The sequence below is a fragment of the Rhamphochromis longiceps genome, linkage group LG9 (assembly GCF_057381845.1).
Source record: "Rhamphochromis longiceps isolate RC_006_pf linkage group LG9, R_longiceps_female_GT1.1, whole genome shotgun sequence".
NCBI classification, from domain to species: domain Eukaryota; kingdom Metazoa; phylum Chordata; class Actinopteri; order Cichliformes; family Cichlidae; genus Rhamphochromis; species Rhamphochromis longiceps.
In genome coordinates, this window is record NC_140565.1 from 31364640 (window position 1) to 31652997 (window position 288358).

The window sequence follows — 288358 nt, forward strand, 5'->3', positions numbered from 1 at the left end:
TCTTATCCAGTCTAATTCATGCTCCTCAAAGTCTATCGATTTATTGGATTGTGAACATTAGAGTTCAGAGGGTTTCAGGGCTGCTGGGCATTCATAGAGAACAAAATATTTTATCTATACTAATGAAATTTATTTTTTAATATTTGTCACATAGAGCATTGCACAGTGCTGACATGATACACAAGTCCCCCCAAAATAGGTCCACTTGCAGGGTTTTTGTTGGTTGTTGCTGTGTGTCTGTTCTGCTCCTGCTGTCCTCTATATATCACAATGAGTACCACCTCATAAAATATATGGCTCTTGAAGTACCGCCCTTATTGCCGACATTAAAGTACAGTAGTTTAGGCCTATTTAACACCATATACAGTTTACTTGAAACAATTTCATTTCATATATGAATGTTATTCATTTTAACGGTCAGAATGTGACAGGGGTTTAATAATAACAACTGTACTGCATTAAAACTCCACAGCAGGTGGGATATCCAGTCTTTAAGTGATGACCTGATGAAACTTGCTTCCGGGTCCAAACTACATTTATAAAGGCTGCTGTGTTTTTAACATTTTTTAATGCTTTGTATTTTTTTCTATTTTACAGTGGCTTGCAAAAGTATTCGGCCCCCTTGAACTTTCCCACATTTTGTCACATTACAGCCACAAACATGAATCAATTTTATTGGAATTCCACGTGAAAGACCAACACAACGTGGTGTAGACGTGAGACGTGGAAGGAAAATCATACATGATTCCAAACATATTTTACAAATAAAACACTGCCAAGTGGTCCAAACTGCATTTATAAAGGCTGTTGTGTTTTTAACATGGTTTAATGCTTTGTATTTTTTTTCTATTTCATATGAACAAACCCCTCCTGGCATTCTCCTGGCTACTGGGAGTTTCGGCATCCAGGCAATAGTTTTCGACTCACCAACGGTATCTCCCGGGCCATCAGCGTGACAGCGCCATACCGTCTTTGCAATTTTAAAGCTCAGGGAAACGCTCTATAGCGGTCATGACCGCTGGCAAAAAGGAAAAGCTACTCTTTATAAAAAGGCAACCCTCATCACATTTTCTGACCCATCATAACAGCCCATTTCACACACGTCTTTAAATCATCCTCTGCCGAGCAGCCGCCGAACCATGAAGAAACTTTCCTGAACTTTACACTGGTGTATAGTGTTACACAGCATGATGTTTCACTGTGAGTCTGAAGTTTTGATCATAGTAAACCTGCATAACTCCTGTTGTTTTTTAATATAGAAAATAGAAGCATAGGTGGGAATAAAAAAAAAAAAAAACCCTCCCAAAAAAGCCAAACAAAACCAAAACTCATCTGTTATGAAAAAATTGTATAGTGTGTATAGTGCGGTGCTGCCTTCAACATCCTCCTTTTATTATCTCACACTGTAGAGACTGTAATAAAAACACAGGGAACAGACTTGGTTTTTAGAGAGAAGTTTGGCAAACAAGGAAAACTGAGAACATTTTTTTTAATTTCCATTACTTCACTTTTGTTTCATAGCAGCCACAGGATGGCACCAGAGTCCAGTTAAAAAAACAAAGTTTAAAATCTGTTTTTCTTCACACCCCTTCACGCTCTTCTTTTTGTTTACATCCAAAATGTAATTTACGGTTCCCACAGTTCCCAGGGACAAACAAATCTAACTAAAATCTGCAATGATGAATGAGCAGAGAACCCAACCCCAAATCCTCCAATCATGTACACCTGACACCAGAGCGGTGACAATGAACAGACCAACCAAGTATTTTTTGTCTTTTTTTCACGGATTAGAGCTGAAAGAAGAAATTCTTCTTGCTGGGAGCCATTTTCAGAAGCAGATTACATACTGCACTAAAGATTTCTTGCAGGCAGAAGGCTGGATTAACTCAAAATAAACTACACTGCATGTGTTCATTGTAATAAGACAACGTGACTACTGACTGAGCCCATTGACACAGACTGCCTAAACAAATAGTCCGTGTTTTTTCCAAGAAACCTTTTGACATAACCTCAAAAAAGTGTGAGCTGGCGGTGGACTCCATAATTGGTCATAATGGCTCAGACTGTGGAGGCAATAGTAGATACGAAGAGTCAGCCATGCTGTTCAGCACAGAACTTACGGAGCACCAAAACTGCACACATTCCCTTTATCATGATGGCTTGTTTGAAATTTATTTAAAATACGTTTTGAGTTAAAGTTTAAGTTTCTGAGTTAAACTCAGCTACACCTGACCGTGTAAAATCTGACATTAAAAATCTGAAATTAATCTGATGTTACAGATTATTTTTCAAAAATGATTATCTAATAATTATCTAATAGAGGCAGTGTCTTTTAGCTTGGTTACATCTCTTGGATGAATGGATGACAGGGTGCTACAGCAGAGGCTTTCATCTGATTAATGCCAGATATTCATGAACTCATGCAGGGTTTAATTTTTACTGAAAGAATGTTAAATATCTAAATCCAGCTTTGTGGGTCTTGGTGCTGTCACTGTGAAATGTGGACTGTGCACACCGCAGTTATGCAGGAGTTTCCTAAAGTGTCGCTTCAGAGACGTCTATAGCTTGGACACAGTAAAACATGGAGCAGTTGCACACTGTTATAATGATTATTTCTTTGCATCTCTGCAGTGTTTTATGATAAAATAAAAATCAAGTGCAAAACACTTGAAATTGATCCAGTGGTTTGTGGTTAAAAAAAAATAGTTTTATAAGCTGAGGTTGTCCATTTTCTGACTTTCTTTATATTCTGATAGTTTGTAACAATATGAAGTGCAAGAAGAATTGTGAAGTAATTTTAAAATATTGTTCCTAATTTAGGAACAACAACACCTGCTTCCATGTCTTGCATTAATATTTAAATAACTTCTCTGCTTATTGACAATTGTTCCTCAGATAATTATGTAATCAGTAATTAGTTACTGATTACATAATTATCTGATTACATAATTATCTGATTACATAATTATCTGAGTAACTTGACCAGTGTTGGTCAAGTTACTTTTTTCAAGTAACTTGACCAACACTGGTCCCAACACTGTAAATGACTCATCATCATCATCTTTGTTCAGATGCAAGAAGAATCATATAGAAATGAAAAAAAGATAAATCTTCTGACCAAACCTGCTGGGACTGTGTGAGGTCCTGAGGCTAAGAGTAAGGATTTATCCACAGGAGAGCTGCGTTCTTACAAACCATCCCACTGTGTAAACCTGACATCTGTGGAACAGCTGAGCTGTATGATGTGTACAAGGACACAAAACATTATTTACCATCAGATCCCGAGCCCTCCATGTGTTAATCAAGACACTGCTGCTGTGCTACATCCATAAATAATGAATAAATTAGGAGCTGAAGCTAAAAGGACAGTTTATTTGTACCATCTTCATGTGAACACATTCAAGAACATCACAGATGAAAGAAACATTAAAAACTTGCACACTACATAAAGCAAGAAAAATAGTTTTTCTTTCACGTGGTTTCAGAAAAAACTGTCTCTTCAGATTCACTGTGATGGGAGTGATTTCAGCCCTGAGTGATCACGCTGATGTTTGCACAGAGCAGACAATGAGGTGAATGTTTTGGCACATTGGTAACAGTGAAACAGTTTATTAGTAACGTGGGATCGTTTGTGTTCGGAGTATGAACTGAGATTCCTGAAGCTCTTGTCACACTGGTCACAGCTGTAGTTTCCTTCCATGTGTGTACGTTCGTGCCTGTTACGATGACCTGAATATGAGAAGCTTTTGTCACAGTGTCTGCACTTGTATGGTTTCTCTCCTGTGTGGACTCGTTTGTGTGATTTAAGCTCCCTTGCAGTGGTGAAGGATGACCCACACTGATCACAGAGGTGCTTTTTAACCCCACTGTGAATCAGTTCATGTTTTTTTAAGTCACCTGATGTGGTGAAGCTTCTCCCACATTCTTTGCAGTATTTCAGTTTGTCTCCAGTGTGTCTACGTTGATGTGTTTTTAGGTCAGCTTTCCAACTGAAAGTTTTTCCACAGAGGTCACAATGAAAGTCTTTCCCACCACCACAGTGATGACAGGGTTGAGAACTGGATCCATCTGTGTCGCTCTGCTTCTAAACAAAGACACAAAGACAGTGTAAGTCAGTCCTTCAACATTTTTATCCTGAACGTCGCCTGAAATAAAGAGCATCTCTGCAGACGTCCAATTACATTTGACTGTTTCAGTTAACACACTCAGTTTACTGGGCTGCAATAACTACAATACTACCACCATAATACTACAGTAATACTAAAATCATAACTGACATGAAAATCTGAATAATCACTCAGAGCTGCTTTTCCATGCAGTAGAATTGCTAACATGCTAACACAGTTTAATGAGCAGAGTTGTTCCAAACAGTCAGGCTAAAATGACAAGATAACAATATAAATACATACCTCACAGTAACTGCACTTGTAGAGTCTCTTTCTGGTGTGGATCTGTTGGTGTTGTCTCAGGTAACGTGGAGCTTTAAAAGTCTTCTCACACAGGTCACATTTATAAGGTCGTCCCTCAGTGTGGGTAAACATGTGTTTTCGTAAGTTTGCGTCTGTTGTAAACTGTTTGCCACACTGTTCACAGCAGTACACATCATGTCTGGTGTGAATGCGTAGGTGTATATTTCGGTACCCTCTCTGGCTGAAAGTTTTTCCACAGATGTCACAGCTGTATGCCTTAATTCCAGAGTGGGTAACTAGATGGCTCTGTAAGCTGCCACTGTGAGTAAAAGCTCTGCCACACTGATCACAGCTGTACGCTTTAACTCCACTGTGGATGAGTTGGTGTGTTTTTAGGGAACGCTTCCAGGAAAAAGACTTTCCACACAAGTCACAGCTGAACAGTCTCTCTCCAGTGTGGATGACCTGATGCTGTTTCAGTGAACCCTTCAAAGTAAAACCCCTCCCACACTCGTCACAGGTGTGTTTTTTCTCTCCCTTTCTTCTGTGAGGTTTGTCGGCCTCCTGAGAGCGCTGACTTCTCGCTCCATGTTGGTCCTGCAGTGACAGAGATACAAACAGAGGCAGTGAGTGAAATGCAGTCGTGGAAAAAAAACTCAACCTTCAAACTCCCTCCATTAACACTAGTTTTAAACCTGAAGGTGGAGTGTGGCACCAAACACCTTAAAGGTCTCTTATCCCCACCTGCTGGAAGTTCTAACACATTACATCCAACCTGCTGTTAAAAATAATTCATGACTGTTAAAACACTAAAATCATGCCCATCCCTCCTGATTGTACACACACACACACACACACACACACACACACACACACACACACACACACACACACACACACACACACACACACGTTGTTTGTAATACATATTTCTATCATTTGTATAGATTTATACATAATTATTCAGTGATAATAAATCCTATGTTTGTTTAGTGATCAAGATGGCGCCGAGTATGGCAGCCTCGTCGCGAGCTCCCCCAAGCAACGGCTTTCTTCTGTGTTTAATTTTACTCTTCCTTTATTTTTTCACGAGCAGCACTTGTCTCCTTGTGTACGACCGACAAACCTTACTGGACATAAAAGACGGTCTTTCTTATAACTTTCCGGAGTTCAAGTTTTGCAACACGGACGCTCCGTTTGCAGACCCCCCATTCATCTCACCTGAGACGCCTTTGTTCTCTGGCCCTGGAGGCCGCAAACGCCGACGCAGAGGGAGAAGATCTGGCGTTCTGGTTCTGAGACGGCGCACTTACAGACCACCGTTACCCAGTTTATTACTGGCTAATATGCAGTCTCTGGAGAACAAGCTGTGCGAGCTTCGGGCACGGATCTCATTCCAGCGAGAGATGCGGGACTGCTGCGTGATCTGCCTCACAGAAACCTGGCTATTGGACAAAGTACCGGACTCCGCAATACAACTGCCGGGGTTCTCTGTGCACCGCGCGGACAGGTCACAGGATCTTACTGGGAAAAGCAGAGGCGGTGGTGTGTGTTTCATGATCAACAACAGCTGGTGTGATTATGCGAACGTGCACCCGGTCAAATCCTTCTGCTCACCGGACCTGGAGTACCTGATGATTAAGTGCCGGCCATTCTGGCTACCGAGGGAATTTACAGCAGTGATTATTACGGCTGTTTACATTCCCCCACAAGCCGACACTGACCGTGCACTCAGGGAACTGTACAGCGCGATCAGCAGCGAGGAAACCGCACACCCAGAGGCAGCGTTTATCACAGCCGGAGACTTTAATAAGGGAAACCTGAAGAAAGTCTCACCAAAACTCCATCAACACATCCTTTTCAACACACATGGAAACCGGCAACTCGACCACTGTTACACCTCTTTCCGGGATGCGTACAAAGCCCTCCCCCGCGCCCCATTCGGCCAATCAGATCACTGCTCCATCCTGCTCCTGCCCGCCTACAGGCAGAAGCTGAAACAGGAAGCTCCAACCCGGAGGGCGGTGCACTGTTGGACGGACCAATCGGAGTCTGCGGTGCGGGACTGTTTTTTTTTTTTTTTTTTTTTTTTAAATGACATCAGAAACAGCAGTATGCGACATTACGTGATGGCAGAGCTTCAGTTCATCCTTTGTCATTTTTTTTTTTTTTAAATAAATAGGACAGGGGGAATGAATGAGAGAAAGAGGGGGAGAGAAAGAAAGAAAACCAAAGGGGAGAAGAGACGGTGAGAAGGGGGGGGAAGAGAGAGAGAGAAAAAAAAAAAAAAGAACTCCTGGGTCACCTGTATGGAGAAAAAAAAAACAAACAAAAAAAACAAACAGAGGAGACAGCAAACAACAAAGAGTAACATAATAATAGAGAAAACAAAGCACCATCACAATAAACTAGCTAGTCATAGATATCAGTATTTACTAAATAATAAACGATATTGTGCAGCACGCAAGATAGACAGCGCACAGTGTGCTTTGAGGCAGCAGCCAAGAAAGCTTTAGTCCGCGTCTGTGAATACCCATGTGTGCATACCTGTGTGGATCAGCATGCTTGCATTCCAAAGGTTTCTCCATGTAATGATCTGCTAGGGAGTGTGGGGGGGCCACAGCCCCGTCCTCCAGGGTGTGAAGCGGGTATGGAGGAGATCAAAACTCCAGACATCCAGAGGCCCCCAGAACACAAGAGACCAAGGAAGACCAACAGAGGGGCAGCCGCGCCACTGTTCCAGTAAGAGCTGAGGAGAGTCCCAGATGAGGGCTCGCCCAGCAGCCGCGGAGCAGAAGCCAGGGGGAGTTGCAGTGACGCGCCCGTGAGCTCCGCCGGCCCCCAGCTGTGCCTGAGTGACCGAGCCCCAGGCCGAGAGGCCGGGGGCACCCCACCTCCAAAGGGGCCCGAGCGAGCCCCAGGCCCCAGGCCCCGACAAGCGGCCGCCAAGGAGTGAGCCGGTGTGTACCCGGACGCCCACCCCCAGACACAAAGAACCACCAACACACCGACACCTGAGGGAGTCCGCCACCGGCAGGGGAAGTGGTGGTGGGTGGAGATAGGCCTCCAAACCTTGGAGGGCCTGAGGTGTCCCCAGAGAGGTGGCGTCTGATACCCAACCTGACATATAGACACAGACATACAGGCACACACAGACACAAACATCCATTCCCACCCTCATGCTCTCATATGCACTCACTCCACACTCAACCAACGTGGAGACAGACATAAAGAGACGCTGTACACACAATCACACTCCCCAAGCGTACTCTACAAACCGGGTCTAGGTACCCTTGCCCCTGGAGGGGGGAATTGCACCCAGACCCAGGTGGTGTTACCCTTTTCCCTGCGGTGGGGAGAGGCAGACCACCCCGACTCCGCAGCAGCAGGGAGGCCCCACACCCCAGACCGCAGTCGGACGGCCAACTCCTCCTACTAGCCCTCCCGCTCCAGCAGGCCGCAGAGAATGGGGGTGGGAGAAGACCTAGGAGAAGATTTATCAGTCAACCTAGACCAAAACTTCTGGTCTCAGATTTGCTTAAAACCTTTTAAATTAATTAAAAATCCCAGTCTGCAATTAATACAATACAAAATACTTCATAGAGTGCACTATACAGGTCATCGGATGTTCAAGATGGGCTTTACATCTTCCAACAACTGCTCACACTGTCAAGGCAATACACCAGACAATTACATCCACGCTCTTTGGTTCTGTCCACCAGTGCAAAAGTTTTGGCGCGAGATATGTGAAGACTTATCAAAGTGTCTGAAATGTAACATCCCAACTTCCCCCTTAGTGTGTCTACTGGGCAGCTTAGATAATGTCACTTCAGAAAAGAATATAGCCCATATGATCTTCACTGCCCTATGCATAGCCAAGAAAACAGTCCTCATGAACTGGAAAAATAAAAATAATCTTAATTCTAACCAATATAGAAATTATCTATTAGATTACATTAGTCTTGACACAGCCTCTGCCACCACATTAGATCAATTGCTCTGGGCCCCTTTTATCAGCTCCATCACCTAGTGGGGGTGGGGGGTCATAGTTTGGTCCCGCCTTCACTGTTGTGATTGGTGAGGGGGTAGGGACAGGCTTAGGGCGTCGGGGGGTTCCCCGGAGGCATCTTCCTTGGGGAGCTCAACCCGGGGTAGCGGTCACGTCCGGTTGGGGGCTCTGTTGGCTCTCAGGTGACTGTTTCCTCGCGGCTGCGTGCAGCGGGGCTAGGGGAGGGTCTGTGCTGACGGACGTGGGTTACTGACCTGGCAACCTGGCTGCCCCTGGGTGGGTCCGGGATGGGCGTGAGGTTCTGGGGGTGCTCCGTCTCTGGGCTGGGGCCCGGGCCGGGCCTCGGGGGCTTGGGTCCTGGTTGGTGTGTTGCCGGGGTTGTGGGCGGGTGGGTGCATGGGGGCCCGGCCCTGGAGCAGGGTGCCGCCGGTGCGTCGAGCCGCCTGGGGGGCTCTTCAACTGGTGGGGGGGATGGTCACATCTTGCAGGAGCTTTCTTCTCCTCAGGAACTCTCTGCAGGAGGGGGAGATACAGGAGAGGTGGAGGAAGATCTCAGCCTGGGCGTTTACCGTCTTATGTAGTCTGGAAGATGTGTGGATGGTGGGGTGGGTGCAGTTTTCTCTGTGGTGGGGTTGGGTGGACTGTCCAGGGCTCTGTGGAGCCGGGGGGCGCTACTGCACTGGGCCCCGGTCTGATGGGCCTGGGCCCCCCTTCCCTGGCGGGTCGCGGAGGGTGGGAGTGCCTACTGGGGTCAGCGGGGGAGCTGGCCCCAGGGAGGGGTTACCTGCCCCTCCCTTCCTTCCCTCCCCATCTCCAGCTGCCTCCCTCTTCCCGCTCCTCCACAACCACCCACACATGCAGGGCCTTGGAGTGGGGGTATGTCACCAGGGTGCAGAGGAGGCTACCCCCCCCCCCCCCCCCCCGTCCCCTTCTGGCTGCCTCTGCCTCAATTTTATCCCACAACTTAGACATTCACATTATTCACACTCTCATTACACATACATATAGGATCTTGGGGGTGGGCACAATCACGGAGTCCAAATCACCATCAGGGTGTATACCTCACCCCTGACGTCGTTGCCCACCTCTCAATTTTAAATACACTTAGTCATTGAGGGCTAGCAGGAGGGACTATGCGCTTACCTGCTGCTCCTTGGCAGGTAGCTCCATGCCCTCCTGGGTTTTAATTGCACCTTAGAACACATATGCATCAACACTACAATGAGCGGGTGGAGGGAGGTTTGGAGTCTTCTCCCACCCCCATTCTCTGGGACTGTTTTGATCACGCGGACTGTGAAATGTTTCACGTGGCCGCCAGAGACATTGATGAATACACAGACTCAGTCTGTGGATTTATCAGGAAATGCGTGGAAGATGTCGTCCCATCCAGAACAGTCAAATCCTTCCCAAATCAAAAACCCTGGATTAACGGAGATGTTCGCGCGGCACTGGCGGCACGGAACACCGCCTTTGCCTCCGCGAACACATCGGACTACAAACACGCACATTACCAACTCCGGAAGACGATCAAAGCAGCCAAACGTGAGTACAGGGACAGGGTGGAACAACAGTTTGACAACCCTCGGAGTATGTGGCAGGGACTAAACACGATCACAGACTTTAGAGGGAAAACCAGCACACCGCAGACCACGGCCTCTCTGTGTGAGGATCTAAACGTATTCTACGCTAGATTCGACACAGCGAACACCATGAGACCGGACAGTGTGCGCACCGCGGATGACGTCAGTGCGCACACTGTGTCTGAGGAGGATGTGCGGAAGTGCTTCAGGAAGGTGAACGCACGCAAAGCTACTGGTCCGGACGGGATTCCCGGCCGCGTCCTCAGGTCATGCGCGGCTCAGCTGGCTGGAGTGTTCACACACATCTTCAACCTTTCCCTCTCTCTGTCTGTAGTCCCAGCCTGCTTCAAAATGGCCACCATCGTCCCTGTACCCAAATCCTCCACCATCTCCTCATTGAACGACTGGCGACCTGTAGCCCTGACCCCCATCGTAAGCAAATGCTTCGAGAAGCTGGTCAGGGTCTTCATCTGCTCTGCACTACCCGACTCACTGGACCCTCTACAGTTTGCATACCGCCACAACAGGTCCACTGATGATGCCATAGCCCTGACACTACACACTGCCCTGTCACACCTGGAGAAGAGAGACACGTATGTGAGGATGCTGTTTGTAGATTACAGCTCAGCATTCAATACCATCGTTCCCTCGAAGCTGGACAGGAAACTGCAGGATCTAGGACTGAGCAGCTCCCTCTGCAGCTGGATCCTTAGCTTCCTGTCTGACAGACGCCAGGTGGTCAGACTGGGCAGCATCACCTCATCCCCCATCACACTGAACACTGGTGCTCCACAGGGGTGTGTACTGAGCCCTCTCCTGTACTCACTCTACACCTACGACTGCACAGCCACTAACAGCTCCAACATCATTGTGAAGTTTGCGGACGACACTACAGTGGTGGGTCTTATCACCAACGGTGATGAGACGGCTTACAGGGAGGAGGTCAGCGCCCTGACCCACTGGTGTCAAGACAACCATCTCACCCTCAACGTCGCAAAGACAAAGGAGTTGATAGTGGACTTCCGGAGGTGCAGAGAAGTACACACCCCCATCACCATCAACGGCGCTGCTGTGGAGAGAGTGAGCAGCTTCCGGTTCCTTGGCGTACACCTGGCTGAGGATCTTACGTGGTCAGTACACACAAACAAAACAGTGAAGAAGGCGCAGCAGCGCCTCTTCTTTCTCAGGAGACTGAAAAGATTCGGCATGAGCCCCCGCATCCTCAGGACCTTCTATCGCTGTGCCATTGAGAGCATCCTCACTGGATGCATCACCACCTGGTATGGCAACAGCACCGCCTACAACTGTAAAGCTCTCCAGCGAGTAGTGCGGTGCTCTGAACGGATAATTGGAGGTGAGCTTCCCTCCCTCCAAGACATCTACAGGAAGCGGTGCCTGAGGAAAGCGGGGAGGATCATCAAGGACTCCAGTCACCCCAGCCATAAACTGTTCAGACTGCTTCCATCAGGAAGGAGGTTCTGCAGCATCCGGTCCCGTACCAGCAGACTGAGAGACAGCTTTTTCCATCAGGCCATCAGACTGCTGAACACGTCATAGACACCTCAGCTTCACTACTGGAACTTCAACATTATGCACTCCACACTGTATATAAATGCCACTTGTTTTGCACATATTCAACTCTGTATATTTTATATATTTTATTATTATTATTATTATTATTATTTTATTTTATTTTTTTACTATTTAATTTGTAAAAACGTGTATACACACACACACACACACACACACACACACACACACACACACACACACACACACACACACACACGTAGGAAAATATTTAGTATACACATCCAGAAATGCATACACTATTATATATTGTACATATATTTATTAGTTTCAGGTTGGCCATTCTTGTATTTTGCTCGTTTGTGTTGTTGTGTTTGCACATCTCTGTTGCTTGTGGGGCTCGCACACAAGAATTTCACTCGCATGTGCTGTGCCAGTGTGCCTGCACATGTGATGTGACAATAAAAGTGATTTGATTTGATTTGATTTGATTTATTTGTTTATTCAAAAGGAACCCCATTAGCTTCCACAACAGGGCCCTATTTCAGGAAGCCGGTTTCGAAAACTGTGTGAGAAACGATACTCAGGGTTGAGTAACCCCGAACTGTCCAACTCGGAATATTCGGTTTCAGAAAGGCTGATAACAATTAGTTCAATCAACGCGGAGTTGCTTTAACCCCAAGTTAAGCGCGCACACGAGGATACATAAAGCCCTGATTAGTGGAGCACAGATTAAGCGAGTCACCATGGAGACGGAGGGAAAGAAGGCGCGGTCAATGTATTTTACAGCGCTTGAGGCCGAAATTCTGATGGCAGCATATGCCGATAACATGCAAAAAAAAGTAACACAGCCTCAGCTGCAAAACAAAGGGAGCATGCATGGCAAAACATAGCCAACAGAGTCAATGCGTGAGTGTTAATTTAAACATTGATCTAGGGATTTCCACCCATTCAACACGTTATTTTATTATTTTATTATTTTTTATTTTATTTTTTATCTCATACATTTTATTTTGTGATGTGATGTGAGCGAAGGTGCAACCCAACAGGCCCCAAACGTTCCTGGCAGCAAGTAAAAATGAAATATAAAAATATAGTCCAAACAGGTAAGGTGTAATTGTATTATGAGCCATAGTGCTTGGTCTGTTTGTCCGATGTAAATCAATTGCAGTTAGAGGCTACATTAATTTCCCCTCTGTAAGCACTTATTGAAATTATCTGAGCACATTACAAGTACATATTTGCTTACTCTGTATGCTCAAATGTGACCCGTTATAGCCAACAGAAAAAAAAGTGGAGGCCCGGAAAACAGGTGGGGGTCCTCCACCACCACCACTCACAGAGGCTGAGCAGTTGGCTTCCACATTTGTGATAATGTTGGCAGCATCACATATGATCTTCACAGTGCAGAGAACATAAATTTGCATCCATTACTATAATGAAATAATTTGTTAGTTTGAAATGCTACAGGGAACTATGTACCTGCACATTAATGCTGTGGAAAGACTTCCTGTTCACATAGTCTCCTTCATTTACTGAAGGAGCAATGATTGGAATGTGAGTGCCATCTATACAGCCAATCACACCTGGGAACCGTGAAAATAAATGTAAAATTTAAGTAGTAGTTCAAGTATCACCACATCATGAATTAAGTTTTGTTCATCGTGATACTTGCAATTTTGTGGCATCCCTCTTTGATAAATCTTGTGGGTCTATGACCGGGGAACACCACAAACGAGTACAGGAGACGTTTCAGTGCAACTGTAACATTCCTGACTGCGCGACAGACGGTAGCCTTGGAAACGTGCTCAGCGTCACCAATATTATACAGAAAGCTCCCGTTTGCAAAAAACCGAAGTGCAATACAAATAATATGTACAGAACTGAGGGAATGTCCGCGATGTGTCACATGAGCAATATTAAGCCTGAGGATGTTATTCAAATAAATTATAGATTGTGCTGAAAAACGGTAACGTTCACACAGGAAATCATCAGGAAATGATAAAATGTCCAAACGCGCTCTAATCATTCTCTCCCGGCGGAGAGCTCTGCGGAGAATTTGGGCTTCAACATCTACTGGCTCTTCAAGGAAGGAGCACGCCATGTCTGACACTTCCTACAGTCAGGTTTCCGACAAAGAGGCGGAGAACGTCAGGGTTAGTTGAAGTAAACCTGCTAGGGGGCAGGTTAGCTTCACGGAGTGTGTCGTCATAGTAACTCGCTCAGAATTAATCTAAACTCGCTTTGTGAAACCGGAAACCCAGAGTTTTCGTTAACTCAGGGTATACTTACTCAGAGTTTGCACTAAACCGGCTTTCTGAAACAGGGCCCTGGTGTTGCTCGTCTTCCATCAAATACAATCACATAAAATATTATACAATAAAGTGGATTCAAGATATTCACATAATTTGGCTCTTACATCCACAGTGAGGTTTCACAATTAAAATATAAGCAATCAATAATAAAAAATAATAATAATAATAACAATATCAATAACATTGAGGCACATTACACAAATTTCAAAAACAAATCATCTCTTACAATATTTACAACAACTAAAAGTTCTGTAAATCAGCTTTTAAATGTTCATTGAAGTTTTGAATAGTTGCTAATTCTCTAATTTTATAAGGTAATTTATTCCACCTGAAAGTTGCTCTAAATATAACAGTTTTACAAAAAGTTACTTTTAACTCGAGGATTTACTAAATTGCAGTTTGTTGAAAATCGTGTAATATCATTATGTATTTCATCTGGATACTGCAGCTGAGCAGAAATAAATGTGGTGTGTTTAACAGAATTGAGTTCTTTATAACTACAAGTAAGCCATAGAATACTTTAGCCTGTACAGGAAGCCAAGAAAGCTGATAATGCATTTTATCGATATTCGTATTAGAGATGGCACGATGCCACTTTTTAATGTCCAATACCGATTCCGATATCATATGGATATCTGCCAATACCGATATGAATCCGATATAGCGTTTTTTGTAATCAATAAAACTGTTTTTTAAATAAATATCTTGCTGCATTTTGTATAAGTTCATACTCAAGTTTTAAAAACAAGACACTAAAGCTATTCCGTTATACCAAATGAGCCCTTTCCTCTACTCCCTCTTCACCCACGACTGCAGACCTGCCGATGGTTCTAACAACATCATTAAGTTTGCGGATGACACCACGGTGATTGGCCTCATCAGTGACAACGATGAGGCCGCCTACAGGGAGGAGGTGGTTCGTCTGGCTGAGTGGAGCGACACAAACAACCTGCTGCTTAACACCGAGAAGACCAAGGAGCTCATCGTGGACTACAGGAGCAATGCTGACCCACATCCACCCATCTACATTAAGGGGACGGCTGTGGAGCGTGTGAGCAGCTTCAAGTTTCTTGGAGTCCACATCTCCGAGGATCTCATCTGGACAACCTGAACTGCTCTGAACTGCTCCGCCTCGGACCGGAAGGCGTTGCAGAGTGTTGTGAAAACTGCGCAGCGCATCGCCCGAGCACCACTTCCTGCCATAAAGGACATTTATAGGAAGCGGTGTCTGAAAAGGGCTGGGAAAATCATCAAAGGCCCCAGTCACCCATCACGGGGATTCTTCACCCTCCTTCCCTCTGGGAGGCGCTACAGGAGCCTCCGGACTAAGACCACCAGGAACCGGAACAGCTTCTTCCCCACAGCTGTCAGACTCCTGAACTCTGCCTCCTGACATCTGACCCATGTTAAACTCATGGACTGAACATACACACACACACAACCACCTACACACACACACATACAATGGACAACTGTACCCTCAAACACACAATAATAACATGGACTGAACCACCACTCACAACCACTAGCACTTTATACAGCCTCTGTAGAAATTATCCACATATCTCAGTATCACTTATCTTAACTGCACCACTGCATAAATAATCATTCTGTAAAATATGATAATTTTTAATTCTACAACTGTTTATAACTTGCATATTTCTCATTTCTGTATAGTTTTTCATATTTATATCCTGTTCATAGCTTGTACTCACCACAGCCTATACATACTTATAGTCATAGCATATTCATAACATACTTCATACCGTGTACATTATAACATACCATAATAGACCCATTTCTGTAATATACTTACATATCTATATTATTGCTAATATATATTGTAATATATCTATATCATGGCTAAAGCACTTCTGGATGGAAGCAAACTGCATTTCGTTGCCCTGTACCTGTGACATGTGCAATGACAATATTCTATTCTATTCAAATATTTTATAGTTCAGCAACACACATCAATCTAATAAACTTAAACCTGCACCATCCTTCCTATTCTGGTATTATAAAGAGTACTTAGGTTGTTTAATATTTCTGCTAACTAATAGAGTTGCCAACTCCCAGCAAAAATCTCCCAGAACCACCCCCGCCCTCCACCTCATGATGCTTAATTGATATAATCAACTTTAATTTAATGCACGTGTACATCAAATGCACAGAAATAATCAATTATGTTTCTATAATAATTAAATAGATTCACCATCTTTCTTCAACAGAATTGCAGACTGCACAGATGGTAACTTCCCAAAGGAAAAAGGACTATAGCTTACCAGGGTGTAAATTAGACTTAATAGTTACCATATACAGTAATGAATTTCTATACATTTAATCAGATGACCACTTTGGTTGTAAGATTCAGATAATTATTTATTAAAAGTTAGTCCTTTAAATGAAATAACAAAGAAAAGTATTTTTTGTGCCTCCCTTTAGTTGTTAATGCCATACCTGCCCCCTGGCAAAGCTTTGCTAGAGCCGCCCCTGCACAGTTACCAGCTGTCAGCTACTTAGAAAACATGAGAGAAGAAGAGGCAGCTGCAGCTTAAGGACACAGACTAACTCCAGAGTCTTTTTTCCCCCATTCTAGCTGAAGTACGGGACAAATCACTTCCTTTTCGCCTCAGTATGGAAGAGATTAAGATTAAAAATGCAGCGGTTTGGAAGCATGTAGTGAGGCTCCAAATGCTCCACCAGTTCCCTGACAGGTCTCGCAGACAACAGCCGCTCTATCGAGTGACACATACTTAAGCAAAGCTGGGTTACGCCAAGTAGGGCACTTTGTGAGGCGAGGATCGGTCCATTTTTAATTAGAATAGTATGAACATCTAATCTGGACGCCTTATTCTGGACTAACTGAAGTCTGTTAAGATCTGTCTTATTAGCTGCTGACAAATGATTGAACAATACTCCACATGAGACATTACTAGTGCATTAATGACATCTTTCAAAATTGAAGATTTGATACAGAAAGAGCATTTCATAGCCATAGCTATGCCTTGTCCCATTTTCTTAAAAACAGAGTCGATGTGCTGAGACCATGAAAGGTGGTGATTTATGGTAACACCGAGTTGCAGATCATTTGTGAAAACTAGAGATGTGAGGCAACTTTTCATCGAGCACAGAGCAGCTGGTGAAAATCAATAACATTTTAGTTTATCAATCAAAAGATCGAAAATTTATCGAAACCTGTTGGGTCTGAGTTTAGACCCAACAGGTTCAGTGAAGAAAAATGTCTGATTGTAACCTGAGGGTTTTTTTTACATTAAGAAAAAGGCACCAAACATCAAACCAATTTAAGCCTAAACAGTAACACATGAACGTAGAGCAGGGCGATATGACAAAAAATATAACAGTGCAAATGCAAATTCCTCGGAGCAAATGTCGGCCAATTTCCACTGGAAATGCCTTTTGGTTAAACTGTCAGCAAGGAATTTGCATTTGCACTGTTAAATTTTTATATAACTTCAATACACATAAAAAAAACAGCTGCTTGTTTAAGTGAAAATACATTGATGGGGTTTTTTTGCACTAATAAAGTTGTGGAGTTGTAAAGTATTTTGTCTTGCGTCAATTATATCGTCAGTTATATCATTATCGCAAATTTTCAAATGTATATCGTGATAAATATTTTTGGTCATATCGCCCTGCTCTGTCTGTCACCTTCTGTGTTGAGCTCATTGTTTTCTCTGTAGTGGCTGAGCTGAGTCCAAGTAGCTGAAAATGTTCCTCTGCTGCTCCGTCAGACTCTTCTCCTCCTGCTGATCAGCTGGGACACAAAACAGATCTTTGTTAGGCTCCACACTGCACTGAAGAGTCAAAGTGTCTCATATGTTCACCTGACAAGTAAAAGAACACATTTTTGCTTCCCGAGGTGGGCAACTTATTGGAAACAAACACAAAAGGTTTGAGCACCGATACAAAATTTAGCAGTATATATATTTATTTATTAGGGGTGCAACAATACACAAAATTCACGGTTCGGTTCGGTTCGATACTTTGGTGTCACGGTTTCTATATTTTTTCGATACAAAATAAAATGTTCATGCCTTTTTAATTTGTCATTTATTAAAATTATAAATATATATTTTAACTCAAAAGTACAGTTTTTAAGTTTAACCCTAACCCTTGTGCGTGTTTTTTATTTTGACAGCGAATGCGCACCTGCGGACCACTTATGTGCACCCCTGGTTATTTAGCTCGTCATATTGCAGCCACAGAAATTAAAAAAGCAGCAGGATATATGTAAAGTGCATAAAGTGCAGCTTTATGGTCCATGAAACCATAAAGCTGCACTTTCTTTTTGCCTTATAGTCTGATTTGTCATAACTTTTCCGTTTTGTGGTAAGCTTTTCTTTGGCTGTCACTTCTTCACCCTGACCTGTCTTATTTGGCTCAGCAGAACTAAAATATATATCCTGCTGCTTTTACACACGCACTCACATAAGCTCAGCGATTCTCTGCGCGATCAACCTCTCACATGTTTAAGCTTGCTGCGGGAGATTTCACTTGTCATGTTTGCATAGTAAGCTAACGATTGATAAGACTATGTCAGAGGAATTGGTGCACAAATTATCATCACTCACAGATCAGTGCTGTCGCTCTCTATACACAGTTCACGCGATTGCAAAGTGAAAGCAAAAAAACAAGCGCAAATTCAAACGCGACTTCAATATGTCACATATTGACAGTGGCTCACCGATGCCAATGACATAATTACCCAGCTACATTTGCGAAAGAATGCAAAAGCATTGACATATATTTTTCCTTCCTACAATAGCCGGACGGGCAGGGCAGAGAGATTTTGGTAGCCCGACTGGAAAAATCGCTAGCCCCAGGACGTCGGGCTAGCGATTTTGCGAGCCCTGTATCTGATTGAAGAATCACTCATCTTTGGAAAAGAGAGTTTATTACAGAGAAATGGCTCTTTCCAAAATAAAAGCTATACTATCCGCTTCTTCTGGGCTATATTCTCAGCAGCATATTAAACATATCAGGTCCCCATAAGGCGAATCCTGTGCTAACGGCTGTCTAAATGACTCGGGTAAAGTTAGTAGCATGCTTGCTTTTGTCTGCTTCCACTTGTCTTTGCACTAGGATGATGTCGGCGTAAATGTGCAGTCATATTCGTTGTGTTCCCACTAGTGCTTTCAGGTTAACCTCGTTAAAATGACCTTAACGCCACAACACGGCAAATCTCCGTTAACGAGCTACCGCCGATCGCCCCGTGCGTTGGGCTAGACGGCCAACACGTTAACGAGCTAACTGCGCTAACACACTAGCTCCCATCCATGTAATTGAGCATTGTGTTAGTGGTGGGAACAGTCATACGGTTATTGTTCATGTGTCCAACAGCAGAGGGGAAGAAACTGTTCTTATGGCGAGAGGTTCTGGTGCGAATGGACCGGAGCCTCCTGCCTGAGGGTCAAACAGACTGTGTCCAGGGTGAGAAGGGTCAGCTGAGATCCGAGCTGCACGCCCCAGTGTCCTGGAGGTGTACAGGTCCTGCAGAGATGGGAGTCTGCAGCCAATCACCTTCTCAGCAGAGCGCACAACACGCTGCAGTCTCTGTTTGTCCCTGATAGTGGCTCCAGCGTACCACACGGTGATGGAGGAGGTGAGGATGGACTCGATGATTGCAGTGTAGAATTGCATCATCGTCCGTGTTGGCAGGTTGAATTTCTTCAGCTGCCTCAGGAAGTACATCCTCTGCTGGGCTTTCTTAATGACGGAGGTGATGGTGGGCTCCCACTTCAGGTCCTGGGTGATGGTGGTACCCACGAAGCGGAATGAGTCCACAGAGGTGATGGGGGTGTCAGTCAGGATGATGGGGGGGAGTGGGGCTGTGTGCTTCCTGAAGTCCACAATAATCTCCACTGTCTTCTGGGCATTCAGCACCAGGTTGTTGTGGCTGCACCAGGACACCAAACGTTCAACCTCCCTCCTGTAGGCAGACTCATCTCCGTCCGAGATGAGTCCAATAACGGTGGTGTCATCTGCAAACTTGATTAGCTTGACAGACTGGTGGGTGGAGGTGCAGCACTTAGTATACAGGGAGAAGAGCAGGGGAGAAAGAACACAGCCCTGAGGGGAGCCGGTGCTGATGGTCCGGGAGTCCGAGACATTCTTTCCCAGCCTCACATGCTGCTTCCTGTCCGTCAGGAAGTCAGTGATCCACCGGCAGATGGGATCAGGCACATTCATCTGGGAAAGCTTGCCTCGGAGATGGTCTGGAAGGATGGTATTGAAGGCAGAGCTGAAGTCCACAAACAGGATCCTGGCGTAGGTTCCTGGGGAGTCCAGATGCTGCAGGATGAAGTGTAGGGCCATGTTGATGGCGTCATCTACAGACCTGTTGGCTCTGTATGCAAACTGCAGGGGGTCCAGGAGGGGGGCCGTGAGGGTCTTGAGATAGGAGAGAACCAGGCGCTCAAAAGACTTCATGACCACAGATGTCAGAGCCACGGGTCTGTAGTCATTTAGTCCAGTGATCCTAGGTTTCTTGGTGACAGGGATTATGGTAGAGGACTTGAAGCAGGCAGGCACATGACATGCCTGCAGTGAGGAGTTGAAAATGCCAGAAAACACTGGGGCCAGCTCGTTTGCACAGTGTCTGAGGGTGGCAGGAGACACACCGTCTGGGCCGGGAGCTTTCCGAGCATTCAGACTCTTAAACTGCTTCCTCACACCTTCTTCATGAATATGAAGAGTTGTGGTGGGAGGAGGTGGTGTGAAATCCTCTTTTGTGTGGGGTGAGGAGGGGGGTGTTGTAGGTGAAGTGTTTGAAGGTGGTGATGGCTCTGTGGAGGGGGTAGAGGTGGGGGAATGAGTGTCCAAAGTGTCTCTATTGTTGGGGCCGTTGGAGGTGTGAAGGCTGCCTGATGGCTCGTCAAAACGGCAGTAGAAGTCGTTGAGGGTGTTGGCCAAGAGCAAGTCATCAGTGGAGTGGGGGGTTTTAGGCTTGTAGTTGGTGATATTCCTAAAACCTTTCCACACAGAGGCCGAGTCATTCTCTGAGATCTGCTGCTGCATCTTCTCAGAGTGCTGATGTTTAGCAACGTCCACTTCTTTAGTGAACCTGTACTTGGCCTCTCTGTAGCAGTCCCTGTCTCCGCTTCTGAACGCCTTTCTCTTTTCCAGCCACAGCTTTTTGAGTTTAGGAGTAAACCAGGGTTTGTCATTGTTATAACTCACCCTGGTGTGTGATGGCACAATGCTGTCCTCACAGAAGTGGATATAGGAGGTGACAGTGTCCGTAAACTCGTCCAAGCTGTTAGAAGCAGCCTTCATTGTGTCCCAGTCTGTAGACTCCAAACACGTGCGAAGCTCCTCCACAGCCTCGTTGCTCCACAGTTTTTTGGTCCTCACGACAGGTTTGGAGAGCTTCAGCCTCTGTCTGTACGCGGGGATTAGGTGGATCATGACGTGGTCAGAAAGTCCGAGTGAAGCGCGGGGCACCGCACGATAGGCCCCGCTGATCGTGCTGTAACAGTGGTCTAATGTCCTCTCCTCTCTGGTCGGGCATTTAATATACTGCTTGTATTTGGGAAACTCATGGCTCAGATTGGCTTTGTTAAAGTCCCCAAGAGCAATGATGAGAGAGTCCGGGAATGTCCGCTCCATGTGCAGTATCTGCTCCGCGAGTGCGCACTGAGCTGCCTGCGCATCCGCGTCTGGCGGGATGTAAACAGCGGCCAGGATGAATGAAGCAAACTCCCGCGGAGAATAAAATGGTTTGCAGTGAATAAAAAGGTATTCCAGAGAGGAAGAGCAGTGCTGAGCAATCGCTGTTACATCTGTGCACCAGCCACTATTAATGTAGAAGCAGACACCTCCACCTTTGGTCTTACCAGAGAGAGAGGCCTGCCGGTCCGCGCGCAGCAGATGAAAGCCCTCCAGCTTGAGCGCGCTGTCCGGGATGTCCTCAGAGAGCCACGACTCCGTAAAACGTAAGACACAGGAGGAGGCAAAGTCTCTGTTCATGCTTCTCATCAGGGCCAGCTCGTCTATTTTATTCCTGAGTGAGCGTACATTGGAAAGGAAGATCCCAGCAAGAGCAGTTCGCAGTCCACGGCTCGCTTACCTCTCTTTCGGCATCTCACTTTCCTGATCAGAGTCTGCAGTAAATCTGCCGCAGATGCGACAAATATTGGAAGTAAATCCACAGGTGTTGTAGTCCTGTAGTTAAGAAGCTCTTCTCTGGTGTAAGAATATCCAGAGGAGTGCCCAGACACAGAAGTTATGCACAAAAACAAAACAGAAGTAACGCACTGAAGCACCAGGGCATCCATACGCGGCGCCATCTTGGATCTTGAATCATATATATATATATATATATATATATATATATATATATATATATATATATATATATATGTCCCGGGGCTAGCGATTTTTCCAGTTGGGCTACCAAAATCTATCTCTGCCCTGCCCGTCGGCCTATCGTAGGAAGGAAAAATATATGTCAATGCTTTTGCATTCTTTTGGAAATGTAGCTGGGTAATTATGTCATTGGCATCGGTGAGCCACTGTCAATATGTGACATATTGAAATCGCGTTTGAATTTGCGCTTGTTTTTTGCTTTCACTTTGCAATCGCGCGAACTGTGTATAGAGAGCGACAGCACTGATTGGTGAGTGATGATAATTTGCGCACCAATTCCTCTGACATCGTCTTATTAATCGTTAGCTTACTATGCAAACATGACAAGTGAAATCTCCCGCAGCAAGCTTAAACATGTGAGAGGTTGATCGCGCAGAGAATCGCTGAGCTTATGTGAGTGTGTGTGTAAAAGCAGCAGGATTTATATTTTAGTTCTGCTGAACCAAATAAGACAGGTCAGGGTGAAGAAGTGACAGCCAAAGAAAAGCTTACCACAAAACGGAGAAGTTATGACAAATCAGACTATAAGGCAAAAAGAAAGTGCAGCTTTATGGTTTCATGGACAAAATAATTTCTGTGGCTGCAATATGACGAGCTAAATAACCGGGGCTGCACATAAGTGGTCCGCAGGTGCTGTCAAAATAAAAAATGCGCACAAGATAAGAAGTTGCAACGCGTGTTTGCGTACATAAGATTTTCAGGAGGAGGACAGACATATGTTTAGAACTCTTACAGATGTTGAAGAAGCTCCTTTAAGCAATTACTGTGATATTCCTCCAACTCTAGTAAAGTGGTCAGTGTAACCGTTCTCCCAGGCGGAATTATAAAGGGAAGTGTCCAGGCATCCATGAAAAAGAAGATTTACAATGTTGAGGTGAGCTAGGAGTAAGCTAGCTAGCCGACGATTAAACATGAGATATTCTGTATTCTGATGTATTTCATAAAGCACACACACGTACAGCAATGCTATAACAGTGGAGGTAAACAAAGATGGAAATCTACATAACATGGAGGTTTTGGAGAGTTAGTAATGTTAGCCTAGTACCAGTTATATTAGCCTAGTTAACCTAGTACCAGTACACAGAGCAGCGCTGCAAGTGTTTGTTAGAATGTTTAGGGTAAGCATTAACTTTCTTTCAATGTAGGTGCATGTTGAGGGTCAGTCAGTCAGGTTCAGCTCCTGTGAGTGCCCGATTGGCAATGATAAGTGCCATCATATGGCGGCATTGTTGATTTGGGTGAAGAAGAATGTTTCTTGCACTGACGTGGAATGTGTGTGGAAGAGGGTAAAATCATCCAAAGGAGAAGAAATTACTGCCAAGGGAGTGTCTGTGATGACACCATCAACAACACAAGGTCAGTTATTTATTTAAAATTTGCTCTTTGAATTAATTATAATTATAATAATTATTTTCTTAACTTTTTAAAAAGCATTGTGTTTTATATGCTAAAATTATTATTTATTTACCTGAATGCTCCCAGGTACTTTGATATTTACTTTAACATGTGGTATAAATTGTACATGTATGTAAAATCTTGTAAACTACATACATCAGACTGTTTGCCTCCACTGTCCCCACTTTATTATTTAAATGTATTTTATATACTCCGTACCTCACTTTGTCTATTCTGTGGTCAGAATTCCTTTATGACTAAGTTGTATTTTCATCCCCAAAGGCATGTGATTGGGGGATCCTTTGTGAGCCAAAGGCCAAGGAGCTGTACACTGACTGTACTGGTGCAGCTATCAAGGAGAGGGGACTGTTTTTATCTAACAGTAGCCTGCTTGGTGGTTCTCCTGATGGGACTGTCTCTAATGAGTGCATCATTGAGGTGAAATGCCCATGGTCAGCCAGAACCAAAACTGTATTGGAGGCTGCAGAAAGTAAGGACTTTTTCCTACAGCTGGATGAGGCAAGTGGTTCCCTGGTATTAAAAAAGAATCACAACTACTGGCATCAGATCCAGGGCAACTTCTATCTCACAGGGGCGAAAAGCTGTCACTTTATTGTTTGGACTCCATGTGACTTTTTCATCTTGCATGTGGATAGAGAACAAACTTGGGCTGTTAACACTGAATCTTTGGAAACGTTCTACCGGGAAGTTATTTTGCCCCATATTTTATCGCAGCTTTGAATTCATATCAGCATGAGTAATTTATCAGTCCAAATGTTTATAGTTAATTTTAAAACTATTTGTAAATATTTGTAAATTGTACATTTTTTGTCATTGTAACTTTGTAAATATATTCAGATAAATTTTTAAATTATATTAATTTTTGATTTGAAAAAATAATATGTTTTGGACAAACTGTTCCTGAAAATAAAGAGTAACACATGTATCTGGAATTCTTGATTTTAATTGAAAATGTTTAGCAAGAAAACTAGGCAGTAATCAGGAAGCTGGAATGGAATGAAAAATGTAACAAGCCATTGATAAAAACAGAGTAAAACATTTTACGAATCACAAATGAGACCATTCTCAATTTGAAACTATGCAACTAAGTTGTTTTTATGATGTAACATCCTAAGTATACACATAAAACAATCCAGAACACTTAGGAGTTATAAATAATAAAAGTAAACTTATTCAACAGTTGTATTTTCTGGTCCACAACTAGTTAGAAAATGACACAATGTACTTTTACCTCTGAACTCTCACAGGTATAATTTATTCAATTTCACGGAGAATAGGTGTTTGTAAATTTGTAAGACACACACATGCTTTCAAGATCTTATTAATATTTTTTTTTAACTGATGTGGGATGTGATGCAAAATTGAGAAAAGTTTCAGTCTTTGAATGGAACGCTCTACATGTATTCTTGCACAGGAAATCTTCCTGTTGTTGTTCACTTCCTCCTGTGTGAATTGTCCGTTGGTGAGGAAGGACGGAATGTTCAGTGAGACCCCTTCTGGTAGGATGTCCCGAATTGTGAAGCCCTTATCTGTAGATGTTGCAGTACTCCACAGTCAGCTGTTATGGCCTTATCTGAGGCACTTCCACCGTACAAGTTGCTTACAAAGGTTATTACACCATTAGGAGCCACACCAATTAGAGCCTTTAGTGTGGTCCGTCCTTTGTACTGGCTGTACAAATGACTTTGTGTGTCAAGTCTCTCTGTGTTACAAACAGAAACTTCCGTGCAGTCAAGCACAATCCTGCAGTTAGGAAATGGTTGGAAGCAATCTGGCAGCGATGTTTGATTCTTGGCTCTCGAGGTAATGTTGTTTTCCAGCATGCCAACATACAAAATGTCATACAGTGCACTAACAATTGTTGTAAAAATATTAGTTACTGTGGCTCTGCTGCAGTTAAACCTTGTTGAAAGGTCTGCATGACCAAAATTAAGTTTGAGCTTCATCAGGGTTAGAAATAACTGGTCAATTAGGGGCATCATTTGGACAATCAGAATGATATTTAAGATCAAATCTGGAAAGAAGCGCTTCTAAAAACAGGACAGAAGCAGCATCAGGCAATCCAGTATAGTACTGGACCCTTTCAGGATTGTCAGATATTTTACTGAATGAGAAAGTCTGCTTCTGCTTCTCTACTTGTTTTTTACGTTTTTCATTCTCTATTCTTAGTATGTCATTCTGAATCTCTAGCACCAGAAGACTTTTGGAAGAACTTGTGGAACTTGCAGTAGCTGTCTGTGTATCTGCATTGTTGGAATGATGTAGCTCATCTGATCTTTCACTCTGATTTTCACCAATAGCTGGGACCTGCTCTTTTTTCTTCTTTTTTCTAACAGGGTTGTGGTCATCTGGGAACTGAAAAGACTTCCTGTCGTTCCATGCAAATCTTGTTGGCCCCGCAGCTTTTCCTTGAGGGAAGCGCCAACTGCAGACTCTTGAGTTGCAGTTTGGGGTGAAGTTTTCACGTCTGTGGAAGTGTTTAAAAAGGCAGAGAGAAATTTCAGATCATACGGTAGCCCTCCATTAGTTATGATTAATAGAAAAAAATAGAGATAAATAATAGAGAGAAGCTTCTTTCATCCAGATGAGAGAAGCTTCAAGAAACTTAAAGAAGTCCAGATGCTTTTCTTTCCAAGCTCCTTGGACTACGATGACCTGGATGACTGGTCACAGACAGTGACCAGAATTATTCAAATCTTACACATCGTTGTACTAATTTGCTTTTAAGCTTACCAGAAAGATAAGTACTGGCAATCTTTGCTAGCTATTTGTTGGTTAGGTCTTTATTTTGGTAATTAACTGGCACATAGGCTGGGGATTGTAATGTATTTTCTTACATAGACATCACTTTTTGGACGTAACTTTTATTCCTCTGAGCGTCGAAAGCTAACTAAGGTTCATATATATAGCGAAGTGACCCTTAGCTCTCAATCTTTGCTTGGAGAAATAAAAAAGACTTCAAAAATGCAACAACGTCTTTGTAGTAAAAAAAAACACCATAAAAACCATTGTCTATATAAGTAAAATTACTCGTAAAAGCCAGTTTGTCTTTTAGTAGCGGGTTTTAATTGTTCATCACTAGCTATATTAGCTAACTAAAGTAAGAGCCCACTTGCTCTTATCTTACAAATTTATTCATTCACTTACGAGTGGTAACATACCTTATCAACTTCAGCCACTTCCTCTTCTCTCTCTTTTCACAAGGAAACCAGTAAAATGACAGATTAGACTGTTGTTTTGAGCCAGATTGGTTAAAACAACGAGGAACACAGCATTGTGGCATATTGAACACGGGAGCGTTTAGGCCCGGAAGTAGGATTCATCGCATCATCACTGAACGACCGGATACTGATGCTTGAGAGCGTGCGTGTGATGCAAGTATGTGTAGAGTGTTGAGCGCGTGATCAGTGGTGAGAAAAACAACTCACGAAACTTGACCTTTCTATACTCGTGGCTCACTTGCACTTCTAATCTATTCGTTTGCACACTTACACACACCCAGCTGTGGTTTCCTGTTTTGCTACACTCTGGAGAGCCTCGCCTTTAACGGTCTTCTCTCACAGAGAGCAACAGAAAGCGTCATTCAGAAAACTTCGAAAAACTCAAGATTGACTGAACAGTTCAAAGTTACCTTGACACTTACCTTTAGATGTGAGAGGTAGTGATGGTCCGCTTGAAGCTGATGCTCCGGAGCGTGTGTCAAAAAGATCATCTGCTTCAGAAGCACTGTGTCGAGGCTTGATTCGTTTGGCCAGAGTCACGTGATCAGTGACGTCTGAAGTTTCATATAGAACGTACCTTTTTTTTTTTTTTTTAAGTTTGACGAGCATCTTGACTTTTGGTCTTTGGATATTAACAGTTCTGGGTATGTGACTTCTTGTTTAACAGAAATGTTACAGATAGCATTTGCAGTGCAGTCTTTAATTGCTAGAAATTCACATTTTTTAGATTTAGACATAAACCAGATGCCTCAGAGAAATCACTAATAACACTAAGGGCTAGATGGATTTGATTTGCATTCTTCAAGAAGAGTGGTGTCATCAGCTAGCTGGCTGATGATTAGTGATGTGCGGATCGATCCTGAAATATCGATTCCTCCGATACCAATCATTTATGTTCTAGAATCGATTCTCACATTAAAATATCGATATTTTAGTAATTTAGAGTAAATTTGTAGTTTATCATTAACAGGAACACAGTGGAAAGAAACTATAACATTCGGATCGTCTACATTCAAAGGAACTACTTCCTCTTCCGCCTTTCATAGTCATGTGCGAAATACGGCTGCATAAATGTCTCGCAGCCCCTTGTCGTGTGCATTCCCAACAATGGCTGAGCCTAATTGAAGTCATGTGCGGACGTATTTTACCTCCACAAACAGCTGAGACGTGGTTTGCGATACATGTGGCAAAAAAGTGCTCCAAGAGTGAGGTGCCTTGCCATATTGGTCCATTTGATTGACCTTTATTATAATTATGAATTTATTTTATTTTCAGTTGCTACAAACGGGACAGACATGACTGGGGGATAGGACAGGGGGGAAGAATGAAAGAAAGAGAGGGAGAGAGAGAAAGAAAACCAAAGGGGAGAAGAGACGGTGAGAAGGGGGGGAAGAGAGAAGAAAAACCAAACAAACAAAAAAACTAAACACCTGGGTCACCTGTATGGAGAAAAAAAAACAGAAGAGAAAGCAAGCTAGTTTATTGTGATGGTGCTTTTTTTCTCTCCTTTTTTTTCTTATTATGTTGCTCTTTGTTGTTTGCTTTCTATTTTATTTAAAACTTTTAACTAAAACGTGTGCAATCCAAGAAATCAGTACATTTCTTATTTTTATCCATTAATGTCCCTGTGTCGCCTGCAACTTTTAACCCTCTACTACATGACTTTTTAATTTGGGGAAAAAAGTATTTCTCCCTATTTTGGGGGTTGCTTTAGGGTCCCTAATAATTTATCATTCATAAAATTGGACAGCAGAGACCTGTTTTCTGTAGGCCTGGGCCACATAAACCAAGCCACAATCAAGCCAGATATGGCATGCCATCACATGGACTGTGCCATCTATGCCAGGCCTGGCCTATATGTGGATGACATACGTCTTATCATGCCAGCACTGCCGACTTGATACCAGATCCTGGCCAGACCTGCTTGCTATGTGGGCACTAACACACACACAGACACAGTTACTTTACCAACTGACCCCTGAGCTCCTAACCGTCACTCCCTAAAAGCTCACTGTCCTCACTTTCTGAGGACAGAAAGTGCACATTCCCTTGGTTTCCTTCCATAAAAGGTATTTACATCCATGTCCTGTAATTATGAGCAGATTGTAAAGGAAAAACATTGACTATGATCATATAAATGCACACATCTCTACACACATATGCAAATGCATTGTATTGTACCGCCTACTGGTGTTGGCCAGAGGGGCCGATGGCGCGATATGGCAGCCTCGCTTCTGTCAGTCTGCCCCAGGGCAGCTGTGGCTACACCTGTAGCTGCCTCCACCAGTGTGTGAATGTGAGAGTGAATGAATAGTGGCATTGTAAAGCGCTTTGGGTGCCTTGAAAAGCGCTATATAAATCCAATCCATTATTATTATTATTATTATTGCCTGAAAAAAAAACTGGGTTTGAGACAACGAATGAAAATTAACAGTTTTACTGTATAAATAAATTTAAAAAAGTAGAACATACAATCAAATATGCTTCTTAACATATTCATGCACATACAAGTTTTTTTTAATATACATTTATTTCACTATAAACATGTAAAATAGTGATCCTTATCTTGCCTCCTAATGGAGATGTCTCTCATGTAGTGCAGCTTGCAGAATGCCCCCCCCCCGCCCCAAATAAAAGTCACACCACCTTCAACTCATCATTTTATTGGAAGGAGATGTGCCTGGTAGCATTATTTGAAAGAAAAAAAAATGTGGTTTTTTTTGAAGGGCCAGTGTAAGGCATGAAAATGTGGTTTGTTGCCTCGGGGCAACGTTGTTTCATTTGTCTTTATTTCCTTCATCTGCTACACATTTTCTTAGTTCTGTAGTTACACCAAATATAACTTTGAAGTTTAACCAGCACTATGCAGTTATTTTATGCAAAGGAAAAGGAGCTTTAAAATTATCATCAGCAAATCCACAACAGAACGTGGTGCGATGGCCCAGTTAAAGTGTAAACCTCAACCTGATGGAAACGCTGTGGCCGGACCTAAAGACAGCTCTGCATAAGTGAACGACTCAAAACCTCAATCAGCTAAACTTTTCCTCCACCATGATGTGAGACTTTCTGTAAAAATTATGATTAAAAAATACCAGAACAAAGTCGTTTATAAAATGTCATGAATGTGTGGGACTGATAAACTTTCTATATATATCATCTGTAATGAGGAAGTGGTTTAGTGTGTGTGTGTGTGTGTGTGTGTGTGTGTGTGTGTGTGTACAGTACAATAAGATGCAAGTTCAGTTTGCTTTTCCACACTGTAGATTTGATTATTGTTTTTATTAGATTTTAATATTTGAGCAACACCTCAACAGAGCCACAGTCATCCTGGACTGTCCTGCAAGTTCTCCTGGAAACTGGAAACCAGTATTAGAGGTTTTTTCTGCCTCCATGTTGCTTTTTTCAGCCATGTGGATGAGGGGGCCGCATGTTTAGTTTGTAACTACAAGAGAAAAAGAGTCACTGTCAGACAGTCAAAATGGAAAAAAATAATAATAATCAGGAGGTTTAGGCTCATTACTCATGAAAATGCACAAAGTACTGGTATCAATCATCAGGCTCTTGACCATATTTGAGCATCTGTGAACTTTGTGTGAGGCTGTTTCTCAGAAAGCTCTCAGTGAGGTGTTGATAGGTTGAAATACTGAATTCTCAATGATAAGAGGCGGAGGTGTGATATGCCACAACCACGCACACACAAATGCAAAGACCTACAGAAATACGTCAGCAGTTCTGCCTGCAGATGTTCCTACACTTACCAATAAATAACCAAGCATTGGTCAGCGTATAGTTTCAACCTGATCAGTGAGCCAGACCGCCGGTGAAAATGACTGTGAAGATCCTCTCCATCACTCTCCTCCTGCTCTCGGTGTGTGTGTGCTGCCACTCCTCTGAAGGTAACTGTGCTCTTACTTTTATAAAGAAAAATGAGGAAAAAAGAGATCAAATAGATAAATTTATCACAGCAATGAATATTTCCAACAATGGCTGCTGCCTGTTTGTGAATAAGGTTCACTTGTGATATTTTGGTGGTTTATTGGGCAGGACCACTGTGTAAAGACCACAAACCTTTACATCAGTCATATTCTGGTATCTGCTCAGTCTATAAATGGGGCGATCGTGGCTCAAGAGTTGGGAGTTCGCCTTGTAATCGGAAGGTTGCCGGTTCGAGCCCTGGCTTGGACAGTCTTGGTCGTTGTGTCCTTGGGCAAGACACTTCACCCGTTGCCTACTGATGGTGGTCAGAGGGCCCGGTGGCGCCAGTGTCTGGCAGCCTCGCCTCTGTCAGTGCGCCCCAGGGTGGCTGTGGCTACAATGTAGCTTGCCATCACCAGTGTGTGAATGTGTGGATGACTGGATATGTAAAGCGCTTTGGGACTAGTAAAGCGCTATATAAATACAGGCCATTTACCATTTATAATTGCACATGTGTTTTTCAGCATTTACACTCAACTTCTACCCACAAAGCTCCAGACACCCTGGAAGCTGTTTTCTGGGCTAAGTTTCATTAGTCAGTGATAGCATTTTAAAGGCGTCCTTTATGTCTACATTTAGAAGAAGTCTTGGAGATTTTTATTTTATAAGCACGACATTCACCTGATTTTTGTGTTCAATTGCTGGACTGATTGACAGCCACACCATATCCATTCATGCTATACTGCTTACCATTAACAATGTTTGTACTATTTATGTTTATCTACATGCAAACTTTTGTTTTCTGTCACTTATGGGGTTATGTCTCACGCTGCGTTGCATGCCAGGCATATGTTGTAAGACACTTAAACTATCATAACTGCCAACTGATTAGTGTAGCACAGTTGGTGCAGTGGTTTCCTTCAAACAAATTCACTCTGTAACTAAATCTCACTGCTTCATTTTAGTTTTTAGCAAAGTCATCATTTCAGTGACTCATTGAAAATGAGAAAATGAGAGAGACACAGAGAGAGTATAAGATAATATCTTGCAGCTACGAGAAAATATTTTTCACCTTTCACTTAATTAACATAATGCCAGAATTGCCCAAAAAGTAATCGAGGGCCTCGAAGTGTTGAGAACATTGATTTGTTAAACTTGTTGATTGATTTGCACAAAAAATGCCTGTGCACTGTAACATAATTTCAGGTCACATTTTGAAAGTCACCTTCTGTTTAGTGATGTAAGGAGCTTCATATTTTAAAACTAGATTTAACTTTTATTTTCCTTCTAATTAGACTTTTCTCAGGTAAGAAAATTCCATTTTTAACCTTTAATCTCTCAGGTACTCGTCGTCGTCATCCTGGAAGGATACCACCATGCTGCCCTGCAGTCACCAAAGGCAATAGGACTGCTGAGGTGGTGGGGGAAACATATCGTGAGCAGGCTGCAAGAGGACACTGTGTGAAGGCTATAATGTAAGTCAGCACTTGTTGTCCTACATACAAACATATACAATCTCTATAATTTTCTGTCTTTTACTTCCAGTTTTGACACAAAAAAGGGACAACTTTGTGCTGATCCAGATGCTCAGTGGGTCAAAGATCGTAAGTCGTGCTAAAAGAAACACACAGAAATAAATGCAAAGTATTTACAGAGAAAAACTGAAGCTGCTGCTTGTCTGTTTTTCCTCTCTAGTCACTGCCAAAATGAAGAAGGCATGAAGTCTGTCTGCTACATCAGTATTTCCAGTATTACCATCACCATTAAAGGCTTATTCAAACCAGAGCGCTTTCTCAGCCTGACTTAAATTTGTTTTATTCTTTTTTTTTTCTTTTTCTTTTTTTTTGCCATTTGTAGATTAATTTTTCCTGTAACCTGTGGAGCAAATGTGTATTTTATTCATGCTGTTGACTTCATTGTTTTGTAATTGATCATTGGAGGTCAGCTTTTATTTGTCTTTTACTTTTCTTTTTGTTTATTTGTGAATCTCTTTCTGTGCATTTTGTGTTTATGTGAAGAACAATGTGGCTGTGAAAAACAATATAAAAATAAACTTTTGTTTATTGAGCAAATATTTTCCTGCTGTTGTTTCTGTCGCCCACCAGACTCTCACAAAATGCTACACACATCACATAATGTATTCCACAAGTGTTTTAACTGACGATGGTTGCTGAGTATACTGTCCAGTTTTTTAAAAAACTTTATCTTTTACCCAAGTTTATGTAGCCCATGATGAACATAAGTGGGCCCGAGCAGTGAAACCCAGCAAAACACACACACACACACACACACACACACACACACACACACACACACACACACACACACACACCCAAGTATACATATATATTAGGGGTGCAACGATACTCATATCGATATTGAACCGTTCGATACAGTGCTTTCGGTTCGGTACGCATATGTATCGAACAATACAAAATTTGTAATTTATTTCATCAACTTTCCTTCTGACGATGCTGTCTGTGTTGAGCGCTCAGTGGATCTGCGCTCGACAGTGCAGCCTAGGCGGAGTAGTCGAACGCAGATTCACTGAGCGCAGGGCAAGCTAGCGAGACAGAAGCTAAGCTCTCCTTGCAACATGGCAAATTGGACCTCCCCCACCCTCATTCAGATCTGGCGTTTGGAACTCTTTTGGTTTTCATGTGACGTATGACCCTGAAGGTAAGCGCATCATGGACAAAAGTAAAACAGTATGTTGGATGTGCCACGCAATGCTTAATTGGTGGGAACTACTGTGTTAGCGCAGTTAGCTCGTTAACGTGTTGACGCCGTCCAGCCCAACGCACGGGGCGATCCGCGGTAGCTCGTTAACGGAGATTTGCCGTGTTGTGGCGTTAACGTCATTTCAACGAGATTAACGCTGACAGCACTAGTGGGAACACAACGAATATGACTGCACATTTACGCCGACATCATCCTAGTGCAAAGACAAGTGGAAGCAGACAACAAGCACGCATGCTACAAACTTCACCCGAGTCATTTAGACAGCCGTTAGCACAGGATTCTCCTTATGGGGACCTGATATGTTTAATATGCTGCTGAGAATATAGCCCAGAAGAAGCGGATAGTATAGCTTTTATTTTGGAAAGAGACATTTCTCTGTAATAAACTCTCTTTTCCAAAGATGAGTGATTTCTCGATCAGATAGATTTTTTTTTTTATTACTTTGTTGTTTCAGCAACATTAAATTTAAAAACTGTACTTTTGAGTTAAAATACATATTTATAATTTTAATAAATGACAAATTAAAAAGGCATGAACATTTTTTTTGTATCGAAAAAATATCGACCCGAACCGTGAATTTTGTGTATCGTTGCACCCCTAATATATATAATAAATAAAAACACATGTACGTACACTTTAGGGCTGCCACGATAAGTCGACTAGTCACGATTACGTCGACTATTAAATAAGTAGTAGGATTTAAGATTGTAATAATGGGCTGAAACAGAAGACGGCAGCACTGCATGTCCAGGGATGCCAGCCGCCGTTAAACCCCGAAAAAGAAGAACCAGTTTCCGGTTTCATAGCTGTGTCCAAATTTAGTGGCCGCATCCTTCGGAGGCCGCATTTGTAGCCCAATTATGTTACAGCGACATGGCGAAGCCTGTCCAAATTCGAAGACTCCCCCAAACGCGGTTGAAAAATGTGTTCTTCATTTCCCCAGATTTGAAGGGTGGGTCAGGCGTGTCCTTTGTGGCCCGACATATCTCAGAATTCATAGCACAGCTCAGCTAATTCCAGTTTTCAACAAACCACTTAGTTTTAAGATTACTCGTATTACTCTTTCTTGGTCACAAAATAAACTTTTAACATATTTTCAGGCGAGAATATAGCTGTGTAAACTTCAAATATCTGTTCGGTTTATCAAGACACCACATATTTGCTCTGACGTTTTCAGAGACGTCTGTTACCCACCAGCTCGATAGCTAGAGGGTTCAAACTCACTAGAGCCGGCGAGAACAGTGAACTCCCAGCACATCATATCCAAACCCACCACGGTTTTTCGCTACTCAGGTTAAACATGATATATAAGTCACCCAGATAGTTTGAAAATATTATTGCTTGGCTTTTTTCAGTGTTTTATTTGTTCCTCAGTAAATTGGTTTGGATGAGATTAAAGTTATAGTTTTTACATAGTTGAACAAATGTCAGACAGAGAACTGATTAAACATAAGTGTGAAATGGTAGAGAATTTACTCCAGGGTCCTGTTATATTTTACATAGAAAGAACAAACTGTCGAGTTTATTAAAACTCCACTGAGACAATCTACAAATTTTATTAAAAAATTAATAAACTATCATTTTGTCTTTATTTTTAGTTAGCACATACCTTAAACACTTCAAGCTGTAAGCTAATGATAGTTATATACAGTTGGATGCAAAAGTTTGGGGAACCTTGTTAATAGTCATCGTTTTCCTGTATAAATCGTTGGTTGTTACAATAAAAAATGTCAGTTAAATATATCATATAGGAGACACACAGTGATATTTGAGGAGTGAAATGAAGTTTATTGGATTTACAGAAAGTGTGCAACAATTGTTTAAACAAAATCAGGCAGGTGCATAAATCTGGGCACTGTTGTCATTTTATTGATTCCAAAACCTTTAGAACTAATTATTAAATATAAATTTGCTTGGTAGGCTCAGTGACCCCCGACCTACATACACAGGTGAATTCAATAACGAGAAAGAGTATTTAAGAGGGTCAATTGTAAGTTTCCCTCGTCTTTTAATTTTCTCTGAAGAGTAGCAACATGGGAGTCTCAAAACAACTCTCAAATGACCTGGAGACACCATCATGGTTTAGGGGAAGGATACAGAAAGCTGTCTCAGAGATTTAAGCTGTCTGTTTCCACAGTTAGGAACATATTGAGAAAACCACAGGCTCAGTTCAAGTTAAGGCTCAAAGTGGCAGACCAAGAAAAATCTCGGACAGACAGAAGCGACGAATGGTGAGAACAGTCAGAGTCAACCCACAGACCAGCACCAAAAACCTACAACATCATCTTGCACCAGATGGAGTCGCTGTGCATCGTTCAACCATTCTGCTGTATGCGAGAGTGATGCAGAGGAAGCCTTTCCTCCTCCCACAGCACAAACAGAGCCGCTTCAGGTTTGCTAAAGCACATTTGGACAAGCCAGCTTCATTCTGGAATAAGGTGCTGTGGACTGATGAAACTAAAATTGAGTTATTTGGGCATAACAAGGGGCGTTATGCATGGCTGGGGCAGCGGCCATGTGATGTGTGGAAAAGAGAACTCAAATGCAGCACTTACTAAGGTGTGAGCGTGGTTTATTATTAAAACAGAACACAAAGTGGGGATGGAAAAACAGAACCTAGGAGAAACTAAACCATAGAACAGCAAACCTGAACACAAAGGGAGGACAGCCTACAGTGGCACTCTCAACATGCGAAGCTGAATACATTGGACTTGCAACCACTACTCAGGAAAGCATGTACTTTACCCAACTGTTAAACGACATGGACAGAAAAAGGTACACATGTACAGTGGGATGCAAAAGTTTGGGCAGCCTTGTCAAATTACTTTTTCATCTTGTTTAAGATGATTAAGACTATATTTTAATTTTCCACATTATCCTAGTCATATTTTGACTTCCATTATTCCCAACAGAATAAGGAACCTTTCTGAAGCCTTTCTTTAGTAAAACACTGAATGCTGATGTCAGCATTAACATCTGTGTGATGGGAATATGGCTGCAGCAAACTTCTTTACTTCCCTCTTCTTTCACTTTTTAAAAACACCAGATGCAGAAAGTTGAGAGAAAGTTAGTGATGGTGTTCTTGTAAGAAAAGTTTCTGTTCCTTAATCTTTACACTCTAACATGAGCACTTCTCAAAACTCAGAAGCCAAAAATGCTAATATTGTTATGTAGCAGACAAAATGCATATAACAGACTCGACTTAAAATGTAATGCCTTCAAGATTCTGAATGTGGTTTGGTTACATGTCTTCCTGCTATATTTGCATAAAGACAGAAACTAGCAGCATTGAGTAGCGATAGGCCAAAAGTTCAATTTAATGACATGATGACCACTCGTCAGTGAGAATGAGTATCATCAGAAGCCTGTCTGTGCTGCTCTGCACAGTCTTGGTAGTTTTGGCCATGTCTGGATCAGAAGGTAAGATGGAATTTCATATAAACACCATGTAAGGTTTTTCTGTCGGCTCTTCTCTGTTTAAAAATCTTTTTTTGGTTTTTGTTCCAGCAAAGAATGATTTTGTCACGTGCTGCACAACTGTCAGCAATAAGGAGATCACTGAACCAATTTTGGGATACTTGATCCAGAGAGCAAACCGACCCTGTGTCAACGCAGTCGTGTAATTTTTTTATGGCACATTAAAAGCATCAACTGTAGCCCAGGAATGATTTATTACAAACTGTTAATTACTGAAAAATATGATTTTTTTTTCACATTTAAAATTAATTGTTTAACTTCAACACAACTTATACTGGCTAAATAACTTTAGCCTAAAGATGTAGATGTGATGTTTTTGGTGCTCTTCAGTTAAAGTTCATTTACTCATTGTTAATATTATCTCAAATGAACTGATTAAAGTGTTGCTACCAAGTTCATCGTTCATTTCTCGTTCCTGCAGCTTTCAGACACAGTCCGGTGTTTTCTGCATCAATGGGAGAGCTCCCTGGGTTCGTGCCAAGATTGTTGCATTCGAGTGAGTTTTACATCACCTTCCACTGACTCACATGCTCAGTTCGACTTTTCAAATGTGATCAGTCCTCATATACTGTTATTTTTTGTTGATTTTCTCACAGGAAAGCAAAAGCTCAGCGTACGACTGCGTCTGAGGTCTCCTCATAGAAGATGACTGATGGTGAAACCTTTTCAGGAATGCAGGAAGAAGTAAATACACCAATACTCAAAACATGGTCGAAGAATGTTTCTGCCATGTCTTATTATTTTCAATAAATTATCAGCCTTTATAAATGAAGATACTGATATATCAGCAAAAGGTTAATATCAGCCAATAATACTGGCCTGCAGAGAAATCGCTTGTAATATATGAGATCTGTAGAACTGTAATAAGATTAACTCTTATGCCCTAATTGGGCATTATTGTACTTTTTTTCAACTTAAAAAAATAAAATTGGTGATCAATTTGGGCAATAAATTTTCTTTTAAGTAAGTTTTTGTCTTTTACTCTTACTTGTCATCCATACTCTCTCGATACTATATATTACATGGAAAATATCTGGGTTTTTGTGAGTTTTTAAAAACAAATAATTAATAATTCAACTGTTTAAAATCCTGAAAATAATTTAATGTTTGATCATTTTGAAAAGGGCTCGAGATGATTAAGTCATTTATGAAAAAAAGAAGCAAAAAACAATATTGTTGTAGGAGGAGGGCACAAGAGCTCAGCACGTGATACTGACTGGAAGCAACACAGCTGCTGTTGACAAAGCAGCAGAGTCAGATATGAATGTGTATTAAATTCATCGTGTAAATATACCAGATTTATCCACATACGCTAGTTTTCATCATATCTTCATGATCTCCAGTAATGTTACACCACAGTGCTTTCATTTGAACCCCAAGTGTCACCGTCTTTGAAAAATTACAGAGTATAATGCATCTATTTTGCAAAAATAAATAATTACACAAAGACTTTCAAACGGGTACCCTGTTTTTCCCTTCGTAACAACCGAACTATTGTACAAATAGAGATAATATAATTATCTGAGAAACAATTGTCAATAAGCAGAGAAGTTATTTAAATATTAATGCAAGACATGGAAGCAGGTGTTGTTGTTCCTAAATTAGGAACAATATTTTAAAATTACTTCACAATTCTTCTTGCACTTCATATTGTTACAAACTATCAGAATATAAAGAAAGTCAGAAAATGGACAACCTCAGCTTATAAAACTATTTTTTTTTTAACCACAAACCACTGGATCAATTTCAAGGGTTTTGCACTTGATTTTTATTTTATCATAAAACACTGCAGAGATGCAAAGAAATAATCATTATAACAGTGTGCAACTGCTCCACATTATACTGTGTGTCCAAGCTATAGACGTCTCTGAAGCGACACCCTGTCATCCATTCATCCAAGAGATGTAACCAAGCTAAAAGACACTGCCTCTATTAGTTAATTATTAGATAATCATTTTTGAAAAATAATCTTTAACATCAGATTAATTTCAGATTTTTAATGTCAGATTTTACACGGTCAGGTGTAGCAGAGTTTAACTCGGAAACTTAAACTTTAATTCAAAATTTCTTTTAAATAAATTTCAAATGATCATGATAAAGGGAATGTGTGCAGTTTTGGTGCTCGGTGCTGAACAGCGTGGCTGACTCTTTGTATCTGCTATTGCTTCACAGTCCGAGTCCAAACAGGTAATGAGCCATTGCAAGCTGACCAATTATGGAGTCCACCGCCAGCTCACGCTTTTTTGAGGTTATGTCAAAAGGTTTCTTGGAAATAAACACGGACTATTTGTTTAGGCAGTCTGTGTCAATGGGCTCAGTCAGTAGTCACGTTGTCTTATTACAATGAACACATGCAGTGTAGTTTATTTTGAGTTAATCCAGCCTTCTGCCTGCAAGAAATCTTTAGTGCAGTATGTAATCTGCTTCTGAAAATGGCTCCCAGCAAGAAGAATTTCTTCTTTCAGCTCTAATCCGTGAAAAAAAGACAAAAAAAACTTGGTTGGTCTGTTCATTGTCACCGCTCTGGTGTCAGGTGTACATGATTGGAGATTTGGGGTTGGGTTCTCTGCTCATTCATCATTGCAGATTTTAGTTAGATTTGTTTGTCCCTGGGAACTGTGGGAACCTTAAATTACATTTTGGATGTAAACAAAAAGAAGAGCGTGAAGGGGTGTGAAGAAAAACAGATTTTAAACTTTGTTTTTTTAACTGGACTCTGGTGCCATCCTGTGGCTGCTATGAAACAAAAGTGAAGTAATGAAAATAAAAAGTGTTCTCAGATTAAGTCTGTTCTCTGTGGCATGTTTTTTTTAATGGTTTCTACAGTGTGAGTTAATGAAAGGAGGATGTTGAAGCAGCTTTGCCTTTACATAAGCTGCTAATTGGAGCCAAACATTATCCCTGTGACAGTCCAGTTCTGTGGTGGTAAAAACTCTGAAAACTAAAGAATTTTTAAGGCAGTCCTTCTACATAATCCTATAACTCTGTGTGCTAATCCAGTCTTTCCCAAACTTAGGAATGTATTTAATCACAACTGAGTATGAATTCTGCTTGTGTGAAGTCTTCTGGTAGCTTGCTTGTCACTGAGGTGCTTTAATCTTGCCTTTTTATACCTCAGTCAGTCATAGATCAGGTACAGGGAGTGGACTGAAAATGAGTGAAAAAGCAGCCAGTGTCCATCTCCAGCTGGTGCAGAGAGCAACATATCACACGTATTCCTGCTGCCCTTCACTGTTTTCAGTGAAATTCAGAGGCCACTTTAAAATCCTGTTATTATCATCAAAGCTCTGCATCAGGGGTGGGCAACTCCAGGCCTCAAGGGCCGGTGTCCTGCAGGTTTTAGATGTGTCCTTGATCCAACACAGCTGATTAAATGACTTCATTAACCTGTCTTGAAGTTTTCCAAGACAGGTTAATGAAGCCTGGTAATGAACTGCTCATTTGATTCAGGTGTGTTGACCCAGGGTGAGATCTAAAACCTGCAGGACACTGGCCCTTAAGGCCTGGAGTTCCCCGGGGTGAGGATGTAAGCAGGGGCTGCTTACATGGACAGGACCCTGCTTATATCAGACCTTCTGAGCAGGCCTTTCTCATCCTCCCCATATGGAAAAGATATATATAAATCTTATAAAGTTTTTATCTGTCTTGTTTGAAACTTGTATGAAAAGCATACAAGAGTGAAAACACATATAAGATCCCTTGAAAAATTATATTATGAAACTTGTATGTTTTGTATACTTACTAAAAAAATATATGAAAGTAATGAGAAAGTGTCCACTTTCATGAGTAAATCATATATGTTTTTACTATTTCTTTTCCATATGGGCTATGGTCTCCCAACTGTTCCTCACTCTGACTTTAAAACCAGAGACAATCCTATTTTTGAGGTTGCTGAGAAAAATCACTTGAACAACCTCTAAAACCTGTACAACCCATAAAAACAACCTATAAAAACTCAGCCAGGCTGATGTTTGACAGGTTAGCTTTCCCTTAATCTTCTCCCCTTTATTTTGAGCCATAGATTGCATCTATTTGCATGTATCGAAGTGTCTTTGTGAAAATGATTATGTGTCTATAACTTATCTTTAATGTGTGGCTTTTATTCAAATTTAGATGCACTTTGTAACTCTGCCTTTTAAAAGGCGCCGCAAAGACCTCGTGAAAACCTGGAAAAATGTTGCTCAAGACCACTTTAGCAAAATTACAAGAAAGTTTGACTTTTTAGGAGTAAAATATAAAGAAAAGGGGAGTGACTCACCGTCTTTGATCTAAATGTACAATATAAAACCCAGCAATTCATTTTTGACCCCAGTCAGGACATAAGTCTGAGACCTCTGCGTTAACCACCATTAATGCAATCTACATGACTCGTTCTGCACTGTCGAGGGGACATCCTGCCTTTTCTATTGATGACAGGTTTGTGGGGGCTGAGCTAATACAGCTAACATTGATTTAGTAGGATTTCAGAAATGCACAGTTACTTTTATTCCTTTGTAGTGGGCAGCAGGACACATTTTCAGATTTTGAGCCGTACTTCGGGAAGCAGGAGGCAGGATGAGGCAGAACCGTGGAAGGGGAGTCAGTCTTACTGCTGTCGTGGGATGAGGTGGAGGAAGGACAGACATCAGAGCAGGAAGCTGAAAGCTCAGTGTGGTTCCTCAGCTTTTGAGGAACCACACAAACACACACACACACACACACACACACACACACACACACACACAAAGCTGCCAATGAAAGATGATTCCAGGCTGGTGTCCTGTATTGCGGTCAAAACCAAATCCCAGAGCTTCGGAGCCCGAGCTTACCAAGATGGACTTTGGGTATCGTCACTTTGCCCGTACTCAGGCTCTTCAAAGCCAGCATGTCCTCCACTGAACTTTCACCTTCTTGCTCTCATGTCTGGCCCCTCCTCCTCATCATCTCTCGACAGCTCGAGTTTTAACTTCACTTCCAAATTCTGCGTGAACTCCTTTCTGTCTCACTCAGCCATCTAATCATATTTATGACAGATGTGCCCACTTCATGGGACAGAAGATAATGAATAAATAACAAATTTGAAAAAGAAATGATCCAGCATGTTTCTTTGGGGGAAAAAATCTGAATGTAAAAACAATTTTTTTTCTGTGTCTCAGGACATAAAAGATCTGACCCTGACAAGGATCTTTTTCCTTTTTTGTGCTTTTTAACATTTAATAATGCAGTATTTTAATTCAATGTATTTTTCTTTTCTTTTCTTTAAATTTACAAATAACATCTTGCACCCGAAGTACCTTCAGTGACCACCAGGGGACGGCAGCTCACATAAACACGAGTTTAAACAATTGCTCAAATTATTCCTCAGCAACTATTCGGCTTGCAGATTTATTGTTTGCATAACTGTTTTCGGAAAGATTGTTTAGTATTAATTTTTAAATAATTTTTCTTCCCAAATTATCTTTAGATTCTTCTATCCCTTGTATATCTTTGGGTTTTATATTGTCAATTGAACTTCCAATAGTTACCAGCATCATTGTCTCTCTGTGCTCATGTTGGCAACTTGAGCTCCAAGGTGGATGCCTTTTGATTTAAACCCCTTAAACATTTCTTATTTCCTTTAAAATCTAATTAAAAAACATTTTAGAGCTGAGGAATTAGGAAATCCTAAGTTAAAGTTGAAGCTTAACTTTACTCATGTCCTAGTTTGTGTATGTGTCTGTATTTGTATCACCACATACCTGATTCGAGGTTCACGTCTTCAGCTTGACTGCAGGTAAGATGAGAGGAACAGTGACTGGAGGATGAAAAGAGGGCGGGTAGCACAGATGGAAAAGCAGATGGGAGTTTCTCAGTGGAACAAAAAGAAAAGATCATGTGAAGCGAAGGGGCTCCTTTCATCCTTGTATCTTAAATTAAGTTTTAGCCCAGTAGAGTGAGCACATTCCCCCTGTTTCACCCAGCAGTCCCCAAACAGCTGTTTAAAGGTTCAGGTTGAGACTTTGGTGAGGATAAAGTTAGGCAGGGCTGTGTAGTAACTGCAGAGCATATCAGTGAGGGTCCTCACATGTGAGGATGTGTGATATGTATCGGTACATGACACAGGTTCAAAGTTAGGCAGGGCTGAGCTGTTATAATTTTTCGTAATTAAGATTTATTTGATGACTTGGCACAAAATCAAGAATAAAAAAAAAGCATATTGTGCTTTTACACTATCTTCCATTCCTTCTGCACAAAGATGCAGAGACCAATGATGGTGCTGGACGATGCCCTTCAACAGCCATGCTAAAGCCCACATCCTGGTATGTCCTCCACACTCTTGAGACTGTGACATCCTGGACAAGCTGGACTGTCTGTGCAATGTCAATGAGCTGCAGCTAGCGTCTCCTGTTACTAACAACAGTAGCAAAAAAGGAAAACTAGAGACGTATCAGTCGGGAGGGATGAGGAGGGAGCAATAGTCTGTGGTCACTGCCTCCTAAATCATTTTCTTTTTGGGGGGTTTGGCTGTTGTCCTGTTGCATCTGTTGTTACTTTCACTTTCAGCAAAGCAGCTGAACTGGCTTTGCAGTGGTTTATGTTTCCTAAGTGAACAGACTGATCTCCCTGAGGTTTAACTGACTTTGGTTATGCCATAATAATTGAGTGTTCCTTTCTTTCTTTCTTTTTTTGGAGCTGTATTTTTTAAGGCTTTCATGAGACATCTGAACCTACCAGTCACATTTCCCAGTTATCAGTTTCGCTTTCTTTGACTCTGTCCGGCTCATAATTGTGTAACTCCATTCTGCTCAAATGCGTCACAATCTAAAGTAAACACAGGAAAAGTAAAGAGCGGCAACAATAACACAGGTTGGTTTTTTTCTGTTAAATAGTGAAGCAATATACCCTCACTGACCTCTGACCTTTGACCTCACAGGTCTGATGCGAACTGATGCCTTTAACTGTGCCCGCTGGAAACTGTGACAAAGAATTCATTTGCCATTTGCGTATATTGTTATTCTGTGTTCTGTTATCCTATAGTCTATCATAATGCTTTAATGTAAACACAGCACATGTAACCTTGGCTCTACATACTATCCCGGGTCTGTTTGTGGTAGCATTGGTTATATTTATGTCATCTGTGCAAATGTACTTAAAGCTAAATGTCACTTCATCATTAATTGATTTGAATCTTTCATTTGTTTATGTAGTTTGGTTATACTTACCATTGTGTGTTCCTTTGAGCAGGTCCTATGTGTAAAACAGGTATGTGGGAAGGGCCGCCCCAGTACTTCCTGATTTTATAGGATATGATGTCACTGATCATGTCAATTGGGTGTAACCAAATGAAGGGGTGTTTATTTTGTGTAAAATTGTTTATTTCATTTAAAATAACTCATGAGTCAGATTAGGTGAAGAGTGACTTTTCAAACTGTTTAGTTGGGTGAATGAGTTTGTTAAGTGGAAAAATGATTTTATTCCTGTTTCTTTGTCTAGACTGTGTTATTTAGTCTACCCTGTTTTCCCAATGGTAGAGGTTAATGAGATCCAGGTGTGCGTGGAATTTATATAAAGCAGGTGAGATTTTGACTCACAGCTTCTGACGTTTTTGTGAGATAATTGCTGAAAGGCGACGCCAGAAAATAAAGGACACTTAAAAGAAAGTTGAACTGTCTGCAGATGCTGTCTTACTATCACCTTTCATGCTGCTTATGTTATGCTACTTCACAGAAACATAAACATAAGATGAGAAAATATCTGCAAATGTGGAAGAAAAAACATTTAAAAGGATTCAGTTTGTGTGATTGAACAAACAGAGCTTCATTTCCATGATAAAAAAAGCTTTTATGGATTAAGCATATGGAATCACAGGTTTACAGTTGTGATCAAAAGCTTACAAATTTAACAACTATGTCTTTCTCTACATTTTACAATCAGCCAGCGATATACTCTCCACTGTATAAAAAAGAAAGAAAAATAATACAAAACAGTCTATGTACAAGGCAAGCATGGTTTTTGGCTTTAATTCAAATCAAATCCATTTTATTTGTATAGTGCCAAATCCAAACTGTCACCTCAAGGCGCTGATAAAACTCTGTTACAGTGAGTTCGTTTGGATGAGAACATTCTGTGTGTGGGAAACACTGATCACCCTTAAAGTGAAGTATCTGTATTCTAATTTTATCTCAAATTGAATGCTATCACGTTCATTCCCTGCTGACGTGATAAGGGAAAGTAAATGGAGTTACTGAAAAAACAATACATTTAACAGGTGTGGTAGGCCTTATTAAATTACATGTAAAACAGCAATGATCCATGATAGACTTTCAGGAAAAAACTGAACTTCAAGAGGATCATAGTGAAATTACTGACGATAACGTGCTGTTCAGACAGCCGTTTTTGTTGAGCCCTGAATTTGGTACCAACTTAAACACACATTGTTATCAAATGCATTCAAAACATGAAAAAATGAAGAGTGACAAGAGCTACAGTTACCCAGGAAACACCAATGATATCTTGCCAGTCAAAACAGAGGGGTGTACTGCAAAGTGAAATTACAGTAATAGATCAGAAGGCTGCAGTATGTTGAGCTTAAAGTCTGGAGGTGAAGGTGGATCTCTGTTTACGTGGCTACATCACTGTGGTAACTTACCCTGCTCCTAACACTAATAATAACCCCTTCTTAGTACCTGATTGAACCTCCTGTGCTTTCTTTTAAGGTTTAGGATCATATTAACATGATAGCATCACATAGTCACTCCAGTTTTGTGGGCTTCACATCCACTACCAATTTCCTGTTCCACTACATCCCAAAGGTTCTCTACTGGATTGATATCTGGTGACTGTGGAGCCGATTTAAGTGCAGTGACCTCATTGTCATGTTCAAGAATCCAGGTTGAGATTATCCTGCTGGAAGCAGCGATCAGAAAATGGGTACACCGTGGTCACGAAGGGATGTGCTCACCAGCCTGAACCGATCTAAGAAAGGATGGATCCATCCTTTCATATGTATACCAAATTTTGTCCCTACCATCCAAACGTGGCAGCAGAAATCGAGATTCATCAGATCAGGCAACATTTTTCCAATCTTCTGTTGTCCACGTTTGGTGAACCCGTGTGAAATATAGCCTCAGTGTCCTGCTCTTAGCTGACAGGAGAGCCATCGGGTATGGTCTTCTTCTGCTGCAGTAGCCCATCTGCACCAAAAACAGACAGATGTTGACATTGTTTCCACATACAGTAGTGGTCTCTGCTTCCCATGTCAATAATCAGCTCAGTGTCTGAATCAGTTAGCTCAGTGGGGCTTCAAAGTGAGAGGTCGGGGATTTGAGCTGCCGTTATTTGGTTTTATTTTTTATTTTTTCAGCTTTGTTTTCGTTAAAAAAAAAACATAAATAGATTTTTAAACAAAAACTTTCCCTTGCATATTTCCTGAATCTTTTCTTGGACAGTGAGTCTTAACTTACAATATTAATGAGCTGAACAGCCTGTGAGATGACCGAACTGAAAAGCAGGAATAAATATGCTTACCTATAAGCATATTTGCAACATAATTTGCAACATCTACTACGTCACAGTAGCAACCAACAGAGCTGAAAAACTGCACCAAAAACTGCAGTTCCTCTACTGGCCACGTGAGGCTGGCTCCACATCCCCATAGCCTGCCATGCTAAAATGCCCAACTTCACGGCACATATAAGCATGTTTACAGCCTGATATGAACAACACGTTTGGTCTCTATAATTAATTTCTTCCTTCATATCAACTGTACAACTGTAGATAACTCAGCCATATAAATATAGGTACGGCTTTTTTATTATGAGGTGGATTCTTTTTTTACTTAGCACTAATCAGCAGGTATGGATGAACCTTATTAACCAAACATACTCTGCATATCAGTTAAAAAAAGAAAAGCTTATATGAAAGGAAGAACTAGATCAGCCCTACAAAACTAAACATAAAATATGAATATTTCTGTATACATCTACCTTCAGGTATATAAACTGTATGGTTACTTTCTCCAATATGGATTTAGCATTTTTATGTAAGTCTTAATTTGTGCATTAACTATTTGAAAACTATTTTTTCAAGTCAGTTAGTCATTCTTTGGATGTGGAGAATAATTATAAAAATGAATTTGTTGTTCTGGAAACATTATAGGAGGCACTGTTTCATCCGTTATGTGTTTAAAAATGTTAAAGATCATTGTGAAATCTCACGCCGATGTGGAAAAAAAAAAAAAAAATCTCCGGAGGTTTGACGGTCCAAAACGAAGTCTTTCACCTCAAAAACGTTTGCAAGCCACAAGTTCAGTCCCTGCAGCATCAGGCAATATGTCTATAAAAGCGAGGTTAAGTATAATTCCTCCACACTGACCGAACATGAGCGCCCGTTCTCAAAGTCTTTAACAAAACAGGCTGTTTGTGTCGCAGATCACAGCCCGGTGATCTCAGTCTGCAGGATGGATTGGGCTCGGGAGTTTCTAGAACACTGGGTCGAGCTTTCTGTACCATTTTGGTTCACGCTGTGGAGCCTGAAGTCCTGTCCCACGCAGCGCTTTACAGAAAAACACTTCCATGTCCTCCTCAGCTCACTCTGAACCTTTATGTGCAAAAAAAAGAAGAAGTAGAATTATATTAAATATATTATATATTAAAAAATCTTGTAAATTATGTTACGAAGAACACATGCATAGGCTCACCTCACTGTTGAGGAAACAGTAGAGAACCGCTACAATTAGACCCTAAAAGGAAACAAATACCACCATAACAGATCAGTGCCAACGTGTCAGAAACAAGGCTATATTAATACTAAAGGATGCTGCCTTTAAGGGTCACCACCTATCCCGAGCATCCTCATCTGTCACACCAACCCACTGCATGTCCTCATTCACTACACTCATCAATCTCCTGCATTGTCTTCCTCTTTTCTTTCTACCTTTATTAGAGGCAGTGAGAGAGAAAGGAAGGCAGAAGTGTGGAGGCAACTTTAAATGACTGGTTTGTTGGGACAGCACAAGAAATGAGCACATCAGAGTGACAGCTCAGGCTGAGTCTTTGGGGACAAAGTTAGAGAGGCAAGGCTGAGGTGAGATGGTGGATATGTTGGACAGAAGCTGCCCGGCAGGAGGAAAAGAGGAAGACCGCAGAGAAGAGTCAAGGATGTGGGGAAAGAATGGAGACTGTGTGCAGACACAGAGCCGGACATTAAACTAGGACACAGTCAATGAGCTAAAAAAAGAACATGCAATGTTTATTTTTCTTACTACAGCTCCCAATCATACATGACTATCTTGTAAGGGTCAAAATTCTTGATGTGGTTCTCTCCTTTGCTGGGTCTTAACTTGATGACATTTTTATCTTCCACTACAGTCATTTTCCTACCAGAGCAAAAAAGGCAAATCATTTTATTTAGGAATTTTATGTTTTTAAATGTCTTATAGTACCTGGAATGATCCGAGGCCGAGATCGAAGAAGATCTTCACTTGCTTCACGTTTTCATTTTCCGGTTCCATCAGGTAGAAAAACACCACGTAATACACCCCAAACAGAGGGATCAGCAGGAGTGTGGACTTAGCCAGGCGCCTGATAAACACACATAATACTCACTCAATGCACACAATACATTTAGACTAAAACTTATCTGCGAGACCATCAGTGGGAAATCTCTTTCTTTCACTTTTTCTCAACAGTGCAGAAAAATTGTTTATTCTGGATATTAAAAAGGAGAGTTGCAATGAGGAAGGAATGGCTATTATTTGTTTGGTAAAGAAAGAATAATCAAAATCATTTGTTTCCAGATTGAGAAGCAGAAACAGGCAGGAAGATTGATTCTAAGATGTCCAAGTTTAAACACAGTTAGCTGATAATGTGATAATGGTTCCTGTCTAATGTGTCGAGGAGATTTGATATGACTGCTGCTTTCGTCACCACATTATCAGGAAGCCCTCTTAAATGCATATGAATCTAATCAGCGAGAGCTCGGAGGTAAAAATATGACTCCTCAGTTCCTTGACGTACTTGTATTGGCATTGATCGTTTCCGCCCACATCACAGCTGCGCAGTTTCTGCACCAGGATGCGGATGATGCTGATGAACAGGATGAAATTGATCTTGTAGAGAAACACGGCAGAAAGAAAGAGGAGTCATATTAGCGAAAAGTGTAGAAAGGTTAGAAACAAATTTCTATGAAATTTGTCTGTCCAGGAGCAAAGAGTCCAAAAACTGACTGTACAGTTGTGTTTCCGAACTCCATCCATCCATCTTCTCACATTTACCCAGGCTGTCTGGATAAGTTTGCCTAGGCAGAGAAACGCAGACCTTCCTCCACCCAGCTACCTCCTCCAGCTCATCTTGAGGAACACCAAAGCATTTCAAGGCCAACTGGGAGCCATAATCTCCCCTGCATGTCCTGGGTCTACTTCAGGGCCTCCTCACTCAGGTCATAATCTTAGATATCCCCACGCCACCTCCATTGAATGTGGAGGAGTAGCAGCTCTAATCTGTCCCTCTAAATAACTGAATTCCTCACCCTGTCACTTTAGGTCACCACAGCTGAAGGCAGGGATGTAGAACGACCAGTAAATTGACAGCTTCGCTTTTACGCTCAGCTCTCTCTTTACCACAACGGACCAGTATAGTGTTCACATCACTGCAGACATGGCCCGAGTCCATCTGTCAGTCTTCTGCTCCCCTCACAGAGCCAAGTGACGAGATACTCGTCCACTGTAAAGCTCAACAACCCTTCATACAGTCCACTCCACACTTGGTGGTTTTTTGCTGGGGACCTGAGTAAGTGAAATGTGATGTACTTGCATTTACAGAGTGCTTTACTAACCACTCAAAGCTCTTTAGAGTGCAAACTTTAAGGACTTTATGTATCTCACGTCCATGGCCATTTTAACATCAGCACTTTAACCTTTGATGTCTTTGAACTACGAGAGGAAGCCCCAGCACCAAACACGGGCACAGGAAGAACATCTAAACACTACACACAAAGGCCTTAGCTGGGTTTCAATTCATTTTGAAGAGCAGTTCCCATATGTTGATAAAAATCAGCTGCCTTCTTCACTATGAGTGTAAGTGGAGGGGCTCACACCCACATACATGTGTTTATGTGACATATATGATGATGATACTTAAAAAATACTTTTTCAAGAATAAGAAACCAGCCAACCAGGTTACAAAAACTGAGAGGTGCCGAAATGAAAACAAGTGCAGCTAATAGCTGTGCTTAGCTGGATCATTAGCCACAGTGGGACCAAAGGCCAGCAAGGGAGGCGTGTTCAAATAATGCTGCATTATAAAAACTCTAACTTCGACCATATAACCAAATCTGAATCCTCAAACAAGCTTTTGACATGTTGCAAATATTTTTACAAAACATCACTCAGAGGTGTATTTTTTGTATATGCATTCCCCTAATTTTAAGTGTATTTTCTCTGGTTTTCTGTGTTAAGTGACTTCCATCACTCAGTCATACTGTTTGAACAAGCAGTTCACGAGAAAGCTACGCTCCAAAACCTGCCCAGTCATGTACCAACATACACAAGTACACATTCAGAGACCATGTCCTTACAGATGAATGCGTTTTCAGAACAATAACTTTACAACTGCTTGCATTTCATATATTTAGAAGACATCTATAAATCGTAGTTATAGCCAAATATAAATGGAAACTTGATGGCACAAAGCACATATTAGAGCACACATTATTGCAAAATGCTCAACAATCGAATCGTACAACGTCAGTTACATAGAGCTTCGCAAAAACAAGCAGTAAGCAGTTCGCTCACAACGGATCAAGCAGAGCTTCACTGTTGCAACAAGTAAAAATAGTAAAAATAGAAAAGTTCAGCATGACAGCTCTGATGGATTATCTGCTGGTTCGCATGTTTTGAAATCGACTGCTGACTGATTGAATTTTATCTAAAACTTATCTGTTTGCAGATGTTTTCTCAATGACTGAGCAGCCTTTTTTTTATGAATGTCTGTATCAGAGGATATAATTGTGTCTGAGATTTCCAGTGTAAATAAAGAGATCCACCATCTGAGGCCAAGTCTCACAGAAAATCCAAAAATAGCGATAAAATATGTCACACTGTAATTTTTTAGTATGCTGCGTATGGAAATGAATGTTGCTGGAGTAACTTTGCAACTCTGAAACTAACGGATTTCAATGGGAAGGATGATTTATGCCTGCACTGCTTGTTTGTTTTAGATCACTCTGGCTGTGACACTTTTGACATAATCAGAATATTTTATCCCAATCTGTGATCTTTTGCTAAACCTCATCAACTAGTTTTGATCCTTAAACATTTCTCCTGGAAACCCAACAATAAACAGTATGTTAAAAAGAAACATTATCTGTGAGTACTTTAGCAAACTCTATTACCAAAATAAAAACTACAGTACAAAGTGCTCTGGTTCAGTCCAAGAGTTAAAGTATAACCATCTATGTGTGTTAAAGCTTCAAAATTAAAAGGACTCATTGTGCAGATTGACTCTGGTATGGTTTATAAAGATGTGAATGCTATAGTCATTCGTTATTTGTATATAACATCTTCCCTAGAAAAGTACTGAGTATTGCTGCTGACCAAAAACAGATCAGCAGCAATACTTTTGTAGTTTTTAAATGATGCTGAGTTTGTACCAAGTGAGTGAAGCTAACATTCTTGCCATCATTAGACCACCAGCAACAGCCTGAACCTTTGATAAAAAGCAGGATCCATGTTTTCATGTCATTAATGCCAAATCCTGCCATCTGAATGTTGCATGGCATGTTTCCATTTAGCATCAGTTGAACAGGAGCACTTAAACGATGTGTCCAGTAAGTGTGTGACTCTAAAAACCAATGTGTGGCTGTGCAGGCTCTGTAATAGTGCATCATTTTTAATATGGTGAATATTTATTTGTAAAATAAAAATAATGATCCAATGTTTTATATTTTAGTAGAAGAAAGCAAAATAAAATGAGAAAATGAAAACAAGGACAAAGCAGGTGAAAATGAAAATGGATTTCAGTTCAAATTGCAGATTAATGACTAAAAACAACAACAACAACAAAAAACAGACGAAACAGACTTGACCTATTAATTTAGACTGTGTTATACCCACTGGTGGGGCATAATGGGCTGTGTGTACAATCATCCTGACCACAGATCCACTCACTTTTACTCAGGTCAATTCTTTATACTGTTTATAACTAATAAGGATTGTGTCCAGGATGCCGAAAAAACATTTAAGAAGTGCTTTTTTAATTCATGAAAAAACTCTGTCTGATGTATGCAAGGTTATCCTGGGACAAAACTCACAATGATAGATGCCATGATGGGCCAGTTGATCACTCTGTTTGGTATGGGGGTGTTGTTCATCTCCCAACACCTGGAAGTGAGTAAATAAGTCAGTGAGATTTGTAATATTTCCTGACCTAGAGATGGTTAAATGAAATCAAAGATGCATTATTTTTGATATAAGCTTCAACCAATGCAACTGCATGCATGTGGTGGAAATTAAGGATAAGCATAATGTGCCGCCTGCAAGTTTGTAACGTTTGATTTTTGCACTGACCTTGACACAGTTTGTGAAAACAATGTTTAAACACTTGCAGACTCACCCCATGTCCTCCATGTATATCCTACAAATGATCCATGCCACGATGAACACAAGAGGGATTCCTGAGAACCAGAGAGTAGAGAGGAAGGTAGATATGGAGGAGAAGAGGATCTGTTTAGGTTCTCTATCTGGCAGGCACAGAACATCCTCACAAAGTGCCACAAAGGAAATATGACGTCTACACACACACATTAAACATCTGGGGCTGAACGGTGATGCATTGGGGAGGAACTGTTGGTAAAGTGGAGATGGATAGTGGAAGGAAGGTGTCAGAAGGCAGCAGCTGAGACAGAATGGAAGAGAGCGAACGCAGAGGCCAGGAGAGTGTTTACTGCCCGGACTTTCCCTGAATACACCAGCTCACTTCAGCAGCGTGACGCACTGTCTGCTGGTTGTCTGAGTGCTGGCACTGTGTTTTGCAGAGGCTCACACTAAAGGGGTGCTACAACAGGGCTGTCTATGAAATTTCTAAATTTATCAATATAATTGATTTTTTTAAACTGCAGGGTTAATAGCACGCTAACTGCAACCAGGGAACATTGAATGAATTGTTATTGTCATAAACTTTTCTGGTCTTCCTGACCTCTCGCAGCCTCATTCGTACGGAGCTTAATTCTCTGCAGGGATTTTCTTAAGGGCTCGATCTGCTTTGCATCAACACCTCCTGTGATAAATTTAACCTAGCATGAATCCCAAAGAGCGCAGTGATGTATTGCTGACCTATATGTGCTGTGTGGGTAGTGGCAGACATTATGTAGCAGAGAAGTGTGTTTGCTCATTGTGAAGAGGTCATTTGTACATTGTTTAGCACTGACTTGCCAACAGCTAAGCTTGGGCAGGTCAGCTAGTCTCATTTTATGTGCACATAAAGGTTAAAAGGAACAATTAGCCCAGTTACTGTACATTAAGTAGATTGCTTAACAAAAGCCATCCGTGTCAAAAACATATTAAAGCATAAGGTTAATCTTCAACGGTTTCAGGGGTCAGTTTAGCACAGGATTAATTCAACCGAGTGGTAATGATGGAACAAATTTCACAACTCAATTCGTCTCTAGAGAGAGAGACTGCGCTTTGTTTGGAAATAGTTCAGATTTTGGCCAGCAGATGGTAAATGTGAAAAAAATGTTGGGACAAAATATTATGAGCAAGTCCAACCTCACCCTGACTGAAACACTGCGGGAGGACGTTAAGAGAGCTGTGTATAAACAAATGCCTGCAAATCTCAATGAACCGAGGTAATATTTTAAAGAAGAGTGCCAGAATTTCTCCACAGCAATGTAAGAGACTGATAAAGCCATTCAAAAAGGTATTACTTCAAGCTATTGCTGATAAAGAAGGTTTTAAAAGTCACTAAATCATGGATGTAATTAGTTTTTCACTGGATTGCATAGTATGTGAAACTTTGTAAGAAAGAGAAAGTTCCAAGTAGCTCAGCTCCCTGATGGTTCGACCACTTTGTTAGCTGAGTGATGTTAATGGACTGTTTCTACTTCACTGCACTCATGTCAGATAACTCTAAACTTTCTCTGCGCAGAAACCAAACTAAGTCCACAATACAAGTGCTCTAAACTTTCACCAGGAGTCTGAGGTTTCCATTATTATTCGTTTTTTTTAATCATCTTTAGACTGTCTTACATTGTCTTTGGTTTCTATTCAGTTTTAATAAAGTGTTTTTAATGCATGATCGTCAGATGTTTCAGTGGGTTTTAAGACATTAACTTGGTGATAGGAACATTATCAGTGGTTACACATAAGACCAGGCCAATAAGACTGTAAAGACAACATAAAGTTACGGTGCTCTCATTGTGGTTCAACCTACCCCAGCCGATGAGCATGTAGATGGAGAGGCGGAAGGAGTAGGTGGGGAGGACGAGCAGCAGCGTGTGAAGGTAAAGACCTTCAACCAGCAGCCAGAAGAAGTTAGCTAAGATGAAGTACTGGAAGAAGATCAGGCTGGCCTTACAGCCCACCTACACACACGCACACACACACACACACACACACACACACACACACACACACACACACACACACACACACACACAGCAACATGCTTTGTTACATCCATTCTATAGTTTGCATAGTAACGTTCTGTATGTAATATTATAATTTGACCACATAGAAATACATTTTCACAAAGAATTAGAAGAATCACCAACTTCATTGTGAACCTTGATGACTGGCATTAGGGTGACTGTTTTTACACTGTGAAAAGATTTCTCAAATGTTTTGTGTAAATGTGCAGTTGAGCCAGTGTATTAAAAAAATCTGCGCTTGTTTCCAATGAATTTACTAATTTACTTTTCTCAGAACTGAAAGACATTTGTTTTTAACCGCTCCATGAACGGTGATCCACATGGTAGAACATTCAAAGCTGGAGAACTATTGCTCAAGACCACTTTATAAATTACAAGTCTGGCTTTTTGGAAGAAGAAATGAGTGATGTCTTTTGCACAGGACTGTATATCCAACCCATGACTCCTGGATTAACGGTGCTAGAAATGCAAATTTGAAAACTCTCTTCAGCATGTGTGGACATGTTGGAAAAAATGCAGATATAGAGGTAAACTTTGCAAGCCACCCACAGTTTTCTAAACTAAAGCTGCTTCTTTATGTGAATGGTTTCCAATGCTTCACTCTGAGGTCATTTATAGCCATCTGCCTAAGGACCCTCAGTGCCGTGCAAAACATTTAGATAGATTAGATTCTTATCCATCACACACACACAAAAACAACATCAGGAAGGCGTCTAACTGGTTCCAAATTCATGCTTCTGCATGACAAAGAGTCCAAACATTTAGCCAGAGTCATAAAAAACCAAACATTCAGTTCAGCTACAAGAGTCCTGCAACAGATGGCCTCATAAAGTGCTCATCTCCAAGATGCTTGGAAGAGCCCAGAAAGTTTTTTAAAGGTGAACGTTGGTATCACCAATACAGACTCCTCCCGTTTCTACTTTAATTAAGGTTCATCTAAAGGTTTTTGTACATATAGTAAATGTGTTTAACGGTGAAGTAAAAAATGTGTGTGTGTTTTCATGCGTGAAAGGCTACCAGCGAGGGCTGTTGGCTGCAGTCTGTGGTTTCACCATACGAGAAGAGCAGGGTGTCTTTGACGAGCACTGCGACGGCGCGCAGGATGAACGACACGAACAAGTTCAGATGGATGTAGTTCCTCATGCAGTGGAGTCTCCTGTAAACACGCACACACACGCAAACATAGAGAAGTGTGTTTACAGAGTGTCTGGGTGTGAATTGACTGAAGGATGCGGTATCTAAACATGTTGATAGCGGCCGAGTGAGCAGCTGGAGTCCATCCAGACTGAGCTTCGCACATCTCTACAAACTGTTATCATGCTCCGTATGTTCGGAAGTGTTAAGAGTATATAAATAAAAATGTGTTATATAACCCGATTCTGAATACATCATTTGTTCAAATTATCTTGACTTTTCAGGATATTTGCACAACAAGACTGATAACTTTGCCTTCAGCGCTGGACCCTGCCTGACTTTACACCTCACGTTTTTTTCAGGATTTCCGCACTTTAGAAGAACAAAAATGATTCATTCAACATATGTGAGAAGACTGAAGAGGTCAGAGCCATGACCCCAAACTCTGATTGCAGTCTGCTGGTGTAGTAAATGTGAGTTTTCTAAAGAAACGTGCTCTCCAAACCCTGTATTTGTTTTCTTTAAAAAGATGACCCGAGGGGCTGCACGAGGGCCCAGCATGAGACTACGAATCGTGCAAAGTCACTCTGGCAGCGTCTAAGAATAGAAATCTGGAGCTATGATGTAAAACTGAAGACAAAATCATCTGTTTCTGATTTCTTCACATACCAACTTTCAGTGTTTCAGGGAATTTAAACTGAGATGTTAGATTAGTCATTATCATTAACTTTACAAACCTATTTCAAAATTACATAAGGGAAGTTTCATGGGTTTTTTTTACATTCGTCACCATATTTTTATGTTTAAAAAGAGAAAGACAGTTTCTGCAGACTTTTCAGGGTTATTGTATTAATAGAAAAAGTGTGAGGCACCTTTGTTTGTCCTTCATAAGAAGCCTCATTTACATATAAGAGATGTTTATTTTAGGTTGTTCCACCATCACCCCTGTGGATGTTTCCAGCAGTGTCCTTGTTAAGCTCAAAAGCATCGCCCTTGTCTTTGTTACTTTTACTTTGTCTTTTAGGTAAGTAAGAAAATTTGAATCCGTCCATGTGCACACAACATTATAAATCATGACATCCAAAGGCAACAATTTGTAGAAGTTTTAGCTTCTAGTTATAGTTAGTTATAGTTAAAGCTGGGTCGGGTGACCATGAATTATCTCTTAGTTATGCTGCCACAGGCTCAGGCAGCTGTGGGACTTTCCACGAAGCAGCGACAACTTCTCCTGTCTCCACTCTTCCACAGCATGTCCTTAGATGCCACCACTGCGTTTGTGTTCTCTGTCCTCTCTGTGCCTCTCCAACCTGTTCGCTTGTTTCAGCAAGTCTGCCTAACACACGCTTTCTTCCTGAGGCGAAGAATAAAAGCCCCTCTAATGCACCCTTTGACCGCCAAGAGAAGCATCCAATACTATCAGTTGCTTCTTAGTTTTAGCTTTTTTTTCCTACTTCCATTTTGCTTCATTCAGCTTTAGTTGTGTTTTGTGTGCTTTTGCAGCATTTTTTAATTTGCTGGTGTCCATTTGACCTCTCAGGGCGACTTTACGAAGAGGTAAAAATACTATTGTGCAGGGTTACTGTGATGGAACATGTTATGCCCTGAGTAAATGCCTTGATGAAGTTAATGGCACCATCAGGACAAGCAAGGCAATCAATGCTTGTCCAGTGAAATCTAAAAATAGACATTGATTAAAATCAAATTGGACTAAAGTATCTTAAAGTAGGATTGATCTGCTTTAGTCTGCTTGACTGAGAGTCAAATTAATGGGTGTGTTTGTGTCCTGTCATCAGCGCCTGCAGCTGGGCAAACTGAGAGCACAGCTGCTTTTTCTGGTTGTTTGAACATGCATATTGGGGATTATGTCTCGTCTTTGATGGGTGATCAGGACACTAGACAAGTCGTCTGCGGCTCTGCTTTCAGTGTTCTAGGATCAGATAAGATCTGTACTTTAGATGGAAAAAGAACAAATTTTTTGTAGTTACAGGAGATGTTTTTTAACAGTAGCTTTTTAATAGCTGTTTTATTAAATATTTAATATTATTACATATTTATATGAGAACACTTAAACTGAGTTCATCTTAAACATCTGCAGCAGAAGCATTTTACTTTTGAATTTTGGACAATAATAAAGTTTTGTGTGTAATGAGGTGCTTTCATAGTTTTTATTTCTACTTTTACTGCATCAGACGAAACTCTACACAGCTCAATATTTGCACTTCCTGGTTGTCTGTGACTCCACAGCTTCCTTTATGCTTCTCTTTCCTCCACTTTCCCATTCATCAAACAAGTGGTGACAGCGCTGTGGTCTCTGAACATGTGCTTTTGTCCCTGTTATGGGGATTTTTTTTCTCTGACTATGTGGTCACTAATGTTCTGTCAGTGTTGTTTGTCTTTATAGTATACAGTGCCTTGAGATGACTTGTAATTCTGGTCACCATGAATTAAACTGAAACAGTGCTTCTGTGAGCTGTGGTCAGTGAGTGTTTTTACCTGAACAAACAGATGATGATGGTGCTGGTTAGCAGAGTGATGATTGACAGGCTGTGGCCCAGATTGGACAGAATCTGCACCGCCTTGTAGAAGACCAGCTGCAGACATACACAAAACAGAATTATTATTATTTTCCTGCTTATCGAATCATAAATAATGGAGCTGCTGTCACATCGATTGTGAAGCACAGCTGGGTCCCCATCCTGAGTGTAACAGTGGATCCTGTGAGCACCTCAAATGTTCATGTAGATTTTAACGACATTCTTTGCCTTAATGACTGCTGAGTAAAATTAATTAAAATAAATGTGTGTCCTATTCTTCTGCCATGAATCTATTGCTTTCTTTTCTAGGCACCTCTAAATTTAGAAGAAGTTGTACAAATATGCACCTTTTACTCCTTTGGTCCACATAAAGGTACGCATAGAGGTCCAGTACACGTATGTAGGCTGTAACTGCAGGGACAGATATTGACTTTTATTGTACTTGTGATTCTGATGTTTTGAGTTTTATAGTGAATAAGTAAAGAAGAACTCTCTAGTCCCCTGTAAAATCCCAAAATAGTTCGACCGAAAAAGGATAAACGGCCACTGAGGATTTCATAACTTGCACAAGGGTATTTCCTTTTATAAATACAGTCTGATCACAGAGGAGGAAAATCGTGGTGTGAGAAATAACTGTCCAGGAAATTTTTCCCACACCACGAAGCGGTGATGATACACTGATGAAACACGGAACTCATTCTGCCCACTGCTTCTTTGTCCAGAGTGGAGATGCTCTTTCACAATAAGGGGAGGGTCCAGATAAGAATGAGGATCTGTTCCTTCTCAAAACAGTTCAAACCTCTCCTCTGACTCTGGCCAACACACACCCGCAGAGCATTAATGCTGCTCGCAATGTGTGGGTTTGTCAGTGCCTGGCGTTCGTTGCTATCTCATCATGTATAAACAACATTCTCCACCTCTGACACACCATCTGGCAATTAACCAGATATACACATTGCACATCTACATCTAGCCTATATAAAATATACTCACTGACCTCTTTAGGTTAACATCGCTTCACAATGCTGAGGGTGGACACCCTTCTCCATCCATCCATTCATCCATCCATCCATCTTCTACCACTGACAGTAGAGAAACCCAGAACTCCCTCACTCAGTCATTCCCAAGTCAGCTGAGATATATTTATATATCCAGCAGCTCCTTTCTCTCTTCCTGGAAGTGGCACCCAGGACGCATCCAAATCAGATGCCTGGACTGCCTTACAATTGTACAATTTCTCTGAACCTGTGTAAATTCTAACCTCAGCTTCCCGTTCTTAGCTGAGAGGAGTGGTACCCGATGTGCTCCTCTGCTGCTGCTTCAAGGTTCAATCTGTTGGATTAATCTGTCTTCAGAGATGCTTTTCTGCATATCTTGACTGTAACTGTTGCCGTCCGATCAGCACAAAGAAGTCGGGCCTTTCTTCTCTGACCTCTGACATGAATGCATCATCTTTGCCCAGAAAACTTTCACTCACTGGATATTTTCTCCTTTATGAGAAAAAGGTCCACAGAGATGGTTGTGTGGGAAAATCCCATTAGATCAGCAGCTTCTGAAATAGACGACCAGCCCATCTGGCACCAACATCCATGTTACAGCCAAAGTCACTTAATTCACCTTCCTTCTCCATTGTCATGCTCGGTTTGAACTTCAGCAGGTTGTCTTGATCAGGTCTACAAGCCAGTCAGTTGTAGTTTTTACCTGATGCCATTAAACAACTCCATGTCCTGTTTTGGTGTGTTGGTGTGTTTATTGAAGTACTGTGACATACACTGGGTCTACAAACCCAGTATGTAGGTAAGACAAACATAAATCACTGACAAAACATGCTAGTTATGCAGGAAATGTGGCTAACAGCACCCGGAGGACGGGGTTTCAGGCAAAACAGAGAAAATGTCTCCTCTTTAAGGTCTAAAGTCCTCACATAGATGGATTTCCTGAAGTACGGGACGTAAGTGGAAGTTGTCATTTTGAAACATTTGTATTTTTCACGATTTCCATTTTTGGAGACTTTCATGTTCTCTCTGTTCTTCTTTTTAAATTTTTTTTTATCAATTTGTCTCTTTTATCTTTGGCAATCACTCACTCTTTCCATTTCCTCTTATTTCTTATCTTTCATTTTTCTTACATACTCGCTTGTTGTTTTTCACACAACATTCACCGCCTAATGATCTATCACGTCCTCCCCCCAAATTTTTTCAATCTGTAGTCCAGAGATTTTCCATCATTCTGATAAAGTTTGTTCACTAACTTATTTGGATCATCTTGATAATCGATGGTCATTCATATTTGAACTATTGTGATAATGTACTTCAGTCTAATGACTCCTAAAATAGAGCTTAAATGTCTTTGTAATGTTCAGTATTTACATTTTAGTGAAACTGTTCTGCAGGCTTTGAGGTGACGCAGATAAAATATATGAACGCGTGAGACTTTTTCCATTGTGGCGTTTCTACTTTTAGAGTTTCGGTCCCTGTCTGTCCACTGTAAATATTCGCACACAGAGACAAATATCTGAGCATACACAGACGGTCGCAGCCTGGCATCGGTGTCTCATTCCTCAGCACGATTCTCAGGCCTTCTGGCTGGGAGCTGATGACCTGCTGGCTCTGGTCTGCTGCAGCCGCACTGCCTTCTATGTCCAAATGCATCGTCTCCATCCATAAACTCTGGCTCATTCACTCTCCATTTCTGCGTCCTGTCTGACACTGGAGGATTAAAACAATGCTGAACTTAAGGCTGGGTATCTTCATGGCCATGGTTACAGATTAAATCTACAGGACTTCTGCTCCTGTAGAGTTTTAATCTCCTAAGACCCCAACTCTTTCATGGCATGCATTTTTAATTTCTCTTTGATATTTGGGCAAATTGGGACCTGATGAATGTAAAAACAAAGAATTGCCACATTTGTTTTCCCTGATTTTTGTTTCTGACAAAAATGAGATGCACATATAAGGATATTCCTTTAAAATTCAATAGAACAGTGGCTGTATAATGTCCTTGTAAGTGGACATCAGGCCTTTGTAGAGCAAAATTTAGTATTTTGGTCTAGACAACCCAAAATGTGATGTCCACAAATGTGGACAACAGGTTCTAGGAAGTTAAATCAAAACTGCAGGACAGAGACCCCTGCCCTGTTCATTTTAGGCTAAAAATATTCCTGTTAAATCTCAGTTAGCTCAATTAGTTGTTTGCTTTTAAAAATAATTTCTAAATGATGTATTTAAATAAAAAAGCATTGATCAAAGACAAGGCTCTCAACTGCACTCACAAAACACTACCAAGTAATAAAGGTTTCATAAAGGTATGAAAACTATTTCAACAGCTAATGACATACAGCTTACTCACATCTTAAAATCAGGACTGAGTCTTTATGATGGACCTAAGTACAGTTATATCACCAGACAGTAATGAATTCTCAGTAAGCTGCATATGATACAAATCATAATTATGTTGCCATTCCCTCGTTTTTAATCTGGCAGATAAATAAAGTTGGAGAAGTTGTTCTGTGTGAATAATGTCTTTGGTCGCAAAGATGAGCGTTCTTCACTTTCATGACAGAAACAGGATGCATGCTCTTTGACAAAGTGAAACCATGATGCAGACTTTGAGCAGTGAAATGTTTCTCATCTCAAAGTCTGTTTTGAACCCTGGCAGCTTTGTGTTGATTGCTGAACATAACTCAATTTTAAGGCTTTTATTTTTTTACTATATTTGTGTTATTTTTCCATCTAATTGCTGCATTTTAAGAGGAAATCAGTGCACAGACTCCTCTGGTCAGAAGTTATTTTTTAATTCCAAAAAGAAAAATGCACGATGAGCTTATAAATTACACCTCGTTGCTCAGATTAAAACTCTGTTTCCACACATATTTGGCTTCTGATTTCTTACAGACAATAGTCTGGGTCATTTATTAGCTCCACCAGTGAGATGTTTCATATGTAAGATTCTCTCTTTGTCTGAGGCACAAAGCATTATGCAATATTTAAGGCACATAAATTACAAACAGAAGAAAAAGTCATAAAACAAATCTATATCACAGAACTGTTGTTTTTCTTCTTCCCCTGTCACTGGGCTCTCAGAGCCACCACATTAAATATGAAATGATATCACCGTGTTGGTGTTGTTCCAACAACATCATGAAAATGTCAGTGCTCCAAGGTCGTCCCTGCAACTGATCATTCATGTTGTTTTAACTCAAGAAGAAGGAATGGTCAAAGGAGAGGTTTCATTGTCTCCAATTCCTTCTATCGGAAAGCCACTGTGGTGCACAAGCTTTCTAAAGCCCGTTGGGAAAACCAGTTCAAGAAGTTTTGTTTCCCAAATCTAACCAAGCCTAAATCTAACTGCAACTGAAAACTGGAAACAACCAAGTCTGAAGGAAATAATTGATCCTTTTCTGTGATTGCACTCAAGACAAGAACCCTAATTTTCTAAAAAGAAATCATTAGCATGGATAAGTGAAACCAGTGTGGATGTGAGTTAAACTAACATTTTTTCCACACGCCTGAAGAGAGCGACTCCTCAGGTTAAGTTGTATAAAAGTCTGTGTGCCGTGGACTGCTGTCACACACAGGATTGTGGATTGCTTGGAGCCCAAATGCAGGATGCAGGAGACAGAAGTGAACATAGGCTCAACTGTTGATGGTGTTGAATCCAAAAGTCCAAAAAAAGAGATTGAAGGCAGGAGACTTTCAAGAAATACTAGAAACCACAGAACTAGGAAACACAAAGCTACTTTGAAACACATGAAGACAAAGATGAGACTGTTAGAAGGAACTGAATGGAAACACTGGTAATGTCACTAAATATAAACCTAAAGTCATCAGAAACTAAAGCTAAGAACTGAAGTCACAAATAACAAGGCTCATACACACAAGGTTAACAAATAGTATTATTAACAGAAAACTAAATACTGACTAAGCAATGTATACAGAAGCCAATGAAAACCCAGAAGAAGGATGGACTAATACAAACTTAAAACCGCGGGTTTAACGCTGAGACGTCCAGACAAGGATGAAGGCCGTCGTTTTGTCACCTGTATGCTATGAATGTCGCTGCAGTCGGTGTGAGCTCAGTGCCAGTGGTGTCGTCTGGCTTCAACAGAATGTTTTCCAGATGGAAAACCTTCATCTCTCCCACAGGACACGAAGAAAAGCTTTACTAAAAAGCAAAAAGCTACACCTGAAGCTCTGGACAGGATCACAATTAAGCCAACTGTCCATGTCTGTGTGTGAATGTGCGCTTGTGGTTTATCTCTGGAGGTTAAAGTGAGACAGAAAGATCTGGAACAGCGCCCAGATAACTTCAACATAACTATCAAGTTCAAATTCATTTTAGGTTTATTTATGTAGCACGAGGTGTCAACAACCATCAGCTCAAGGGACTATTGTATAGTAAATTAAAGACGGTACAATATTACAGAGTATCAGAACAGCCCTTAGTGACAGTAGTGAGGAAGAACACGCTTTCAACAGGAAGCAACATGGTGGCTCTTACTCATCAAATCAGAGACTAATGCCAAGATGGCGGCGCGCACGGGTGCAGCGGCTCTTAGCTCTCCAGTTTGGTGCTCATTTTTACTTTTAATGTGGATATTTTTGAATGTTTGCAACGCCGCCATCTCTTACAGTCGCCAGAACCTAATTGACCTAGGTTTTAAATATAGTTTGTCTGTTTCTGGCGACTATCAGCGAACACACAACATCCTGGTGGAGATAGCGAGACCGCCAGGGTCACCGTGGATGGTCTGCCCGCCCAGCAAGCGTAGAAGGCGACGGAGGGAAAGAAAGCAGAAGAGGGGATGCCGGTCGGGCTCAGACGCTAGGCTACGCAAACATCCACACCGGCCAGCACTTCCGAGCCTTTTCCTATCGAACGCCAGATCCATCACCCACAAACTTGACGAATTGGAGCTACAGATAGCCAACACAAGCTTTGCACGTAACTGCAGCATTATTCTTATTACGGAGACGTGGCTTCACCCGCTGATTCCCGACGCTGCAGTCGAGTTAGCAGGCCGCACGCTACACCGGCATGACAGAAACAGCAACTCAGGTAAAAGCAGAGGAGGGGGGCTATGTGTTTACGTGCATAACGAGTGGTGTTGTAACAGCAGGATCATTCACACACACTGTTCTCCTGATTTGGAGGTTCTGGCAGTCTCGTGCAGACCTTTTTACATCCCGAGGGAGTTTACAGTAGTTATTGTGATAGCTGTTTATATACCGCCGGATGCTAACGTTAGCACGGCTCTCAGCCTCTTGCTCAACACCATTAACAAACAACAGCTTGCCCACCCCGATGGGGTTTTTATTGTCGCCGGCGACTTTAACAAAGCGTGCCTAAAGACTGTGCTTCCTAAATTTGTCCAGTTTGTGGACTTTGCTACGAGAGGAGAACACACTTTGGACCATGTCTATTCAAACATCAGGCATGCTTTCAGAGCGACACCCCTCCCCCACCTGGCTGGATCTGACCACCTCTGCATGTCCCTCACCCCCACCTACACCCCCCTGCTGAGAAAAACAAAGCCCCAGACAAAGACAATAAAAACCTGGCCTGAAGGAGCCCTTTCTCAACTGCAGGACTGCTTCTCAACAACTGTATGGGATTTATTCTCCAGCCACAACCTCCAGGAGTACACGGACACTGTACTCTCGTACATCAGGAACTGTGTTGACAATGTCACCGTCAACAAAAGGGTCAGGGTGTTTCCAAATCAAAAACCCTGGATGAATAGCGAAGTGCAATCCCTCCTAAAAAGCCGCAACACTGCCTTCAAGTCAGGGGACAGGGCTGCGTATAGGGCGGCCAGGGCAGACCTGAGTAGAGGCATCAGGAAAGCTAAGGCTGCCTATAGGAGGAGGATTGAAGATCACTTTGCTGACAACGACCCCAGAAAAATGTGGCAGGGGATCAATCACATTACCAACTACAGAAGCAATAACCAGGCAACATCTAGGACTGATGCCTCACTGGCTGAGGATCTAAACCGTTTCTTCGCCCGCTTTGAGACGACCAAGCCCTCAGCTGCCACACCACTTCCACCCGCCCCCAGCACTGGCACACTAACACTTAGGGAGCACCAAGTGAGGTGTGTTCTAAGGTCAGTGAATCCCAGGAAGGCGGCAGGTCCTGATGGAATACATGGAAAGGTTCTCAGAGCATGTGCTGACGAACTGACCGGAGTCTTCACTAAAATCTTCAACCTTTCCTTGTCATCAAACACCGTCCCGCCCTGCCTCAAAACCTCCACCATCATCCCCATCGCCAAGAAGACAGCTGTGGCCAGCCCAAATGACTACAGGCCTGTTGCACTTACGCCTGTAGTGATGAAGTGCTTTGAGAGACTGGTCTGTCAGCACATCAGGGCCAGTCTGCCTCCCACTCTGGACCCCCACCAATTTGCCTACAGGACAAATCGTTCCACCGAGGGCGCTATCACCATAGCGCTCCACACTGCGCTGAGTCACCTGGAGCACCGAGGAAGCTATGTGAGAATGCTCTTTCTGGACTTCAGCTCAGCATTCAATCATATCATCCCGGAGATCCTGGTCCAGAAACTGTCTCACCTGGGACTCTCCACCCCCATCTGCCTCTGGATCAAGGACTTCCTGACAAATAGACCACAGTCTGTCAGACTCGGCCCCCACCGGTCCAGCACCATCACACTCAGCACCGGGTCTCCACAAGGATGTGTTTTGAGTCCCCTCCTGTTTACGCTCTACACATCCGACTGCTCCCCTACCCATCTCTCAAACACCATCATAAAGTTCGCGGATGACACCACAGTGGTTGGACTCATCTCAAGGGGGGATGAGTCGGACTACAGAGATGAGGTCAACAGACTGACTGAGTGGTGTTCAGTTAACAACCTCCAACTGAACACCACGAAAACTAAAGAACTTATCTTGGACTTCAGGAAGGGCAGAGCAGACCCGGCCCCACTTTACATTCACGGGAGCTGTGTGGAGAGGGTACACTCCATGAGGTTTCTGGGCGTGCAGATATCTGATGACCTCTCCTGGACTGCAAATACTACAGCAGTGGTTAAAAAGGCCCAGCAGCGTCTCCACTTTCTGAGAGTGCTCAGGAGGAACAACCTGGAGGAGAGGCTGCTGGTGACATTTTACAGAGCCACCATAGAGAGCATCCTAACGTACGGCATAACAACATGGTATGCAGGGTGCTCAGCTGCAGACAGGAAAGTACTGCAGCCACTGTGACAAAGACAAATATTTATATACAGAGGGACAGGCCAACAGAAGAAATGAAGACAATCAGGACAATTAGGGGAGACAGGCAGGAAGCAAAACTAACACGCAAAACAAAAGAAAACACGTTTTCTGAGTCTTTGAAACAAGTCAGAGGGAGGCACGTGGAAATTGGGAAACATGGGAAGTGTGGAGGAAAATATGACTTAGAATAACAGACAAGGGTTAATCCACAACCTTCAACTTATTACTAGAAACTGAAATGTGAAAACAGCAAGAGACTTGATAAAATATCATAAGAATGATAAGTAATCAAAAAGAGGACATCCCAAAATGAATCAAAAACATAGAGCACTGGAATGGCCTCAAAACCAGCAAGAAAACACTTTAAAAACTCACATCCAGAAACGGTAAAGCAATTCAAACCTCGGGGTACAAAAGAGGGGTTGTGCCCTGAGACGAAATCGATATTAATCAAGCTTCAGTAAATAGCTACTTAAATCATCTATCTATCCATCGATGGATGGATGGATGGATGGATGGATAGTCAGTCTTACTCTTAAACCAAAGCGATTAGTGCCTAAACCTGAACAACCAGCAGGTGAAAACAAATCTAAACTGTGACTTCATAGTCTTGTGATTTACAGTGGGGCAAAAAAGTATTTAGTCAGCCACCGATTGTGCAAATTCCCCCACTTAAAATGATGACAGAGGTCAGTAATTTGCACCAGAGGTACACTTCAACTGTGAGAGACAGAATGTGAAAAAAAATCCATGAATTCACATGGTAGGATTTGTAAAGAATTTATTCGTAAATTAGGGTGGAAAATAAGTATTTGGTCACCTCAAACAAGGAAAATCTCTGGCTCTCACAGACCTGTAACGTCTTCTGTAAGAGGCTTTTCTGTCCCCCACTCGTTACCTGTATGAATGGCACCTGTTTGAACTCATCATCTGTATAAAAGACACCTGTCCACAGCCTCAAACAGTCAGACTCCAAACTCCGCCATGGCCAAGACCAAAGAGCTTTCGAAGGACACCAGGAAAAGTATTGTAGACCTGCACCAGACTGGGAAGAGTGAATCTACAATAGACAAGCAGCTTGGTGTGAAAAAATCAACTGTGGGAGTAATCATCAGAAAATGGAAGACATACAAGACCACTGATAATCTCCCTCGATCTGGGGCTCCACGCAAGATCTCATCCCGTGGGGTCAAAATGATCATGAAAACGGTGAGCAAAGATCCCAGAACCACACGGGGGGACCTGGTGAATGACCTGCAGAGAGCTGGGACCAAAGTAACAAAGGTCACCATCAGTAACACACTACAACAGCAGGGAATCAAATCCCGCAGTGCCAGACGTGTTCCGCTGCTGAAGCCAGTGCATGTCCAGGCCCGTCTGAAGTTTGCCAGAGAGCACATGGATGATACAGCAGAGGATTGGGAGAATGTCATGTGGTCAGATGAAACCAAAGTAGAACTTTTTGGTATAAACTCAACTCGTCGTGTTTGGAGGACGAAGAATACTGAGTTGCATCCCAAGAACACCATACCTACTGTGAAGCATGGGGGTGGAAACATCATGCTATGGGGCTGTTTTTCTGCCAAGGGGACAGGACGACTGATCCGTGTTAAGGACAGAATGAATGGGGCCATGTATCGTGAGATTTTGAGCCAAAACTTCCTTCCATCAGTGAGAACTTTGAAGATGAAACGAGGCTGGGTCTTCCAACATGACAATGATCCAAAACACACCGCCCGGGCAACAAAGGAGTGGCTCCGTAAGAAGCACTTGAAAGTCCTGGAGTGGCCTAGCCAGTCTCCAGACCTCAACCCCATAGAAAATCTGTGGCGGGAGTTGAAAGTCCGTGTTGCTCGGCGACAGCCCCAAAACATCACTGCTCTCGAGAAGATCTGCATGGAGGAATGGGCCAAAATACCAGCTACTGTGTGTGCAAACCTGGTAAAGACCTATAGTAAACGTTTGACCTCTGTTATTGCCAACAAAGGTTATTTTACAAAGTATTGAGTTGTATTTTTGTTATTGACCAAATACTTATTTTCCACCCTGATTTACGAATAAATTCTTTACAAATCCTACCATGTGGATTCATGGATTTTTTTTTCACATTCTGTCTCTCACAGTTGAAGTGTACCTCTGGTGCAAATTACTGACCTCTGTCATCATTTTAAGTGGGGGAACTTGCACAATCGGTGGCTGACTAAATACTTTTTTGCCCCACTGTACATCACCACACTTAAACTCTCTTTAAAACAAGTTTAAAACAAGTTGTATAAACATCGGTTATAGCTTCATAGCAGTCATCCAAACAATGTTTACAGCTGTACCAGATGTTTTCTGGTGGCCTGAGGAGCATTTCTGCTCTGTTGACCTTTGGGATTACTCAACAGCACGTGACAGAAAACTACACAACCCACAAGGACACCTCTTTTTTCTCTGCAAGGCAGAGGACGCAGTGTAATGTGCAATGATTTAAAGAGATAGAGCTCTTTCATGTTTTTCTATGACACTTGACATAAATGTATTTATTTCAAACTCTGTGATATCGTTGTATTTCTTTGTTTAAGAGTAAAATCTGAGGGACACAGGCCTGGACAGGTAGGGAAAAATATGTATTCTCTGACCAGTTGGTGAGTGGTTGGAGCTGGACAGGAGGGGCTTGTGGCAATGCGGGAACTGCACAAAAATCCACCTTATTGTTCTGGAAAGGCCGGAGTGCCATGTCTCCCATAAATTGCTGGATTGTCTGCAAACAATTGTTGCACTTTTTCTACTAGTGGTTGAAGTAATCACAAGGGGCTGCAACAGTTAGCAACTGCCAGCAACCTCCTGCAACTACTTGCCAAGTGGTTGTGGAATACACAATTTTCTCCTACAAGCAGGAGTCCTGGTTGCCAAAGGATCACCAACTGGTCTCTAGGCCTCAGGGACTGGGGCTTTGGTATTGATTGCACAGTGACTGACAGCAAACCTCAACAACCACTCACCACTGACTGGGGAATATGCATTTTTCCCTTGCAACTAGTGGTTTCCAGATGGTTGCTAATCAGTGTCCTGGCCTGTGTGACTGGGGCCTACGCTGTTTTGTTTGTGCCTGGCCTTGTACATTTGTATGTGCTTTGAATGGTGAGGTTTTGAGGGTAAATCCATGGCTATAGCACACTTTGGAAGCTTTATGTTTAGGTAACCTGATATGGAAGTGGCACAATTTTCATCCCAGTATGCAGTGAAGAGTCTTACTGTATACAGATAACAAAATTTTAATGTTAAGTCAATGTGGTTATGTATAGTGACTCTGGCTCCCTTAGATATCCATCCACCCATCCATCATAGGGACTTATCCCAGCTGTAATAGTGCAGTGGTAATGTATTTGTTAATAAATGACTAATGTCACTCTTGTTCTTGTCTTCTAAATTTCTATATGGACTGTGGCCACAATAGTCATAATAGGAAACTCTGATACAGCCTGGCTGTTGGTTTGGATTAACAGAACGGCCTGGGATGGAGCCACATTCCCATTTTGAATTATTGTTTCAGGCCATCCCTGTGTGCAATACACAGTATTTACTAGCTGTTTATAATAGAGTTATATAAATGTAACAGTATTTATGTTGTGTGTGATTCCACTTGTCACGATAAACACAATTTGTTATCCGTGTATGTGTGACACTGTATTGTCTCAGTGGCGCCCTCTCTCAGAGATGGTGGACAAAAGTCAGTTCATGAGAGATGTGTGTTATGGGCACAACTAGTAATGCATGTGTCTGCTATATGACACTGTAAATGATTTAACTGTTAGTACGAAGAGTTTAAGTGGACAGCTGAGCTTTTAAAGTGCTAAAAAATCTATATAACAGAATAATAGACTCGCTAAGCTAAGTGCAAAGATTCTGAGCTTCTGTGACGTGCTGTTCTTAGAGCTGCCCATAATGAGCCAAATATCGGACCAGGACATATTCTGACTTTATCCAGGTACGCATTTACACATTATTTTATTTGTTATATTATTCCAGATGCACATCTTCACATTAATGTGTTTTATTATTGGGCATAATGATAATATTATATGTTATATTTTATAGCCAATGTCGAAACTTTGCCAGTTCATGAGATGTGCCTGAGGCAGCGCCAACCTGCCTGAACGAGATTCTGATCTTATCCAGGTACACGCTTTCATAGTTCTGTATTTGTTATATTACTTGCCACAACATTATTTGTTATAGTATTAGACAGTGTTGAAACGTTGGCAATTCAATAGAGACGTGCCTGAGAATGAAAGGTTTGCACGACCAGAACATATTCTGCTCTTATTTTAGATTTTCTATTCATTAGCAAAAGTTATTATGACATGTTGTTTTTTCAGATGACGTTGGACAACAGGACATCATCCCGTGGAGCTCTGCTTCAAAGCCTCCAGCTCAGCGTTTTTGTTGTCACCGTCTTGGTGTTTTCAGCTATGGCAGGCAGCTGCCAGACAGGACTGTGAAACCACACACAAGTCGGTCAACAGACATTAGCCAGACAGCATGTCTTCTTTTTGGATTTTTAAAATGTCAATAATTTACAAAACTCGCTTAATGTTTTATTCATTGTGATAATTATGTTGACCAGAAGTGGGCAATATTACCCAAGAGAACATGATATTACACGTTATGGCAATATCATAAAATAGTCAGTAGTACTGAGGCCCTGTGAGGGGCATTTGAGGGTCTTTCAAACTTTTATTTGGACACTGGCTGCTTTTTCACTCATTTTGAGTCCAGTCCTTGCACGTGACCATTTTCACAGGAATGTTTTGGGGGCTTTTTTGTTTTTTTGTCTGTTGGGCCACTTAATACTGACCTATGAATAACTGAAGCATAAAAGGGCACCTCACTTAGGGGATGAGCCACTGTTGTGTCTACGCATAACAACAACTCAGCACAGACTCAAACAGTTTCTTTACACTCTGTTTGCTTCATTTACAGCCTGTCACGAAAACATGTCATTTGTTCCATTTCTTTAGCTGAATCTATGAAAAATGTCAATAGCACAGTTTGACAGGCATAAAACAGATTTCTACACAAACAAAATGAGCTATTATTAGAAGACTTGGCATATCTCAACATGGTTTGCAGTGTGTCGGAAACCGGACAAGTGGAGGGCAAACAAAAGAAGTGGTACGCCTAAAAAAGCATCTACAGCAGATGAAGAGTATGTGAAAGTCAAGTCCTTAACAAATGGGAAAATATCCAGCAAAGACCTGACACAGGAACTGAGAGATGCATGCCTTCAGTTGATCCATTTACTGTTGGAGCTTCATCAGAAATGGAGCATCAGTGTCAGCAGATCTTATGGAGTGAGGAATCCAAATTGAACCCAATTAAAGTTTTGGAGGTCAAAGAGGTCAGGAGAAGTAAAACAAGGTCTGCAGACATCTGCAAAACACAGCAGAGGATCTGTCATGGTTTGTAACTACGTTCCATTCAGCGTGTTGGAGATCTTCTCAGAAATGATGCAATTTTGAACACAGAAAAGTACCATCAGATACTGATCTTAATTTTTCAGCATGACAAAGATCCCAAACATACTGTCAATGAAGCAAAAGCATAACTTTAAAAACGAAAACCGCTCAGTGTGAACACTGTTAGTCATGCATTGTCCTCCCCAGAGTCTCTCAACATCATTAAAGCCGAGTGGGATCATTTTGACAGAACGGAGGAAAAGGCATCGATTGTCTCTAAAGAAGAGACTGGAGTATCTCTGGAGGCTATTCCAGAAAACGACTTAAAGAAATGACAAGAAAGCGGAGAAAGGTGACAGAGAGAGTTCAGGCTGTGATGAAGAATAAAGAGGGTTGTACCAAATGTTGACATTCATCTTAGAATTGTACAAACTCTGTTTTTGCACCTATATTCCATCTCCTTGCAAAATCGAAGGAGTGACCCAAAACTTTGGCGAGTAGAGCAGCTCATTGATTTTAGTATGGTCAGCATACATCTCTCAAAAAGGAGACATCCTCTTCAATTTGTTCCACATTTACTCTGCAATTCATCAAGATGCAATAAAATACTGCTCTTATCACATATTTTTACTTCATCCTAATTCATACAATAAATCTACTTGCTTTTAAAAGCAAGTAGTGAAAAAACAAGAGAAGTGTGTGGCATTATTTCAGGGACAGTGTGGACCCAATAATGGTTCCCGGATATTCTCTTAAACCTGGTTGTTACTCGCTTGTTTAAAGCTCATTATAAAAGAAAGGGTCCAGGAATGCAGCCGTGATTACAAGCAATAACTATGAGGTCAGAAAATAAGCTCCATGGCGTCACGCTGGACTCCTCTGAGCAACAAGAAAACACCCACGCATCCCCATACACACTCAAACGCCCATTAAAAAAACAGCAGAGCAGGCATACCGCTCTGAGAACAGGAAAAGCCTTTTTTTCTCGAGCACCTGCAGCATTCAGCTCAAATACTCACCTGTGTCACTCAGGTTCCTAATCCTCCTCTGAGTCAGCTGAAGGGGTGGGAGAATTTCGAGAAGCCTTACCTTCATCTTGTGATGAAGCAGATATGGGAACAGATGAGGCCGGATTAGAGAGCACAGTGTGCCAAGACCGGGAAGTGAACCCCGCAACTCTGTTGGAGGAGCTGGGAATTTAAGCCGGTGTCTAGCCACAACAGATACAGAACAGACCCATGCAGAAGACTGAATCCAGTGGATTTCTCATGTTCTCTGGTCACTTGCATTATTTCTCATATACCTATGAAAAGAGGAAAAAAGTCTTTTTTGATGTTAAAGAGGAGCTTAAGTGGAAATGATGAGGAAGTTTAAGACCTCAGGCAGAAGGCTTCATCCTGCATCTCTGTAACTTTTATAAAGGGCCAGCCAGCTTTGCATAGATCTCTGCATCAGCATGAAGTCATAGAGAGGGAGTATACTTTGTATGGTCATCTCAGGCACACAGCTCTGGCTGTGAACTCTGGTGCTCCACCTTCCTGTTGTACAAACCTTTTCTTTATTATCCCTCCACTCAAGTCAGATTGTGGTATGACAGCAAAAACAGACGCAGACAGGCGGCGGTTTCTATTGCTTCCACAGAGAGTGAAGGTCCAGACAGAGTTTCTCTTACCAAGTGGCAAACATGGAAGAGATGTGCAGATCAGTTTGTAACAAAGGAATTAAATGCATCTGACTTTTTGTTCAACTTTCTGCTTATTTGGTTGCAACGTAGTCCTCCACATACATAGACTAGCACAATGTAAGCAGCATGTTAAGTCATTTATGTGCATGTAAACTGCTTTGTTGCATGGTAAGCAAAGCATGTAAGACACGAGCATCAAAGCAGGAGGTTGAGAGTCTGAGTCACCCTTGATTTTTCTTTCTTCTTTGTTCTTTTTTGGTTCAACACAGAAACGTTTGCTGGTAATCGTCACGGTCTGCTGTTTTCTACATGCCTCAACATTTTATCCTAAAAGAATCTGATGGGAAGTATCTGTAGAAGATTTTGGGGAGTTAATCAAAATTAAAGATCACAGAGTGCCTTCAAAACATTTTTGATCTGCTTCACCACCAAAGGGGAAGATTAGAGGATTACTAAAGATACTGTGTAGGGAAATGAACATCTCAAACAAATTTCACAGCACTCAGTCCAACTGATGCTTCAGTCTGTAACAAAATTATGACCCAACATTTGAGCATTTTTGCAGTTATAGTAGAAAGAATGTAACACTCATTATATTACATATTGCAGAAGAAGAGCTACAGAATCAAGGCTTAAATCGAATCGAGGCTAACAACCCTCTCTGTGTTTGGATATGTTATTATTATGTAATTATGTTGACCTCCAAACATGATGCGTTTGTGGTGTTCATCATCAGCTGAAAGATTTATGGAGTCATCTGCAAAGCAGCCAAAAAAACTGTTACCTTTGTGACCTTTGCATCTTTTGTTTACATTTCTTAGCACCACAAATTAAATTCCTCTGAACCCCAGAGCACTGAACTGGACAACCATGAGATGCACAAATAAAGCTCAAAGTATCTGCATAGATAAGCGAGTACAGCTGTGTCATTTCTGTTTGTCAGTTGGATAAACTGAGCAAAACGCTGCAACAGATTCTCACTCATCTGCTCCGCCTAATCACAGAAAAGCACACCAGCACAGTCAGGCCGCGACTTCACGGTGGTCTGAGTTATCTGAGGGGAGACACGAAGAGCAGCAGAGACCAGTGATCAGATGTGTCACCCAGTGAACTTTCCATCCTCTCTGTGCGTTTATCTGTGGGCAGATAAACAAACACACATACAGAGATGCTGATATGAAATCAGCCCTTCTCTTCACCGCTGTGCTGGAGCATCTGAGAAAACTCTGAGCTGAGATCAGACCACAGAGTGGAGACGTTTGATCTGTTTTTTTTTTTTTTATTTCAGTTCAAATTAAATAAAGCTGCTGATTCCTGCACAGCTTCTGTTTTGCTTAAATAAAGTCTGTTCTGATTCAATGATTTTCAGTGTCTCACTGGAAGCTCCAGAACCTCTTTTTGCACACATCTTTGCATGCAAGTCTGGCTACTTTTTGTTGTATTTCCTCTGAAACAGCCCACATAAAACCACAGATTTAATTATCCTCATACTGCAAAATATGCTGATTGTGTTGTGGTAATTTGTCTTATTTTCCACTGTTCTTGTTGACAACTGGTTACAGAGAAAGAGCTAGAGGCCAGTGTCAGGCAAGTGGAAGCTGGCTGCTTAGAATCAACAGTTAAACTGTGTTGTATAATACTAAAAAGAAATATGAATGATTAGTTTTGCAGACAAATAGCTTTGATTTGAGCTACAGAGGGTATGTAGGTCTTTACTTATTCATGCTACACACAAAACTCCGGCTGAAAGCCTGCAGCATCAGAAATGGTGTTACAACAACTTCTACTTAAGACGATGTCTCCCCAAACTCGTCCACAGTGCTGTCAGGCTACAAAATAGTGATTTATCATTCTGAAGGTGAGTTATAAATAATTTACGCTACACATTTTAGCTCACAGGGGGCTCCTTTATCATTGCTTTTTAGTCTATTCTTCATAATGTTGGAAATGGGGACATCATTTAGACGAAAAGTGATTTGTACGTGCTGATTTCTAACATAAACCATGGGTTAGTTACCATGGAGATTTACCCAGGTAACAGCTGCATCACCTTTGTGGGTGGCTCGCTAAACCTCAAAGCCTGCTTAGCAGCACAGGCCTCTGGACAAAGAGTTTCCCCGTCTCCAACAAACCAACTAACAGCACACTGAAACTAGAGTTCAGCTTTTTCCCAATCAAATCCGGTAAAAATGATTTATCTGCAACTGTTCTGTGGTTGGTTTGCTTCCTCTTGCAATGCAAGCATTTTAAAGTGGGTCAAATCAGCCCACGAACTCTCCCAACATCATCCACAGGCCGAGCATGTGCTGCGTGGGACGTGGCACATACATTTTTTGTGATCAGAACCCAAACGGAAAACGGTGCTAAAACCTGTACACAACAGTTTCACTTGCACTGTGAAAATTCACTTCAAAGGATTCCAACTAAACTTTAAACTCTTTTGATTAAAGCTACATTCAGCTGCTCCCTTATTTGAAAGAGGTCAGCCCGGCAGGGAGTTTTGCATGTTTGATTTGGCAGATTTTTACAGTGACCTTCCTGATGCAACCCCAGAAGCATTTGGGTCTCCTCCCAGAACCAAACCAAAGACCTTTTGCTTGTCAGATGAACACGTGAACTGCTACAGTAAAGAGCCAGAAGCTACATTTATTAGGAACAGGTAAACATTTTTTTTCTGTCAAAAGATGCTTCAACAACTGATTTTTATTTGTTTTTTATCCTTATGCTTCCTTTGTTTCCTAATTATGTCCTATAAAAACACTGATGAACACACACATTAACCTTTTTGGTTATAATTTGATATCATTTTGAGGGGAAAATTTAAAAAAGGATGAAAAAGAATAAAAAAATAGTTTTATTCCCTCAAATGATTAAGTGTATGCACGTGTAGTTGATACATAAAAGCTATACATGGAGGTAAATACATCGTAAATCAACAGCTGTGGTGTATCAATGATATTTGATCCATGAGTGATTTAATATTTTCATGTTTTCTTTATAGTTAGCATGTTTTTAACCATCCAAGCAGTTTCAAATTAACCACCTTGCAACCGCTCTGACTAATCTTCTACCTCATCTGAGAATCCAAGAACCCTGATAAACCAATACTGACAATGTTGCATTAACAGCGACGGGTCCAAGGCCTTCAGCTTCATTAGACAACAGACCTGAGAGTTTCAGCCGCTACAAAGTAGATATGAAAACCAAACACACAACTTTGATCAGGCTCCAAACACACACCAGTTTCTACACTGTAAAGACAAAAAATTCAGTCCTTCTTCGATATTATGTTATGTTATCATGTAAAGGCTCTAATTGCTAGACATTACCTGAGATTGGACTGAGAGAGGATGAGAAAACTGAATGAATTCGCCAGCTAAAAAGGTTCAGGCCGGAAAAGGATTAAAAGAGTTGTTCACAAGCAGCACAACTCCAATCACAGTGGTGCTTCATATAACTCATAACTGCGCTCACAGGCGCACAAACGTAAACACACCACAGACGTCAAACTTGCCCTTTTGGTTGTCTCTGGGGTCTCTAAGGTGCTCGTGCAGGTGATGATGTAGTCGGGATAGACGGTGGACCAGCCACTCTCTGTACAGTTCCTGCTGAGGTTGCCTGAAAGAAAACCGACTGGTTTTAGAGCCTTTTAGAACTGAACTAGTAGATTTCATGAAACCTAACATCAGTGCTGCATATAAAGATATATTGCCCTGATTTTTTTTTAAAGCTTCAGTGATATTTGTCCACAGATTTTAGATTTGGATAACTGGAATAACAATTATATAACACCAGTGCAGTCAGATTCACAGCAGCAGTTGCCTGGACAGACAAACACAAAGTGGAGATGTTTGTTCCTAATCAGAGCGCCACATTTGGAGAAAACCAAACACAATTGTCAGCATGGTGGTGGAGGGCTCATGATTTGGGCTTGTTTTGAAGCCACAGGAACCTGGACACTCAAAGAATCAGCATAATGATGACACATGTCCATTTTTACCCTCTCAAACAGCTGTCATCAGAGGCAGGCACATGCGTAGGCCTCAGTGAGGACTTTTGATACTGAGCAGCTACTGTTCTCGTCTGTGGTGCTGATTGTGATGCTCATCTATTAATGCTGTGTGTTTCTGCAGAGGCAGCGAGAGGAGGATAAACCAGCCGCTCACTGATGCTACTGAAGGAAATCACAGAGGGTTGGACAGATGGCGTCAGCCGCTGTGCAAATGATCACAAACATTAACAGAAGCAGCTCAAGAAGCACTGGATGGAGACGATAAAAGAGCCACAAGTCAAAGTGAGAAATGGCAGAAAGTTAAAAAAGAAAGAGGTCAAAGAAGTTCTGTTATATTGAAAATAAGTATTAAAGAATTTCAGTGGTAGTAAAAGCAAACATCTTTTCACTTAAGCTTACTTAATCACTCCTTCTTATTAGTGTTGAGACTGGTGGCATTTGAGTGAATCCACTGGATACTTAAAAAGGATTATTTTTCTGTATCAGAGTTCAACAAGATGAAGATTTCAAAGTTTTCAAGCACACAAAAACTAAATTATAATAAATAATAAAATGTTGAGTATGCCACAGTCTTTAAACAGTCCATAAACTGCTGCACAGTGCTGAGTCCTCAGACTTTGTGTGGCGGGGTCATACTAAGTGTCAGCTGTCTTAAAATGTTTTACATGTCGGGGGAAGTTGAAGCTTCCTTTAACTGAAAGTCTGTATAATTTCCAGAACACACTTTTTGTTTTTTTTAGCAAGTCAAGTGTGTGTGTGCGTGTGCGTGTGTGTGTGTGTGTGTGTGTGTGTGTGTGTGTGTGTGTGTGTGTGTGTGTGTGTGTGTGTGTGTGTGTGTGTTAACAAAGATGATTGAAGGGCAGCAGGAGGAAGTGTGTCTCTGAGAAGAAGCTCACCGTTCTTGTGAAAAAGCAGCAGGAAGGGGGTGGGACAGTGTAAGGTCAGCACATCGCCGACCGCGGCACTCGGCCAACATGAAACGTTGTCCCACTCGCCGTGACATCCTGGACAGACATATACAGAGATACACACACACACACAGACATTAGAAGTGTGAACTTGCCTGCACAGAACTTCCTGTTTGGCTGAGCGACTTGTGCGGAGCTTCTGTGCGAGCTGCTGATTGAACGTGGACAATAAATCCAGCCCACATGAAAGCAGCCTGTGAGGTTTGGACATTTAGCTTTACTGCTCAGCCAGGAGGGACAAAGACATTCACGTAACACTCTGAAGGCCTCTTAATAGTTAAGTTAAAAATAAATGTAGCCTGATGAGGCCTGAGAGTAACTAATGCTGGTACTGTCCTTTTACATCAAACACACATGTGTATCTATAGAGCAGCGTGAGAAAAAGCTCACAGTCTGAAAGCTGAGACCACACAGATTAAACACATTTTATTATCTCTGTGCTCAAACATTCGCACACATGACCGTTCACAAACAGCCTCTGTATGTCTGTGCGTCAGTCTTTGGTTACTCGTGTTGTGGTTTCACACAGAAATCATCCTAATATACGTCGTGAACATCTGGAGACTCTACTGATGCCGACTGTGTGCAGCAGTCCTTCAAGCCTTTTATTCTCTGAGCCTTTTATTCTTGCTGAAAAACAAGAGGTTAAAAATCAAAGCTGCTTCGTCAGTCAGCTCAAGCATCACACAGAGGTTTGTGTGAGCACAGCAGGCATATCCATGGTGTCACTTTGTACGTTACCATCACTTTATGAATTAATGCGTGTTTCCATCCGGGGTACTTCTCAAAAAAGTAATGCATTACCTTACTTTATTTCTATACTGTCAGACGTAAATTGTGACAGAAGGATAACAGGCCTCCAACTCGCACTGGAGCAGTTCACAGCCGAGCGTGAAGCAGCAGGAATGAAAATCAGCACCTCCAAAGAGTGGCTCATTCTGGGATGAGTTCCTGCCAAAGTGAAGGAGTTTAAGTATCTCAGGGTCTTATTCACGAGTGAGGGGAGAAGGGAGCGAGAGGTCGACAGACGGATTGCTGCTGCAGTGATGGAGATGCTGTACTGGTCCACTGTGGTGAACAGAGAGCTGAGTGAAAAGTGAAGCTCTCAGTTTACCTGTCAGTCTACGTCCCCACCTTCACCCATGGTCACGAGCTGTGGGTAGCGACCGAAAGAATGAGATTGCAGATACAAGCGGCGGAAATGAGTTTCCTCTGAAGGGTGGCTGGCCTCTCCCTTAGAGATAGGGTGAGGAGTTCAGCCATGCAGGAGGAGCTCTGGATGGGCCAGTTGAGGTGGTTCAGGCATCTGACTAGGATACCTCCCAAGCACCTGCTGGGTGAGGTGTTCCAGGCATGTCCCACCAGGAGGAGGCCCCGGGGCAGACCCAGGACACGCTGGAGAGATTATATCTCTCGGCTGGCCGGGGAACACCTTGGTGTTCCACCAGACAAGTTAGAGGGTGTGGCCAGGAAGAAGGAGGTCTGGGCTTCTCTGCTTAGGCTGCTGCCCCTGATAAGTGCAAGAAGATGGATGGATGGATGGATGGATGGATGGATGGCAGGAAGAGTAGAAAGGGAAAGTTTACAAGATGGGGAAACCTGCTATGCTGTATCTTTTAGAGACTGTGGCACTGCTAAAATTCTCACTGGGAATGACCAATTGGACAAGATTGGAAATGAGTGCATCAACGGGATGGCTCAGGTGGAGCTGTTGGGAGACAAACATAGAGAGACAGGACTGAGATGGTTTGGGCATGTGCAGAGGGAACGTGGGTATATTGGACAAAGATGGCTGATTGTGAAGCTGCCAGGCAAGAGGAAAAGAGGAATACCTCAGAGGAGGTTCATGGATGTAGTGAAGGAGGACATGCAAAGGGTTGGTTTGACAGAGGAGGATGTTGCTGTGGTGACTTCCACTCTAATGAGGGCATATCAAAGATGTGGAAAAATGAAGTCTTCAAGTCTGACTGCTCAATGCTTTTGTTATTTGCAGCATGCAGGTCACACAGTTTTCACTTTGCCTTCACGTTTTTATCCTTTCTTGATCAAAATGAATCATTTTTAAATCATCTGATTGTAGCACAAGTGCAGAAAAGAGGTATGTTTGATTTCTCTTCGATCCACCCTCCAAGCAGGTAACTGAAGAAGCCTTTTTAACATTTATAGCTAGCATTTGTGTATGTGTACATGTGTACATTTGTGTGAGTGCGTGTATGTGTGAGTTTGTGCTTTTTGTGGAGTGTTTGATCTCACAAGGTAAACAGCTCAGTGTTGCAACACCGTCTGAAATAGCGTCCAGAGACACACACCACTTCACATCAACTGATTTCATTCAGTGCACTCACACACACACACACACACACACACACACACACACACACACACACACACACACACACACACACACACACACACACACACACACACACACACTTTTCCTTACTTGATATGGATCTGAATACTTTTCCGAGGCCTAATATTCAGTGATGCTCTTACAGCAGATTATTTTGCGTCTGCTCCTGCACACGCAGCAGACGTATCGTAAAATACTTTGGATGGGGATTTCCAAACACTTGCTCGTGTGTGTTTCAGTGCATGCGTACCTGCATGAGTGGAATTGTTCGGCTGCAGCTCTGTCTGACAGTCACTCTTTGCTTTCTGCATCTCCCAGTAGAACTGGCAGGGAGAAAACATTCCATTAACCTGTCGGGATGAAGGGAAATACATCTTGTGAATATTATCTCCAAAATGAACAAACCTCCTGCATCAGGCTCTTTGTCTCAGGTTGTGCTGTGCACGCTGGTGTTTGACATACGTGCTCCAGTTTTCTGGAGTAAAGTTCATGTTTCTGCGATCTGCTCTCCTTTCACTCCTATCTGCAGCTTTCAGGGGGAGGATTTAGGCAGTGGTGATGATTTGGGAAGACAAAAAAACACTTCTGCTAAAAGCAAAAACCAAAGCAGGTTAGGTTCCTCGTTAGAGATCAGCGTGTATGACACAATCAAATCTCCATAAAACAGTGTCACCACTCATGAAGGATCCCTCAGAGGCCTCTGCAGACAGCAGGAAGTTTCTATAATCTTTGTCTTTCCCTGAAGAGCATCGGTAATAAGTCCAGAGTCTCAGCGGCAAGTTTGGTCCTTTATTTTATTCTATGTTGGCTGCAAACAGTTTCACAACAGTTTTATTGTTTTAAAAGCATTTATATATATATATATATATATATATATATATATATATATATATATATATATATATATATATATATATATATATATATATATATATTCTAATTTGTGCATCAAATCTGCAGATACTCCAAATCTTTATGTGAATTCTGTTTTTGTATTTAATTTTTACTCTCAGAGCGTTAAACCCCACCAAGGCTACAGCTGAAGGAATAACAACAACTATTTAATGAAGTACTTGAGTATAATCCATCAGATTATCCTGTCTTTTAATGACACAGTTGTGATACTGAAACATCTGTTAGCTTATTTTGCTAGCTTTCTTTCCTGACCTGACCAAACTTTATTAAATTTTGCACACAATCTCACACCACCCTGGTACTAAACTGCTTTACAGCACCTTTCCTCTCACACCCACTCACTCTGTTGATTGTCTGCAGCAGCTGTGTTACTTCCAGCCTGTATCGTGTGTGTGTGTGTGTGTGTGTGTGTGTGTGTGTGTGTGTGTGTGTGTGTGTGTGTGTGTGTGTGTGTGTGTGTGTGTGTGTGTGTAATCTTAGTACATTCTTCCATGTTTGTGATTGGTTAGATGCTGTCACCACAACCCTTTTCAAGTGAGCACACTTGTAGTTAAATTGGGAAATCCTTCGGTCAATTTAGGAAAGCTTTGTGTGACCACTTATCTTGATTGTCGGTGTTAGGATTAGTGTGAGTGAGTCCAGATGAAAGAAGGATACCCAGAGTTTGATGAACAGCCTGTTAAAAAACCAACGAGTTGCAAAGTGACCCAGAGACCTCAAGCTGATTGAAATGTTGTGGTGAGAGCTGTTCATGAACAAATGAACACAAACTTCAATTAAATGAAGTGACGCTGTGAAGAAGTATAGGCCCAAATTCTCCCACAACCATGTGAGAAACCGATAAAGTCCCACAGAAAGCAGTTAATTAAAGTTATTGCTCCTAAACGAGGTTCTATAACCGAGACACCTATTCAATCATGTGGAGTAATTAGCCTATCACAGGGCTGCACAGAGGCCTGTGAGAACTTTTTATTTTCCAACGACTGTAAGACTGACTCCTCGGGTTGGGGGCGTGTGGTGGTTGGATCGATACAGCACAGTATTGGGATATTTTGCATGATGATATTGTAATAAAAAAGGGACACCAAATATTGATACTTTATTACATAAAAATACTACAAACAATAGGCTCGTGTCATGCACCAAAATGAGATCATGTCCATCAAGCAAACTAATATTAAACGACCAAAAATCATCCAACAATTTACCCACTTAGCGTGACAAAGCTACCTCCTAATTCAGAGTAAACTAATGCAGTAAAAATAAAACAGCGACCTCCTTGCATCTACAGAAAACAAAACAAAAAAAGCAGGGGCTGCCTGGTGATTATATTGACTTTGTGATGACTAAATTGTTTCCCAGAGCTGCACAATTTTGATCGGAACGCAATTGCAGTCGTCTGATAGGAGGCAACCTTTCTGCAGACAGTCACAGTGTGACGTGGGCTGAGAGTAATGACTCTCGGAGTGATCGCTGGCAGAGGAAAGATTTATTTGAAGAGTTCCAGTCAGGTTTAAAAATTCATCACAGCACAGAAACGGCTTTAGTGAAGGTTACAAATGATCTGCTTATGGCCTCTGACAGTGGACTCATCTGTGTGCTTGTCCTGCTAGACCTCAGCACTGCATTTGACACTGTTATTTATAAAATTTTATCACAGCAATTAGGGCATGCCGTAGGTATTAAAGGTCCTGGTACATATCTATCAAATAGACTCCAATTTGTGCATGTAAATGGAGAGTCCTTTCCACACACTGAAGTTAATTATGGAGTCCACAGGGTTCCATGCTAGGACCAATTCTATATATATTATAGACCAGTGGTCTCCAACCTTTTTTGCACTTTTAAGGTGTCAAAGATAAATACAACTAAATAAAATGATACGACCAAGACAAAAACAGTGGTATTTTGTAAATATAATAATAAACGTGAATTCGCTGTGTAATTGTGTAACTTTATTAGCAGCATCCTCCTGAAATGCCCCAACAACATCGAGAGTAACATCCTCCTCTCTGCCCCTTAATGCTCTCTGGTCGTTATGGTAACGTGTAAACATTTCTTTCAAAATAAGACGCACAACTGCAACACGGGAAAAGACCCAGGGAAACCAAATTAACGCTAAAAACCCTGAAATCCATAAATTTCACACCCGGTACCAAACCTGTCCGTGGCCCGGGGGTTGGGGACCGCTGTTATAGACGTTTCCCTTCGGCAGTGTCATTAGAAGGCATAGGATACATTTTCATTGCTATGATACCCCGCTCAATCTATCCATGAAGCCAGATAACACACATCAGTTAGTTAAACTGCATAAACGTCTTGAAGACATAAAAACCTGAATGACCTCTAATTTTCTGCTTCTAAATTCAGATAAAAATGAGGTTATTGTGGTTTGGCCTAAAAATCCTCGAAATACAGATTCTAACCAGATTCTTACTCTGGGTGTCATTATGTGTTTGATCAGGATGTGTTAAACAAACATGTAGGACTGCTGCTCGCATTTGTGCAATGACATCCTGTCTCAAAGTGATGCTGAAAAACTAGTGCATGCATTTAGTACTTCTAGGCTAAACTATTGGAATTTATTATTATCAGGCTGTCTTATAAAGCCCTATATAACCATTAGTTGTTATTAATCTCTGGCTCTCTTCCACAGCATGTCTTTTTTCCTGTTTTCCCCCATCGACCCCAATCAGTTAATGCAGATAGCTGCCCATTCTGGAGCCCGGCTCTGTCGGAGGTATGTAGGGTCTTTACCTTGTAGTTTAAAGCAACATGAGGTGATGCTGAGTGAAGGTATTGCTACTGCAACTCAGTCATCCAGGTAACACTAAAATCAAAAGACTCAATAAGGGTTTTTATAGTAAGGGGAAAGTTCAATTTTAGTTAAACCTTCGAGAAAAAAATAACAAATTTAAGCAGTTATGATATTAACTACAAATTAGAAATACATTTATATATTTGAAAAGTATTTGGTTGCAGTTTGGTTCAGTTGCACAGAAGCTGCCTTTGAAAACAGATTTCAATCTGAACCTCATTAATTAGCCTCACCTCGTTCGTACTGACTGTGCCGACTCGAGTGCTACTGAATGAGAACCATAACCCACATTTTCCTGCTGCCACCGTCAAACCCTCATATGTGTGAGTGTGTGTGCTGGTACAGCTGATGGTAGCCATGGACACACACTCAAACAGACTGTACACAAAGGGCAACATGAACAAAGAAAAACACTCAAACAGAACAAGTTCATGTGTCAACTTGATTCACTGATATACCGCGAATGTGCGTGTGTGTTGGGAGGTCTGTTTACACTTAGATTTATGGTCACTCTGCACAGTGTTTCAGATCTGTCAGTCTGTTTATACACACACACACACACACACACACACACACACACACACACACACACACACACACACACTAAAATGTCTTTAGCCAAAAACCTGACCATGATATCACCTATCATGCTCACCAATCAAACATCACTTTCCTTCTGTCTTTAAGTGACCCATCAAAGGAGAGACTCAGACTTCAAACAACACTTCCACACATGTAGGCACAGAGGCCTCAACAGCTGCATCAAATAAGATGAACGATCACTTGAGCCGATTCCAGTACGGAAAGGAAATCAGCTACAGAATGATTAGGTGCTAAACAAGGACGTGAGAGGAGCGGCGGTCCTTGTTAAGTGAAGTAAGGGGCTTCACCCTTACTGCACGCAACTTGTCTTCATTAACCCTCCTGCCATCCTTTAAAAAACTCACACCCATCACCCTAGGGACCATTCTCAGCCACGCCATAAAAAGACCATATATCCATATTTTATTCCACTTTAAATTAGCCAACCTTGTAAAACTACTTCTCCCTGAAATATTCATGTAAAGTTTTAATTATATTTTCGTTGTTTTAACCCTTCAAATCCCAGTGTTATTACATGAGCGCCCTGTGTTATAAGCCCCAAAAACCAAAAAACGAAACTAAATATTTCCACAAAAAACCAGTTGAAGTAATATGTGATTGTCATTATAAGTAGGCCTTTAGATGGACCAAAGATTGGCACCAACATACATTTTGACCTGCCATTATTTTTTTGCATTTTTTTTGCAATTTAAAAATTAAAACTTCAAGGCCCTGAGTCTTCATTGACATCCAAGAAAAGAAGAAAAAATAAAATCATATGATGATAATTTGGGGTTGAAAAATAGCGTTTATAATGGAAGTCAATGGGCAGAAAATGGTCCCCAGGGTGATGGGTGTGGGGATTTCTGCTGCTCAGCCATTTTAGGCTAATTTAAGGAATTCACACTGGAATATTAACATTGACAGGTAAAAACTATCCTGTGGCAAGTTTGGTTATATTCCACTGAACACAGTGGAAATGGCAGCCATTTAACACATAGCAGTGGCACAAAAAGGTCCCAAGAAGGCAGGAAGGTTAAATGTGGATTGTGCTGAGTATCGTTGTGCAAAGAAATGCTGAACAGGTGAATTTTCAGAATAATGTGTCTGAAATTAAATTTAAATGCCTAAATTTAGCCTTTTTCCACCAAACTACGTAACCTAGCCTAACTTATATAGTAACCAGAAACTCCTTTTACCCCTACACCACACCTGTCCACGGCATTCAAGTCATTGTGATATTGACCCAACATGCAGTTACATTTCTCAGGTTACGCAGAAGGTTGGGACATCGGGTTAAAATGGGAGCCACTATAGTTCGTTGGGTTGAGTAGATGCCACAAGGCTAATGGAGAGGCCCATATTCAAGTCTACCTCAAGGCCTTTTACTGTACGTTTTGCCCCTGGGCATCTCCCAGTTTCCTGTCTTCTTTCCACCATCTAATCAAAATAAAAGCAAACAAGCTCAAAAACTGTGTTTACATAAAGCTGATGTAAAGTGCATTAAACCTACATTCTCCCTCATACCAGGAGTCAGACAGTAAATATCCGACTCCTAGAATGGCAAACCTCATCCAGGAAATGCTCATCATCAACTATCAATTACACGTCCATGAGTTGGAAACGCTCAGGTCCAAGTTTAATACTTTAGACTTAACTAACAAATGACATGATGGAGACTACGTCCCTCTTTTAAACTCTCTGTGGAAGTTACTGCCAGAGTCACATTAAACAACTGAGCAACAAAGCAAAAGAAAAAACAGCAGCCATTAGATCCTGTCTAAACTAAAGCTATTCTTAATATCGAGGTTCTCTAGAGCCAGGCTGTCAAACATAAGGCCCAGGATCCAGAATCAGCTCGGCAAAGACTATAAGTGTCATGGGGCGGCTGCGTGAAAGCGAGAGAGGACCCAAATGCACGGCTCGAGACACACAGGGATGAACTCAAAGGCAGGTCTTTATTAACAGGAAGATAAGAAGTCATACAAAACTACACTGGGAGCAACTAAAGCTGAGGCGCTGGGAAGACACGGGAAATGCACACAACCTAGAGGGACGACGCAACACGGAACAAAGGGATACTTTGACATAAATACACAGAAGGTAATGAGGGAAGTGGGAACACACGGGGAACGCAGCTGAGGACAATTACTCGTGACAGAGCGGGGAGGACACGAACCTGAAAATACTGACACCAAGATGTGGACCTTGAACACAACACAGTACACAAAGATGAGCACAGAGAGGCAGAGAACAAGGATGAATACACGAGGGGATGAGGAGAACACAGAACACAAAGGACGGGAACACGGTACCAGAACAAACACCACAATAACAGCATGGACACAGGGGGGATCCAAATACCAAACCAAACAATCCAATGAACATAAGGAACAAAATACAAAACCACAGGAAAACTAAGAACACTGGGTCAAAATGACCCAGGACCATGACAATAAGACTATAATCTGGGTGTAATCTGGCACTGACAAATGAGAAGGAGGGTTTTCCTACAGCTAGAAAACCTCTCCCATGGCTATTTATCATACACCAAAGTAACTGTGCAATAAATAAACAATAATATGACAAATAGAGCTTCCTGTTTTTACACTATCAAGTAAAGACATTTAGTTTTTTTACCGTGGGTCCAGAGAGCCAACAGATTTCAGTTACCACAGCAGCATTTCTCTGTCATGTAGAAAAACTGATACATACTGTGGAAAGTGGACTTTTCAAAGTAGCTGTGCATGCATGTGGCCCACGATTGAAATTGACTTTGACATCCTTGCGTTAGATGAAACAATCTGTTCTTAAATGGTATTTCTGACGGTGTCTGATGGTGCCTGGATCATCCTCAACCTGCTGTGGAAGCTGCAAATGTGTGCAGCAGCTCGGCTCGTCGCTATGTGGGAAAGCATTTGGGTTAATAAGGCTACGTGACTTCACAGGAACACATTAGAAGGCGTAAATAATTAATGAAGTTACCGCCTGCTTAAAATGTACATAGGCCCTTTCTTAATGTGGATCCTGCTGCTGTGACACTGCAGCTGTTCAGTAAAATCAAGCTAACAGGGCAAATCCACACAGAGCCTTAAAGAGAAGGAGGAGGTGGGCTCCGAGCAAATTCAAGCCCTGCTTATCTTATCGTTTGTCAGTGGATCTAAATCTTGTTGCCTCATAAAAACACTAAAAGACGAGTCTTTTCAGTACCTCAGTGGCTTCATGTACTATCTGAATGCATCTGCACAGTCATGGTGATCAAGCAGGTTAGGCCTGCAGGTGAAGTTTGCATGTAGGTAAGAAGTGAACCACCTTGATCACAATCAAAAAACAGCTTTAAACCTGAATTTATAACTTAGGCCCCCAAACGCTGCATCACAGTGCAGGCCTCCAGTTTCAGATTGACATCATTACTATTGTTTTAAAGTCCCGATGTTCCAGATGGAGGTGCTGCTTTCTTCAACTCGAAATTTGGCTACAGATTTGGATTATGCCCTTCCTGTTCTCACTTCCTGCTTTTCAAAACAAACAAACTATAAATAGACACAAGCAAAAGGAAAAGATAAACAATCTTATTTAATCCATTGCCATCTAAACAAACAGCATAATCTCTTTCATCTAATAAGCACTAATACACACAAATACACACAGAGACACACAGATCCATTACGAGGTAAGGGATAAAATGTTCTGGATTAAACTAAACAAAAGAACGCTTTTTTTTCTCCACCAGTCTGTAATCCCAAACCTCCTCCTCCTCCTCCTCTGACCTGACTCCACCACGTCAGACTCATTCAGCTCGCTGAGAACGGTAAAAGCAGCCGAGTCGGCTCTGAAACAGAAGCCTGAACTCAAGTGTCTGAACATTTAAACACATCAAGGTCAGGGGTATGTTTTAAAAAGGTCTGTCTATTTAGTCCACTGACTACGCAGCTCTGGACTCATTTGCAGTATTTTATATTTGAAGCTACAGCTTTATTCTTACCCTTTCAGGCACTTTCATGTGTTTACAGGGAGGAGTCTGAAAGTCCCTTATGGAACAAGACATGGACAAGGACCGGGGTAGGTTGCAAAGTGGCTTGCAGGGGAAGCAGTGAGGATAAGAAGGCTAAAGAAACTTGAATATGACATTTTATATTGATATATTTATGTCATTTACCAGTCTTTGCACTTCAGTGACTATATTTCCATGTGAATATGCTGTTGGAACAATAGAAACATAAGCATAAAGGAACTTTAGAGCCCTTAAGTACATATTTACATTGCATGAGCAAGAGCTGTGATTTCTCAAATGTTGTGCCATGGAATTTGTGACGGCCAAATATTATTACAATATAAAACTAGACAGAAAACTGCTGTACTTTTTCTAATGCTGCTTTAATCATCTGGTTTACCCATCATCAGTTAAACCAGCCAAAGGAAGCCAGTTTACGATGAAACAGCTCAGGCTTGCAGTAAGTGAAGTAGTGTTGAGCAGGGGTGAAACTAAACTGCTGATGATTTATAAAGTAAGACAAAAATTAGGACTTTAAAGCAAAACTGGATGGAAAAAAGCAACAACTTTATCCAAAATTATAATTATGATGAAATTCTGGTTAAAAACCTCTTAAACTTTACGCTGCAACAGTCCGTGTCTTACACAGTGAGCTGTGCAACACCATGTCAGCTGCTGGGCTATAAACTGCTTTAATAATGCAGGATGAACATGACCCTCATTGTGTAAGCCATAAAGTGCAACCACAAAGTGCACAAAGTGCAGATCTCACCACCAGATAAATGCTAAGAAACCAACTTCAAAGCTGGGACTGAGGGTCAGGTGGAAAAGCAGCATTTTTATTTTATTTTGTTTTATTTATTTATACACACACATTAACATTTCTGCATTTTAAAAAAATACATCTGATGCAGTTTTTGAAGAACTCACTGCTTCAGCTAATCAACTAACCCTGCTAACCTTGTCCGTAGTCTGCAAAGGTCAGAAGAAGCCACTGATCTTTTCACTCCTTCTGCAACAGTTTGAGCTGAGAGGGCCCCACCACACACACACACACACACACACACACACACACACACACACACACACACACACACACACACACACACATACACACACACACACACACACACACACACACACACACACACACCTCTCTTTCTTCACAGAGAAGCGTGGTTCGTAAACACAAGTGCCATTTCCTGACGTCACTCTGCAGGATTTCAGTTCAACTGTCTCTGCAGAGTCGCCCGAGGCAGCGCTGACAGTTAAACGTACAAATACAGGAGGCGATTACAAGGGTTTATCACAGCTTAGCTTTATGCATCACAGTGAGAGATGCCATGTGATACATGTCTGATTTTGTGTTTGCAAATGCATGTTTTTAATTGCAGCTTTCACACGTTAGCAGCAAATTACGTTGTGTGCAGTAACTCCTGCATCCAAAGTCTTGTCTTTTTTTTTTTTGCACACAGAGCAGCCAGACTGATCAATACAGGAAGCAGAAGTCATTCAACACACACAGCAGACCTGTGTCATCGTTGTTTCCGAAACTCCTTCCTCGTGTCTAACAGACAGAAACCACAACAGTTTAAAAGTTGAACTTTGAAGTTTGCTGCCTGTATTTACATTCAGTTATAAAGGAGTTGCAAGATGACACAGATGCTGACCAACATCAGCGTTACAAAACAATACTGTTACGGTCAGGTTTCTCTTTTGCCAAATGCTCTGAAACCACAATCTGTGAACCAGCTCATTCCCAAAAAGCAAAACGCACAACTTGAAGTTTTGGAAACGCTGAAGGAAACAGCGTTAGATAGAAGGGATGATGAAAACATCACTGCCTTTTCTCTTGGCTCTGACTGAAGAGACTGAGTCATGACTGTGCATGACTCGTCCAAAGTCTGGGAATAAATGCAAGCAGAAAACAAAACTTAGACACACATTTGAAAGGTTGGAAATAAATGTTTGCATCAGTGAGCTTTGCCGAAACAGCTGCAATGCTGATCAGATAAAATGTCATTCATCTAGTTCTGGAGAAATACATATAAAATGAAAAGACTGTCTCTCTTCACTTGAGTATTTTTTTTACACAAAGTTTTTTTTCCCCTCACTTTAAAATAAAAATCATCCCGTTTCTCACTTGAGTGCATTTGGACCATTGATGTCACCTCAATGACGTACACTTTTAAGGACATCATCCACTTGAGGTGTCTGATGGTTTATCCAAACCCACAAAGACCCATTTTAATAAATGAGGCCTGGGCTTCAGTGTCTATATGTACAGGCCTGAGGGTGACTCAGGCATGAGTATGAAAAATTAACTCAGGAGAAGCAGCAGCAGCCATAAAGTGAATCTATAATTTATGTCAAACAAAATGCCAAATGAGAAACCTGCAAATGAAAACGTTACAATGCTGCTTTATCGTGTGATGTTTAATCAGCTGCAGTTAAAGCGCAATGAGTGCCAAATACATGACTGAGGATCAAGAAGTGAGAAGATTCTGTTCTTTTCCACGAGAGATGAAAATTATTTTTTACTGATTTCAAAAAAGTGAAAGTCATGGCTGCAAATATTGTATACTGTATTGTACGCCCAAGTTCAGATTTTCCTGCACCATGACAGGTTTTCACCCTCAGTTAAACATGTAAATCTCATTTTTAAGAGTGACCTGTTCAAATATCCAGATTGAGAGGTGACAGCGCTAACTTCTGCACAAAAAAGAAAATTGTCAGAGTATTTTCTTAACTACTCAGCCCATGAGTGGCATAAACCCTGAACAGGTTTTGGAGATTCTAATATCCACACATAAAACATTTTAGAGTCACCAGTTAACCTACTGTAACAAGCATGTGTTTGGTCTGTGGGAGAGAATCAAAGCACCCAGAGGAAACCAAATCTGGCACAGAGAGATCGTGCCAAACGCTGACCCAGCAACCACTCGGATACAAAAATAATTAATCTATGAACTGCTTATTAACTCGAATAGTAAAACTTGTCTTGTTGTAGTTTGTTGAATACAAACAGTCACCTTAAAATCTAAAGAAAAAATATGTGCAAATCTGCACCTAATATTGCTCTGAAATATATATTTGCCCTTTATAGACATCAAAAAGGTCATTCATGGTCCCTGTAAGGACAGAAATGGACTTTAGTCTATATGCCAGTGTGCTGCAGCTCTGCGGGTGGTTTGTTAGAGTCAGTCTGCTGTACCCATTGATTCCCTGCTCTATTTAATCAATGCCAAACAAACTCCTGTTGCTTACCTTCCACTCGTTTCCTGCTCATGGCTTTGTGAAGTAAAATGAAAGTTAATTACGCACACTTTTACCCGAGGACTGAAAGCTGGTCTCACATGAGTTCAGTCTTAATACATTTAAATCACTGTTTGTCTGAGCGCTGAGGAAGCTTTTAATTACACATTACTGTGAAATTAATCAATAAACCAATGCCCAGACCTGGATCAATGCCCAGAGCTCGACTGGTATCTCCCAACGTGTCACAGCCTTGTTCCAAACAACAGTGAAGTCATTTTATTGTGGGTGATAAATACATTATTAGACTTTATGAACTCACTGTGCGTCTAGTTAATGGATATTCCAACACAATGACGGGATAAAACACGTCAAACCGCCAACTGGGTAACTCGGTAATATTTTAAGACCATAAAATCAGTCATAAAAACATAAAAAGCATTTTGATTCAATTGATATTTGAAGAAAAATAAGCATTAATAATGATAATAGGCGAAGCACTGACCGTGAGGATGAAGGTGAAGATGAGAAGGCGCAGAGCGAGTCGGTGCGTAAAGGACATGGTGGCATCTCATCCAGCAGCGGAGGGTTAAACCCACCTGAACAGCAGCTCTGCGCTCATCTGACTGTCATCCTCTGCAGGAAGCACGTATGTTATGAGAAGTGACCAAACCTCAGTCTTTAGATCGAGAGCGAGGCGCTTTGCTGCACGCGCTTTTACGCACAGGTTCATTCAGCGCACACAAGCGGGGCTCACTTTGGTGCAGGAAACAATTACTTTTAAGTCTTCCAAAGAAGAGCAAGTTTGAGGTAAATGTTTATCCCGATGTGCAGAAAAATAAAGGCACTAAAGTCGCAGCTGGAAGGGTCCAAACTGGCAGGAATCCGCTGCAGGTTGGGACCGAAACCCGGTGTGTTTAGTCCTGTGATCCGAGTTCCAGTGAGGCGGTGGTCCGAGTTCACTCCCAGTTCATGTTCAAAGCAAAGCGCGTCCCCGTCACACGTCCCTCGCTTGTCTCTGAACCAACGCGAGCACAAGCAGCCACAATCTGAAGGCGCTTTCTAGTGAGTGTTGATATTGAAAGCGAACAGCGACCTCCTGTGGATGTGGAAACCACTGCCGACAGGTGTTGTGCCAAACTAGGTATCCCCAACAGAATTTGTTTCCCCTGCGTCGGGAGCACACGCTGGACTGTCCAAGTCACGGACAAACAGTATCCCACATTGTTGATTTTTAGTTTACAAACACTTCTTATAATGACTAACTACTCCTGACATTTTTGAGATGTTATCTCTTTATACAACGAAGTTATAGTGGGATACAAATAATACCAGGCTGATCCTGCCACAATTTGTTCCCCCTGTGTAAATCACGGACAAACAGTATCCCACATTGCTGATTTTTCGTTCACAAACACTTCTTATTATGACGCATTACTCCTGAAACTTTGAAGGATTTAGCTCTTTATATAGTAAAGTTACAGGAGAATAAAATAGTTATCAGCCAAAATGTTAATGGTTTGTTAAAATAATCCCATCTGATACCCCGTGAGCAATAAATATATAATTTTCTGTTGTAACCCTCAAACTGAATGGTAATGTAACATACTAATTTTACAGATGTCTAAAAAAAGCAGCTCCTTTAAATGGATCCACTAAGGACAAAATTTCGTTTTCGTTTAATGACTCAATCGAGCAAAAATGAGTTTAAACGAATCTTCTCGCGAGGAAAGACGAGACTAAAGACAAAGGCTTTTAACAGAATTTTAAAATTGAAATCTGACGTCTTTGCATCATGATTTTCAGAATAAGTTTGAAACATTTTAAAGGCGCTAAAAACCGATCATCTTACACAATAATAGAATGTGATGCTAGTTTGCCAGCTGGATGCTCGTAGACCCGAGGGCTCCGTCAGTCGCTTCATTTACAAACTTTTGCAATGTCTAAAAGGAAAAAATACACACAGGCACTCTCTCTAAACGAGCAAAGACCACCGTTAACTTGTGCTCCATTGTGTCGCTCTGGAAAAAGTTTCTGAAGATCAGTTGCTCATAGGACAAATGCATGAGGCCTGTCGTCTTTCACATCAGGGATTACATGCTTTCAGTTTGCCTTTGAATTTTAGAAGATAAACATCTGTCTCACAACTGCTTTTACTTTTTTAATCCCATTAATCCTTCTTCATCCACACTGTCCCGTGAAAAGCATTCTTAATGCAACGCAGCACTTTATAATAACAATTGATCTGATTAGGATGCTGACACCTCCCTTACATCCCATAAGAAGCAGAGCCTAAAGCAGACCAAGGACAAGCTGGAGAGATTATGTCTCTCAGGTGGGCTCATGGGTGTCCCATCAAGAGCTGGAGGAAGTGGCTGGAGAAAGTCTGAAACCTGTGTAAGCAGCAGAAAATGGGTGGATGGTCCAGGGGAAAAAATATGTGAATCTGATTTTGGTGGTGAGCTGTCCCTTTGAATTCTCAGGCCTTTGGAGGTTAAACCTGCATCCACTAAATGTGTTTTCCTTTGGGAGTAATGAGCTTTTTCCCACTGACTGTTTGTGCAACTATTTACAGGGCAAAATAAACCAACTCAGCCTCGCATGGACTTTAATGTGCTGGAGGAACAGGGGAGGAAACCCCATCCATCAGCACCGTCGTCGACCCCACACATCATTTTGTCATTTCTGACTCTAAATCCTCAGAGAAGATTTCACTGATTACAATGTTGGATCAGATCGAGAGGACAGAAATTAGAAACAGGTTTATATTGAAGTTCTACTCTGTTTGTCCATAAGTTTTTCTTCTTTAAATACTGTTTACAGCTAAAAATCTGAGTGAGTAAGAGGAAGCTGGCGACTGAGCCAAGAAACCCAAATCTGCTAAACCTCTGGGAAAGATGGAGACGAGAGAAAGAAGGACAACATTTTTTTCCCTCAAGACAGTGAAGATCACAGGGTCTTCAAACAAACAAAACAGTTGCAGAATACATGGCTTGGTATCAAAAATGTTTATTTTTCAGTAGTTTTTTCTGCATTACTTTCATATTTCCTTCGGTCTCTTTTCTTGGATAAAACCTTTATTTTGATGCTCATACTTGTTTTAAAGAGAATAAGTACGCGCACACTGAAATCTGAGCCCTGTTCCAGAAACCAGGTGAGTTTCAGACGTAACTGCCCAAAGCTTCAGAGATTTGCAAGAAATAGCAGCTGGCAACAATAACACAAAGTCCTCAATCTGTCCACATCTACCCTGTTATGCCCGGCTCATTTCAGACATAACAGAGCATGTATAACCACACAGTGATAATTTTCACTAACTCAAAACTTCTTAATGGCATTCAAAGAAAAACTGAAGGAATGGTAACTAGGAGCTAACCTAAAAGCTTCTCGATAACTACAAAACAATCAAAGCAAAGCAAATGAAAACCAAGCTGGGTGGTTGAGAGGCACCAACCTTCCAGGAGGAGAGAGACAGAGCCAGGCTGGAAGAAAACCAGCGTAAACAAACTGCCAAGCAGGTGAAGTCATTTCCTTTAATAGATGGAAGCTTCTGATACTTATGACCTTAAAGAGGAGGAAGCAAAAATCAGCCCCACCAGCCAAACAAGGTTATTTCAGTTAACTAAAAACTAAAACTAGAAGTGAAAAAAAAAACATTTTAGTTAACTACAATAAAATTGAACAAAGAAATAAATAATTTTGTGAACTTCTTAAACTAGCTGAAATAAAATGTGGCTAGAGTTTAGGTTAAGTCTTTATGAGTTTGACCCCCATAACAGTAATCATAAAGACTAAAACTAACACTGACACTAAAGACTAAAGTGCAACAGACTCTGGAAACTAACTGAACTTGAAATTGATAGAAAACAAAAACTAAAAATGAAATAAAATTAAAATACGGAACTGTAACGACACAGATCACAACCCATCATCCATCCAAATAAGACGAACACACATTTCAGAAGCCGAGTTTAAGCTGAAAAGATTAGCAGGCAGCTGTGGTGGGGCAGATACCGGGCTGATGGCCTTCTACAGCCCGTCTGCTGCGGCCTCCTCCACGCGCTCGAGGCTGGAGGCCATCCCGGAGGAGCTGGATCATCTGAGCTACTTGAACAGGCTGCAGGTAGTGCCTCGTGTTACCAGCGGTAACAAAGACATTATGAAAAAGTCAAACCTGAAAAAAATCAGCTGGGAGGGATGAAGAGAGAAGTCTGCTCCCACCACCTGCTAATGGTTTATGTTTCCTGGAGAGGCTGAAGCTTAACTGACTTTTAGTTATAGTGTGATGATGTGAGGAAAGTAAGACATCTGGCTTTTTCTTTAACTAACGAGTGAAGAGTTTGTACAGACAAATAATAACAACCCGAGTCTGAGTTTTAGCCAATCAAAGCACTTTATTGCACTGTATAGTGTGACGGTGAGCCAGTAGCAGGCTCTTATAAAAGTGTCATTTAATCTTTTTATCATGTGTACAAAACAAGTCACACACACACTTGTACCGTACAAAATCAACACTATTTACATACAATATACACACACACACCTAACACGCACACACCCAGACACACACACACACACACCCAGACACACACACACACCATGCAGTCTCCCTCCCATCAATCCCCGAGATGAGTCCTCCGAGTTTCTGATGGGGTTTCCGTCTTGATCTACATTATCCACCTCACACACACACACACACACACACACACACACACACACACACACACACACACACACACACACACACACACACACACACACACACACACACACATCCAGGGACTGAAACATGACCGCTACGCTGCTACTAACAAACCCAAACTGCTAAGTTATCCAAACAAGCGCTAAGCAACTTCTGATATGCATAAAAATAAGTTTTCTGCTCATAAACACGTGGAGGAAAACTGATGAGAAAACTCAAAGTGAAACAAAGAAGAAGAGCGAAGAGATGATGTCACACGTGATTCAGCCACGGGGATGTAAACAAACGACGCTTCACTGTTTCCTCTAAACAACGGCAACGCTCTGAATAAAACCTTTTATACAACCTGCGGAGTGTCTCGCAGGTTTCAACGCTTCCATAGGTCACAGTTAGCCAAGAGTCTCGGCGTGAACTGATATAGATTATTTTAAAAGCTTTTCATAGAGTTATTAAACTATCTGTCTTTAAATCTTATATACCCTCAGTACATATGAGGAAGTGTCTAAGTCAGTGCACATCAGGTGGTAGCTGTTGTACCAAAGCTCCGAGGACGTTCTCTGCCAGGGATTCTTCACTCTGCTGTGGGACTCCTTACTTTCCTTTTTTGAGCTGTTAACTTGTGGAAATGTTTGTTGTCTGATATATTATTAATTCTGCACTTGCTGCCAAACACTGGTGGACGCTCATATTAAACATATATCGTCTGCATCACATTTACAGCAGGATCTACTGTGGTGTTGTACAGAGGCAGAGTTATTTTGTAATCGTACTTTGAGCGACGACTTTAACACAGACAACAACACAGTAACATTTCAGTTTGGCCATAAACACATTAGATCCATGTTTCCTCTCAGTTCATTCAGTTTACACTCAATAAAAAACACTAAAAGTCTGTTTAGACTTCGTTCTTGTTTTCTGTGATGTAGCCGGCCTGAAAAAGCTTTGGGAATTCCACGACATACAGAGGTTACACAGCTGTGTGTCTGATGTTTAAAGTTGGGAGATTATAATACTGGAACAATCATTAAACATAATTATCCCATATGTGTAGAGTGCACACAGGCAGCAGCTGAATCCCTGCGGTAAAGAACGTCCCTGGGGGATTATTGCTACAATAGGAGCTTTTCTATGTAAACTTTATCTGGAGTTCCCTTCGTCCCAACAGACTCCAGATGTTACTGCAGCTACATCCGCATTTACTTCCCCAGACAGCAAGCAGCTACTTGATTTATTACCCGCACTAATGATTGGGTGCACCCGTCTTTTTTGGCAATAAGACGGAGAAGTGTTTACTTTGTGATTGAGAGTGATTATTGTCTCCCAAGTTTGCACATTCGTTCATTAAAAAAAGGCCCGAGGACGTGTGTGGATTTCATTATAAATGTCAGGAGAAGGATATTTTATGCAGCATTTTTTTTTTCAATCCATTTAACCGTTCATATGTATGGAGAGCCACAATTATTTTTTACAATTATCCATTTTCTTTACATGGAGGACCAAAGATACCTTCAAAAACAAACACCTGTCTCCATCCAAAGCTGCCAAAATCATATATATTTTGTTATGTTCATCCAATTTCTGTCATTAGCCATCGTGTGCCAGTTCATATGGGACATATGAAGGACAAAAGCTGCCAAAGTCAAAAATAAAACAGTATCTCAAAAATGAATTAATATGAGATTAAACCTAATAAAAAGGTTGAATTTTATCGTCTTTATTATATCGTCATAAACTTGTTTCTATGTTTATTCACCTGCATATTCAATTTCTGTTTGAATTCTTCAATTAATTTACGTTTCCGTTAGAATTTTCCACTTTATTTATCATTTCTATGCTTTGTCTTGCTTTTCTGCATATTACTAATTTATTTTTGAGTTTTTTGAAAATTAAAAATTTCATAAAATTTCTTTTCGCTGTATTAAATCTCACATTTTATTTATTCGTTTATTTGTTTTGGCATATTTTTTGTGTCCCATACAAATTTGGTCAGTTTGAAAATAATAATAATAATAATAATAATATTACAGATAATGAATGTTTCCTTTGAGTCTTGCTGGCAGAAGGTAGTAAATGTAAAATTGCTGCAGCAACACCTTGATGCTGTTGTCTTTGACATGATGCACAGTTTTCCCTTAAACTCCCTTTAAATAACGATAATAATAACAACATTTCTTTGATATTCACACAGTGCACTTTGCTTGACATGCTTTGGGTGCTATAGGGACTGCAAGTAATTCAGGAAGGTAACTGAAGGACTGGTTGACAGCTAAGATGATCATAGACGTTTAATGTGCATGTTACAAAATTTGCCGCACGTTTGCTTTAAATGAGACACTTTATAGAAAGCTGCTAAAATTGCATTTGTGGTATTTTCTTTTTAGCCAGAAAGGTCACAAGATAAAAAGACGCAAATCTTTCTTAACTAGATCCAAAAAAGATAAATCGGTGTATTTTTTTCTCAGACTTTGGACACCGAAACGCGCACAGCCACTGAATTTCTCTCCGTTTTTTGGATGTCTTCAGTGTGTTTCCAGTCTCCACATAAATGTCTCTTCTTTGATCGTCTCAGGATAAAAATCTGTTTAAAATCAGTGTTTGATTCACATTGAAACGACATAAAATGTCCCTGTTGCACACATGAACACAGAGACACACACACACACACAGTCTTCACACACACACGCGCAGAGGGTGTGGGCGGAGAGAGCTGCATAAAGGGGCTACTACACCTCATTGTGTTTTAAGTACCTCTCCATATAGATTATTATGTCTATGTACAATATTTATATTTTTACAATAATCTGGCTGCCCCTGCTCTAATTTGAAATAATACCACAAATCCAGGATTTTTTTAATTCAACCGGTAAAACATGATGACAGGTACAGGCTCTAGTACTTCTCTCGCTCTACGTTTACCTCCTAAAATGACACGCGGTGTGACGGTGGGAGCCGGCGCCCCCTACACAGTGTTCCCCTAAGGCTTTCTACAGTGACGAGCTCCTGGTAACGGTCACGAGGTCAAGCGGGGGTGTAAAAATGGTCGCAACACCACTGAGCAACCAACCGATCAATCAATCAACCAGCACAACACGACTAGAAAGAAAACAGACGACTTAAGACCACACCATATGCAGGTTCAAAAATACAGTACATCTTGATTCTGGGAAATAAATGAACAACAACGGCGAAATGCACAGCATACAAACGCATGCTCGCTCTCTCTTAAACACACACAGACACACACGCGCGCACACACTCAGGCTACATGTTGTAGGCCACGTAGATGGGGTCTAGCTGGTCTTGTAAGAAGCCGTCGCGGAGGTGCATGCGCTGTTTCTCGCCGCGGGAGTTGATGGGGATGACGCCGATGTCCGTCACCACGACCACGCCCACGATCAGGTAGTGCTCTTCCAGCACCGCCTTTGTCACCATGGGAACAAGGTCCAGGGCTTCCTGCTCAGAGCCCTCCAGCTCCACCACCACCACCAACAGGTTGGTCCAGGGGAAGACCGCACTGATGGAGACAGAGACGTGCAGGAAGTGTAACATCTGGAGTGGTTTCTCAATTCAAAGCTGCATTAAAGTAGAAATGCTGTGTGTAAATAAGGCCACGTGCCACGCCTCATTTTTCTGGAGCTCTACAGAGAATCACATGACTGAAAAACAAACAGGCTGAACGAAACAGAATTTTCCTTTCATTCCCTTTTCAGCCACTTGAGGGAAGAAAAACTCCACAACAACAAGCTGGTGGAGCTTCAGCAGCTAATAAGTATCAGCGTAAAGACAAAGAGAGCTTGGCCTGTGCTAATCAGCTAGCACAGTTTTCTCATGTTATCCTGTTGTGGTAAACCCGAGACTCAAACTCAGTTCCAATCCAGCCTCTAAACCCTCATCCTGTAACTTTCACTCCTTTTGCTTGCTCGCCTGGAACGCCCAAACCAAAAACTTTCAGTAGAAGTGAGCCACAAAGCCTGCACTGACTCTGCACCGATGCACAGCACTGTGTGTCCAACACACAACTACACATAACTACAGTAATAAACAAAATCCAGTGCCTTTCATGGCACATTAATGCTCATGTTTTCAAAAACAGATTCAGAACTGATTTTAGTTTCTATTTTGCTGCTTTAAATGTCAATAACAAAGGCCAAGAAGTAATAAAAGCAATAAGCCAAGAGCGAGGCGCAGGGCAACGACTAAAGCTCAAGCTTTAAAAAGTAAACCTGGAATAACTAGTAATCACTCATTCGTGATGTCTGGAGATGTTTGTGTCCACAACAGACTCTAATCCACGCCTTCATTAGGAAACCCTTCAGCAGCCGCAAGACTGAGGAGGAGGAGCCACTGGGTGGGAAGGGTGTAGGGACCAGACTGGAGTTAAACCTTTTTATCCTGAAGCTGGACTGACTCCAGCTCCTCCATCATGGACAGCAGCTGCTGACGACAGTCTCTGCTCTGCTCTGAAAGCCTGCTCTTAGGTCGCTCTAACCACGACCTGCAGCATGACTGGAAAACCGGTGTATGCGTCTCTACGATGAGCTCACTAAGGCTGCAGAGCAGAACGAGGAGCGCTGCCATCTATGGGACGAGGAGCTCAGTGGACGGACAGATAACATCTGATCTGTCATATATCTCTCAGCTCACATTTGGCGGCATTCGCGTGCCCGATTGTGTTGGTTCAGGAACAAAAAAAGATAAAAGTTTTGTTTGCAAATGAAAAATGAACATTTCATCAACAGCATGCATTTTAAATGACACTTAGTTCAGAGGCAGAACTGTCATGGTTTGACTCACCTTAAAGTTTACTGCAGGTCTCTTTTAGTTGTATCTAAACTGCAGGATATTGGATCTGATTAAAGTAGCTTGATTACTGCTAATGAGATTTTCCTCTTGCAGCTTCTTCTCTTACACACTGGTAGAAACACATCTCACAACCAAGCAGCTATTGTTCAGTGATGCTCTGGTGATTGTTGAGGACTAAACTCTTGAATATGGATTTGTTGATGATGGTTTCCCATCTTTACTCTACCTGTAACATTACAATGCGATCGACTGAGCACTGTGTGAATCATTGACATTATTCACTGCTTGTCTCAGTGAACTATCGTCCTCTGTTACATGCTATTTGTGGTCGTTTAATATCCTTCAAAGACTTTGCTGCTGTTGTTACACGTACCACTCCACGATGCTCTTGTGTGCGCGGATGACGGAGGTCTCGATGTCGATGGGGTGGTACCTCATCCCTCTCAGCTCCATGGCCTCCTCCAGAGCTCCCACCACGAACAGAGCATCGTGTCGCTCTGTTCAAGCAGACGCAAAGACACACAGTTAGTCACGGTGCGACGAGGGCGATGACACGTTGCACACAGCGAGACAAACAACCTCCGTTGGCGTCCGTGAGCTCGGTGCGGCGGAGGAAGCCCAGGTAGCCCGTCCTGGCCCAGACGGTCTGAGTGTCTCCGAAGCTGAGTCTGGAGTTGAAGTGGTCGGACTGAAGAACCTCCTCACCGTAACCGCTGTAGTAACCGCTGCCGTTATGAGCGCTGTGAACCCAGATCTGCATACCAGTAAAATTTACGATTAGCTGTGTTGAGTTTACTCTTTGGTCGGTAAAAATATATATTTTTAATAAACCAATCACACTTTGAACGCCTAGCGATGGAATAAATCACAGGACTCTTGCTCATAAATTCTTAGGTTGAGTTAGGAGCTCAACAATTTTGCCCCAAAAATGCCAAAAACAAAGAAAGAACAGGAAGAAGAAAAAGAAGACAATCAGAAAAGAAAGAAACGGGTCGTGTCTGTCGACCTCTCCGAGATGTGAGTCTCCAAGCGGTCCTTTGGTCTCCGGATTGGCGATGATGATACGAACTCCGGGCAGGATCTGAAAAATAAGATGTAAAAATAAAGAATCAAAACAATCTCCCTGCTTCCTGCTTCACTCTGACTCATGCAGGAATACAGCCCCACAAATAGAAGCAGCTGTTTATGTTAAAAACACTTTACATTTCACTGTCGGTTCACACCATCGCCTGTTAAAGCTGCTCGGACATAAAATACATAAAACAACCTTATAAACGGATGTGAATGCACTTCAAATAACAGCCATTTATTATGTTTACCGAGCACAAGTCCTCTGATGTTTTTGCACGTACACAACGAACATCGTGTCAGTGAAGCGATAAAAGAAGCGATGGACTGAGTGGAAAGCAATCATTAGTTTTCTCTCCTCCTCCCACATGCAGTGAGTCAAAAACAACAGCGTGCCGATCGATGACCAGCCCTGAATCATGACGTCCTCTCTTTGTGTGTCAACGTGGGGGAAGAAGACATGAACGACTCGGCGAGCTCCAAGAAAAGATCCATCAGTTTGCTTTCAGGACAGATCGGGACAGTGGAGAGTTTAGGAAACTTCATGTGCTAAAAGCACGAGCTTCAGCGAGCTTTAAAACATCAAACCAAGCACAGTTTGTTAAATCTAAGAGCTGAAAGGCATTTGAGGACTATGTTAGCTTCAAAGCGTTCTGTCAATGTCACATTGTGTCTTAAGTAAGTGGCCACAAAGCTGCTACTCTTCATTTGTAAAATTTTAGGTCTAGGAGGCATCCAAGGTTAGAAACTCATGAAAAATGTTCAAATTCACAACTTTTGATCAAAATGAAGACAGACTCAGAAACCCCTGTCTTGGTATTTAACCAAGAAAAGTCTTTCTCTGTGGACTGCTGGTTTCCGAGGTTCTGGTCTTGAGATATCCTGAATGAATAAAGAAACTAAAGGTTTTAACAGACTGATCATGGTGTTAGCTGATCTCAGTGGTAGCCCACAGCAGTTGTTTTGTCAGCTGACACTCTTCTTCCAATTGTAAAGTACAATTCTCGGTGCCTTTTTTAAACTGCTTCAGCCTACGAACAGTTTCTGTGCATCTGCGAGCTGCTGTGGAACCACCTCCATCCCACATCTCTCTCTGTTCTCCACTGAGCCCTCGCTGCAGCTCCCACAGGAGACAAACCACCAAATATAAATGAGCTGAAGATGGAAATAACAGAAATCTAGAATCTTCTGTCTCAACCGAAGACAGTTTTTTTTGGCAGCTTTAATTTAACATCAACATCTTAACACTGGACTCTGTATGCTTAGTCTTAGTTTCAGAGCTTCAACATGTCAATCAATCAAATCCCTCAGACATGCTGCCTCTTAATATTTAGACATTTTGCACTGCTGTCAGTCCTCCTGCTGGTCTCACTGCTCAGAGCTCAGTAATGAAACTGAAGTAAGTGCTGCTCAGCCATCAGTATCTCTGCAGATCCGAGTTGCTGTAGTACAGCTCTGTATTCAGGAACGTATCACTAGACCTTCAACGCCAACACCAGTTTTAAAAGCTTTTTAGGGAGGTTTGATGTCTTTATCAGGCTGACAGAGCTGAGTAAACACGCCAGAGAGTGAGAAGGGGGCGGCATGGACCAAAAACCCGTCCTTCGTGCCAGAGCGCCACTTTCATTTCATTCCTTTAAAAGCATCAAGCTCATTCCAATCACTTTAAAGCCACTTTCACACAGATGCTGCAGCCTTGAACTCTTCTAGAACATATTGAAAGGTTCTTTATCTAAAATCACAAATATCTGACAGATCTGAAATGAAAGCTTTCATTTCAACAGTTTAAACGTTTGTGTTAAGTCTGACTGAGCCCATATGAGAAAAAACACAAATGATAGTCCTCTGAATTCACAGTGAGCAGGTGCCATGTGTCCTGCCCTCTGCAGGTTCATTCCAGGCATCTCTCTCTGCTAAACCAGAGTATTTCCAGTAGTCACGACACATCTGAGGCTGGAGATTTCCTGCTCTGTCCTACATATGAGAAAGGCTAACCTTTTTCCAGAGGTCATGGGCAACAACTTTGCTACCTTTTCCAATGGCCACCAGTGGCAACTCCTCTGATTTTAAAGAAATTCCAGTTTGGAGTCGTCTCTCTTCCACAACATGTGTTTTGCACAACGTGTCTTCCATCCCCAACCAGTCCCAGTTTCTTCCTGTTAAAAGAGAGTTCTTCCTTCCCACTGTTGCCAAAGTGTTTGCTCATCTGACTGTTGGGTTTTCTTGGTTTTCTGTGTATCGCTGTAGGTCAGGCATGTCACACCTGCTCTTAAAACACCAAGAAATCTGCGACATACATACGATCTATGTTACTGTCACCAATTTATGTTTTTCAGGGGCAGAAGCAGGAGTGAGTTATAGAGGAGCATGATGTTACAAGCTGTATGAAGTCTGGAGTCAGTAATCGATGTTACTCCCTTTGTGCCAAACCATAAACAGATGTAAAGAGAAATAATGCAGCACCGTAAAACACAAATAATAAGCAACAATGAATAAGTGAAAATGAGCACGGTTCCATAGGTTTCTGTTTAAAGTCAGGTGCCCTCTGCCTTCTTTATTAGAAATGTTATGGCACTGTCCCAAACACTCGACCCTCACCGACTCTGCAAAGCTCACGGTGATTTGAAACATGACGTGGCATGTTGAGCTTTTTTCACCACATAAACTGACTTAAACCAAACTAATTTTATTAGTCTGCTAAACATTTATACCACTGATGTTTCTTCTAATTACAGCATTAGAAATCACTGTTTAAACCTCACTAAATATCCTAGTGTGAGTTTCATATTTCTGCCGCAGCAAAAGCCAAAAAGGCTGCTCAGCAGCTGTCCTTTCACTGATACATGGAAAGACAAATGCAAAGAAATAAGCTTCAAATAACACGCTGTTCAGCATTTGCTGTTTTTAAATGTACTCTAAAAATAACCTGGTTTCACTGGTCTGCAGCTACTAAATGTGGGCGAGCCGTTTACCAAAGGTTATGATTTTTTCTTCCTTTGCCATCTGCCAGGTGCACATGAGTAGCTGCAATGTCTTTATTTTTTTGCATTTTGTCACAGTTATTTGTACATCAAGAAGTAAATAGTTTCCTATATAATAAATGGTATACATTGTCATGGTAACACATGTGAGAGTCAAAACTTTTTTATTTAAATAATATAGCCATCATTACAAGACACCCTTTTTATTTCCTGCTACACGTAAAAAGTGACTAAACAGCAGCTTTGCTGAGCTAAGTAAGAGTTTCTAGAGACTGAAAAATGAACATGGAAGTTAAAAAAAATTACAGTTCCTCTAACGTTAGAGGACTGGCTCAAAAAGTTACTCAATCTCTAACCTCATGCGCACAGCCTGCTATAAAAAAAGGGGGTTTGGTCTCTGTGGCTACTTCAACTCTATGATGGGTGACACGTTTTTATAATTGTCTGTTTTAGACTTTGTTGGGGCTCAAAGTCACTCTGAAGGCTGTAGAAGTGGCAAAGTTCCAACTCTGAGCTCGAACCGCGCATGAACTGAGAGGCACTGAGCGTAAGCATCGCATCCTTTAGATTTTGGCATAAAATTCACCCAGAGGCCTCCACAAAGAAATCTTTCAATTGTCTTTTGAGGCAGAGATTTGGAAAAGGCTCAGACATCGCAAATAAAAATGGTCTGATACGTTACAGGGTTTTCTAGGGTACGTTTAAGGCTTCCTCCTCACATCCACATGAATCCTAATCTAAAACTTGTAAAACTTTTCGGGTCGGGCAGCTCTGCAGTTGCACTAATGGACAAGCACGCATGTTTGACAGCTATCTAATAGTCGTCTCTCTCCTCCCACATGCCCACCGACAGAAAGGGAGGATGAACATTTGAAGGCTCGTCATCGACTCAAACCTGCTGTCTGTTTTGACTCACTGAATGTGGGAGGACACGCAGTGAAAAGCAGAGAATAGTCCTGGAACGTGCTGCCATTAAAATTACATCTTCATCCCGGCGTGTCTTTGGTAATTTGCTGTCAGCTGCTCAGTGTCGGTTCATGTTTCACCTAAAATTTCATGAATCGCCTCTCATGTGGAACTTGAACTTCTGTGGGGTTTAATGAAACCTCTTGTACTTCTTAGCACTATGCTGATTGGATGCTTTGATTTGATTTGAAACTACATGCAAATTTTAATGTATAAATATTAATGCACTCACCTTGCCAGACTCCATCAAGGGGAGACTGTGAGGAGAACCTCTCTCCACTAATCGAACCCTGGAACAAATGTGTTATCGTCAAAACTTCTTGCAGTAAAGCGAGAGGAAGACGGCTGACGGGACTTACTGACAGGTTACCGTACCTGTCGTGACGCAGCGCTCTCATGTCTACGTACACAGTAGTGGGGTCCGGCCCTGAAGTGCCCTGCAGCCAATCACAGTGATCAGAAAGATTTAGTTTCCCAAACTCTCCGACAGCGTTTCACTGGAGCGATGAGCTGACTGTACAGTGGGTGAACAACTTAAACGGGAGAGAAGCAGCTAAAAAAATACTATTTTTGGTTTAAGAAGCTAAGAAGAAGTGAAGCTAAGTGGGATATTGCAGTGATATTTGCTCTCTACGTTTAACTGATCCTCATATGAGGATTATTAATAGTCGCAGGATTCAGGAAACCTGTTGAAGTCCAACAGAAGAGCCCAGCCCTGACCTGGGCTTAAAACCAGGAGCCTCCTGGGTCAGACAACAGCACTACACATGAGCCACTGTGGTGCCAAAACAAAGGGTTTGGTGCCGACACAAGAGGAGGGAGGGGGAGGCACAGGAAAGGAGGTACAAACAGATTCCTTTATGCGAATATACAGAGGAAGCAAATCCAGGACATTTCAAAAGGAAACTCTAAAGATGAGGAAGATTAGGTCACTAACTGGGTTAAATCTACTGATTTATTATTACAAGTTTTCAATTTAATTTTGCTTTCACATGCAAGGATATCATGAGGAAAGCTCCCAAACAATGACGATGGGAGCGCTAGTTTGGACGACTTCCTGGCGACTTTCACAAAGTAAGTTTGTCATGATTGGGGTTTTGTTTTATGATTTCTTACTATAAGGTAGTCTGTCTGAAGATCTCCTGATAAGCAATTACCAGTGCACGTAGGAGGAAGTCTTACAATTGATATCCATTAACCACTGTCTGTATAAACCTCGGCTCCACCTTAAGACAGACCGACTTTGGGGATAATAAATCTGCACGATTTCCATGCAAATCAGAAATACGGCCACTTGTGTGCATTGCTCATCCTCGGTGCATTTGGTAATCTAACCTGACACTGCGTATGTGCAATGTAACAGCTTTCAGTGGCTTAGAAAATATAATTTTTATTGTCAAACCATCTGATTAACAGTTTCAAGTATTTCTTTAGACAAAGTTTAACCTTGTCCAAGTTTTCCTACTTAGGGACTAGAAATCAGTGAGCAGGAACATCCCTAACCCACTGATAAAAATTCAAAGAATTTAAGCTGCAGAATACTTAGAAGGATAAAACCGTTGAGTGCAAAGCTCCATCTGAACTCTACCAAGTTTTTGTGATAACTGCACGTACAGAATAGTCTGCAGGAGCAGCTGGTTTGCTTTTTACCTGCAGGCAAATGGCCAGGTTGACTCTGCAGCCGAAGGCTGTGCTGACAGAGCGCGGGTGAAGGCCGAGGTCTTTGAAGAGCTTAGAGAAAGAGAGTGTGAGCGCCATCCTGGGCCTCTCCTCTGCCACCACTACACAGGCTCGAACCCGGGACAGATCCAGACCCCGAGCCTGCGAAAGAGACGAAAGGAAAATTATATCTAATCCCAGAGAGTCCAGCTGTGGACTGCTGGAATGAGAGAAAAACCCTTTCAAATATAAAGTTTTTCTTCTGACTTTCTGCCTCTTTAACCTACTTAGTTCACCAGAATAATACGACGCTCAAATCCCTTCTTGTGTAGGTGTTACATAAAAAAGAAAAACTGTGACTAAAAATAAAAAAGTACAAAAGTATAAAGTTTGCTTCATCTGTAGCTGTAAAGGAGACAAGAAAAAAGTGCTTTGTTTCTGCTTTTCTCTCAGCGTTTAACGCTCAGTCTCCATGGAAACTTAAAGACAGATAGTCACTAAAATTAACTCTGTGGCTTCTATCCGTGACCAATCAGAGGCGTCGGTGTCTGTAACTCCAGCTTTCAGATGTGTCCTCGGGCTGAGCAGATGGAGACAGAGTTTATTACCGCTGAGCAGAGGAGAGCGTGAGGGAAGTGAGCTAAGCAGTGTCAGACTTGGTGGAGCTGCTGTCTGCTCACTCACATGGAGGCTGTGGGTTTATCAGCTGTGTCACTTTACTGTTCCGTCGTCTTATTTTGAAGGTTTAGCCACTGTGACCACATTCAGACAACTCAAACATCTTTGAGAGCACAAGACAACAGTTCTGCTCTGGAGATTTGGTAAAACGTCAAGATCCACATTAACCAGTACTCGCAGCAGGTGGGGAGCTTGTTTACATGCTGACACAACAAACTCACAGAGGCTGATAAACAGAGCAACAACTAGAGGAACTTGGTTGGTGTGCCTTCTTTTGCAAGATAACATATTTGTACATGTTCTCACTGACTGAGTCTAACTTTGGGAAAAACACGGTCCTGACATCTGTATGGACCAAAGAAAAACATATATATCTATTAGAAGGCCATGTTTTACAGAGCAGGCTTTGAACTGTAGGGGATCGACCACTCAAAGCAATTTACACTCCAACCCACACTCACCTTTTCACACAGCACTTTATTATCTTCTCTAAGGTGCTTTAACTACTCTGCGTTCGCACCTCTGGCCAGTATGGACTCAACTAACCTAACATGTATGTCTTTGAACTGTGGGAGGAAGCCAGAGTAGCCAGAGGGAACCCACGCAGCACATTCAACTCCACACAGGCCAGCTTAGAGGTTTGAACCTGTCTTGCTATAAGCCACAAGTACTAAAAACAAATACGATTTTTTAGGGAAGCTCAGTAAATGCCGACGGTCATATTTCTATTTTCATGGTTCCTGTTAAAACCAAGCAAGCTGTGTTTTCTAAGTCTTCATTTTTTATTTTTGACTCCTCCAAGCAGATCCACCTGCAGGCTCGGAGTAGAGTTACTCTACTCAACAAGAACTTCACAGTGCCTGCAGCACTGTGGACGAGGCAGGCAAGCTGCATGAAACATTTACAGTGAGTCTGGCTTTTTCTTTCACTGTGTGATGTATACGAGTGCTGTCCATTGTTCTTATGTCAGGATGTGTGGATTGTAAGGGTGAGGATCCAAATACTGCTAACATCTCTTAACAGAGAATCCAAAACAATAGAGGTCAGAAAGTAAAGAAACAAATAAATAAATGTTTGGAGCATAGCAGATGCTGTTACAGAGACTACACTACAATGCACCACCTGCATGTGTCCAGCAGGTGAATATTAAAGAAGTACAACAGGAATGACTGCGCGACTGTCGTGTCTCCAGCTGTCTGTGTCTGCAGCAGAGTATAATCGAGGCTCAAGGGGAAGACAGGACTATTCATAGACAGGGAGGGCTGATTAGGGAAGGACCAACACGAGGGTAACAGGACAATCAGGACATTCAGAGGGAGACAGGAAGCAAAACTAACACAGGACGTGAAAGAAAACAAAAGTAAAAAGTAAAGGAAGTAACCAAAGGAAAGTGATACAGACATGAACACTCCCACCTATCACGAGTAGAGGAAACAATCCAAAGGAAAACACAGTAAACATGGAAACAAGAAGACACACAGCAGACATGGGGACAGAGGCATAAAGATGAGAGAGAGGGAAAAACAAGCAGGAACTTGAACTACCACAAGAACCAAAACACAGGCTGGAAACTGAAGCTCGTCACACAGAAATGAACTCTTCAAACACTTAAAGCCTGAACTCTAATCCAACAAAACAAAAACCAGGGCATGACAGAGCTTCTCTTTTGCACACAAAGTAATAAAAACATTGAAGATATCACATCTAGATGAAGAAAAACATTGCAGCCCGCTCTTCTGCATCTGCAGCCTTCTGCAAAACCTCCCATGTTTGAAAATGGACTTAAATATGTAAACAGACAGAACTTGAAACCGACACGTTGCTCGTCTCACTGTTGTGCTGACCTTGAGCGCCTCGGTCTGCAGGCCGAGTCCTTTGGTGCAGAGCTCCATGACGCTGTAGGAGCAGAAGGTGTCTCGCACCCTCAGCTGGCTGACGGCCAGCAGCCACAGCGCTGGGTTGGACTCCAGCTCCACCGGCGGGATCAGGATGGACTGGTGGCCAGAATACACGCTGCAGACAACACAAAGGCTTTTCAGTGTGTGTGTGTCGGGGATCTGCATGTGCCGACTCAGAACAATAACACAAATTTAAAAATGGATGACATGCTTACAAGCACTAACAACATCAGGAGACTGACGAGTGTTGATGATCTGGTTATGTACTGCACTGGTTTGGACAGTAAAACTAACATTCACTCACTCTATAACCAGTCACACTTGCTAAGACTATGATTTATTGTCCTGAGAAACCGGCCAACCAGCACCACAGGGTTGTGTAACAATCTGATGTAAATGTGAGCTACTGTCAGCGAGGACGACGTGAAATCCTCAAGCCGAGGATGATTTGTTTTATTCCGAAGACATTTAGCAGCAGATATCGGCTCCAGACGAGTTGAGTATTTATGAGAAGAAGATTTGAAAGTAAGCAGACCTGCAGGCTGGAGCCAAGATTTAACGATTTAAAGACTGTCGAGTTTCAGACGGAGACCTTTAAACATTAATATTACTTATTATTATTATCAATAAGTATAAATCACTGTTCTTGTATTTTAAGAGGGTGAGGTAGGGATGAGTATAACCAAACCTTCCATGTTAAAAAGCTAATTTTCCCCCCTTTTACTGAAAATACATCAATAAACACTTAAATTGTCTTACACTCAAAGAGTAAGACAATTTATTATTTACAACTCGACCCAACTCTTCCAGGACGTGGATTCAGGTTATCTGGGCAGGAAATGCTCAAATACTTTAGAATATTTTAAATGTTCAACATAAAAAAGTTATATTTATTTATGAATTTCTTAAATTGCCACTAAGTGTTGTCAGCAAACACAATGAGTCACTGCATCCACAGGTTCATGCAATATAATGCAAGAGTAAAAGAAAGGGGGGGGCTCCAATCTGTAGTTCCCAGCCTGTGTCATGTTACATCCATATAGTGAAGCAGTTTTTAAGCATTGTTCAACTTAAGGTTTTCCTTCCCCCCCATTTAACAGGAGGGTGTTCAAAATAACAACATGCAAGCTTGTTTTTAGCAGCGTGCTGCAGTACTCGTGGTGCATGCAGCTCAGGTTTGAAACCCACTGCACACATTATTAAATGAAAAAAACAAAGAAAGATGAAGTCATGAAACAGAAGTAAAGCATTTTAAAATGAACTTAAATACATAAATATATATTAACCCTCTCGAGGCAGGTGTTGCTGATTTGCAACAGTTAAAAACTAACAACCTGATTACCCCACGTACATATTTTATGAGTTGTTTTTACTCAGAAGTACCACTGCAGGACTCGGTTGTGCATTAGCAACAAAAACTCAATTTGAGCCTGAGAGGGTAAATAAGAGTATTAATCCTTAAAACAGATGTAGGGCTTTAATGATTCACAAAACATCTGCTTTTATTTACTTTTCTGGAAACCTGGGAGTTACTTTGGGAGTACAGTGGGTGTGCCTTTGATTTTGCACCTCGGACATAGTTTTGTTCCATCCTTCAAACCACGGCGGGAGTGTTTCAGAGTGCTTAGCTTGAATAGGGACTAAAAATTTTCTGTGCCATTCCTGCCAGTTCCTGTCCTCCTTATCTGCTCTGAGCTGCTTGATGAGCTATGTTGAATCTGATTGAATAATACACATTGTCTTAAGTGGGATACTAAGTTACTGCAGCTACATACAGTACAAGCTCATATCTGTGCTGCTTTGATTTGGACCATCCATTCTTTAACGTAAAGAAGTGCAAAATGAAATGACTGGAGGATCCTCAAAGAGTGCAAAATGCATATTTAATGGTTTGTAAGTGGGTGGAGATGCATTTAGGAGCTGCACCAACCTGCAGAGACACCAGAGGACGAAGCCGAGGCCGCAGTAGGGATCCAGACAGATGGCAACTTCTCTGGACGGGTACAGCTCACACTGCAGCTTCACTGACCGACAGAAGGCTGCAACTGCATTATGGGACATCTGGAGCAGAGAGGAGACGAGAGGGGAGGGAGAGAGACACACGAAACACACAAAAAGACAAACAAGGAGCAAGATAGGAAGGTTCACAATGAATTTAAATTTAAAGTAAAACATTTCACATTTTTCCCCCCGGTAAATGAATCTTTGAAAAGCGAGCGACATCTTAGTTGGAAGAAGCGGTTTGTGTGTTTGGACTAAGCCCTTCAACTGTGAGCCAAATGTGCTTTCATTCTGCTTTCTGTTTACTCATTTTGCTGCTGCTCTGATGGCTGAATTTCCCTCTGGAATAAGAAAAGTAATGACTGGAGGAGGAGGAAGAGGAGGGGAGTGGGACCAGGCGGCAGTGGTTTGGTGAGGATTAGGGCTGAGCTGACCTGAACTCCGGCCAGCATGCCGGTCGTCGACACGCTGAAGTCCAGATAGGCCAGGCCGTCTGGGTTGGTGGGCTTATAGAGAGCTGGAGGCTTCTTCTTTGGCAGGTCATCTGCAGCATGCACACACACACACACAAACACACACACATATATATTTATTTCATTGCACTCAAGAGCACAGTCTCATTTCAAACACTGACCTCCAGCTGAACCCAGAGAGAAAAGGGCCTCAAATACTCTGCTGCAGCAGAATCACAGCAACATGACTGATGTCTCACATATAAGAAGAGACCGCTTTAAAGCACAAGCATGGTGATACTCTGTGTTTCTCTCACTGTTAACAAATCCCAAGGGAAGACAGAACCAACAACGAACAGTGCTAACAAGCTCTGTGTGTGCAACTGCAGCCTGATAGATCCCTGTCCTACATCACTGAGTATCGGCGTTACGCTGGGTGAGATATTCCTTTATAATCAGTGGCACTCACCCACCGGGTGTATGTGTGTGAGAAGAGCATGTATCTGAATATTCATCTGAATATGTATCTCTGTTTTGCAGTCACAGGGAATATGTTGGTCCCTCTGATATTTTTCACAAACCTACAAACTTCATATTTAAATGATCATCCATGCACAGTTCACATGTTCTCATCTGACCAGTTTCTGACTAGCTGGAGATTTGTTGCTGGTAAGAAAATCTCTACAGCGTGCACTAAACTCAAGGCTCTCACATTTAATCTGGTCCGCACCTGTCTTGAAATTTTGACCTGCCTAGATGAAGCCTGTCCGGTCTGTGCACTCATTAATAGGCAGTTGCACCTCCAGACTGCAGGCTGTGAAAGGTTTGGTTCTCTGGGGTGAGTTTAAGCAGCCGGAGATTTGGATGGCAACCACAGGACGAAGGACAGGGAGCTGAAACAGGCGGCCAACTGTCACATGAAAGTGAACCCTAAGTGATCCCAAAACCACAGCAGGTGCAGATAACCAATTTCTTTAGTGGGTTCACTGAAGAAAACATTAAGTGTTCCAGTTGTTCTATTTAAAGGGTGATCTAGATCTTATTCTTTGCTTTTAGTCATCTTGGCTCAGCTGAACTCAGTAGAGCGATTTGGAGATTTTTCTTGAAGGGCAAAAACAAAGGGAAAGAGTGTCTGTGATTTATAACACGCACATAAAGAAACAGAATTATTTTTGTTTTAATAATAATTGGAAGCCAAAATTGTAATTCAGTTAATTCGATTCAGACCCGTGCTGACAGCAGACCAAACACTAGCGGCGATATGGACTGAGGGGTGTGGAAAAGACACTTCCACACGCATCAATTCAATAAACTGATAACAGACTTGCAGCTACAGCGAGTTTTTATTTTCTGATAAATCACAGAGTGATGGAGCTGTAAAGGCAGGTTTCATCACAGCAGAGGATTTCATTTAATGTGCATTCTTTAGGTTTATATCTGCAACCAGAACTACTCAGACTTCATTGTGAGGCGGCTGTGCACGACCTGCATTTATGTTAAATTAAAGTAGCGTGATTTCCCAGTGCGGATATGAATGAAACGCTGTACCGGTGTCCAGCACTGGGGGCCAGTTCCTGATGTCCACCGTGGCCATGGCCTCTTTGGAGCGCAGCAGCTTACAGATGACGGCGGTGGTCATCACACACGCCGAGTGACTCACCTGCACAATTAGAAAGAGAAAGACAGAAGAAGAAATTAAGCTCCCTTTTTTCCCCAGAGGAGATCAGAAGTCAGCCAGAGCCATACGAGTCTGGAATTAGCTGGGAGCGAGAGCTTGAACCTTGGAGGTCTGACTGAAAGAGAAACCGCATCGGTTTAACAGACAAATTAAGAGTCTGACCTCGACAATCATCTTAACAGTGGGCAGGGTGGTGGAGATGTTCTGAGGGTGAGGCGGTCGCACTGTGATGGGAACACAGCCGGCGTACAGGCAGCCGTAAAAGGCTGCGATCAGGTCTATACCTGCAGAAGAAGCAGACACACAGGTGTGAACGATGCTTGCAGTGTCCAGGTGCTGTCACCTGAAAAGTACATTGAACATCTGCATCGTCTCTCACCTGGCGGGTACACCAGAGCGACATGATCTCCTTCCTGCAGACCGCCTCTCTCCATCAGCAGAGCTGCCACTCGCTCCGCCCTCTTATGCAGCTGCAGACAGGTGAGAGAGCTGGACACTGCCCCCTGCGGGAGGTGAGAGGGGGGAACGGTGTGAGCCATCAAGAAGCAACCTGCCACACTCAAAGGACAAAAACTGCAGTTCATCTTGTTATTGTTCAGTTTTCTACTTGCTTGAATTAGCTCATAATCATCGTTAACCTGTTTTTATTTATTTACTTAAATTAACCATGATAATGAAGCCTGAAATTCCTGATTTTAAGCCACTGATTCCATGGATAAAGATCCGTTTTGGTATCGATTATAATCCACTTTTATTCTCCTTGCATTCAGCATCTTAACATCACAGAGACGTGATGACTGATCTACAGATCTTTCACCTACAGTTCACCAGCAGCAGGTTATACGGTTCAAAATGTACAATTTTTTACGGTGGTCAGTTGTGCGCGAGTGTGCTGGTACCCGAGAGCTGAGCAGGGTGTAGAGGATGTGGTCCGGTGTGGTCTGAGCTCGCCACTGCAAAACCTCGGACAGGAACAGAAACTGCAAAACAGAAATAAACACTTGTTTTACACACACTTTGACAGCTTAATCTGTGTGTGTGTGTGTGTGTGTGTGTGTGCGCGTGTGTGTGCGCGTGTGTGTGCGCGTGTGTGTGTGATCTGATTTCTGTAAATAGTTCAAGTTGCTGATGTAATTCAAAAAACAGCAGAGGTGCATCAAACACGTTTACAAGGAGAATAAAATGATACATTTCTCCCATCATTTCAATTATTGCAACATCAGCATTTTGAGATAAAACTGCAAAGCAGACAAGAGACATTGAAGTGAAACAGAGCTGATAGCACAGAGGGAGTGCAGCGCATGTACAAAAAGTTTTTAGCATCGAGGAACTCCATGTCAACGTGTGCTTACTCACCACTTACTGCTTTTTACTGCTGAGTCTCTGCCTTCTGTCCGGCACGTTAAAGCAGTTTAATCAATATCACAGGCGGTGAAATTTCAAAGCAGGTGAAAAAAACAAAAAACTGCCTCTAAAGATTATATTTACAGGCAGTTAAATGATGCAGACTGACTGACTTGAATGATGCTGAAAATCTGGCTCCATCAGGCAGTTGAAAAAGTAGGCGGCCTGTTCAGAAAGTTAATTGTCAGTTTATGTTCATAAATCAATTTGTCCTTTTCATAAAAACAGTTTTTTCTAGATGTGTTGTTTTCATAAAATGTCAAATTTGCAACTTCTCCCAGTTCTGTAGCTGCTCATTAACATTTCAGCAGATTTCCTAAAAACAAGACATCAAAATATTTCTATTAAAGTAAAGAGGAGCAACTTCTTGTTTCAGCAAGATTAAAACTTTAAGCAACATTTTAATTACCTAAAAGTACTGTATAATAGATTTTTTAAAATGTGTTTTTATCAGCTTCCAAAACCTCGTACCACCGTATTCACCCATGAGAGGGAGGATACAGAGTATAGAGGAGTCACAAAAACGACGACCTGCTGAAGTTCAAACTGAGCATCACGGAGGAAGAAAGGTTTTTAAGTGTCTTATCTGAGTATTTCAGAAGCAGCTGATCTGCTGGGATTTTTCCACATCCCTCTCTTGGGTTTAGAGAGAATGAGCCGAAAGAGAGAGAATATCCACTGAGTGGCAGGTTTCTTTGTGAAAATGCCATGTTGCCTTGCAGCTGACAGGAAGGCAACACTAACTCAGATAACCCATCGTCACAGCCAATGTCTGCAGAAGAGCATCTCTGAAAATGAGCTGCAGCAACAAAGGACCACACTGGGTGCCCCTGCAGCTCATACTCAGTCACCAAAAGTGGCAACAGAAGACTGGACAAATGTTTCCGGTCTGAGTCTGATGAATCTGGTACAAAAACACAAAGGCATCCATCCTGGCTTGTTTGGTTTGGTGTAATGTTGTGGGGGATATTTTCTTTGCACACTTTGGGACTCTTAGTATCAACTGAGTATCAGTTAAACATCACAGCCTACCAGAGTATTGTTGCTGACCACGCTCATGCTATTATGACATGGGCAGTGTACCCATCTTCTGATCTTTGCTGATCCAGCAGGATTGCAGCACCTTGTTTAATGTAAGCATGAAGCATCTGTGAAGACAAAAGAGGCTCCAGCCCAGAAGCTGTGTGTACCTGACAAAGCGTGCACGAGTCCAAGTGTCTGTGTGTTTGTGGTTATTCGACTATGCAGACGATTAGTTTGGCAAATATTTATGGAGGACTGAACAACTTCCATCAGAGTTTACTGAGTCATAAGTGAAGGTGAAGTCTTGACACGACTTTTCATACAAAATATTCTGTTTGATGTCAAACATAGAAGAGATGAAAAATGTTCTAGACGATGGAGTCAAAGAGATTTGATGATTTTGCTTGACTGAATTATTAATAGTTTATCAGAAGTGTAGCAGATTACTCTTCCTGTCAGTCAACTTGTCGCTTACTCAATGATCTTCTGATCTCTCGGCTTTTCAACATAAAGTTACCTTTTTTTGGGCAGAGCTTGGTTTAAACGGAGTTGTGATGTTATTTCTTGAGCTGAGACTTTGTTACGCAGCTGTTTGCCTCACCTGGTCGTTATCATCAGTCTGTCCCAGGTCTCTGCCGCTGGCCTGAGCGATTCTCTTCCCTGACACCAGATTTCCCACCATCACAGAGGCGGGACCGATCTCTGCCACACACAGACACAATCAGCACATCAACAACTACAACTACCCACAAGGTTACCACCTAAAGACCCTGAGCAGACCCTCACCCACCTGGCTGTTTCTGCCGCGGTTTGGGCAGGTTGGTGACACAGGTGTGGGGGCACATCAGGACATTGCAGGGGTGAAGCCCCCCCTCCAGGTACAGCTGCTTGATCTCCGACAGGTGGATGCCGCCCAGAGGAGTCTTGGGAAGGGTGTTGGCCGGCACCAGAGCCAGACAGAAGACGCCCACCCCGTGGATGCTGTCTATGGCCTGAGAGTCATGAGGGAGTTTGGTCAGACTGCAGATGGGATTTAACGTCCCCATGGGGTAACTCGCTTTGCTGAGAGTAGTCTAACACAATACACACATATCTAAGTGGAGTAAGACACACCAAACACAGTACACGATCCAAGTGTCCTACACAGTGTCCAACATAACCGCAAGAAAACGACATTTCAAATAAGACTTGATCTAAATGCAATAAGGCTGCATTGCATCACATTTGAACGTGCAGGGAAAGCACCTGCAGTACGCGGCTCATCCACTGGAAGCTGTCCTCCTCCGTGGAGTCCGGTCTCTGCTCGGCCACCACCACGATCCTCTCATCTCTCAGCACCGTCACAGAGAACACAGCTATCCTGCACAGACAGCAACACCAACCTGTTTGTTTTCTATTACATGAATAATGTTTTATTCCACTGTGTTAATTCTATTCAGCTTGATTTACCCATCAAGCTGCTTTCTTTGTCTTTTATTTTGTTCTATTTATTGAGCTCTTTCTAGTAGAGCAGTTTTATTTTATTAAGCTATTCTGACGAGTTTTATCATCTATTTTTTCCATTCTGTTATTTATTGGCTGACTGGTCGGTTCCTGTTGTTTGTGACACAGTTATTTCACGAAGGATAAATAAAGTACAGCTTATGATGGATTATCTAGATTGATGTCCAGACGTGAAAAATGTGTTTCCTTTACTTTTTTCACACTGCGAGTGTGTGATGTCACACTGCGAGGAGCGCAGCAGTGGTCACTGAGAAACTCTGAGAGGTCGCTGCAGATGGACAGTTTGATGAAGGTGGGTTCCCAAGTCTTCGTTCTTTCCTTATCGCCTTTGTTTGTCAATTTCATTTTTTTCCATGGATCCTTCTTCATTTGCTTTCCTTGTTTCATAACCTCTTCCTCCTCGTCGCTCTTCTTTATTTCCCTTCCTTCCTTCGTCTGTTTCATTTCTCCTTGGCTTTTCATGTGTCCTTCTTTCTGCCCTTATAACTAGCTTCCTTATCACCCTTATTTGCTCATTCTGTTCCTTGTGCTTGTTTCCATTCCCTTGGTTTGTTTTTTCATTTCATCCCTTTGCTTTTTCCTTATTTTTCCTTTTCCTCATTTCCTTCATTTCATCCTTATTTATATACTTTTAAACATCTTTGTTTCCTTATTTCCTTTATTTCTAAATGTCTAAATATTGTTTCCATGACTCCTTCTTACTTCCCTGTTTCACTACATGTCCTTTTCTTGATTTCCTCCTTCTTTTTTGCATATCACCTTTTCTACCCTTGTCACCTTATTTCCTGCATCCTTATTCAATCCTTTGCTTCCTTTCCTTGTTTCACTGCATATTTCCTCTCTTTACATATTTTCTTCTTCTCTGTCGTCTTCGTTTTTCCTGTAATGAAGCCCAAAAGCAGAAACTAAAGGCAAACATGGATGCTGGTATAATGAAACCTGATGGACTTTCAGCCTTTCTTCTTCATGTTTCCTGAGACTGTTTCTGCAGCTGCTTCCTCCCTGAGTAGAAACTTTAAATAGCTCCGGGAAGCGTCATCAGAGGCTGTCAGGTAAAAGATGAATTTCCTGCTCGGTGGCCGTGGACACAATTAAACTTCACTCTATTACTGTTTCTGGATTCATCCACTATTGCTCTACTTTATTAGATTTATTATGAGCGATGGCATTGCTCATTTATCAGCGTATCAGCATTTATCAGCCACCGTACCGATGTCGGACATCTCGCTGGTTTTCAGCTTCTGTCGATAGGAACGATGATAAAAAAGATAATAAAATAAAAACCGATTCGCTGGCGGTCGAGTCATGTGACATTTGAGAAATGTGTGACTGCAATATTACATTTTCAAGTCCAGCAAACTTTAGTCTTTGTGTTTTAACATTTTAAAACCTGGAGCTAAATTGAGCTAAACTGTTTTCAGGTTTGTTTCTTTTCCAAAACCAAATTTGCTGTTATTAATCAGAACTGTCTGTCATTAACATTTTATATACACATAAAACATCTTTTGGTGGCAGAACTGAAAGGTCACAAACTGCTGGAAACCTCTGATCTCTGTCAGGAGCCGTTCCAGTTAATGGAGAGTTATGATGACTCATGGCGACGACCACAGACTGGAGGTAAAAGATGGCCACTAAGACACCTTCTGTTTGAATTGTGAAGCTGAGCGTGTGCACTGTGGCCATCTTGTTGTTTTGAAACAACAAGCGAGGGATGGACCTACGTTCATCTTTTATATACAGTCTATTGTGACCCTCAAACCCCACCCACTTCACACTCACCTGCCCCTGTAGACGAATTTCATTGGCTCCACTGCGAGTGCAGTGGCAACGATGTCATCGGCATTGTGCCTCCGCCCGCTCACCATGATGAGCCCGTCCATCTTGCCTGTGATGAAGACGAGGCCGCCGGGGCCAATGAAGCCCAGCAGGCCAGTACGCACGAAGGCGTACTCACTGATCAACCCCCCGCTGGAGCTCACCGGGTAAACCTGCAGAGGACATTACAGCATTACAGTGTTTTTTTATTTTGGCTTTTAGTGTTTGGGTTCATGTCTTCACTTCGCCTCACCTCAAAGGTGTTCTTGGTCATGCCCGTAAGGCCGTAGTACGATGTCCCGGTGGCGATGGAGCAAACGCAGAGCTCGCCGATCTCATCGGTCTGACAAAGCTGGGGCACGCCTTCCGGCTTTACTACACACACCAGGCCTGGGAGGACGAGACACACACACGGTTAACACTCCTGAAATGTCTCTGCTTGTTTTAAAAAGAAGTTATTTATGGCATGAGGAGGAACATTATTCACTCCAAACGCACCTGTTTATGAGACTCTCATTTCTCAAAGCTAAACTCTGAGCTTAAAGTAGGTTGTTCCAACCCGAGATGACGTCCCCTCCCGTCTGTGTCACAGCAAAACCAGGTTACCCGTGTAAAACTGAACTGGTGACAATGTAGTCCCTTTTTAAAGAAATATTTTGGGCTTCTTAGATTTAATTGTAATATGTTAGTGGAGAGAGAGCAGGAAAGCTGGAGAAACACCAGCAGCAATGCACAGAGTAAATGGCCTTGGGCTGGGTTCAAAGCCAAGCCTCTACATTAGCCCTACAGCAGACTGGTCGCCTGCTCAGTCCAGGGAGCTACAGCAGTACCTGTGACACACTCTCATGAGCTTTCTGATTCTAGGATTGGCTGTGCGGACAGCGATAAGTATCACGTTACACAGCACAACTATAAAATGCTGCATCTAGATCAGTTTGAAGTGACTCAGCAAACACTTTTTACCCCGTGCTTCAGCATCTTCTTATTTCAGTCATTACAAAGAGAAATGCATGCAAGATTCCACAGAAGCTGAAGGAAACAGATTTTGCTCCTTAGTTTAGTTTCCTTTGTGGTGCTGCACGTATAATCTCTGTGGTGAACGCTGGGCAGAGCGACTTCACAGAGGCTGTTGCTGCCTGTGTGCTCACTCAGACCGACTGGAAAGGACCAACTTTTATTTTGGAGCATCAGTTTTATCTTGGGAAGGTTCCTAACTGAGTGAAGCAGCACAGTAAGAGGTGATCAAATTCCCATAATACTAAAGAAAAGCTCCAAAATGACGACTCATTTACTTTTAACCCATGAGATGAAACAGTTTTATTATTGAGTGCAACTGCTTATTATCAACATTAAAATCTTTTAGTTTGCAGCTCAATGAGCACATTTAACTATGGATTGCATTTTTATTCACGACTCTAATTGCAGACTAATCTGCACTAAAACTAATCAGTGAGAAGATTTTTACTCTAATCCATCTGCTGTAAAACGGGACAAACAAATAATGCCACTGGTGTCTGTGGATTCTTCATTAAGACCTGAACGGATGATGTTTGGCCCTAAATGCTTTTCAATGTTCTGTGTTACCTTGTTAAACTATGTGTGGGCTTCACCCTGGAGGGGAAAACTCGGCTCATTAGAACAGATTACAGGCTCTGCAGCCGTACTGAAAACTCTCCTGAGTTTCCATAATGTACAGCAGAACAACGCTTAACTCGCTCGTTCATGAGCAGGGAGAGAGAAAGGGGTTAAAGACCGGACACTGATGAAAAAGAGAAGCTGGGTCTTAAACTAATTTTACGATTTAATGAACTTCAATTACAATAGATGGAAAACTAGAAAGGAGAAAAAAGTTTGAAAAGTTTGCTGGCTCCTTACGTCAACATTCAGTCACATTTTTGCTTGAATTGCACATTTCGATTACAATCCCCGCTTTTATTTTGTAGAAACACAAATTCCCTAAACCCAAGTCAGGCATATGTGAAGCTCGCAATCATTTTAGGAAACTGTTTAAAACCCTTGTCTTCTCCAAGATACATTATACTGCTGTTTAAACGTATCCCACCTCCGACTTCTTGCTTCCACGATTAAAATTCAACATTTGTGACACTAAAGGTCTGTATTTGTAATTTTCCTGATATAAATCTCAGTTACACCAGCTCAACCACACTTCCTCTTACAACACACACACACACACACACACACACACACACACACACACACACACACACACACACACACACACACACACACACACACACACAACGATGTACCTCCGGGTGTGACGGTCCCCACATCCTGAACAGTGAGCACCGACAGCCGCTCCTCCGTGTCGACCCTGACGACGCCGTAACTCAGGCCCTGCATGGACAGGACGCCCCGACCTGGAGGCTGGCTGCTGTCCTCCACCGGCCTGAACACACAACCCGACACACACACACAGGTGATCCTCTGACACAGCTCGCATCTGTCCAAACTGACAGACCGCCACACTGCAGTACAGCACACTACTGTGCAAACCGCTCGTGTATTTCAATTTAGCTTCCACGTGTTTCTTTAGACAGCAGCTGCTGTTTCACTCATTCTCGTCGCAGTCCTCCTGCCCCATCATTCTCTTTCCACTAAACACCGACCTTTGGATTGTTCTAGCATAAAACAGACGCCTCAAATGATGAACCAGTGTTGTATCTACACATCAAAGACAAATAGCAATTTTAAATTGAATCTTTAGGCACTTTGCTACTAGCTGCCTAAACACATCATTTATTCCCATTTCTTCAGGTGAATCTATGAAACTTGGCTGCATGCATGTGAGACTGCTGCACATCTCTGCATAATCTGTGACGTGGAGGTTGTGTTTACGTACCTCCTGATGGCCACCGTCAGGGCCTCGGGGGAGCTGGCGCAGGGACAGATGACTTCAGTTCTCAGCCCTTTGGTCTGAAAGACGTTGAGGAAGGCGTCGCAGGACGAGATGGACCCTGACAGACAGAAACAATAACTGAGTCAGGACAGCTTCAGTTCAGGTGTCGAGCCACTTTTCCCACAAACTCCTGACACGTGCAGAATTGAAAGAGCTGTCATGTGAAAGGCTTTTAATCACATGTACCAGATCCTTGAATGTGATTAAAAAACACTCAAAAGACCTTTTGTACTGAAGTTTTAAAATGTTCCAGGCCAGTCACCTTTTTATGACCACGTCTCTGGGCAGGTGCTGGACATTTCTTTCTATTTTATTAGCACAGGTAACAGCGCACGGCTGGTTTCATATTTTGTTTTTGGGTTTCTTATTTTCTCATTGGAGGGCAGCTGTATGCAGGGATCAGCTGAAATAATTATTTAGGGCAGGAATATGAGTTCATCCCAGCGCACTCAGGCTAACATGTGTCACCATGTCAGAGCATTTAAAAGTCAGTAATGTTGCCAGAAAGCTGTGTGTTTTGCATCTATTTGGTAAATGAATGGTAAAAATGAAGTGTGTATTCATAACTGTGAAGAGAGATAAACTGAAAAAACAAATCAACACCTTTTTGTGTCGTTAACATAACATTTCCCTTCAACTATCACTACTGCTTTCAACAGTCCACAGTGGTTATCGTGCATCCATCTGTGTGCTTGACTACAAATGAAAATGTTTGTCACTGACAGACAAACCTGTGTGATTTCTGAGTGTTTATGATATGCTAAGATTAAAGGTGTACCGACACACTTGTGTCTCTCGCTGCTTCACCTCTCCTTTGATTTGTTTTGTCTCCAAATTTCTACATTATTTGTGGGGAATTTCAGGAAGGTTTCATCAGAGATAGAAAAGTTTGAATTTCATGTCTCATAAATGCTTATCACACTGAAATGAGAAACTTTGGGAGAAACTCTTTTGATTTTTTCAAATAAATATCACCAACAAGATCCAGATATCCTGGGGCTGATCCTCTAATGTCAGAGCACACCTGAAGGCACCATGAGACAGCACCTGCTCAGAATAAATGTTATGACCTGAAAATCCTGCCTCGTGCCAAACATGATGCAACATGATGCAAGTTTCAAGTCACTGCAGCTTAATGCAGAAAAACCAGTTTTCTGTGGTCACTGCTAAACCAGTTAAACAGTTACTGAACTTAAAGATACAAACCATCAGTCTGGATGGTGAAAACATCACTTCCTGGTTCCAAGCTGTTGTATTTTTGTCTCATGTTAGGCTGAAAACCTTTTCATGTACCAAGTTTGCGCAGTCGGACACATCCTGCTCTATTCCTGTAAAGTGACCCAGTTTCCTGAAATCCCGAGAGTTTTCTTTTTTCTCATTTCCCTGACATTCTCTATCTGGAATACACCTCGCTAAACTCCCCCGTTAGTGAAAGAGCTCGGCTGTGAAGGCTGAGCGCGACCTTACAGGGGTTTGATCCGTCGGCCACCAGCAGCATGCGCAGCGAGCTCAGGTTGATGTCCTTCTGGTCTTTGTGGGCCACCAGAGCCCAGTGCATGTCTCTGGACTTCACACAGGCCACCTTGGCTGCAGGAGGAGATGCGCGTACAGAGAAAAAGAGTGAAATTAGCATTTAATCTATTTGACAGGCAGGTGAATGGAGGGACTTGACTAAGATGAGTGACAGGTGTGTGTGTGTGTGTGTCAGTATGTGTGCCTGACCTTTGTACTGGCAGACTTTCTGGATCCACGACAGAGGGTTGACCTTCATCAGCGAGTAGGGCACGCTGATCACGTGCATCATGTTCATCACACTCTGCACACACACACAGAAAAAGACATTGAGGTGAGGCTTCATGTTAATATCTTTGGAATAAAACTCTTCTGGTTTTTTATGTATTATTTGATCATAAATGATAAATGGGCAGGAGGCTGGGGAGCGTGGGCTGAAAGCCTGAGGTGAAGTCAACCAGGTAAGCTACGAAGATATCTGTGCATTAGGTAAGACAGGTATAATCCCTTATGAGACGCTTCAGTGTTTCCCACACAAAGACCTCACTCGGGCAGCTCGCCAGCTACATCAGTCCCAGCCGAGTGATTCATTTTAGTATTTTTACATTTTTCAAATCTGTCTGCAAGAAAAACCCTCTGCACCCAATTTAGGCTGGTTCTCTTGCTCTTATTTTGAAAGTCCATTCACTGCTAATCATCTTGCTCTGGCCCCTTCACTCTTTGGTTTTCTTTACTAACCAGCTCACTGGCCAGGTTGTTAATGTGCAGGTCATTAATATAATTCAGGCGCTTCCCCGCAGATAAAGGATCCTGTCCCACTGTTGGACTAAACCCAAGTCCACCTGCTTGGACGGAAACACTAGTTTGGACTTTAGCAGAACAGAACAAGGACAGTGGAGTTCATCGGCAGCTGGAGGAGATCCTTTTGCTTTTGGGAAGCAACTGGGAACAGAAGAGGCAGAGTGTGAGAGACGGGTGACTGCCAGAGTAAAGCTTGAGGCAGAATTGAGCCCAAGCTGCTGCAGGAAACACTTACAGCACTCAGATGCTACACAGAGCTCAGCAGACCAGCCTCTACACGTTTAACCTGCGTACTGACACCAGGGGGTGGTGTCGTAAAACCAAGTGTTAAAAGTCGTCTTTGATGATCTTTTGCACAAATGCAGAGGGTCACTGATGTCCGGCTACACGTCATTGGCCTTTTTCTTCCATAACCCGTCGTTCAGCACAGCTAAAGAGCTCCGCAAGTTCAATACATCAATGTAATGGACTTGTCTTTCTGTGAATCCTATTACTTACTTTTAATTTTCCATCCTTCTTTGTTCCCAGTTTATTCTTCTGAATTGTTTTTACGTGGATCATAATTTTGCTTTTATTTATCTTGTAATTATTTATTTTATTGATTGTTTTTCTTGTTTTCTGTGTAGCACTTTTATTAATTGTGAGTTTTAAAAATACTGACTTGACTTAATAAAGTGTAAAAATTAAAATTAAAAACACAATTATCATTTATGTATTTAATCAACCCTGAAATATAGTTCTTCTTCCAGATGTCAGAGCAATGAAAACGCTTGTTATTTTCATACTGAGAGATTTATTCATCTTGCAAAGGCACTGTTTTTGCTTTGGACAGGGTGGATGCCAAAGCGCTGATCAATGCTTCATCAAATATGTGTTTATTCTACACAAGAAGGAAAGGACGTTTAATGATGCTATAAGCTGGTTAACTTATACTTAAAGGCTCGTTAATATACTTAAAATGGTAAATGGTCTGTATTTATATAGCGCTTTACTAGTCCCAAAGGACCCCAAAGCGCTTTACGCACTCAGTCATCCACCCATTCACACAAATATCTCATAATAACAACCATGTTTATAATCATGTTAAATATGGTAATGGTAAATGACCTGTATTTGTAAAGTGCTTTACTGAGTCCCTATGGACCCCAAAGCGCTTTACACTACATTCAGTCATTCACACACTGGTGATGGCAGCTACATTGTAGCCACAGCCACCCTAGGCGCACTGACAGAGGCGAGGATGCCGAACACTGGCGCCCCCGAGCCCTCTGACCACCACCAGTAGGCAACGGGTGGAGCGTCTTGCCCAAGGACACAACTTTACTCAAAAAGGTGTCTTAGCTAATTATAGGCCAATCTCCAACCTTCCTTTCATATCAAAAATCCTTGAAAGAGTAGTTGTCAAACAGCTAACAGATCATCTGCAGAGGAATGGTTTATTTGAAGAGTTTCAGTCAGGTTTCAGAGCTCATCACAGCACAGAAACAGCTTTAGTGAAGGTTACAAATGATCTTCTTATGGCCTCTGACAGTGGACTCATCTCTGTGCTTGTCCTGCTAGACCTCAGTGCAGCATTTGATACTGTCGACCATAATATCCTATTAGAGCGATTAGAACATGCTGTAGGTATTACAGGTACTGCACTGCAGTGGATTGTATCATATCTATCTAATAGACTCCAATTTGTGCATGTAAATGGAGAGTCCTCTTCACACACTGAGGTTAATTATGGTGTTCCACAGGGTTCAGTGCTAGGACCAATTCTGTTTACATTATACATGCTTCCCTTAGGCAGCGTCATTAGAAGACATAGCATACATTTTCACTGCTATGCAGATGACACCCAGCTCTATCTGTCCATGAAGCCAGATAACACACACCAATTAGTTAAACTGCAGGAATGTCTTAAAGACATAAAGACCTGGATGGCCGCTAACTTTCTGCTTCTTAATTCAGATAAAACTGAGGTTATTGTACTCGGCCCTGAAAAACTTAGAAATATGTTATCTAACCAGATTCTTACTCTGGATGGCATTACCTTGGCCTCCAAATTAGAAATATCCTGTCTCAGAGAGACGCTGAAAAACTAGTTCATGCATTTATTACTTCCAGGCTGGACGACTGTAATTCATTATTATCAGGATGTCCAAAAAACTCACTGAAAAGCCTTCAGCTAATCCAAAATGCTGCAGCAAGAGTACTGACAGGGACTAGAAAGAGAGAGCATACTTCTCCTGTTTTGGCTTCCCTTCATTGGCTTCCTGTTAAATCCAGAATTGAATTCAAAATCCTGCTCCTCACATACAAGGTCTTAAATAATCAGGCCCCATCTTATCTTAATGACCTTGTAGTACCATATCACCCTATTAGAGCACTTCGCTCTCGCTCTGCAGGCCTACTTGTTGTTCCTAGAGTATTTAAAAGTAGAATGGGAGGCAGAGCCTTCAGTTTTCAGGCCCCTCTTCTGTGGAACCAGCTTCCAGTTTGGATTCGGGAGACAGACACTATCTCTACTTTCAAGATTAGGCTTCAAACTTTCCTTTTTGCTAAAGCATATAGTTAGGGCTGGACCAGGTGACCCTGAATCCTCCCTTAGTTATGCTGCAATAGGTGTAGAGTGCTGGGGGATTCCCATGATGCATTGAGTTTTTCCTTTCCAGTCACCTTTCTCACTCACTATGTATTAACAGACCTCTCTGCATTGAATCATATCTGTTATTAACCTCTGTCTCTCTTCCACAGCATGTCTTTATCCTGTCTTCCTTCTCTCACCCCAACCGGTCGCAGCAGATGGCCGCCCCTCCCTGAGCCTGGTTCTGCCGGAGGTTTCTTCCTGTTAAAAGGGAGTTTTTCCTTCCCACTGTCGCCAAAGTGCTTGCTCATAGGGGGTCATATGATTGTTGGGTTTTTCTCTGTACCTATGAAGCGCCTTGAGGCGACTTTTGTTGTGATTTGGCGCTATATAAATAAAATTGAATTGAATTGAACAACCGAGACTGTTGGGCTCGAACCGGCAACCTTCTGATTACAAGACGAACTGCCAGCTCTTGATATAAAGTCTTACTGATCATTTTTCAGATTTTTTCAGACTCCATTAGGACGCCCATTGTGAAAAATATTTGCTTGACAATTACAAATAGTGGAAATTAAAGAGGAATAGTCTGAAGACTAAAGGTCAAAGTGACGGACCTTCTCCCAGCTAAAACCAACATTAGTGTCATGACCTATGACCTCTTACAGGCAGATCTTACCGTCAGGATGCCGTGCCACAGACCCACGTCTTTTTTAAAGTCCAGCACGTTCACTATGGTTTCAGCTGCAGGCAGAGATGGGACAGAAGAGGGTTAAATTACTTATAGATAACCCTGAGACTGCACAGTGTGTCTGCATGTGTGTGTGTGTGTGTGTGTGTGTGTGTCCTTACCCTCAGTGTAGCTGCAGGACTGAGTGAGAGCCTGGCAGTGTGTGAGCAGAGCGATCCTCGTCACAGTGACTCCCAGCACACTGCCGTCCTTACAGGTTTTATACTGGGAGGAAAACAACAGATGGATCATTGAAAGCAAAGCAGAGGGAAGCTGTAAGTGACAGACTCAACCCTGCTGTACCTGTCGTTCAGTACAAAAACTCATTTCAACTTTGAAGAAATCACATTCGTGGGTCTCTGCAAATAGATTATTACTAAAGATAAATGTTGCTGATTATTTATTCCTTTGTTTATAGTTCGTAAAAATCCAGATAATTGCAAAAACATTCATTTTAAAAACAATATAAAATACCACATGCTGATATTTGGAAGTGTGCTTTATCGCTTTCTGGCCTACATACGCAGACTGACGCCACTTTTATGTCTGCAGCTACATGCAGCAACTGGAGTAGGTCACATTAATGTTTCATATATAACCTGTTTTCTCACATTTGTTATTTATTTAATGTAAAACATGTTGAGAAAAACACTATAGAAATAGCACACCCATTTCAATCCAAGCCTAGAAATCAGATTCTTTCTAAAAGAAGTCTTGAGAGAAAGGTGGGCATTTAAAATATGAAACCTGGCTTCCTTCCTGTGACCAGCAGGAGGCGAGCCTTTGACTCATGGTCACATGTAAACAGATGATAAAGCAGAGTATGCTTTGAAAAAAGAAAATTCGTAGATGACTTGCCCCCCCCCCCCCAATTAGCATAGCTACTCCCACCTATACACTAAACTGACTGTTCACTCAGTACACCTGTTCAGCTGCTTGTTAACATTAATATGTAACCAGTTCAAGCTGAGCTGACTCTGAAGCTGGCAGGCTTGTTGGTGTCAGGCTGGTGTATTTCAGAAACTGCTGATCACAGAAACATCTCTGAGATTCACAGAGAATAGTGAGAAAAAGAGAAAACATCCAGTGAGCAGGTCTCTGGGAGGCAATGTCTTGTTGATGCCTGAGGTCAGAAGAGTGCGGCCAGACTGCTTCGAGCATCTCTGAATGAACAACACATTGAACCTCGAAGCAGATGGACGACAGCAGCGGCAGAAGGCCACACTGTGGCCATGCCTGTCAGCTAAGAGCAGGAAACTCAGGTTACAATTTGCACACGCTCACAAAAATTTGGCCACAAAAATGCAGCTGGTAGTGTAATGGTGTGGGGGACATGGTCTTTGGCCCTCAGTACCAGCTAAGCATCATTTAACCACCACAGCCTACCTCAGCATCATTGCTCATCTTGTCTATTGTTTTACCAGCTGACAAATCTGTAGCAAATGTGTGACACTGTCATGTCAATGTGGACTAAAAGCTGTGAGGAATGTTTGTAGAACTTTGTTGAATCTATGGAAGAATTAAGGTCGTGTGGAAAAAGTCTCAGCTGAGTGTATGTCCAGTCTGGCTTTGACCAAAGGTGAGAGAAAATCCAAACTTGGCTACCAGCTCCTTTCAAGCTCACACAAGTTTGATTTCCTTACTGAGTACAAAACCTGACATGAGATTGTCAGCAGGAAGCAGATGCTTCTCGACAGAAATAGTCTGGCACAGGTTGCCGATGTAAATACATACCTTTACACCTACAGATTTTATTCTCTCCACCAGAGAAAGGAAACAAACAGGTTTACCACAAATATTTGTCAATGCAGACATATGCAGTAAGCCTGTAACACTAATCCTATCAGCACAAAGTGCAAACAAACAGCACAAGCAGCAACCCAGCGGTTGGTGAGATGGACCACAGGCAACAGTTTCATTGTGCCTTTGTGTTTGCGTGTGTGTGTGTGTGTGTGTGTGTGTGTGTGTGTGTGTGTGTGTGTGTGTGTGTGTGTGTGTGTGTGTATTAGCCTCACCTCTATGTAAGCAGTGTCATTATTTGCATCTTTGATGTGGGGGAACCAGTCTCTGGGCGGTTTGGACAGGTGCTTCGACTCTGTTACAAACCACAGCAGTTTCGGCCAACCTGCAGGGGCGAGAGAGAAGCAAAAGGTACGATAAGTAATGAAGAGAGACAGAGGAGTTCTGATATGACTGTCACGATGCTGATATTTGCTGTTTTATTTTGAAAGTCATCTTGGTTTCTTTGGTGGTTTTGAGTCCTCCCCACAGCTGAAAGCCACATTGGGAGCATTTAGCCTGCACAGGATCTTGTATTTGGAGAAGATTGGGTGCTGTGTGGCACTCCTGTGTCTGACCTGCTGCCCTCCTCACCTGCTCCATGGAGCTTAATGTAACTTCCACAGAAAACAACAAGGATGCCCGGGGTTCAAGGCTTCACTTCAGCTGCTACACCCTTGTCTTTATACTGGTGTGGGCGGTGGTAGCATTACTGGACTGGGTAATTGTATGATTGACCCTGATTGTGTTTATCGGTTCTCTGTGAATATTTATACTCAGGTCCAAATGCTTTCTGTGAGTCTTTGTCAAATTATGTTTTATCCAAGTTCCTTTTATCACCTCCTCCGTCTGCACTGGCTGGTCCATTGTTTAGTTTTACCTTTCATGTATGCCGGGCAATTCAATTGGCCAGCTGCTCTGACAGTGACAGCGCTTCCACCAATCACAGAAGCAAAACAGCTTAACAGAGTCCTCACTAACGAGCATTTTTTTCCCTCCCAGTTAGTATTTTCACACCCATGGAAGCGTTTAATGCCGCTGAAAGAAAGAGAAGATTCTTACTGGCACTAACACAGTGTAGGAAGGCGATGATAGTAGTGCAGGGAGTTTCACTCACATTTGTGACTGAAAATAGATGCATGCAGATTGTAAAATGTGGTTTGGAGCATAAAAATATGATGAGATTCAGCACGAAGGAGTTTTCATTTCTTTCAACAAAAACTGCAGTTAAGATGGTCGAGCTGCAGTGAAGAGATGGTTATAGCTACAGCTGCAGAACTCAGCATTTTGTTATTGTAATTACCACAAAAACTTGCGACGGTAGAATCGAACCACCTGTGCAGAAAAGTTCAAAATAAAGAAAACAATCTTTTCAGCTGCTTTCATATACGCTCGCTTTGTTTTACACAGTGACAGCCTAACACAAGCTTACTAATTACTCTGTAAATCTAGATTATTAATAAAAATCTACTGATGAACTATTAGTCAAAGCCACTCAGCAGTCTGATTCAAATGAACTTTTTTTTTCCAAGCCAGTAAAACTCTGGAGAGTGACAAGATGTTTCTGTGACAGTGTGCTCACTTTGAATGAACACCCTTTCTCTTCTCTCGTTGTGCACATTTAGCAAAGCCACCCATCCCCCCACCCCGCATCACGCCTTTACAACTCAGCTATGATTGATGACTTTCCCTCACCTTTGAACTGTGGGATCTCTCCTGTTGCGCTCTTGGGAAGACCCTTATGGCAGGCATCACTGGTCAGCGCCACAGTAACGCCACAGCTGCCCAACAGGAATCCAATCTGTTGGCTGCCGGCATCCTATTGGATGATACAGAACACGATGAAAAAAATAAAGCTGATGCTTTTGCTGTTCAGATATCTCATAACTACAGTAAATGCAGAGCTATATGTTTGTAAAAGACTTCTACTGAAGCACAGAATAGAACAGAACAGCCCTTTAATGTTATTGCACGTATACAGTGAACTTGCAGTTACACTTGTGAACATGCAGCGCTGGTTTAGAAGTGACTCTTGCTGCACTGCTGCTGCAGCCCAAACGTAAATTTTATGGAAAATCCTGCAGCACAAATGCAGGAGGGGGAAGGGGTTCAAGAGAGGCTACCGACATGCAGCAAAAGGCATTTCTGCTAAGCAAGTCATCACTGTGTAACCATGCCAACCCCTATGCTGGCCACTGCGCTGCAAAGACAAGCAGCTTTGTCTCAGAGTGAGACTAAAGCAGAAACAACTACGATACAGGATGGCATCCAAAAAAGAAGCTGCTGAAATCTGAGGTCACTGAAGGTGAGAGATCAGCAGTTGTAGCTGAGCTGATGTGTTTCCTGTGTGACGGTGGCGCAGCAGGAGGGCCCGTTTCTTGTGTGTCAACTGTATTTTTTTGCTTTCTGCTTAGACGTGATTATTTCCTCAGAAATACTTGTTGCTGGTAAAAGGCTGCAGCTGAAGATCCAAAACATTTTATCAACTGTCTGAGGTATGGATAAGGCCTCTGTGCAAACACGACTGAAATGAAACGCAGCGGGAGTCTGGAGCTCTGGGGGGGCGAGGTGAAATACAGATGTGGCCACAGCAGGTTTATGAAAAATCTAATTACCTAACCTCCAGTAGAGACTAATCCTGCACAAAACAGCTTCAGCAACAGATTTAAAGGAAAGGAACTAGAGAGCTGCAGCCACGGCTAAAGACAGCTGATTTGCAGTGCTCTGAAGTACCTTGCGACTTAGGGGCACCTCTATGGGAACAGGGACCACCTCTGCCAGCAGACAGCCGTAAAAGGCCACCATGAAGGCCACTGGGTCGTTGTTCGGAAACACCAACGCCACCTAGAAGGGAAGGACAGAAGACAGCACTGGGGTTCAGAGAACTGAAATCATTTTCTAAGGCTCAGAAAGCAACACAAGGAGTGAAAATTGCAGTCAGTTTCTAAGCAACACGCAAGTTCATGTAAAGTCACCAGCACATTTATCTGTATGCTCAGCACAAGTTAATTCGCTAGAATGACTAATATACAGCTCTCAGTGTTTATTTGCTTTTCACTGAGAGCTGAGTGAGGAGACTGATAACAGTCTTGTGTTTGTGCACTCAACATGAATCCAGAGCAGATCATTATGTCCACCACTGAAACGTGACGGTGAGGATAACATCACCAACACTGGGCATGTGCGTGAGTTTAATAATCATTACAAGAAAAAGTGATCGTGGCTACATCTGGCAAAAACACTGTGTGCAGCTCTTTTTGAATGAACAGAGATGAGGCCCAGTATAAACTGTGACGGGCAGGCAGAGCTGGCATCAAGTGTGCTCAACTATCTGAGAGCAGTTAAGGGCGGAGGGTGATCCAAGACCGCAGCACAGAGCAGTCGGCCATCAGTGAGAGTAGTTATGACACTGATTAAGTCAGAAACTGTGCGAACAGGAGGAGCTTTCAAATGCACAGCAGCTGTAGGAGGTCTACAGCTGCTTGAAAAAACCACGAACAATATGAGATGTAGAAGAATTTCAGCTGACGTGGCCTGGCACTGAAATCAGTTGATCTTCCCGCACTGTGGAAGGCTGAACTGAGGCTATGATAGACTTTAGTGCTGGGGATCAATACTCCTTTTATTTAAGAACACTTTAAGAAATCATCCCTTCTGTTCTCTATCAAACGTAACAACAGCCCTTCTTTTTGCCACAGCTGAACAGCACACACACTTCTGTATTATGCATCCTGCTGCTGTTTCTCACATTTATGCTGCACATATTTTTTTTATCACTGTTCGATATATCAAAATTCTTTGCACCACTACCCTCTCAGACCCATTATGCTTTTCCTAATAAAAATCTCCCCAGGAATGACTCAATGAAAGAAGAGCAGCGAGCTAGCCACACAGTGACATGTGCTCCATTAACCCCGACACCAGCCTCACATCTCCCGACTTTTTCTAGAGGATTTTCTGTTCCACTCCACAGAGAGCTGTTGGTACTGCTTTTTTTAATGAAAAGTTGATAACAGCCTCACGTTGCTTTGGTGTGTGAGCACCTCCCATTTATTGAAACTGGCACTGGTGGTCTGTCCGCTTTGCATATGCATCAGCTGCATATGCAAAGCGGACAAACTGGAATTGTAAGCATGTGATGATGTACTTCTTGCAATCTTTTACTGCTATTCCAGCAAATGTATTTTTCTGAACAGAACAGAAACCTACAGGAGGTCAAAAGCACCTTAAGTGCAGGTTTAAAAGCTTTTTCTTTGTGCTGAACAGAGTCAGGTTAGATTTGCTTCTGCTCGCTGTGCTAAGCTGCAGACTGCAGCTCAATATTCTGCTTACAGACATTACAGTGGTATCAGTATCTCAGTGAAGTATCCCCTTCATTCTCAAGGGAATACAACAGGAGCTTTATTATAGAGACATTGTTTGGTCAAATAAATAATAAAAACTGCATATCATCATAAATATACCAGCAAATATATAATTATCTGTTTTAATAGATTTAAAAAAAAAAAAAAAGCTAACTTGGCTGAACAAAGTATCAAAGGGTTGGAGTGAAGTGAGCACAAACAAAAAGAAAAAAGTGAAAAGTGAGAGCTGCAGTGGTGGGCGAGTGTGACTCACCCGATCGCCCGGTCGCACCATGGGCTCCTGCTTGCTGCCCAGTTTGTGGAGGATGTTGTAGGCAAGCTTGATGCTGCGAGACCACAGCTTCCCTGCAGGGAGTGGGACACAGGATATGAGGGTGCGATTGAGGGAGGGGGAGGGAGAGAGACTGAGATTGTGTTTGTGTGTTCTTGCACTTCTATTTTGAGGCAATTCAGTCGATAAGAGAGGAAAAAAACTGTCTGAAGTGATGACATTTAAGAGCTTTCAGCAGTCAGGAGAGGTCACTACTGACGTCTGGAGAATGGATGGATTATACTTAAAAGCAAGTGTCTAACGCACAGTTGGTGGACAGGTGCACAGGAAAGAGGAAATCATGTAAAAATGGTGGGGGGAGGGTACATTCCTGCACACTTTCAGCTCTGAGTTTATTAAAGATAGAATATTCAAAAAATGCCGCTACTTCTTTTGCATAATTTGATTTCCCTGTGCAGCCTTGTCATATACTGTTACAGAAGCTGCAAACACAATGAAAAATTGGTCGGGACCGACTTGAGAAACAGCAAAAAAAAGCTTTAAGTTGTCGAGATCCCGGGTCCTAAGAAAATCCCCAGATCCCAATCCGATCAAGCATCGAGGAGAAGCCCAGTTCACAGCAGGACCCACAGGATCATTAGGCTGCTGGTTTTAATGGCCCGGTCTGGTCATTATGTGTGTTAGTCTCAGGGAGTGTCTCATTATAGTCTACATCAGAGGTTCTCAATGTTGTGATGACCGAGTGTCAATTAGGAAAAAAGGACTCATGATGTTGTTTAATTAATACAAAAAATGAATGAAAAAATGAAAAGAAAGGTCAGGCAATAAAAGAGCTTTATAACAGAGTCATGGACATAACTATTCATGTGTAATTAGTACTTAAGATGTGTCTGTTCTGATGGATTTTCATTTATATATATATATACAGTGGGGCAAAAAAGTATTTAGTCAGCCACCGATTGTGCAAGTTCCCCCACTTAAAATGATGACAGAGGTCAGTAATTTGCACCAGAGGTACACTTCAACTGTGAGAGACAGAATGTGAAAAAAAAAAACCATGAATCCACATGGTAGGATTTGTAAAGAATTTATTCGTAAATCAGGGTGGAAAATAAGTATTTGGTCACCTCAAACAAGGAAAATCTCTGGCTCTCACAGACCTGTAACGTCTTCTGTAAGAAGCTTTTCTGTCCCCCACTCGTTACCTGTATGAATGGCACCTGTTTGAACTCATCATCTGTATAAAAGACACCTGTCCACAGCCTCAAACAGTCAGACTCCAAACTCCGCCATGGCCAAGACCAAAGAGCTTTCGAAGGACACCAGGAAAAGTATTGTAGACCTGCACCAGACTGGGAAGAGTGAATCTACAATAGGCAAGCAGCTTGGTGTGAAAAAATCAACTGTGGGAGCAATCATCAGAAAATGGAAGACATACAAGACCACTGATAATCTCCCTCGATCTGGGGCTCCACGCAAGATCTCATCCCGTGGGGTCAAAATGATCATGAGAACGGTGAGCAAAGATCCCAGAACCACACGGGGGGACCTGGTGAATGACCTGCAGAGAGCTGGGACCAAAGTAACAAAGGTCACCATCAGTAACACACTACAACGGCAGGGAATCAAATCCCGCAGTGCCAGACGTGTTCCGCTGCTGAAGCCAGTGCATGTCCAGGCCCGTCTGAAGTTTGCCAGAGAGCACATGGATGATACAGCAGAGGATTGGGAGAATGTCATGTGGTCAGATGAAACCAAAGTAGAACTTTTTGGTATAAACTCAACTCGTCGTGTTTGGAGGAAGAAGAATACTGAGTTGCATCCCAAGAACACCATACCTACTGTGAAGCATGGGGGTGGAAACATCATGCTATGGGGCTGTTTTTCTGCCAAGGGGACAGGACGACTGATCCGTGTTAAGGACAGAATGAATGGGGCCATGTATCGTGAGATTTTGAGCCAAAACCTCCTTCCATCAGTGAGAACGTTGAAGATGAAACGAGGCTGGGTCTTCCAACATGACAATGATCCAAAACACACCGCCCGGGCAACAAAGGAGTGGCTCCGTAAGAAGCATTTGAAAGTCCTGGAGTGGCCTAGCCAGTCTCCAGACCTCAACCCCATAGAAAATCTGTGGCGGGAGTTGAAAGTCCGTGTTGCTCGGCGACAGCCCCAAAACATCACTGCTCTCGAGAAGATCTGCATGGAGGAATGGGCCAAAATACCAGCTACTGTGTGTGCAAACCTGGTAAAGACCTATAGTAAACGTTTGACCTCTGTTATTGCCAACAAAGGTTATGTTACAAAGTATTGAGTTGTATTTTTGTTATTGACCAAATACTTATTTTCCACCCTGATTTACGAATAAATTCTTTACAAATCCTACCATGTGGATTCATGGATTTTTTTTTCACATTCTGTCTCTCACAGTTGAAGTGTACCTCTGGTGCAAATTACTGACCTCTGTCATCATTTTAGGTGGGGGAACTTGCACAATCGGTGGCTGACTAAATACTTTTTTGCCCCACTGTATATATATATATATTTTAGGGGGATTTATTTTGCTATGAGAGCTGTGTTACGTTTTGGTGTTGTCGGTGTGTTGCTTTTGGCGTGACTGTTATGTGTTTCCTGTTTTACTTTGAAAGTCTGTGTTATCTTAGTGTTTTCAGTTTACGTTTCCCTGTCTCGTCAGGTCTAATTTGCCCCAGCTGTGTTTCCCTCCTGTGGTCCATTCCCTGATTGCCCCTTCTATGTATTTAAGCCTTGTGTTTCAGTATGTCATGGTCGCGATCTTCCCCCCGTTGTAAATAGTTTGACGTCTTGTGTTTGGTGTTTTGTTATAAATAAATAGTCTGTTGTAAATACTTTCGTCATGGGATATTTTCGTTTTGGGATTTTGGTGGAGAGCCTTCGTGGTTTTACTTTCTTTATCTTTATTTTTCTACGTTGCACCCCGGTTGCCTAGGCCGGGGTGTAACATATGGGGGCTCGTCCGGGATCGCTGGAGGGTCCGAAGGAGGGACAGCTTCGGCCTTCTGTCTTCGTTGGAGGGTCCGTGGGACCGCTCCAGCCTTCATCCGCCTTCGCTGGAGGATCCGAGGGACCGCTCCAGCCTTCTGCAGCTGGTGGGCTGCTCATCCGCCTTCGCTGGAGCGTCCGAGGGACCGCTCCAGCCTTCATCCGCCTCTGCTGGAGGGTCCGGGGGGACCGCACCAGCCTTCGTCGTCTGCTGGAGGGTCCGTGGGACCGCTCCAGCCTCCATCAGCTTCGTCTGCCTTCATCCGCCTTCGCTGGGGGGAGGGTCCGTGGGACCGCCCCAGCCTTTGTCGTCGCTGGAGGGTCAATGGGACCGCTCCAGCCTTCTGCAGCTGGTGGGCTGCGTGTCCGTGTGTGCAGCTGGTGGGCTGCGTGTCCGTGTGTGCAGCTGGTGGGCTGCGTGTCCATGTGGGCAGCTAGTGAGCTGCTCGTCTGCCTTCGCTGGAGGGTCCGTGGGACCGCTCCAGCCTTCATCCGCCTTCGCTGGAGGGTCCGTGGGACTGCTCCAGCCTTCGTCGTCTGCTGGAGGGTCAGTGGGACCGCTCCAGCCTTCATCGGCTTCATCTGTCTGGATCAAACATTTCACTTGGGGTTACATGTTTGATTTTTGGGTGGGGGGAACTGTTACGTTTTGGTGTTGTCGGTGTGTTGCTTTTGGCGTGACTGTTATGTGTTTCCTGTTTTACTTTGAAAGTCTGTGTTATCTTAGTGTTTTCAGTTTACGTTTCCCTGTCTCGTCAGGTCTAATTTGCCCCAGCTGTGTTTCCCTCCTGTGGTCCATTCCCTGATTGCCCCTTCTATGTATTTAAGCCTTGTGTTTCAGTATGTCATGGTCGCGATCTTCCCCCCGTTGTAAATAGTTTGACGTCTTGTGTTTGGTGTTTTGTTATAAATAAATAGTCTGTTGTAAATACTTTCGTCATGGGATATTTTCGTTTTGGGATTTTGGTGGAGAGCCTTCGTGGTTTTACTTTCTTTATCTTTATTTTTCTACGTTGCACCCCGGTTGCCTAGGCCGGGGTGTAACAGCTGTAACAGAAGAGTTCAAACTTTTTTGTCCCCTTTTTTGCTAAAACCAAAAGAAATCAAACGAAATCAAATCAAAAACCCAACATGACTCTTAAAAGAGGAATCATGAAGAGGCAGACCAACAGAGGGCAAACAAATGATCTCATAAAGAAAAGAGGAAAGAGGGGACTGCATATGCACACAACAGGCGGTGATTGAAAAGGAGACCAGGTGAAACTAATGAGGGTGGGCGGGATACTGAGCAGGAAGTGAAGAAACCTTCAAAGTAACCAAAAAGATAAATAACCATCACAGACACCAGAGACAGGGGGACACAGAGGGGCCAACAAAACCACCAGATGCTTCTGTGGATGGTTTATCTTGTGTTGTTCCACCACTTTCCTGCATGACACACTCCTCTTCTCTTTAGTAAAAAAGTGAAGCAGTGGTTTAATAACAACTTCACTTTCATGCAGTTTGTTTCAGAGATTAAAATAATAAAATTAAAATATTATATTAAGTTTATTTAGGTCCCTTTTCACCGATTTCTGGTTGCACTAGCTTCTCTCTGTCAGCAGACTTCAGTCTATCACCCTCTGTATGTGCGAATGGGGTTAAGGTGTCACCGGAGTTGTTGACAAGTTGACAAATGGCAAATTAACCGTAACCAAACAAGAACAGACGCCAAATAGCCCCAAATGTATTTACTGGTCTGACAGCAGGGCCACTCCAGACAGCGTCAGAGCCGGGGTGTCAAATTCATTTTACATTGCGGGCCACATACAGCCCACTTTGATCTTAAGCCGGCCGGACCAGTTAAACTCCCCTTTCAGTCATTGTGAAGAAGTCACATATTTAACTGTGACAAAGCTGCTGTGACAAAGAAAGATGAATAGCCATGAGAGAGGTTTTTATCAGCAGGAAGAGCTGGAAAAGTTATGAAAATACAGTTAAGAGTCCAAATGTAATGCTTGTTCTTGTTTGTAGTGAGCAGCAGATGAAACAAGTTAAGAATTATAAATATAAAGATCAGGAGTGTGCAACATACGGCCGGCCGTACATCACCCCTGGTGTGAATCATATTCAGCCTAACCAGCATGCATGTCTGTGCATTTTTAAATTCTTGAACTAGCAAAACATTTATCCAACTGTAGCTCTGGTGGACATGAATGAGTGAGCACTAAGTGTGTGGTTACCATATGTGAGCACATAGAGGGGCTTCCCTGCTGTGTCCAGGCTGGTGAGGCAGGGGGCTTTCGGGGAGATGGTTCCCCAGCGTTGGAGAGCCGCCTCCAGAGAAGGAGGCCAGTTAGTGACCACCCCCAGCGGCTCTCCTCGCACTGGCATCATCTCCGCCCCCTCCGGCCGAGGCTGGTTAGGGTCGGGTTGCTGGACTGTAACAGGATGAGGCCGAGAGTTTCATGAGTGCACAGCTCACAAACTTTTACTGTTTATTTGATTTCAAGTGTGGCCGTGAAAAAAAAACACATAAACAACTTTTATGAACACAGATGTACTGAGGGGGACGTGAACAATCTTTTATCTCTTTTAATATTGAGTTCAGACTGCAGAGAGGCTGAGAGCGAGGCAGCAGTGGGGAGGGATTTGACTGGATTCAATCTTCAGCCAGTGCCATAAAAAATAGAATTAGAGTCAATTGGAAGTTTTAACCGCTACATCAATCCCAAGCTCAAAATTTTGTTGTATGATTATAACACACATGTTTACAACACACTGTCAAATGACTCCAGGATATGATTTAAAAGACCACAAAACTGGACAAAAGTATGAGTTTCCCAGAGAGTCGAAGAAACAGAGAGAAAACACTCCCAGATGGAGAGAGGCGAGCAAAGAGCAGGAAATATTTCAGTACGTTTACAATTTTAACTCTTTAACAACACATCTGTGCTCTATATGAACCTTTCCCATGACTTGGAGTGTCCACATGAAGACAGTTCTTTACATGGACGTGAGTGTTGTTCTCAGCATTAATGAAGATTTTGGTCACATTGGTTACCACTGCCCAGCATCTTCCTGTATTATTTTATTCATTATTATTAACTAAAACTAAAAATCTGACTGCATTTCCCATTTTTTTTAAATTCTGAAAGTTCTTTAACTGTCATGAACTAATTCAAAGAAAGAGCTTTTTAAAGGGTAGCAGATGATTATTGATCTGCACAAAGTTTATGGTCCACTCTGTTTGGAAGCGTCAAAATTCAGTCTAATGTCTGTTCACAGCTTGATGTTTCTGGAGTCAGAGTGGACCATAAAAGGCTGGAGTGCTAAGGCTAGCACACTTGTTTACCTAGGGTCTTTATATTGTAGAGGTAAGGTAGAGACCCTAAAATAATAGAGAGAAGAGCACATCCCTGTTTGAGCATGCGCTTGGCGACACTGAGAAGGATAAACTCCCGTTTAACAGGAAGAAACCTCTGGCAGAACCAGGCTCAGGGACGGGACGCCATTTGCCGCCAACAGTTGGGGTTGATGGAATAAGATACTAAGAGAAGAACTTTGCTTACCACGTGTTATGAATTTGAGACATATTACATGTTATGTTAGTGCTATGAACCACACAGGACCAGCACAAACCTGCCTGAGGGCGCACTGTTCTGCAAAAATCAGTGTGGCCTATAATACTGCATAACTTTTAAGTGCTAATAAAATTTAAAATGGTTTGTTTAAAAACATTTTCAGCCCCATGCAATTTTTATGAAGGAGAAAATTAGCTACACTGACTAATGTTGTTTCTTATTGTCAGCTGCCAACAGGTTTATTTCTGCTGTAATGTTTTTAACATGGGAGTCTATGGGAATTTACTCCCACATGGATCCTGCCTTGAGTGGTCATTGAAGGAACTGCAATTTCTGGGACTTAACCAGCTTACACGACGTTCAGCTTTTTCCAAAATTTCTTGAGACCTGCAAAATTAACATTCACAGTTCATTTATTTGCATGCATGAATGCCACCTCAGCACTGAGCTGTGTTTCTTTGAAAAAGCTGATTTTGCACACTGACCTGTAGCAAAGCTCATTATGTGTTTATTAAAGTGATTTATTAAATGAATCACTTGGGGATAGTTTTTTAAAATGAACAGAAAGACTGTTTTTACCTTCTAAAAGCTCATCAAAGTCATCAACAAAGAACTCTCGGAGTGGAGGTCTGCGAGGCTGCTTCAGCGTGTTCACCAGCTGCTGGATCTTAGCCGACACGCGACTGCTGACCGGAACACCTGCAAAAAGGAAAGTGGTGATGTGAACAGCTTACAAGACGATCATGAAAACTAAAATAAACCTCCAGTGTTACATGATGTGTTGCAAAGACTGAGACTAAAATGCTGCCTGTGATGTAAACCCTGGACAAATACTGAATGAACGATCCTGCTTTTCTTCTGACGTTCTTTTATATATGAGAGAGAAATAAAGAATTTGTCAGTCCTGTAAGCAAACAGTTCAAGCTTCAGAATGTTTTAAACCACAGACTGTATATAAATGATGTAAAGTAAAGTAAGTAAAGTAAAATTTTATTTATATAGCACCTTTCAAGATAAAATCACAAAGTGCTTTACAGAGGCAGAAAACAGACATTAAAATCTCAAACAAAACAAAATCAACCAAAAGCGAGTTTAAACAGATGCGTTTTTAACTGCTTTTTAAAAGACATGACTGAGTCCACAGATCTCCAACTCAAAGGGAGCGAGCTCCAGAGTCTGAGAGCACTGATACAAACGCTCTGTCACCTTTTGTTTTTAACCCTGTATGCTGGACAACCAGCAACCCCTGGTCACAAGACCTCAGGGACCTGCTGGGGTGATAAGGAAGAAGAAGATCACTTATGTAAGTTGGAGCTACACCGTGCAGGGCCCTATAAGTCATGATTATGATCTTAAATTGGACCCTGAACTTGACAGGGAGCCAATGCAGTTGAATCAGCAGGGGAGTATTTGTGATGCTTTATCAGAAGCCTAGCAGCAGCATTTTGAACACCCTGCATTCATTCAAGGGAGGCATTACTTAAACCTTAAACAAGGAATTACAATAGTCTAAGCGAGATGAAACAAAAACATGAATAATCATTTCCAATTCAGAACGTGACACAATGGGACTCAGCAATTTCTTAAATGGTAAAAACAAGAGCGAACCAAAGATTTAACGTGTGTGTCCAGCGTCAGAGCTGGATCAACTGTAACACCAAGGTTCCTAATGGAGGATTTAATATAAGAAGCAAGAGGGCCTCGATTTTTAACCACGAGGGGAACACATTTCTAGCCAACGTAAACCATTAACCATTCAAGGTTAGTGAAATATGGTACTTTTGGACCTGGAGGCGTCCCCCCTCTGGGTCTATTAAACAGAATGCAGGCTTGAAGCACTGCAACATTTGTACAATCTACAGTCTAAACATTGCATTTCAACAGTTTTTTAGACTCCTGGCTCTGTATGATGTCATGTGAGAATATCCCTTATAAGGTCATCTCGAGCACACGGGTCTGAGGAAAGCTGGCTTAAAGAGGGAGGAGCTAAAGCAGGTTGTTTCTGACAGAAGATGAACTTGGGTGCTGCACCAAGAGCCTGGTACATGATAAATATGGATTAATTTGGACTGTAAATAATAAAATACTAATCAAGTACAAGCCAATAATAAATGTATGAAGATGGAAATTTGCAGATTGGCTTCCCTTTAAGGCACTGAATTAGAAACTCTGTATTTTTGGCACAAGGCTCTGCTAAGTGGACCACAGCCTGTGATTATTCTGAGGAGCTCTCAGCTCTCTAACTGACTGTGTGATTGTGAAACATGCTGAAGAAAGAACAACAAAGGTGCTCTGTCAGCTCTGCTTAGAAAAATAAATGGTAAAAAAGTCCAATCTGTCTTCCAGGGGACTGACATCAACACAAACCGTGTAATTGGCCAGTTCTCTGAGGCACTGGTCCAATTTGAGCTCACTTCCTGATTAAAGAGTTGCTATTTTTATCAGACGGTCTCCAGTATTTTTATTCAGAGGCTCCAGCTGGGAGCTGGCTAAAGGTGTGACGTTGGCGGTGACTCCTACCATCGCCTGTCTCCATGCGCTCCGCGTTGCCGTATTTCTGCGTGTTCCTGGCAATGGTTCCCATATTGGCCATGTGGTGACGCTCAGTGTGGGAGTGGGACGAGTCCGACGAGTATCCCGTCACGTCCGGCGGGGCCGAGTGGTTCTCTGTGAGGCAGATGGAGAGAGAGCTGAAACAGACAGCGGTGACTCACTGTTCACCTTTATCACTGCTCTGTTTGTCAAGTGCCGTGTGTTATAGAGTCCACGGGCAATTAGACACGTTCTGATGGTCATCTTGTTTCACTGCTGATTTGGGTCACAGCCCTGACAAACACAGGAGTCAGCAGGGTCTGGAATAGCTGCGCTTCAAAACATCACAAGTGTAAAGCTTTCAACGGAAAACTTCTTCTCCAAACATCAATAACAACAGACATTTTTGGTCATATTAAAGGTGCACTTTGTAGCTATCCTGTACAGAATTAAACTAAACCTTTTACCACCAGGGGGCAGCATTTTACCAGCACATGTGTGCAGTCTTTTTCAAGATATGCAGCTGTTTAGCTTTATATATTTCTTTTCAGCCAAACCTATTTTCTAAAGAGAAGTTGCATTGACTCACTGGTATTACACAAAATTGCAGCTAAGCATCAAGTCGACTTGAGTCAATACCTCACAGTCTTCTTCCACATTTTATGGAGTGATTTAGTGCATTTTCAAAGGTTTTAAAAACGGAAATTGATAAGAAAATGATTTAATGTCCACATACTGTTTTGGGAATAGCTGACATTTCTTCTCTTAACCTGCTGAGGTCTATTCGGCCATCCGTGGTGACTCCAACTCTAAATGTAACCCTAACCTTTACTTAAACAGTTCCCCCGAGTCATTCTGTGTAATTTTAAACTGTTCACATCACACATTCACACACATTCTGCCTTTCTCCAAACTCAAGGTTGGGGTTACCACCTATCATGTCTTATCATGAATGGTGATTAAAGGCTGCATTATTTTGATTGTTTATACTCACTAAGGCATTCTGCAGGCATTCTGCATCTTCAGAGACTCTGAAAAAGGTGAAACCTACCCTCTGACTCCAGCGGCGGAGGCCACAGCATGTCGGAGCCAAACTCACAGGACCGTCGCAGAGAGCCGCCGTTCTCCGCTATACTAAGCGCTCCCTTCCTCTTCAGAGACAGGTGGCCGATACCTGAAGGAGCAATAAACAGCTGTATCACAGTCAAATACTGTGTATTACTGCAAAGACTCTTGGGCTGCACTCCTATTGGGCCATAACGGTACTGCAAGACCCACGAAATTCTAGTCCTCCTTGTTACAACCTCAGTTGTGTCAGAAAATGAAAACTGACTTCTTTGATCTCTTTTACCTTGTTTTCACTCTTTGTAGACCAAATGCTTTATCAGTAATAATCATTGGGTTAAACTATAATAAAAATTATATGAATTTCCTCATTTTAGGAATCACCTTTATTAAAAGACACAGGTGAAAATTCAAAATGCTGGAGCTGTATTAGGAAAAATGCACGAGAGGACTGAAGTCTTACCGTGGTGCGACTGTGACAGGTGGCTCTGCTGGTGGTGCGACTGGCCCAGGTGCGCCAGGTGCGCGTGCGCCAGGTGCGAGATGTGCATGTGCGCCAGCGAGTCGGCTAGCCGTCCGGCATTACCGCTGCCTCCGCTCTGCGTGGACGAGGACGAGGAGGAGGTGGAGCCTAGGTGGGCGGGGCCTAGTTGGGAAGGGCGGCTCATCCAGTGCTCCATGCCCGACATGTCGTCACCTGGCCCCGCCTCCTCCTCTGAGCCCGACGAGGAGTCTGAGCACAGGGGGGACAGACCTAGTGAGGGTCAGTAGCCGCCATTATATGTTAATAACAGAACTTTCACAGCATAAAACTAACAATAATAAATAAGCAGGAACTGAAATGAGTGCTAACACAATTTAAGACCTTTAAACAATATTAGTAAACAATTCAGCAGTTTGGGAGACTAGCTTCTTCCAACTAAATTAAATGATAAACACTGCTATGACGCCAGAGCCATTTGTTTGCTAGGTTAGCTCGGCATCCAATTTAGCTCAAGAGAAAAGTTTGTGTTAATGTCCCAGCTCTAATCCTTTTTGGTTCTTTGTTTTTCTAGAGAAATAATCAGATAAAACATCTTATTTAGTGAATTAGAGGCTCACTTTCTTATTGTTACGCTAAGCTAACCGTGCCCTAACTAAGTGCTTGAATGAGAATGGTATTAAAATTCTTCTTAGCAAGAAACTGGTTAAGTCATTTGTTTATGGGATTTGAAATAGCTCTGACCAAAGTGGACAGGTTGTGTTGCATCAAGTTTGTGCTGCTAAATGTAAAGAAATAACGCGATAAAGTTGTTTTTGCTCAATGTGTTTTATGCAAGGTTGAAATTGCTAACTTTTTAGTTTTGCATGTCTGTTTGTGGTTTTTCTTGATATTACGTTCTTCATGACACTAGCTGATGACACTACGAGATGTGTGAGTTACGGAGAAGTTAGCAGGGCTTCAGAACGAAGAGGGGGAAATACAAACTGTAGGTTCCAGCGATAATCATGGAGAATGTATTTGGACAACGATGAGCTCAGAGCTAATCGAGACCCAGAGGGAACACAGTGAGCGCGGGATGTTAACCTAAGTACAGCAATTGCACTGTTTTTGTTATTCGAAGTGATGTAATCGTGGACGTTTTCCTGTGAAGTCATGTTTTTCTGGCCTGATTATTGAACTGCAGCTGTGGAATGTGTCTATATTACTCGCCAAGGGAATTGTTTTTTCATCATTCAGTTTGAATTCAGCTAACACAGAGATAATCCACATAACTGTGCTTGTGAAGAAAGACTATGGTTAATAAATGGATACCCCAAACCACCTCATACAACATTTACTGAACCAGTAGGCACTTTGTCTTCTTCCTGTATTTATATTTAGGTCTTGATACAATGAGCCCTGCACTTTTTTCCATTTCACAAAGCTCCTTTTTGGGTCACATTAAGGTCATTTTGAGCTGGGTTGTTTTTCATGCTTTGGCTGTTTTTACATAGTAATTTTCCGACTTTTTGGATAAATAGAATATATCTATACATATCTATTTATGCAAAAGAAAAACTAGAAGCATACAAATCTCTTGATGCATATTATTTTTCACCTAACCCGTGTGGCTGCACATGCGCCTGAAAATCGTGTTTTACACCAATTTTCTACGCTGGATTTATTTCTGATCAAACATTCTGATTTCCTGTGGGCTTGCTCGCCTCCCTTGTTTGAGGTCCCACTCCTGTGCCACCCCACATCCCTTCATTTATACCCAGCGTGGCATTTAATCCATGACTACTGATCCACATCTGAGCCTGGTAATAAGAAACAGATCTGAATTGAGTGTTTTTAAGACAATTGTCTCCAGTCAGTATTACAATGGTTCAGAAAAAGCCTGGAGACCATGATTAATTCTGTTCACCACTGAAGTTTGATGAGCTTTGGGCGAAAATGTCAATAATTAGTCAGCTAAGGTAGTAACAACCACGAGAACCAATTTAGGTAAAACTGGCTTTGGGCTGCACTTTAGGAAAAAGGCTGAATTTACTTCTTTAAACGAGTTCATTGTGTGAACACGGAGGAGCAGTAAACATAACATGGGGATTCAGTTTCCGCTCTGACTTTCCTATAACAGGAAGCAAGTAAGTGTCCCGTGTCGACCACTGAGGCTCATGAGTAAGACGAGCCTTTGGGGTGATGTTGGGATCGCTTAAGAATTTTCTCAAAGGTTAAAAAGCAAATTGGCAGTGAACAAAGTTATTACATTTTCTCCATTAAAATCCAATCAGCAGCAAAATTATACCGTCAACTCCAATTATGTTCAATCTAATGAGCTCATATTTGAGGTAAAGGTCAGCTCCGACTTTCCCCCTTCGTCCATGTTTTTTGCAGTTGCAAATACGCAGAATAGTCAGCTACTAATCGGTGTTTTTCCTTTTTCTGATGGCAGATCGCATTTACAGTAGCTGACTGCGTGCAACGTTACATCTGTCTGTGGTTTGTTTTCACTGTAAAACCATCAGCGCCTCAGGAAATGTGCATGTTTGCAGTTTTTTGGAGAGATGAGTGTGTTTCTGTCAGAATGGAAAACGTCTGAGAAAGCAGAGACACGGCATTACAACATAATCCCGTCTGGGCTCGGGCCTGCCTCTCCGGGGTCAAATTTTCGGCTTAGTGCAACCCATTTCAGCGGAGATAACCACAGCATGTGTGTGTATGAGTGTGTGTATGAGTGTGTGCACCTTCTGGGTACTTTAAACTAAACACTATTTTAAAGACATGAAAAAACAATCCAACGCTTAGCTGCTTCTAATCTCCTGCTCAAAAGTGCACATCAGAAGATCACATGACCTGTTAAACTGAACCACTGAGCTATTCTTAGTTCAATATTGTTAAGTCGTGTAACTTTACGCAGCCACTTTCACACATTCTGTTTATAAGTTAAATTACTGAGCTCCCTTATTATATTTTACTTTGGGGTTTTTTCTCGTTTGTCATATTTTATCTCTACTTTATTGACGTATTTTGTTATAGCTTGCAGTTTTAATGTTTTAATCCACCGTCACAAGTATATGTTGTCTCATTTTTTCACATCTCAATCAGAAAAATACATGGAGGACAAATACAGGTGTGTGTCTCAGTCTGTGTGTCGTCACCTGGAGGCGTGTATGCATCCATGGAGGTCTGCACCACCAGCGAGCGTCTCTTGGAGGGCATGGGCACCGCCACCTTCCTCTCAACGTGTCGCGCCAACACAGCCTGCACCGCCTCAGTGTGGACGTCTGAGTGAGAGAGAGAGAGACAGGTAAACAGGCTCATTCATGCAAAGGAGGAGGGAGAAAGTTATCCTAAAAAATGAAAGTGGAAAAAGTGCACCGTCCCCTCCATCTATGTCTTTTCCAACAAACAAACCCGCTGAAGTCTCATCCATTTTGATTACACTGCAAGTCCCTGTAATGTATTAACTGAAAATTACAGTTTACACATGAATAAAGCCAGACTGTAATCATCCTTCAATTCACAGTAAAGAGCAACAAGTTCATTTTAACTACCACAGTGCCAGCAGCGCGATCTGATATACTTCTGTTTTTCTAATCATAAGTACTGAATGCCAAGTGTGTGCAGTAACATGGTTACACTGCTTTATGAATTCATTTTTTCTTAATGCATTTAAAGTGGAATGTATTCTGTTCATTACCAGCTCTGTATTTTTATTCTTGGCCTCTGCTATAGTAGCTTTGCATACTACACAATCCTTCTTCATCTTATACTAAGAATACTGAACTAGGCTCACAGGGATTACTTGTACATACGCTGATTTCATTATATCTGAAGCTTTCACCTTGTTTAATACGAGTATCCACTGCTGGAAGAGGAAATATGAGAGAAAATGAAGAGGAGGTGAATATGGACACTATATAAGAAGCCTCAGTGATCCGATGGTGGTGTTTATGCAGCTGTAGTTTCCGTACCTGATCTGTAGCGCTCGTCTCTGGTGCCGGAGGTTCTCCGTCGGTGGAAACGGGCCGCAGAGGGAGGGCCGAGGGGGGCCCGGTGAGACATTGGCCCCTCCATACCTACAGAGGCAAGCAGACAAGCAGCGACAGATGCATACATATATAGAGAGACACAGACATACACACACGTGCACAAATACGTTTGACAAAAGCAAAAGATAGGAGGGCCAACAAAGAAAAATAAACATGGAGATGATCTGACTCAGCAGAAAAATTAGATTTTTCTGGCATCTTAAAATGAAAGAATTGATAAAGAAAAAGAAGGTAAAAAAAATAATAATTCGAAAAATGTGGCAGTTGCTTCTCTGCTCTCTGATAGAACATCCCTCAGTATCCAGTGAGCCGTTATTGCTAAATCATCCGATATACGATAAGGATAAACCAGATTGGGTGACACATATGTGTGTGTGTGTTTTAGCTGCAGGAGAGCCTGTAGGGCGTGTGTGTGTGTTTGAAGACAGCGACTGCAGCACGTTCAGATAAAGAGGAGCAGGCCCAAGCTGAGCTCTAGGGAGTCCTAACCTACATTCACTAATGGCGGCGGCTGAAGACTGAATCGATAGAGTCGAGTACAGTATCATTGCCACTGTATTTGTCATGATACCAGATCGATTCTCTACTAGCGGTATGGGAATATTTTCGCGGCGTGGGGAGTGTGTGGGGGAGTCAGAGGTTGCTAAATTACCTCCAGCATGTGGAACATATGCCCTGACCAGCTTGGACCTCTTCTTCTCATAACCCTTCTGAGTGATGTCCCCTGCGAACAGATAGAGATAGATAAAGAATGAGAGAGCCAGCGGAGGGTGCGTGGGTGTTTCCCTTCATCTTTTTTTCCCCCAGAAATTGTGTCCATCAAACACGTTTTGGTTGCTTATACGGTTTTTGTTTTCCTTTAAAGAGGACCTATTATGCTGATTTCCCACTCTTTGTTTTAAACCCTGATTCACAGTACTGGGCCTTATTGCAGCCGTCAGTGTATGAAATAAGCTGTTCCCCTCCTGTTGATACAGTTTTCTTCTCATTGGCTGCCCCTCGTAAAGAGACATTTTCAAAAGCAGGTGGGTGGGGCTTCTGTACTCGAGCTGTGTGCCTAACATGACCATATAAGGAAATCTGCTTTTGCTGACATCATAATGGTGGTAACACTTTATTGTAACAGTTGTGAATAACTAGAAATTTGATAGTTTATTAATCCTCACATGGACTTTCCATTATTGTAAAGTTGTATCTGATATTTTCACTGCTTTATATTGATGTATGCTAGCTGTCAGGCTGTTAGACAACACTGTGGATTGGATGTTATGACAGTAAAGAGCAATATGTGTGTCGTTACACATGCGTTGCAGTGTGTCTGCTTTGATCTGAGCTGTTCATGTTGGGCTTGGAGCGTATAAATAAACATTGGCATTGTGGCCATGCTGGATACAATTACAAGCTATTACAGTCAGAGAACACACTGGGCGTGGCTGCATGAGAGTTGATCACATCCTCTCAAGGAGAGGATCCCAGAAATGGCTCTCTGTTCAAATGGCATCAGATCTGTTTTTCACAGGAGTGGGCAGGAAGTCGGACACAGGTGGAATCTGAAGCTGTGAGAGGGATGATCTGTCTCACTGTTGTGGCCACATGAGCAAAGGGGCCAACATTTACACAAGCCTTGTCCTTGTGTCTGAGGTGCCAGCAACTTTTTATGACACAATAATAACACCGGTTATTATAAAATAATAGGAGTTACAGGATAATCTAATTGTTTGTTAACACCCCGATAGCTATATACTAAATTTCACATAGCTATTTAACAATTTACTGTTTATTAATGATCGTTATGATAAAGTGTTACCAAAACTCCTGAGATGGTGCTTTATTGGGATTACCTGTGCATGCACTGACCTCAGTATTTAGCAGGCAGTAGTATTTCAGCCATGTTAAAAACATACCTACAGCACAGAGAGTAAGGAAAAGCATAACAGGTCCACTTTATATAAGCTGGTGCAGCCTCATTGGTCTCATGTCACCCAGCCTCCTCTGTCTCTCACAGCCTTTTAATGCTTCTGTCCGACTGTTAATTAAGAACATAAACATAAATAAAACAACATGAAATGAATAATGAATAATGGAGATGATGAATATGAGAACGGGAATAATGTTATGCACTGCACAGACTCTGCAGTTCAACAGTCAAATGCTACATGATGTTTTTTCCCCAATGCATACAGAAGCTTTCAAGGTCGTATGATAATCTGATCATCATTATAATGTTATTCTTTGTTTTGTTCTGCAGCACACCAAGGTCTTGTTCGCTTTCTGGCATCAGAACATCAATGCTTGACATTCATGTCGGGTTTAAGCACCACAGCAGGAGGAGCCTCTGTCTTGGGTGTCACGTTTATATTTCTGGAGATAAAGGGTCCCAAATGAAAACCTGAAAGACCAGAAACAAAGCTGGAGAGACCCGTGATGGATGACTGGGGAAGGAAATTTCATCTTGGCTTTTGGACTCCTGTCCAGCAGGGAACACGAGTAAATACACTTAGTGCTATCATTTGTACACTACATGTCCAAAACATCACCCAAGGCCATAGAAAGCAACTAGAAGAAGCTGCTCATTGAATCACATCTGATTCAGGAAGCACCTCACCCAGCAGTCTTTGTATATACTGTGACCGTCAACAGGCAGGGTTTGATCTTTTCCTTTCTGCACTCCCACCATGGGAGTCATCTGAGGTATTAGTAATTCAGTTCGAATAAAAGTAGCTTTTTCTTTATAAAAGACTCAGAAATAGTAGAAAATTCATTGATTTCTGTCAAAAATTTGACTGTACACAGATCAGTCACGCGTACATGAATAGCTGACCACCGAGGAAAAACATATAGTATAGCTGTAGGTAACATATCTCTTCATATAAACTACATGACAAGTGAAATGACACCATCAGTACTCCTGTTATGTGACTACATGATGATTTTAAGACCGAGTATGAGTATTAGTGTGGATTAGTGACAGCAGCAGAGACTAATGGACGGACAGGCAGAGGTCAGCGTGGAGAGGCAGCGATGCAGAAATTCATTACAGTCCCTAAGGGAGGTCGTGGCTGCCTAGGCGACCCCCCACCCCCAGCAAAACCAACACGGCCGCTGATCAATCACAGCACCCCACGGTCCTCGCTGCAGGGATAATATGTGCTAATACTTCCTTGTTTGTCCCAATTAAATGCTGTTAAACTGGCTCACACCAGTTCGCTAATTATTGATTGTTGTTTGATTGCCACGGAGACGGGAGACAAATCAAATCCAAAGACAAAAGGACGCCGGGAGGCTACAATATCAGTCGCTCTGAGACAAGTGAAAGTATTACACCGCAGCAGATGCCTTTAAAGTCATCAAATGTCATGAAAAACATCAAAATCAACCAATGATGCAGCTTTTCTGTCTCTATATAAAAGATTTTTATACAACATTCAGCTTATTTTTTGTTTAGTTTCATTTTTTAAGCATCAATTCTGCTCATCTCCATCTCCCCTCTCTATGACATCAAGAGAGCCAAGAGAATAAAAAAATGAGTGACTGAGAATAGAAAAGAGACGAACTCAGCTAAGAGTAAAGTTAAATCAAATATTTAAAAGATTGGCAAATAATGATTACTTTAATAAGTTTATTTTGCTATCAAGTTCACATCAAACATACTTGTCTTTGGAGCCATGGCTCTTAGCTTTTCCTAGAAGTTCAAACTCACTTAAACTTCCGTTTAGCTCAAGAGACGATGACTAAGCGAGAGCCTAAATTCAACATTTCAACCACTTTTTAGTCCACGGGCAACTCTTAGTCCAATCTGATCAGCAGCGGGCCGGCGCAGGAAAATCAATCAAAAATTCCTTTCTTAAAGTTTATAGAAGTAAAAGCTATTTGTGAAAACATTCCAACAATGTGTCTCATGTTGTTCCACTTTCTATCAAACGACTGTCGTTACCAAGTTGTAACTCAAAAACGTCCTTTTTGGCTCTTTATCTTAAACGTCTTGATTTCTTCTTAGTAGAAATATAGAGAAGTAGCATTAATAGTAGTAAAGTGTCATCCTTCTCTGAAATGTTCACACTTTGCAAGCAGTCCAGTGGCTCTACTCTCAGACTTCCCTCAGTGGAAGCAGCACAGCAGGAAGTCCAAACTGGGAATGAAAATATCCAAATGAAAAAGACTCCAGAGCTTGAAGTGCATGAAGAACAAACAGAACCAGAGCAAGCACAAAACACCAGTCAGCATGGACAAAAGGGGACACAAAGACAAAAACATTGAAACAAGAAGACTTCATAATAACATGAAGGGATCAAGCAGACGCACCACCAGAGAGAGAGGACAGAGGGAGGAACCCAAAGGAAAATACTGAGGCAAATAAAAGCACCCTGACAAATACAAAACTACCGAAACCCAGTAAACACAGCAACACCAGAAGAATAAAGCCATTAATAAAAGGATCAGAAATACAATAATACAATAACATTTATAGATCAAACACACCAAGACATCCATAAAACATCCCGGCTTTGTTTTTTAAGCAAAGCTTTCATAAACATTTCGAGGGCAGAGTGCATGTGGAGCACCAGGAAATCGTAGACCTGCCAGGAGAGAAGACGCTCGGCTCTTTCAGAAATCTTGCTTCACTAGTTTTATCTGCAGTCTTCTGCTTTATTTCAAGCTGCTGTTTCTGTAAAAAGTGAATTTATCACACCTGAGTGGAGAGTGCTACTCAATTTACCAAAAGATGAGCTCAGCTGTTTGCACACAGATTTTTTTTTTCCAGTGCGTGACTTCAGGGCACAGATGTGATTGTGCGTCTATGAATACAAACAACTTATGGCTACAAACAAACAGTGGAAGTGTAGTGAATCCAGTTTCCATAAAAATCACTTCCTAGAGAGAGAACCTTATTATGATGTAAACAATATATTTCCAAGAAAGTCTCTGAAGGACCACAAATCAGGTCCAGTGAGCTCACGCTGGCTGCTAATCCATTCCCAACAGCTTTATCCATTTCTTACAAAACAACCCTGCAAACATCATGACAGCAGCCAAGATGGTTTTAAGGCAGGCTGCCAAACGGGACGCTGTTTCCATGTCCAGTGTTGGTGCAGTCAGACCCTCTCATACAAGCCAGGAAATATTGTTAACTGCTAGGGCTGTGCGATATGACCAAAATCTCATATCCCGATATAAGACATCTATCGTCCGATAACGATATAAATCCCAAAAATGTAACATTTTCTGTAAATTCTGTGAATCTCGGGCAGCTCGTCTTGCGTGAAGTGTTTCCAGCTGCGCGTCATGTAGCTGGAGTCGAGTGTTTTAACCGATGCATGAAACGATACATTTTTAGACATAAGTTGTAACGGCCGCCGTTTTCTTTGTGAGTATTTATTACATGGCGTGCTGCGGGGAAAAGCCTGTTCTAACGTTTGAGTCTAAGGTTTATTTTTTAGCACCTGGCGGCTCTTTTTTACTTCTCATCCGTAAATAATCTGCTCTTTCACATGATTCAGTTTATTTTGAAAAGTCTCAACAGGATCTTGAGCTTTATTGTGAAAGGTTTATGTGGAACATAAACGATGCTGTTACCGTCGTTGTTGCTAACCACAACGCATAAAAACAGGCGCTTGTCCGTCCGTAGTGTGGTTATATTAAATATAAGAGAAAGAGAGAACTTTAAGAAATTAGTATAGCCACTACAGTGACCATCAAAACCATGAAAAAATATTGCCGTAAACAGTTTATTTTGCGACACCACGAAACAAACGATAGAGTAAAATGAAACAATAGACATTTTTATATCGTCATCCGAATATATCGTTATATCGAACAGCCCTATTAACTGCAGTGATTTGTGTGAGTGTAAGTAAGTGGCTCTCGATGGTCAAAATTCTCCCCTATAAAGGGTCAGTGATATATTTCCATCGTATGGACTTCATCAGGATGTTCAGAGTGACCGTGAAAATATACCGGATCTCCAACACATGTATTTTTCTATCATCCTGTAGCTTCAAATCGCACCAGGAGATTTTCAGAAACAGAGCATTTAGTCTACAAAAGGCTTTACGGTCCTATTTTTAATGGAAATAAATTATACAGACTGCAGTAACATACAGATAATCCAAGATGTTTCTAGCCTGCAAGACCTGCTGCTGGTGCTAGCTCTGCTAACACTAGCTATACTCTTCGCTGTAAGGCCTCAGAAACATGGCTCTAGAGACAATCCCCTGGTAACATATACTTACTATAAAAAAAGCTTTACTCTCCAAATGGTTGCCAGAGGTTGCAGGCTGTTGCTAGGTGAATTTGGTCACAGAGGGTGCTACACCTTTGAAGACAAGTCTATGTCTTCCACTCAAACTATGGGTGACTGCAGCAACGTGTTTGCAAACAAAACAACTGGAAGGAGTTTTTCTCTCGAGTACCATATGCCTTTTTGTGACCAAAAAGCTGTAACCACTACCAACTACTGACCAACCAGATGGAGAATAAAGCTTTTTTGTCAAGCAACTGTACATATCCAATTGCATGTTATATTTCAGTAACACTTAAATAGGACTTTATTATAAATTAATTAGGGGTGCAACGATACACAAAATTCATGGTTCGGGTCGATATTTTTTCGATACAAAAAAAATGTTCATGCCTTTTTAATTTGTCATTTATTAAAATTATAAATATATATTTTAACTCAAAAGTACAGTTTTTAAATTTAATGTTGCTGAAACAACAAAGTAATAAAAAAAAATCTATCTGATGGAGAAATCACTCATCTTTGGAAAAGAGAGTTTATTACAGAGAAATGTCTCTTTCCAAAATAAAAGCTATACTATCCGCTTCTTCTGGGCTATATTCTCAGCAGCATATTAAACATATCAGGTCCCCATAAGGAGAATCCTGTGCTAACGGCTGTCTAAATGACTCGGGTGAAGTTTGTAGCATGCGTGCTTGTTGTTTTTGTCTGCTTCCACTTGTCTTTGCACTAGGATGATGTCGGCGTAAATGTGCAGTCATATTCGTTGTGTTCCCACTAGTGCTGTCAGCGTTAATCTGAAATGACGTCACTTGCCCCTCCCTTCCTTCCCTCCCCATCTCCAGCTGCCTCCCTCTTCCCGCTCCACCACAACCACCCACACATGCAGGACCTTGGAGTAGGGGTATGTCACCAGGGTGCAGAGGAGGCTCCCCCCCCTCTGTCCCCTTCTGGCTGCCTCTGCCTCAATTTTATCCCACAACTTAGACATTCACATTACTCACACTCTCATTACACATACATATAGGATCTTGGGGGTGGGCACGATACACGGAATCCAAAGTACCATCAGGGTGTACACCCCACCCCTGGCGTCGTTGCCCACCTCTCAATTTTAAATACACGTAGACATTGAGGGCTAGCAGGAGGGACCATGCGCTTACCTGCTGCTCTCTGGCAGGTAGCTCCATGCCCTCCTGGGTTTTAAATGCACCTTAGAACACAAATGCATCAACACTACAATGAGCGGGTGGAGGGAGGTTTGGAGTCTTCTCTCACCCCCATTCTCTGCGACCTGCTGGAGCGGGGGGCTAGGACTAGGAGGAGGAGTTGGCCGTCCGACTGCGGTCTGGAGTGTGGGGCCTTCCTGCTGCTGCAGAGTCGGGGCGGTCTGCCTCCCCCCACCGCAGGGAAAAGGGTAACACCACCTGGGTCTGGGTGCAGTTCCCCCCTCCAGGGGCAAGGGTACCTAGACCCGGTTTGTAGAGTACGCTTGGGGAGTGTGATCGTGTGTACAGCGTCTCTTTATGTCTGTCTCCACGTTGGTTGAGTGTGGAGTAAGTGCATATGAGAGCATGAGGGGGGGAATGGATGTTTGTATCTGTGTGTGCCTGTATGTCTGTGTCTATATGTCAGGTTGGGTGTCAGGCGCCACCTCTCTGGGGACATCTCAGGCCCTCCAAGGTTTGGAGGCCTATCTCCCCCTACCACCACTTCCCCTGCCAGTGGCGGACCCCCTCAGACATCGGTGTGTTGGTGGTTCTTTGTGTCTGGGGATGGGCGTCCAGGTACACACCGGCTCACTCCTTGGTGGCCGCTTATCGGGGCCTGGAGCCTGGGGCTCGCTCGGGCCACTTTGGAGGTGGGGTGCCCCCGGCCTCTCGGCCTGGGGCTCGGTCACTCAGGCGCGGCTGGCTGCCGGCGGAGCTCACGGGCGCGTCACTGCAACTCCCCCTGGCTTCTGCTCCGCGGCTGCTGAGTGAGCCCTCATCTGGGACTCTCCTCAGCTCTTTCTGGGACAGTGGCGCAGCTGCCCCTCTGTTGGTCTTCCTTGGTCTCTTGTGTTCTGGGGGCCTCTGGATGTCTGGAGTTTTGATCTCCTCCATACCTGCTTCATGCCCTGGAGGACGGGGCTGTGGCCCCCCCACACCCTCTAGCAGATTATTACAAGAAGGAACCTTTTAAAAAACAAAAAACAAGCGCGTCCATGCTCACAGGTGTACACACGGGTGATCACACCCACAAACTACACCCTTTTTGGCTCCTACCTCAAAGCACACTGTGTTCTGTTGATCTTATGTGCTGCACAATGATGTTTAACATTTGGTATTTGCTGTCATATTCCCATATATCATTGTGATGTTGTTTGTTCTGTTGCTCTTGTTCTCTTCTGCTTGTTTTCTTTTTTCTTTCTCAGCAGGTGACCCAGGTGATTGATATATGCATTTTTTTCTTCTCTGCCCGTTCTGTTGGTTTTTGTCTTTTGCCCTTCTCCCCCGTCCCTCTTCTCAGCTGTTTCTCTTTCTTTCTCCCCTTCTTTCCCCCAGTCAAGTCTGTCCCGTATTCAGCAAGTGAAAATAAAAGAAACAATAAAAGGTGAATCAAATGGACCATTAAGGCAAGGCTGGGATGGTCAATTTGGTAAAGTAAATCCGTTGGGCATCTTTCTCTGCCTTTAGACAACAATTCTGATGCAAAAGAGCCAAACGGGACAGGCAAAAAAAAAAAAAAAAAATCTGAAATGACGTTAACGCCACAACACGGCAAATCTCCGTTAACGAGCTACCGCGGATCGCCCCGTGCGTGGGGCTGGACGGCCAACACGTTAACGAGCTAACTGCGCTAACACACTAGTTCCCACCCATGTAATTGAGCATTGCGTGGCACATCCGACATACTGTTTTACTTTAGTCCATGACGCGCTTACCTTCAGGGTCATACGTCACATGAAAACCAAAATAGTTCCAAACACCACATCTGAATGAGGGTGGGGGAGGTTCAATTTGCCATGTTGCAAGGAGAGCTTAGCTTCTGTCTCGCTAGCTTGCCCTGCGCTCAGTGAATCTGCGTTTGACTACTCCGCCTAGGCTGCACTGTCGAGCGCAGATCCACTGAGCGCTCAACACAGACAGCATCGTCAGAAGGAAAGTTGATCAAATAAATTAAAAATTTTGTATTGTTCGATACATATGCGTACCGAACCGAAAGCACTGTATCGAACGGTTCAACATCGATACGAGTATCGTTGCACCCCTAAAATTAAAGTGACTAACAGTTTCATATAGCTCTTAAATACACACACAACATTTGTATGGTCAGTGTTTAACTGCATTAATTCTATTCAATATTTTTAAGATTATTTCTAACTTGTAGAGTATTCAACTAGTCTCATTTTTTCAGTCGTTTAAACAAAACAGTAAATTAGTTGACAAGGGGACCTCTAACGCAAATATGGTCAAATCTGGCTCTAAGAATCAAACGAGACAACCCGGCTGATAACGTTGAGGCTTTGAAAACCCAATGAGTTGTCTATTCTGCGTTTTATACTGTCCATGGATGCTTCCAAAATGAGCTGCATCACATTTAGCTTGAACGACAATGAGCTAGGGTTATTACAGCTATGCAGTGAATCGAAACAGAATAAAAACTGGACACTGGAAGCTACTGGGACCCATAAAACTGACTGAAATGATACTGTGCAGATGATTACATCCTTCCATACCATGGCAATCACCTTCATCTAGGAAATATCTGAAGGCTCTCTTTCCATTAGCTTGGCTTGAATTTGGGCTTTTATGAGAAGTGCAAAAATCAAAAGTGGGAAAAGCCATAAATGAAATTCTTCTTCACTCGTCCTCTGTCACACCGACCCTCTGCATATCCTCCTGCACTACATCCATGAACCTGCACATGTCCATGCTCATCCAGCCTCTATAACTTCGTCTCCAAACCGCTAAACCTGCACTGTTCCTTCTCATTTCTAACCCTGTCCATTCTGCTCACTCCCAGCGAAAATCTCAGCATCGCCAACTCTGTCACCTCCAGCTCAGCCTCCTGTCTTTTTATTGGCACTCACCTGTTCTAATGGCATTACTTCATAGCAGGTCTCTACCATTTTGCAAACCTTCCCTTTTACTCTTGTTGAATCAAATCACCACTGGCGCTCATCCCCACCCTGCCTACACTCTTTTCTTCACCTCTCCTGTGCACTGCAAGAAATCATAATTAAAATTAAACCCAATTAACTCTCTAATAAACACACAAACTAATTTTAAAAAAATCATGAAAAAAACAGAACTATTGTAGAGCTGTGGCACTGTGAGGTGGGCGTGTTTGACATATGTGGCTGGAAAACATATAGATAGATAGATAGATAGATAGATAGATAGATAGATAGATAGATAGATAGATAGATAGATAGATAGATAGATAGATAGATAGGTGTGTGTGTGTGTGTGTGTGTGTGTGTGTGTGTGTGTGTGTGTGTGTGTGTGTGTGTGTGTGTGTGTGTGTTACATCTGACTGAGGTGTTTTCTCTGTTTATTCCTGGTTTCTTCTCTCTCTAATTCACACACACGAGCGGTCCATAGGGAGACGCCATCTTCCACTTGCAGCGCAGCAGAGCAGGGAGGGAGTTGCCTAGCAACGGTTCTCCTGGAGAAGGCCTGAAACGGCCATCTTGGATTTGGAGCATCAGATGTGAGAAGTGGGCTAATGATACCTGCCAGGGGGAGTGCATATGTTCGAGTCTGTGAGGTGTGTGTTTGTGCGAGGTGTGTGTGTGTGAGTCGCAGCAGCCTGTATTGGCAGCCTAATTACTTTCCTTCGTCTCGCCGCTCCCTCTCTTCCCCGCTCCTCGACGCTCACCTGTTTTAATGGCACACAGCTGAGAGAGGATCGATAGCGGCTGACTGCAAATTGGAGTTTTTACGCCAACGCGCAGTTGAAAGGTTTGGCAAAAAAAAAAACAGTGCCAGAGAGCAAGTGAGAGAGAACCATGAAAACTTATTTTACCAAATTCACCATAAACCTGTGATGTAGTCTGCAGAGAACACATTCCAGATTTCTGGATGTTTTACCACCAACTTTTTCTGCAACAATATAATCATGTCAGTCACAAAAAACAAAAAAAGTCTCAACAGTCTCAATTAATCACTTGATTTAATAAAACCATAAAACGAGTAGTAGTTACAATTTCCTAAAGAATATCTTGTGTGCTTGTGTTGCTTGTTTGGCTCGATCAGTGCTGCAAAACCAAGAATTATCTTTTGTTTTTTTAATCACAGCAGAAAACCAGACGTTTACAGTCCAAAATCCAAAATTACTCATCATAGGAGTAAATAAAACCCTAAAATACACATCTAATGCTAGCATGAGGACCCCTACCAGACGCAGGGGCTGGTCAGGATTCAAACCCCGATCTATCGTTCCAAACATGGAAGTGTTGCTACTACACTAACCAGCTACACGACTCACACCCCCCAAACGATCTCCAAGCTACCGAGTAAATCCTGGGCGTGGTCAGAGAAAGAAAGGAAGTTGGAGAAGCAGAGGTAAGCAATATCGCCCTAAAGTGGTCCTAGTGGATCACATGGACAAAGCAACACTAACCGGTATAGAAATGAGCAAACAAACACGTGTGTCTGCTACGCACTAACACCACCCACACAGCACATAAGCTACATCGGTAATGCCTTGTGGCGCTGTGCTGGATGGAGCGTGATTTACTGACTACGCTCCTCTGTCATGCCAATGTCACAGCAATGGCGGTGAGGGTGCTGTCAGGGCTAGCACTGATTAGCAGACCATGCACCCAATCAGTGCAGTTTTCTTAATGTTACCTGATAACGTATCATTCAATAAAGTCAATAAAGCTGATTCTGATCATTCTTTGGTCTAAATCTGGTCAAATAAACCAAAACCAAAAAACAGTGATGGCCAAAAAGCTAACACTGAGTTCAACACTACGCATAAGCAGTAAAAAAGAACGGATGTGGCGACCTAGATGTCACCTGTTAGATAGGTAACATCATGAAAGCCTCGAGCCAAATTTTTTTGTCATCCCAATTTCGGTGTTGAATACTTGTGATTGTGAATGATTAGCCAATGAGGCTATCCTGGATAAGCCTCCTTTCTTACACTTGAAAAACCACATTTTACAAGACGAACTTAATATTTTCTTCAGTATGACCAGAAATGAGTGACTCAGGTGGTTCCTTTTAGGTCATTCAGCTCGATGATCTGCACCTTTAACAATATATCAGGAACTATGAGCTGATGGAAAAGGGGTGCCTGGATGGGAAATCATAATTACATCTCTTAAATTAAGAAAAAATCTTAAAAAATAATTAAGAGGATGTAGAACCTTTTCTCCTGTCAACTGGCTGCAGCAAAATCTAGATGCACAGCATCACTGTTGGCTCTGCATTACACACAACCGTTCTATTGGCTGGACTCTGCTCTGCCGTCCTTTTCCTTAACATCCAGCTTTCACTTGATCTCTCTCTTTCTTATCACATAATCATAAATAGCCAGTCCACCCACAAAGCCACCATGGTAACCAAATCTACCTCCAGCAGGCACACTCAAACACACACACACACACACACACACACACACACACACACACGCACACACATAAAGGAGGACTAAAGCATGCGTCATGCTTTGGGGACCTTGGGCTGTCACACTCACATGCAGGGACCCGTGTGGATGGCGGGGCGTCCTCTGGCTTTACAACTTGTGTGTCCACAGCAAAGCCAGGGACAACACGGGTACACACAGAAACACACACATTTATACAGTATATGTCTAAATATACACACAGTTGTAGCAGCAGCCAAGCGTCACGTCCACAATGGCAGAAAAGCAGAAAACCAGGGCGCCCTGTCGGAGCAGTGGGTTAAGATGCCACCAGTGGACATACAGTATCATGTCCGAGGGGAAACAGTGATACGCGTCCATCACAGTTTCCCACAGTCCAAAGAAACTCAGCTCGGGATATGAAACACAGACAAAGGCTACAAATGGTTACAAAGAGGAGGCAGAGAACTACACATATATATCATAATTGCAGATACATTTTCTGATAAAAGGCTAATCTATTATCAGAGGAGATGCATCTATTATTAATGCATTACTTCTATTAAGAGATGCATTTACTTGTCACTCCCTAATTTCTGTCAGTAACATATCTGAGGGGTAATGAGCTCGCAGCCTCATCAGCCAGACGGTATTCTGCTGCTGCAATAAGTCACTTACTTCAAACCAGAGTCGTCTGACTGAATTTTGCAGGACTGATCGTTCGCTCGCTCAAACACGGTTTATGAAACAGTCACTCATGTATTGATTTGCACTTCCTGGACATGAATTTTCCAACCTTATTTTTGTGCCTGAGCTCAGATCTGTCTGGTCTCATTTGTACTTATTTGTGTCCATGTAGAAGAAATGAATATTTTCCTTTTGTGTATGACTCCACTTGTGCCTATTTTATTTTTAAAAAGATGTCGATTTAAAGCACATCACAAATGATTGATTTAATGTAATTTGTTTTCATATTGTACTTATGTAACACAATGACAAGGAAAATTGACTTGTAATTACATTTTTGAGTGCCTGGTTTTATTGATCCATTGATCCATATCCAAATAATATTTATTTCTGGGAATAAATGATATTAAAAAATTAAAAAGAACAAGAAAATCGGTCTGCAATTTCACAATCAGTGTATCTACAGTCTGGATAATAAACCGTTTGATGGCATTACTGTGCTCTGCAAACTTTTCATTATACTTGGCACCTTGTAAACAAGCAGTCACACTGAAAAAAAACTCTACAAGCTCGTCTTTGCTTCAAGTGGCTTAATCGAGTAAATGTTCGGTCTCCTCACTCAATAAATGACACTAACTGTTCAAAATTAGACTCAATTTGCAGTTCAACACTGAATCCATTCAGCGTTTGAGCTGTAGTGACACCTCTCTCTCTGTTTCTGCTGCTCCTCACTCTGACCTAATTAAAAGGTTAAACTGTCAAATTAAGGCAGAAACAGACACGCAAAGCAACGTTTTTCCTGCCTATGAAGGGACCTCTGGGGTGAGACAACATTTAACGGGATCAGTCCATGTAAAAGCCGATGAGTCTTGGAGGAACCAAAATATGCAATATGCCCGAGGAGTTAATAAATCTGTTTGAGAAAAATAAAAACCTCTTTGGGTAAAATACACAAAAAAAAATCATCTATGTAGGACAAAAATCCTGCAGAGAAAAATTCTGGATTCTCACACTGACATCATCAGTGCATGTAATTGTTCCTATAGCTCAACAGTTCTGCTCAGTTATTGGTCACAAATGTCTAACCAATGCTTGTTTCCACTTTTCAAGAACTGGGATTTGACTGGTTTTAGTGATTAGTATCATTATTGTATAATAAACAAGCAATGTGAAGACGTCACTGTGGTTTGCGTAAATAATGATAAGCATCCTTCTCCGTATTTACCATTTTAAACTCGATTAGGGTAGCTTTGCATGACTCACAATTTGAAATAATCCTTATGCATGTTATACTGGGCCTTGGTGCCTTGCAAAGACTATGGGTATGAACAACAGCTGAGTGGGGCTTCTGTGCCTGAGATTAGGGCTGGGCGATATATCGAGTTTTTTAAAAATATCGATATATTTTTATACGAGATATAAGATGTGACAACATCCTTTATATGGATATAGTCTATGTTACGTTATAATTATACTTGTGGAGCCACAAGTTTGCCTCTCTTTGTCCACTTTTGTCTCTACGCAACGTTACTCGACCTCGCCTCTCCTTCACTGAACACAACTCCCCCTCCTCCCCCATCGCTTCACCTGCAGGCAGCGACAAGATGGACACGGCAAATCTCCGTTAACGAGTTACTGCGCATCACCCCGTGCGTGGGGCTGGACGGCGTCAACGTGTTAACGAGCTAACCGCGCTAACGTCATGCAGCCTAAAATCCTTTCATTCTCTCAAAAATCGACAGCGTGCCTTATGTATGAATTCTGGTTGTGCTTGATGACCGCGAACCGATTTTATGTGGAACACGGCGCTCAGCAATCTGTCAAAAAATGTTTTAGTACGACTTTGGTCAGGTACGAAGCTGCACCGCTTGATGGATTGTCGGAGCATTACGGCTACCGAGGAGCCTCGCGGAGTGATACGTACTGTGCTTCAACGTAATATTACCCTATTGTGTGTGTATAAGGACCATACATGGCACCTGTTAAGAGACGTGGTTACGAAGCGGATTTCTATGGGCTCAAAATGTGGTCATAAATATTTTGTACTTGTAAATCAGGATTTGTATGTGTAAAAAGAATTTGTGCGTGCGTAAAAAAGATTTGTATGCGTAAAAAAGATTTGTGTGTGTGTAAAAAAGATTTGTGTGTGGACTTAACCAAAAAAAACCCTGCAAGTTACAAATACGAATTTTGACCCTATTTTTCTTCCTTTAAGCTGATTGGTCAATGTCATGTCAATCACAAATGTAACAATCCAATCAGAGAACAGATGGGTTTGGCTGTCGAGGGGCGCTTTTTTTGAACTGCAGGTCTTTGAAGGGAATAAATGCCCTTTTACATGCCAACCCAGCGTTTTCCTTCATCACCACGAAGGAAAACAGTCTGTGGTCGTCTGAGTTTGGTGATTTTTGTGTCACAGGTCTACGTGTTTAATACAGGGACTTCCACAGCCTTTTCAACAGCGCTGCGGACGCAGGGGGGGGGCAGTGTTTTGGAAATGACAGTCTTCATTACAAAGCTTTCTTCGTTATGAATTAGCATACATGTTTTTATTGAACATTTGAAGAACTAGCAAGAAAACCCCAGAAACTCTTGTAGGGGACAAAAAGTCAGAGATAGAAACAACAAGGAGCAGGTGCATCTAGTACAGGTAGAGCTGCTGCAAAAACCCACAGAGCCCAGCAAGGACCTGCAGTTCAAAAAAGTGCCCCTCCGACAGCCAAACCCATGTGTTCTCTGATTGAATTGTTTAATTTGTGATTGACATGACATTGACCAATCAGCTTAAAGGAAGAAAAATAGGGTCAAAATTCGTACTTGTAACTTGGAGGGTTTTATTGGCTAAGTCCACACACAAATCTTTTTTTATGCACACACAAATTTTTTTTACACATACAAATCTTTTTTACGCACGCACAAATCTTTTTTACGCACGCACAAATCTTTTTTACACACGCACAAATTTTTTTTACACATACAAATCCTGATTTACAAGTACAAAATATTTATGACCACATTTTGAGCCCATAGATTTCAAACTCCAGGCTGTCAGTCACGCAGTAGAGGTTGGGAACAGAGCAGCTGTGAAATCTGTCTATGTTATTATGCTCAGTGTCTTTTAGTTTACATTTTGCCTGCACAATTGTGAGCTCTTTGTTATGCACAAAAACAACATAGTTTTCTTTTATTTATGGAGCATGATTATTTAATAAATGCTCATAATTTATTTTTGAGTAGTTTTTTTCATGTACATCTATGCCGTATGTTAATTAAAGTGCCTGTGTGACATCTGGGACACAGCTTTGACTAAGAACTCTCTTTTTGTTCTTACTTTATGGCTTTAAAAAAATATCGAGATATGAATTTTGGGTCATATCGCCCAGCCCTACCTGAGATGACCGTTTTAGAGACATCCTCCCACTAAGACACAGGTGTCAAACTCCAGGCCTCAAAGTCCTGCAGGTTTTAGATGTGTCCTTGAACCATCACAGCTGATTTAAATTACCTCCTCAACATGTCTTGAAGTTCTCCAGAGGCCTGATAATGAACTAATCATTTGATTCAAGTGTGTTGACCCAGGGTGAGATCTAAAACCTGCAGGACACCGGCCCTCAAGGCCTGGAGTTCTCCACACCTGCTTCAAGACATCATACAAATAACTGTATATATGAAATAAAAGAAATAATACTTTTTAATATACTGATTGAAGAGGGCTGGAAATGATTAGACAAATTAAACTCTGATTAACTAATTATTTACCTTTTTATTCAAACCTCCTAAATGTAAGAGCTTGCAGCTTCTGTGGGCATAAATGCCAAATCATGATCTTTGCACAGCAAGTTTTTAATACAACTCAATAAAACCTTGTGTTTCTAGTTTTTTCAAAGTTGGGGATAATAGTGGAATATCACTCAGTGCATTCACACACAGTAGTTTGTCCAGTAGACGGTGCAGGGAAGGCTGAACTCACAATCAGTGATACCATGACACCATTATTCACATTTAAAATCCAGTACTGGGTCTGGATGTAATTTTAAAGTATTAAAATCCAGCCATGGACTTCACAGTCTTCACTATGCACTCACTCTCCAGACTAAATAAAAAAACTCTTGGGCAAATTAAGTGATACTAAAAGTAGTACCACTGAGAATTAGTTGAGTCCAGCAGCTTAAAGTCATGCCAAGTTGGGAGTTTAGATGAGTGATTTAGGCGATGATGTAACTTTCTTCTTAACACAAACAAAACAGACAAGCAGCAATGAAACTCAGCATGAATTACTTGGTAACTTAAGTACAAAACTGTCCTAAAAGAAAGCTATACTATACAATAGCTTTTGCTGCTGACACGTTTCAGTCAGTACTGGATGACAGAACAAGTCCGGAGAACAATAGCCACGTGGTTTCCGGTTAAAAATGGGAAGCAGACCAGTGACAGCTCGATGAGTGGTGCGTTGGAGTGTTATCAGAATAGAGGGGCTGTCAGTCATTTGTCATGCAGCGTGTTTGAAATGACGTCTGTCTCCATCACATGCCCGCTGAGTCTCACAGCAAGCAAAACTAGACTGTGGGCCTCAGTTCTGTGGGCGTGTTGCGCAATTTGACTGCTCAATGAAGACGACTCAGATCAGAAGCGTTCAGATTGACTGAAAATCAATGTCAGGATTGTGCTGATGATCAGACATCAGGACTCCTTAAACAACACTGTGAAACCATCACGTAGTCACAACACATTAAAGCTGCTTGCTGCTAATTTGTTTTGACGTCTAGAGTAAAGGTGAGGTACAGGATTCACATGGACGTGATTCAAGCTTAATTCCCATTTCACTTTGAATAGGCTGATAGAGTAGATGGTATAAAATGGAGAAAGTCCAATTGCAAAGCGTCAAGTTGAAGCTTAATTTAAATGTCTGTGCTGAAGCTACGTAAAGCCTGTGAAGTAGTCTATGCAAGTGGCCAGCGCTCCTGTGCAATTTAATTACCAAAACTGTAGTCGGCAATAGTTTATATTTAGTTTATCTCCTTGACTTGATTTATTCTCTTTCCAGTCGATTTGAAAAATGATGCCAGAAACAGAAAATGCCTTGGAGAAAAAGACGGTATTGAACAGGCCAATCACGGCCAGTAACGTTTGGGGATGTGCACATCAAGTCATGACAGTTACAGCGTACGTAAGAACTTTTGCCATCTCCATCAGACTGTGAAACTGCATGCTTATTGGTCAAGAATCTGTGATTGTCAAGTTAACCAATGGGTATACCCACAATCATCCTCCTTTCTGAATCAAAGGAGGATGATAGTGGAGGATAATTCTCATATGAAGAGATCAGGGAAGTGTTATTGACTGTCACAGAGAAAGTTTTCCCAGAGACGACTGCATTCTGAAAATATCCTGAGAGAGCAGGTCGTTGCTTGTGCGGCTAAAAATGAAGGATAAGTTAATTAGCCTCCTGTATATGAACAATATCAGTAACAAGTACCTAACTTGCCTGAAACTATGTGCCAATCAAACCTTTGTCACCCTGCCTTGTGAGTAGGGATGGGTATCGTTCAGGTTTTATCCGATACCGGTGCCAAACCGGTACTTTTGAAACGGTGCCTGTGCTTAAACGGTGCTCGAACCGGTGCTTAAAGAATGGAGAACACAAACTTTGTCCAAAAACTTCTATCATAACAGTTTTGTATAACATGTTGCCTTTACTTAGACCAGACAAAGATAAAGGACTGTAGCATGCCTCATGTTCTCCTCCACCTATAAGATCCCCAATAATCAATACGCACAGTGAAGTCAGACTGTTGTAGGGCAGAGAGGGTCAGATAGCCAATTAGAGAAGAGATCAATCAGAAACAATTTGAAAAGCTAGAAATCATCAAGCAAAGCTTCGAGACAAACGTCAACCCAGCTGAGGCGGGTTTCATGCTGTCATACATGAGACTTATAATAATCCCGTCCATGTCAGAGAGTCAAGCTGCCCTTTTCTACCAGGCTTCATACTACATCAGATGATATCAAGATGTTTTACCCTGCAGACTGCAGTCACAAGAAGACTGTCATTTTCACCTGCCCTTATTTATATCTGGCTGCAACAAGGCAGCAACTACAAGACTCATCATTACAGAACTGAGCAATGACACAGCTAGAAAGGAGGGCCTGGGGCGGGGGTGGGTTGCAAAGCAGCTTATAGTGGCAGAGGCAAATATAGGGTGGCTGAAACACCACTAATAAGAGATTTACCAACTGGATGTGTAGAAGGGTAAAACCTGAACTGCAACTCAACTTGAATACATTAAATGCCTGAAGACATTTTCTCATCATTTACTATTTAGGCTCTAACGTGTAAAACAAACCCAACAACTTTTAAATATTACCAAAGATATGTCAGCAGGACTTTGCATATACACAGATATAACAAAATTTATCTTTAGGAAAGAACAGCTTATGTCTACTAAGATTTACAACTTTTAAAAGAATTTTTAATGAAATTTCAAGTCCAACTTTACAGTCACATCATACCAAAGCAAAGAGGAGTTTCACAACTGCGGTTTTTTGGGGGGTCAAAATTTAAATACTTATCTGACGCAAATGTGGACTCACCAGTATAGATGAAATTTGCTTTGTCATTACTTAGAGCTCAAGACACCAGTGGGGGTGTGTGTGTGTGTGTGTGTGTGTGTGTGTGTGTGTGTGTGTGTGTGTGTGTGTGTGTGTGTGTGTGTGTGTGTGTGTGTGTGTGTGTGTGTGGTTTAATTATTAAAACAAATGAATCTTGTTCAGCATCTGCAACAAGCTGATATATAATTACAGGTTATGAATACAGATTAATACTTCTGCATTTTCTGAGCTTAGGAGCACAACAAGCCCATTTTCACTAAATTCACACATCTCCATGTCAGTGCACTTTTCACTATCGAGCAGTGCATCTGCTTTGAGCATTCTGGCAACAAAACTCTGCCAGGTTCTGCCACCCTAATTTACATGAAATATAATAATAATACAAGAGGATTTTATTAAACGATCAAGAAAAAAAACTAGACTTTAATAATTATTTGGAGATATCCAATTGTAAATGTCAGAAAAAGATGAATAGGATGTAGTGAAATGAGCCTAGTGTAAATAACTTACACAAATAACAGCAGAGCAGTTTTCCCTTATGAATTGCAATAATACCAAAAACCAGTACATTTATATTCTTAAAGGGATTTTTGTCAAAGTTAGCAAAGCAACATTTAAGTCAAGTGTGTTGCTTTTAAACAATAAAGAATCATTTCCAATCGTGTCCTCACAGTGAGGAATACAGATCAGTAATTTATCACTGCTGCTGGATCCATAATCAGGATTGGCAGATATCCAAGTTGGACTTGTGCTCCTCTAACTGTGACACCCAAAGCAACCTACTACACATGTTTCTTGGGCTTTTTTGAACAACATTACTTCTGGCCTCAAAAGCTACATAATCTAGTGCTTTGAAATTTCAAACAACAACTATATGCTGAGTGACATGTTGGTGTGGTCACTGGCACTGTTGCTTCACAGCAAGAGTGTCTCAGGTTCAAACCCACCAGCTGGCTGGGGCCTTCCTGTGTGGAGCTTGCATCTTGTCCCTGTTCCTGCGTGGGTTCTCTCTGGCTTCCTCCCACAATCCAAACACATACACTACCTATACACTAGGTTAGCTGTTGATTTTAAATTGTATGTAGGTGCGAATGTGGTTGTCTGTCTATATATGTCAGTTCTGTGACAGACCCTGGACTCTGGATGGAACTATAAACACCTAAATCTATGGAGTACAATAAGAAGAACTTTGCATCCCATCCTGATTGGAAACTCTCCTCCACAGCAGTGCTTCATTCATCAAGCCTGATCAACTTAATCACACATAATAGTGTAAATACTCATTAATTATTCATCAACATCCCTGGGAAAGAGGCCGCGTGAGGCACTGCAGATACAAAAAAACAACAAGGCTACACTGACCTGAAATGTACGGCTTCAGGCCACAGATGCACGCTGTTGTTGTTGTTGTTGTGTTCATGCACACACAGAATCTAGGCCTGCATTGTTAATGAGAAAAAAAACTGCAATATGGCATTTTACAAAACCCCCAAATCTGCAAGAATTTAGAAGTGAAACGCAACAATCACCCTCACCAGCTCCTGATAAATATTCAATACAAAAAAGAAAAGAAAAAAATGAACAAAAGCTTTGATACCATGTGAAATATTTAGCAAGAGGAAGAAAATGTGCTGCTGCTGGGTTCACACCTGAGCAGCTCTCTGGTGATTAAACATGAACGAGTGTGTGGACATCCCCTCATTTTGTTTCTCCAGGTCAAAGCGTTTTACTTTTAACACCTGAGACTGGACCCACAGCTCACAGCGTGATCTCAAGACGTCCTTAAACACACCAGAAACATTCACAGCTTCATTCTACAGCACTTTAACAGTTAGTTCAGGGACTGCAGGAGAGCTGGACTTTGAGAGCTCTGCGGTTAACGCGGCCGTCCTTTGACGCTCCTATCATCCACCGACAGCTCGCTGCATCCCATCTGCAAGTCACTCTGCATAAGAGCGAACGCTAAACGCTTGAGAATGGCTCCTTAATGCCTAGAGGTCACAGCAATACAGCAGAGATGATGCGATTTAGGCGACAGTAAGTGAGGGAGTGAGGGAGAGGCTTATCTACCAGAGCTCAGCTGATTGCTGCGTTTATCTAATAAACAGGTGGAGCGCCGCACCGTCTCCTCAAAGACGAAGACTGAAGTTTCATCCTGCAGCTATACTCACTAAATGCAGCAGGAAATTGTAGCCTGACTTTCATTGCTGCACAATAACTGTAAAGGCACGGCGTCCTCAAACACCTTTATTAGGAGGCAGAATACCTGCTTTACCTCTCTGCCACAAATCAGACAAATATCATCTGCGGCATGTTTTAGCTTCTTAAAGGAGAACAATTCTGCTCATTTCCAGCATCACATTTTATTCTTAGAGTAGTTTGCGTTATTCACAAGTCTAAATAATCCTTAAGTATCTTATACCAGGCTGTGACGCAGCCCCTCAGCTCATCCACTGTCCTCCTCTCAAAGCAACTTTCACCTGATTGGCTGCCAAGTGTAAATGGAGGCTGGGTGGCACTTATGTGCCTGAGATGACCATTCTAGGTACAACGCACTCTATGACATCATACAGAGCCAAGACAAAATTTTTTTAAAAAACTCAGTACTTACCTAAGAAACTAAGAATAGACTAGTAATGCTCTTTAGTGTCCCTCGTTGGGGTAATTCAATATGAAGCATAATAGGACCCCTTTAAGTTTTTTATGTAGTGACTGTACAAGAGATGAAATGGAGTTCTTTAAATCAGCCTTTCAAACATCAGTTAACAACAACTGAGGCTGGCGATCAATAAAGGCGATCGATACTTTCAGGGGTTTTTTTTGCAAACTAATTAATCCCTTATTCACAAACAACACATAATCCACTCATCTATTTTTCTGAACCTCCTTATCTGAGTCACAGGTGCGCCAGTCAAAACATACGTGTTTAGACCTCCCTCTCCGCACTCACTCCTCCACTTGATGGACCGTTTTTGTTCGCTATGTTGATTGATCTTTGTGCGCAAACAGTGACGCTGCCACAGCTCTGAAACATACTAGTGCTGAAGGCGCGAACGCTCCCTGCAGCATTCTCCTGAAACACAGGAGTCGCCCCTCATATAAAACCTCCACATCTCGTATGTGGGGGAGAAGTCAGAACCGGAAGCAAAGAAAGTTTCATCTTTTCAAACTGTAGCAACAACGCGAGGATACAAAAACTGCTGAAACAACACCGAAGAGTAGCTTGTGCCAGCGGATGTGATGTCACTTTCCGTGGATTAGTTATGTGCATTAATAGATCCTGAAGAAGCGATTAATCCCCAAAACGGTGCGGGCATCCACCCTTCTCTGGCTGGAGAACTGTGGCCTCAGATTTGGAGGTGCTAATTCTCATCCACACCACTTCACACACAGATGCCACCTAGCAGGACTACATCATCCCCAAATTCACTTGGTACATGCGACACTATTATCTGTTTCCGGGCCCAAATGCTCGATCAGTTCCCAAAAGCAAACAGTCACTGGCTCACCACCCAGAGGTAAAACAATCCAAATTCCTTTTACTCAAATGGAAAACAGCCCGGCTGCTTCACAAGGTTCAAACAATCAAAAACGTACAGCACCGCTGTAGGTAAAAGGTCGTAAACAGACACGAAAATCTACACACTGAGGATGTCTGGAGGATTAGTGAAGCACATGTAACAATGTGCGACCTGGTGAGTAGCTACAGAACTATGATTAGGATAATAAAAACACATTAGCCCGGGAAACTGTAGGACGAGGGTTTAACTGCACTCAGTAAAAGTTCACCTTGATGGTCCCTGAGACAAAATCAGCAAACTTCAAATAAGCCAAACTTTTTAATCTGCTGCTGTGTGGTCTGAGGTACTCACTATGACAAAGTCTTGGCCCTAAATTTAATGTCCACACCCGACACCAGTGGCCTTCAAAAGGCGTTTCATCCAAAGAGTGGGACTGTAGTATTAACCAGCTGGCTAACAACTTGTTTCAATCACTTCCTGTTTGAGAACATTCATTTCAGAACTCCAAGGTTACTGCCACGTTCCAGTTACTTTGGATGTCGGATTTAGTGATTTCCAGTAGGAAAGTCGGAAAAGCGTAGAAGACCAGGGCTTGTTTCACTTCTTAGCAAAGCAGAGCAACTCACGTACCACAAACAAAACAACATAATGCTTGTTGTTTGTTGTAGGCAGGCTATTATTTTAGACATAAGGTTTCAAGTTTCTCTACTTGGACTTTATCTGGACTGTTTCTTACTTTGAAACTAATTGGTTAGTGTGTTGCTTTTCTCACCCGTGCAGTTTATTAATGGGCCGTGGTTACGCTGACAGCTTAACGCTCCACCCTAGCTTCCAAATGTGGACATTTTTGGATCTAAAAAAACAACAAGGTAGTAATCAAGGCCTTCCAAAACCAGTGGGTGACGTCGCTGTGGCTATGTCCATTTTTTACACTTTTTATGCAAGTAACAAGAACACAAAGCATTGTTTCCTATTAGCTGATGTTAACAAATTGGAGTTTTTAAAATCTCTTTGAAGAGACGCCATCCATCTGAGCGGCCTCATCTGCTGCTCGCCGCGCTCCTGTTTTGTAATGACCACAGGAACACGATCCCTTAATGATCCAACGCACACACACACATATATACACACACTGTTCTCACCCCGTGTTTGGATCAGTACACGTGACAGGCCCACACTGACATGTCCGTCGCACAATCAGGAGGCCTGTCATCCTTCAACCTGCTGTGATCCACCACTAACTCCACCAATCCCTCCATCACACACACACACACACACACACACACCTGAATGTTTTCAGGCTGGCTGACGTTGGGCGTGACGTTTCCTCGTCGTCCTGCCGTTTCCATCATTAATAACATCTGCCAGCAGCAGGTTCTGCTCTGATAAACACTCTCGGCTGGATTAGGAGCTCCAGTCGGCCTGCAGCTGCCACACTTTCACCTCAGCATGTGTGTGTGTGCGTGCATGTGTGTCACTGCAGAGAGAAAATAAAGCCTTTTATGAATGATGAGGCTGATCAGAAAGAAACGGGACAGTCTGATGCATCGAGGTTTGACTGCTTTCAGGGGATTTCAAAGGCACGCGCCGATGTTTTTAGATTAAAGCCGCAGATTCTTGCTTGTCTGGACTAATTACTCGGCACTCGCCCCACAATTTACACTCAGTCTTCATCATCCTCGGAGAACACGTGAAAGCATTTTCAAACACATATACACCACAATCTCCATCACCTTCAACACATCAGATTTTGGCAGCATAACACACACGCACACCTGCACACAAGCAGTAAATTGTTGGCAAAAAAGGGTGGCTCACATCCAGCATGTATTCAGGATCTCTCCCTGTGCAATGTAGACCCTCTCAGGCCTGTATAAATAAAATATGCCCTCCACATTATATAAGGCAGAGATGCTCACTGGCACTGGGATAACAACTGGGTGGGATGTTGTGATTGGGATTCAGTGGCCCATACAGAGGAGAGTGTGCATGTGTGTGTGTGTGTGTGTGTGTGTGTGTGTGTGTGTGTGTGTGTGTGTGTGTGTGTGTGTGTGTGTGTGTGAAAAGAAGATGGTGGTGGTGGGAAGAATATTCCTCCTCATCCTCAGGCCCAAAAAAACAGAGAGAGCGAGGCAGGGATGCAAGCAGGAGTCTGCGATCACGGGCATCAAAAGCCAAGCTGCCCCCCTCTGTGCTGCGCTGTCACGCAGCGTTGCATCGCAATGCTATTATTAAACACACACACACACACACGTACACACACACACACACACACACACACACACACACACACACACACACACACACACACACACACACACAGGTAGGCTCGGCTGACTGTGTCAACATCTCAAGGTCAAACAATGGCTCGATTTTCGGACCCAAAACGGGCGAACAGGCCGTGTCGGGTGTGTGTGTATGTGTGTGTGTGTTTCCTCCGCAGCTGAGACAAAGAGCAGCGGGAGAATCCCGCAGCCTGCTCCCGCTCAGCCCTCATCCTCCCCCGGCCACACAGAGCTGCTCAGGCCGGTCCCCTGACTGACAAACATCTGGATGGGAGGAGCGGGAGGGGACGAGGAGGAGGTGGAGGACGGGGCCGCAGGAATGAACGGTTAGATTCCGTTAGTAGGTACGGGCTCCCGGTGTGGATGGTGATGGTGATGAGATAACGTGATAACGAGAGAAAAGAGGAAGAGGAGGAGGAAGAGAAGTAGGAGGGGGAGGAGAGGGGAGGCTTTTCTCCCTCGCACCCCTCGTGTTTTTTTGATCCATTTCTTACCCTCTGACAGCTCCAGCTCCAGCTCCGCCAGCCGAGCTCGGATCTCCAGCGGTATCGGCGACGCCTCGCGGTCCGCCATTCGGCTCGTACCGTATTAAGCACGTCCCCGGTTCGACTGTTACCTCCGCTGCCGCCGCTGCTGTATCTCCTCCTGCCTCCTCCTCCTTCTCCTCCGCTCGGAAAAGGAGAGCTTCTCCTGGCGGCCCCTCCTCGGCGGAGGCGCGTGAAGACTGCGAGAACAAAGAGGATAAATGTGGCTCTTGGTTTAACGGGGGCCCGCCATGACGCCCGCTCCTTGAATCGGTAAAGACCCCGGTTTCGGTCGGCTCTCTATGCTGTCGTTGCGGCGGTTGTGGCGGTGATGATGATGATGATGATGATGAGGCTCGCGCAGCCCCGGTCTCAGAGCAGTTTGCAGCTTCTTGCCGCTGGTGTCACGTGACTCTACGGAGGAAGGAGGGAAAAGGGAGGGAACTCCGCTCATCACCGGCAGGGGGCGCATCAACCAACCACACCTACAACGCCCAAATGAACCTGTATGGGAGCCCAAAAGTGGCACAATAAATACATAAATAAATAAACTCCTGGTTTAATTACACATAAATAAAAATTGTATGATTATTTAATCTATTACTATTTATAAGTTCAAATGTTTTTTTCTTTCACATTAGGAACATTAGGTAATTATTTCACTTGTATTCATTTTGAACCCTTTAAAATAAAAACTGCAATTTTTTTATTTGTAGATTTCTTGCAAAAAAACATAACATTCAAGCGTAACCTATATTTTCTTTCATTTAAATGGTTTAAAATTAGGATACACAAAAAAGCACTCAAGAAAAGTTTACTCTACCACCTAGAAATACTTTGTGCCTGTTCTGCTTGTCTTTTGCGATGCAAATTTTGTTTACCTTAATATTATGAAAGTTGTTTGGTTCCTAGAAACAATTCAAAGACCCCAACAACACTCAAAGTTTTGAGGGAAAAAATTGTAGAGCTGAAACTCTACAATAAAAAATTTGTGGCATATCAAGTTTCAGTGCCAACTTTATTTTTATTACTCACTTTTTAAATTAATGAATTTAAAATTATTAGAAACTACAGCGTAGATTTCTAAAACAGTTTTCTGTTGGGAAACAAAAGTTGAATAACTTTGAATAACTAAGGAAGCGCTGCCTAATCAAACTGCATAGCTTACATTCTAAAAGTGCAGATTTATTAGTCATGTTTGTTAAGTTTTAAGTCAAACCGCTGTCTGCATTTTGGGTAGTGATTTTTTTTCCAGTTTAGCACAGCTTTTCTTCTCCTTCTCTCATTAGCCATTACTTTTAATGTGGCTGTTCTATATTCCATGTTTGTGTGTGAAAACTGAGCCTCAGCAGAATAATATCATTAATATTAAAGGTCAAGCGCCCTTCAATTAAGCACAGTATGATTGAATGAGCATAATGTGCCTGTGACACATAACTGAGCATCAATTTGTCTGCAGAATGCTGTGTGTTTCATTAGTATTCTTCATCTCATTCATTAGGCCTATAGCCTTCTGAGAATCAAATCATCCTCATTGTAAACAAGTGGTGGTGCCAGATAATGGAGTAATGAGTGTTGTGATGTTACTCTTCTGCCATCTGCTGGTCCAAAGAAGGAACTAACGTAAAGGGTGCCGACTATATTTAAATGTTAATCATGGAGAGGGTGATCGGATAGAGCAGAATAAATACATACACAAACTTAACTTCAAAGGCACTTCTTTAATAGTTGTTCAATGTGTACAGTCTGTACAAAATAACTTTCCACAACCGTGCCCACTCTGTCTCCATGACATCTGTTTAACATTTAAAACTTTATATTTCAAAGAAAAGAAAAATGGCTTCATTACAATCAAATTCAAGTTCTCACATACAGTTCAAGTGCTGAAACAATGTTGTTTCTAGACACACAGTAAGTACCCACCCAGCCAAAAGGGAAGAAATGCACTCCTGTTTAAAATAAATAAAACTTTTCTGAAGTAAGGGAAACATGCTTTTGATCAATTTAATCCCAGAACTAGAAAGATCAAATCAGATCCCATTAAACACACTGGCCCTTGCAGCTCTCTGGTATCTAAAAATGGAAATAATACAGCTGATCAGCAATGATATTAATGGAAAAGGCTTCATGTGTGTCCACAGCAGTCATAGATAACACAGATGTATGGGTGGAGAAATAAAACAACAGCACTAAAATAAGTTCACAATCATGGCGGAACGTCCTGTACAACTAAGAAAACATGTAACACACACAAACAGGATGAAAATAATTGGCGATGCATCAGGAAAGCAAGAAGAAATCAACAAAATGGAAGCTCACTCTCAACAAACAGACCTAAACTACAAAGCAAGAAATAAAACAGAAATGAAAGTAGCAGATCAAACTTTACAGATCTTCCCGTCTAAAAAACTGAAAAGTTGGTTTTGCCAAACAGTCGGAGCCCTCTGCCCACGCCAAACATCCAGACCTGGATTAAGGCGATTTAAAGGTTAAATGTGTTACTCAGTGTAGTATATATAATCTCATTTCATCAGCGTTTCCACTGTGCTGGCTCTGGTGCATCACCCCAGTTCTGTGAAGGCAGGACCCGACTTACTGCATAAGCCTCTCTTGCAGACCTCAGCTTAGGTCAGTTTCCTGGACTCCTGGCCAAACAGAGTAAAGATGGGGTCAAACTCACTATTACACCTTTACAACATGTGTTTGAGTCATTTTTGTAACTGTGAGACACTTGCTGCTGCCTATCTTGGGCAGGTCTCCCTTGAAAAAGACGTTTTTAATCTCAATGGGATCTTCCTAGTTAAGTAAAGGTTAAATTAAAAAAATAAAATGAAATATGACTCTAACACTCTGCACCTGTGCTACTTTTGATTTTTTTTTAACTTCCTTTACAAAAGTTCATTTGTTGTATTTTTATCTTTTGTTGCTATCAACCCCTTTTTTGTGATTTATAGCTTTTAACGTACAGTTTAGAATTACCAAACACCAGCTATCAAAAAAAATAAAAATTGGCTTCCTGTTTCCTTCCAAGTGTTTGGTAGGTGAACCTAACAGATGTGGGTGCAGAACAGCATTTAAAGCAGACATGCTGGAATGATGCAGAAGCAAGTCTGCGCCAATTCCTTCATTCTTTAATTGAAATAAAAAGATTCCAATACTGTAGTATAGATAAAAGTTATGTAGTGAAATAGTAATTCAGTTAAGAAAATGAATTTTAACACCACAAAGACGTTGAAAAGCAGTCTCACAGTTACTGGTTCCTGTGTGTGCTGAACTGGTTTCTCTTCAGTGGTCATCTCTGAGGCTTCATTCGCAGCCCTGCAAACACAAACACAACTATCTCAGCACAGACGGCTGGAAAACCGCTGCTTCTCTACTTTTCAGATATCTCATGAGCCAAAGTGAAATAACTGTAGAAGCCTGAGCCATAGACTGTTAATCATATCAACTGTAACAGTGAGCGGTATAGACACCTTACATGTGAAAACAGAACACAGAGCGTGCAGCTGCTGTGTCAGAGATACTCACTGCTCTGAGACCAGCTGAGGCTGCTGTGAAGGCGCTGCCTCTGAGGCGCAGGAGCTGCTGCTTTGTAATTCACTCTGTGAAAAAAAGAAAAACAAAACACTGTTTATTCATCACTTCATGTTCATTCATGTGCTTTAAGTACATAATGTGACAATCGAGATAATCTGCTTCATTCTTATAAAGAATGAATGCACTGACCGACACAACATGAACGAGCCTGATAGACCACAGAAGACGACTAAAGCGATCCATGGTTGAGACAAACAACAACATCTAAACATCAAGAACATCTTTGAGGAGGCAGGTGTGTAACTGTCAAACTACAGCCAAGGTGCAAACCAAAGGCTACATTAAAGAACAAGAAGGTCAGATTACACGTTAACAGACAACATCACAGTTACAGACACTGTGTCTTTGTCCACATATGGTCAGTATGGCTGGAGTTTGACAGTGAACAGAGCCTCAGTTGCTCTGACGGCCATGAGCCCAGGTGAGCAGTGTGTGTGTGCAATACAGAGGGACCTGGTTGCCTTGGTGTTACTGTTAGCTGGAGGAAGACTTGCCATGGTAGAGGCTGGAGGAGGAAGAAGAGGGAAGTTCAACATTGTGAGCTCAAAATGGGGAGACGGCTGACGAGGAGGGGACTGACTCTGTGAATTCTACACAAACAGAAATGGTCAGTACGCTTTCTGAACAAAGTGCACATACACAACGCTCAGTGGTGACTTACCTGACTGCTTCGAGTGGGTCGCTCCCAGGACCTTGCGGTCGCTCTCCTCCTCTGGTTGAAGTTTCCTCTCCTTCAGGGAAACACAGAGCTCTGACGAACATCTGTTTTATAACTTTATTAAAGAACAAGCGTCCTACAAGTGTAAAAAATGTGACAGACAGGGGTCTGCCTATAGTCTGAGAACCTGATGATGACGACGTTTAAATAGAGTCTTTTTAGCCTACTGTGGCTGTAACTCGTCTTTGCTGCTCTATTTTTTTATTGCTTACAGTTTGTTATCTTTGAAGCTACTGTTGTCAAACCTCCACCCTTCCAGGTCAGGTTCATGCCATACGCATAATTCTTGGCTTAATCTGGATTTTAATTCCCCTGAACATGTCTGATACAGGCAGTCAGTGAGTTACTGTTTTGAAAAGAGGAGACGATAACACACTTGCTGAATGTGTGCGCGATTGTGTCTGCTCAAAACGAGCTGATTATGGCAGAGACGTTATAAAAGAGACAGGGCACTCAAAGAGAGAACTTCTTAGGTTTCTCTTGTGTTTTCTGAGCCCTTCAAAGTACATTTTCCAAAGGTTAAGACCTGGTTTATTAATATCATACAGAGAATACACATCTATTTGTTTGCTGTTTTTTCTATCTGTTAAACACAACTTTTCGTGTACAGTGTCTCGACCCTATTGTGAAAAGAAAGTAAGGACATTAGGGGGAGTAAAGTGGAGCATGACTGAGTTTATTTTTAGCTGCGGGGTTCCATGATAACAGTGCCAAAACTGTCCGATGAGTTACCGCTCCATCTGACTTCATATTAGTGTGAAATGAACCAGAAGGAAGAGGTTACCATTTTAACCCCGTCTCTGAACTCAATGAACAGTAAGAGTATAAAGAAAACATGCCCTTATGTCATATCCTATCTTCACTACATGAACTATACTAATGAACTGGGCATAGCAGGACTTGAGAATAATAGAGAATAAAAAAAAAGAGAGATCTGAAACCTGGACTGATCTTTTGTTACCTTCCCTGCTCAGTGGGAGACGTGACCTGCTTGTTGGGCTCCTTTCCTCCGCCTCTACTCTGAAGGCGCACCTTTCCGCGTGACCGTCCTTGACCGGGCCATGTGGGAGAAGAGAAACGATCAGATGGCTGCTCAGATGAGTGCGAGGAGGCAGGCTGCTGGGACTGCCAACGGTCACAGTTTGACCATCTCGAGCCTCTCCTGAAGAAACAAACAATAGTCTTCACACTGATGATATCATAAAGTGTCATGACATAAGAGGATAAAAAGGAGCTACCTGTGGCTGTGTGGGTGGTACGGTTTGAAAGCAGAAGCTGCTGTGGAGTCATCCACGAAGTGGTTCATCAGTAGAGGAGGCTAATGATGAAAACAACAACCGCTTAATCAGAGGAGGAGCCAGAGAGCTCCTCACACACATTAAACAACACGTTAACACTAACGACATCCACAAATCACAGGAAATGAACAAAAACAAAAATGCTAATCTGTTTAACACTGATAATAAAATTAAGTGTCATAAATACATTTTCCAGGCACAAATTCATCTTTAACAAACTCACTTCGGCCCAGTATTGGTATCCAGATGCAGCAGCCCACACCTCACCGAGGACTTCGTTTAGCTGTTGTGTGGACACGTGGGTCTGGCAGGACTGCTGGTAGGTGGTAGCGGGGGAGTAGAAGCCATAATAGCTGTTGCACTGGTCCGGCTGGGGGTGTCGGAAGCTTTGAGTGGGAGCCAAAGCAATGGCTGCTGTTGTTTCGGCCTTTATCCTCACCATGATGGGTTTTCCCTTAAACACTCGAACCTGTTCTCTGAGGTACTTGTAGGTCTGAAAACATGGACTCCGATTATTTCAGTTATTGTATTATCAGATCTCCTAACAAAGAAGGCTAACAGGAGCACTTTTTAACAGGACTGCTCTCAGGTAGTCATATTTGTAGATATTGACTGTATAACAAACCTAAATGGCATTAGCCAAAAAAAATGTGCCCAAAAAAAAGCAGCAGCTAATTTACTTCTCTCCTCGACCGGCCCTTTTCTACCTGTTCTGCATCGGCTTCTGATTTGAAGGTGATGAACCAGTTATCGTTGCTCACAAACTCACAGGTCTTGAACTTAGGCAGGTTCTCCCCTTCAAAGAGAGCTTCCACCTCCTGCACAGCAACAGCAATATCAAAAACGCTGCCAACATACACAATTTACCTTTAAAACTCCTTTAAATAACAACACACGTCTCTATCCCCGCACGTGCAGGTACATGTAAGAACAACACCTGAACTAAAACTGAGGATTTTGGTTGCGTTGGGGTATTTTGTGCAGTCTCACCGCTTGAGGTGTGGTGTTAGGAATCTCCCTCAGGATTAAAACGCACCGGCTAGGTCTGGGCCGGACTTTCTGTCCGCACGGGGAAAACTGGACCAGCGGCATGGCTGTGGGAGAACAGCAGCAGAGTGTGTTTCAGGACAACAATAAACCACGTTCATCACTCTCATCTCTACACTAGAACAGTTCCTTCTAATGTGCATCGTCAGAATACCCGATTTAGTTTTTGAACGCAAAAACAAAAAAACGTTCCTCTTCACTAATCCCTATCACGATCCCGTGGTTTTGTAGCAAAGGAAATAAAGTCTGATCCATGTACATTAAATATTATAACTCAAAACTGACACAAACTGTTACTCTGCCTCCACCTATACCCACAGAAACAAACACTGACATCTGAGAATATCGGAGATGAGGTCCAGGTCTGTGGTGAGATTCCTGATCTGGTCGAGGCAGGCCAGAGCAGAGATGGAAACATACTGGTTGCTGTCCATCTGAGTCTTGAGAAACAGGTCATTGCTGAGGTGCTCTCTGAGGAGGGACGGAAGAACTGCTGAGAACACTGATACATGCTGGCGATGGAGGGGTTACCAAAGATCACAGTGCATATATTGTCAGATTAAAGAAATTTAAATGTCCCACTCGGGTATTTAGGTTTACATATAAGTGCACTTATAAACGGGTCAAACTAAACTACAACCACAGCAAAAATACTCAACCATATGTCTTTTAGTTTGTACCAACTACAAGTAGTGGATCTGTAAAATAGGGGGTATGTGTGCAAAGCTAATACCTGTTCAGGTAGGACTCCAAAACGGTCCTCAGCTCTTGTCTGATCTCATCTGAAATCACAGAAGTCATTGGTCCCATTTGTCACTTTGAATTTGAGAGATTTTGTTAAGATGAATTTCAGTGTTTCCCACAGACTTCGATTCGACTGACTGAACTGATGCTGGTAAAAGCAACAGGCAGCAGGAATTGTTTGGTTCAGTTCTTTAACCTTTAAATAGGTCACTGTATATTTAATGCTGTTTATTCTTAACTTTTAACCCCTCAGTTAGATCACCCTTGATCTGTGTGCCTGTGTGTCGCAAAAGGACGCTTTTTAAAGGAACAATGCTTTTAGATGATTAACTCCTGTTTTTGTATTTAAATGTACATACTGTGTGACAACTAAACTCCTATTCCAGTGAGTCTCTCATGCTGTGACTGTGCCTCCATTAGCTCAGCATAGCAGCACACGATCTAGTTCTCCACCTGCAGGTGGTGATAATCTCAAGAGCAGAACGAGGACTACTGTTTCCAGTTGTTGGGGGTCTGCCTGACCAGAGGAGATCCCCTCTGGAGGAGTAGCTAAATGATTCCACCACAACAGTAACACGCCATTCGCTTATCCTTTTCAGGGTCGCAGGGGCGCTGGAGCCTATCCCAGCTGTCATAGGGCGAGAGGCGGGGTACACCCTGGACAGGTCACCAGTCTGTCGCAGGGCTAACACAGAGACAAGCTGCATGTCTTTGGACTGTGGGAGGAAGCCAGAGTACCCAGAGGGAACCCACGCAAACACGGGAAGAACATGCAAACTCCACACAGAAAGACCTGATGGGGGAATTGAACTCAGGACCTTCTTGATGTGCGGCAACAGTGCTAACCACCGTGCCACAGCAACACGCCCAATGAGCCAATTGGTCAGGAAATTGAGAAATTTCAAAATAAAGGGAGCTTTGAATCAAATTGTCTCTTTTTAAACACATTTTGCCTCAACGTAGCTCGCAGCCCAAGTAAAGCCAACGTGTGTGTGAGAAATACCGGATTTTAAAAACACAGCTGGATGGACTTCAAAGAGAAACTTAATTCAGCTTTGTACCTGTCACAGGTGGGTCACAGGACTCTCCGTTAAATATGTGAGTGTCGGCTCTCAGTGTCTGATATTCCAGTGCGTTAGGATCACCCAGGACCATGTTCTCCTGCTGAAACACTGGTATATATCCTTAAAAAGAACACAAATAACCAAATAATAAATAGTAACCCAACAATATCCAGCAGCCAATAAAATGCTTGTGTATGGAAAACAAGCAGATCTAGCCTACCTTCCTGAAGGGTCAGATTGTCATGGACCAGCCATGGCAGCTGAACCTGCTGGTAGGCGGAGTCAGGGTAGCTCAGGTAAAAATTGTTGTGGTCCATATTTCAGGATTATTGTTGAGGCCTGGAGTGGTGGCAGGTTGCTATAATAAAAATGCATAAATGTGCACCATATTTATGAGCCTATTAAAACCTACAAATACAACACCTTTGTTATTTGAACCACAGAGAAGATGGCAGAGAATAATTGTTGTGTTGGTTCAGAGGTGTAACAAAGATCAACAAAATCCATGAAGCCAAAAAGAAATGTAGCTCAAATGTTAACCTTGTATCCACTTAGTAGAAACTCAAATGTTTCTACTAATTGTGATCCTGTGATATCAAAGCATTAACAGAAGTTTATGTACCTCACCGTTCAGTCAGACTGTGCTTATGCATCAAGGACACTTGTATGAACAGTAACATGTTATGTAACTTTTTAATGCACAATGGCTGCTTCCAGTTGTAGGTAGCTCAATTTTTGCCTGTATCTGAATGAAACCACGACACATGAACCAAATCCTGTTCTTACAGGCTTTTTCTTCAAACATTTAGCATGTGAATGTTATCGCTCAGCCCAGTCAGTCGGCATACTGAGTGAACACATACAGACTGAATGCAATCTGTGTGCCAGTCCCACATGCAGGTCCCCTGAGGCATCACTGTGCTGTAGGGATAAGCTCCCAGCAGAGCCATAGAGGATTGGAGCTCTGAGACAGATTCTGGGATTTGCTGTGTCGATACACTTCCTGCTCTCACCCTGCCCAGGCTCGGCCTCAGACGCCCTCTGAGCTCAGCCTTCCAGTTCACCTCCAGACCCAGTTCGATCCAGGAGTGGGGGCAGAGAAGACAGATGAAGGAGTCTGCATCGTCTCCCAGCAGTTTAGAGACCATCACTTATACCTCTTTCCTTCTCTACCTCCTCAGGAGCAGCAGCAGGTTCATGACCGAGGAAGTGGATCTCGTAAGATGAAGTTGAAGCATAAACATCGATCTGATTGGGGTCTAAGGTAGCCAAGGTGTAGTCCTCTTTGCTGCTGTGTGTGGTTGTCCACAGCCAACTGAAACCACTGATCTCAGGATGACTTAATAATGAAAACCTTTAAAAATGGGTGAGTCTGTCTTCTTCTTCTACTGTAATTATTTCTAATAGTGTAGAGAAAAAATAATCTACGCGCCCTGAAAATGAAATCTCAGTGGTTCTGAGTTTTCTTCATTTTTCTTCGTCCTCTTTCCCCCATAGTGTGCGTTGTCCTGCCTCCCTATGCTCCCCCTTTTTTCCCCTTCCCCACAACCTCCACTTTGTCATGGGAGACCACTGCCACTCCCCGAGTTCTTCCTTCCCGCCAAAGTGAAAAGTGATCGCTCATAAGTGGGTTGCTTAATTGGGTATAAAGATAAAGACCCAAATGAATATTGTTGTTGCACCTCAGGGCGACTGCTCAGCTGGTGCTGTATAAATACACCTGAACTGATGAGGGTCATTACATCTCAAATCATCACATTTTCACAACCTTTTCTGCTCAGCCACCTCTGATGTCCCTGAAAAGTTTATGGTTTAAAACCTGGTCATGTATAAAATGATTGCTGTGAAATTTTGGCTTCATATATCAAATAATTTTCTAGAGATTTTAAGGCAAATTCGACTTATTTTTCCTCCACACGCTAAATTCTGAGGCAATTTTTGAACTTTTAAATTAAAAAAAAAGACTGAAATTTCCAGACATTTCTTTTGTAAATAGAAATAAATCAGGATCTGCAATTTGGGGAAGATACATAAACAATCACTAGTTAAAACATTGACATAATTAAAACCGTCCTGTCCCATGTAAACCCCATCTTTGAGCTCATGCTAACAAAAACAGAGCAAAATACCACTTAGACACAACATGCATATCACAACATCTCTGCTTACACGGTGTCAAATGAAGAAGGCAATACAAAGTAGATCATATCCCCAGATCTGGATAGATACACAAAAACACGTATCTATACGTGTTTTTGTGCACGGTGCCTCATCATTCCACCAACATCCCCACACATATTTAATACTCACTGCCTCAATAAAAGAAAAATCCCAAAACTCATAAAAGGTCCAGGAAAAAGGGCTCTGGCTGAATTAAAACGTGTTTTTAGCACTTTCGAAAAACACGTTAATAAAAAGCAGCACTTTGAACATGAACCTTAGCGATAAACCTTGATCTAAAAAATAACTCAAAGTCTCTGAGTTGGGCGTGTTGATGTTACGTCTCTGCGCTCCGGCCTCAAATCAGCCTCGATGGGCGGAGTGAAACTGACCACACCGGCCTTTAAAGACACACACCTCTGCAGGGATCAGAGCCTCATCCGTTTAACACGAACCGTGGACGTTAAGAACTGTTAACGTCCGTGAAGCGAACTTTAACGTTTACGGTGCTAACGGCCAATATGACATAAATTAAATGTGTTTTTAATACTCTCATCAAATGTTTATGCATTTGTGAAATGTAGCCACTCTTAAATATCCATCTGAATATAAATATATAACATATAATAATGCAGATTCATAATACTATGTAGTCATATTTCGATATAAAAACGATGAAATATACATTTAACCTCGTTAATGTCACACTGCTGGAGCTTAGCGTGTACACAAATAAGCTCACAGTCTCTGAGGTGTTTTCATCGTGTGAGACAGAAACTCACCCGTTACCTCTGCTCTGCTCCCGGTGGAGTTTCTTCCGCAGGTTTAAGTTATTTTGCTCCGTGAACTTCGCGGCTGCCATGGAAACCGTGCTTACAAAATGAAAAAAAAAAACTTTTATTCCCTCCAATAAACTCACTTTAACTCCTGTATAAAAAATAAATGTTTGTAATACTCTCACCAAAAGTTTATGCAATTGTGAAAAGTAACCACTGTTAAATATCCGTCTGAATATGAATATATAAATTATGATAATGCCTATTCATAATAGTATGTTGTCATATTTCGATATTGTAAAAAAATGATAAAATATATATTTAAACTATTGAGAAAAACTAAATAAATGAAAAAATGGAAAAAAAGTTTTAAAAAAAATTGCAAAGCAAAGCTAAGTTGATATTTAGAGATATTATCTTAATAAAATTTGGGTTAGGCCAGTGGTTCCCCAACTTTTTTTGCTGGGCCCCCTTTGTTTTACAAGAAAAATGTCCCCCCCCCCGCACGCACGCACGCACACACACGTCCTCCAACCACACACACCCATATTTTGCTCCATTGCGGTTTATTTCACACCTCAAACATTTAGTAAACAATTAAGCAAATACAAGTAATCTGCAATAAATTACAGGCAGTAAGAAAATAATCTACTAACTCTTTTACGCTACGTCTGCACCTACACGGGTATTTCTGAAAACGCAGCTGTTTCGTCCACACGTAAACGGCGTTTTGAAACACCGAAATGTCTGGCAGGATCAGCCTGATATTATATGTATCCCGCTGTAACTTTACTGTATAAAGAGCTACCATCTCCAAAATGTCAGGAGCAGTTAGTCATTACAACAAGTGTTTGTGAACTAAAAATCAAGAATGTGGGATCCTGTTTGTCCGTGATTTGAAGAGCCCAGCGCTGCTCCTGATGCAGGGAAAACCAATTCTGCAGGGGAGACCTACCTCAGCACTTGTGCGGGTGAAGCCAAAGGGAAGATTTGCTTCACCATATTTTCTAGTCTTTGTCTTAGAATGAAGTTGGTTTGGAAACATATTCAGCGATGCTTCGTCTCCTGCTTTGCGTTTGTGTGGGCGCCCCGTGCTACCAGTGTCCAAGCGTTGGTTTCCCTTTTCACACTGCGCCCCCCCTGCCATGGCTCTGCGCCCCCCTCCCCTCCCCTCCCCCAGGGGGCGACCCCCACCCACTCCCCTCCCCTCCCCTAGGGGGCGGGCCCCACACTTTGGGAAGGTCTGGGTTAGGCTATCATTTCACGTTTTAGTTGGTTCTGATAAGGGCGAGGATAGGGGGAAATGTAAACTAACAAATACACAAACAAAAAACCCTTTAAAAAACGTTTCTATTGTGTAATTTAAATGTAAATTTGCCTTTTATATTTAACCTTAAAAGTCAAAAATAGCTTTTCATTTTTAATCCTCTTTATTTTTCGATTTTATCTCTGCATCAGTGTTCCTATAATGCAGGGGTGTCAAACTCCAGGCCTCGAGGGCCGGTGTCCTGCAGGTTTTAGATCTAACCCTGGGTCAACACACCTGAATCAAATGATCAGTTCATTACCAGGCTTCTGGAGAACTTCAAGACATGTTGAAGAGGTAATTTAGTCATTTAAATCAGCTGTGTTGGATCAAGGACACATCTAAAACCTGCAGGACATCGGCCCTCGAGGCCTGGAGTTCGACACCTGTGCTATAATATATGCTGTTTCTTTTTTAAAATCTCTTTTATTTGTTTATTTTTATTTTATTTTGATCTTATATACACAAACCTGTAATTTTTACAGAGCAGTTGGCTGTCAGCTCCCAAGTAAGGCTCTTAATGCCAACCTCAACAAGCAAACTGTCAGAAAATCAAAACAATTCAGACAAAGAAAAAAAAGGAGATAATCACATATGTTATGGTGTTGAACATGAGGTCAGACACGGTGCTGGAAGAGGGCGGTCATGATTTGTAGAACCATGGAGGACAGGCATCTAAGACCATAAACCGTCAGATAGTAAACTTGTTGTCAATAATAAGGTCAAATATCTCAGACATGACTGAGTTTCTGTCATTTTTTACATTTATTTACTACAGGTTAAGCCTAAAGACTCGTTCTGACATATTTCTTTTATTTACTAGCAGCATCTCTTTATCATGTAGAAAAACAGTTTTTTGTCATGTTACGACAGCAAGGACACGATTTTTAAAACATATTCTTACTGTAAAATTAACAGTTTTGTATGGTTCATTATTTTATAGAAGTAAATGGATTATTTAGAAAATATTGATGTAAATTAAACATTTTCTTTGTTTTTCTATTTACACTTTTTTGATGTCAAGATTTTACACAATTTTACTGTTAATTTCACAAACGTTTTGTACAATGCATATGTTATGGTGTGGAACACGAGGTCAGATCACGCCAAAGTAGAGTTTGAGGGGTTAGGTGGGCTGTAGACATTTTTCAGATTTCAAAATGGGCTGCCAGTTTATGGATGCCCCAGATTAATATAGCTATAGAGTATAATATATCAACAGATGCCTTTCCATTATCATCAGCTTGGAATCTCCACTATGCATATACTGGCTTGTGGCCTTGTGTAAATTGGATGTGGAGGATGGAGCGGCGAGGCAGGAGGACAAGAGGAAGACTGCAGAGAAGAGTCATGTATGTGGTGAAGGACATGGTTGGTGCAACAGTGGAGGATGATATGAGACAGATGACTTGCTGAGGTGGCCCTTAAGGAAGAAGACGTACTGCACGCTCAAACACTAAAACTCAAAATTTTAGTATAGGTCATGTATTTTTTTTCCAGGTACAACCATAATACCAAGTTTTTGCAGAACCCGTAAATCGATCTTTTGACAACTTTACATAAAACTTCTGTTTTATTGTTTAGGACAAGTTAACAAAATACAACTTTTAACCCTTTACACTATACTGCTTGTTTTACCCAACCACCACCTGTTGTACCTAACAATATTTTCTTGTTAATGCAAATATGTAATAAGCCATATTTTTTTCTCAAATAAAAATGAATCCAGCTAAATATTTCTGCCCGTACACTCCAACACTGCAAACAAGAGAGAAATTAATCAAGAAACACATCAAATTACACTTTCAGTGTTTGCTTTGCTCCAATCACAGTTTTCAAACATGTGCAGATGTTCTGATATTTTAAGAAGCACGCAGTCATGCTGTATGTCTAATTTAATATCTTGTAGCTAAAGAAATCGATAAAGATATCATATATCAATAGCAGATATTGATATGACCTTTACGATGACGCACAAAAAAGAAAAGACACATGTACAAATCGTCCAAACAGAAAAAGTCTGACTCTCAGGATTTGAAGCCCTTCTGATGAGATAAATGCACAATTACAGAGTTCGTACTCAGGCTGAGGGTCCTCGAGGGTTTGTATCTCAGCTCTTCAGCAAAGAACATCAGCTGGATGTAGCTGAGGCCCCTCTAACCGAGCGCCATTCCAGTGAAGTCTCTTTGGACCTCTGTCGAGATGAGGAATCTCCTCTGCAGCACTCAGACTCAATTTGTAGAGTATTTGGTGCTGGATCAGGAGTACATGCTCCAGTAGATGGTGTTGAAGAGCAGGTAGGACAGAGGGAAGGCCAGTCTAGAGTACGAGTCGATCATGTAGCTGTTGTTGACCAGCAGGTCCACGTTTTCACGTACAGACCGCTGACGGCGAAGCCGAGTCCCCTCCGTGGGGCGCATGTCTGAGCTTTGGGTTGGCGATGTCGGAGGGTCAGAGGTCAAGGTGGGTGCCAGACGGGGGAATGTAGTCAGCTCAATATCGTTGTCGTGGAAACACCCGTCAAAGGCCATTGCTTGACTGGCGTTGAAGGTGGATGGGATCTTTAAAGGCAAAGAGAGGAAACGAGCAGGTGGAGATTTCACCGACAGAGACCCGGCACTCAAAAATCTTGAATTACAATCCGAGGATTAATCTTTAAAAGCAAAGAGGTAATATATAAATAAAAGGGGGACATCTCTTAAAAATTCCATTTTGTGGCAAAGACAAACATTTTAATCATTTCTTTAAATCAGATTTGAGTGGTGATCAAACATGTGCAGTTTTAATGCATCAGTGGACACTTAGTTTGTTTCAGATTTACACAGAAATCCAAATTCCAACATGAATTGATTATGTCGGATACTTACTAAAAAAAGGTAATAACACCACAAAGCAGTTTAAAACTTGTGGATGTTTTGAAATGACAGGAAATGTTCACCTGACTGCAGTTTCTTTTTAACTACTTTTGACATTTTAAAGATATTTTTACAAAACGTAATGCTTGCTTTTGCCACAAGGTGTCAGTGTTTCACCAGGACGATTCTTTTTCTCTTGAGTCCTTCAACAGTCCAAAACCTCCTGAAGAAAGTAACGGCTGGAGATTTTCATATTTTAAAAGCTAGGTTGAATTTTTGATATTTATGATTAAAACAACTCAAATAATAAAGTAGTGATTTCAGCTGTTTAAAAATATGCTCCACCTTAAACTCTGCTCCACATTCTGAAGTACTTTGTTAATGCTTTGAGAGGCCACTTTGCTTGAAACCTATTGACTCAATGACTGACTTTTCACACACATGAAAGGGAAGGTTGCAGCCAATGGTTACTTCCAATTAAAAGGGAGTTTTTCCCTTCCCACTGTTGCTAAACTGCTTGCCCAAAGAGGGTCTTATGATTGCTGGGTCTTTCTCTATGTATCATTGTAGGGTCTACCTTACAATATAAAGCATCTTGAGGCAACTGTTGTGATTTGGCGCTGTATGAATAAAATTGAATTGAATCGATACTCTGGCTCCAAAAAGGCTCTCACGCTTTGCACGAAAATTTCAAAGTTTGAGTAAATCTTAGTAAAGATCCAAGAGGCAGCTGGAGGGTTCTGTGCAGCACATGTAATGGCCCTGATTGGCCACTAGAGTGAGACATTAAGCAAAATGTTGCCTCGCTCTTTGCACAGTAATAATCCCCCTTCCCCCCTGTGCTGACCTTCCCCCTCTTCATCTTCCTCATCTCCTCCAGAGTGGTGCAGTAGTTCACAGCTGCATATTCAATCACAGACAGGAAGACAAACAGGAAGCTGGTCCACAGGTAGATGTCCACCGCTTTCACGTACGACACCTGGAAAGCATCGCACGTTTTCACATATACAGGGCCACATTTAATATGGTTCACCCCTTTGTCATTTATCTATTTATATTTTAACCTTATTTTTTTCCTTTGTTGCCATTTTTAAAATGGGGTTTCAACAGACTTTATAAAAAAGCCTAAAAACAAAAACAAAGCAATGTACAGTCAATGGTATATCCTCCTACTTTAGTTACAAAATAGAAAAAAGTGACAAAATTGCCATCCCAGCTCCTCATTTTGCATAATTCTAGTTTTATCAATATTAAAGATAAGCTGCAAAATGTATATATTGTAAATTAATTCATAACACATTTTTGTTGGTTTTATCACATATTTAGGAAATGGCATTATGGCAAATAGCAAACGGCATTGTGTTTATACAAATTATGAAACTTTCAGTTCCCAAATATGATCCTGATCTTTGCACTTTTCCTCCACGATTAAGTTTGTTCAGTTTAAGTCAAAGAAGGATCTTTTGGGCTATTTCGCTTCACATAAGGTAAATAAAAATACTGCAAATGCAAAACATTTAAAAGAAATTTGACATTGGCATTGATATGCTGTTAAATTCCTTTCTGATCATCTGTTTTGGTCACCCAGAGCCAACATAGGCCTGCTGAACTCTCACAAACAGCTGTTACCTGAGGCATCGAGGCGGACACTCCTGTGATGATGGTGGACATGGTGAGCACTGTGGTTATACCTGCAGGGGACGAGAAAACACAGACAGACTTCACATATGACATTCAAATTCTTTCAAATAACGTGTGATGTTTGGTGAAGACTGGCTGTTCTTGTTTTGTTTTTGGACATGAGTGTAGACACCAAGAAGCCAAAAACTGCAGTTCTTTAAATTTGCATTGAGGCTGGCTTCAAAATGAATCCTCCTCCACAGACTGCCACGTTAAAGCCTTTAGATACACGTGATTACAGCAACTCTTCAGAGGGTGACATTTCTTTGGAACCCATCCATTTACTGTTATAACTTTGATGAGCAGGTGTGCTGACACACAGAGGTGTAAGGTGGTAACCGTCTGCTGAGCCTTGGCTCCACCAGCTGGAGTCATTGAAGTGAACCTGTGGACTGTGATTGTGTTCGTCATGTTGCTGTGAAGTACAGAGCATCCATGATGTTTGTTCTTCAGTCTGAGGATGTGAAATCCTAGTTTTTAATTGGTCTGTTAGCACAAATTAACAGGTATCTCACTCACACAGTTTATAGATGGAGCTTGCTAGCATCAACTTAGCACTCCACCTGTTAATATTGCAACTTTGACTCAGAACAAACTAAATACACTTGCTTCAACTTGACCCGGTTTTTCTGTCTTCTGTGGTTTATATAACTCTGTATAAGATGTGATGAAAAATACAAATAAATATCAAAAATATCCATCAACTGTGTCAAATTGATATTGATGCAGTAGGTTTTAGATTCATATAAATGTTATCCTGGCAGTATCATTTGTCTTGCAGTGTAGGATAAAATAGATCAATGATGGTGTAAAATAAAATGTTAGAGCATCACTGAAGTCATTAGGCTTCACCCCAATAAAGGAACAGAACGAAACAGCACTATTTACAGGTTTAATGTGCCTCTTTAAATGTGGTTAAAGAGCCAGGAGAGAGCAGAAAGACTGGGATTTGAGGTGGTTGTACTTAGGATTTGCTTAATGAATGATACCCAGAGACACTCTTGCAGGAACAGCCCGTCTATCGATCCAGAAGGAGACCCAGGAGAGGACGACCATCAGCATGGTGGGGAAGTACGTCTGCAGCATGAAGAAGAAGATGTGCCTCCGCAGGATGAAGGTTATGAAGAGACGGTTGTACCAGCCTGACAAAGAGAGACAGAAAAACTTCAGTCTTTTCAGCAAACTGTGACACTTGATGATAAGGTTGGAGTTCCTGTTCATCCCAAAGGTCTCTAAAAGCACTCTAATCTAAAAGAATATATCTACAAGTAAAGAGACAGACGTGTCCATATGTTTGTGACTACTGAATATGATCTGCTCCCACTTCCATTATTTTATGACACAATCTTACTGATGACCTACTAATTGTATTCAGCTGTGTTGCAGTAGGGACACATGGAAAAGTTTCAGGACACTGGTCTCTGAGGACTGGAGTTTGAGACCCTGCTTTAGAGCATAATGATCTGACTTGTGTTTTGTCTCTAAACGTGAGTACCCGCAGATGCTACAGGTACACAACCTGTGCTATACACACCGGTGCTGCTGTAGAAAGCCAGGCCACTGGAGGCTTGGAAATGCTCAATGAAGAACTGTGACAATACGATCTCATCCGTCCTCAGAGAGTCGTTGCCATTCTTCCAGTAAAGCATCAGGTCATTCTCGTTATACGCGTCTACAGTGAGAAACAATTAGAAACAAAGGGAGATGGAAAACAGAAGAAAGACAAGAACTGAGGTCAGCTGACATTATCCACCTTTCATTTATGTGTTACTTTATGATTAAAGAATGTGAAGTTTTTATTATTGTGTGTATATACTGAATGCGTCTTACAGCTCTCCAACTCCAGCGAGCAGTTCTGTGTGTCCAAAGGGAAGCTGCTGAAGTCCATCGAGCAGAGAGCCGTCACAGTGACCCTGAAACACCCACACACACAGATATAAAACAGCTTCCCCTGCAGCTGTCCTTGACTGTTCGTTCTTACAGTTTACTCCCTAGAAACTCAAGCAAACCAAAGTAGAGTCAGAAAAGTGAAAATAGGGCAGGGAAACAAAGATTAAAGCAGGAATCTAGAAGCTTTTTTTTCCTAGCTGCAACAATTTCTGTTTTGTCAGTTTGTCACATCTGATACACACTCACCAGATAGTTCAGATAGTTACACTTTGCTTAATACCAGACCTCCTTTTTTCAGAAAATAATGTAATTCGTGGCAGAAATTTGTTCCTCAGAGATTTTGGTCCAATTGTGTGAAGCTGTTGACACGGTAGCTTCCCGCCGTTCCTGCAAATTAGCTGGCTGCAGATCCGTGATCAGATCTCCTGCTCTAACACATCCCATGCATAGAGATGTGGTCATTGTGGAGATGGAATGATCTGTACATTTATGCCGTTTTCGAATGTTGCATCAGAAATTGAGACTTCTCAGACCAGCCACATTTTTCCTATTGTCTGTGAATTGTAGCCTGAGTTTCCCGTTGGGCAGAGCTGAGCAGAGTGGCAGCTGATCGGGTTCTCTTCTCTCTTCTGCTGTAGCCCCTCTGCTTCAAGCATGTGTTGTCTTCTGCAGACAATCACCTTCACATTCATGTCACATTTAAAGCCACTTAAATACCGTTCTTCCTCATTTTGATGCTCAGTTTGAACTTCAGCAGGTTGCCATGTCACTGTTACTGTCACGTCATTGGCTGATCAGATGTCTAGGTCAATGAGCAGTAGAACAGGTGCACCTAATGAAATTCCTGGTCATCTTATAAACCATCAGTGAGGCTTCTGAATAGTTTAAGGGACGCTTGGTTCATAAGGGATGCTACAGACATGCACAGTGTAAGATGGGATGCTTTACTGTCATGGTCCTGCGACCATGACTCAGTGACTTTATGTTTATGTTCTTTATTGTTATTACTTTCATTATTATTCTTGGGCTGTTTTGGGATGGTTTGTGTTTGGGATTTTAGACACTGGGTTCTGGGTTTGTGCTCCCTCTGTTGGTCCCTGGTGTTAGTGTTCCCCTGTCTCGTCAGGTTAATCAGGTCCAGCTGTTTCCCCCACCTGTGTGTGATTTCCCAGTGTCTCTTTGTGTACTTATAGTGTGTGATTTCCTCTGCTCCTCGTCGCGTCGTCTGTGTTCATACCCGGTGAATCCCCTGCGTGCTCTCCCTGCTGTTCTCCCTTCATGTTCAGGTTTGCCACTCCCTTTGTGTAGTTTCTCCCAGTTTAGTTCGTCCTTAGTTCTGTTTTGCCATCTCCACTTTATGTTCAGTATTGTCAATAAATCACCTTCACATCTGAGTAAGTGCTGCATCTGAGTCCTCCTTTCCACTCTTCACACGGCCGCTGCCCCGGACCGTGACATTTACTTACTTATTTTATTATATGAAAAAAACCCTAATAAATCAATGTTTTCCTGACACCACATATATTTAAAAGTAAACATTGGCTGCACTAAGCTTCAGAGGATTTCATCGTCTTCTCTGCAGCTTAACACTTTTGCATCCACCTGAACACCTGCCCTCTACCTGACGCTGTAGAGGATTTTTCCATCAGGGTAAACCCGCAGCATGATGTTCTCCATGGTGGTGTCGTGGATGAAGGAACGTTTGGAGTGGACGAAGAAGACGTCGGGAACCCAGATCTTCTTCACCAGCCGGGAGTCAAAAGTCCTGCTCTGGTTGTTTCTAGACGGGAACGCCAGCCTCTCGTCCTTCCAGTAGTGACGCAGGTACAGAGTCATGGTGAAGTCCTACAGACGGCAGACACACACCAGAGAAACATATACTTCTTATGTTTCTTTAATTTTTATTCATGTTTTTCAAGCAAGTTTGAATTCATGGGAGATCTGGGGGCTCAGAAAATGTGGTTCCAGGCAGAGCCTGAACCTGGTGTCAACACTTCCATTGTTTTAGATCAGGCTGTCATTGCAGCACCGTCCTGTTCTCATTCATCTCTCTTGGCTGGAAGAACTTTTAAGTTAGACATGGCGCTGACTTCAAAGCTGGCCACTTGAGGGATCAAGAGCCAGAGAGTCAACTGACAAACAGTGACGTCAGTAAAACTATAAAGTCATAAAACTATAAAGTCATAAAACTACAGTTTAAGGAATCTCTTTAGTTCAGTTTGTCTACATGATTTTATTTTTACTGAAAGGTTATGAAAGAAGGGAAAAATATGACAGCTTTTGGTGTAATTTGTCTTAGGAACATTGTTTTTGGCTCATCAGAATGACTTATATGATCTTATTTAGCTGTGGTCTGGCAGCGCTTTTAATACCAAACTCTAAAACGCAATAAATTCTTAATGATTTGCAGCACAATGCACAAAGAGGTTGACACACTGGTTAGATCTATGTGATTAATTTGGCAGATATATATGTATATATATATATTTATCCTGGATGGCCCTCCTGATGCAACCCCAGAGGGATCCTGGGAGGAGAGACAAAAGCAGGAAGTGTTTGCCTGTTTAGTAAATGTGTAAATTATTGAGCCACTGTTGGCAGCATAAAGCCTGTTGATCTAAAATACAGTGAAAAGTTCATAATTTAAGCCCTCTTTGTGTGCAGAGCAGTCCAGCAGGTCTGACTGGATTCTTTTTAGGCCATATCTGGGCCACAGGCTCCATTCAGCATTTGACACAAATGGTTTGAGGCCTTTTTAAGAACAGCGCCAGCTGTTTGGCCCTGATTCTGCAAACCTCTGTTAAACACCCCAATAGTTTATTTAATCTACTAATCTGTTTATTTATTTTACAGTGTAAAAACTATTGTATTAAGACATTTAACCAACATTTTCAGGAATATATTTAGGCAGCCTCTTTTATGATTATTTACTTGTGACCTTCCTTCATTCCTGTTAGTCACACTCCCTTTCTGATTACTGGTCCAATTAGTATCTCCTGTGTTCAGTTATCCTCTCACTTCCCGGGCTTCCTTTTTTCTCTATTGGATTTATTTGCCACTTTCCTAAATCAGGTTATCTAGCTGTTTTTATTCGCCTTCCTTCAAAACCCTACCTTTCATGTATGGATCTTGCTATTTCTTGTCTTTCCTATTTTTGATTTTTGGACTTTTATTGTGACATCTTGCATTTGGGTCCTTTCCTCTGTGACATGCCATTAAAAATCCTCACCATGTTGACCTCTGAGATGCTGTCGATGCTCTCCACCTGCACATCAATGCCTACGGGGATGGGCGCACCTAAAGCAAAGGCATGGAAAGTATTTCATTTTAATGCCATTAACTCATAAATTATTTATCAGTGCTAGTAAAGAAACTCAGTCAGAACTGTGCAGCTCAACCTCTGCACATATTTTATGGGTGTCACAATTCTGTGTGTGAGTGGGGTGTGTGAATGGTGTAAACCGTAAAAAGTTATAAACTTAGACTCGACACATGGGTCATATTTCATGGGTTTCGCAAGTGGGTGTGACAGAATGAATCTAAAGCACCACCCATTTAATTTAAGGTTTTCTGGAGCCTATCCCAGCTGTCACTGGATAAGACACACCCTGGACCCTCATCATCGTCTACTCCAGGGTTAACAACCATCAACAGCCAAACATGTCAGTGAAGGTTCTCAGTCATCCAGTTTTGTTGTAGTCTAAGGAGCTTGGAAAGAAAAGCATCTGGACTTCTTTAATTTTCTTAAAGATGTTTCACCTCTCATCTGAGAAGCTTCTGAGAAGGACACTCCCAAAGGGCTTAAAATCTGGGACTCTCCACCATTTGCTCTTAGAACTGAAGAAGCTTCTCGGATGAGAGGTGAAGAGTCTTCAAGAAAATTAGAGAAGTCCAGACGCTTTCCTTTCCAAGCTACTTACACCATCAACAGTCAAGTTACAACCAGCCTGTTGGCTGCAACAAAGAAGGGAGTCACAAAACCAACATTTAACTAGCCTCGCAAAACACTGGCACTTCCTGCAGTCTCCTGCATCAAAACACAAACACACACACACACACCCCCACGAAAGGCCTCGGGCTGTAACAGAATTTAGGATCCACATCTAAGAGGCATGTCTTTGATCCGTGTGAGGAAGCAAAGGAAGAACATGCAAACTCCCCACAGAAAGGCTGTGAAAGTCCTGGGTTTGAATCAACACCCAGGACAGTTTTGCTGTTTTCAGGCACAAACCCACAAACCCAGGACACAAACTCCACCCACAGATTTAATCAGATGAATATGAGCTGTGGTTTTGTTGAAGCATGTTCTTGCCAGCAAGTTGTATTTCTATCATTTGACAAATCATCTCATAACTCAAAGGTAGATTGTCAAGTTTAGGACAGACTGAACATTTTTGATAGAAACCTCAGATTGGAGACATCTAGGTGCCACAGTTGTATCACCACTGGGAGGCAAAAGAAAAACAACATTTGGCAATAAACACAATTATTTATTGTGCGTTCCATCAATGACACATGATTAGTGGTTCCTGAATGCCAGATAATGCGCACAGGAATTGATAAGGAACTAGTTTGTGCTGCTGTCAGTCAGAATCCAGGGTGTAAAACATCCACACGAATGCAGGAAATGCCTCGACTGCAACACACCCATGTTTGCATGCACCAAGGTGCAAGGACCCTTTAATCGCTGCTTGCAGCTTTAATTGACATTATCAAATTGCAATAAAGACAAATGTAATATAACTGTCAACAAAAAATTCTAAGCAATAAAGTTGGACGAATCCATGCAGTTATTGCAGGGCTGGACCATACTGTTATACGACAGCAACAGACGATCCTGGAATCTCGGATCTAATTTGTCAACTGAAATTTTTTTTAAGTTTCTCACTTAGTGAAACACATAATACACACAGTGGAGTGCAAACAGAAACACAGCTCATAGAAATCCACATGCCTTCACAGTTAAAGGAAAAAAAGAATAGAAAACTATCCTGTGATAACAATAAAAATACTATTTTTAATGTGGGCTCAGTACTGGTATGTTTAAGGCAGAGGCTTTTTTAACAGCACCGGAAGCCTGCCTGAAAAGATATTAGTGTCTGTTTGATGTCCTACAGTGAGATGGGATAGAATAAAAACCGATAATAATTTAACAGCATATCAGGATCAGTCACTTCTCGTTTATTGCTTTAATCCAATCACCCGTCCTGACCTGGAAACCTCATTTTGTGTTGTGACATCCTTTGTCTTTGGCACCAACTCACCTGTGCAGCCATTGACATCTGTCTTCATCTCTCCCGCCCCACCCCATCTTCCTCATCAGCAGATTGTTTAACGGCTCCTAAAAAGGCTGAACGCACATAAACAAGCAGAACACACATAGCTGGAGGGCTCTGCGACCTACCAATGATCATAAAAAGCAGCACTTAAATTATGGTTACTCGCTCACTGTTTGCTCCACAAAGCAATCATGACAAAGTTTAGGAAAGAAGTTTGTCCATCCCATAACAGTGCCTAGTGGCCGTGCTCTCCTTTGGAATTCTATACTGTTAATTTTAGGATATATCCACAGCTGCGACCTGCAGACAAAACAGCTCATTCCTGCGCCGACCACAAGCAACAACAATGATTTCACTGCCGTTCTGCTGGAGAAAAATGTTTCCATTCATTTGGAGGTAATGTTAAAAGGTTAACAACGAGGAGAATGCACAGAAGGAAAACCAGCTCCGACCACTCTTTCAGCCTGTTAGCGTGTGTTGCCATTCTTAGATGTCTTTATTTAATCCGGGCCAATTTAGATTAAATGGGAATGTCTTAGGACATCTAGGTTACGGTATAGAAAACAGCTGTTTTCAAGCAAAACTGCTCAAAATATGTGAACTTTCCATTTCTGCTGTTGCACTGTGACTGGAGTGGGTGGAATGTTAGTGTGGGTAGTGTTTTCTTGACATGAATAAGGCTCCATAATTCATGATTTAAAAGCTTCAGTATGAGTCAAGCTACATATACAGTAGTAGAGTTTTAAATGAAGAAGACTATCATCCACTTTATTGTTTTCAAAGTCCTGCCATACTTACATTCGTATAACTATAGGCTGGAAGCAGAGAGTGGTTAAAAAGGTGGTCTTAAAAATTCCCATCATATTGCAGTTTTGCCTGACATGTTTTCATAGCAATGAAACATATTTAATAGCAGCAAACTTATAACTGCATTGGCTACCTGTGAATCCTCATGTTCACATATCAAGTCAATGAGCATATCCTGGGCAATCTTTCTTTCTGACACTTAGAATACAGTTAATGAACTTCAGTGTTTTATTCAGTTTGACCGGAAATGAATGACGGGGTATTGAGGGGTGTTTATCGAGGTTGGGGCCATTTTCACACAGATATGTGAGATCAGAAGTCTTCAGGTTTTGCTCCCTAGTTGCCAAAAAACCAAAAACAAATGCAGTGTTACAATAATGATGTCACTATTCAGACCTTGAAACTAAGGCCATATTTTTTGGAGATAATCTATCTGAATTTCAGGAGTGAGACCACACCTCCATACAAATGCAATCCAGCTCTCTGTCTGTCTATGACCCCCCCAATGACATTTAAATTAGTTGTGATGGATCAAGGACACCTCTAAAACCTGCAGGACACCGGCCCTCGAGGCCTGGGTTTGGACACCACTGACTCAAAGGATACTGTGCTGGTGACAAGCCTTGTACCCTAAAACACAGTAAGTTACTTTCTCTGAGTGCAGACTGACAGACCTTGCAGAACAGTTATTGTAATGACCACAAAAAATATAAAAATACAAAAGGTCCAGTTCAAATATTTGCTTTTGATGCTTTTTTTGTTACTGCGAATCAGGCAGAATCTGTGTCACTGCTTCCAAAAATTCCTATTTGAACCAAGAATTTTGAAACTAAAACTGCACCAGGTATCTGTGAGAAACAGCTGTTCCATCCTCCCACATGTTTCTCTAGGGCGAGCCACCTTTAAACTGCCAGAGCTCTCTCCTCTACTCCAGCTTTTATACTGAGGGCTGAAGGATCGCTGAGTGCAGCCAGCTGTGCACCACCTTCATAGGAGAATGAGGTCTGAGTCATTCGTTTTTTAAAACTTTACACAACACCATGTTCTTTTTGGACAGTAACCCAGGCTATGTTTTTCCTTTGAGATGGGAAATTTGCTAAATTGAAGCTAACTTTGTAAACCAACGGATAACATCACAGTGGGAGACATGAGTCATCAGTGTTCAGGAAGAGTTCGTCCGGCGATGCTCTTTCGTTGCATTAATCCAGTTTAGATGCAAAATAAACTGCCTTGCTGGAAATCTTTGAAAAGTTGAGTATGCACAAACACAGACACACAAACTCTCTCTTGCACAGTCCCACACACACACTGTGACTGTGTGACTTAATAAAACCAGTGGAGACCAAAAATTTAATGTAGCCCCGACAACGACTGCTGTCAGGAAGAAAAACCTGCAACAGAAGGTCACTCGCTCTCCCTCTCCTGGCTCTTTACTGCTTTCCTTTTCCCACATCACACCCAGTCCGAGTACATATGAGGCAGACGTGCAAAGCGAGGCCACAGCTGATTCTCCACTTTTGTGCTATGCAAAGGAGCTTCAACCCTAATTTATAACCTAAACCCTGTCTTATTGTTTGATATCAGCTCTGAAGAACTATTGTAACGATACTGTATAAAAAAATAAAATAAAAATCTGAACAACATTTTTCTTTAAATAAAGCAACAAATGACACAACAAATGACAGCTAATATATTTGAATATTAGCTATCAGCTAATACCAGCACAAGCTATCGCTACAGTTTTTTGTTAAACACCGTGTTAAAGAGCTTGGACTCTTGGAATTGCACCTGTATTGTCCTCATCTGATCATTTGTAATTAAAAACATGGTTATGGTTCACCGTGACGTAGAACAGACTCACACCTTTGAACAATTTCCTCAATGCTGTTTGAGAGGAAATGTATCCTCTAAACCTCTGAGTGCCAGAATGTTAAAACTGCACACCAAGGTCAAGTTCGGGCTCATTTGAGCTGCCGACAAACATTTTAATGCGATCATTAAGCAGTAAAGTCCAACCCTTGATGCGAAAGGTACTTGACTATGTTGTATGCTGAGCACATTAGGCTTTTTCAGCTGGGTAAAGTATGTATATTTGGATAGGTTCTGGTCAGCTGTGTGCAAATAGGCTTGACTGTTTGTTTTGACTGCTGTCCCTTAATGAGACTTTGTTGCTGCAAGACTGCCATACTGCTCATTTGTTCACCTGTTTGTGACATGAGTCTAAACTGCAGCTTTTAGCACTTTGGCACTGACCTTTCTGGAAGCTGCTGCTGGTCATTACCTTGTGATTGCATGTAAATGATCAGCTAAGGTTGCCAAGCTTGGTTAGCAATACACGTTTACAGACTGTGTGAGTTCAGACACAAATATCTGCTAATTAGTGCTAACCATGATACTGACTTCTTGAACTGTATCAAACAAGATGCATACATGCTGGAGATTCTTCCTGGACCACCAGTTATGCTGCAGACCTGAAACCAGCCGGCCAACCGTCTGAAACCTTCAGACGCTGCAAAGTGTCAGAAAAATTACGTAAACCAAAGGGCATAACTCTATACGGGTGAAGACCTGAAAAGGTGATGAATTAAAAAAATCCACATGCAGTTTTGGTGAGTGGCACTCACCACCACGCTTTCAGGAGATCAGATCTGCTCACATTTTAATAATGGATTGGATTTATATAGCGCTTTTCAAGGCACCCAAAGCACTTTACAATGCCACTATTCATTCACACTGGTGGAGGCAAGCTACGGTTGTAGCTACAGCTGCCCTGGGGCAGACTGACAGAAGCGAGGCTGCCATATCGCGCCATCGGCCCCTCTGGCCAACACCAGTAGGCGGTAGGGTAAAGTGTCTTGCCCAAGGACACAACGACCAGGACAGAGAGCCCGGGGATCGAACCGGCGACCTTCCAGTTACAGATACGCTTCCCAACCCCCTGAGCCACGGGGTGACCATGGCTCAGGGGTGACCGTGCAGCCAGCTGTGGCTATGGCCAGCTGTGGCTGTGCACAGTTTTTGCTCAGTCTTACCTTCCAGGTACAAATAACCACACAACAAGCTGTTTCACTTATCTGATATATTCTAAAATGTTCCAAAAGGCATCAACTTCAAGAAGTCAGTGACTTATTTAGCAGAAGATAGTTTTAGCATGCAGCTAGGAGTACAGACACCTGTATCATCACCAGTACAGGTGTAATGGAGGGAATTACACTTTTGTTTTAGTAAACAAGATAACATACACGAAGGAGGATGTAAAGTTTACCGTGTTTAAGATCTGTTTTGTGTTCAGATTTGGTTTCAACAAATAGTACCAGTAAATGTTTTAGGCGAGATGGCTGAAAATGAAAGGCTGCTGATTGGGATTGAACTGTTTTTCAGCCTCAGGCGGTTTTCTGCCTGTCACGGCCAGCGGGACAAGCCGTGTGATGATGGGATGTGCAGAACCTAAGACAACCTATACTGGGCAAGCTACCAAAACATAGACCTGATACCTTTACACAGAGACGCAGGGAAAAATGGGAAGACAACACAGGATGCGAGGAAATGACGCAGGGAACTAACACAGACGAACCAGCGACGAACACAAGATGACACACAGTATAAATACACAGGCAGACACAAGAGGGAACGAGGAACAGGCGGCAACGCAGCTGATTAGGGAAGACGAGACAAGGAAGCAAACAGAATACACTCACATGAGACACGGGCCTTCACAATAAAACAGGAAATGCACAGAGACATGGTACAGACACTAAACAGAGGGAACACAGAACCAAACTCAAAGAACTAAAAAGTCTAAACCACAGTACACAACAGGAGCAAACTAGAACACAAGATTATAATAATAAAAAACACAAAGCACTGGATCAAAAGACCCAGGACCATGACCCTGCCACTTCCTCGTTGGCTTCATGCAGGACGCTTGTTGTCACAAAGCCTCTCTGACCTGCACAACATATTTTTTGTTTCTTTTTCTTATCAGCTCATGTGATTAGCTCTGCTACAAGGAAAGAGGGAGAAAACATCTTCTTAAGTCCCTGTTGAGCCTGGTTTAGCAACACTGAGACTGTGATGCTATCAGTGCTTTGGTGGTTTTAGGTGATATCAGCCGGAACAATCAGCAAACGTCTCTTGTGAGCTCTTCTGCTTCTTTACCTCGCCTTTAAAACCAGAATATTTCCACATGCGACCTTTAATGGCAGCAAACTTCCACCTCACTTCTGCTCTCTCCTTTCATTGTCCTGCTGGCCGCTAAATCTCACTCTGGACTTTTATTCGAGTAGTGTTATGATTTTCTCGGTTAGTGATTTGCTCCAGATTTAGCTTAACATGAAACCTTGCCTGGTGCAGCTTTAACGGCCAGCTTTTTGCCCCATAATGTTTGTGTGTTCAGCGTTTCAGAACGAGTCGCCCTAATCCCCAAACACAACGCTGCAGATGGATCAATCCATGCAGTCATAAGCGGCATAATGCAGTTTTAAGGTGGCAGGATGTTTCTCTGGAGCCTCATCGCCGCATGTGTGTTCTCATTTGACTTTCCATCGGCGCCAATCATACGAGGGGGAAGGTGAGAGGTGGACAGGGATTAAGAGGTGAATCTCTAGGCAGCTTTCAGACAACATGAGCGTCAGACTACAGAATCCATACTGCCGAAGCCTAACCATGTGTAATGCTGCATCTTTGTCTGAAACACTTTAAGACATTTGCAGAATTTACAGCAAAAGGCTTTGAAAACAGGTTTTCTGTCTCTATGCACATTCTCGGTGTATGTGCCCTAAATCACAGCTGACCTTTAGGGAAACCTCGCTGTACAGTTAGGGTGCATTTTCCCTCTGAATTCCTAGTCTCCGCTCAAATATGCTGTCAGGTGATGGCCACAATTCGACTTTTTGTTGTTGTTGTGCAAATACCGAGATAATCAGAGCTTTGTAAGGAGGATTAAGGATAGATATTCTCCTGAGGCAGAAGCAAAAGAGGCAGCAGAAAATGTGAAACAGTAGCCTAAGAGTTAAAGGTTTCATTACATTTACAGCAGAAAAATAAAGCCGGTCTGAATAATTTATCAGATTCTGGTTTGCGACAGAGGCAGACTTGAATTAAATTTAAATGAAAACTAAAGAAAATATGAACTATAAACTTACAAAAGTCCTGCTGTGGTCCTGTACAGTGTGACCATATATGTTTTTGAGATTACCGATTACTGTATTAATGAACAACAGCACAACAAAACAATGTGGCTGTGATATAAGGACATTTAATATGACTATCCTGCTGTATCCCATTTCAGCTCATATCATCATTAAGTATTGGAGTCTAAGGAGCTTGGAAAGAGTGAACTGAAGAAGCTGAACTGAAGAAGCTTCTCGGATGAGAGGTGAAACATCTTCAAGCAACTTAAAGAAATGCAGACGTTTTTCTTTCCAAGCTCCTTAGACTACGATGACCTGGATGACTGAGAACCTTCACAGACATTAAGTATTGGAACATTTACTTCCACGCTGTAGAAGAACAAAACAAGTAGAAAACCATTTAAATGAGCTTTCATAATCTATCATTTCAGCAGCAGCCACACTTTGTTTCAGAAGTCATCAAATATTTTGGATACACCTGCAATCAAAACCTTTTCTTTTGTTTTATGCTCCGAGGTGTGGTTATGATGGCAGCAATGAATCTGCCAATAAAATGTCAGGTTTGTACCTGACACTGCAGCCAAGTGAGCGCACAGAGCGGGAAGATACAGCCAAAGTATAGCACCACTTGACTGGATACCAGCATAATCCAAGCCCTCATAGTAAATCGCAAGCATCTGGCAACATGACGTGTCATTTGGAACACATGTGTGAAGCTTATGGGGACAAGTTTAAGTTTATAGACATCCTTTAAAGGTTGACCTTGATTTAGAAACAGTAAAAGTTCTAAACATGAGAAAGAGGTATCGAGAAATGCCATAAGGAGTATTTCTGGAGTTTGGTCTGCCCTTCAAGGACTCTGAGGAGGGGATGGTTTTGGCTCTTCAGCTCTTCAGCTTCTCAAGACACACACACACACACACACACACACACACACACACACACACACACACACACACACACACACACACACACACACACACACACACACACACACACACACACAGAGAAGCTATAGGCTTATCTGAGGGAGAAAAATGCTGATATTTCCCTCTGTATAAAATTATAGTCCGTGGAAATGCCGCAGGGCCATGGGGCAGACAGTGGTGCGTTTGATGTTCCCACCCTGAATGGCAGGCAGGACCACAAAGACGCCGGCAGACCAGGCATATAGAGGAACATACAAAAGCAGCAAGCAGGCTGTGTGTCTGTGAAGGTGTGTCCTAGAAACACGGTTCATTTTGTAGATTCATGGTTACATTTACTTTTTGTTGTTTTAAAAGTCCTGAATTGAGAAAATAACTTCACAAAAACTGTGATTATCTAGGAAATAAACCCACAGGAAATATTCAAAGTAAAAGCTTCAGAGTGAAGATGAGTAAAGTTTAGAGCAAGAATAAAAAGAACAAAATGATCAGTGGAAGAATTAAAGGAAGAGACTGTCACCAGCAGAAAAATGCCTGCATTGTCCTTAAAACGTCAAAAAGACCTGTGTTTAGATTTTCACTCTGCGCAGCCTTTTGTGGTCGTGCAAATAATGACGTTAAAAACCTCTAACAAACCTTTCAGGATCGGGTGGAGACCGCAGTTTGAACCTTGGCTTCAAACAGCTGTCAACAGCGGCTTCTTTTAATTCTGCCTTTAGTCTGAAGACAAGTTCAGACAACGACTGGCACGGTGTGAAAGCCAGCGCTAATAAATCAACTAAAGCTTTTGTTCCACACAGAGAGTTTATCTAAATGATGAGAAATCACCATCCTGACAAAACACATGCAAACATCTGCCATCCATAGCAGAGGGCTTTGTCTGATCTTAGTATTTATGTGTTAAACATGTCAACCAGCCAGAAGTCAAGTCATGGAAAAACGCATTTCCCACTGCTGATGACAAAAGATAGAAAAGTCATCACTGACACTATGATGCTCGAGACCTTTTTAAGAAAATACTTTTTCTTGTCTAAAAATAAAATGTTTCCACGTTGGATGTGTTACATCAGAAGGCGGCAGTAACGATATTATTGTTGATTTTATTTTCGTGGCCTCAAAGATGATTTTTTTGTTCATATACACAAAATTAATACTGTCCTCTTTTCTTCTTCTTTTGGCTGCTCATGTAGGGGTCGCTACAGGGCCCCGTGTCTCGATCTCACCCTGTCGCCGGCATCTTCCTCTGCCACAGCAGTCCTCTGCATGTCCTCCCTCACTGCATCCATGAACCTTCTCTGTGTCAGTAAACCCACTGTCTTTCCCCAGTTGTTGTTAAACAAGGCCTTGATCAATCCAATATGGAAATCTCATTCTTGATGATCAGCATATTCAGTTTCACAAAGATGTTCCAGCAAAATCGCTTCCTGATGCGTTTCTGCCTCCACATTAATCTTGCTCACGACCAGCTCTAAGCTCACATGCTTGGCTTCATCATCAACGGAGTTTGTTTATATGGTTTGGATTAAATCAAACCAGTGGAAACTGTCCTTGCTGTATATTGCAAGGATACAGTGCAGACACGGCTCATTAATGCTGAGTAACTAACTAATAAAATCCAAATCTGAGGCACAGACATCCTGGAGGGTCTCTATTAGTAAAATAACCTTATAACAAACTATAATATTAAAAAAAAGACTAAAAAGAGCAGAAAGGGAAATTATTACATAAAATTTATTCAAAGCCCAATCCACACTTTAAACCTAAATGTAATTTAAGCACACGAGTCATTAAAATACTCACCTGCTGCACAAATGCCACAAAGGGAGAAGCTGTCACCAAAGATCAAAACCTTTCTTGTAGCAGGCTGTAAACATGTTTATTTCTCCTCTAATGTTGGACATTTTAATATGGGAGTCGATGGGCACTGACTCGCTTTTGGCAGCAGCCTTAAGTGGACATTCAAGGAAGTGCAGTTTTTTAAGTGTCTATTTCTTGTTTTTTAAAAGATGATGACGAAATAAAAAAGTGCACCTTCAGTAGATTCTCTCAAATCTAAATCTGACAAAATCCTAAAAAGTCAACAATGAAAATCACAGAACTCGAGCTGAACACCAAATCTGGTTTTGCATAATAACCATCAGTACATTGATCCCTTAATGCAAACACACAGAGGCACTAATATACATACAATACAGATCACACGGAGCGTTCCAAGTTCATACATTAATATTTGAATCCATATCATGGAATCACATGAACCATCTGTGTGGATAAATGCATTGTCGTGTGTTTGATAGCGATGATTTTCTTTGCAGACGTCACTTTGTTGCCCACCCCTCCATCTGCTCCAGACCTGGAATATAATCCAGATTAATGCATTCGAACCCCCGCGACTCACACATCTACACACACTCATTATGTTCTGGAAACACACACAGACACATGCACAGTTGCATCTGAGAGAGCACATTGAGTCCTACTGTATTTCCAAAGCTCTCACACACACAGACACACACGGATGCTGGTGTTGCTGCACGATGGTGATATCTGGGTCAGTGCTGGGGTAATATTTTGTTTTTATCACATCCGTTGTTTGTGTGACCCAATGGCCATCATCACATCAAACCACAGCGAGCGAGGAGTGATTTTTCTCTGTTAGGCGATGTGTGAGGGAACGGATTAAATCATCAGGGATCAGAGATGAAATGAGGAGTGCCTTTGTCTCTTTGGCTATGTGTGTGTGTGTGTGTGTGTGTGTGTGTGTGTGTGTGTGTGTGTGTGTGTGTGTGTGTGTGTGTGCGCCTGACCTCCGAAGCCTGGTCTCATGGCGAAGTCGTGCTCTTCAATCCTCAGCAGTTGTTCACTTTTTATTAGTAAAGTTTTGGTGCTGTCCTGCCTCTTCAGCTTGTAGTCAATACGTCTGCAGAGAGAACACACACAGAGACGTAAACACACACACACATAGACACACATCATGTTGAGTGATTAGTTATGTCCTTGAATTAATTGCACATTTTGATTAGAAAAAAAAATGCAATTTGTAGTTTTCTTCCTACTCTTTGTTCTTCCCATCATGCAGTTCTCTCTAGCCCTGCTAAAACCAAAACCTTAATCAAAGGCATGTCCGGGCTTCATGAAAAAATAACACACGTGCACACACACACACATGTTCGCAAATATTCCCCATCTAACTAAAACACAAAGCATTTTATTATGTTCCAAAACAACCTCGATGCTACTGCAGGCCTGATAAACACAGCTGCTGAGAGTCAACAGTCAAACACAGATAATGAGCATTTTCAGCTGCATGGACCATTAGAGGTGGCTTCTTGGCCTTCACGGAGAAGTCAGGACTAATCCTCCATACAATTATAACACACATTATAATATAAAAGGCTTAAAATGTTTACAGTACATGGCAAAAACAACAGGGCTCAGTTTAGTATCCAAAGTGAGGTTTATCATTTCAATTTTGTTTTTAATGTTCTAAAGTCTTTTTATTATTAGTTTCAGTATTATTTGAATTCATTTGTTATTATTATAATATTAGAATCAGATTCAGAAAGATTTTATTTATCCCCAAGGGGCAATTAACATAAAACAGAGCAGCATAACGTTGACGATAAGGACAATAAGAACAGGCAATGAGAGTGAGATAATAAATACACAGAATATACAGTTTTAAAATTAAAGTGACTGAAAGGTGAATAAAGTGTCGGTAGTATAAAAAGAGTGTAGAGTAGTTTAGAATTTAAACTACAACATATATAATACTAAACTACATATATCATAATATGAATAGCATTATGGTAAAAAAAATCTAATAACACATAAAATAATATATAAAAATTGAAAACACTCACAGTTTGTTTTGTCTGGACACACCTTAGGCTACTTTCGAATCACCATTTAAGCCATCAAGCATGGATCCGGACTGTGATAATCAAATTAAAATTTACAATAAAAACCTATTGTTTATCATGCTAAGACAGCAAGGACAAACAAAACTTCTACAGCTGCTACATCAACACTAATACTCATATAATTGAGCCCGGTCCAGTAAGCGATCGTTACTTCCACCTGCAGAAATGTGTATTTATCAGTGTGGTTCAGTTGTTCGAGGACAGCAGGATGAGGGGAGACCAGAGCAGAACAGCTGTGACACCGGAACTGTTTCAACCAAGCTGTACACAGTTTCATTTCTACTGTAAGAACGGACCTTTTATTTACATGGCTGCCTGAGGGGATTGACTCACTTTGAGGAACTGACTCTCAGGCTGCTGCTTGGTCTTTGTCAAAGTTTTATATTAAATCTCATGCGATGCAACAAAGAGGATGTTGGGAAAATTCAATCTACAGTGTTAAATGGATACATTTTGTATGTGTGCTCTGTGTGTGCTTTCCTACCCTTTCATCTCCCCCAGATGTGGATTAGTTCAGAGCAGCTGGGTTGCAAAGTGGTTTGCAGATTGAAAGACACGGGGCAGATACGGGCAGGCTTAAGCAGCTTAAACAACACAATCTACGTGAGAATTTGATGCATAGCCTTGCATAGCTTTGAGATCAGAGTGACATTGGCCTGGACTGCAGGTGGGTTTGACTTTGTGGCCTGCCTGAACTAATGCTCAATTTGGTAAGGCTTAATAACCCCAGGCACAGAGCACAGAGGCACATGTGACACCATGCAATACTGCAACGCAATGGAAAATTTCTACAAAAGAGAAACAAGATGACGTCATTTGAACACACAAACTAATCAAACGAACGAAAAAAGAAACAACCACAATGCTAAACAAATCAGCTAAACCAGACCACAACATAGGAACCCACAAACAACCCAAAGGACCACAGAGAGACACACAAGACAAAGGACACGAATCTACCACAAGGAGAAAATAATGTTTACATGTAAGCATACAAACAATCCAAAACAGATGTGCTTAAAAGAGACACGCAAAGTACCACACAATTAGATAAACGCCTTCAAATATTTACGAAACAAACAAACAAACAAAACATAAGCACACGCGTAGAAAGCTTATGAAGCCTAAAGTCTAAATCTAATCAAACTGTAGATAATATATAATAAGATTTTCTTGTTTTATGCAACTTATGACCTTCATCATGAGGTTGTTGTGAGGCTTTGTTGATATCAGGGGACTTCCAAAGCTTCTGGATTTATCGTGTGGATTTTGGATGGAGGGGACTCTGATGCTGAGACAGATGCTGTCTGTGATATGTGGCTGAAATGTTTACAGAGCTTTTAACCAGATTTTTGAGAAAGCAGTGAACAATGAGTCTTCACACACAACCTTGTAGGAACTCTGCAAGGTTCTTATGTAGCAGCTTGTCAATGGTGTCGAGTGTTTTTGGTTGAAACTGTCTGCAAATGACAAAGAACAAAGTCATAGTGCAGGCGATAGTGTTATGCAGGACCCACATTCAAACAGGGAGCCCCAGAGAGACGACATTTAGGATGCATAAAGTGTAATTATAGCTCAAGCATAACTGACTTTCAGTTGTAATACATGCAGAATTGCATGCGTGTGTGTGTGGACGTGGTAATCACATGCACAGATGTGCGGTGCAAAGGTGAACATGCAGCGGTAAAAGCGATGGAAGCTGTCTGAGATCTTCTCCGCTCGTGGATGAAAAGCCTCTTTAAAAATCACACACCTCGACACACATCAAGGAGAACACACATGGACACGCAGACACACAAACACACATTCATTCCTCTGTTATTGTGAGGTTAAAAAAAAATAATTTCAGCCAAATCCTATTTCTATAATCCTTTAAATTAACCTTGACTAACACTCCAAAATCCAGCCAGAACAAACCTAATGTAGCGCTAATCTCAAGCCTGAAGCTAATTTAATCAACTAACAATCAACACTGGATGTTTTTAAAAAAATTGTTGCTCAAATGAAATAAAGAGTTCTCGTTTTAGACATAAAACTCTAAAGTCCTGACATCTTAGAGGCTGGAGGAGGAAATGCATTCAGATACTGAAAATTCTGACTCACACAAATTTTTCTCCCCTAAAAGTTCCTTTTGTTTTTTTGTAAAACTACACAATTCAGTATTCGTTAATGGCCTTTGAAAGTACAGGTCTTGTGCTCAAATCACTTAATTTTTTTTTTTTTTTTTTGAAATTTGGTTGGATAAAACCTCCATTGTGAAGTTGCCACAGTGGGTGTCCCTGTGGTTTAGCAGGCGGAGCAGGTTAGAGGATTTTAGCAGGACTGTGATTTGATTCCTCCCTCTCCTGGTTCGCATGTCCTTGGGGATGATACTAAATCCAAAGGTCACCGATATGTGTGACTGAAAAAGTGACAAAAGCAGTCCATTTTACTTTTGTGATTAAAAAAAATGAACTATTTGCTGATATTTTGTTTTTAAAAACCAACATTCACAGTCTGATTCAGCTGATTTGGAGCATTATCCCCTCGACAGGTCACAGCGCAACCACAGAAAGACATTCATCTTCTTTGTTCTTTTACCGCTCTCTTTGACAGATGGTATCTCACCCTACCAGTATCAGCTCCCTCCTCTGCACATGTCGCAACCATGTCAGCCTCACTTCTCTAACTTTGTCTCCAAACCTGAGCTCAGCCTCTGATCTGCTTCTGGAGAAAAACTCTACCTTAATCAGCTAAAGTTGAAAATGCTGGTACAAACGCATTCATGAGTATTAATAATGAGCATGAATGAAAGTGATAAATAATAATTTCCTTTTTAATAATTGAAAAAAAAAAACCTTCTCGTTATGCTTACGCCTTAATAAAAATAACCTTTCCAGTACAGGGATTGTACTTTTCATAGATGCGCACAGTGGTTTTACTACATTTAGTTAAATATATACAGTTACAGTTGTGCCTGTTCTTATCATACAAGGAGGTTAGCATATTGATAAATGATGCATAAGAGCGCAAAGCCTGAGGCCCTCACCCATTTAGACACACCCAAAACACCTCAGCTAGGAGGCTTCCAGGAGGCATCTTAATCAGATGTGGAGCCACCTCAGCTGAAGCCTTTCCAGTTTAAAGAAGCTCGGTGGATTGGGCAGCAGTTGAAGGCGGGGGCTTTAGTGGTGCAATTCCTAGCTACTTAAACTGGCTTTAGGGACACTGTATGTAATCTTAAAAATGCACCAACTGTGTTTCAGTTTTTTCAGGAGCTTTCAACAACACACAATGCTCCTACTTGTCTTAAAGTCTTTCTTCTTCTGCTCCTTTTAGACGTCGCCACAGCGGCGTCTCATCTCCTCCTTCACTACAACCTTAAATCTTCTCTCTGGTCTTCTTCTTCCTAGCTGAACTATTTTGAACATTTCCAGTATATCCATCCTTCTGCACATCTAAACCCATCTCAGTCTTGCTGTTATGCTCAAAAGAATATTGTTGAGACTAACACCAGAGTTTGTAGAAAAATGTGTTTTATTTTATAAGTTTTTAATAAATAAAGTATTTAATAACCTCAGCTCAAAATGACAGCCCAGAGATCATGAAGGCATTGCTCAAACTCAGGCATGCTGTTTTCCACACCTTGTCAGGTTTAAGTGTCGCCAGTTAAGGCAACACCTAGACTCTTGGAATGCTGCTGGGGTTTGCAGAGGGCTGTAACACTCAACCTGAGCCATCCCTTTGATTTACTCCTCTTAATTTTGTCCCTTCTGGTCACTCCCAGTGAAAGCTTAACACCCCCGGGTCGTCCCCTGTAACTCATACAAAGCTGTTCAAGTTGAGTCCAAGAATGAAATATTTTGCCTGAAATGAGCAAAATAGTTTAAGCAGAAGCTGTGAGCTACTGCTGGAAACATTTGGTCCTCACAAAGATAGATGAACACACAAAAGCACAGGTCAGTGCGACAGATGAGGGCAGGCTGCCTGCTGTCAGCAGCAGGATTCACCCACAACTGCCGCTGTAATACTCCACTGAACACACACACACACACACACACACACACACACACACACACACACACACACACACACACACACACACACACACACACAACTAATCAAATCTAATTTAGGGATTTTATCTTCTCCGTTTAAAGGAAACGCTGTTGGAAACTGGCTTATTTGCTGCATTACTGGAAAGTGTTCAATGCAGTTCTGTGCTACATTTACAAACCTTCATTTACGCCTTCTTTACATTTATTGTAATATATATTCAACACATATGTACGTAAAAGAAAATTTTTAGTGTGACCTCAAACATCAATCACAGGCCGATTTAGTTTTATCGCAGTAATTTCAGCTCTGCTGTGTACTCACTCGGCTGTTTTTGCACTTTAATTTCACAGAGATTACCTGCTGCACAAACAGTGAGGGCTGCGTTATGGTATTATATACATGGATCAAGGTCATATTGTTATCTCACTGTTGCAACACATACATCAGCTCTCAGGTGGTGTAAACGACAAAGGGTCAAACTCAGTCACTGCTTTATTGCATGACTCTTTTTATTGCATTTGCATTTATTTGCTTTATGTGTTTATTTTAAGGGTGTTAAATGGAATAAATGCAGAGTCATTAATATTATTATAACTGTCTGTGCTTGGACATGCTTTGGAAACATTTTTATGCACAAATTGTACTTCAGATCGCAAACTACTGTACATATTGAGTAGATATTTATATTGAATTTGGCTGAGATAAAGAAATCAGAGTGTTAAATGTATGTTAGGTTAGACAGAGTGAAGTCCATTCAGGCAGTTTACATATTTGGTTCTCCTACAGGAATCTGAAGAAGCTTATTAAACAGCGTGAGCTGCTCAGAACAGAAGCTGCATTCACTGATTCTGGAAAACTGGCTGCTACTGGTTTTTTTCCATTCAAAACCTGTTTGAGATGCAAGCTTTCAAAATCTGCAATATGCTAAACCTGCAGTGGTCACTCCTCCGTGGGCTGGTGCTCCTGCAGACAGCAGACTAAGCAAAAAGAGCAGCTTTTCCACTTAACTGTGAAGTGCTGCAGACTTACTTTTTAACTAAAAATAATCCTGCCACGCTGTGAAGGGCAGGGAACCTTGGCGTTACTTTTACACATTATTATTTATTTTAAGCAAATGAAAGGAAATCTACAGAAGTGAAATTTCCTTTGCAGCCGACTCTGTGGTTTTTCTGTAAAACTGGGATGTGAGAGTCAGCAGCCCATATGGGAACCTCTTTGTGACGTGTGCTTCAGAAGTGAATCACAGCTTCCTGACAACCACAGACTTTCCTGTAAGTCTCTGTTCTCCCTAAACTGATGCTGCAGAAACTTCAGCTTCCTGCTCCTCAGTCAGCTCTAGTAACTTTAAATAATTGTGTTGCTGTAACAGTGAAAAGAATTCATAAAGCATCAATAGATCACTCAGCAATGTCAGTGGGGGAGAGTCTATTTACTTAAAAGCTTCACAGCCTAAATGTAAAGTCTCTGAGGTTTAATCTGCATTTTAAACTCATACAAAGCCACATAAGCTACTTTCAGCTGCTCCCTCATCACAAAAGGCCACCGCAGCAGGCAGTAATATAATAGTTCTGTTCACGCAGACTAAAAGTAATTCATTTTTAGATGTTTATGGTTAGTGTTGTCTCTTAGGAAGACGGCTCCTTGTTCAAATCTGAAAGCCTGCTGAAGCCTTTCTGTGAGGAGGTTGCATGTTCTCCCACAGTGCAGAGATATGCATGCAGTTCTATCATTGACCATAGGGTTGAATGTTTGCCAATCACTGTGTGTTGCCCATGTGACTGACTGGCAATCATCCTGCCTCTCATATTTCATAAGTGATTAATAAAAAGGATCTTAAACCATAAAGCTGGATCTTTATGGTTTAAGTCCAGCAGCAACTGGTTTCCTTTAGGTACCAATAAAACCGTATGGCAGCTCTCCTCAGTCTGACCTTTTCTACCCTGTGCAGGGCCCATATCACATTTTAGCTGTTAGTTCTGCTGTGTATACAACACAACAATAGAAACAGAAACCTCTTCAGCCAGCCAGTTTACATCACCACAGTTTCTGTGATCTGTGATGTTAAAAAAGGCAAAATTTTCAGGCTCAAAAATACAAATTGGAGACATTCACAAAAAAAGAAAAAGCATCTGCACTGATTGGTTGGGCTTATGGTCATGTGGCTTCAGGCCCTCCCTCCATCACTGAGAAAACAGATAGCATCAAATCTTGAACTTAAACTGAACGGCTACGTTTAACGGGCTGTGTTTAGGAGTTTAACCCCTCTATGCACCCTGGAACTAGTGGAAGCTGTGAGAGACACTTTTTACTATTTTATTTGCCTCTTTATTTGTTCTACTGTTCTAGTTTTTCTTCATAATCAGAAGAAACATCTCATGGATTACTTTGCAACACGAATCAAGTAGACAAAGACATTTTTAAGCATAAATAGATCTGAAGCATTGAATTGAACACCAACAGCAGGATGGCACATTCAACACATCTACATTAAAGTCCCAAAAAGCAAAATAAGACACAAACAATAAGTCAGCTCTCATCTCATCTGCACTACTGGCTCAAACTGCCTCAGTAGGAACACACAGATCTAACAGCGAGTCTGTCTCACCCTCCAAACTTGAACTTGCTGTTCTCCCCGAGGAAGACATCCTTGTGTTTCCTGCGGCTTGAACTGCGGCCACCAGTCACCATGGCAACAAAGCTGACTGCTGCCAGAGCCAGGTAGGTGAGTACGTCCACCTTCATTCTTCACAGGTTTCCCTGCCAAAGCAGACACAGCTCTAACATCCCGACCATCTCTCCTCCAGTCCTGCTGACTAACGCTGGTCAAACATCCCACAGCAGCTGGACGTTTCCTCAACCAGAGACCTCCAGGACGTCAGTGAGATTTCCAACCAGGACAAAAACATGAGGAAGTTCCTGAAGTATTCATGTGTCTCTGCAGCGTAGATCTCTGCAGCTCCCAAGTTTCCAGCTGAACATCCCAGCTCGATGATCTCCAGGAATCTTCTGCCTTCCCTCCAAATCATCTACTGCTCTCCTCTCTCTCACTTTCACTCCCTCTCCCTCTCTCTCTCCCCCAGTCTGTTTGTTTCTGCAGTTTTGTGGATCTCTCTATCCCTGATTAAAATCGATATGAATCTATTCCTCGCGGCGATAGAGGAATGACACTAATTCCACCCTAATCCTCTTATCTACAGCCACAGCAATCTTTCACTAACCTACAAACAGCCACACACATGCATACACGCACACTCATCAGTAATCAGGATTTTCTCAGTGGGACAATGACAAAAGAAGCACGAGGTTAGCGCACACCTCCACTTTGTATAGGTGGAGTATTTGTGAGGGAAAATGAAGCACGGGTTTGAAAGCGGCACAAACAACAATAGCTCATCAAGCTCAGCCGCGGTTTAATCTGAGCTAGAGTGGAGGGAAATGTGTCTAATCCCGCTTTACCTACCGTCTTCCTCAGCTTACACCTCTGGAAGACATAATCCTGAACACACAAACGGTGCAGCAACACAGAAATGCACACAAACTGCATTTTTCAATGACGTGTTTTGGGTAATTTAAGCAACTTTTGGGAATTTCCTGCTTTGCATGGGAGTTGTCAAAGTTCAGTGATCTCAACATGACACATATCCTCTTACAGTTTCAGCAGGTCTGAAATACTCAAAAAGTGTGAACTCTAATATCACTAATAATAATGTTAATGTTCACTGCCACAGCAACATGTTTTTAAAGCAGGAAGAGCACAAAATTAATGCTTCACTTCTCACAACATTTGTTCTCCTTTGATTTAATTAGACCGATTATTTTTAATTAACTCGAGCCATTTTGAGGAACTAAACTGTTTCAGTATCAGGCTGTAACCTTCTGTACTACAAAGTGAGATAAATGGGTTAGAGTAAAATTAGAGTTTCTGTCTCATGAAGGCTGCTCTATTTACCTGCCTGGCTAAATCACCATGGTTACACATCCTGGACACATAACCTGGCCAGAGCAGCAGAGTTTTAAAAATGAGCTCAAATCTCAGTGTTTTCACAGATTATTTTATTCACAGTATGTTTTAAGTATGAGGCAATATGTTTTATATGTACAAGTTAAGCGGTCCAAACTGTGCATGGCAAGAAAACCTGATCACTGAATAAAATAATTTCACTTTGATCTACAGTCAAACAAAGTGAGGCTATGGGATGGTAACATTTAATATTTAAATGTATCCATGTAACAAACCGACAGCAGACCCAGGTGCACGTTCATGTTTTGCAGCATCTCTTTATTAATGGTTTGTTGTTCACACACTGTTAGCTGCAGCTCTCTCTCTCTGCCAGCTACACTCACTGAGAAAAACCTCCCTACTGCAGGACCCAGTACCATGTTTAAGTCGGCGAGTATGACTGTGGATGCCGTGCAGGTGCATCCACCTTCCCTGCACGGCACCACAAGCCACACCCCGCTACAATCCAATTTAAAGTTTCAAAGCTTTGAGTGTCTAAATCTACATAATCTCTTGTCTTATTTGCAACATGGTTTCATTTAACAGTTACATATTTATTGTTATCATTATTTATAGTTTTTCTTTTTCTTTTTAAATCTTTTTATTTGCACCATTTTAAACTTTATATAGACTTCAAGTTAGGGGCGTGGCCACTTGTTTGACAATTATCATGTCACAGGCAGCTCTAGCCGGCAATTGTATTCTAGCATTTGTCCCTAAACTGTGTTTGTGTTGTTAGTGCTTTATGGTGCCTCCAAAAAATCTGTGCTCCAGTGTTTGGTGAATGAAATTGTTGTATGTTAACAATCTATTACTGTGTGTTGCACCTGTACAGTGTATGGGTGCTAACCATGCTTGCACCACTATCTTGACCAAATTTGATCATTTCTGGTTCCAAAAAACCCAACCCATTGTGGTGGTGCCCAAAATACTAAAACCAGTGTGTGTGATGTCAGAGTGTCTGTGTTCGTTTTTACATACTGTGCATGTGTGCGGCCGCTCCCTCATTCTCCGAGGCATTACCACTGCAGATGGATCCACATGTTTCATTTCATACAGATTCCTCCCCTGAGGATGGGTTTTGTGTCTCCACATTGTGTCTCCACGTCTCCACACATGGAAAATGTGTTAAAACTACATCATGGAGCTACGATCTATAATTAATGCTTGTGATAAAGGATAACAGATATTATTAAATATGTTCAAGAAAGACTGGAGGACAAGGAGTAAGAATGAAGATCAACTAACAGGGTTTTGTGTTTATTGGTTAATTTATATTCTTAGATTATTGTCATTCATGGTTTTCTGCTTTGTTTATTTTTAGTTTCCAGGATTTCGGTTTCTGTTACTTTGCCTTCCCTGTGTTCCTTGTCTAGTCATCTTTGTCTCCATGTCTCCCCAGTCAGTCGTGTCTCCATGTCTCAGTGTCTGGTCTGTTTTCCTCTGACGGTCCCATGTCATATGTCAGCGTATCTAGTTTCGCTTCTCCTTGTTTCTTTATGTGTAATTAGTCCCAGCTGTGTTTTCCTCCTGTTTCCCATTCCCTCATTACTTCCTTCCACATTTCTAGTTTCCCAGTGTTTTGTTTCTAGTTGTCATGCTCAGGGTTTTAGTTTGTTTTTTTATGAGTTTTGGTTTATGGAAGATTTCCTCAGCAATAAAGCTGCTGCCTTAAGTTCACCTTTTTGTTTCCTCGTCTTTTTCTTGTCGCCCATCTAATATATGATTGGTTCCCTGAAAAAAGGCAAAAGTAGAACTTGAAAGTGGAAACACAATCAGGAAGAAACTGAGACTTGGGAACAGCTTTGGATTCCTTGTCTTAATAAAGGACTCGTGGACAGGTGGAGGAGCTGAGGGACAAACCGCTGGCACTGTAATTACACTCTGATCTACCAGCTGAGCCGCAAATGCCTGAAAAGATTCAGTCAGCCATAGCTAATGAGTTCCTGATAGAGGCGCATGAGAAAATTCCATAATGTCAAGGATGTCATTCATGTGGCACTTTTCCCACCCTGAGTCATCTCTGCTATGACAGTGAAAACAGGAAACACCCAGCCAACGGTGTTGTTGCACTGATGCATGGTAATGGAGTAAATACCTGCATGGGGGCGTTACCTGGAGTGGGGAGATATGCTGCAAAGGACTTTGGAGTCATTACTTGTTTTATTTATACAATAACCATTATCTCATGATCATGTAGTACTGTCCTCTTCCAAGAACCACACGAGTCTATTAATCATTCCCCCCCTCCAACATTTAAAGCTGGTTGTTCTTAAGTGACTATTAATAGAATAATGAGCAATTTCAATGTTTACAACATTTTTAGTCTTAAAATTATGCTTCTAACATCAATATCAGAAAGCTAATTGGAATAACGTACCACTGAATGAACAGCATACGATAAAACATAAAGATGGTGCTGAATTTGAAGAAGGGCCCACTTTGAGACTCTCTGTGGATTTCCAGACACATTTAATTGCATTAACTAACAACAAACATGAGTGTAAGGACAGCTCCGCCTTCTTTTGCAGAATCTGATCTGAATCCTTTTTTAATCTAATCCATCACATTAAATCACATTCATCAACATTTCCATGCACACTCTGCATGTTTTAATGACATCCAATACTCACAATAAGATAAGATAAGATAAGATAAGATAAGATAAGATAAGATAAGACTTTATTGATCCCACAACAGGGAAATTTTTGCGTCACCTCAGCTCAGGTACAGATATCAGAAGGAAATACAAAAATACAAATAAGTACAATCAATGAAAAAAAGTAAGATAATACACTATATACAATGGTAGCATACACAGTTTGTGATTATGGATATAGTTGGAAATATGGAAGACATAAACTATATAGCTTGATATAGCTATTGTACCACTACTATTCCTATTTATAGACATGTACACACACACATGTACACACTAAATATACATATGTATACATATACAGACATGGATGATCTGATATCCTCGTGTTGGTGTTGTTCCCAGATCATCATACTAAATGTTGTTCCAGGATCAACATTGCAAGTGACCAATCACATTGTTGTGACGTTATTCTTTTGCGCGCCAAGCCATTCGTGCATTTATGAAATTCCAATGTTGCAAGGACAATATCAATTCTGCTTACTGTTTATTAAAGGGTTACGGTTAGGGTCAGGGTCCGTTGATCGGCAGACAGAGGCGGTTTCTCGCAGCTTTAGTACAGTTTTTTTTTTCACGCCGGTTTTTCCCGAAGTTGCAAAAGTATGACGTCACAACATTCTGATTGGTCACTTGCAATGTTGATCCTGGAACAACATTTAGTATGATGATCTGGGAACAACACCAACACGAGGATATCAGATCAACCGGATTATGCTATAGGGTAATTGCTGCCTGACTGCACTTGTTCAGATATTTCGTCTGTGTAACTGTCCACAATGCAGATTAAGGTTTCTATTCGTAAATAGCACAAGAGATAAAGGAAAAGAACTTTATCACCACTTATTACCACTTACCTGCCTTTATCCCATGAAACAGGAGCCCTACTCTACTGCAGAGGAGCTCGCTGTGCCGGTGTCCAGTTTCCAGGTGTGACTGTGAGTAAGTGTGTTTCTGGAAAAAGACAAGAGCACAAGTGTATCTGCAAACAATATGACTTAAAAGTACATTTAAAAGGGATTTCTTTCCACCTACATTTTTTAGCACTATGCTTCAAAATAATCTCTGTTTATCTTCTACTGGGCCTTGCTGAACCCTGTCAGTTTGACACATCTCCCTTAAAGCCAGCCTTGTTCTGATTGGCTGCCTCTCACAAACAGAACGTCATACAACATCATAAAGAGTCAAGAGTATAAAAGAAGTGTCTGAAATCCAGGTCTGAGTGAAGCCCCTCAGTTTGTCCTGTGTCAGAAACAAGCTGCTTACCTCACGTCTTTTTAAGTCCATCCTCGTCCTCTGATTGGCCGTGGCTTACAAACAGCTTGCTTCTCTCCATCTCATCTAAACAGAACAGAAAGTGTGTGTGTGTGTGTGTGTGTGTGTGTGTGTGTGCCTGCCTGAAGTGGCCATATTAGGAAAATGGAGCATTTACAGCAGCCCTAACACTCATACTTTGGATCACAGGGATCGCCTGTTCATACACTGAGATCATTATATGACTCTTTCATTTAACAAGAGCAATAAATGTAAATCCTGTGTCGCCCCGATGCTCTGTTTCGAGACTGGAGCGCAGAATTAGAAGCAAACATTCAGGGGCTGCACTGTAGCTTCTGTGTGTGTGTGTTTGCCTCAGCAGGTGTCAAACGGTTGGACGTTTTGGCATACATCACATAGCACATGGTACAGCACACCCACTAAAACAGCTCTGGACTTTGAAAACAAACCCCTCTGACATTTTGTGCCAGCAGAAGCAGAGAAATTGCTGCGAGGGTCTTGTGTGCCTGTGTGTGTGAGCCTGTGTGCATGTGTGATGTGTGTGTTTGTGTGTGTTTGCCAAATTACAACCAAACTCCACCCATTCAGAGGGTGTGTGTCTGACGGTGCTGTGTGAAGGGTGAAAAGTGTGCCTCCGTGTGTGAGTGTGTCTGTGTACAGCCTATTCTCTAGATAACCTGTTGAGCCAGTCAAGCTAACGCTCAGTCTCTGGAGGCTCAGATCAGCTCGGTTCTTGCTTTGCCCTCTATCTCTTCCTCTTTCTGCTGGATTTCATCTGAACTGGAGCTGAGTCACTGTAAGTCACCGGGGTTGGTGTTTCCCTGCTTTCCCACTGATTCATCACCACTTCTCTGACAGGCTTCACCTCTTTACAAAGTTGACTTTTTGGACTAATGCTAAAATAAGGTTTACTGTTTACTGAAATTCCTGTAAGTACTTGTTGCTTTATTTTTCTATAATTTATTGCACATATATAGACACTAGAACCACATCTGCCAAGTTTTTTTCACACATTAAGGACTGTGTGACAACTCTGAAGCCTAAGAGAAGCTAAACTCTGGAGCTTTCTGTGTCTGTGTGGGGAAAAAAACGATTTATGTAATTTAAGAGCAGCTTTGAAACAAGACTATAATAATATGTCCATTATCTTCATTCATAAAACTAATCAGCCAGCGCAAACTTACACCATAGCATCCTAGATGTGAGATAAGATATGAGACACTTTGTAGCTGGGTAATGATGACAGGTGAACTATTGTTAAATTGGTATTTGTCTATTCTGTGCACACTTAATTTGAAATGATGCACTTTTGTCTATGTCCATGTTTTCTGTGTTTATATTGGTAAAAGGTTAAAAACATTTATTTTAGATGGTACTTCACGTCTTGATTGATTTAGTTCGTCGGTTTGTTTGTATGATTACTAAAAACAGTTGTGGCCAGATTTCCACACAAATGCCGACCAAATGTCTCAGCTCTGCTCAGCTTGTGAAACCATTTGCAGTTTTCTTTACCATTAAAAGATAAGGAAAAATTGAACTTAGCTTCTTATGTCAAATAAATATCAAATACATATCAAACTGCAAAAAGAAAAACTGGGAGAGATGGCCTGTTGATCTAAAGAAGCAAGCCTGGATCCAGATGCCTCGCTGGATACATGTGCTCACAATGTGCATGGCGTCGTTTTGGAGGGAGTTGCAATCTGCACTCTTTGATGAGCTCCAACTGTTTAGAAATTAACTCTCTCATTACTGAGCCACTTCACTGCTTCTGCAGTGACTCTGTGTCTACAAATGCAATGAATCACCTCATCTGGTTCACAGTGAAGTAAATGGGTAGTGGGTTTTATGGTAGGTTATGGACTCCTCTCTTTATTTGTCTGGTAGGCTTCTTTTTTGTAATATGAGAATGCCCAAACAAAACAAATTTAGAGTTCAAAGAGTAATAGAAACCACACTGGCACTGGTACAAACCTGCCAATGCCCCATTAGATCCCCACCAAAACACAACTGGTTATTGCTTTGCCCATCTTACTCGTCTAAACCAGCTTTCACAAGGCTGAGTTTAACTTAAGGTATAGTCACAGCCCGTTTAGTTTAAAGGGGGATTATTAATGTGGAAAAAGCTCTGAACTTTTTTGAAACAGCACATTTCACTGCTTGTTTATGTCCCATTTCTTGTAGATGAGCTACTGTGTGGAATTAATTTGTGAAGAAATGTGCTGAATAAATAAATTGTCCTTATCTTTTCTTATGAAAACATCAAACCTGATGAATTTCTTCCCTAAAAACATGTTCTGTCACGTTTTCCACTCTGTATCTTTTTGTTTCCATGTTATCATGAATGCTTCTCTAATTATGCCTTTTCTCCTGCTTTTCCCCAGTATTTGTGTTACACCAAACCACCCAGAGAGATTCAAGGAAAAAACTGCTGAAAGGAAAAAAAGAAGAGTGGCAAAATTTGGCTGGAATCACTCAGTGGAAGGATTTTGGACTGAAGGCCTGAATACTTTTCTCTGTGCCATCACACTGTATGTGTGTGTGTCTGCTTGCGTTTTAAATGCGCATTGCTGAAAGGAAATCATGTCAGCGATATACACCTGGGCTTGTTTCCTCCTCTGGATCAGCTTCACCACACAGGACAAAACCCCAGGTAAGACACAAACGCCTCTTTGTCTGTTTCATTTAATCTGATCCACTCACACGGATTAAAGGACTGAAGGGTTTCTTTGCAGCACCTGATACACAGATCCAGTTTGTTAAGAAGAAACAGAATGAATGAATGAATGAATGAATGAATGAATGAATGAATGCATCTTAAAACTGCATGTTGCAAAATTTTTCTTCTTGGAAAAGGAAACTCTTGGATTAGTCAGGCAGCAGATTCAAGTTTTTTCCTCTCAGTTAAATTGTGACATCAGAGAACGGAAAAAATCCGGCCACAGCAAGTGAAAGAGCAGCTGAACCTACAGGGGAAACAGTTTGAACAGCTCACAGCAACGTTGCTAACTTCTGAGATCACTTTTGATCTGTGACTTCGCTGCTGACATCTGCAAGGTTTTAATCTGGTCTGAAGAAACTAACTTGGAAAGGAAACAGAAAATGACGCAGCTGAGATTTTAACAGCTAGCTGCGTTTCTAAGAGAAGTATTTTCTCTTCCCCAAACTGAACTTTACAAAAAGGTCAAGTTGATTTGTCTTCCTCTTTGGAGGAAGGCAGGAAGTCTAACTGACAGTGAGCAAAATTTGGTTTGTTAGCTGGCTGGTATCAGTGGTCTGCTGGGATTGGCTGTTACTAGCTGAAGGACCTCGTAAACATCGTCCGAGCTGTCTATATCAAAGTGCTGAGGATGTGGATGCTTTTCCCGTGATTTAAAAATATTGTGTATTGCCTCAGAGCTCAAAGTGCGATGGCCATGAAACTGGTTCTCATATAGAGCTTTTCTATTCTGTTTTTACACCCAGCTGAAAATCAGACTATCTGATCAGAAATTAATTGTAGAAAGTTGATGGAGAAAACATTGAGTCGACAGCCCTCCTGTGACTTCATACAGGGGACATAAGAGGAAGGTTCCACTATGTAAGGCTTCACAAATTTGAATAACTGCTTTGAAAAGTGCTTAAAGTAATATTTGCAGTCCTTATCTTTTTAAGCATCCAAAAGAAAAAAAAAACTTCTGCAGAATCATATCACCACAAACATTTCAGAGGGAGAGGTTGGGACCTGTGGCACACCCCTCACCAAACGTCACAACTTTGTCTGTACTTGTAGTTTACTTGACTTATACGTTTCATTGATCTGACAGTTTTAGTTTCTAGTTTTCAGTTCTGGATTGTGTAATTCCACGTGGAAACGTGGAACAGGCAGTTTCCTGCCTCCCTCGCTGAACTGCCACGCTGACTGGGTAAGCAGGCAGCGAGGCTTTAGAGAGCCACATGTAACTGAAGCCAAAAGCTATTGGCCTTAACTGAGATATGATGATTTGTTATTTAAAAGAAAAATACAGACAACACATTAGATGAGCTCTTCTATCTAAAAACTAAGAATATGAATAGTGTGAAATGGACTTTTAAGGCTTGACTCATCAGATTTTAGAAGCAAGTTCAAGGTGGAGGGGAAGTCGGGCTAACTGTACTGCTAATATTTGTAATCCCATTTAATGTTTTAATCTGCTCACCTATCAGTTAACGTGCGTAATTATATTAGGCTGAGTGTTTATTTCATTCAGTAAATGCATGTATGAAGTCCATTTTCACCCTTTGAAGATAACATAGAGAGAACATATTTGCTTCACTGCAAACATTTCAGCAAGGGCACAAAATGTCATTTCACTGTGTGACAGGAGCCGGCTTTGATATCACTGAGCATTCATGCAGGTCAGCTGCCTGCTACATTGCACAGGTGCGAGTCAGCAGTCTGAATCAGTACGCTGCTGCTGCTCCCGAAGTGGAAATTTACAAGAAAAGGAAGAAGGAGCCAAAAGAGCGGCAGCATGAGCCAGCAGATTCCATCATAATACTGCCCGAGGTGGAGAGGGTGATGAAAGAAACACTCAAGTGATAAAGCAACGATTAATCCCTCCAGTTATTTGAATGTTGCAGTGGCAGTAACTGTCGCACAATTTTGCAAACACACGGATTTGAATTTGAGAAAAATCCCCCAAATAAACAAACAATCTCCTGGCACAGTCCAGTGATCTGATTCCAGGTTTGGCTCAGACCTGTCCCAACAGTCGCCCTGACTGAACCTGGAGGGTAAAAGCCATCTCTGAGCAGGATAATTAGGCAATCTGTACTACGCTTGAGCACCCACCCTCTTTCAACTTCCCCAACTTTAATCCTGTCATCCACGTGGGATTTTTTTACAAAGTGTGTACTGAATCCTACTGATGCAGTTCTTCCAGACAAGTTTTCCAATGAAGTTTTTAGTTGCACTCCACAGACTGCATATAAAAGATGGACAGAGGCATCCATTGGTTTGTGGTCTACACATTTGAAATAGTGCAATCTGCAGATTTAGACCACAGAGCTGAGTGAAAGGGTGTTGGCTAATGGTAGCAAACTTGTTTAGCGAGCTGCTAACTATACAGGTCCAGCTCACTGACTCCAGAAAGTTGAAACGAAGCCTAGCAGGCAGTCAAAGTGGCCACACCCCTTACCTTAAGTCTTATTAAAATTCATACAAATGAGCTGTGTTAGCATTGATCCCCCAGACAACAAAATAAATAAAAAGTTGACTAAAATACCAATTTGAATTCAGAGACTATTGTTTATACTGGACAGTTTCTGTCAAAATGAAATGCACATGTACATGTGGACACAGCCTCAGTTTTCCTCTAACTATTTGAAACACTTTTACTGGCAAGATCAAGTTGTTAGCATGTTACACCCCGGCCTAGGCACCGGGGTGCAACGTAGAAAAACAGAAATAAGGAAAATAAAACCACGAAGGCTCTCCACCAAAATCCCAAAACGAAAATATCCCATAACGAAAGCATTGACAAACCCATTCACAACTATTTACAACAAACTATTTATTTACAACATGGGTGGGGGGGGGAGATCGCGACAATGACATACAGAAACACAGGGCTTAAATACATAGAAGGAGCAATCAGGGAATGGACCACAGGAGGGAAACACAGCTGGGGCAAATTAGACCTGACGAGACAAGGAAAAGTAAACTGAACACACTAAGATAACACAGACTTTCAAAGTAAAACAGGAAATACATGACAGTCACGCAAAAAACAAAACACTGACAACACCGAAACGTAACATTTCCCCCCACCCAAAAATCAAACATGTAACCCCAAGTGAAAAGTTTGATCCAGACAGACGAAGCCGATGAAGGCTGGAGCGGTCCCTCGGACCCTCCAGCAGAGACGGACAGCTGAAGCGAAGGCAGACGAAGCTGATGAAGGCTGGAGCGGTCCCTCGGACCCTCCAGCGAAGGCGGATGAAGGCCGGAGCGGTCCCTCGGACCCTCCAGCGACGACAAAGGCTGGGGCGGTCCCACGGACCCCCCAGCAAAGGCAATCCCGGACGAGCCCCCATATGTTACACCCCGGCCTAGGCAACCGGGGTGCAACGTAGAAAAACAGAAATAAGGAAAATAAAACCACGAAGGCTCTCCACCAAAATCCCAAAACGAAAATATCCCATAACGAAAGCATTGACAAACCCATTCACAACTATTTACAACAAACTATTTATTTACAACACGGGTGGGGGGGGGATCGCGACCATGACATACTGAAACACAAGGCTTAAATACATAGAAGGAGCAATCAGGGAATGGACCACAGGAGGGAAACACAGCTGGGGCAAATTAGACCTGACGAGAAAAGTAAAAGTAAACTGAACACACTAAGATAACACAGACTTTCAAAGTAAAACAGGAAATACATGACAGTCACGTAAAAAACAAAACACTGACAACACCGAAATGTAACAAGCATTTATAGTAAGGTGTTTCTTTTCTATATTTGTGTTTCCTTGTGTTTATAGATACTCATTCTTGGAAGACCTTTAGTGTGTTTTTTGGACATTGATATTTTTGTGAATTATTCACCTTAATGGCTTTGCATGACCACAGTCTCTTTAAAAGATATGGTTTTAAGAGGTTTAGGATCTGATCTCTCTGCCTGTGGCGTGCCGCAGTACTTCCTTGTTTGGTACACCTAGTTTTCAAACCCTTGTTTTCTCTATCTGGACATGAATGCAGATGTGGAGCAGTGGTATGATCGTCATATCTCACCCAAGTAAACAAGCAGCAATCATGCTTTGAGCATACTCTTGGGTACTCTTGGGTATTTTAAATTCAGGGAATTTAAAATAGAAAGTAGCTCGTCCACAGAAGGACTGGTAGCTCCCCTTACGATAAGGGTTCAGATCGCGCGAACAGGTGTGAAATGTGTGTGTTTAGTTAGTTTGTTTGTTTGCTTGTTTTAATCAATTTTAAATCATGCTTTTTATTTGTTTTTGTTTCTAATGTCTCTGTAAAGCACTTTGAATCACCTTGTTGTTGAATTGTGCTATACAAATAAATTTGCCTTGCCTTGCCTTACAGCAATGGAGTACGAAAAAATGAAAGTAGACTGGAGGTGCTTTTCTCAGAAATTAGGAAGGTGGAGTTCTGATCAAAGCTTTACAAACAGTTGGTGTTTCCAGAGGAGGAAATAAATTCAGAGGTTGTTATGTTTGTACAATAGGCGCAAGTAGTTGGCATTTGTCATATGTCAGTAATACAACTGTAGAAGTCCTCATTCCTGCAGACTTAAGGGAGAGTTGATGGGAATCTGTGGATACACTCATTTGCTTTTCTTTTTTTGTGTAATAAAAGCAAAGATATCTTTATAAATTGTAATTGTCAGATAAGGCCCACAACATAGTTCAAACACAGATAAAATGTTATCTCATTCTTTTCTCCCTTGAAAGGTCTGACGTGTAAGGAAATACAATTGTATTTAAAGAACCTCTTAATCTTAAACAAAGGAGCTTGCAAAGAAAAGCGTCTGGACTTCTTTAAGTTACTTGAAGACGTTTCACCTCTCATCCAAGAAGCTTCTTCAGTTCTAAGGTCAAATGGTGGAGAGTCCCAGATATAAACCTAGTGCGAGTTTCCCCCCACAGAGGGACAAAAGGACCCCCTGATGATCCTCTAATCACCTGAGCCAAGGTGTGAAACTGGGTGTGGGTCCCAATCAGCCAGGGTTTCGGGTGAGCGCATTGTAAAACCTGGCCCCACCTCTTATCATGTGATTTCCTGAGGTCAGATGGCCCAGGATGTGAGTGGGCGTTAAGGTGTCTGGGGAGGGAACTCAAAACTGGATTATAGATGGCAGACAGCTGGTGTTGGTTTCTTTGCAAGCTCCTTTGACTACGATGACCTGGATGACTGAGAACCTTCACAGACAACCTCTTAATCTTCTTACAGAGACTGTGATACAGTATCTCAGGAAAAAATCACGGCCTTATTTAGGAGGGTTAAGTTAATCCTATAATGCCCTTAGTGTCATATTTGATACCTGAGTTTCTGAGACCTCGATCCATGTTTGCCATAATTTCAAAATGTTATGGACAAAACTTTCTTTTTGTCTAAAATTAACATTGTTGTTATCAAAAAGTTGCAAAAAACGCCCAGTGTAAGAAATGTGATACAACAATATATAATAAATCTATAAGAAACAAAACGTGATATAGCAACAAAATATTTGGTGGATTTTGTTATAAGGGTTAATAAACATCTCAGTTCAAAAAAAAAATCAGAATTTTCTGGGTATTTTTCAATAGTTTGGGTCTTTGAGGGTTAAGAAAGGCTGCGGGTCCTGATGCCATTTGTGGGCACACTCTGAACTCTGCTGATCATCTTAGTTTTTCAGTGGTATCTTGATAGTGGACAATTCCCCACAATCTGGAAGACATCCACTAACATACCTACTCCGAAAACAAAACAACTCAAATAAAGGCTGATCTCAGACCAGACCAGTTCATTGCAATTTGTTTATCAGCCAAGTACAAGTACAACCTCTTTATATTAAACAGAGTCTATGAGCAGCTCAGAAAACACAGTCCTGACTCAGGACTTCTGTTTGTTGATTTCTCTTCTGCTTTCAGTAGGATTCAGCCTCATCATCTGATGGAGAGCATTCCCTTTTAAACTTTCAGATCAGCACCTGATGCTGATTTTAAACTTTCTCACTGCAACAGCCCAACAGGTCCCAGCAAATGTCCAGTAGGATTGCGTCAAGCTCCAGTTTGCCTCACAGCTATGTTCTGTCACGCCTTCTACTTATTATGCACACCAACAGCTGACGTCTTACGGGAAAAGTTTCCTGATGACACTGTCCTTCTGTCCTCTCGCATTTGCTTCAAGGTTCTGGTCCTGTTTTACCTGAATTTGTGAAGCGGTGCAATGACAGCTATGTGAACTTAAATCTGAAGGAAATGATTATTGACTTCTGACTCTGTAACATTGAGTATAACGCCGATGCAGTTCATGACATGGACGCCCAGATAGCACAGTCTTATAAATATCTCAGGCTCAGTCTTTGACCATCAACTAAAGTTCGATGTGAACACAAAGTCCATCGTGAAACAGGGTCAACAGAGAACATATTTGTAAAGGAGGCTGGACTCTGTTAATGTTATAAGAACATTTTATGTAACTTCTATTGTTCATTAATTAAAAGGCTGTAAGAATTTTCTTTTATCTGCTGTTTCAGTGTTTTTATTTTTTAAGGACAGAAACCCCCTCTGCAGCATTATTAATACCTCCTCCAAAATCACATCGTCAGGCAACATGTTTTGTCATCTGAGTTCAGGAAGTTGCTCTCAGGTTGCTGTTACCTTTGTTTGTTCTACATTCCAGTGCAGAACAAACAGATACTTAAAATCCTCCATTCTCTCAGCTGTTAGCTCACTTAACGCTGACAGGATACATTTAGATCAATCTTTCTGTGGATGTTTAATTTTATGGTTTACTCTTTCTTTTAATGTATTTATTTATTGGTTTATTTATTGACCTTATAGTTGTTTGTCTTGACATGGAACAGTGTTTGTGATTGGTGGTTGTGTGAGAGTAGGTCATGTGGGTAAGCTGCAAACAAATTGCCCTTATTTGGGCATTAATAAAGTTTATCTGAATCTGAGATAAACACCGCCCACTGTTATTTCCCAGCAGGCTAATGACAAATAAAATGGCAGATATTAGCTGATAACAATGTTTACATGATAATACTCTGTGGAAAAAAAGGATTCATAAATATCACTGCATCAGTGGTAACTAAAAGTTATGCTCTTTTCAAATAGTCTTCTGATGGTGATGAAATCCTCAGTGGTTTCTCTGTGAATAAACGCAGCATGTTTGAGCAGTATTAAATACAAATGCATTAATCCGCTGTAGAAAACAGTCTGGGACAAATGCACTAAATCCTCCAGTTTCTGGACATATAATTAAAAACAGCAGCCTTTGGTCTGTTTTAGGAGATCACTGAGCAGGTTTTTAAAACTTAAGTGTATTGCAACTGTACGTGTCCAATAAAGGAAGTCCAAACGAGAACAGACAACAAGCTCGTTTTCTCGAGCTTTTTGTGGAGTTCACTGATGACCCTGTGAATCCACTCAGTGCCAGTTGAGCTGTTTGTTCTTCCAATCACAGCTCAGCAGTCATAAAGAATGACCAAACCCGAGACATTTAAGTTGTGACGAGTTACTAGCACTGGCTGCACTAACATTGTTCTTATTTTTTTTTTTGCCTGTCCCATTTGGTTCTTTAGCCATCAGAATTGTTGTCTGAAGACCAACAAGGATACCCAATGGATTCATTTTGCCAAATGGATCATCGTGGCATTGCCGTATTGGTCCATTTGATCGACCTTTGTTTTTATTATTTATTTTATTTTATTTTCAGATGTTACAGACGGGACAGACATGAGTGAGGGATAGGAAAGGGAGAGAGAAAGAGGAAGGAAAAGAAAAACAGAAGGGGAGAGGGACAGTGAGAAAGGGGGGGAGAAAAAAAATCTCCTGGATCACCTGTTGAGAGAAGAAGAATAGAAAACAAGCAAAAAAAACCCCCAAAGCAACATACTAAACACAACACCATCGCATTAATCTAGCTAAGTGTAAACAGCAGTAAATACTAAATATTCAATGTTGTTGTGCAGCACGCAGGACAGACAGCGCACAATGTGCTTTGAAGTAGCAGCCAAGAAAGGTGTAATTTAAGTCTACGAGCAGTGAACACTCGTGTGTACACCTGTGTGGATCAGCGCGCTTGTATTCAAATGGTTTCCACATGTAATGGTCTGCAAGAGGATGTAGAGAGCCATAGCCCATTGTTCTTATTATTAATGCTGTTTGTGTATCAAAAAAAAAAATCTTATCTCAGGAATGTCTTCAAACTTCCTGACTGTATATGACAGGAGGGCATGTAGGAACAAGAAACAGGCTATTTTTTAAAACTTGTATTTCTCACGAATGCAGTTTGATTTCCTGTTTGAGTCACCTCATGTGGTAAACATTACTGCAGTCTATTCATTGCTGTCCAGAGGAATAACCCACCTGCCTGCACTGGCTTCATGCCATTAGAGTGAAAATGAAGACATTCCTGTTACTCCCACTTTGTGTTTTGAACAAGAGTAAAAATGAGATTTAGGTTTCATTTGAGATCATGTAAACAGTTCAAAGATTGGTGTTAAGATCGTGTCTCACTGGTGAACAGCAGCTTTCTTGCTCTGCTGCTGTCACGAATATTTGATAATAAAATGTTTCTTATCCGGTGATGATCCAGTAGTGCTCGATGCTCCTCTTTGGTGTTTTATTTCCAAAGCTTGGCTGTTTTTCTCTCTCACTGACTACTTTGTTTAAACATGCACATCAACACCTGTGTACAATGGTATCAGAGGCAAATTCATCATCACACAATGAGTGTACACTTTTCACATTTTGGGGTTAAACATAAACTGCAGGGCATTAATGCAAAACAGAGTAAACTCTCAATGTGCCAGACTCTGACAACGAGATGAGCGAGTGAATAAAAGATGATGGAACTCATCCAGAGTGTGTTTTTGTGAGTGTGCCTATTGTTCAGGGTGGGCCATTTATATGGATACACCGTAATAAAATGGGAATGATTGGTGATATTTAAGTCCTGTTTGTGGCACATTAGTATATGTGAGGGGGCAAACTCCTCAAGATGGGTGGTGACCATGGTGGCCATTTAGAAGTCGGCCATCTTGGATACAACTTTTGTTTTTTCAATAGGAAGAGGGTCATGTGACACATCAAGCTTATTGGTAATGTCACAAGAAAAACAATGGTGTGCTTGGTTTCAACGTAACTTTATTCGTTCATGAGTTATTTACAAGTTTCTGACCACTTATAAAATGTGTTCAATGTGCTGCCCATTGTGTTGGATTGTCAATGCAACCCTCTTCTCCCACTCTTCACACACTGATAACAACACCGCAGAAGAAATGCCAGCACAGGCATCCAGTATCCGTAGTTTCAGGTGCTGCATATCTCGTCTCTTCACACCATAGACAATTGCCTTCAGATTACCCCAAAGATAAAAGTCTAAGGGGGTCAGATCGGGAGACCTTGGGGGTCATTCAACTGGCCCGCGACGACCAATCCACTTTCCAGGAAACTGTTCATCTAGGAATGCTCGGACCTGGCACCCATAATGTGGTGGTGCACCATCTTGCTGGAAAAACTCAGGAAACGTGCCAGCTTCAGTGCATAAAGAGGGAAACACATCATCATGTAGCAATTTCAAATATCCAGTGGCCTTGAGGTTTCCGTTGATGAAGAATAGACCCACTATCATTGTACCCCATATACCACACCAAACCATCACTTTTGTTGTTCCAACAGTCTTGGAGGGATCCATCCAATGTGGGTTAGTGTCAGACCAATAGCGGTGGTTTTGTTTGTTAACTTCACCATTCACATAAAAGTTTGCCTCATCACTGAACAAAATCTTCTGCGTGAACTGAGGGTCCTGTTCCAGTTTTTGTTTTGCCCATTCTGCAAATTCTGTGCGCCGATCTGGGTCATCCTCGTTGAGATGCTGCAGTAGCTGGAGTTTGTAAGGGTGCCATTTGTGAGTAGCTAATATCCGCCAAAGGGATGTTCGACTAATGCCACTCTCCAGTGACATGCGGCGAGTGCTACGCTGTGGGCTCTTGCTGAATGAAGCTGGGACAGCCACTGATGTTTCTTCATTAGTGACAGTTTTCTTGCGTCCACATTTTGGAAAATCTGACACTGAACCAGCTTCATGAAACTTAGCAAGCAGTTTGCTGACTGTAGCATGGGAGATGGGTGGTCTCGTAGGGTGTCTTGCATTGAAATCTGCTGCAATGACCCGGTTACTGCGTTCACCAGATATCAACACAATTTTGATCCGCTCCTCACGTGTTAACCTCTTCGACATGTCAATGGTTGTGAACAAAGAGAAACATGTAAATAACTCATGAACGAATAAAGTTACGTTGAAACCAAGCACACCATTGTTTTTCTTGTGACATTACCAATAAGTTTGATGTGTCACATGGCCCTCTTCCTATTGAAAAAACAAAAGTTGTATCCAAGATGGCCGACTTCTAAATGTCCACCATGGTCACCACCCATCTTGAGGAGTTTGCCCCCTCACATATACTAATGTTCCACAAACAGGACTTTAATATCACCAACCATTCCCATTTTATTACGGTGTATCCATATAAATGGCCCACCCTGTAGTTTGGCTTGTTTGATCAGGTGAGGATACAGAGAGCCAGGCTGTCGTTTACCTTGAATCTGAACCAACTAAACATCAACAGAATGATACCGATATCTGTTAAGCTGCACCTTATTCTTGGAACTTGTGAACTAGTGCAGAGCTGCGAGTGTAACCCAGTTTTATTTTTGTATCAGTATCACTATTTTAAAAAGATACGAGAATATGATCACTTAGTGTGTGTTTGTGTGTCACTGCGTAGAAAACAAGTAGGATTACATTGCAAATTTCTTGCAAACTGCTTACCCAAATGCCCTGAACTCAACAGTTATTCAACCGTAACGTTTAACCGTCACAATTAAGCACCACTCCCTGAAACCTGAAGTACTTCTAGTCTAAGTTGAGAAGCCTAAAGCAGGCCTTTGGAGGGGTGTGAAATAATAAAGATAAAGATGAATATCAAGAATAAAATAAAAGATGAACATAAAGATAAGGACTCCTTTATTGTTGTTGCACTTGGGCATTGTTCAGTGAAAGTGGAGCAAAACTTACGTTTCAGCAGAACATGCAATCATATACATGCTTGCACTAATCACTCATTCCCCAGAATGAAATAGCAAATATAAAATTAAGAATACACTTATAATACAGTTCTGTTAAAAAGGATATTGCAGCAGCCATGCAGTGGGAATAATATTGACTATTGTACCATGTTTTGCTAGTGTTTAACTAGTTAAGCATCCACGCCCCCAGAACAGGGGGCAAAAGGGAGGCGATCGCGTCTAATCGGTTATAACACGGGGTCAAAAATATAAGTCCCAACATGTGTAGTAGCCACAGAAACCTCTGAATCTCTGTTAAAATCTCACATAAACCATTTCTACACCCACCAAACAAAACAAAGACACCAAAAAGACACCAAAGAACAGTTACATGATTTCCTGGAGTTAAATATGAACCAAAGCACATTTTCAAAGGTGTTATTTGCCATAAAATATTTTTAAGGGAATCAGGCAAGGGAAATAAAAAATCTAGTTTTTCTGTGTTTGAGTCACAGTGACTTTGACATAATAACATTGGCAGTACTATTTACACCTCTGATGAAAGCTCACAAGTGTTAGCTTTATTTTGGTACCGAGACTGTTTACACAGAGTTTGTAATTGCAGAGAAATACTCCTTTTATTTTGGGCATTTTATTTTTGAGGGGGAAGCTCAGAAAACCCCTGGAGCCTAGCAGGTTAAATAATGATGGTCAACCAGAGGAGTACGGTCTATGAACCTTTTATATATAAATATATATATACTTTTAAAAATATATATATATATATGTATACTTTTATATATAATTTTTCTTTATATTTTGTCTGAACAGGAACTAAAAAAAAACCGAGTGGGATATTCTGTCTGAAAACAGATTTGATTTGACATGGTTGTTGTTGTTTTGGCAACACCTGCGTCATACTTGAAGAAATAATGTGTCATGTCCTGAGCAGCTTAATAATGAAAGGACAACCACATCATTAGTATTACAGATTTCTTCCATATGTTTCTCTTCAGAGGTCTTTAAGGACCAAGAGTTGGTTGGTTTAGATCCAGAAATGAAAAAGTGCTGAACTTAATGCAAGATTTCCAGCCTGTTTCGTGTAAAATAACACATTTTTCTCACGGCTACTAGCACAGTTCTTTTGTGCTAGTAGCCTTGTGCTATTCTTTTGTGCTTATTTATTTTTATGTCATGGCTTTATTGAGGCAGGTGTGTCTCCCAACTTGTCCTTTCTTTAAGAAAGAAGATTACTATAGTGACAGTTTATGTTTTTCTCAAGGCCCAACCAAGTTGTTTCTTATGCCTAAACCTAAACAGCAATTGAAAACTAAATTAAAAGTGAGTGAAGATTAAACCCTGGGATAAAAGAGACACCGAGCGCAAAATACACCCACACCTCACTCTCCTTGCAAACGTACAACTTATGTCACCACCAATTATCAATGGGGAGCAGCTGAAAGAAGAACTCTTGGTGGTCAATATTGTATAAAAGCACAGATGCCAAAAGAAAGTGTTTCTGTAGTGCAATCAGACAAAACAGAGTTATGTGACACCGCAGGATGAGAACATACTGAAATATTCCATGTTTCTGGGGTTGTTGTAATCTGCTGAGCGCATGTTGAGTTTTTGTGTGAAGGGGTGAACATGTTGTCTTGATAAGTCATTAAAGACTGTAGTAATGCTGTCTGAAGGTGGTCTGTAGTGTACATTGTTATATAGCATGTAAGTTCAGGCCGTGTTCCATAAGCAGGACCCAGCTTTAGCTATTCAGTTCCATAAACTAAGATAGACAAGGAAAAATTCAAGCTGTATCTCAACTTGAGTTACTTCAGTTGCAGAGGATTCCTAGTCTGGTGACATATAATTAACATGTTGACTCATTCCCAAACATTTCAATGAAAATCACCATGTTCTCATCTTCACTCTTCTTCTCCAGATGTGAATGTGATGTGCGTTTTTTCGGAGGATTGTCTGCTCCCCTGCAGCTTCCAGCCCGGCAGCAACGAGACCATTGAATGGTTCAGGCAAGACGTGGTGGTCTACAAGTATTTCAATCATCAGGAGTATTTCAATCATGATCATCTCAGCGGACGGGCCCACATTTTTCAACCTCTGCTGTCTCGCGGCAATGCCACCCTGATGCTCAGGCGCAGCGTTCTCAAGGACAGGGGCATGTACAGGTGTCACGTAAACAGCTCAGCGGGTGAACACAACGCAAAAGTCATCTTGAAGATAGAAGGTGAGTTTCGATTCGATGTCACAACTAGATATTTAATGATTCCAGATGCAGCCTTGTGCAAAAGAATCACTGCTTATGTTTTTCGAGTTTGCTTTAAAGCAGTGAGACTTTTAGTGGTCTTGAGCAATAGTTCCCCAGGCTGCACATCAGCTGCTTTGTCATTTGTTTTCAGTACGTTGTACCTGACTGTTTTCGGAGCAATGTTTTGGTTTTTCTTTCTGTTTTAAAGCAGTTTGACAGGAATGAAAGCACCTTGAGGCAACTGTTGTTATGATTTGTTTGTTTAAGGAGCCTGGAGAACTATCCCTGAAGACTACTTAAAGAAATTATAAGAAACCTTGCCCAAGACAGTTCCGGTGGTGTTTGCTAATACCAAATATTGACTTTCAGACTTCTAAGAATTGTAAAATAAATGTTTTTATTATAGACTGTCTTTCAAAGTCAAGGTCAAAGTCAGCTTTATTGTCAAAAACCATTTGTACAGATCATAAACAGGAATTTGAAATTACTGTGCTCTCACAGCTCTCAGTGCTACACTTTCCATTTATCTTTGCAGCTATTACAATGAATCAATGCATTAATAATGCTAATAAAATAACAAGCAAAATAACCACAGATTCAGCAGGTCCATGTCATAGAACATATTACTCAAATTCTTCAACAGCTTCACTGAAATATCACATGAATTTTAATATTCTGCTTCTCACTTTCAAGTCTGTCCACAATCCCACACCTCCCTACCTCTCTGTTCTTCAGCACAGTGCTTCCTGAACTCTGAGCTCTTTTATCTCATTATGACATCTGCTCATCTGAGCCACCCCACATTCGCAACCTATCACATTCTCCCTACATTTAAAACCAGTCTTTTTACGTTTGCCTATTCTCTTTTATTATATTTTATCATGGACTGATATTCTCCCTGTGTTTGTGTATTGTGGTCACAAAGGTGCAACGTTGGCTATATAGGAATGATATCAGCTAAAGCAGTTTCTTAGGGAGTATTTACCATGTTGTGTTTTTATGTCCTCCCGTGTGTGTGTGTGTGTGTGTGTGTGTGTGTGTGTGTGTGTGTGTGTGTGTGTGTGTGTGTGTGTGTGTGTGTGTGTGTGTGTAGCCCCAATCCGAGGCCTGTTCCTGGAGCAGTCTAGGATGAGTGGCTATGAGGAGATGAAGTGCACCGTTAACAATGTCTTCCCAGCTCCTCGAGTAACCTGGGAGACTGAACCCCCAACATTTGAATCCCTCAGACCAGTCACGCGCATAATACCTAACAAGATGGGTCTGTACAGTGTGGACAGCCGTCTCAAGAAGCTGAAAGGACTGCCGGACATCATCTACATTTGCAAAGTCACCAGACTCTACAGTGGACAGACCTGGACTGCTTCGATAAGACAGCGAGGTGATTCATTCTTCATAGTTGTAAGAGTTGAATGATGCCACCGTGTGTTAAAATATATTCCACTACTCCACCTCTCTGTCATGATGGGTGCAGTTTCCATTGTGGACGGAGGAAAACATGCCGCAGTCAGACCTTTCACTTATTTCTTCAGTTCATGTAATTTTGTTTTGTGTTTTGTTGATTTAAGTTAAAAAATTCCAGATTTCCTACGGTGATTTATGACATGCACTCAGGCTTTTTGAAGACTTTGCATGGGGAGTGTTATGACAGCATCTAGTGGAAGGATTTCATATTGCACTCGGTTGCTAAACTGTAAACCTGCAGACTTTACGAGAGGGACAATTTGATAAAGCTGAAATCATTTTATAGAGGAACATATTTTCTTTCTTTCAACATTTCCATTTATGATAGTAATAGACTCATTAGAAGCAAAAATTGTAGGGTGTATGCTCAGGACAAATCACCAAATATGTTTAAAGGTCCAAACAACAAATTGAATTCTTTGGATTAAAACATTTCACACAATACCAACTTGTAGTCCATTGCCCACTGACAACTGCATAATAGAAGTAAAACATCTTCATTCATAAAACATTAAAACATTAAATACACAATAAAATACAGTACAAATACATAAATGGCAAGAAAAACCAACAGACTTCATTCCATTAGGTCTGCAAGGTGATTCAGCCTTCTACTACACCAGTCAGTCTGTAGAAATTGCACAAGGACTTTACTCCTTGCCAATGCACACCTCATCTACTTGAAATATTTACAAATACATGTTAACCTTCGAGCTACATAAAAGCACATTTTATAATATTTTACCTAAAAGGATTGTCCAAAAGTTCAAAAGTGGCCCTCTTCCAAGGCCTCACTGAGAACAACAAAAGAACTGTAGTCTTTGACCCCTTCACTTAATATATACTACATACTGGGCCTACCCACCTGCTTCAAACCTTCTGTTTTTAAGTGGCAGCCAATCATAAAAAGGCTGGGTTAAAGGGGAGGAGCTAAAACAACATGGATGAACTGAGGGGTTTACACCAAGACTCAGTATGAGATATTTTTTTTTAAACAAAGGAGAACATTTTAAAGTAGAATTACGTACCCCAGTACTCCAATAGACTCCAACAGAGTAAAAAAGTGTACAAAGCAACAGCAAAATACTTTATTTTTTTTAGATGCAACGTGTACCTTATTTTGGCAGTAATCCTATTTGTGTCTCTCCTGTAGAAATAAGAGAATCTCCAGGGACAGACCTGACAGTTCCCTGCGCCGTCCCCAGTTACATGAACAAACCCTCCCTCAAGTGGACTTTCTCTAATGGCGAGGACCTTTCAACCATCTTAACCTATGACAGCCGGTCAGAAAACATCATCTCCTCACCGCCCTGGAAGAGCCACGCGGAGCTGGACCCCTTCAAGGTCTCATTTGGAGATAGCTCAATAAGACTGATGGACCCCAAGGAGTCGGAGCACACGGGCAGATACACGTGTGTGTTATCCATGCCGTACGGCACGCACACTGAACGTAGTGACATCATCATCGGCAGTCCTGTTGGTAAGGTTACAGACACAGGAAATGATTTCAAAAATGATTTCAACAATCTAACATCAATCAAACAATCAACAATCTAACATCCAGCACTGGGATATGTCGAAGGTTAAGCAATGTGCTTTTTAAATTAATAATAATTTTTAATTGTCTTTTATAAATGATCTTATCTGTGCATCCACACGCTACATTATTTGGCTTTAAAAACAGATAAATGTAATATGTAATGTTGTTTTCTTTCTCTAAAAACAGCTGATTACTGTATTTTTAAAAAGAAGCCCCATTATGACCATTTCCAGCTCCATAGTTTAAAATCTTAGACTCTACTACAGAGGCTTTGCTGATTTTATGATTTTAAGGCCCTCTGTTCAAATTAAGTCAAGCGACAAGCCTTTAACGCGTCCCCTTTCAGACCAATTTACTTTTGATTGGCTGCCCCTCACAAAAAATGAATATTATAACAGGTGGGCGGGGTTTTCTGTGATCACAGCCAGAGCTGTGTGACTGAGACAACCACATGAGCAGCAACCAGTAGTGTAGGTTACAGAGCCACAACTGCCTGCATTAAGAGCAAACTTCAGCCTGAGCTTTTGATTCACAGAGATGACTTGAACATATTCTCACCTCATTATTTTAAACCCTTGGCCGTGTTTAATTAGGTAAAAAACAAACTGAGTATAACAAATACCCCTTAAGGCTGAGTGTTTTGTATAATGATCTGTATTGTTGAAATTAACCTGTTTCTGTTACTTTTTTTATTTTTGTTGCATTGTGCAGATAAGAACACTACAAAAGGCAGTCCATCATATTTGTGGATTCTGGGCCTGGTGGTTGGACTACTGCTTTTGTCTCTGGGAGGGATTCTGGTCTACCGGAAGCTAAAAGGTAAAGATGGACTCCAGTTGAAAGAAAAGCTGTGAAACAACAACTTTACTGCACTCAGAACTTGAAACATTTTAGCGCTAACTGATTCTCATACTGATGTTTTAAGTGGAAGTTAGTTTGAAGAAATGGTGGCCTTTACATAAGACTTAAAAGAAACACAAATAAATATACATAAATAGATTAAAACAAGCTGGACTGTTTTTTTAACCTCCAATTAAAATGAATCTCTGAGTTTTTATTGCAAATATTTAACTTTTTAATCTTAAAGAATTCAAGTTTGTCTCAGAAATTTACCGCGTCAGCTAATCAAACCACAACACACTTATTATATTGACCAATTTAAGACATCTGGGTAAGAAATCTGGGCCCAGCCGTTGGAGCCAAATGAGTTTTTGCTTTTTTGGAGTAAAAGGGTTGGTTAACATGCACACACTGTATCGGTGCACAGTTGTGGGGCATAGGTGTGTGTTAGATGATAAATGTGGTTGTACTCACCTGATGTTGAGTAGGGCGAGCATGAGGGAAAACTTTCCGCTGACCGCAGCTTGACCGCATTTTGACTGCAACTTGATGTATAGTTTAAAGCACTAATCAATATCATACTCAGATGTTGTAGTTTGTTATTGTAATTGGTGCAATTTTTTGTGCGTTGCACGTCATCTGTATCCTCGTGTTTAGTTGGAGGAGCTGCAACAGCCAATTTCTATTTGGGTAACTGTCAATTTTGCTTTTAGGAAAGCTCCTAACCGAGTGGATTATCTAAATTACAGCAATAATAGGAGATAGTTGAATCATTTAAATACAAAGAAAAGTGAGGTTCATTGAACTGTTGCTTAATTCTTTGTGACGTAGAGTTAGCAAAGTGCTGGAGGTCATTATTGCCATGATAGCTTTGGACAGTGGCAGCAGGTTTGTCAGCTGCGAGCTCTTTCATGGTGTTAATGCCAAATCCTGACCCTCCCATCTAAATGTTGCAGCTTAAATGGAGACTCCTCAAACCGGGCAATGTTTTTCCTTTGTTCTGTCATTCAGTGTTGGAGATCCTGTGTGAACAGATGCTCTTCTGCATAGCTTGGTTGTAATGAGTGCTTATTTGCTCTGACCTCTGGCATCAGCAAAGCATTTTCACTAGAGAAATGTGCCTCACTGGATATTTTCTCTTGATGGAGCTGGATGTGTAGATCAAATGTTTCTGAAATATTCAGACCAACCCATCTGTCACCAAAAACTGGGTCACGTTCAAAGTCACTTAAATCACTTTCTTTTCTCATTTTGATGCTCAGCTGGAAGGGGCAGCTGTTCAGGTGTAACTAAAAACTGACCAGTGAGTGGATTTTCAGCCTTTGGAATTAGCAGCAACTATTACGTATTTATGTCTACTGCAGTAGTAAAATGAAATTTGAATATTTTATTCCATCTTTTGAACTTTTTGAATTCACCACTGCAGATATCTGGTGTCATTTTAAGTAGTTTTGTGTGAGTGCTTTGTGTTCTTTGTGCATCACAGTTCTTTTAACCCAGTTCTTTTGTTTGTTTCTCTGTTTTAACACTAGTTCAGATCTTTTCTTGATCTTCATTGTGGTCAAGCTTAAGTAAAGCAGGCAAAGAGAAAGGAAGTGCTGTTTTGGAATATTTGACTATTACCTGTCTGTGACAAGGTCAGAAGCAGACATTGTCAGTAGTAATATACCTATAGCTTTTTTGCCCCCTCAAGAATCTAAATATTTGTGTCACAATGATTTCTATAAAAGCATTGTGACACAAATATTTAGATTCTTGATTCACAATGTGTCTGAACTCAAAATCTTTAGAGTTTCATATTTATAAAGTATCGCAAAGAATACATTTATACCATTGTATGAGCTACACTTCTTGTAAAAAATAAACTGATTGGAAATGCGTTTGAGAAAAGCTCCTGCTGTGACCTTCCTTCTGTGAGGGCACACACACACACACACACACACACACACACACACACACACACACACACACACACACACACACACACACACACACACACAGAGAGAGAGGGGGGGGGATCATTAATAAAGGATTGGAGTCGGTTTTGGATTTTCACTTGTTGTTGGCTTTAATATGAACAGTCACATAAAATTCATTCCAATTTTTAGCCTTCGCTTCAATTAAGATGTTTCTTTAAATCTACAACAGCTTTCCTTTCAAAGAGTTTACTGACATAGTAAAGAAGTAGCTAGGGAACTTAGTAAGTATGAGCAACATTAGCTTAGGGACAGTTTCCACAATAAAGAGGATTTCATCATCTGCAGTTCGTCAAAAAGTGCCATATTGAAAAACAATTCAGCAGACCCTCAGAGTGCGGATACAAACTACTGAACAATGGGTCCGACTGCTGCAGCACCTGTTTGTGAATGGTTAACACTTAAGGAATTTCCATTGTTTGAGGGGCTGTGTGGTGATGCAGCAGCATCTACAGTAGCAGCATCTACAGTAGCAGCAGCAGCATCTACAGTAGCAGCAGCAGCAACAGATGCAGTAGCGTCAGCACCACCCCGATAAGCATGTGTGCTAGGTGCACACACCCTTTCAGGCGTGACAAAAGCCCCAGTAATAAGACAATCGACGGTAGCTTGAGTAACAACAACTACAGGCAAATCTGGATGTGTTTCGGTTGGTTGATCAACAGCATCATCAGCAACGGGTTCAGAATGAGTTGGACAAGCGCGCTCATTAGACACAGCACTGCGTGCTGCAGCGAGACTGCTAAGTGTTGCATGCAAAACTTGATAGTTGCTTACTAATTGTGCAACCGCCTGGTTAAAAGCGTCAAAGTCAAACCATTTAGCTCGAGTGGAGGTACCATCATTGTGTTTGAATAATAAGTTAGATCCCCTGCTATTTCTTGCAAGTTCCCCGGTGTTGCTTCTTGATGTTGGTTGACTTTAGCTGCTATTTCTTGCTTGATCGCTGTGGATATATATATATATATATATATATACACGTATGTATAGATGGTGTATCATTTCAAAAACAGGATGTGTTTGGCTCTTTTGATTTATTTATGCCTATACTCACACTTTGTTCTGCGTTATTCCGGATGGCCCCGATTCTTGACACGCTGTGTACTCTGTCTCAGGCCTGGCGTATTAGAACATTTGTAAATATTTAAAACCTTTTTTTTCCTTTAAATTGAGCGTCATGTATAGAGACTTGTATACATACCTAGCGTATGGCTTGGTCTTATTGCACCGGCTTCTGTAGGTTTTTCTGGACAACTTATTGAACCTGTGACTGGGGGATAAGCCCAGTTAATACAAGGTTTAAACAAACACGCATATATTTAAAACATGTGTAACACTGTATTTACCTTGTGTTTTTTAGAGGTGTAGTTTGCCCAATATAGCTTTGTGATCCTGTAGAAAGAAAGAGAAATATACATTTTAAATGTTACTATGTGAGAAGCAGGTAATATTGCTTCTAAAACAATGAGACTGTTTTGTGTGAGCTGATGACTGTTTTTAAAAAAAGAAGAAGAAACACAAACCTTGTGTAAGTGTAAGTATGGTGTCCCGTTGTGCCGATCTCCTAAAAATCAGGCTTTTGTTTAGAAAAAGAAAACAGTTTGAATATTTTATGATATACTGGGGTATACATTTAAGAATCCATTAATAGTCTTGTTTTACTTACCATATAGGTTGTCCATGTTAAAAAGAACGCTGTTAGGTTTGCTGATGAACGAAGTGTTATGCTCTCAAGGGTCAATGTGAAATAGTGAGGAAAAATACAGGGTGTCTGCTTAGGGTGTTTTATATGGGTGGGGCTAGTTTCAGTTGACCTCTGAGATGTAGAGATAAAAGAGTAGGCTGTAAAGAAGAAAGGTGGAAAGCCTTTGGAGACTCTGTTGGACATGGTTTCAGTTGACCTCTGAGATGGTAAGATAATGGAGCTACAGTTGGGATGTGTTCTGGGATGCTCTTGATAAAGGGAGCCTCTTTTATTGTTTTATGACTTGTTTTGCTGACTGTTGGGGACCTAACTGTAATCAGAATCAGAATACTTTATTGATCCCTGGGGGAAATTATTTTTTGTTACAGTGCTCCATTATAAACCAACATAAACCAACATTAAATTAAATCATCTATGTATAAATAACAGCGCTCACTGACTGATGGGGGTCTAACTGCAACCCCCTCTGTCCAACTGTTACAGAGTGTGGCTAGGTGTGAATATGCGCTTTTAGAAGTATCACAGTTTATTTCTAAAAGAATACATGTTGTTTGTGGTATTCTGTTTAAAAACTATTAGCCTCTGTGTCTTTTCAGAGCGCTAAAGAAAAAAGTAGTTAAATCATCCATGTGTAATCAACAAGTCTTACTGTTGCAGGGTGTTTGTGACTAGTAGATAATTAGAGGTTTAGTTGCATTAAAGGCACGTTGGGGGTTGATACAGCGCTAGTGTGGCTAGGTGTGAATATGTGTTTTTTAGGAGTATCACAGTTTATTTCTAAAGGGATACATGTTGTTTGTGGTGCTCTGTTTGAGAACTATTTGCTCCTAAATAGCACTAAAGAAAAAGCAAAATGCTCCTAACTAGTTAAAATACCCTAAACTAGTTAAATGGGCTGTTGGGGGGTGGGGGGCAAAAAAGCCATAGATGTATTGTCCTTGTGTACAGAAATGTTGTAAGCCGAAGCCATTGCTGATTTATTTATTCAGTGTTGCTGATATTCTCTCTTCTGTCTGCAGGAAGAAACACCGAGGCCAGCAAAGATCCAGAAGAGGCCACTGAGCTGCGTTCAGCCAAAGGTTGGTACAAAGGTGACTTTTGTTGCCTAAACAAATGTCAGAACAGAACTGGAGTGTGTTTTTTCTTCTTCTTTTTTTAAAGGCCAAATTTGATCTATCCTCATGTCTAGAAAAAACAGGCTCTTCTATCTTAAACTAACAGCCTTATAAATATGCAGTATCTTGATAATTAGAGATGAACTTATTTGGGTAAACTGCTGTAGCCAGGTACACTGATTCAATTGTAGACCAAGTATCCATCCTCTTACCCTTCTCCTGTGTTTCTCCTGTTTCAGATGGAGACACAAAGTGAGAATCAGCGCTCCGGAGTGCCACAAAACAGCCCTGAGACCAGACTTTGACGAAATACTAACACAAGCAGCACTCACACTGTTACACACTGAAGAGGAACTAGGAGTTTCTTAGAGAGATTCACTTTATTTTTCTATTTTCTAAGACTACTGGATACTTTTGTTTGGCAAGTCTGTGTGCTTGCATGAACGGATACTTTCTTCTTCAGAAGCCAAAGTTGCATCCAGACAGCGAGGAACTCGATGTGTTCTTACAGAAATGTTTTTTTGTGGAGATGCCTAAAAATGTCTTCTTCTCAACTAAAAAATTCACAGAAAACTCTCTGAGTGATCGAGATGCCCACTTTCGCCTTAAAAACAGGCTCTGAACTATATTGAAGATCACGATCCTTCACCAAATGAGGCCCTGCTCTGGAGGATACTCAGGAATTATTGTTAATTATTATTTAACAACAGAAACAAACCAAGTGCCTGCTGTGTATAGCTTTGAGACCTGGTGTCATCTCACACACCAGTTATCTGGATGGTGTTTGCACATATATAGCTCCACATGCTTTAGCAGTGTAGTAATAGCAGCTAGCAAGTCAAAGCTATTTTTAAACTGACTGTCAGTAGTCCGTTCAAAATAGCTCCTGAACGTTCTGGCCACTTTCTGCTGGTATAAAAGTTTATTATGGAGAAAAAAAGATTAACGAGACATTTGTACCATTGTGTGATTTTTAGTGGAAGATTTTACACCCCAGCAGAGGTGAAAAGAAACATGTCCCACACTATCCTGCTGTCTTAACATCACTGAACTTTAAAGGACTCTTTACAAGATGAGTTATAAAAATGAATGTAAACATAATTCAATGATGTGACTGAAACGACACGCTCGTGTTTTAACGTGGAGAGATTAATGTTAATCTGTCTGTGATCGTCAGAGTCATGTTTCATGAATTATACTAGACCTCTTTCTAAATGTGTCATAATAAATTAATGTATTAAAAAAAGACTAATTACTGAACTCATTAAGTCTGCTATTGTTTTACTTTAGGTTGGAGGAGGAAAAATGTCAAGGAAAGCACTTTCCTGTTGAGGTTCTCCCTCCACTTTGAGTTTGAAGTTTTGTTTAATAGAGTGTGTTTATTATGGGCTCATTTAAATAAGATAATGCAGTGTATTCTTTAGGGTAAGTCTATCTTGTGCATTTAATGTATGACTGTGTAGTGTCCCTCCTCACTTTATGGCATCTTGCTCCAATAAGCCAAGCTGGAGTTCAGGCTTTAAAACAACACTTTACAAACTGACATCAACAACAACATGTATCCCTTTAGAAATAAACTGTGATACTTCTAAAAGTACATATTCACACTAGCGCTGTATCAACCCCAATGTGGCTTTAATGCAACTAGTCTTATAATTATCTACTAGTCTGCAACAGTTAGACTCGATGATTACACATAGATGATTTAACTACTTTAGGGGCATTTCACTTTTCTAAAAGTTTCACAGGCCAATAGTTTTAAATAGAGCACCGCAAACAACATGTATCCCTTTAGAAATAAACTGCGATACTTCTAAAAAACACATATTCACACCTAGTCACACTCTGTAACAGTTAGACAGAGGGGGTGCAGTTAGGCTCCCAACAGTCTGTAAAAAGGTATGAAGCAACAAAAGAGGCTCCCTTATCAAGAGCATCCCAGCCCAAAGGTGTTTCTTCACAAACAGTTAATTCCCACACTCTGTAACAGTTAGACAGAGGGGGTTGCAGTTAGGCTCCCAACAGTCTGCAAAAGAAGTCATGAAGCAACAAAAGAGGCTCCCTTTCAAGAGTATCCCAGCACCCATCCCAACTGTAGTTCCATACATTCCACATTTTTTAATTACAAACAAACAAACAGTTAATTCCATTAGACTGACATCTTATCTGCATAAAGTTTGATGATTTTGACATGAGGATGTTTTCACAGTTACAGTCATATTATTTGGAAAGTTGCTTTCAATATTTTACATCTCGTTACATACGAGGGAAATAATTATCTGATCCCCTGCTGAATTTGTCAGTTTGCTCACAAGTACATGAACAGTGTCTCGTTTTTATAATAGCTTCATTTAATAAAAATAGAATTAATATAAACCAAATGAAGAGAAACACATTATATAAATTAAATTGCATATCGTTAAATAAGTATTTGACCCCACAAGCAAAACATGACTTACTATTTTAGAGAAACCCCCATTGGCAAGCACAGCAGTAAGTCACTTCTTGAAGGTTTGCACAAATGTTAGGATGAATTTTATCTCACTCATCTTTCCAGAAACTCTGTAAATCCTTTAGTTTTCATGGCTTGGCAACTCAAAGCTTAAGTTTCATTACGATTTCTCCTTCAAGCAGGACAAGCTGCTGCCAAATTTTTGATTTTGGTTCCATCTGACCTCAGGACCTTCTCCCGAATCTTCTATGAATCATTTAGATATTGAATGGTAAACTTGAGCAGAGGAAATATTTCAGTCCAGTATGTGTTAAGGTCTTTTTGGATTTCTGAGCATTGACAAGCTCCTTCATTGTAGGGCTGATCCACCACCTTTATCATGATTGTCCTCAGCCCATGAGGCAAACTCTCGCATGGAGCTGGGGAGACTGATGAAGATTTCATATTTCTTCCCTTTTTGAATAATCGCATCAACAGTTGTGACGTTGTCGACAAGCGACTTGCTGACAGTCTTGGATCCCATTCCAGCCTCATGAAGGTTTGGAATCAGATACAAGATTTCAGTGTTGTGAAATAATTTCGAAATTGTCACTAACGATCTTTTGCAAGTTTTTTAATAAGCGTGTGCTTAAATATGTCACTTTACAAGAATTTGATATATATTTAAATAATTTTTTTCAATTATTTGGAGTACCGTCGGGAAACTCCCAGCATTTTGTTCAATTTGGACAATGTTTTTGTTTTTGTGGTACAAACTGAGACATCTGAATTAACACTGGTTTTATTTTAACTGGTTGATTTTCCTAACACAGTAAAAATCATGTTTGAACTCCCTTTCTCTTCACTGTCTAAATATGTATAAATTATGTGTGTGTTTATATGTTATGGTGAAAAGAAATAAATTTTTATCGGGTATGATTTGAACTGTGAGGATTCAGATCTGAAAACACTTCAAACAAAGACACATTAAATGACTTTGAAAAGAAAAGAAAATCATCAAAAGGACTTAAATCTTGCTATGTCAATCCCCGGACCTTGAAGAAAGTACACAGGTAAGGTTAAGGTCATGACCTTAACCTTACCTGTGTACTGTGTTATGTAAAAATTCATTTTTACAGCAAGGATTTTATTGGAGTAAATGTTTAACCTACTTTGGGGAGAAAAAGGAGGAAAGCCCCAAAAATGAAAAGGAAGCTCACCTCTTCTGCTTTGTGCTGGATACAGTAAATAATATTTTTGCAACAGGAATATTAATCATTATTAATGCTGCTTATTTCAAACAGTAACAGACCATGTCGGCAAAAAGTCCCACAGGACAACAAACAGAGGAGTTCACTAGAATCTATATGAGCCTGAGTGAAGCTGTGTGTGTGTGTGTGTGTGTGTGTGTGTGTGTGTGTGTGTGTGTGTGTGCCAGTTTGCATTGTCTGCATTGTAGGACAGATTTCCCACCTTGTGTCCCCCACACACCTGCCATTAATCACACATCGGGTGTTGATGACATGTTGACACAGTTCATGGTACCTGGCTCTTGACCTTGTTGCATTTACTTGTGTGCAAAAGTGATTGTTTCCTGCCTGTCTTTCTGACCAGCTTTGCTCAGATTTCCCAACACGGAGTGCTGACTCTTGTGTAGAATCGGGAGTGGATTGGATTCTTGTGATGGACCGAGTTGAAAAACAGGAGGAGCCCAGGAATTATTAGAAAAATATAGTTTCCATTTATTTAACCCCCAAAAATTATATTTACAAGACTAATAAATGTTGAGCTCTTAAAAGAGGTCAAAGAAACAAAACTGAACTCATGCAACAACTGCAACCTTAACAAACCAAATGACTGCCCAAACATACATAATTGACCTAAACATGAAATGACATACAAGGGTATATATAATGGCTGATCAGACCATTGTGACACATGAGGGGTAACAAACAAAACACAATCATAAATCACAAACGATGCAGTACAATCTAGTTTGTTAATAAACTAAACACTAAAGAAGAAAATCAAAAACCCCATTAAACCCTAAACTCAACTATTTAATTAAATACAAATACTTTGTTTTTAAAGTAAAGAAAACACACATTCCCCCCTTCAGCAGGAAGTGGTGGTGTGGTCCAATTATCTTCCTTTGTATTTAATGGTTTCAAACCCTGGCTACCATCTTTTGTCCGGCAACTCCCAGGGATGATGGCAGGTAAGAAATAAAAAGACAAAGGTTAGTCAGAAAGCAAAGAAATGAAGTAGTATGAATACATAAGTAAACTAAATGTGCGCGCTTACAAATAGAACAAATGTATCCAAACCAATCAATGAAGTTATTGGCAACTAAAATGTATTACTATGTTCAAAATGAAGAATGAAAATACAAAAGTTACCGACTTTAGAGTGTGGGCATGGGTTTGGCCATCACAATTCTGTTTGCATAATAAAACAATTGCATAGCAATATAACCTGAAAGTCTGGAAAATAAAATGCTTTTAAGAGATTACTTTGGAAGAGTATCTCCTTATCCATCAATTTTCAGTTATTTGTTCTTTTTACTGTTTCGAGGCTGATTTCTGTTTCACTTCTAATTGCAGGCAGTTTGCCTTTACAAAAAGAAAGCAAAAAAACTACATCATTACAAGCAGAGACTGTGACAGGCTATCATTACCATGTTGATTTGAAACCAGGTGTTATGGGTAGGCTGAAGCTCATTGATAATGCAATGAACCTACACTCTCTCCTGCTAATGAAGTGTTAGTCACCAGCTGGCAAGAAGATCTCTGGATCAGTTTACCCTGCCCTACATGGCTCCTGTTGGTCCACCACCCAGAGCAGGGTTCACTATCTTGTGTACTGACTGGAGCCCCTGACAGTTTGGTGCCCAGCTTGCAAAACAGGCTTATGGTAAACTGAGTGCCACTTCTGTGGTGGGGAAGGAACCTGAACTGGTATGCAAGGTTGAGCGATACTAATCAGATCATTAGATTAGGTCTTGGCTCAACACACATTGGACTGGAAGGGAACAGAGTCCAGCTCCAGGAGAGAGGCACCTGATACTGGGGCTAAAAACAACCAGGTCATTGATCAGTTTTATCAACAATTGCCTGTGCCTGTATGGTCTGAGCATGTGAGTAAAGAGAGAGGCTGAACTTTAAATCGACCACCGACTGGTAGTTAGCTGGATCGGGTGTCACAGGAAGACGCTGAACGGGCCTGGTGTGCCATATTTCATAGTGAGGATGCATGCATGGAGCTGTGGATGTCATGGTGGTATTCCCAGAACCAGATGATATACACAGGTTAAGGAAGCTCAATAGGGCTCCACCAACTCCACCAGCAGGCCAAGTGGAGTTGAGGATGAATTGCTACCACAAGTGGAGGAGTTTAAATATCTCAAGGTATTGTTCCCAAGTGGTAGGAGAGTAGAGTGCAGACAGATTGGTACTGCATCAGATTACCAGCAACATGGACAATGTGCTGATCTGTTATGGAGAACAGAGCTGAGCACAGAACTGAAGCTGTTGAATTGCCAGTCAAACTACATAAGTTACATTATCCTACAGTCTTAAGATCTGGTATCTCAAAAGACTGAGATAATATATATATTAGCAATGAAATGAGCATCTTCCAAAGGTGGCTCCCTTAGAGATAAGGTGAGGAGATTAGTGATTAAGGAGGGAAATGCAGTAGAGTTGCTACTCCTTCAGCGAGACTCAGTCGAGGTGATTCAGGGATCTATAGAATGCCTCCTGGACACCTCTTGGCTGATGTGCTTCCCACATGTTCTGATGGGAGGAGCCAGACTGAAGACACACTGAAAGGATTATCTCTCTCTGTCAGCTTGATTAGAATTGATGTCTCCCTAAATGAGCCAGAAGAGAAGACATCCTGGACTACTCTGCTCCCCATACCAGACCTGGACAAGGAAAAGAAATTCAAATACCATCAAACCACAATAAATATATAGATCGAGTCAAGTCTATTGCTGTACTAAGTGGTTTTGAATTATGGCTGTTTTCTTTCCACAAGGTTCACTCACAATGCAGGACGTCAAAAAAAAAAAAAAAGACAGACAACTTCAGCTTCTGAAGTCATTGCTGATTTATTTATTGTTTCAGACACACACCTCTCTCTCCCTCTCTCTCTTATGCAGTACGAAACAGTTCCTGAGCTGCATGCAGTCAAAGAAAATCTCATATATACTTACAAAACCAGACACTAGGTGGAGCCAGAGAATAGCTTCAAACACTAAGCTCTTTATTGTTGCCCAAAAACTGCATAACTGGTTACAACTCAAAAGTGACAGTGAAATGTTATTTATACTAACAGGGAGTGTGATATATTTCAAACAACTGCAATATTAGGCAACGTTGAATAATCAACCACCAAACAAGGTTACAGCAAGTTCAACAGCAGTATAATCTAATTGTCACATCACACATTGTTGTTTAATTGGCATTTTCAGTTTTAAGTCTTAAGAAATCCAATAGCTGCTTGAAATGGCCTAATTACTTACAGATTTAAACACTGCCCACCTTCTCATCCAGTTCTCCTTATGAAAGAAAATATGCCTATTTAGGTAACTCATGTGTGACCAAGTGAACCAATTAAATTGCAGACCAAGCTGCCTACTCTATAATATCTAATCCTCTTACCCAGAATGCATTTCTCTTGTTCCACATGGAGCTGCAGGTGACAGTAACCTGAATGAGAACAGCCGTCTGACTGGCAGCACCAACGGACAATCAGACCCTCAGACCAGCTACAAGCTAACCGGAGACCAGTCACTAATGAAATACTAACACAACAAACACACACACTGCTACACACTGAAGAGAACCTCTAAGAAAGAGTGGATAATAGTGGCAGTACAGCAGTCTGCATGCATCATCTCTCATAAACAGATATGTTGTAGCATCTTCCTGGGGAGCTGGTACATTTAGATCTCGCAGTTATATCTGCAGTTACTCAAAGTGTTCTTACAGAAACATTTGTTTGTAAAGATGCCCAAAAATGCCTTCTTCTCAATCCTAGAAACAAATAAACAAACAAAATCCACAGTAAATTATTTTTTAAGGAATTCAGAAACCTATTTTTTCTCTAGAAAAAGTCAGGTTCTGAAATATATTGAAACATCTGTGCGATTATTATATTATCTTATGCCACATTATACCTCTAATGAAAGATTGTGAAATCTTTATGTAGTTTTAGTTTGCATTATTCTCCTGACTTAGAAGAAGATGATAACTATTACATTTATTTGTATTGCATTATACTGCTGATTCATAAGAAATACTGTTCTCAGAGAATCATGGCCTTGTTTGTCTGATTAGGAAGGAACAGAACATACTGCACAGGAAGCCAAGGTCATAACTTAGGCTCACTGAGATAGAAAGAATCTGGATGTTTAGGTTTTGTGACTGTGGAAGGGGGGCTAAAGCTATAAGAATGTGAGAAACGGTCAGACACTTCGAGATTTGGCGGACACCCTCCTGTCCACATCTCCCATCCAGATGGTTAATGCTCAAAAGTGTTTCATGGAATAATGAGAATTGTATGGAATAAAGGGATTGATGATTGAGCATTTATACACAGAGTGTTGTTCTTCCTTCAGCCCAAAGATCAAAGAATTGGAAGATTTTAACACATCTTAGTCCTGTACCCAAATGAGGCCTAGCCCTGGGGGACAGTCAGGAATTATTGAGTCAAAGTTTGCAGGGCTGAACACTCCTCACAAAAACAAACTGACTGCTGTATACACCTCTTAAGCCTGGTCTCATCTTACGCATGTATTAATAGTAGCTTGCGACCTAGCCACGTTCCCCCTGGTAGACAACCTATCAGCAAGTAAAAAATAGCTCCTGGCCTGTCTCTTCACAGCTCTGGACACTTTCTCCTGGATATAAAAGTTAATGAGAAAGAAAATTAATTAAAGAGATACTGTATTAACTATTGTGTTTTGTAGTAGTAGTGTATACTCTAACAGATGGAAGAAATGTAACTGGGGCAATAGAGCAACTACGTTAAAACATGTTCCTTCATTCTCACAAGAGCTCTGTCAACTGAAATCAAACTAAGCAGTTTCATCTCAACTTAAGCCTGAAACAGTCCAACAAATTACTTAACCTTCATAATCAAGCCAACTAAAAATTAACTGAATTTGCAAATGCTGAAGTGACCAGGCCATTATTCTCAGACCAAGCCAGTGGTGAATACAGGGCTGGACCTAGGATTTTAAATGAGATTTTACATATAGCCCCCCCCCCAAAAAAACATCCAGCACAAACATTAAATCACTCACACTTCTCATAAATAAATGAAGATGAACACATGTAGAAGCCTGTGGTGCCTCAGTAAAGTTCGTTTGAGGAGGGAGTACATGAGTCTGAAATTTCAGACGATGTTTCCTCAGCAGTCGTCATGCCAGCTAAAGTAGAAAAAGTACTGTACCAGTACTTTAGTACGGTACAGTCAAAGATCACTCCTAAATTTCTTGCAAATGATTTTTTAAAATAGTTTTCTAAGGGACCAAGGTCATAATGGTCACAAGGACCAAAGACAGTGACCTCAGTTTTCTGTTCATTTAAATTGAGAAAGTTTAAAGCCATCCATGTCTTAACATCTTTTAAAACCAGACTGTACAACTTTTGACCCAAAAAAAAAGCAATTTCGAGATTGGTCTGTAATTTGATAAAACTGTTGAGACCATAGTCTGCTTTTTAAGAATAGGTTTCACCACAGTATGTTTGGAGTCAGATGGAGCGGACCCAGACTGAAGACTGGGTCTGCTCCATCTCTGAGCTTTATTGAGGAGAATGGAAAAAAACTACAGAATGTTTCTCCACTAAATTACGATCTTATTAAGAGTTACCAGCACAATAAAACAGGGAATGCTTTCTGAATTGGCTTCCTTGTCAGTGCCAGACTAATGTATGAGTGTGTAATGGCCCTTGCCAGTTGTGACATCTCATGTTAAATATGTCACAAACACTCATCTACCTTTCTGTATAAAGTTGAACTTTTAAAAGGGTAAGAGTATCACAGATAGTGACACAATAGCAAAGAGTTAACCTTTGATACTTTGCTGCCAGAGATTTTAGGGATTTTATCATGAATGTTCAGTCTGAGTCAGAGATATCAGGAAGGACACGCCTGGTATTTCATTCTGTCTGTGGTTCCTTAAAGCTGCAGTGCTTTAATCAATCATTACACATTTATCAGATATACCAGTGGCAGACCTAACAAATTTTACATGGGAGCAAAGGAGGGCCAGAGGCGTAGGTGTGCTGTCTGTACTGCAAATCCTTTCACCTTCACAACACTCTTCACTTATTATTCCTTCAAGATATCCCCTACTCCATTTCTCTTCCTATCACCACCATGGTAGACCTACTTGAATCTGCTGCCAATGCTCCTGGTCATGCTTCCTTCTACCTGGTCACCCTCCCACAAAATAAATATCTTCCTTCTTTCCATCATGTCAGTATAATATGAGCCCCTGTTATTATTTTATTTTATTTTTATTTATTTTATTTTTTATGCAAGTGTTCACCTTTGGAACTAAGACATTCAAAAGGTTGTTGTTCCTCCTCTTCTGTGGAACCAGCTTGGATTGGGGAGACAGACTCTATCTCACTTTTAAGATTAGGCTTAAAACCTTTGCTAAAGCATATAGTTAGGGCTGGATCAGGTGACCCTGAATCCTCCCTTAGTTATGCTACAATAGGTGCAGGCTGCCGGGGATTCCAATGATGCATTGATTATTTCTTCTTTAGTCACCTTTCTTACTCACTATGTGTCAATACACCTCTCTGCACTGAATCATACTTGTTAGTAACCTCTGTCTCTCTTCCACAGCATGTCTTTTATCCTGTCTTCCTCCCCCAGTCCAACCAGTCGCAGCAGATGGCCCCGCCCCTCCCTGAGCCTGGTTCTGCCTGCAGTTTCTTCCTGTTAAAAGGGAGTTTTTCCTTCCCACTGTCGCCAAAGTGCTTGCCCATAGGGGGTCATATGATTGTTGGGTTTTTCTCTGTATCCATTTTTGTACGATCTACTGTACCTCACCCTATCATCTGGCAACGCTCAGTTTCCTCAGGTGAAAATCATGTTTCTCAGCCCAAACTTGTTTCTCAAGTTTGGGCTGGAAAATTGTTTTTTTTCTCAAGTCCATTCTCTTTTCTGGCATGCAGCTGAAAGGCATATTGTCTCTTTTTCACTTGAACTGAACCCTAGACCAGTGAATGTTTTACAACAAAGCTTTGTAACTTTTAATCCTTTAGCCTATATTATGCAACTTGACCTTTATACTCCCGTACAACGTAATACATCCCCACAAACACTCACATCAGAGCTGAGATCCTAAACCTCTAAAACCCTTTCTGAACCTCTAATAATTTCTAATAATATCAGAACTTATCTGAGATCATAGAGGATAACAAATCCACGATGTATTTGTGAGAGGACCAAAATACAGAGGATGAAAAAAAATCCCTCAAATTACAAATTAATTGAAAAAATTGCAAGTTCAGATTCACAATTGTGTTTATAACCAGGTTTTTCAACAAACTGGTATATTTTATCTGAATGTCAGGAGTTAGACCGCACTCGAAGCACAGCCGATCTAGTCATATGCCTATAAATACTTGCACCTGTTCTTGTTTCCATGCTTCGCCATCTTTGCCCTTTTTCAGACAGCAGCTTTTAGGTTTACAGCACGACAAGAATTGAATATTGTGAACTTTGGTCACTGAAGTTTCACTGATAAGATGAAGTCTTGCCTCATAGTACTGCACTGCCTCTAAATAGCCCAGCCTCTAAAGTGAGTATCACATGACAGCTGTTTTTCTTTCAGTTGTTTTTCAGGCTGAAGAGGTGAACAGAACCTTAAGATAATGATTGTGGTCAAGTTTCGAGTGGTTGTGGTGGTCTTTTTTCTAAGCTTCTTCTGGACTTTTGCCAATTGTGGTAAGTGACACTATATTTATGCTTTGTCTGACCTTGTTCTGCTCGAAACACCGATGACCACTAACCTCAATAACATGTACTGTCTGTTATGTACCAAAGCTTTCAGTTATTAGTGTAATGCCTCATCAAAGTGGATGTGACCTCATATATATATGTGTGTGTGTGTGTGTGTGTGTGTGTGTGTGTGTGTGTGTGTGTGTGTGTGTGTGTGTAAATGTGGTTCTGTGTTAATGATTAAAGGAAATCAAGTAAAATGATATTCACTTTGAGATCAGAGAAATAAATTCCACTGACACTGTGAGATAAGATAACTTGACACAAAAATAATACTTTCCACAGTAAACTGGGTCAGGTATCCTTTAATACGTAACAACTAGTTTGCTTGGAAAATAATGTTTAGTAACAATTTTTAAAAAATCCAAAACGGTGATAGTTAACCATTAGTTAAATTTCTCTCAGTGAACTTTGGTCAAGTTCAATCAAACACAGTGTTTATTGAGCAGTTAGAAAACTTTAAATTATTATTTTTTAAGGTTTAAAAACAGTTTCATATAAACGACTTGGTTTTTCGTTTTGTATGTAGTCATCTCCTCCGAATGTAACCAAACCTGCAAGGAGACATTCTCAACATTTTCTTAACATTGTTTAATGCTTTCAGTTTCCCAAACTATATATACACACAAACAATCACACACACACACACGCACACGCACACACACACACACACACACACACACACACACACACACACACACACACACACACATATGGCATATTAATTAATGTTCAGATGTGGTTTGTGATCAAAAACACTGTCAGTTGTCAGTGAGATTAGAAAAGTACTGTTTACATGTGAACCACCCAATGACCGTAATGAACGTAAGCTCTTTGTCATTCTTTAGATGAACATTTCAAAATCCCTGCCTGAATCTCTGCCATTTACTAAGATGGCTGCTAGCTGGTGTGACTTGCTTGGACAGTTTAAAACTTATTATCTAAAAACCGGTGGCTTATACTTTTTATGACTAATCATAACCAAGCAGTGAGTTGAAAAGGAAAAGCATGGCGTCAAAATGTAACAGATGGTCTGAAATGAAAGTTGAACTCTAGCCTCCAGATTGATCTCGTAAAGCATATCACACACACAAAGAGGTTTGCACCACATTTCTTTTTTCTCAGTGTTTCATACTAATATTGACCACTCACTGAGTAACTTGGTTGACACAGAACACATGATTGTGACCCGTTTTGAAGTTAGATAAATTTATAATTTATCATAACATTTATTTATCTATGTATTCCTAAAAAGGTACCCTTTCATTTCCAGGCTCATACATAGGTCAAAGCATCTATTTAATTTTAGCAATTAAAAAAAAACATCCCTTAGTGTCCTTATAATGATCTATGCCAGAGCACTAGAGTGGAGTCTGTTACTCAAACCTCAGATTCAGGATGCTTCACGATATTGAAGGGTGCACAGAGTTTGCCCAACCATTCTAAATGTGGTTTGTAGATGTGGTGAAGGCATTTGACCATTGGATCCAGGGTTTTGAGTTGGGGATGTTTGGCATTTTTCTAATTATGTGTGTTCGATGATCTTTGTATTTTGGTTCTGTATTGTTCTTCAGCCTCTGGTTACAGTGTTATGTTTACATTCCTGGTGCTTATTATGATATTGTTTTCTGTGCCTTGTGTGTCCTGCTTGCTTTAGGTGTGGTAAGCTTCTTTTTGTATTCATGCTTCGTCCAGTCTGTGTCAAGCTTGTCTCTCTTAGTCATGGTTTCAGTGTTAGTTATTTCCTGATTTATTTTGGTGATTTCTTGTCCCTCTCTTTATCTGCAGTTGATTGCAGTTGTTCGTACATAAACTACTTATTCCCTCACTGTCCTCTGCCCATATGTTGTCTCAGTCTCCGTCTGTTCTTTGTCGTGTTATTCCACATGGCTGTGTCTTTCCATGTGTGTTTTCTAAGTAGACCTGAAGTTTCAGATTATTTGATCCAGACCTGCTTTGACTTGTACTTTGTTTAACCCTGGAGAACCCATGGGGTCAGAGCCGACCCCATTGGTTTTCTAGGGAAACCATGGGGTCAAATTTGACCCCATGGGTTCTCCAGGGTTAAGTTCAGCAACAAAGTTCCTTTAAGTTTACCCCTCAGCCTTGATAGAAATGGTTTTGTCTGAGACATTGAGCAATGGCCTTCAGCTTGTATTTGGGCAGCTCACAGCTGAGTGAAAAGTAGCTGGCATGAGAATCAGCAACTCTGAGGAAATGGCTCTCAGCTGAGTGCTCAGTCTGGATCAGTAAAGGCTCGGTGCACAAAGGGAAAGAGATTAAATATCTTGAGTTTAAATGAGTGGGACGACTGAAATGGGATATTTAAAACCTGGTGTGATGTCTGTAGTGATGCAGATAACATATCGATCTTTTGTGGTAAAGAGAAAGCTTGTTGGTTGGTTTTACTAAATACTCCACAAAAATTCTAGACATTTTATACACCCCACAAACAGTTAAATATGTCACAAGAGGCCTAAACAATAAAAAATCACTCACTGCTTTTGCTTAAATGAGGCCTTATTGATTTCTCTGAACCTGATGTTTTACAGATGCAGTTGTCTCCTGTGATTTGAAGGAAAACTGCATCTTACCATGTCAGTTTCCGCCTGGTCCTGAAGAGGTCATCCACTGGATGACAGAAAACATTGCTGTCCACTCGTTTTACTACAACAAAGATCAACTTGGAAGCCAGAACCAGCGCTTCAAAGGCAGGACGTCAATCTTTAAGGACCAGATCTCCAGTGGAAATGCCTCACTACTGCTGAAAAATGTGAATTCTCAGGATGGGGGCAGATACAAGTGCTACACCAGCACCACCAGAGGAAACCAAGAGTTGTTCATCCAGCTGACTGTGGACGGTATGAAAAACACACAGAAACTAAAGGAAATAAAGCTAACATGACTATACTACAAATAATCATGTTGGTATTTAGAGAAATTAAAGAACTTATTAAGTCAGCAATGATTTATTTTTGCAGTTATTACACAAACCAGACTTAATTCAAACTTTTAGTCCTGTCTTAAATGAGAGAAAAGAAGGATAGTGTGAGCCGGAATATGCAGGATAACAATCAACTGTCATGAAGCTTTTTTATATGTCTGTTGTCATACTGTAATTTAAATATTTGACCCAAATATCTGCTGGCTACATGAAAAATCCCCCAAAATGTTCATGGCTGGTTGTTTTGTTAGGTAGACATTTTAGGTATTTCACAGAAGCCACACGGCTAACGCCACCTGCTCCTCAAACTGGAAGTGCTTCATTCTTCACATGCTTTTAAACTGCTTTCCCGTCCAAGCTGTTAATCTTTTACTAGAAAAGAAAATCTGTGAACCTCAGCAAACGTGATTTTTACATAAATTAATAGACCTAAAAAAAACACAAAACAAAAACTGCAGCTAACTTGAAAAATACTTTCAGGGCATGTTGCTTGTTTTCTTTACTGGATTTAGTTTTTGGAATATTGTGTTGCTCTGTCTGCTAGTGGACAGAAACATTTAGCTGATAAGATTACATTTCCAGACCATAGTTGATACAGCATTCTTACACTGCTGCAAATATAGATACAGACACCTCAGACAGTTTTAGTGTATGAGAAACTGAAGCAAAAGACACAGCAAAGGGACACCTGCAAATATCTGAGATCTTAAGTTTTAGCCCACTCTCATGTTATAATCATGTTTGCTCCCCATCTTCAACGTTGGCTAAAACAAAACCGAACAAAGAGAAAAACATGTTGCATTTCTACTTAAATGAACAAACAAAGGCTGAGCCGAAGCTGTCAGTTTAAAGAGACAGAGACACCTATCCGCCCTTTTTTAATTACTTTATAGTATGGAAACTATAATCATGCCTAAACAAAAGTCATAAAAACAATCTTGTCATTTACCTGTAAGACCGAAAGGCTAAAGTGCAAATACTTGAACACCACACCTTGTTTGAGATTTAAATGTACAGTGTGTATCTAATAAAGATCCAGTTATTTGATTCTTGGACTGTACTAGTGTCCTTCACATGATTTTAAATAACCCATACTTATTCATGCTGGGCTTTGTTGTAGTCCCTCAGTTTACCCACCTGTAAGCATTTGGCTTACAGGGAATACCTGTCCATGTACCAGCCCAATTTAACTGTAACTTTGGCCAACTTAAATATTCACCAATGTGACAGTGTAATAGATCCACTTTGAACTCAGTTGCTCAACAGAGTTTGTCCTCATGCTCGTTGTATTCACTGAGGTTCTCTTTTTTTAAATATTATTATTTTTTTTTACACTTTGCTGTTGTTAGATAGTGACAGTGAGGATGAGGATGGACAGGAAAGCAGGAAGAGAGAAGGGAAAACATGCAGCAAACGGCCACAGGTCGGCCCAACCCGGGCCACTGCTCTCTGGCCGTACAGCATGTGGTCACCTGCAAACCCACTGAGCTAAAACTTTTCTCTGTTTTTTTTTTCAGTTCCAGTCCAAAATGTTTACATTGAGCAGTCAGGAGAAAGCATCATCTGCAGGTCAGAGGGGATCTCCCCTGAACCTACGCTCACCTGGTCTACAGATCCTTCTTCCTTCATTGAGTCAAAACCCCGTGTCCAGCAGAACGGACAACTTTACAGCATCAGTAGTTCTCTGACACGCTCAGAAATTGATGCTGGTTTAAATTATATCTGCACTGTCAGCACAAGAAAAAGCAGAAGAACAGCAACTTTATTTAAACTGAGTGAGTATCTGAGGAAGAGTCGCAGTAACTATACAAACTTGTTTGTGTATTTGTCTTATTTTTTGGACTCATTTATTAGAATCACAGTTAATGACCAGATATTTTTAGAAACTGGAATCAATTTTTTTTTATGTCACATGTACTTTTCTTTGATATCATTTCAGCTAATGTCACTGGTTCTGAGTCTGAAACAACAATCCAGTGCTCTGACTCAAAAAGTCCTGTAACTCGTTTCATCTGGAGATTCGACCACAGTCAGATCATCGTGACTGAGAGTGAAGCTGGAGGATCTTACACAGCTTCAGAGGAGTGGAGGCCGTATGTGAAGAGTGTTTCAGAGACAGGAAGCCTCACACTACAGAACCTATCTACAGATAAGAAAGGAATATACACGTGTGAACTCATTAATGTTGATGAGACACTAATAAAAAATACTTTTCTTCAGATTACAGAAGGTATGATCAAGTCAGGGAATAAGGAAAGCTTCTTTGAGTAGAAACTGTTTCATGTTTGTGTATGGTCTGAAAATGTTTTACGTTTTTTCCCCCTATTTTCTTTATTGATTTTGAAATATCACTTGTTGCTTGTTGTTTCACTACTATTGCTACAACTCCATTTATTATTATTATGATTTCTGTGTTCTTCAACTAGTGTAACAAGCAAAGGATGCTTATAGTGTTTGTATTGGGGTAAATTCATGTGGCTTGATTTTTTTTTTCTATCTACATCATGGAGACCCTGAAGAAAAAGTTAGTGAGTTATCAATATAAACACTGAACCAATTACACTGACATTAACTTAAAAATGTAAGTAGTTTTTTTGGTAAAACAAAAGTTCCTTCTTAGTTTAACACTGAGTGGTTGCTTTTGTTAGACTGATTAAGTACATTTTAAAAATTATTCCCTGCAGACATTGTAAAATGAGGCCTAATTATAGATTAAAACAAATACAAGGCTGAAAAGTCGTCACAACTCATGAAAAGGATAAAAGTAAAACATTTAATGTAAGCAGAGACATAAATCTGACCTTGTTTTTGAAAGCTGCATCAACTGCAAAATTTTCTTTTTCAGAGAAATCACGTAGTAATGCCATGATCATAGGCGTGGTGTTGGTTGGAGTAGTTGCAGTCATTGCTGCCATAGTGCTGCTGCTTGTCTGCAAAAACAAAACAGGTAAAACACTGTTCTGGCTCCTGCTTCTAATTTATGGTTTATACTTTATTTATTGATTTATTGACAATAATGTCTTTTACACTTTTGCTTACAGCCAAGAAAAACAAAAATAGGGATGACAAGAAAAACGAAAAAGAAAGCACACCTGCTGAAAAGAAGAGTTTGTCTGGAACTGTTTAGTGATTTAATGCCCGCAAATCTCTAATGGAGCCACTGATGAGAAACTAAAGATGATGATGGACAGAGGCCGGACAGTGAAGTGAAGTTTTTTTTCATAAAAATAAAAAGTATTCTGACTGAATGCTTTCAGTCACAGTTTTAAAGACTTAACCAAAGGTTGCTGTATCTACACTGTTTAATGAAGGAGAAAGACACATTGCACTTTGACAAAAAGGGTGCCACAAGACATAATTCTACAGTACAAAATGCTGTACTACATTTCCTTGATGGGAGAGACTTGACAGACAGGATTATAGTGACTGAGTCATCACATCTTTAAAATAAAACAAACAGAAAAACACTGAAAACACATTCTTGAAAACTCAACGTTTGGGGTACTTTCTCATTCTTTTTACTAATCGTTTTGATGTCAACGCGTCAAAAAGAAGAAAAGAATATGGAACAAAAAATATTTGACTACGTGCTCTGATTAAGCTCTGGGTGCTAAGTCATATGGGGTGAACAGAAATTACACAGTTTTCTCCTGGAGTGTCCATCCATCCGGCTACTTATTCCAGCAACTACAGGGCAAGAAGCAGGGACAGGTCGCCAATCTGATGTAGGGCTAACACAGAGAGACAAACCACCATTCACACTGGGATTCATACCTGTACACAATTTAGAATTAGCAGTTAACCTAACCCCACTAACAGTCCCTTTGGACTGTTGGAGGAAGCTGGAGTACCCAGAGAGAACCCTTAAAGACACACTTGTATGTTTTGGATACTTCCTAAAACAATATATGAAAGTAATGAGAAAGTGGCCACTTTCATGAGTAAATCATATAAGCCTGATATGATTTACTATATGAAGCAAGCTAAATCTGATGCAAGACTTTTATGTTTTTTTCTATGTGAACAATGTGAGAAACATACTTTGCCGCACCTGCTGTTACTCTTTATTTGTATTTGCTGATTACTGTATACATGTATTTGATATATGGATGTAAATTAAGATTTTAAAAGTTAGATGAAGTTCAGTCTTTATATGAGACATAATCTGACTGGAGTCTGATTAATGTTGTACATATTACAGAGACATAATGTTGCAGTGATAGCTCCTCTTTGTGGAGCTACAGCTATGAGTATGAAAAAACTACTACAGTAGTCATCTTGTTTGGTTTCCAGATATAGAAGTTCAGTGAACAGATAAATAATGAAACCAAATGTATGATAGAAAAAAAACCCTCAGGGAGAAATACTTTATATTATATATTTAAAATGAATAATGACAAGTTGATCAGTCAGTTTCATAGTCACTTCCATTCTTTGCTTGTTAGGTTTGGATTCAAAACACTAAGACTGCAACAGCTTGATGTCATGGAAGCATCCATGTTTCAGACATACAGTCTGTGGTGAAAAGTAAACAGCATGATAAATGAAAAACAAACAAAACAACAACAGCTGTCACATGATTGAATAAAACATACAACCAAATGCAAATCCTTTTAGATCTGCATTCTTCTCTTCTTACAAATATGCCTGAAAGAGAACAAGACAGATGTTTATGTTAAGGTGAAATGTTTTTTTTTTATATTATTTTATTAGTTTTGACTGTAAAAGTAAAGCTTTTCTCATTTTCTCTTCCTTCTTTTGCTGCAAGTTTAAAATTACTACTTAAACAATGAATTACAAGCACAAGTACTGTTTAAATGTAAATATTATGTATTAAGTTAATTTTTTTTGTTTTTACTTTTTAATAATATTAGAGAGAATTATTCATTACATTTTGCAAAAAATCTGACTTTAAATATTATTAATTATTAAAATATTTTACCCTTGGTGTTTTAATTGTTTCTATAAGTGCATTTAAGGTTTTATTCATAAAGTGTTTAAAGGTACTCAGAGAGGGTAACCAAGACAAATTTTTGTCAATCTTTTGCAAAAACACTGGATTACTGGATTCTGAGAGCTCATTCTGATCCAAATATTAAAATTGGGGTGAATTAACATATCTCATCCGGAGATTCAACTAAAGCCAGATGATTATGACACAGAGCTAAGGGAGCTTACTCAGCTTCAGATGAATGGGGTCAATGTGTGAAGGATGTTCCAGAGTCCGAGAGCTTCATACTGTAGAGCTTATCTTCAGATCAGTAAGAAATATTTGCGGACTCACAAATGCTGACAAGACATTTAAAACAAACACCTTTCTTGAAGTTATGGACGGTAGTATTAAATCATTTTTTAAAAAACAACATGGATGTTCCACTATACATTTAAGGGCAAAAAAATGTTCCACAAAAATTTTTATCAGTCAACTGTTGTGAAAATCTGAAATAAATTGAGGTGAACACAGCCGGTTTGTCTTTGGGTTTTGCAAAGAAGTCAAACAACAGTAGAGACAGTATGGCAACAGCCTGCATGTTTTTGAACAAAGAATAATTGCAGCATGGATTCATTAGCAATCATTCAGGATATTTCAGCATTTAATGCTTGTGCAGCTCTGGGATAAAAGCAGCTTTTCAGACTGTTTGTCCTTGTTTTAATTGATCTACACAAACTGCTTTATCCATTATGGTATTATGTGTACATAATAGGTGAATTATGTTTAATTTGCTTCTTTAGTCTTCTTAATAATTCAAGTATGTAGGGTATATGCCTCAGGCAAGAGTAAGGAAACTTAATATAAGTATTAATGCCTTTACACACTGGACAAGTAATATTTCTGTAAATATTTTGTGTATATAATATTCTTCAGTCTCACCTATTCTTAATGTGGCTATTCACAATGACTCCGTAATTTCACAGGACATATTTGTGACATTTGTTTTTTGAACAAAGCTTGATTTTTCCTGATATATAAACAGAACACAAAAATAAGACAGATCTGAATGAATGAAATATTCTTATTAAATACTTTATTCATTATATAGTTAAATGTGCGCCGAACAAAATCACACAAAAATTATCAATGGAAATCAAATGTAGCTACCCATGGAGGTCTGGATCCAACTTTGATGTAATGTCCTTCAAACAAGTCAAAATGAGGTGCAGTAGTGTGGTGGCCTCCATGTGCCTGTATGACCTCCCCACAATGCCTGGGCATGCTCCTGATGAGGTGGCAGATGGTCTCCTGTGGGATCTCGTCCCATACCTGGACTAAAGCATCCATCAACTCCTGGACAGTCTGTTGTGCAATGTGGCGTTGGTGGATGGAGCAAGACATGATGTCCCAGATATGCTCAATTAGGTTCAGGGAACGGGCGGGCCAGTCCACAGCATGAATGCAATCATCTCGCAGGAACTGCTGACACACAGCAGCCACATGAGGCCTAGCATTGTCTTACATTAGGAGGAAGCCAAGGCCAACCACACCAGCATATGGCCTCACAAGGAGTCTGAGGATCTCATCTTGGTACCTAATGGCAGTCAGGCTACCTCTGGCATTTCTTTGGGAGGGCTGTGCCCCCCTTTGCACAAAGGTGGAACAGGAGTCTTTTGCATAAGCAGATTATTTTAGTCTTTTGCATAAACGGATTCGACCACTCAGATAACTGCATTGGCAACAAGTGTGCTCAAAAACTTGCACCGGTGATATAAATAAATATTAAAAAAAAAAAAAAAAAGTAAAATTATATATATAAAAAACCTCAGACACAGCTATATTAGGGTGACCCACCGTCCCCTTTTCCCGGACAGGTTCATTGTTCACGTTCCGTCCGGGGCGTCTGGAGGGTTTTCGAGATGGATAAAAATGTCGGTGTTTTCATATATTCCGATAGAGGACCCATGTGTGTGAAGTCATCCCCGAACCGCTGCTTTGTGAGTGCTTGTTCTGCGCTCACAAACGGGACAGACAGCGCGCAGCAACGCGCCCAATCATGTTTAAAAGATCCCAACGGCCAAGTGCATCTTTTCAGACGAACTGCAAAAAAAAAATTTCCTTCGTAAAGACCGAGTAATGGTAATTTTTCTTATGCAGATGAAGCATTATTTCATATATAGTCAACCCTAAGCTATATGCCGATCCAGTTAAATCAACTTCCTGAAATGCTTTTCTCTGTCTCTTTAGATGTGGTCCCAACTCTGTCTCCTCACAAGAGACTCACCAGCGGATTAAAATCCCCAAATGGACATTTCTGTTACACGCTCCTGATGTTCGCACACAGACGTGCGACAGATACCGGAAAAGGTGACGCTATTTTCTGGAGGATCAGTAGGTGGTGATTTCATACCTGATGATCTCTAACCTGGGTCTTAACCTGCTTCGGAGCCGGTTAGCGTCACATCATGTGCAATAACGTAGCTACTGTTTCCCAAAATTTAGAAACAAATCCGATCAGTTTAAAGATTTAAACAAAGTCATTAAAGTCACCTGTTTCAGGTGGAGTCAAGCCTCCTCTCAGGAAGCAGCTCACCTGTGCGTCAGTGTTTAGTTTCCGGTATGGAGCGGAGATTCTTTCTCTTATGCAGTGTTTGAAGAATCTGTGAGTTTGCTTTGATTCTTTCTCTAACAGTTCGTCTTGCTTTCTGGCTGTGATTTTTGCGCAAGATGCGGTCATCTTATCCGTCTCGTACCTCAGGACAAACGCTGGATCGCCGTGTTTGAACAGAAATCCACACAGTTGAAATCAAACATGATAAGCAGCTAATGTGTGGTGGACGTCTTCGGAAAAAAAACTATGAGTTTTTATGTCTTGTAAGAGCAGAGTGCCGCTTTTTCCTGTCACTTCTTTGAAAATAAAACTACATTAAAGCTTGATTTTAGCAGCAGCTTTCCACTCTGCTAAAACATGCGAAAATAAGTATTGACTGTAGAGCTGCAGCCATCACATGATTAACTGACAGTAAAGGAATCCTGACCATTCAGATCGTTGTTAATCATTTGTGTTTTGAAGCAAAATCTGCTGGGAGGGCTTGATGCATATCTTTGTTGTTCATGATACTAAACTAAATATTTTTAGACTAGTGATGCGGCACTCACCAGCTTTTGACATTTTATGAAACAACAACAAATCTAAAAGATAATTGGCTGGTGAACGGTGAATGTAATGTTTAGTTGCAGCTCTTGATGGCTGTCCACATTAATCCTGGAATTTACAGAGATAGATTGCTATTAGATGGAAAATGCTTCTTATTAACAGCAAATCAGTGTGTGCACAATTTTCTGAAAAGTAACCAGGATTAATTATTGTGTAGCTTTAACACTGCTGGCACTCTGAATAATGGATCAGCTGAAAAGATGTTTCACTGACTGAATATCAGTGGATTGAAGCTTCCATTCAGAGTGAACCAGGTGTGTCGGGGAGTCATCCTGTGTGCGACAAGATGACTCCCCGTCCAGCACCAGTGTTGGAGTCCTTACTGAAAACAAGTAATGTATTACACATTACTCGTTACTTTTCTAAAAAAGTCATGCCGTGCATTGCTTAAATACTTGCTGGAGAATGTAATTAGAAAGTAGGTCATTACACTCCTCATTACATTACTTACTTTCTTGTTACTTTTATTACATTCCTTTCTTGTTATTCCAGAAAATAACCTGAAACACACTGTCTAAAAATGACCAGGCTACAGTCTCCCACACTAACACAAACAATGAGGAAACACTTGCAATCTTTTTTTAGTGTTTACCTGCAGTGTGAACAGAAAGTGAAAAATGCAAAGAAAAGTTAAAAAACAGCTAAAGAGACTTAAGTGGGATCACCAGAGTGATTAAGCTGTTCAGCCTAAACAGGTAGAAACAGTTCAGGGTCTGGTTGCAGAGCTGTAGTCAGCATTCAGTCAGTACTATCATCACTATGTGTTTTTGGGTAGCAGTGTGTTTGCATGTTGTCTGCATAATTTCATCATAATGTGGTTGTTTCTGTTCTGGACGCTGTTGCATTCAACCATCGTGCTCATGTCCTTTTGGGAAATAAAAAAAAATGTCATAAACTCACTCCTGAAAAGTTGCTGCAGCAAGAGTGTTTTTATTTTACTTTCTGTCTCACCTGATTGATAAATCATCAAACATTTGTAATGTAAGTGACCGCATAATTGTAATGTGATTACAGTAGTGTGTTACTTTGTAATGTTCAGTACACGTAATGGAAAGAAGAATTTCAGTTGGTGTTCATGTGAATAATTTGTTTTTCCTCTGCAGATGTGGAATTCCACAGCATGGATGAGCGTGAGGACAGAGAGGAGGGAGTCCCTCCCTCTAAAAGCACTCTGTGTGAGGAACATGAGATCCAGCCCAAAGCTCAGAGGTGAGATGACATCTGTAAATATCGCAGCTGAGCACTCACATCACTGCACCATCATTATTTATAGAAAAACTAAATGTTGACCTGGACCTAAAGTTAAAGAACGAGCTGAGCAGAAAATTATTTAATATTTCAAAGACATTCATGTAACACAGAGTAAGTCATTCTCAGGATTCAATCAGAGTTAGAAAATACTTCATAAGATAAATTGTTTGAGTTTTTTAAGATTTTGCTTGTTTGTTTGATTATTTAACAATAGCAGTAAAATAATTTCCCTGCTCCACATTAGCCATTTCTATTATAACGTGGTCTACAAATGTAATTTCATATTGTTACTCATCATTCATTCTCACTCATTATTCAAACATGTATAATCATATTTTTTTCTTTTAGCATTTTCTGTCCAACATGATTTTACTGAATATTTTTTTCTTTCAGTTCCCATCAGCGAGCTGAACCCAGCTGTGTGTCCTTAAGAAGCAGCCATTCAAAGCAGTATGATATTACATTTAAAGAAGAAGCTTCTGCTGCGGAGAGGTAAACTGTATCCAAATGTTCTAACCAAATCTGTTTTTCTAAATAAATTTAAGAAATGTTTGATGTCATGGTAGCTCAGTTAAGTTCATTGGACATTCATCTGACACATAGTAAGTAGTTCTCACTATTTAATTAGGTTTAAATAATATTTCAAAATGTTTTAATTGTTTAAGATTGAGATATTTTTTTAAATATTTAATTCTATTGTAAACTGGTCTACATTTCTAATTGAATATTTTCTTTTATTCTCTTTATTTACATGAGCATATATTCACATTTTTTTCTTTTAGCATTTTCTGTGTGAGAGGATTTTAACAAATATTATTTTTCTTTCAGCTACCATCAGAGGCCTGACCCCAGCTCTGTGTCATTACAGAGCAGCCATTCAAAGCAATATGATATTACATTTAAAGAAGAAGCTTCTGTTGTGGAGAGGTAATCTGCATCTAAATCTCTAACTGATTCTGTTATTTCTGAATAACTTCTCCAAATGTTTCCCGTCAGACCGGCTCTTGTCACACATGTTTCTGTGTTCATATGTGATTTTGTGTGTGCTGGAGTTTTTCCACAAACACAACAGTCTTAATGAGAGCCTTTCTTGTCTATAATCAGCCTAACTGACTGTTTCCCTTTCTCTCATGAGCTTCCTCTTAGCCACCCCATCTCATAGCATCACTGTGGTTTTTGGCAGAGTTCTGAGATTAATAAACATTGTAATGGTCCATGCACCCCCAACACACATCAACTGTCAGGATCCTTGAAAGATAGCACCTTAATAATTATACAGCAAGTACTGTGAGGGCATTTATTGTTTTCACTGTCTGTGTCAGATAACACAGGGCACCTTCAGAGCTCCAGACATTAGCAGGAAGGCATTGTTTTGTTAGTTTGGGTGTTTTTTGGTATAACGTGGAGGACCAGTTTTGTGTGATTATACTTTTGCTTCATGATTCCTCCACAGAGTGGATCAGGAGACCTCAGAGGTTCCCAGTGGTCGGTCTGAGCAGCAGCATCAAACACACCTGGACTCCATATTTGTGGTTTGTACATGCACAACAGCTACTTTTACATTTATTCTCTTCTTAGTTATTTCGAAGTTGAGTGTGTGGGTTGTAATTCAGGAGGTAAAGCTGGTTCTCCTTCAAACAGAACGCTTGTGTCAAATTTCAGCCTGCTCTAATCTGCATGCTGTACATGGTACATATGACAAACACTAGTTTCTTCTAGCATTGGAGGTGAGGTAAGGTGAAATGGAAGCACAATTAAGCACAGTTTAATACTAAACTTATTTTTACAGAAGAATATAAAACTTTGTGGTTTAGCCTTACTAATTTTATTTCTACAGATACATGTTTTTCTTCAGCTGCTGGTTAGTGTCTAGTAAACTATTTGGGTAGATAGATAATTGGAAACCATTTTGTTAAAAAACGTGTCTGGTCACGAGAGATGACAATGATCCTGTTTTGTACTGTGCAGCTCTCATATAGAACCAGATGTGGTAAAAGTACAGATATTCTGTACTTAAGTAGAATTACAGATACCTGGGTATCTGAACTACTCCAGTAGAAGTACTGAAGAAACTTCATTACTTAAGTAAAAGTGATCAAGTACAGGCTCCGCAATATACTCAAAGTAAGAAAGTAGCAAGTATCTCCTTGAAGGACATTTCTACTAACCATTTGTGTACAAAGCTAATTGAACCTCATACATTAGTACATGAGAATACAAATATTATTCAAATCATAATTTTAATTCTAATAAATATACTCAAGTTTATTCTGTTATTTAGGTCACATGCAGTGAAAGAGAATTTAAAAACGAAGAACTGGTTTTTTTGTTGCCTGGACTTTGCCTGCACCTGAAGAGGAAAATGAGTACAGTCAGGGGTTAAAGTTGGAGCTGGCATGTGAAGGGACCACAGTTTGTGGTGTAGTGGCTCAGTGTGGGGAAAAGAATCACAGCTCACAAAAAGTTGTATTGTCAGATCCAGTAGATTTTTGCACAGGCTGTGTTCAGCTGATTTAATCTGAATTGTTGAATTCAACAAACTGGCAGCAGTTTAATCAGCTATTTGAATGAATCTATCATTATCTTAAATGCATGTTAGTCTACTGCGCTTGATGTAACCCAACACTGACCGGCCGCTGTGCAAAAATAAAAATAAAATGAATTTGCAATAAATTTGCAGAAAGCTAACCTCTTTACAAACTACCAGTGCTTTCTTGTAACATTTGAATAACACAAAATAAGTATAGCTTAATTTGTTTTGCAGGATGATTGACAATATGAAAATACATTTTTTATCAAAACACATCATGTACAGATCCAATATGTGGTTAAAAATGACAACTGTGTCACTGAGCAGGCCTTACCTTTAAATCTAACTTCTCTTCCTCCTGTTCTGCCTTTCCTTCATCTTATCTCATGCTCTTTTCTCTCCCTGTGAAAAACAGCAGCTGGACCTTTAGCTTGCAACACACTGTGAGATAAACTGCACACAAACAGTTTGAGTTTGCTGACGTTTGTGGAGCTGATAGAAATGTCAAATATTAAATTACCTGACAGTTAAAAAATGTGTACTTCCTTTATGCTCGCTCCTCTTCTGTAGAACTAACTAAATGTTTAAGTACCATGACCACAGTTTATGGACACGTGCACCATTCCAGCCCACTTAAACCCCTTAGTATAAATGCTATCGATGAACCAAAAGTAACAAGTCTGTTTTGAAAATGTAAGGGGTAGTACAAATATTTGTGTTAATTTGTAGGGAGTAAAAGAAAAAGTTGTCAGAAAAATAAATACTAAGGATACCTGACACATTTACTTAAGTACAAAGTATTTCTACTTTGTTACTGTACCTTATTATCCCAAAAGTGCACTTTAGAGTTTCTGAAAGTAAAATAGAAGAGAAAGCATTCAGCTGTCAGGGCTCCCTCGTGTGGAAACAGCTCTCAGTTTGTGTTCGGGAGACAGATGGCTACTCTAGTTTTAAGATTAGCCTTAAAACTTTGCTGTTTGATGAAGCTTATAGTGAGGACTGAATGAGGTGATCATTAACCATCACTTAGTTATGCTGCTGAAGGCTTAGGCTCTTGGAGGACTTCCCATGATGCACTGATTACGTCTTCAATCCCCTCTTTTGCTGCTTAAGCATTTATAAATCATCACTGCATTTTGTCTTTTCTCTTTTGTAGTTTGCATTTTGTTCTCTTTATTGTTCCTGGGTCTTTGTACTTTTCATTTCTTTTTTTTCTTTTTTATTTCCCTATGTGTTGCAACTGCTTGTGTTTATGGGGTGACCAGGTAATTTTTAAAGTATTCTGTTGCAGCTGCTGGAGGACAGCATTGTCACGTTTGTGAAGAATGAACTGAAGAAGATCCAGAAGGTTCTGACTCCAGATTACCCAGAATTCTTAGAGAGTCAGAGGGAGGATGAGGAGATGTTAGAGAGTGAGGATGAAGAGCAGAGGAGGAGCAGCCGAGAAGCATTGGTTAAGATCACACTGCTCTTTCTTAGGAGAATGAAGCAGGAGGAGCTCGCTGACCATCTGCAGAGCAGTAAGAGGATGCGTCTAAAGATTCATGCTGTTTGATAAATGGGACATTTATTAATGGACCAATATATACTCACAACATATGAACTTGACAAGTCCTTGACTTATATTTTTTGTCTGTTTGTTCCTTCAGAAACATCTTTTAGGAACTTCCAATCGAGTCAAACTGAGCTTAAATCAAAACTGAAGAAGAAGTTCCAGTGTGTGTTTGAGGGGATCGCTAAAGCAGGAAACCCAACCCTGCTGAATCAGATCTACACAGAGCTCTACATCACAGAGGGAGGGACCACAGAGGTCAATGATGAACACGAGGTTAGACAGATTGAAACAGTATCCAAAAAATCAGATAGTTCAGAAACAACAATCAGACAAGAAGACATCCTTAAAGGTTCACCTGAGAGACATGAACCAATCAGAACAGTGCTGACAAAGGGAGTGGCTGGGATTGGGAAAACAGTCTTAACACAGAAGTTCACGCTGGACTGGGCTGAAGACAAAACCAACCAGGACATCCAGTTCATGTTTCCATTCACTTTCAGAGAGCTGAATGTGCTGAAAGAGAAAAAGTTCAGCTTGATGGAACTTGTTCATCACTTCTTTCCTGAAACCAAAGGATCAGGAATCTGCAGCTTCGAAGACTTCCGGGTTGTGTTCATCTTTGATGGTCTGGATGAGTGTAGACTTCCTCTGGACTTCCAAACCATTGAGACGCTGACTGATGTAACAGAGTCCACCTCAATGGATGTGCTTCTGACCAACCTCATCAGACGGAATCTATTTCCCTCTGCTCGCCTATGGGTAACCACACGCCCTGCAGCAGCCAGTCAGATCCCTCCTCAACATGTTGACATGGTGACAGAGGTTAGAGGGTTCACTGACCCTCAGAAAGAGGAGTACTTCAGGAAGAGATTCAGAGATAAGAAGCAGGCCTCTAGAATCATCTCCCACATCAAGAGAACACGAAGCATCCACATCATGTGCCACATCCCAGTCTTCTGCTGGATCACTGCTACAGTTCTGGAGGATGTGCTGAAAACAAGAGAGGGAGGACAGCTGCCTAAGACCCTGACCGAGATGTACATCCACTTCCTGGTGGTTCAGGCCAAAGTAAAGAAGGTCAAGTATGATGGAGGAGCTGAAACAGATCCACACTGGAGTCCAGAGAGCAGGAAGATGACTGAGTCTCTGGGAAAATTGGCTTTTGAACAGCTGCAGAAAGGAAACCTGATCTTCTATGAATCAGACCTGACGGAGAGTGGCATCGATATCAGAGCAGCATCAGTGTGTTCGGGAGTGTTCACACAGATTTTTAAAGAGGAGAGAGGACTGTACCAGGACAAGGTTTTCTGCTTCATCCATTTGAGCATCCAGGAATTTCTGGCTGCTCTTCATGTCCACCTGACTTTGATCAACTCTGGTATTAATCTTCTGGAAGAGAAAGAGATGACATCCCAGAACTCTGAAACAAGAGATCCTACACCCTTCTACCAGAATGCTGTGAACAAAGCTTTAGAGAGTACAAATGGACACCTGGACTTGTTTCTCCGCTTCATCCTGGGACTATCACTACAAACCAATCAGAGTCTCCTACAAGGCCTGCTTACAGAGACAGGAAGTAGCTCACAGACCAATCAGGAAACAGTCAAGTACATCAAGGAGAATATTAATGAGAATCTGTCTGCAGAGAAAAGCATCAATCTGTTCCACTGTCTGAATGAACTGAATGATCGTTCTCTAGTGGATGAGATCCAACAATCCCTGAGTTCAGGAAGGCTGTCTACAGAGAAACTGTCTCCTGCTCAGTGGTCAGCTCTGGTCTTCATCTTACTGTCATCAGAGGAAGATCTAGATGTGTTTGACCTGAAGAAATACTCTGCTTCAGAGGAGGCTCTGCTGAGGCTGCTGCCAGTGATCAAAGCCTCCAACAAAGCTCTGTAAGCAAACGCGTTCTCATCCTTTTGTTTTGAAAATACTGATTCTACTTTTCAAAAAAGCAGGCATGCAAAATTCAAGAAACCTAAATAGTGTAATGGCTGCTGGCAATTTACACTGCTCACATAGGCGTAACTTTTAAATTAAATGGTCATATGCACTCACAATCAATTGTAGGATATTTTTAATGTTTCATAACAACAGAAAGTATTAGCATTTCTGGAAAATATCATTATAGATAAATTACCCTCAGTTTGAGCCTGTTGTTAAGAAATTTCAGGTTCACTTTTCGTGGAGCAGTGTTATATCTTTCTGGCCTGACTCTATGTGCTGGGTGACTGAGAACCTAGATAGACAACAACAACAACATAGGTCTGATATCTCAGCCCCCTAGAATCAGGTTGTTCACTCATGATTTTGTTTCTAAGTCAGGAGTTTTGTTTTTCAATTCTAATCCTTATAATTCAGTCAGCAGACTGTAACTATATCTTCTTTTGATGGTACTGAACATAGCTCAGTCTCAGTGTAACTAACCTTCATCGTAATCCCTTATCTTATTGTTTAAATCTCTATTATGTCTGCTATGATACCATCTAGTTAGGAGGAAAAATTTGGACTGCACAGCTTTTTACAGAGACACTTTTTTGTATAGACAGTCCAGTCTTTAGACTGGAGTCCAGACACTCCAGTCTAAAGGTATGTTTTCAGAACAACTAAAGTACAAGGCAGAGGAGGTGGGGCTCCCAAACATTAAGTGCTGCCCTTTCTGTTTCCTGAAATAGACCAATCAAAAGAGAACTATGCTTTTAGGAAGAGTAGTTTTAAAAGAGAAAGGTCTAACCTGCTTGTTTTAGAAAGGATTAACTAAAAGTCTGCATTAAGGATTGCTATGTGGTTAAACAAGGAGCTGTACATAGAAACAAAAATCACAGTTTAAAATCAGGAAAATGACCAGCAGTGGTGTATGCTTGTACCAGTGAAGTGGGTACTGAACTATATCTGCCAGCTTTGTATAAGTATTGTAGAGGCTAAGCCTATGCTTGAAGCCACTGAGATGTTCGTTGGCGGGGGTGACGCGGTGTCACTGTTATGCATTCATTTATTAAACTTGATGCAGTTCAATAATTCCAGCCTTACTCATCTTGTCCTTTAGATTCTTTATTTTCACAATTTAACATAGCAGTGCAGCAGTCACAAACTGTTCATGTAAAAGTGTTTCTCACACACAACAGTTAAATATGTGTGTCTACCTTAAATACTTTCACATAAACATACAGAAAAACTCTAAAGGTGACCTCTAGCGACATACATAAGGTATCAACCCAAAAATGGCTCCTACAAGTATTTTGACTTACTAAGAAAATGTGAAAGTGTTCTGTTTTTGGTCTAAACTTAAATTAGGTTTTTACTTATTCACAAGTTGTGACTTTATCAAGGAAATATTTGCTTTTCTCGCTGAGTGTTAAAATAAAAGTTTTACATATTTTATTTTATTTTTTACAGACTGAGTGGCTGTAACCTCTCAGAGAGAAGCTGTGAAGCTCTGACTTCAGTTCTCCGCTGTCGGTCCTGTAGTCTGACAGAGCTGGACCTGAGTAATAATGACCTGCAGGATTTTGGAGTGAAACTTCTCTCTGCTGGACTGGAGAGTTCGCATTGTACACTGGAAACTTTGAGGTCAGGAATCCGACTTTTTCTCTGATCTTTTAAAAGCGTAATTATATTATTGCATAGACAGTTCAATTTTAAAGCGAAATTTATATTTATTAAAAATGAATGTACAACAGAGCTTTTAATGTAGTTGTAATTAAACCATTACTTAAAAGGCCTTTACATGATCCAGCTTATAAGCTAATTGTAGGATAATTTCTAATCTTCCTTTCATTAAAATCATCTGAGGAGTTCTTGTAGGTCAGTTTTAGGCTTTAGAGTTCATTATAACACAGAAAGAGCACTGTTGAAGGTTAATATTGATCTTCTTATGGCCTTTGACAGTTGACTCATCTCTGTGCTTGTCCTCCTAGACCTCAGTGCTGCATTTTATATAGTGCATTATACTACAGAGGCTAGAAGACAATGTTTTTATTAAAGGAAATTGGCTACAATGATTTGAATGCTGTTTATCTGATGGATTTCAATTTGTTCATGGAAAAGTGTTTCTCACACACAAAGGTTAATCTTCAACTTCTACAGGGCTCAAATATATTTTTATGTTATATAAAGTTCACTGTAATAATTCAGAATAATTATTGTGGATTTTTTTTATAATTAAACAACAACAACAAACAATACTGATCAATATCATTAAATTTAGAAACATACTCTTTCCAGAGTCAGTCTAACGTACAAAGGCCTGAACGTTCAGGCACCATCATATCTCAATGACACTTATGGCATCATATTTTACCAACAGTCTTTTGCTCTCCCTGTAGTTCTTGGATCAAAATAGTTCCTAGAGTTTCTGAACATAGATGTGCGTCATTACACAATTTAAGACAACTGGTGTTATCTGTCTAAATTATCACATATAAATAAAGCTAAACTGAAGTGAATGAGTAGATGGCTGTGTATCACAAAAAGAAAAAAGCTTCAGTGAAGTGTTCACAGATGGATTGTTGTTTTTTGTGTCTTCAGTCTGTCAGGCTGTCTGATCACAGAGCAAGGATGTATTTCTCTGGCTTCAGCTCTGAGCGCCAACCCCTCCCATCTGAAAGAGCTGGATCTGAGCTATAATGATCCAGGAGACTCAGGAATGAAGCTGTTGTTAAGTGGACTGAAGGATCCATGTTGGAAACTAGACACTTTAAGGTATGAGGAGAATGTTTAACAGTGGAGGAAACATTTTCTGTGTCCTCGCTTTGTTTCTGTTTGTTTCATAAAGATATGACCTGAGCAATCACAAATGCAGGGACATTTTTTTCTTTGCTCACAACAGAAACGTTAGTCGAGTTTACCAGTAATGACGTATTTATGCTGAAGGCTGTAAATCAGCATTCGATGCCTGTGATCTTTGGGCCCTCAGGCATGAAAATGATTGCATGATCTCAGGAACATGCTGACATTGTCTCTGAGGCAAAACTAATTTTAAACGGACTGATATTATATGGCCTAAGGCCTGCAAAAAAATCAGTAAATACCAATAAAAGGTCACAGAGTGATTAATGTTCTCTGTAATTTTAAAGCAAACAAGAAGAGGACAGAATAAAAACTGATAACTGAGTGCAGTATCTGCAATGAACATATGAGTATGCTAGTAAAGGACATATATGGGTTATTCAGTGCTGACTTAAGCAGCACCTCAATAAAAGTAATGAATCAGGGTAGCAAAAGGATCTTGATGATATTCTCTTCACTTATTATCATACTATCAATACAGTGCTCAGCAAAATTGTTGAACCAAGGTTTGACGTTATGGATTTACTGCTATGAAAAACAATCCAACAACTGCCTCAAAGAACTGAAAATCCATTAAAGTGTCTTTGTGAAAAAGTTGGACTGTGTGTGCATGCTGAAAGACGGCGGTCTGACCCCTCTCCTCCTCTCAGGGTGGAGCCGGCTGGAGTCCGATGGTTGAGACCAGACGGTCTGAGGAAGTGTAAGTTTTTAACATTCATAAAAACAAAGCGGCACAGAAACTGTTGCATCACTCAGTCACATCTTTGATGTCATCAAAACGACAACATTGTTGTTTGTTGTCTCCACCAGATTCCTGTCAACTCACAATCGACACAAACACAATAAATAAATACCTCAAACTGTCTGACAACAACAGGAAGGTGACACAGGTGAAGGAGGTTCAGTCATATCCTGATCATCCAGACAGATTTGATTACTGGTATCAGCTGCTGTGTACAGATGGTCTGACTGGTCGCTGTTACTGGGAGGTTGAGTGGACTGGAGGGATCGATATATCAGTGAGTTACAGAGGAATTGAAAGGAAAGGCGACAGTAAAGACTGCGTGTTTGGAAGGAACGATCAGTCCTGGAGACTGGAATGCTACAGCGATGGTCGCCCTCGTTCTGTGTGGCACAATAATGGAAGCATGTCTTCCTCCTACTCCTCCTCCACGTCTTCTGCCTCTAACAGAGTAGCCGTGTACGTGGACTGTCCTGCTGGCATTCTGTCCTTCTACAGAGTCTCCTCTGACACTCTGATTCACCTCCACACCTTTAACACCACATTCACTGAACCTATTTATCCTGGATTTGGTTTCAATCCTAATGCATCAGTGTCTCTGTGTCCTGTTTAGTATGAAGAAGCTCCTCCTGTTAGAGAAACACAACTGTTTTCTGTTTCTTTCACTCAGAAACGTGTTCTCAGATTCATCGACTGTTCTAAATAATTTATTTTAAACGTCTTCCTCTAAACGAAGACGCTTTGTTGTTTTCTGTCATTTTCTAGTGAAAAGCTTCGGTAAATATCAGTATGTTGTGTTTTCATGATTTAGTTTTTGTCATCTGTAGATAAGAGAAAATGTGATACTGGAGAGGAACCACTGAGCTGCAGGGATTTGTTTACAACTGTCCAGTGACCACAAGTGAGCCTGTAGTTCGGTTTGGCCTCATTTCATCCATATTTACTGACTGTTAAAATAATGAAATAACAACAAGATTACAACTTGTCTGTGGTTACATTTGAGGAATTAAATTATATAATTATATAAGCTACATTAAAGTAGCTGTCTAGATTGCACAGTCTTTAATTTAATTATTTAGTTTTTGTTTTGTTTTATTTAGTAGTACAAATTTTACAAAAAAAATAATACAATTACGGGGGGGAATTTGGGGAGTTATGAAGTCTGAAAAAAGAAATTATTTTTAAAAAGTAAAAAAGAAAAAAGAAAAACATTAGTAGATTTAACTTGATCCTTTTTTAACACTGGTGCAGCTGCAGCATAATGACTGAGATCAAATGCATTTTTCTGACTTTTCTGTTGAGTCTTGTATTATGAACAAACAGTGCTCATGAAAAAATAGTATGAAGAAGATAGATTTAGAGATGTGTGTAATTTATTTTGTCATGAACTGTTTGGTCTGTCAGTATCACTGGAAAAAACTGCAGAGACTTACTTCACCTCAGTAATTTAATTCACTGAAATTAACTGAATCTGCAGCATCATCTCACTGTTTAAAAATTATCATGTGACCGAGTCTTACTTACAGAAAAAAGTAGTCAGCACAACAAAAACAAGAGATGTAGATTATTTGTAATGTGTATTAAATAAAATAAAGTGTTTGTCACAGTTAAGTTTAACTAAAGCAGCAGACATTTTAAATTTTCTTTTTTTCACGTTTTAAAACAAAAATCCGACTCCCATATAGCCGGGCTCCCCAACCTGCAGGGTTGATGGCAGATGATAGAACTACTCACTGTCCTTCTGCCTTCACATCAGTGAATTTTAAAGGTTCTTCTGCGAGGACCTGCAAAACTCTTTGATGGAGTTTGATCCTGAGCAGCTAAACTTTAAACTGTCTTTTAATAGATGTTGTATATTTTTAGTGACATCTTCTGGTTGAAAGTTTGCTACAACACCCAGCAGTTTAGCTCACATACAAACCTCAAGCACTCTTAAACTTGAGTAATAAAATGAAAGAATAAATATATGAATTTTGTATTTTAGCAATAAGTAAATGTTATTTTTTTGCACACTCAGTCACCTAAATCACCTCTTTCCTCCCAATTCTGATTCTCAGTTTGAACTTTAGCAGGTTGTGATGGCCATGTCTATGTGCCTAAATGCATTGATTTGCTGCCATATGATTGGCTGATAAGATATTTGCATTCATGAGCAGTTGAATAGGTGTACTTAACAGAGTGGCTGGTGATTGAATATTATACGTGATTTTGGTGTGCAGTTGTGAATCGATTTACTAAAAAACTACAAAAAGCATGACATGATTCTCTTGCACTGTTGCTCATGCTGGTTTATGAAAATGATATTTATTGATTAACATAATGTGATCTGCACTTGTGATTTGAATGCACTGAAAAGGTTTACCTACAAAGTAACCTATGCTGGATCAGTAATCACAGGCACTCGGGAGTCCTACCTTTTTTTTTGTATAAATGAAATCAATGTTTTTAGTGTTTAGCGTGTGCGCATGTGTGAGGGGAGGACAGTTGCACTTGAATCCTGGATTGTGAGAGCAGCTAAAATAAAGAAAGACGCAGTAAAAGGTTTGGTAGCATTTCAGAGAATGACTCTTCCTGTGAAAAGTTGATGATTGACAAGTCATTCTTTTCTTCTTACCACACCTAGCTATTTCAAACACTTCCCTGAGTCATAGTTTGAAGACACTTGACAGCGTCACAAGCAAACAAACAAGCTCGATGAGTTTTGTTATGAGCCAGTAACATGTTGGTTCTTTTTTCAAACACTGATGAAGTAACAGGGAGGCAACTAGAACTGAACGAGCTAATGACTGGGATCAAGTCCATCGTGTTTTTGACCATCCTGAACTGTCGGTGGATAAAAGGAGTTGAGTGAGGTGTTATCTTATGCGTACATATGCATAATACCTTATTCTAACCATTATAACTAACCATTATCATGGTAGTTATTATGAATGGATCTAAACATACCAGGAAACAATATGGCAGGCTAAAGAGAAACAGTTCATTCTGTGGGCGTGGAGGCAGAAATCTAGAACGCCAAAACTACATGTTCTAAGAGAGACTTCTTTTTTCTTCTGTTATGAAGTTTGATTCAGCAGCAGGAATATGGAACTGAGCAGGATAATCGGGATCAAGTGTGTTGTTCTGGCTTTTCTGTGGACTCTTACAAATGGAGGTGAGGGAGGCTGCCATGACCGTCATTAACACAGGTGTGTTTCGGGTCATGGTGGTTTTTATTCAAAGAAAAAATGAACATGCCAGAAAATTAGACAAGGATTTTGAATTACAATAAGAAATGTATTAATATTTTGTTTGTACTCCTCAGAAAGTTTACATAGATGGTTGTCTGAAGGAGGTTTTTTTTACTTTGATGTTGCTTGACTAGTATTTTGTCTAGAAATCCAGTCTTCTGTTATGTTCCGTTATATAAACTTTAATGGCAGAAATTTCAGAGATATTTGTGCCCAAAGACTTTTTTTTTCTCACATTTGTGTTATTTTGTATGTGCATCATTCATTAAGAGATGCCAGTGAGACTATGCTATGATGCATAGTTCAGATATGTGACACTGACAAAAGACAGAAGACCAAGCTGCAGCTGGAACAGTTGAAGATTTTTGTTGGCAGTGACCCGGATGGACAAGAAAAGAAAAGGGTACATCAGACGCTTAGGTTGACACAACGTTAGAGACTCAAGTCTGAGATGGTTTGGACACATGTAGAGGAGGGATAGTGGGTATATTGGACAAGCGATGTTGAATATCGAGCTGCCAGGCAGGAAGAAAAGAGGATGAACATAGAGAAGGTTCACAGATGTAGAGAGAGAACATTCAAAGGAAGATGTGGAGGATATGGTGAGACAGAAGCAAAGAGAGCAGCTGAAAGAATCATTATCTATTCATCAAATTTGGAAAATCCTTGCGATTGATCTCTTGTGCATCATTTTTGACGTGTAACTAAATTTTAAACACTTAAGATAACGTTTTTTTGAATAGTGATTTGCTACAAAGTCCGAGTTCCTATTCACCTACTGTGTTAGTGTAAACTTTAAAAATGGTATCACATGAGAAATGTAGTTTTTGAATTTGACCTTTGTGCCGGCGTGCATTCCAGCTGTCACATACTTTTGTTTTCTGTGTGAGAAAATGTGGAGTATGTAATGTTGCTACCAGAGTGACACATCTTTCAGCTATATCAGACTCAAACAGCATTGTGTTTATATTCAAGCAACCAGCTTGGTTTTGTATTTTCATAGTGTTTAATGCAGACACCAGGTTTTACTGGTGGAAAAACTAACTATTTTTAATTTAATTGTTGGATTTCAGAGAAATGTCCTCTAAGTTGAACTGTGTTGGGTGTCTCTTTGTGTTGCAGATACTGAGGTGTCCTGTGTTTTCCAGGAAAGTTGCATCTTACCCTGCAGTTTCCTGGGTAGCACTGATGCAGTTATTAGCTGGAGTCTGCTAAAGGCAAGACATGTTTCCATCCTCTCCTACAACTCCAAACAAGACCAGCTTACACAACAGGATGAGCATTTTAGAGGCCGGGCATCATTATTCAAAGACCAGATATCCAACGGAAACGCCTCACTCCAGCTGACATCAGTGGAGTTTCAAGATGAAGGCAGATACAAATGTGCAACAGGGGGAAACAATGATTCATTTATCAGCCTAAAAGTGGACGGTACGAGAAACATACAGAAAACACAAGACACTTTTTTTTTACTATATATTTGCATGAAGATATGTAGCAATCTTTGTCTTATAAACAAAAAAACATTTCAAGACAAAATAATTTTTTTAGAGTGAATAATTCATAAAGTATATTTTTTATGACAGCTCCAGTCCGTGAGGTCAACATTGAGAAGGCAGAAAACAGGATCACCTGCAGCTCTGAGGGGATCTACCCCGAACCTGTGCTCACCTGGTCCACCAGCCGTCAAACCGTCTTCAGGAGCACAACCATAGTCCAGCAGAGTGGACCGAACGGAGAACTTTATAACATTAAGAGTTCTGTCATATTCCCTGACACCAAACATGACTTCACTGATATGACCTACAGCTGCACTGTCAGCACTCGCAGCAACAACAAAACAGCCATTTTGTCAAACCGCAACCTGAAAGAAGGTAAGTGTGTTTTAAGATTTGTGGTCAGTCAGTCAGACTTTTACCAACCAAATAAAAAAAATGTTCTGCAAAAATCTTCAGAATTTTTTATTAACAAAATACATATAATAGTTATTTATAGTTATTTATATTGATTATTAAATAAGTAAAATCAACACTTTTCATTTGTGTATGTGTGTGTTTGTGTGTGTTTGCTACAGGCATCGCTAAAGCCATGGTGGCAGGCGTCATCATGATTGCGGTAATCTTAGGCCTGATACCAATATGCTGCAATAAATTTAACAGTAAGGTAAAGACAAACAAACAGATATCAGGAAGGGTATCTACTTCTGAAATTTGGGGATCTGTTGTGTTGATGTGTTGAATTAATAATGCAACATTTTAGATGCACCAGAGCTGCTCAGTGCCAATGAGTGTGCTGCCTACAGTGGAAACAGGATCAATGGAGTTACAGGTACAGACAGGCACAGATGTTGCAATGAGCCCCCTTAATCTGACCAAACTTTACTTAGAACGTCCAAAATTTAATTCAAGCCATTTTAATTCTTTAAAATAAATAAATAAATAAATAAATAATAATAATAAAAATAAAAAACCCTTTCGTTTCTTTTGCTTTTTTTTTTTTTTACCTTTTCAACTATGTTTCTGTAATGTTTGAAGTGTATATGGTAATCTAAATTCTAAACCATATTCTGTTTTAAAAAAAAAATAGTCCAACGTTGATCTTTTTT

General features: G+C 41.2%; 8 protein-coding genes, 1 long non-coding RNA gene and 1 pseudogene across 25 annotated transcripts in view; 3 read left to right on the top strand and 7 right to left on the bottom strand.

Annotated features, from left to right (window-relative positions):
• Positions 1 to 3505: 3505 nt before the first annotated feature.
• Positions 3506 to 27361, bottom strand: LOC146662575 (uncharacterized). Its single transcript, XM_085419269.1, has 4 exons — positions 27294 to 27361; positions 17516 to 17621; positions 4410 to 5006; positions 3506 to 4084 (listed from the first exon to the last, which is right to left on the bottom strand). Exons 2-4 carry the CDS (start codon positions 17531 to 17533, stop codon positions 3506 to 3508), a joined length of 1194 nt encoding a protein of 397 aa, XP_085275395.1. The 5' UTR covers positions 17534 to 17621; positions 27294 to 27361.
• On the bottom strand, positions 24621 to 26954 carry LOC146662576 (uncharacterized; annotated as a pseudogene).
• A 3336-nt stretch (positions 27362 to 30697) lies between the features above and the next one.
• On the top strand, positions 30698 to 32507 carry LOC146662577 (eotaxin-like). Its single transcript, XM_085419461.1, has 4 exons — positions 30698 to 30767; positions 32129 to 32261; positions 32332 to 32390; positions 32482 to 32507. The coding sequence occupies exons 1-4, from the start codon at positions 30698 to 30700 to the stop codon at positions 32505 to 32507; spliced, it is 288 nt and encodes a 95-aa protein (XP_085275587.1).
• A 12286-nt stretch (positions 32508 to 44793) lies between these two features.
• On the bottom strand, positions 44794 to 93519 carry LOC146662578 (vasoactive intestinal polypeptide receptor 2-like). Of its 2 annotated transcripts, XM_085419279.1 has the most exons (14): positions 93048 to 93519; positions 81229 to 81328; positions 78554 to 78661; positions 77160 to 77263; positions 58237 to 58334; positions 55627 to 55765; positions 54393 to 54543; positions 52575 to 52635; positions 52273 to 52342; positions 48981 to 49072; positions 48407 to 48545; positions 47663 to 47704; positions 47472 to 47562; positions 44794 to 46157 (listed from the first exon to the last, which is right to left on the bottom strand). In XM_085419279.1, exons 1-14 carry the CDS (start codon positions 93102 to 93104, stop codon positions 46105 to 46107), a joined length of 1305 nt encoding a protein of 434 aa, XP_085275405.1. In that variant the 5' UTR covers positions 93105 to 93519; the 3' UTR covers positions 44794 to 46104. The 2 variants fall into 2 exon arrangements, with proteins under 2 accessions (XP_085275405.1, XP_085275404.1); XM_085419278.1 differs by having other exon boundaries at positions 44794 to 47562.
• A 3710-nt stretch (positions 93520 to 97229) lies between these two features.
• On the bottom strand, positions 97230 to 177727 carry LOC146662579 (disco-interacting protein 2 homolog C-like). Of its 4 annotated transcripts, none has more exons than XM_085419282.1 (38): positions 177238 to 177727; positions 151474 to 151545; positions 150744 to 150848; positions 149928 to 150053; positions 146767 to 147036; positions 146290 to 146412; positions 145227 to 145373; positions 143286 to 143405; positions 141366 to 141563; positions 136105 to 136196; positions 134221 to 134331; positions 133183 to 133306; positions 131724 to 131833; positions 129831 to 129933; positions 129658 to 129722; positions 125816 to 125909; positions 125561 to 125680; positions 124037 to 124151; positions 123444 to 123583; positions 121427 to 121563; positions 121138 to 121346; positions 119101 to 119215; positions 118646 to 118847; positions 118457 to 118557; positions 116328 to 116408; positions 115808 to 115931; positions 115591 to 115712; positions 115299 to 115410; positions 113733 to 113842; positions 113228 to 113358; positions 111244 to 111412; positions 108713 to 108883; positions 107438 to 107499; positions 107295 to 107352; positions 103054 to 103128; positions 102627 to 102801; positions 102421 to 102544; positions 97230 to 100758 (listed from the first exon to the last, which is right to left on the bottom strand). In XM_085419282.1, exons 1-38 carry the CDS (start codon positions 177314 to 177316, stop codon positions 100506 to 100508), a joined length of 4845 nt encoding a protein of 1614 aa, XP_085275408.1. In that variant the 5' UTR covers positions 177317 to 177727; the 3' UTR covers positions 97230 to 100505. The 4 variants fall into 4 exon arrangements, with proteins under 4 accessions (XP_085275408.1, XP_085275406.1, XP_085275410.1 ...); XM_085419280.1 differs by having other exon boundaries at positions 146767 to 147057; positions 177238 to 177726; XM_085419284.1 differs by lacking the exon at positions 177238 to 177727 and adding an exon at positions 152730 to 152748 and having other exon boundaries at positions 146767 to 147057.
• A 1246-nt stretch (positions 177728 to 178973) lies between these two features.
• Positions 178974 to 189817, bottom strand: LOC146662580 (la-related protein 4B-like). 6 transcript variants are annotated; one of them, XM_085419286.1, is made up of 16 exons: positions 189627 to 189817; positions 188685 to 188767; positions 185956 to 186093; positions 185733 to 185855; positions 184661 to 184709; positions 184262 to 184398; positions 183871 to 183974; positions 183588 to 183698; positions 183104 to 183373; positions 182821 to 182900; positions 182544 to 182744; positions 181526 to 181595; positions 181359 to 181454; positions 180796 to 180869; positions 180516 to 180585; positions 178974 to 179912 (listed from the first exon to the last, which is right to left on the bottom strand). In XM_085419286.1, exons 3-16 carry the CDS (start codon positions 186050 to 186052, stop codon positions 179892 to 179894), a joined length of 1503 nt encoding a protein of 500 aa, XP_085275412.1. In that variant the 5' UTR covers positions 186053 to 186093; positions 188685 to 188767; positions 189627 to 189817; the 3' UTR covers positions 178974 to 179891. The 6 variants fall into 6 exon arrangements, with proteins under 6 accessions (XP_085275412.1, XP_085275411.1, XP_085275413.1 ...); XM_085419285.1 differs by having other exon boundaries at positions 188678 to 188767; XM_085419287.1 differs by lacking the exon at positions 188685 to 188767.
• A 1779-nt stretch (positions 189818 to 191596) lies between these two features.
• LOC146662581 (gamma-aminobutyric acid receptor subunit rho-3-like) lies at positions 191597 to 199695 on the bottom strand. Its single transcript, XM_085417860.1, has 8 exons — positions 199632 to 199695; positions 198024 to 198247; positions 196343 to 196425; positions 196047 to 196184; positions 195502 to 195654; positions 194462 to 194523; positions 193680 to 193811; positions 191597 to 192538 (listed from the first exon to the last, which is right to left on the bottom strand). Exons 1-8 carry the CDS (start codon positions 199632 to 199634, stop codon positions 192236 to 192238), a joined length of 1098 nt encoding a protein of 365 aa, XP_085273986.1. The 5' UTR covers positions 199635 to 199695; the 3' UTR covers positions 191597 to 192235.
• A 43568-nt stretch (positions 199696 to 243263) lies between these two features.
• On the bottom strand, positions 243264 to 251579 carry LOC146662582 (uncharacterized). 5 transcript variants are annotated; one of them, XR_014913402.1, is made up of 7 exons: positions 247952 to 248975; positions 247809 to 247861; positions 247632 to 247677; positions 247487 to 247555; positions 247340 to 247402; positions 244784 to 246220; positions 243389 to 243403 (listed from the first exon to the last, which is right to left on the bottom strand). It is a non-coding gene; the product is annotated as an uncharacterized LOC146662582 (long non-coding RNA). The 5 variants fall into 5 exon arrangements; XR_014913401.1 differs by lacking the exon at positions 244784 to 246220 and having other exon boundaries at positions 243264 to 243403; positions 247952 to 248909; XR_014913400.1 differs by lacking the exons at positions 243389 to 243403; positions 244784 to 246220 and adding an exon at positions 246840 to 247231 and having other exon boundaries at positions 247952 to 248903.
• An 18955-nt stretch (positions 251580 to 270534) lies between these two features.
• On the top strand, positions 270535 to 283439 carry LOC146662583 (NACHT, LRR and PYD domains-containing protein 3-like). The gene is made up of 11 exons (XM_085417399.1): positions 270535 to 270807; positions 272761 to 272866; positions 273302 to 273400; positions 273737 to 273835; positions 274362 to 274440; positions 276730 to 276958; positions 277088 to 278888; positions 280390 to 280563; positions 281521 to 281694; positions 282432 to 282481; positions 282592 to 283439. The coding sequence occupies exons 1-11, from the start codon at positions 270636 to 270638 to the stop codon at positions 283134 to 283136; spliced, it is 3528 nt and encodes a 1175-aa protein (XP_085273525.1). The 5' UTR covers positions 270535 to 270635; the 3' UTR covers positions 283137 to 283439.
• Positions 283440 to 283452: 13 nt separating this feature from the next.
• The window catches only part of LOC146662584 (programmed cell death 1 ligand 1-like), an 8262-nt gene continuing 3356 nt past the window's right edge, over positions 283453 to 288358 (top strand). Inside the window, exons 1-5 of one of the 4 annotated variants that reach the window (XM_085417566.1) lie at positions 283453 to 285711; positions 286876 to 287184; positions 287340 to 287627; positions 287828 to 287916; positions 288013 to 288081. In XM_085417566.1, the coding sequence (XP_085273692.1) occupies positions 285672 to 285711; positions 286876 to 287184; positions 287340 to 287627; positions 287828 to 287916; positions 288013 to 288081 (795 nt within the window). In that variant the 5' untranslated portion in view covers positions 283453 to 285671. The remainder of the gene's footprint in view (positions 285712 to 286875; positions 287185 to 287339; positions 287628 to 287827; positions 287917 to 288012; positions 288082 to 288358) is intronic. The other 3 variants (XM_085417565.1, XM_085417567.1, XM_085417564.1) reach the window with 3 other exon arrangements.

Coding starts and splice junctions, on each gene's coding strand:
- LOC146662575 (XM_085419269.1), bottom strand. Junction 4,085..4,409: donor ACAAGTGCAGTTACTGTGAG/GTATGTATTTAT, acceptor GTCTTTGTTTAG/AAGCAGAGCGACACAGATGG.
- LOC146662577 (XM_085419461.1), top strand. CDS start 30,698: ATGACTGTGAAGATCCTCTCCATCACTCTCCTCCTGCTCTCGGTGTGT. Junction 30,768..32,128: donor GTGCTGCCACTCCTCTGAAG/GTAACTGTGCTC, acceptor TTAATCTCTCAG/GTACTCGTCGTCGTCATCCT. Junction 32,262..32,331: donor CACTGTGTGAAGGCTATAAT/GTAAGTCAGCAC, acceptor TTTTACTTCCAG/TTTTGACACAAAAAAGGGAC.
- LOC146662578 (XM_085419278.1), bottom strand. CDS start 93,104: ATGTCCTTTACGCACCGACTCGCTCTGCGCCTTCTCATCTTCACCTTC. Junction 58,335..77,159: donor CCCCAGAGACAACCAAAAGG/GCAAGTTTGACG, acceptor GTATGTCTGCAG/CTGGTCTTCTACAAGGCGGT. Junction 54,544..55,626: donor GCAGCCAACAGCCCTCGCTG/GTAGCCTTTCAC, acceptor GCGTGTGTGTAG/GTGGGCTGTAAGGCCAGCCT.
- LOC146662579 (XM_085419280.1), bottom strand. CDS start 177,316: ATGGCGGACCGCGAGGCGTCGCCGATACCGCTGGAGATCCGAGCTCGG. Junction 113,843..115,298: donor GCCCCCAGTGCTGGACACCG/GTACAGCGTTTC, acceptor TGCATGCTGCAG/ATGACCTGCCAAAGAAGAAG. Junction 107,500..108,712: donor ACCTGGCCATTTGCCTGCAG/GTAAAAAGCAAA, acceptor GATTGGCTGCAG/GGCACTTCAGGGCCGGACCC.
- LOC146662580 (XM_085419287.1), bottom strand. CDS start 186,052: ATGGACCACAACAATTTTTACCTGAGCTACCCTGACTCCGCCTACCAG. Junction 183,699..183,870: donor CTAACACCACACCTCAAGCG/GTGAGACTGCAC, acceptor GTTGCTGTGCAG/GAGGTGGAAGCTCTCTTTGA. Junction 180,870..181,358: donor CTCCTCCAGCCTCTACCATG/GCAAGTCTTCCT, acceptor TTTTTTTCACAG/AGTGAATTACAAAGCAGCAG.
- LOC146662581 (XM_085417860.1), bottom strand. Junction 196,426..198,023: donor AAAATCCTCTACAGCGTCAG/GTAGAGGGCAGG, acceptor TGGGTGTTTCAG/GGTCACTGTGACGGCTCTCT. Junction 196,185..196,342: donor CTCGCTGGAGTTGGAGAGCT/GTAAGACGCATT, acceptor TTCTCACTGTAG/ACGCGTATAACGAGAATGAC.
- LOC146662583 (XM_085417399.1), top strand. CDS start 270,636: ATGCCGATCCAGTTAAATCAACTTCCTGAAATGCTTTTCTCTGTCTCT. Junction 270,808..272,760: donor TGCGACAGATACCGGAAAAG/GTGACGCTATTT, acceptor TTTCCTCTGCAG/ATGTGGAATTCCACAGCATG. Junction 274,441..276,729: donor ACCTGGACTCCATATTTGTG/GTTTGTACATGC, acceptor ATTCTGTTGCAG/CTGCTGGAGGACAGCATTGT.